The 274,776-nt window shown below is 33.1% G+C and overlaps 6 protein-coding genes across 11 annotated transcripts; 4 read left to right on the forward strand and 2 right to left on the reverse strand.

Annotated features, from left to right (window-relative positions):
• Window positions 1-3,618: 3,618 nt before the first annotated feature.
• On the reverse strand, window positions 3,619-12,714 carry Gclm (Glutamate-cysteine ligase modifier subunit). The gene is made up of 6 exons (XM_088269424.1): window positions 12,479-12,714; window positions 11,023-11,260; window positions 8,111-8,203; window positions 7,504-7,611; window positions 5,845-6,030; window positions 3,619-3,895 (listed from the first exon to the last, which is right to left on the reverse strand). Exons 1-6 carry the CDS (start codon window positions 12,569-12,571, stop codon window positions 3,753-3,755), a joined length of 861 nt encoding a protein of 286 aa, XP_088125550.1. The 5' UTR covers window positions 12,572-12,714; the 3' UTR covers window positions 3,619-3,752.
• Window positions 12,715-13,765: 1,051 nt separating this feature from the next.
• Window positions 13,766-31,107, forward strand: LOC148303770 (modular serine protease-like). 2 transcript variants are annotated; one of them, XR_015838428.1, is made up of 14 exons: window positions 13,766-14,027; window positions 16,996-17,017; window positions 19,308-19,498; window positions 20,305-20,493; window positions 20,979-21,239; window positions 22,066-22,096; window positions 22,929-23,125; window positions 23,696-23,905; window positions 24,685-24,846; window positions 26,385-26,509; window positions 27,767-27,946; window positions 28,665-28,824; window positions 29,742-30,258; window positions 30,355-31,107. XR_015838428.1 is itself a non-coding variant. In XM_088269423.1 (13 exons), exons 1-13 carry the CDS (start codon window positions 13,985-13,987, stop codon window positions 29,957-29,959), a joined length of 1,989 nt encoding a protein of 662 aa, XP_088125549.1. In that variant the 5' UTR covers window positions 13,837-13,984; the 3' UTR covers window positions 29,960-31,107. The 2 variants fall into 2 exon arrangements, 1 of the variants encoding a protein (XP_088125549.1); XM_088269423.1 differs by having other exon boundaries at window positions 13,837-14,027; window positions 29,742-31,107.
• Window positions 31,108-32,765: 1,658 nt separating this feature from the next.
• Window positions 32,766-38,060, forward strand: LOC148303771 (transmembrane protein 14 homolog). Of its 2 annotated transcripts, none has more exons than XM_088269425.1 (5): window positions 32,766-32,819; window positions 32,944-33,041; window positions 34,591-34,638; window positions 35,967-36,057; window positions 37,534-38,060. In XM_088269425.1, exons 1-5 carry the CDS (start codon window positions 32,779-32,781, stop codon window positions 37,646-37,648), a joined length of 393 nt encoding a protein of 130 aa, XP_088125551.1. In that variant the 5' UTR covers window positions 32,766-32,778; the 3' UTR covers window positions 37,649-38,060. The 2 variants fall into 2 exon arrangements, with proteins under 2 accessions (XP_088125551.1, XP_088125552.1); XM_088269426.1 differs by having other exon boundaries at window positions 32,791-32,875.
• A 10,213-nt stretch (window positions 38,061-48,273) lies between these two features.
• sona (sol narae metalloprotease) lies at window positions 48,274-219,516 on the reverse strand. Of its 4 annotated transcripts, none has more exons than XM_088269387.1 (16): window positions 218,963-219,516; window positions 160,450-160,522; window positions 142,041-142,700; window positions 123,489-123,587; window positions 108,122-108,641; window positions 98,650-98,779; window positions 97,753-97,882; window positions 87,861-88,003; window positions 69,963-70,021; window positions 64,711-64,837; window positions 63,582-63,746; window positions 62,675-62,791; window positions 60,792-60,906; window positions 56,576-56,682; window positions 50,777-51,485; window positions 48,274-49,177 (listed from the first exon to the last, which is right to left on the reverse strand). In XM_088269387.1, the coding sequence occupies exons 2-15, from the start codon at window positions 160,513-160,515 to the stop codon at window positions 50,789-50,791; spliced, it is 3,135 nt and encodes a 1,044-aa protein (XP_088125513.1). In that variant the 5' UTR covers window positions 160,516-160,522; window positions 218,963-219,516; the 3' UTR covers window positions 48,274-49,177; window positions 50,777-50,788. The 4 variants fall into 4 exon arrangements, with proteins under 4 accessions (XP_088125513.1, XP_088125514.1, XP_088125515.1 ...); XM_088269388.1 differs by lacking the exon at window positions 69,963-70,021 and adding an exon at window positions 71,390-71,442; XM_088269389.1 differs by lacking the exon at window positions 50,777-51,485 and having other exon boundaries at window positions 48,594-49,177.
• Window positions 72,117-97,133, forward strand: LOC148303773 (homologous-pairing protein 2 homolog). Its single transcript, XM_088269400.1, has 4 exons — window positions 72,117-72,257; window positions 94,855-95,089; window positions 96,081-96,339; window positions 97,004-97,133. Exons 2-4 carry the CDS (start codon window positions 94,864-94,866, stop codon window positions 97,131-97,133), a joined length of 615 nt encoding a protein of 204 aa, XP_088125526.1. The 5' UTR covers window positions 72,117-72,257; window positions 94,855-94,863.
• A 35,300-nt stretch (window positions 219,517-254,816) lies between the features above and the next one.
• JMJD7 (Jumonji domain containing 7) lies at window positions 254,817-262,374 on the forward strand. The gene is made up of 5 exons (XM_088269405.1): window positions 254,817-254,977; window positions 255,059-255,212; window positions 257,859-258,017; window positions 259,864-260,030; window positions 260,931-262,374. The coding sequence occupies exons 1-5, from the start codon at window positions 254,926-254,928 to the stop codon at window positions 261,521-261,523; spliced, it is 1,125 nt and encodes a 374-aa protein (XP_088125531.1). The 5' UTR covers window positions 254,817-254,925; the 3' UTR covers window positions 261,524-262,374.
• The last annotated feature ends 12,402 nt before the right edge of the window (window positions 262,375-274,776 follow it).

The following is a 274,776-nucleotide window of genomic DNA, read 5'->3' on the forward strand; positions in this document are numbered from 1 at the left end:
GTCGGCTAATATTCATTTTCATTTTATTTCATGTTGTAATATTTAAAAATTAAAAATAATATTTTCTTCATAATGTAAAATTTGACGAGCGTGCCTTTGCTGTTGCAGGCCCGACAGCATGGAATGCTCTTCCACTGGCAGTTAGAAACAGTGAAAATGAGGTGATCTTTAGAAAAAAAACTAAAAACGAATTTGTCCACAAAATCATTTGAATAATTTTCTTTTCTACATAATTTGATCATAGTTATGATCAGTAGCCTTGAGGTAGTATATTACGAAAAACATGCTATATAAATTATTAAAAAAATATAAAATAATTAACAGTAAAAAAATACAAAAATATTTTGAAATCTATTTAAACTATATGTAGAGGTCCTAACCAAAACGTTACATTTCCATCATAAATGATTTTCATTCATTCAAACCCTTATCCGCACCCCAATGGTGCATAGGGCACTGCATAATACAAACGCAGTGTTATCTTCATCATTTAACATATGAAGGAAAAGTGATCAGCCCTCCGCTTCAGGTACCAATCCAGGGTAATAGGGAATAAATATTAGAGTGAAAAAATCACTTATATTTATTTGAACCCCCTGGGAATTGAACCCGAGACCTCCAGAACGGTAGCCGAGCGTGCTGACCATTACACTACGGAGGCGGACTAAATGATTTTCAGTAATCAGGAATTTTAGCTTGTAAAATTGTTACATTTTGGTGGGATTTAATGATTTCATATTGGTTTAACACAGGATTGGTCACGTTTTGTCGCAACTTTAATTAAGATTTCGATAGAATACAGTAAAGAGAACAGATTTGCATTTAACCTTTTAACTGCCGGCAGGTACATGTATGGTGGTAGCTAGCACGCCGCGAATTTTACCACAAAAATAAAACCTTCTAAACATATCGTTATTGAAAGTGTAATAACATTTATTTATAAAACTTACCAAATAAATGAAGAGCGCGCCAGTCGTGCAGTCATTTATCCATAATCATAAAATTAATTGTTCATGGTGCAGGGTTGTCACAAAATTTGACATAGAAAATATGAAAACTTAATTATATGTCGAAAGTTAAGTTAGTTTAATATTAAAAGTATGTATAGTAGTATAACACACACTATGATTTAAAAAAAATTAAAATCATTGACACTAAAATCACTGTCATCAGATTCGGCAGTGACGGCGATTCGGGGATTATTGGACAACCCTGAGCGCCATTAGTTGTTCCGACGACAAATCTCTCTTTAATTTACGTTTAAAATGGTAAAAACAAATTCTGTTCAAATTCTAAGTATGCAAAGACATTCTCAATAGATGTCACTATGTGTTCAATATATTTGTACATTTTAAATTATTGATTTTCTTTAGTAAAAGCTCATTTAAAACGGCATGTCTTAAGACGTAATTTTTGTATGAGCGGCGCTCCGTTCACAGAAAATTACCCTTTTGGCAGTTAACCGGTTAAAGGACTTTGTGTGCAATATTGGAAATGTAGCTTTTTGGTGAGGACCTCCCTACATATGTATTAACTAAGTTTGTATCAACTATTTCATTTTATATTTTATCAGTATTAATAACCATTACATATATTTAAATTCAAGTTGGATCAATTCTGTTATCTGGGTAGCACGCTTACATATAACAATAAATGTACCCTAGACATAAAAAAGAGGATAACGCTAGCCAAGCAAACTTTTATGAAAAAGTACAGCCTCCTATCAAACAAACATTTAAAAATTGAAGTAAGAAAAGGATTCATAAAGGCTTTTGTTTGGAGTGTTTTGTTGTATGGGTGTGAAACCTGGACCATCCAAAAGTACGAAAAAGACCGGCTTGAAGCATTTGAGATGTGGGTTTGGAGGAAGATGACTAAAACATCATGGGTCGTAAGGAAGTCCAACGAAAAGGTGTTGCAGGACGTAAAAGAAAGAAGAGAGCTTATAAATCATATTTTGAAGAGGAAGGCCAAGCTAATAGGGCACTCAATTAGACATAGCACCTTTCTTAGCAACATCTTCGAAGGAAGAATCTTGGGAAAACGAACAAGAGGCCGCCCAAGAACTTCATACTTCCAGGATTTGAAGCGGCTCATGGACGTCTCCTCCTATTCGCAGCTCAAGAGGATGGCGACTGACAGAGACAAGTGGCTGACACAACAAGGCGCTGCCTTTAGAAGATGATGATGATATTTAAATTCCTTACTACAATGCCCATAGAACCTTAAAACATGGTCCCAATAATATATTTAAAAAATAAATAAATAATGAATTAGTTAAAGTAACAGTATTTTGTATGCCGTCGCTGTTTAAAGTGGCTACAGACAAACTAAAAATTACATTTCGACATCTCAACATAGATGAAGAAGAATATGGAAGTCTGGGTATTTACAGGTCTTATGGCTGGTAAAGTGATCACTTTACACGCGTGCAACATTCACCATTCTACCCATGATTGACGACAACCACACTATTTAAATTTTTGGAACTCCTACATACATCATTAATCTCATGAACTCTACATATGAGTTCACAAGAGCTATCTATGTTGGATTGAGAAAGTTGTTATTTAGAAGAGACCCTTTTATTTAGATGTATGCAAGATTCAAACCGGATTATTTTACATACTGAGAGACGCTTGAAAACATGATAAATTTTTTTTATGCAGCTTACAATTTGACCGGATTATTTTATTCACAGCATTTTTGGATGAGTCTAAATTCTTAGATTAAACAAGGATTTGGTCACACTAAAAAAAGTTGTGAAATTAAAAATTTACTAAAAAAAGGCTGCAATTGACAGAATTTTACATTTATTATCATTATTAAAACCCTTATCCGCACCCGATGGTGCATAGGACACTGCATCATATAAATGCAGTGTTATATTGATCGTTAACACATGAAGGAAAGGCGATCACCTCTCTGCTTCAGTCTCCAGCTTAGGATAATATTGAATAAATATAAGAGTGAAAAAATCACTAATATTTATTTGACCCTCCCCCCCTGGGAAATGAACCTGGAACCTCCAGCACGGTAGCGGAGCCGACTATTACACAATGGAAGCGGACAAATAAATAAGTGTTACTAGGTAGCTCTCAGTGAGTGACCGGTTTCTAGGAGACACAAATCTGGAATGGGCTTGCGAGACAATTGCGGCTATGTTGTTGTCACCAATGTGTAACCAACATACCCCATTCCTTACAGTGTCCCATTATACCAGCATCCCACAGGAACATTATCCTGTCCCACCTTTTAATACATTTCGCCCACCTAGACGTCCGCGCATCTGAGGAAAATGAGATATTAGAGTGAAAAATCACATAATCTATTTTTAACGTTTCATAATAAATGAACTTTTATATTGATATCAAGGGTCTCACGGACTAAGGTTAATATTCCCTTGAAGTTATAAGTACTTTTCTTTATTAAGCTCTATAATATTTGAATTATTATCCGCCTCCATAGTGTAATGGTCAGCACGCTCAGCTACCGTTCTGGAGGTCCCGGGTTCGATTCCCAAGGGGGGTAAAATAAATATAAGTGATTTTTTCACTGTCATATTTATTCAATATTACCCTGGCCTGGTACCTGAAGCGGAGGGCTGATCACCTTTCCTTCATGTGTAAACGATCAAGATAACACTGCGTTTATATGACGTAGTGCCCTATGCACCATTGGGGTGCGGATAAGGGTTTTATTATTATTTATTATAATATTTGAAAGCTATCGATGTGTTATGTGCAGTGAAGTTATAGTACGGTGGAGCTCGCCAGATATCCCTTGATGGCGAGCACTCCGCGACAGCGTATGTGAACCTGGTACCTCACACACCAACCCACCGCACAGCTGCGACCAGACAAAATCCCGCCCAGGGTCTTGCAAGATATTATTTCTGCAAAAAAACAATGTATTATTAATTAAATTGGTATATAATGGAGCACACAAGCTCCCAATTCCACAGCTAGAATAAAAGTGTGTCGGGTTGTGGTCCCGTGGTTAGTGTCGCAGACTCTTAAGTCAGAGTTTGAACCCACTCTACCACAATTTGATACCTATTTCTAATTATGAGCCGATTTAGGCTCACAGAAATAGTATGAAATTGAAATATTTGTGTAAATAATAATAAAAAAAATATTTTTTAATAAAAAAAATAAAAAAAAGGTCTCTTGAGTGTCGAGCAGCCAGAGTCAGGGGGGGGGGTAAAGAGGAGCCGACATCTTACAAAGCCGTCTTCTCGATCTTCTTGGTCAATAGTGCAGCCAAGATGAAATCGCTTCTACGGGAATCGAACCCGGGACTCTCGCCGCTCGCACGACAGAGTGGCTTTTATCTCTTCTTATTCATGAGCCCTCTGTCCTCCACTGCTGGATATCGGCCTCTTCCCCTTCTTTCCATTTCCTCCGGTCGGTTGCTGCTTGCAGCCAGTTTCTACCCCCCACAGCGACTATGTCGTCGGACCATCTCTTTTGGGGTCTTCCGAAACCTCTTTTGTTATCCCAAGAGTATTCGCGACCCATAACTTGGTAAAAGTATCATATGTATGTAATTCACAATCAATAAATTGGTAATATGTAAATCACAACCCATAAATTGACAAATAAATTATCCGTATTCAACTGCGCATACCACATGTTGAGTGAATTTTTGCGTTTCACAAACATCTCAAACTGACGTTTCTTGAATGAACAAAAGCATGAGAAAGCGAAAAAAATATTTAGAGTTATTTAAAAATTTCTACTTTTTGTCTTTGGTGATTTCGTGTACATTGATTTTAAAGACATAGAGTACAAAAAGGTGGTAATTTTCTTGGAAACTTATAGTTAGGAGTTATAATCGGCCTAGATGGAGTTTTTGTTACTTAGTTCAATATTAACCTTTTAAACGCGTTAACTTTGTTCCTAAAAGACGCTCGTGCGCGGCTGTATTTCGCCGTTTTTTAAATTATTACTTTTATCATGTATTTAGTTAAGAAACGATTTATTTTCCTAAACAAAAACGTTCAATGGGATTCATTGTGCCTTTTTGGTACTCTATAATACACGTGTGTCACATTATTCTTGAAATATATCGTAACATAAACAAATTAGATCGTAACATAAATAAATCAAAGCACGCATCGTGTGTCACTCTTACCCACTGGCGATGCGTAGCGTCGAGAGTGAGACAGATATAGGGCATGATTATGGCGCGTACTAATTACCGACCGCAAAAAAAATCAGGGATCTGTTGTTTTATTTATCCTTGTGATATTACAAATTATTAGTCAGATATTTCAACAGATGTCATAAGGCCGAGGATTGACGTATTATTTTATCCAAAGTTCCACACCATGAAAAAATCCCTCCAAGTTGAACTGAGGTTGGAAACTTGGAGCAAAGTGAAAACACAAACGCTTATGTCAGCCGCGTATGGGGCATGTCTTGTAAAAACACAAACGGTTATGCGAGCCGCGTGGATCCGGTTAACGTGATTTCTGAATACAGGTAAAAATAGGATTTAATTAAATATTACATACATCATGAAATATCACCCTATTATTGTACAATGTTGCAGTGCGATGTTCTGTGTGGAGTGTGGTGCATAGTACGTAGTGTGTTGTGTGCAATGAGTAGTGAGTGGTGTGTAGTGTATAGTGAGCGTGTGTTCAAAATGTCTACTTTTTGTCGTTGGAGATATCGTGTACATTGGTTTTAAAGACATAGAGTATCATAGAATATCATAGAATTCTTGGAGTCTATCTTGTGGGGTCCTGCCCAGTGCCATTTGAGTTTTGCCACGCGATCCACGATATCTGGCAGAGTGTGGGCGTCACCAAAGGGCACGGGGGCGCGCCTGAGTTACCTTGCGGGTCGCTGTGGGTGAGCAGCTGCACGTCGCGCTCCTTGCAGAAGGCCTGCAGGCCGGGCGGCACCACGCAGCAGGAGGACAGGTTGATCTGCACGATGCTCGGCTTCACGCTGCTCCACGCGTGCAGCGCCTTGAAGCACGTCTCCTCCAGGTCCGCCACTCCCAGCTGCAGTATCCTACCTGGATGCAAACTTATTAGTATTACTATTTACTCATGGACAAAAATGAAGAGTAACTAGATACATATGTACTGATCCTACTACATCCACTAATTATCATAAATTTGCAACTATACTAAGAATTCATAATTTTGTTAACATTCATAGTGAGACTTCTGATATTTCGCGCACTCCTTTCAAGAACGTCATAAATCAAAATACTTGATTTATTAGGAAAACGTTTTTAAAGTTTAAAAATATAATACAACATATTAAAAATAAATATCAAGCCAGTTTTTGAACTTTTTACTGTGCAACAGATCTTTTTAGATAAAGTCTGAAGGTTTTTTCTCCATTTGAAAAATATTCAGTTTATTTTTAAAAATAATTAAACAATACCTTCAAAATGCAAAAACAACATTTTTTGTCCTGTAGCGGGTAAATATTAAGTTAAAAATATGTCTCTTTTGCTGGGATATAGTACATTTTCTGGGCATTCCGAAAACATGCACAACTGAAAATTGACGATTTTTGATTTATGACATTCTTGAAAGGAGTGAGCGATTTGTCCAATTTCTTATTTTCCCATAAACTGGCATTACGTAGTAAATTTCTGACAGCAAGAAGTGTTTTATTAGGAAAAGTGTCAGCATAATACTTGAATTATAATAAAATTATACTTGTAAAAGCCATCCGGGCGTTTATGTAAATGGAATAGAATAAAAAATATATATTATAAAAACAGTGAAGGACATTGGTACCATAAACCAAGCTAGGAGATAAAATGTCAAACTCTCTGTTTCAAACGGAAGATCTGTTGACGACAGTCAGCAATCCGGCTTCTCCTGAATACAATGAATGAATACAAGGAAGATCAGTGAAACGAATTTAAAAGGCGAATGCAGTTGGAAATATAAACAAAGGAACAAATGAAGAAAACATGTCATGATCAGGTATTTTAAATACTTGAAAGTGAAATATGCATGAATGTAGAAGCGTCGAAGAATGCTTGTAAAGACAAATTGGTGTGGCATTCTATTCTCTCTGTATATCTCTGCGGCGAAGTGGGGTGACAGTAAGATAGTTAGTAAGTACGCATTTTTATCGATTGTTGCGCGGTATGATCGATAATCCTGAAATTATCCGGAACATTGGTCTGTATGTTCCCGATAGTTACCTGAGACAGCGTCGGCATAGATTGCTTCACATTCCTATACACAGGACCAACTTGCCGATGGTTATGCCTGTAGGAAGAGCTACTGCTATATTGAACAATATCACATTGGATATTTATCTGTTCCATGTGTCCGGAGAAGTTTTCCGAAGTGGGATTCTTCTACACCTTTAAGTCTTCTTCCTTACTTTTAATATATACGCCTTGAATATTGTTTGTTATGTATATATTAATTTTTTGTTGTTGAATAAATTGAAATTGAATAAGTTATGTTTATAAAAGTGCATTGAATAAGACAAAATATACAATTTAAAAACTCACCATTTTGTACATATTTTTCCAACGTCCCCCACAGAGTCTTGAGTCCGGGCAGCACTCGATCACATTTGGTGGCATCCGATACTCCGTTGGACTCCGTACCAGGGATGGCTACACCCAAACATGAAAATAACCATAATGTATAGTAAATACAATATTCTTCGTGAATTTGAAAGCATTAATGACCATTTTTATCTTTGAGTATCTGAAATACCCAGCGTTGTTTGGTTTTCAGGCTGGATTATAATCTGACTGGGATTTTTTACAAAATATTAACTAAAACTACTATTACGACAGGCGTCTTGGCGTAGTAATTCAGTCTGGAAAGATTTCTGTGTTTAGAGAAATATTCCGTAAAATTCAAATTTATTCCATTGGGTACCTTATATTAGGCAGGTACGTTACAACAGATAAGTACTTAATAATAGGTAGGTACTTTAACAACAGTGGTTCTATTTTTTAAATTTATTCCGTGACTTTTATATGACAGTACAAATTAAAATGGTGAATGCCTTACTATAGGAAACGTCTATGTAAAATTTTGCTTTGAGAAAATTTACGTACAAAGTAATCAATTATATCTATATATAGGTAGAGGATTTTTTCTTACCATCACCATTAGTTAGTTCACCGCTCTCCGTAACGGCAGGGTTGTATGCCAAAACTAGATTGTCAATCGCTTCAATAGCCAGAGCCTTGTAAACTGTAAACATATCAAATAAAATACAGTGAAATATCTGCCAGCTCTTGTCTTTTATTACAAAAACAAATAATAATCACAGTACTTCATTCTTTATTCGCAAACATTCCTATATTCATAAATCTCCTCATACATCTTCTTCTGTCTTCTATGCGTCTCATGTCAGGTCCCCCTGATGTTGACTATCACTTGAGAGTACTTTTCCTTGTCTTGGGCAGCTCTTAACACCACCAAGACGGTCCTGATCCCCGTCCAATCTCGTATATTCCGAAGCCAGGAGATCTGCCTCCTGCCCACACCTCGTGGACCCTCCACTAGGTGCAATAGCTCGTACTTGTCTCCTCTCAGCACATGCCCCAGATAGGACACATTCTGGACTTTGATATCGGTTAGCAATTGTATTCTTATTATTGCTCTTTGGAGCACATTTGATTTTCCAATAAAATAACATAGATCTGAAACTACGCAAACTTCTTGTCAAAACGTATGTATGGAGCGTGTTACTGTATGGCTGCGAGACATGGTTCCTATCTGAAAGAGATAAGAATAGGCTGAATGCGTTGGAGATGTGGACCTGTAGAAGAATGCTCGGGATATCCTGGAGAGACCACATCTCCAATGACGAGGTACTACTATTAATCAAAGAAAGAAAGCACCTACTCGCGACTATCTCCAAGAGACGCGCCGAATGGATCGGTCACATTTTAAGACAAGAGGGTTTCCTGCATAAAATAATAGAGGGGATGATCGAGGGAATAAACGCCAGAGGACGCCCACACCGCGAATATCTAAGCGACTTATACGAGCACATGGGCTGCTCGACGTATGAGGAGCTGAAGAGGACTTTCGAAAATAGACGAGAATGGGGAAAGAGATGTCATCTGTTGCTACAGACCAATCCACAGGATTGAGACCAGAGAGAGAGGAGCACATTTGCATTGCTGACCATATCGGTCCATGGAATGCGTAGCATTCTATGACGTAGCCACATTTGGAATGCCTCTAACTGGTTCATAGTGCTGATCTTGAGGGTCTATGACCCGACTCTGTATAGAAGTACTAATCAAAGATAACACTTGACCATTCATTGCCGTAGTTTCAGATTGAAACATACATACATACATACACATCCGCCGATAATTCCGACCCTGACTTTGAACACGCTGCATCAAATATAAATGATTGAAAGAAATCCTCGAAAAGAATGACCCACAAATTTTATCCATTTGCAAATACAACACTAATAGCACGGAAAATCACGTATTACAGCTAATAATATTGAAAACAGCTATAAGAATCTGAAAGGCCTTGAAAAAAGTAATTTTATCGCTTGCAACACACGAGCACTCAACTCAGTGAGTACCGTAGAACGGAGCTACTTGAACTTTGATGTGTTACTTGAGCCTAGTAAAAAAAAGATATTTAAATCTGTATTTGGTCTACAATAATGAATGCACCGTGACAATAAGTGCCACCTGTCAGGGAAACAATGAATCATGTCGAAACGTTCATTATTGTAGACCAAATACAGATCTAAATATTTTTTTTGTACTGGGCTCAAGTAACACATCAAGTTCAAGTAGCCCCGTTCTACGGTACTTCCTTATTTTGACAATATGAAAAGTATGTTTTCAACCTTGCAATATTTAATCATGATAAGATAATATGGACATATTAAGTACGTATATATAAAAAAGGGAAAAAAATAACAAATATAATAATTCCTTATCAGACAATCTGAAAGGGTATTAATCATTCAGTTAGTATGAATAATTGTCACATCATTTATCTATAATTGGTTTCTAAAAATGATAATCTGTCATCATCTTTACTAACTTTATTGATGTGTTAAATAGTCATTGTTTTCTGCAATTTATTACGCAAATTGCGTAATGTTTGCATTGTTTGTTTTCATTCAGTTGTCTCAGAATTGCAAGGCCAATATTGCCTTGTCCCCCTCCATAGTGTAATGGTCAGCACGCTCGCCTACCGTTCTGGAGGTCCTGGGTTTTCCAGGGGGGGTCAAATAAATACGAGTGATTTTTTTACTCAAATATTTATTCAATATTACCCTGGATTGGTAAATTTGAAGCTTTGAAATGTAAATTCACAGTAAAATCGGGATACAATTTTGTTTCACATTTTCAATAAATATTGCAACTTAGTTTAAAAAAAAATCCTTTGCAAGAGAAGGTCTGTCAGGAAGCCAGATGATTCTGTATCAGATCTGGGAATGCGGTGGGACAGCTTTCAATGTACCCTGGACTGGTGCCTGAAGCGGAGGGCTGATCACCTTTCCTTCAGGTGTTAACGATCAAGATGACACTGTGTTTATATGACACAGTTCCCTATCCACCATTGGGTGCGAATAAGAGCTAAAAAAATTGCCTTGGCCTAACGGAATTTTTTCAAAATCGGCAACGTGGAAATGTCGTATAATGCTTCTATATTTCATTTAAATAAGTCACAAACCTATTTATTGTAACTGCAGACAGTTGGTAGAATTCCATATTGAATTGTTGGGTAATATATCCAAAATAAAACAAGGTTTGTTGGATTGAATTCTACATTTATTTATGTATATTTTAATATGTGACGCGTTTCGTCTTTTCAGGACATTATCAAACACATGATAATGTCCTAAGAAGATGAAACGCGTCACGTATATTAAAATATACATTTGTGTTTGATAATGTCCTAAGAAGACAAAACGCGTCACGTATTAAAATATACATAAATAAATGTAGAATTCAATCCAAAAAACTGTGTTTTATTTTGGATTACCCAATGGATTATATTACTCAGCAATTCAAGTCACAAACCATTCTCGAGGCAGTCCGTGAGAGCCGTGATGCTGTCATCTCTCAAGAACACTTTGATGCCAATCTTCAGATTCTTCCGGTCCTCCTCGGCCATCTTGGCGTGGAGATCATCGTGCAGCCTCGACACCAGCACCGGGTTGCTCTCCCCATTCTCTCCCTTGCCGCTGAGACCGTTCTCCAGGGTGCCCTTCGAGTTCTTCTCCCAATCGTTGAATGTGATTTGCAAACATTCCGTAAGCTGGAAAAATTAAAAGTCATAAGGTATGATATAATTTATATTTGAAGCACTAAATGTGTGATTTTTCGTTTTATAATTAAAATGTAACTTTGTTTTAAAATCACTAAAAATATTTTATTTCATGTTTTGAATATTGAAAGCATTAACTTTGTGGATCATATTGATATATTATTTCGAGAAATAAAAATACTTAGTGTTCTGATCCACTCACATTTTTATTAACCAACTAGTGAACATATGAGATGTCTTAATAATAACAATTTTTCGGAATTCGCGGACCACATCTTATCTAATAATCATTCGTTCAATTTTGAAGATGGGATAGAAATTTTACATTGTAATAACGGAACTAGTCAAATTAATAATTTAGAGGGTTTAGAAATAAAAAAAGGCGGTTAAACAAAAATTAAATATAATTAACAACCAAATAAACTTTAATCAAAGTCCCATTTTTCATATTTTTCCCATAAAATCAAACCCAACCTAAACAGAGTTATCCCCTTCCTTGCTCTTACCCCTCCTTAAAACACCATTACCCCCACCCCTACCCTTTTGAAACCCAACAACTTGTACACTGTTTCTTTTTATATATATATTTAGTAATAAATGAAACCCTGAAGAGGGCAACAGGTTGTTGCCGAAACTAGTTGGTTAATAAAAATGTGAGTGGATCAGAACACAAAGTATTTTTATTTCTCCAAATAATATATTTTATTTCAACTTAATTATAATGTCTACCTACATTTTCAAGACTGATTAATACTAAAACACTATCTAACTAACAAAGTTAAAAATATTAACAATGAAAGTCTGTGATTGACTGACCGAGCGCTACATTTACAGAAGTTTGATTATTTAAGGCCAAGATCTTTAGCGTTTAAATTACAACTCGCTGGGGGCTGGATGACTGTTTGCAGTCAATTTATTGAAATTTGACATTTTTTTAAATAAATTAACAATAAGTCTTTTCTTTTCAAAACCATTATATACATTTCGAAAAAAAATTATTTTTTTCAATACAAAAGAAAAAAATCAGTTACGACAAATGTTACCTAGGTTTAGAGAAAATTAAGTTCCAATTAATCGTATATTGGGCCTTACCTGCCATTCCAGCATTACGCTATAGATTGTATCATTAAAAATATACTATAAAACTAAGTGAAATAATATTACAAGGCTTATCATTAAAAAAAATATCAACAAAAAAACACATCTTACTTCATCAGTCACATTCTGTCCGGCCTTCTGCTTGATTTCTATTAAATTCAAAACATTTCCAGTGTTCACTATTATCTTATTTGATGCCGACATTCTTGTTGATTTTATTTTATAAATTTGAAAACACAAAACGACTTGCACACGATTTTTACTAACGCAAATACGAAGTTGCCGAAATGATTTTCACTGATAGTAAAGTTATTACACAATTTATTTGATAAGGCGAACTAGACGCTTCTACAGTGAGTAATTTGTTATTATGTGAATAACCACTTATTGCTGTTTACTCCGGACGATATTTGCATTCGCGCAACCGATGGTTCCTTTTTATATTTTTCTACAAGGCTAAATTCTTGACATAAGACGACTTGTTCATCGAGTGTTGCTAGTCTTAAAAATTTGTCAAAATTGACCTAATTTATTTGGAAATCTAGTACCTACTTAATTGTGTTCATAAATCCCATATAAAAAATCAACATAATTTTATACATGGGTGAGTTTACATTTAAATTTGTGAGGATTAAACCTTTATTTAGGGAGATTTTCCAGTTTTATTCATTTTTTTAGAAGTCGCAGTCAGTTTCAGGAGAATTATTATTATTATTATAGAGATATCGATAATTTTAGCGTTATTTTTCTTTCGAAAAAAATCGTTTAATTATGAAACTGAGGTTACAGTCTAAATTTTCGTAGCATATTTTCGTTTTATTGGTTCATTCCCCTATTACGCTAAGAAGGGATTTATTATTTTACAGTGAGTTTGGGATCGTAGCTTAAATTCTAGAAGAAATGTTTAAGTTCATGGTCAAAGAAACCTACATATAAAAATATTGAATTAATTATTGAACTATCTAAAATTCTAAATGTAAATAAACGGTAATGCAAACGATATTGTCTGCGTTTTCTGGACAATATTCAAAATCGGAATCTAATAAGACCAGGTAAATGTCTGATACAATTTATTTTCAATATTGATTTCAAACATAATATATGTATGTATATTATATATGTTACACTAATTTACTTTGCAGCAATAAATTATTTAATGCAGAATATTTGACGGGAAGCACATTTTTTAATTCTGAAAAAATGACCAATTATCTACTACAAAAATTAACATTTTCCATGATATCAGCATATAATTCGAAAAAAAGTTCGTTATTACTGGATTAAAAGAATGACTGAATTTTAGAAAAATGTGTGCATTTTCTTTGGTTACTATAAAAACAAAAATTGGTCAGAATATACCTACATGTGTTATATTATCCTTTTTTATTACGTACGCTTGGATGAGGTACGCGAAGATCTAAGCAAAACTCGTTTTTTCGTTACGACGGCTCACTAAAAAGTACATTGAAAGTAAAAATCAAGTTTAGTAACCTCGGTGATAACCTCCTTCAATATTTAAAGTCTTGAACTTCGTATCCTGAATATTGTCCATCCAAATTGTTGACGATGAAAGAAAGAACTATCTTTTAAAACAGCCAGTTTTGCGCAATTAGCGAAATGTACCGTTGCTTTGGATTTTGTTTGATGATTTTTCTCGGCGGTAAGTTGTTTTTTGGCTTCTCGATAATAAACCTTGGAAGTTTTCTTAGCAAATATATAATTAAGTGTTTCCTCGTATTTTTTTCACATCATTTTTCAATGCGCACTTTGTAATAACGATATTATAAAAATAAAAAAATACAACGATTGGATTTTTTTTATAATACTTACCCTACGAAACAAATATTTTCGTTATTTTTTAGACAATACATATCGCGCTCCTAGATTTTCTTTATTAATTTATTTCAAAACATTAAACACATAAGTCATATATATATATATATATATATATATATATATATATATATATATATATATATATATATATATATATATATATATATATATATATATATATATATATATATATATATATATATATATATATATATATATATATATATATATATATATATATATATATATATATATATATATATATATATATATATATATATATATATATATATATATATATATATATATATATATATATATATATATATATATATATATATATATATATATATATATATATATATATATATATATATATATATATATATATATATATATATATATATATATATATATATATATATATATATATATATATATATATATATATATATATATATATATATATATATATATATATATATATATATATATATATATATATATATATATATATATATATATATATATATATATATATATATATATATATATATATATATATATATATATATATATATATATATATATATATATATATATATATATATATATATATATATATATATATATATATATATATATATATATATATATATATATATATATATATATATATATATATATATATATATATATATATATATATATATATATATATATATATATATATATATATATATATATATATATATATATATATATATATATATATATATATATATATATATATATATATATATATATATATATATATATATATATATATATATATATATATATATATATATATATATATATATATATATATATATATATATTATATATATATATATATATATATATATATATATATATATATATATATATATATATATATATATATATATATATATATATATATATATATATATATATATATATATATATATATATATATATATATATATATATATATATATATATATATATATATATATATATATATATATATATATATATATATATATATATATATATATATATATATATATATATATATATATATATATATATATATATATATATATATATATATATATATATATATATATATATATATATATATATATATATATATATATATATATATATATATATATATATATATATATATATATATATATATATATATATATATATATATATAATATATATATATATATATATATATATATATATATATATATATATATATATATATATATATATATATATATATATATATATATATATATATATATATATATATACATATATATATATATATATATATATATATATATATATATATATATATATATATATATATATATATATATATATATATATATATATATATATATATATATATATATATATATATATATATATATATATATATATATATATATATATATATATATATATATATATATATATATATATATATATATATATATATATATATATATATATATATATATATATATATATATATATATATATATATATATATATATATATATATATATATATATATATATATATATATATATATATATATATATATATATATATATATATATATATATATATATATATATATATATATATATATATATATATATATATATATATATATATATATATATATATATATATATATATATATATATATATATATATATATATATATATATATATATATATATATATATAATATTTCCGAAGAGTAATTTCTATTAATCATTTTGGGACATGGGATTAAGATTAACAAGATTGAAACACAAATAAGAAAGTTACAAAAAAGTTTTAAAAAATTAACCAAAATTAATACAGCGCAAAATATAAAACAATAAACAGGTCTAATAAATAGGCATATAAAAAAAACATAAGGTGAAAAGCATATTTAAAATAAACAAATGCAAAAGCATAAGAAAACAAATGAAAAAATAAAACTGAGAATACAAATGAAATACAAAGACAGATTTTTAAACAAAATTTAGACATATTTTTTTGCCAGCTTAAAGACAATTCTTGTAAACAATATTTTTCTTTAATAATTAAGGAATGTAAGTAAAATGATTTTAAATATTGTTAGCACTAATTTCGCGATCAGACATTCAAAAAAGCCATTTAGTTGATTTTGTTAATTTTTTTCATTAGTTTATTTATAATTATTAAATAAAATAACATAGGAAACACACATGGATTTATATATATGCAACGTTGTTTTATATAATAAAATAATAACAAAGCAATAGTACATTTATGAGTAAAAATACAAGAAAAGTAATAAAAAGTGATACTATAAACAAATTTATAAGTGTTTTCTGTATCAATCTCGCAAGATATGCTTCATTTTATTTAAATTTTTGCACGTTTGTCAATTTAATGTTTATTTAAATAATTTATAATAATAGGTATAAATATGAATTATTGTGTATTTGTAATAAGTTCCTCTTTTTTTCACTTCTGAACTTTTTTTTATTTTTCTCTTATTAAAATGTGAAATGACTAAAAAAAATCTTTTAAATTAATTTAATTTAAATTTAAATTGAGTTAATTTAATATTAATTATTTTGGTATACAATTCCACATGTATTTCAATACCAAAATTATTTCAATGTGGCTTCAGAAATCCGTTTTATTCAGATTTTAATACATTTACCAAATTTTTATTTATTTATATTTTGAAATTTATTTTCCAGTTACAAATGCTGCGGATTCTGGGTAGGTTAAACAAGAAGTACTTATTTTAGAATTTATTATTGACTACTTAAAGTACTAGCAAGTGATTTGAATCAACCATTGATTCCTATGCTTAATTAACCATTAATTTTAATTTTGAGAGTTATATTGTGTCAATATTTGTACAATATTTGTAAAAAAAACAATATCATTTAAACAAGTATTTTAGAATAATAATAATAATAATTTGGATAATTTGTATAGCGCCATTTTCGTAAAATACTACCTCAAGGGCGCTTATAAAGACATGGATAATAATAATAATAATAAGATGATGATGATAATGATATTAAAAAAATGGATTAAAACGTCGTCAATCGATCTCGGGCTGTCGAGTCTGGAGCGGGGAAAAGATGAGCCGACAAATTAAAACGCCTTCCTCTTGATCCCATGGGCTGGAGAATGGCCAAGGTGTTGAGCAGGACGCCTTCCCGAGCGATGGTCGTCACGCTGGAGGGCAGCTTGTTGATCTCCTCGTCATTGTGGATGGCCAACTTCCAACTTCCAAACTAGCAGTTCAAACGGGACTTCACATTTATCCTCTTTTGCCGCCCTTCCGTGATCCGACATGATGGTTTTGTCTTTGAGGTTTTCCGCTTTCGCTTTCATACTAATGGGAGCTGGCGCAATTGAGGTATTTAAGTTTGTAGTTCGATTTCATAAAATTTAACCGTTTAAGCACATGTTCTCAGATTGGTATTGTCTTTGCACATTTTTATTGCAGTCATTTATCCCCGAGAAGTTAGGGGTTTCGGATGAATACACTATGGTCGTAAAGTACTCTTAAGGGACGAACACAAAGCACTTTTAAACGCCAACTTGCCACATGTGTTCATTCGGCACAGATTCTTAGAAATACACTACACCGTTTAGACCAGCATTGCTATATTGAACGACGCAATGATATTATTGATGCACTTTCATCAGTTAACAGCTAACCTTTATAAAATTATAACTTTTAACCATTTCAAGTTAACACCAATCACAATATTTATAGATGAGCAAAAAAATGTAGACTTGAGATGTAAATGTCCGGAGAAAATTAAATAAATGATGGAGCGTGGTTCTCTCAGCAGCCGCGTCGGGCGTTCGAGGAACCACACTGAAGTGTTTAAAGTGTTTTATTATAATAGATTTATATTATCCACTGGCACTTCGTGATGGAATTGCATTTTTAATTTATTATTAGATTAAAACCAATATTTTTAGCTTTTCCACTTTTTTATTTGACCAGCGACCGGGTTTCGTCGTTACCGACATCATCAGACTGATGAGAGGCTATAAAAATTGTTATGTTATATATAAAAGAAGGCAGGAGTTGATAACCATGATTTGATATAATTTTATTGAGATATTAATTTAATTTGAGTGAATTTAAGTATTGTATGATATTAAAAATATTTTTCATAAAGGTTTTTTTGTATTGAAAGCACGATTTTATATAAAGTTATAATAGATAATAAATAGTTTTATTATATAATTAATTGCTATGTTTTCTAATATACAAGAAAACAGAAATTAATATATAATTATAGGCAGCACTGTATTCTAGGTGTCTCAACTTGATATGGAACATCTCTCGTTCTTTAAAAATAATATCAATGTTTTTAACAATCAACTGGTCAAAATTAATATACTTATAATATAAAAAAAAAGTTATTTTAGTCTTTGTCTCCAACAAAGTAAATGTAAACTCATTCAGTATGAACCTCATCTATGTTCAAACACAGCAATCTAAATAAATACCTACTTCAGTAATTTTCAACTTTTTTTTTAGATGGGAATTGCATTTATTATTTAGCTTGCTTATTATGTACAAGGTTTATAGATCATGAAGTGGATTTTTGTTTCTTAACTAAATAAATACGTTTTTATTTGAACCTGTGTTGGGAACAGGAGGGATAATCTAGTGTGGGCCAATCAGGAACTTGTCAGCATTTGCTCATTGCTGGGAGGAAACCACGTTGCACTCCTCTGGAGAAGCCGGACTTCAATACATTCGTTTGAAAATGCCATAACTAGTCTAAACAATATTAATTTTACGTGTTTTTTAACAAAAAAATACAACTTAGTAGACTCAAAGAAATCTGTGTTTGATTTAACAATTAATACATAAATTAAAATGGAGTTCTGCAAATTAAACGCCAAATCAATAAATACTAATTAGGGTCGGGGTTGATGACAAAACCACCTGCTAATAATGTGTTATTGTTAGCACTGTATTAATTGTCATTGTAACGAAGTGGACATTTTAAATAAACACTTGGTTTAGTCGATGCACGTTGCCTGATCTACCGCCAAATGGAAATTACACAATTCACCAGAACGAAGCAACCGAAGTCACCGACGGAACTGTGGAAGAGTTCACGACATTACGGTACTTTTGCACTGAGGAATACAGCCCCTCTTTCCTTGAAGCCAAATGTGCGGGTGGAGCTTGGAGTGCAAATCCAACTTGTAGAAGTGAGTAGATAAAACTATTTAAATCAAATATTATTGATGGTGAATGGATATCCGATATGCTGCTAATTCCTGAATGTAGATATTGAGAAGAAAAGAAAGATGAAAGTAGAATAAAAAAGAAGGATGAAAGTAGACTGAATGCAGTCGAAATGCGATCTCTCAGAAGAATGTGCGAAAAAATGATGTATGATAGATGTTCGAATAGTGAAATAAGGAAGGAATGCAAAGCTGAGACAAGCATTATCGATAAAATTAAGAAAGGTATGTTGAGATGGTTTGGACATGTAGAACGAATGAGTGAGGAAAGAACGATAAAACAAATTTGTGAAGCGAATATAATTGGAAAAAGGAGCAGAGGAAGACTGAGAAAAACTTGGCACGATCAAGTATGCCAAATACTTGAAAGCGGTCAGGTTAGGAGTCGAAACAATCGACGGGTATGTATGAGGAGATGCATGAACGTGGAAGAGGCAAAGAATGTTTGCAAGGACAGAGTGGTGTGGCGTTCTATTCTCTCTGCCTACCCCTGCGGTGAAGCGGCGTGATGGTTAGTTAGTTATTGAGAGAAGGGCGAATGCAGAGAATGGAATGGTGCTCTAAATACAGTGATTGAAAATTAATTACGCTGGTAAGATCACTTACCTATAGCAGTTGTATAGTCAATCAAAGCATGAGACATCTATCAACCAATTTGTCTGGAATACACAGCCCTCTTACGAGTGCTGGAATTTAAAGATAATCTTGGCCTTTGACCAAGGGTATAATAGTCTTGTAGATTGGAGCGAACTTAATGTTGAATTTTTCAGAGAAATGTCCAGTGATAAACCCCTATTACGGGCAGTACGCTTGTTTTACTGCAAGGAATGTGGCAGTGGACTGCTATGAACTGATTCAACATGGCCACACTATTCACTGCAAATGTTTGGGAGAGTTGGTCGGTATTCTGAACTGCTACGATGGGAAATGGGATAAAGTATTCCCTGAGTGCGAGCCAAGTAAGAATTTAATGAATGTTTTTAATATTCGACTTCTTTAACCATTTTGATATATGAACAGAGGAAAGGAAGCAAATACAGTTTTATATATTGGGTCTACTTTGTGAGGAATGAAGAGATAAGGCGTAGAACGCAGCAAATCTTGGTCACAACTGTCGTCAAGAAAAGGCGATTCAGTTGGCTTGGCCATGTACTCCGCATGCCTCCCGAGAGCCGCCATCAAGCTTGCCTCTTTTACAAGGCATCAGGTTCGTGCTGTCCAGGGCAACCACTGCTGACAATTCGTCGGCAGTTCTCGTCAGTACTTCGGGACGCGGACCTGACTTCAGACCAGCCGACAGAAAAGCCTGCAGATAGTTTGTGGACTCCATATGCTACAGGGAGTGGATATGGTTAAAAATATATATTGGGTCTACAACTAAAAAAAACATTTTTTTTTTTGGAAATTTAGTTTAGAAAATCTTGTCTTGTGTGAATCTTTCCAGACTCTTGTACCGTGCCGAAATCAGCAACTGTGGATTACGGCTGTGACAAGGTTGGAGCGAAGACGACCTGTACCCCCCGATGCCAGATGATCAGCGCCTTCTTGCCTCCTTGGAACATACCATGTTCGGAGAAAGTCGCTCATTCGGAATCCGTCTATCCCAAATGTAAAGAAGGATATGAACCGGATCGACATTTCAAAAAAATCACTTGTGATAACGGATATTGGAAAGATTTTATCAATTTTGCAACATGCATCCTCCGTAAGTCAACAAAACATCATATATTAAATTTAGATATAGTATAGTTTGTTTGCCTCCATAGTGTTAATAGCCAGCATGCTCGGCTACCGTTCTGGAGGTCCCAGGTTCCATTCTCGGGTGGGGTGAAATATATAGCAATTTTTTAATTGTAATATTATGCTAATATTACCCTGGACTGGCACCCGAAGCGGAGGGCTGATCACCTTTCCTTCATGTGTCAATGATCAATATAACACTGTTGTTTATATGATGCAGTGCCCTATGCACTATTGGGGTGCGGATAAGGGTTTGAAGAATATTTAATCAAATTATTGGGCATTTAGGACGCAGAACCTGATCATACTGTAAACCAGGTAATCGCTTTAGGTCTTCCTCGAAAGACAACTAGAAGAAAACCAAAGAATTCATGGACGCTCCAGAAAAAATACATGATTCAAAGTCATGGTCTAGGTGCCGTTGTTCATGACAGAAGGACCTACAACATGGAGACAAGGAGAGCTCACCCCATCAGTATACAAAGATGATAAGTTGGGATGGAGCTAAGAAGAAAAATAAGATATTTAAACAAATTATAAAGTCCTTCTCCATACGTAGTATATTTGGTTACAATGCTGGATGTGAATGAATGACCTCGCTCTTTGTACTCATCAGAAGATTGTATACCAATGAAAGTCTTGAGTCACCACAATATTTGACAAAATAGCTACCATAACAATTGTGACGGATGTGAATTTTCGCATCAATATATCCAATGCAACGCATGGGATCAAGTATTTAAAAAATAATTATATTCAAATAATTAATTCAGAATTTTTTATCTTTTCAGCTAAAGCAAATAACACAGCTGGATCAAATGGGTATGTAACAATAATTATGTTACTACTTTTACTTCTACCATCACTCCTTTTCTCTGCAGGGGTAGGCATAGAGGATGGAAAGCCATACTCGTCTGTCCTAACATACATTCCTAGCTTCCTGCACATCCATATATCTGCTCATGTGGGAAAGATAGAAGGACTGGCAGAAAGCAAACATCGTGGCTGCTCGACATTCCCAACTGGACCAGGATAAGAGGTATGGAGGAGTTGTTCCAGAAGCCTTTCCCAGAGTGACCGCCAACCTTGGAAGGACCTGACAGGGCACAACTAGAAGAAGAAGCCAGTTCCCAGTTTAGCCTGAGTGTGACTAGGGGAGTTTGCATTGTAATGATGAGTCCGAGTGTTCCCTAAAGAAAATCTTATTCCGACTTCTCGGTATTGATTTGCCCGAGCCAAATTTATGTATTTGTTTTTATTCGGGCAGTCTTGTTTATTTTATTTTATTTTATTACAAGGAAAAACAACAGTTTCAATACATGAAAAAAACAGAATAGAAAAAAAATAATCATGATTACCAATTACAGCTTTTCACATTTATACATAGGAAAAGTAAGAGAGGAAAAATCTATATAAAACAAGAGATATGAGATAAGGATGGGATAAAGAGAAAAGGAGATGACAGTGATAGGAAAAGAAGAAAAGGAGAGGACTGGGAATAGAATTACCCTTTAGATGATTTCTAAATATTTCATTTTAATATATTTAGATGATCTTAGTCTTGTTTGATGATTTAGGTGATGATCTCTTGCATTGGCGAATTTTCTCGCCAAAATTCGACTTTTAAGTAATTAAATTGTGATTTTTATTCCAGAACTGGTTGCGCGCTCCCGGATGTTCCCTCTCGAGGGTTTTACAATGTGTCCAGCTATAATGGAGACATCGTTCCGGGAGAGTATGTGGCTCCCCTGACCGTGCTGGAATACTCTTGCGACACAGATTACGAACCTACTTTCCAGTATTCAGTTTGTGAACAAACCAACGCGTGGTCTACCACCCCATCTTGTAAAAGTAACATTATATTATATTATTTTTTTCAGCCCCTGTCCTGCCTGCTTGATTAAATATCACTGGTTAAATACCAAAGGGCCAAAACGCAACATTTAACTCTTTATTCCAAAAATTGTATCTAAATCATTAATATTTTCATATTCGAAAAAGATACCCATAATTTTTTAAATTTAAAAAAAAAAGATTTTATTCAGAATCATGGGTGTCTTTTTCGAATACAAAAATGTTGAAAATTCAGTTACCGTAGAACGGCGCTACTTGTACTTTGATGTGTTACTTGAGCCCAGTACAAAAAAAAATTAAATCTGTATTTGGTCTACAATGATGAACGTATTGTGACAATAAGTGTCACCTGTCAGGGAAACAATGAATCATGTCGATACGTTCATTATTGTAGACCAAATACAGATCTAAATATATTTTTTTATACTGGGCTTAAGTAACACATTAAAGTTCAGGAAGCCCCATTCAACGGTACCATTTTTGGAATAAAGAGTTTAATTTTTTTTTGTGTTGTGGCTCTTTAGCATTTAACCAGCGATATGTTGACCAAATATACATTCCTTTTAGAGAGATGTCAAATGGTCTCATCGCTTTCGGTGGATTTTCTTTGTTTTGCTGCCAACGATACTCAGGTTCCTTGCAGCAAAATGATGTCGAGCGGTTCCGTGTTGATACCGACATGTAAAAATGGGCTCATCCTGCAGTCTGATTCCTTCCTGGATCCGTTGACTTGTGACGACGGCCGATGGGATAATCCAACACCGAAATGTATCCCTGGTGAGTTGAACCCCCCAAACATGTGATGCTCACCTCCGTGTGATGGTTAGGTTAGGTTAGGTTAGATAATAGTTATTTGGGTTCATTACATGTAGTATTATTATAATTTGTTTTGATGTGATGTGACAACTGATGACCATGCGATAAATGATACATTAATAACATTCACAACATTTTGAGTGTGTCCAAATACTTGTTCACAAATCTTGATTATCTCCAATTATAGGAGTAATTTTTCATATAATTTTTTGATATCTCAATGACAATTGAAAGCGTTTCTGCTTAATTAAAAGCTAAACAGTTTTAATAAATAGTTTTTTCCACATATATGTGGAAAATATATACACATATATTAACCCTTTCCGGTCCCGTAAAACTTCCCATATGAAATATATGTTACATACATATATCACTCACTACTTTACTTGATTTTTCAGGAGATCATAATAAAATGTATTAAAAATAAATATCAAGCCACTTATTGAACTTTTTACTGTGCAACAGATCTTTTTAGGTAAAACCTGATGGTTTTTTCTCCATTTGAAAAATATTTAGGATATTTAAAAAAAATAATTAAACAAAACCTTTTCCTCAAAATTAAAAAACAACACTTTCTGCCCTGTAGCGGGTAAATATTAGGTTAATAATATGCCGCTTTTGCTGGGATATAGTAAATTTTTAGGGCATACCAAAAACAAGCACATCTGAAAATTTTTGATTTTTGATATTTAACGTTGTTAAAAGGAGTGAGCGATATGTTAGTATTGTTTAATTTCTAGAATGTGGCTTGGAAACACCTCTCGGCACGACACACATCATCAATGCACCAAACGCTGTGGCGAACTCGTTCCCCTGGCACGTGGGTGTGTACCAGGACATGGCCGGAGACATTCAGCAAATATGCGGCGGTAGCCTTCTACGCTCACACATTGTCATAAGCGGTTAGTCAAAATATATTACCATAAGAGTGCGGGAACGCTATTCCGAGTGCAAGTCTAAAAGTTCCCTCCACATTCCCGGGTCCGGTTATATGTAAACTTTTAGACCTTCACAAACAATAACTATTGCCAAGTCTATTGGAACATTTTGTGACTTGTATGTTCTAGTATTTTCATTTCAAATGACATATTTTACGGACTATAAGTAGGACCTTAATTCTATAAGTAGCACCTTAAATCCTTAAGGACACAACCATGATACACGATTTACACACAACAAAGGTTTGATAGTCCCAAGAATTAACAATAAATATGGGAGTCCAACACTGCAATATATCGTCCCGAACATTTTTAATTTGTTGCCGACGGATGTTAGAGGTCAAAATAAAATGTGGAACAAAGGCAAAATGAAGGAATGGGTAAATGATTTATAGTTATTTTTATGAAAATTGTAAAATGTTTATATTCTTAATTTTTCTCTCATTTTTGTGTGTATATTAGGTTAAAATCGTTAAAAACAATAAAAAATTTGTTAAAAAGAACTCCACCGACAAGACACACAAGATGGCTTGGCTATGCAAAAAAAAATTGTTCTAAATATGTAAAATTGTGGTTTATTTAAATGTATACAAATAAAAAAAATATAAAAAAAGTAAAACAGATTATGGGGCAGATGGGTTTGGTAATGGAAGCAGAGGAAGACCTAGGAAACCTAAAAAAAAATATTTTAGGAGATGCATGAATGTGGAAGAGGTGTACGGGGTAAAACTAATGACATACGAATTTGACTTGATCAAACTTTCAAAGGAGATGTAAGGACATTATATGCAATAAGTAGTGTTCTTATAGAATCCTTTTTTAATGTAAAATCAAATTTTATTGAGCTTTCCTGTAATTTAATAAAAGCCTAAATTTATAATTAAGGCGAACCAGAATTTATGAGTGACTTAGAGACTTAGAGAAAAAAAAAACTTATTTATTTTTTTACAAAAATGTTAATAACATTAGCATAAAACCATTCACCGAGATTTTTATGTCTACCGGTTTCGAGACATACACGTCTCTTCGTCAGGACAATCTCATGCATGTGCATGTTTAATCTCGGCTCGTAACGAATGTTTATGCTGAAACATTTAGTGCATGTTGGTCTTAGGGTCGACCAAAAATCGCATGTGTTAATCATTTTGTGTAGTTTTGAGTGTGTAAATGGTGCTATGGTGGTGAAGGGTGGTATTGTTTGCATGCTGTGACAGATTGTCCTGACGAAGAGACGGGTACGTCTCGAAACTGGTAGACATTAAAATCTCGGTGAGTGATTATATACTGATATTATTAACATTTTTGTAAAAAAATAAAGAAGTAAAAATGACCAACTGCAAAGTAAATGCTTTAAATATTAATAATATTGAGAAGAATAATAATTGCAAACAGATTTGCCTCATAAGAAATTTTTATCACTGTAATGTGCATATTTCATACTATCCCACCTATAAAATATGATACCAAATAAGTTTGTCTCTCAATGCTGTAATTTTTTTCAGCGGCCCACTGTTTCTATGACCAGGTGAATAATAAAGCTATTGCAGCACAATACTACAGAGTCGCTGCTGGAAAGATCTACAGATCTTGGGACAGTGAATTGGATGTAAATTCCCAGAAATCAGAGGTTTGTTTTACTCACCTTCTATTACATTCTTTTTAAAAGTGGTTAACAATTCATTTCTATAGCAGTGCACAGTGAAGTGCTAGTGCCAACACAGATGTTTTGAAGTGAAACATGGAATGGTCGCCAACACTCATGGCATCTTTTGACAATAATCGAACACCTATGGAGGTATTTGATTATTGTCAAAAGGACACTTTTAAACAGATTATTTAAAGAACTAATTAACTAATCATCACATTGCTTCTCTTCAGTAGTAGACAGAATGAATAGAACCCCACACTACTCTGTCTTTGCAAACATACTTTACCTCTTCTACATTCATATATTTTTCATACATATCCGCTGTTTATTCCGACTCCTGACTTGACCATTTTCAAGTATTTGACATACTTGATCATGTCAAGTTTTCCTCGGTCTTCCTCTGCTCTTTTTTCTCGTTACATTGTCCTGTAAATTTATTTTACCATTCTTTCCTTGCTCATTTGTTTCACATGACCAAACCATCTCAACATCCCTTGCATTCTTTCCTTATTTTACAATTGGAACATCTATCATACATGGTTTTGCCGCACTGAGAGATCACATTCCGACTGCATTCAGTCTACTTTCATCCTTCTTTTCCCAACTCCAAGCTTCACTTCCATACGTCAAGGTCGCTACCAGTGTTAATTTAATATGAAAATATGATCCTAATACATTTATGGAGGTCCTCACCAAAACGTTACATTTCCATATAAATGAATTGAAATAATCAGGAATTCTTTTAGCAGAGGACGACCGAGGAAAACTTGGCACAATCAGGTATGTCAAATACTTGAAAGCGGCCGGGTCAGGAGTCGTAATAATCGTCGGGTATGTATGAGGAGATGCATGAATGTAGAAGAGGCAAAGAATGTTTGAAAGGACAGAGTGATGTGGCGTTCGATTCTCTCTGCCTACCCCTGCGGGGAAGCGGCGTGATGGTTAGTTAGTTAGTTAGTTAGGAATTCTAGCTTGTAAAATTGGTACATTTTAGTGCGATATAATGATTTCATATTGGTTCAACACAGAATTGGTCACATTTTGTCACAACTTTAATTAAGATTTCGATAGAATACAGTAAACAGAACAGATTTGCATTTAATGGATTTTTCTGTGCAATATTGGATATGTAACTTTTTGGTGAGAACCTCCACATTTATATTAGTATAAGTATCATTCACAACACCTATTGGTGAAGGAGAGGAATTGTTTGCTTGAAATTTGTATTTATTTAAGGTTAAGAAGCTCTTTCTCCATGATCGCTATCGAGGATTCGATGCTCAGCACCAGAATGATGTAGCGCTATTAGAGCTGACCCAACCGTTCGCTTTGAACAGCATCATACGTCCGGTTTGCTACGATCTCAACGATGAGAGACATGACTCGTTCCATTTAAAACCCAACAATTTTGGAAAGGTAACATTTATTTTATTTCTTTGTTTTCTTATATTTTATAAATCTCTCCATTTATATTATTTTTTGACATCTCATCAAAGATGAAGAAGAATATAGGAAGTCTGGGCATTTACGGGGCTGACGACTGTCATAGGCTGGTTTAAGTGATCACTTTACACACATGTAACATTCACCAATTCTACCCATTATTGACAACCACAGTACTCAAATTCTTGGATGTTCTATATATATATGAACCAATTTTGAAACATTATTCTTGAATCACTAGAACTTCACTAGAGACATCTATTGGTGAGATGAAAAGAAGCTTTTTATTGAGCAGAAACTCTTTTATTTGGATGTTAGGTCCGAATCCTGGATTATAATCACACACTTGAGAAACGCCAGAAAATATCATTTTAATTTTTATTATTTAAGCTTATAATTTGACCAATTTTGAATAATCCAGATTTTGTGAACAAGTATTTGGGCATTTATTCACTCCATTTATTGTTATTAACTAGGTACATAATTAATTACAGTGTAACCTCTCATAACGAGCATAATTTGTTTCATAATCTTACTCTTTAAGCGAAATAATCGCTAAGAGCAACTTTTTTGTTTTGGCTGAAGCGAAAGTCCCGGTCCACAAGTGAATTTTGTGAAAAAGCGACTTGTCATTTCTCTGTAACTCATTTAAATTTGTCATAATTTCATGTAATTCTGTCTTTTATACAAGGTACCGGGGTGGGGAGTGACAGAGACTGGAAACACCTCGGAGGTATTGAGATTTCTTACGCTTCCCGTCAAATCGTATGGCGACTGCTTTTCCGAATTGGTTCAGTACAACTTCCAAGCATATCTGACAACAGATAAATATTGTGCCGGTTATATCAATGGTGAGTTCAAATTACATTAAGTTTTTAATTTTTAATTGATATCTCAACATAAATGCAGAAATCAGATACTGCATTATTCACCCTACGCATGATACATATCGCTTACTCCGTTCAAGAACGTCATAAATCAAAAAACTTGATTTTTCAGGAGAACGTTTTTAAAGTTTAAAAATATAATACAATGTATTAAAAATAAATATCAAGCCACTTATTGAACTTTTAACAGTGCAACAGATCTTTTAAGGTAAAACCTGAAGGTTTTTTGTCCATTTGAAAAATATTTACTTTATTTAAAAAAATAACTTAACAATACATTTTCTTAAAAATGCAAAAACAACACTTTCTGCCCTGTAGCAGGTAAATATTAAGTTAAAAATATGCCGCTTTTGCTGGGATATAGTAGATTTTTGGGCATTCCGAAAACATGCACAACTGAAAATTGTCAATTTTTGATTTAATACGTTCTTGAAAGGAGTGAGCGATATATCTGTAAAGAAATGTATTCCTTTAATCATTTAAATCAAATATTTAGATATAATATTTTGAGAAATAAAAAGACTCTGTGTTTTGATCCACTCACATGTGGGTGGATCAAAACACAAAGTCTTTTTATTTCTCAAAATAATATATCACTATGATCCACAAAGTTAATGCTTTCAATATTCAAAACAAATATTTAGACTTTATATTAGCACTTTTCATCTTTTTATATTTAAGATACCTATTTTATTCTTTCCAGTACCATTTATTATAACTCAAATAAAAATGTAAACCCACAAACAGACCAATGCCTTTGTGGGAACTTTTTTTGTATTAATATAATAGAAAATTTTTATACTTGTAATTATACTATATTGTAAAATGCAAAAATGTTAAAGAAAATTAAATTAAATTAATTCCTGGTATGATTTTTTTAGGGACGGCAGTTTGTCACGGTGACAGCGGAGGCGGGATGGTATTTTACGACGAGAATTACAACAAGGAGAAGAGATGGTTCTTACGAGGAATCGTCAGCGCCGGTCCAATTAGTGAAGATGGACTGTCGTGCAGGAGCAATACTTACACTGCATTTACGCACGTTTTCACGCTGAGACCTTGGATCAATACTAAACTAAGAAGGCTTATCGATTCGTAAAAACTTATATTTACGTATAATACTCCCTAAGTGTAACTTAATTGATTTAAGAACACCTGCTACTCACTTGAAAGTCAAGTTGATTGTAATAATATGGCTGATCTCTATGAGCTAAGATATTTTTTTTAGGAAAATAAAATCGAGTACTACTACTAGCATCAGGCCATTTTTCTGCAGTAGTAGGCAGAAAGTATGGAATGACACACTCTTTTTTATTTATTTATTATTATTTTTTTTTAATACAATTTAATACAATTTCTTTGCATTTCTACTTAGTACAATCTTATAATTTTAGTTGCGCTGAGCCTTTCCAAAAAAGAGACTTGTGCTTGGAGAGGTACTTTTTCTTCTGTCCTGCCATACACTCCTAGCTCTCTTCACATCCATACATCAAGTCACACATGCCCTCCGATTACATAGACCTTTGACACCACCAGATTTGAGGTTCTGATTGATCTGGTTGTACCAAGTTTTTTTTGGCCATCTTCATTATGCATTCTTGTTCACATTTGCCTAATATACTTTCTTAAACATTCTCTCATTATGCAAAAATAAAATCTGATAGTTATCTTTTGTTGTCTTTAATATATATTCAAAGGATATTCTAAATGTTTGCCAAATATGTACAATGTGTGTCATTTGTGCAGCCTTACACTCATAAAAACACAACTAAAACTTTCACAAAATATCAGGGTGGTCACAAAGTTATATTTTCCAGTAATTTTATATTACATGACAAATGTGCATCAAAACGTTGTTCAAATGAAGTAAGGAAAAAATTCTAAGCTGAGATAAGCATTATCGATAAAATTACGAAAGGTGTATTGAAATGGTTTCGACATGTGGAGTGAATGAGTAAAGAAAGAACGGTAAAACAAATTTATAAGCCGAATGAAGTTGGAAAAAGAGGCAGAGAAAGACTTATAAAAGCTTGGTATGATCAAGTATGTCAAATACTTGAAAGCTGCCAGGTCAGGAGTCTAAATAATCGGCAGGTATGTATGAGGAGACGCATGAATGTGGAAGAGTGGTGTAGGATTCTATTCTCTCTGCCTACCCTTCTGGAGAAGTGGCGTGATAGTTGATTAGTAAGTTAGTTTAGTAATTTTATATTCTTTATAAGGTAAATAAAGCATACATTTATTGTTTATGGATAACTCATTTTATTTTGTAGCAAACTCCTTGTTTCCATGGCTTCACCATTCCTGTCTTACGCTGTATGGAACAGTTCCCGAATTCCTGTATTCTCAGTGTAGTTTTGTGTATACTAAGGGCATTTGTGCACTACATGGAATTTTATCATCCGGCACTTCAGTTAGCATGATAAACGGATGATTGGCTTGGATTGGCTTGTGCTTTTGGCCATCTTTCTTCGGATCAGTGCGCTTGATTGGTACATGATCACGGTGCGCATAAATTTGATCACGCTAAACTGTCGTAGTAGCTTTAATTTTTAAAAACCGGACTGCCAGACAGTAAAATTCCGTGAAGTGCACAGCGCCCTAAGACTTTTGTTTTCTGGAAACGACCTTTTTACATGAGTAGGTACTTAACAGAGTACAATATAAACTCTCTCTGCTTATATATAAATCAATGCAAAATACGACTGTTGGAGAAAAAACAGCTGTGGATTAAAGACAACAGCTGCCACGGATTTGTTATGTAACCAGCATACTAATTTGGCGAGTATGACTTTGCGTGATGTTGCTGCGAGCTGATTGGCATGACATGCTCTTCCACTAGTTGTCAGAAACAATGGGAATAACATCATTTAAAAAAAAATTAAAAAGCAACTGTTCGACAAACCTCTCAATTTTTTTTCAGTTTGAGGTAATATTTTACATTTCGGTCACTTCTTTCAACGTCATATATAAAAAATTGAAATTTTTTAATTGTGTATGTTTTCGGAATGCCCAGAAAATGTACTATATCCCAGCAAAAGCGGCATATTTTTAACTTAATATTTACCCGCTACAGGGCTGAAAGTGTTGTTTTTGAATTATGAAGAAAAGGTATTGTTTATTTTTTTTTTTAAATGTACTAAATATTTTTTAAATGGAGAAAAAACCTTCAGGTTTTACCTAAAAAGATCTGTTGCATAGTAAAAAGTTCAACAAGTGGCTTGATATTTATTTTTAAAACATTTTATTATATTCTTAAACTTTAAAAACGATCTCCCGAAAAATCAAGTTTTTTGATATATGACGTTGTTGAAAGGAGTGAGCAATTTTTTGAATAATCTAACGTTCAAGTGACTCTGAAATTAAGCTACGGCTTATACATCGCTGCTTACCATGGTCCTTCTAACGCTTCAACTTTATAAGTTTTATAGCATTTATATCCTCCATACCTTCGTATTCTGCCTCCATAGTGTAATGGTCATCACGCTCGGCTACTATTCTGGAGGTCCCAGGTTCGATTCCCAGGGGGAGGGGAATATATTAAATCAAATATCGATTCCCAGGGGGGGATTTATATTATTTAAAATAAATAAAAGTGATTTTTTCACTCTAATATTTATTCAATATTATCCTGGACTGATACCTGAAGCTGAGGGCTGATCGCCTTTCCTTCATGTGTTAAGGATCAAGATAACACTGCGTTTATATGTTGCAGTGCCCTATGCAAAATTGGGGTCCAGATAAGGGTTTTTTTTTTTTAATTATGTTTTCGTGATTGAAAATTTTAGGCAAAAACTTTTATAAAAATATCTCTACATAAATAATCCAAATATAAATAATTATTTTACACGATCGCCGATGATCAATTTTAGTTGTCGAACGCCTTTTGTTTATGACTTAAAATTGCTAATATAATCTATGATTTTATCCACAAATTTTCTGACGTTTCTTCCTGACAGGTTTGTGCCGCTTTCATTATTTGAATAAACATCTTGTAGGCCGCGATGTTCGACTGGTACGTTTTTATCGGCTTTATCTGACAGAATATTATTATGTGTAAGTACCGTAAATTTTATTTTTCAGCCGCACGTTTAAATATCCTCGAAAAATGGCCGACTTTATTGGATACGCCTACGCAGCTGCAGTCACCGCCGGAGGAGTCCTGGGATACGTGAAAGCCGGTAAGAAAATTTACACATATTTAAATTTGAAATAAAATATATCGGTCAAGTCGATCGGCATCAATGTTTATAATGAGGAATTTAAATTTTCCAAATTATATTCGATAATTTTTGCGTACCACAACATTGTAATTCATGTTTTGTCTTTGTTTTTTTCTGACGAAATTCTTATTATGTAATTTACGTTATCAGTTTATTTATATTTTATTTTGATAAGAAATTAATTAAATGTTTATGAACACACACACACATACATAAATTAATATACGTGATTTCAAATACATGATACTTTTACATAATTGTAAAAAATATATGAATATAATTACGCTATCGAAATTCATCCATTATTTTTTCGTAAAATGAAAAATAAAAAGAACAACAAACTATTATTGTAGATATATTGTTAGAGGGAAAAGCATAAAAACTTTTACATACTGTTGGTATACAGTGGGAGACGCTTATAAGTGTTATATTTCTTTATTTTCAATAGAGTGTGAGAGACGCCAAAAAATCATTTTTCCTTTTTTTACGGCCGTCGCCATTTTTTTTACATACTAAATATAATACATATAATAATTGTTGTGTAAAATAATAATCTCTTTTTAAGTATATTAAACAAGGATGAACATATTAGATGAGGAATTATACTCATTTATTTATTGATTTGGCGTTTAATTTGTAGAACTCCATTTTAATTTATGTATTAATTGTTAAAACACAGATTTTTTCAGTCTACTAAGATGTATTTTATTGTTAAAAAACACATACAAATTAATATGGTGACAATTGTTTCGCCTAGTTATAGCATTTTGAAACGAATAAAACTTAGTAGAATCAAAAAATCTGTTTTTGATTTAGCAATTAATAATAATAATAATAAAACCCTTATCCGCACCCCAATGGTGCATAGGGCACTGTGTCATATTAACCCAGTGTTATCTTGATCGTTTACACATGAAGGAAAGGTGATCAGCCCTCCGCTTCAGGTACCAGTCCAGGGTGATATTGAATAAATATTACAGTGAAAAAATCACGATATTTATTTTACCCCCCTTGGGAATCGAACCCGAGACCTCCAGAACGGTAGCCGAGCGTGCTGACCATTACACTACGGAGGCAATTAATACATATAATTTATATTTGAAGCACAAACTTTGTGATTTTCCATTTTATAATTAAAATGTAACTTTGTTTTAAAATCACTATAAATATTTTATTATAACTTAATTATAATGTCTACCGGTTTCCAAGCTAACCGCTTCTTTATCAAGACTGATTATCACTGATCAAGTCTTGATACAGAAGCGGTTAGCTCTGAAACCGGTAGACATTACAATTAAGTTATAATAAAATATTTTATTGTGATTTTAAAACAAAGTTACATTTTAATTAATTAATACTTAAATCATACATCAGCCTGAAATATTGTAATTATTCTTAATATTTAATATTTTTCATTTTCTTTTATTTTATTTCATTATTTTCTCATCATATTATGAGATATTATGTAAACAAATACATTCTCACCTTTACTTTTTATATATTTTAGGATCAGTACCATCATTGACCGCGGGACTGTTCTTTGGAACTGTTTTAGGTTTGTAAAGTTTATTATATTATCTATCAAAACATTTATCATGTGTTATAAAGTTGTTGCTGTTAGTGCGGTGATTCAGGTAGGTCCCCAAATTTACAGCAGACCTGTCAATCTGTCTAGTTGGCAACAGTGACGTGGCGGAGTCTATAAAAGCCCTTACTTGCAATTGCTCTTTTCGCGAGTGTTTTTGCCTGGAATTTTCACTCATGAATTACATGAAATTATAGTAACTTTAAACATAAAGAGTAAATTTACTCACGAGTAGGCATAGGATATGAAACTTATCAAGTTGAAGCCTGAGTAGGGATATGATAAACGGTGTTGCATAAGCCGTAGCTAGCAGAGTCATTTGGAAGTTAGGTAATTAAAAAAAAAAAAGTCAATCGCTCTCTTTTCACCTGCCCATTCGACCAACTGCATCCAGAGCCAAGCCTCTGCACAGCGAAATTATTTCCATCTTAATCCAGTCATTTTTATTCTTTAAATAGTGTTAGATTCCTTATCTTTTCATTGTATTTATAATTTAAATTAATAAACCCTTCCCTTACGGTGCTAAAAACTTATCTAAAAAAGTAATCTAAAACCTGCGTATACACTGCATTTACAACGTTTTTTTAGATTACTTTTAAGTGAAAACCTGCTATTTGAATTATTGTTATTTTTATTATATTTTATTATTGTATTGGGTTTCCAATAAATTAATAAAAGTGTTAAAAAATAAATAAGGTAAACAGTAGTATTATCAAAACCCCCCAGTTATTGACGCAACTGATATAGTTAAAACGTTTAGTGTTCTGCTTTTCCTGACTCCAAATAAATTTTTAAACTTGAAACCATAACATATTTCAGCTTTATAATTTTCAGTATTGAAATTATTTTACCATATTCTTGTAGAGTACTATTTGTTGCCAGTTATGACATCTGATACTACGTAGGTACTATACTACGATTGATCAAGGAAAAAAAGCACCTACTCGCGACTATCTCCAAAAGACACGCCGAATGGATCGGCCACGTGCTAAGACAAGAGGGTTTCCTGCACCAGATAATAGAGGGGACGATGGAGGGAATAAACGCCAGAGGACGCCCACGCCGACAATACCTAAGCGACTTATACGAAGACATGGGCTGCTCGACGTATGAGGAGCTGAAGAGGACTTAGGCGAAATATAATAATATATTCTCCGAATATATTAATATATACTCCGAAAATAGGCGAGAATGGTGAAAGATCTGTTGCTACAGACCAATCTGCAGGATTAAAACCAGAGAGAGATGACATCTGGTGGTAGAAAGCAGCATTAATTATATGCTTATCTTTATTTTAGGTTATGGAGCTTACCAGATGTCCCAAAACAGTAACAACTACGCTCTGAGTCTGGGAACGAGCACCGTACTGGGAGGCTTGATGGGCTATCGGTAAGTAAAATGACGCTGCCACGTAATAATAATAGTAATAATACTTGGCAGGATCAGGTCAATTAGAACGTAAACTCTGGTGGTGTCAAAAGTCTGCGTAATCGGAGGGCATGTATGATTAGATGTGAAGGAGGCGAGAAGTGTATGTCAGGACAGAAGATTATGGCGTTCCATCCTTTCTGTCTACCCCTGCGGAGATACGGCGTGATGGTAATAGTAGTAGTAGTAATAATAATAATATAATAAATATTAAAATCAGAGTGGCAATTGACGGGAGATAAATTTCCTTTGCTCTAGTTATTGGTCCATTCATATCTTCTGGCTTGTTTTCAAAACCTAATCAAAATGAGACCAAGTATATTGTCAACTTCAACAAACGAAAAATCCCCATTATTCGGAAACCTGTATTTATGAAGTAGAGTTTTTAAGTGGTATTACACAAAGTGAACGATGAATGATAAGCAGAGTGTTAGTCATTGTAATTTTTATAAGTGTGTGTGCGTGTGCGTGAGATGTTGATATTAGTGAAGATATACATATAATGTAGAGAAGGATAGTTTATAGATTTTTTTTTCACAAAGAGAAATATTTGTGTTTTTATTATTTACACAAATATTTCAATTTCATACTATTTCTGTGAGCCTAAGCGGCTCATTATTAGAAATAGGTATAAAATTGTGATAGAGTTGTTTCGAAACGAGAAACTCTGACCTAAGAGTCCGCGACACTAACCACAGGACCACAACCCGACATTTTCAGAGGATAATGTGTTACTACTACAGATTCGATTTTAAACACAAATTTGCTGCAATTGAATATGTCAATTTGGTGAACATCTTCCCTTAACATCATTGAGTCCTTATTTATACCTACCTACCCACTACTCACTGGCAATACTGTACTGCCAATTTTTGTCATGTGCTCAGAATCAGATGATCAAATTATGCATAGTAAAAAACACATATAACAACATTAATAAACTTCATGGAGTACAGGGGCAGTTTTAAAACCCCAAAACACGCCAGCTCGCATCTACTACGTTGAGTATTTATACTTACCTTGCCGCCGCCATGGAGTACCTAGCTGCCAAGGTGCTGGAAATCCCCATCAATGCATCCAATGCATCAACAAAGAGACCAGCATTACCTCCGCCATCTGCAGTTGAATATCCACAATGACGGGACCTTAACAAGCTGCTCTCCGGCATTACCATTACACAGTGAGGCGTCCTGTCCAACATCTTGGCCATGCTCCAGCTCAAGAAGACCGAGAAGAAAGCGCAACAATACGGCGGCTCCACTTTCCTGCCTTCAGACTCAGCCGATTGATGACGTTTTTCATTAATATGTTATTTTAATTTTCTCCCATTATCATTTTCATATCATAATCCATACCTGTATAAGCGCCCTTGAGGTAGTTTTTTATGAAAATGGCGCTATATAAATCATCCAAGTTTATTATTATTTATGTTTCTAGCTACTACACCAGCGGTAGATTCATGCCCGCTGGCCTTGTCTGCGTTCTCTCGGTGGCCATAGTCGCCAGGATTCTGTTGAAACAGAACAGCGCTCTAGGAATGAGATCTCCGTAATGGCATCATCAGCATTCCACAGTTTTATTTTTAAGTGTACTTTTTTTCCCACAATAAACGCAAACACGTACAGTAATACCCTGCTTGACACACTAAGGACAGGCGCTGGCATTGGAATTCAATAATTGTGCACATACAGTTAAGACCTTAATAAAGAGATTGGTACATAATATTCATATAAAAACATATGGTATTTGGCCCGGTATTCGCTGAGTCGCAACTTAATTTTCTCTAAATCCAGGTAACATTTTATATAATTGATATTTTTCTCAAAACACCGTTTTTACATAGAAAAAATAAGTTTTTCCTCAAAATAATTATATGGTTTTGATAAGAAAAGAGTTATTGAAAGGTAAGCAGTTAAAAAATATATATAAAATATATTTTCTACACATATTTAAAAAAACAAAAAGATATTAAATATATATTTTTAAAAAAATTGAGCGTGAAGACATGTGAAGCCCTGAGCGCGGCTGAGTGCTTTCTGATTTGAATGTTTGAGACAAGCTTGAGATCTCAGCCTTAAATAATTCCTTCTTTTCTGACTTTGAAATGAGGCCGGCGCAGAAGGTAAAAATACCCTTCCCGTCCTTAAGCATCAATCGACCCAACGGGTAGAAATACCTTTACCGTCCTTAGTGTGTTAATGTCTTCTGTGCGTGTCATGTCATATCTCCCTTACGTCGGCTATCACTTGAGAGTAATTGTCCTTGAAGCTCTAAACAGCGCCTCGGCAGTCCTGATCCCTGTCCAATCTCATATATTCCGGAACCAGGAGATCTGACTCCGCTTAACGCCACTCCTATTTTACTAAAATGCTGTTTTAATAGCAAGATTCAGTGATTCATCAATGAAAGGGAAAATGTAATATTTTACTTGGGGATTTTGTAATATTTATACTAGACTCCTACTCAGTTTATACCGTACAGGTCGTGTGTAAGGTGTGTGCATTCCCAATAACTTTATATATGGACTACAATGCTGTTTTTGTCGTTTGAAATGCATTAGTTTTTGTATATAAAATGGCAGATATTTCTGCAAGGAAGTGTGTTATTTTGCTGTACCATCATTTATACATATGGAATATAGACCTCGCTTAGCGCTCGTTTCGCGCGCCGTTTTTCTGGCACGGTATTACTGTATCAATGTTTTGTCACTACCACATAAAAAATATGAAATCACAGGAGTTCAGGTGTAATTCTAGCATCATAGTATAAAATTATTGATTTAATTAAAAATATATTCATATATGTATTATCTTCTTTCTTTCACTATATTTAATATATACAGGTAGAAGCTTGTTGATTCATTCAACTCATTTGAATGTTGCCATAGTAGAAAAATATATGATTCTTGTACGTACCTCCAATAAATTTTTCATACATATTTTTTAATAAAAAATAATATTATTTATATTTTTATACCATTTTATATTGGCCGCTACAATAATAAATATAAATTAATTTACTGGAAAAAAAATTCAGTCTGTTAGATACTAGATTCAAGACTGTTTCAAAGATACTTATTTTTATTTATGATCATCATTAAAAAAAAATCACAAAATAATAATAGTTTTTATAACATCCATATTCAATGTAGTATATGTATTGTGAAAGATTAGTTCATTTGAACTTAAAGAACGCAAATTGCCTTATTATTTATTCAGCATTTACTTTTTACAATTCCATTATCTATGTATATTAATTTTTAGTTTATATATTAATATAAAACAAACCACCATCTATGATTCTGCTGAATTTATTATATTCGCTGTGACAGCTGTTTTGCCTGTGAGAGCGTTATCAAACTGTGACAAATTTAACTGCATTTGAATTTTTTCTTGAAATTCATTCATACACGGGAAAAATGTCAATGACCTCCTGCAAACTAAAAAGTGATAAATAAATCTACCATCTCGTCATTAACCAACTCAAATAAATTCGGCAGAATCTTAAATTTTGTCTGCGAAATAGATTCAAAATATATGCTAACTATTTTTGGGTATCAAAATTTTTATGTATTTTACAGCATTTTGTAAATCAGACAGTTTGTATCTAATGCATCCATATTTCATATAAGTGATGCGCATTATATATTTGGTGTTTTAGTGCTGAAGAGTCTGATCATGCTTCTAGATAGTTCTATCTAAGATGTATGGCACTAAAACGGTTAGTTTTATTTACTTTTAAATGGCAAATATTTTGCAGGTGTATTTAAGATTTATTTTGTTTTTTATTTGGTGGTTGTTATTTTTAAATGTAATGGTTTTTTTTTAATAAATGTTGTTTTCGTGAATCCTTTTTGTTTTATTGTACTTTGGTACCCCAAGCAAAAACCTCAAATATTTTAAAAATAAGCGAATACTGAGTGAAAGGTGGCATGACTTTGTCAGGAATTAGGATGTGAGAAGAACCCAGCAACCTTTATATTGGAAGTCCTAAAAAGAAGTTGGACATTGTTGGGACATGTCCTGAGAGCATCAACCCCTCATATTCCATCTTCCAACTTTGATTCCGGCATTCCGGAAGACTGCTGACGACCATTCAGCGACTGTGGATTATGGATTATTGCGGCTGTTTGGCGTAACACAGCTCGAAGCATTCTTATAACTAGTTTCTATCATATACAATCACAGATTTTGCTCTATCTCTTTCCTTTACCGAGATATTCATTATCCAAATAGTCTCAAAATTGTATTAATTTGATACATGTTTTGGCAAAAAGCATCATTTTAAGTTAACTATAAACTCATTTATCCCAAAACTACTGTTTTTAACTTGCGGCTTTTTGCCTTTGCACATTAGTAAATAAGTAATAATTAGTAATAAAAAAGTATCAAGTTTGCAAAAGTAAAACAATTTTTTTTTTACATAATATTGTATATTTTTTTATTTAAAAATAATTATCACAAATATAAACATTAAAAATTATTCAGTGGGCAGATAATTATCGTCAATACTTGACGTGAAAATAAAATTTCTAATAATTAATAAACATAGATTTTTATAATACAATCGGGTTAACCTCAAAAAAACATGTAAAATTCTCCTTCTATTCTTACAAAAATTGATCCAATCACAACCTTATTTTTAATTTACAAGAAAATATTAAATTTTAGATGAACGTTTCAAAAAATTGAATCATTTAAAACCAAGATAAATTGACTGATAGAAAAGTTAATATAAATCTATCACAAATAAAGTATGAAATATTTTGTATGAACACTTTAACTACAAATTGTATTTAATTACTACTGTGACAGTTACTGCAAAAAATGCACATTTGAAAAATGGCTAAAAATTTTTATTTATGCAGTTGGTAGAATTCCATATTGAATTGTTGGGTAATGACTCAATAATTATCAAACACTCGGTCTTAATAAGACGAAACGCGTCACATATTATCATATATATGTAAATAAAAGTAGAATTCAATCCAATACCCGTGTTTAATTTTGGATATATTACCCAACAATTCATTAATTTTTAACTGTAGAACCCAGAAAATCCGAAATCCCGGAAAATACAAACAAGATTTTGAAGAAAAACACGCAAAGAATGAAGAACACATTAAATTATAAGTAAAACACTTGTTTTTACCACTCGAGTATTATATTTTAGCGACTAGTTTCGGAAGCTACAGATGCTTCCATCTACGGGTTTGAATATAAAATAGATCATGGGTTGGCAACCTGCGGCCCGCGGGCCGCATGCGGCCCACGAGACATCTTGGTGCGGCCCGCGAGATTCTCGCCGCAACGCACATGACGGACGATATTATACACAATCGAGTGAAAGGAAGCGAGAAAGGGAGCGAAGGGAATCTCATTGATTTTATTAAATACAATAAATGTCGTTAAAATATACACTTAGCGTTTTATTTTTAAAACTAAAATATTTGTACATAAATATTGTATGTATACCTACTGCAAGTGCGGCCCGCACTGATCCCCATGAAAAATATTTGGCTCTTTTACAACAAAAGGTTGCCGACCCATGAACTAGATGGAAGCAAATGTAGCTTTCGAAACTAGTCGCTTAAATATAATACTCAAGTGGTGAAAAACAAACGTTTAATTTATAATTTAATCATGTCTCACCACAAAGTGAATGCTAAAACAATAAATAGAAAAACACATTTATTATTACATAAAATTATTATATATATATAAAATAATTTTATTTAAAAATTATTGAAAAGTTAATAAAGTATACAGTACTGAATTTGTTTGGTTACTCAAGTACTGAAATATTAGATTGAAATGTAAAAGATGTGTATAATGTAGCTACTATGTATAGTGTAAAGTACTATGTATCTACTGAATCAAAAAATTCTCGGATAATCCGAGCTTTTCCAAATCCTAATAGGCCACAGCCCCAATTAGTTCGGAATTCCGGGATTCCACTGTAGCAGGAGTTTTAAACAAAAATCTCAGTTCTCGATCTATGTTCCATATATTCAGGGCCACATATGCCATTTTGCTTTGATTTATAATATCCTCTAGTGGCATCTGTGGCCAAAATCTCTAAGTAATTTTGCTCCGAGTTTGTGTCAAGTTTCCCGATCAGTTATAACTGTCTTTTACAGAGTGTTATACGGCTGAGGGCTGTAGCTGTCATTTTTCAAATGAAAAGTATGAATTTGACTACTCTAGCCGCCAAAACCTTCTACTTTACACCGTTGCCTTTATTTGATAATATAATGTCATGCTTTAAGGTTGGTTTGGCAGTATTGCATGTGGTCTGTTACGCAAGTATTTTATTAATTCAACTTATAAAATAACATCTGGCATTAATTTGAAAATTTCCAATAAATAATCTATAAATTACATTCTATTATAAAAAATACAATAAAATAGAAATGCGTTACACTCAGTTAAAAGTAGATACTGTACTGATGATAATCAAATGGTATAATTTTTACATTTTTGCTTATCCAACATGATTTTTGAGCTTTTTTAAATGTATGAGATGTCAAAAAAGAGCTGAATATACAGGGTATTTAAGTGCTTCTTATGGCAACACTATATCTAATTTCTTTTTGGGGCAAAACACTTGAAAAAATAATCACTAAACAAAATACATGTTGTCATTACTTAGTGTTGCCATTGTAAAAAATATTTTTTACTTATGGTGTTTTTCTATTTTTGACAGTTGTAACACTTTTATAAATGGATTTCCTTATCATTTTAAATCAAATTCACCATTCAATGCTATGTTCATTTATTTTGTTTTGATATACAAAACATGGAAAATTAAAAATAATAAAAACTGATTTACAAATGTAAGTTGACTCATGCTGGCTGATACAATGTTGCCAAACTTAAACCACAGCATATATTTCATACAGAAGGCAATGTTTGTTAAATATAATTGAGAAGAAAAAAAACTTTATTTGAATACATTTAATTTTATAAATAAAGCAAATTAAATTGGCAGTTTTTTGCTTGAATTCATATTTCTAAAAAAACATATTTCAATACTTTACAATTTATTATGTACCTACGGTTAATTTAAATCCGCCACGATTCCTTGGATTAATTATCAAAATACAATTTAAATACTTTTCATTTTTGTTCGAAAAATTTACAAAATACTGATAATCGTATAATTTAAAACAAATGAAAAAAATAAGGCGAGTTAAAAATTACATTATAAAACTAATATATAATATTGTTTTTTCGAGGTAGCAACAACACATCATTTAGTTCAAAGTATTTTTTGAATGAATCGTTAATTTGGTAACTAATTTTTGTTTAATTTTGCTTATAAACCACTTTCATTGTCAGAATTTAGCATAAATATAATACAAAAGGCTTAAAATTAAAATGATATCTTACATTGCTGGGTTTTAAGACGTTTTTGACAAGACTGTATCTCGATTTTCTTCAAGTTTCAATTGAAAAACGATCTTAATCAAACCGACTTCAACTCTTCACTGTTCTTAATTCGTGACTTATTTTGAAATACCAAAATTGCAATTTAAATAAAACATCTTGACCGTTTGGGAACCAATATCTTAACACATTGGTTATGTCAAAGTTTGTAAAATAAATACAATTTGACGCTGGCGATATTAGATCACATTGAAAGAATGATGACAGAAAATAATTTGTATTATTTTTGTATGACAGTACAGTGACATCTATCGGCTACATTGCAAAGCGAGACAAGAAATTAGAAAAATCGAATATTTAAGACTTGTTATTTGTATATTAAGTTGAAGGAAACCGAAATTTACAAATACTGCACTGAGTGGATTGAAAAATGGAAGAAAAAAGTAAATTGGGTTTTCGGAAATGTTTTTTATCTAACATTTTTATTTAGGAACTGAATGAATAGTTAAAAATATAACATTTTAAATTTAGATTGAAAAAATCAAATATTTCCTTTTGAAGCAATGAACCTAACTGGTGTTCAAAGGCTAGCATTTGTCTCAAAACCATCGATTCCTGTGTTCTGTTCTGGACGACTTCTTTAGCCCAGTTGATGGCGATGTTAAAAGCTTTCATGGCTCCGGAAGGTGGAATTTGGAATGTGCAAAAGTCGGAGCTGTCAAATAGTTTGGATTACAGCTCGTTTCGGATTACAGAGCATTCGGATTAGCGAGCTGGCACTGTATATAGATAATGTCATCTTCTTCAAAGTTAAAAAGTGATTATTATCTAAACGGTTTGTAACTTACTCACTCTCTTTGTAACATAAAATTTGTTTATAATACAAGATAAAAGATGTCATAATTGCGCCACGTGGTGAAAAATGTCACAACTGATTTAAAATGCGGTGACTGGGTACAGTTTTAACAGACCAGCTGTCGTGTAAAGCATTTAAAACATTCAATAGTTTGAAGTCGCTACGGACAAATTACAAAGTACTTGCCTCTGAAAATATATACAAAAGTTGTCTAAGTATTGAAATATTTATTCGCTTCGATTCCGCGTGTCGGCGATTGACTTATTTTAAATTCATTTAAATCATTTTCGAAATAAATAAAAACAAAATAATATGCGAAAATACTGCGGAAAAAAGCAAATGTATCAAATACTTGTTTTACCAACTAAAGGATCAGGCAGTCTTCGATTAATGACCACTTGGTTTAATGTCAAATTTTGAACGGCCACTTTATTTAATGACCATGTTGTGTAATGGCCACTTTGCTTAACTATCACCTTGTTGAACGGCCACTGTATTTAACGACTGCTTTTACTTTAGCCATCATCAAGTACTAGCTCTCTAGTTTCATCATCATCGTTAATGTTATAAGATTTATTAACACATTGTTTGCGGGAAACGCTTAAAAGCGTCTTTTACATACTGTTGGTAGAGAGCGGGAGATGCTTATAAGCGTTCTATTTGCTTACTTTTGGTAGAGTGCGAGAGATGCCAAAAAACATTGTACAGATCAGAATTGGGTTTGCGGCTATTTGTGATTAGTATACTGAGGGTCGGGCGGCCGACTGTCTGAGTATATGTAATTAGCGTCGGGGTTGATGAAAAAACTGCCCGACAACAATGTGTTAATACATCAAAGAGTGGTCTAAGTGAGGAATTGATTTACTGGCCTATTTTCTTCATAACCGAGCTGGTTTAATAAAATTTGCTCACTAACCGAAGACTGCCCAAATCGTACAATTTGAATAATTGCAATGATCAATAGTCATTTCATTAATCTCAGTTTATTGTCACATCATTTTCGAATGTTTTTTTTCATCAACAATTAATTTTTTTAAATAAAATTAATTAAATCTAGTGTAACCGTAAAAAGGAATGATTTACATATTGCTTAAAATTTAAACTATATAGTTTTCGCAACTCGGTACAAAAATTCCCAAACATGTTGGAAAAAATTCTTCGTATTATAAAAATAATAGTAAAATTAATTGGCATTTTTAAATTATATTATTTATTTACAAATTACGGTGAAATCTCACTAATATAAATTTTGTTTTGCAACATTTTGAGTGTGTCCAAATACTTGTTCACATATCTGGATTATCTCCAATTAGGAGTTATTTTTTAAATAAATGTTGTAAATAAATAAACCGGTCAGATTATTAAAATATTTTCTAAATTCTGCTCTTGTCTGTCTTTGAAAATTTTAAGCACATAGAAGTTTAAGAGATTTAGGTGAGGATCTATTTGATAATATTTTTAACCGGATCCACGCGGCTCGCATAACCGTATGTGTTTTAACAGGACATGCCCCATACGCGGCTGACATAAGCGTTTGTGTTTTCACTTTGCTCCAAGTTTCGAACCTCAGTTCAACTTGGAGGGATTTTTTCATGGTGTGGAACTTTGGATAAAATAATACGTCAATCCTCGGCCTTATGACATCTGTTGAAATATCTGACTAATAATTTGTAACATCACAAGGATAAATAAAACAACAGATCCCTGATTTTTCTTGCGGTCGGTAATTAGTCCGCGCCATAATCATGCCCTATATCTGTCTCACTCTCGACGCTACGCATCGCCAGTGGGTAAGAGTGACACACGATGCGTGCTTTGATTTATTTATGTTACGATCTAATTTGTTTATATTACGATATATTTCAAGAATAATGTGACACACGTGTATTATAGAGTACCAATAAGGCACAATGAATCCCATTGAACGTTTTTGTTTAGGAAAATAAATCGTTTCTTAACTAAATACAAGATAAAAGTAATAATTTAAAAAACGTTATTTAGTAATAATTTATGTGTTTTAACAGGACATGCCCCATACGCGGCTGACATAAGCGTTTGTGTTTTCACTTTGCTCCAAGTTTCGAACCTCAGTTCAACTTGGAGGGATTTTTTCATGGTGTGGAACTTTGGATAAAATAATACGTCAATCCTCGGCCTTATGACATCTGTTGAAATATCTGACTAATAATTTGTAACATCACAAGGATAAATAAAACAACAGATCCCTGATTTTTCTTGCGGTCGGTAATTAGTCCGCGCCATAATCATGCCCTATATCTGTCTCACTCTCGACGCTACGCATCGCCAGTGGGTAAGAGTGACACACGATGCGTGCTTTGATTTATTTATGTTACGATCTAATTTGTTTATATTACGATATATTTCAAGAATAATGTGACACACGTGTATTATAGAGTACCAATAAGGCACAATGAATCCCATTGAACGTTTTTGTTTAGGAAAATAAATCGTTTCTTAACTAAATACAAGATAAAAGTAATAATTTAAAAAACGGCAAAATACCGCCGCGTACGGGCGTCTCTTAGGAACAGAGTTAACGCGGTTAAAAGGTTAAGAGATATAAGTGAGGATCTATTTGATAATATTTTTAAGGACTTTTCATTACAAGGTCAAATTTTCAACAGAAATATTTTATACATTGAAAGCATCTTTGTATGGTAATATTACACACTCCTTATCATTCATCGTTCACTTTGTGTAGTACCACTTAAAAACAGTACTTCATGACTTGATCATGGAATGATTATTTCAAAACCGGTAGTCGTGAAGTAGTGTTTCAAGTGGTATTACACAAAGTGAACAATGAATGATAAGGAGAATGTTTTTTTCTTCAACAGAAATACTGAGTGCGGCCAATGATGAGATGTCATCTGTCATCAGCTTTCTCAACAGAAACGAAGAATATTTTAATACAAAGGAAATATAGTTTTGACAGTATGAATTTACAGGACTTACGACCATTGGCTGGCTTAAATGATCACCTTTTCAAAAGCAAAAATAAAATGCTATATTATTTTGAAAATTTTATAAAAATCCCGCCGTAGATGGTCTATGGTGGCGTTCTATCCTCTGGGGTGACCATGAAGTTGGGTCAAAACGGGTCGATGGTTCAAAAACTCAATTAACTCGATTTCACCGTATTGAGAAAGATAAATTATGTACCTACTTTGCCACATATCTTAAATAACAATAACAATCCATTCTAAAACTCTTTGCGTACCTTTGCACGTCGACGCAATACTGCCGCGCTAAGCGCATAGGGGGTATCTACATTCTATGCTAACAAATTATTCTTCTCCGAACCCTTATCCGCACCTCAGTGGTGCATAGGGCACTCCATCACATAAACGCACTGTTATCTCGACCGTTAACACATGAAGGAAAGGTGATCAGCTCTCCGCTTCAGGTACCAGTCCTACAGGGTAATATTGAATAAATATTATAGTGAAAAAATCACTTATATTTATTTGACCCCCTCCCCCTGGGAATCGAACCCGGGACCTCCAGAACGGTAGTTGAGCATGTTGACCATTACACTACGGAGGCGGACATAAATAACAAAACTAGTCATTTTACACTTTGATCTTCCAGCCTGCAATATTTATCAGGAGGTTATATATTTTCAGTGGTTCTTTATGGTGACCAAAACCAACTACGGACTCATATTTGATCTATCACAACAAAGAATGAAGCAACAGATAATTAACCCTTACTGGTCCAATGTGGAATCTCATTCGACATGGATTTTTTGCTCTTAGGTCCCATGTCGGATGTTATTTGACATTTTTTTCATCATTAGTATTATTTATTTAAATTCCAAGCTTACATTTTTGTCACTCGTATCTATTACAACAGTATGTGGAGCGAAGGATAAAAGATTTTTTCAAATTGGAATGTAACTGTCTACCTAGATTTTATTTTTATTTCGGGGGACCGGAAAGGGTTAAGAGTTATATTTTTATACTAATAAAATTATGTACTGCAAAATGATCTTTATCCGCACTCAATAGTGCATAGGATAATGCATCTCATTGACACAATTTTCAAGGGAAACATATGTGTTTTTATTATTTACAAAAATACTTTCTATTTCATATTATTTCTGCGAGCCTAAGCGGCTCATTATTAGAAATAGGTATCAAATTGTGGTCGAATGGGTTCGAACCGAGAAACTCTGACTCAAGAGTCCGCGACACTAACCACGGGACCACAACCTGACACAATATTCTTACTTTTATTTTTTTTTCATTTTAATTTATATCTGCATACGCCATATGAACCTTAGAGACTTGCACACATCATTTCAAGGTTCACAGACTGTGTACAGACACACAAAATTTAAAACATGATAAAAACATGTTTTATTCTTCATTCGTATTATTTAAAACATGATGTTACTGAATACTATTAAAAAACGATTCATAGTGATTTCTGACGAGTCGCCACTGTAAACCTACTCAGTGTATTGTTTTAAAACTGTCTATGAAAGCAGCAGATGTGGCTGTAATATATTTCTTTTACAAATCTGAATTGATTTATTGAAAAATCTGAAATGTCAGTTACCCCCCTGCACTTAGATCGACAAAACAACTTAAAATACATAATTATTTCTACTATTGCAATCTCCGTCCAGCGTTTCACTGTGTCCATAGTTATGTAAATATGCCTTCTATATAACTGAAGACATTTTTCTTACGTTTAAATAATTCATAATCCCTCCGTTCCACCAAAACTCAATGTCTGTGACTGGCACAGATGGGTAGTGACACTTGGCAGCCATTTGCCTTCACTCTCTCGGGATATTTAGTGACGTCCGCTAGAAAATAAGACAGGATTATTAAAATATTGATTTATGACTTTTTTTACAAAAATGTTAGAAATTTTAGTAAATAACCACTCATTGAGATTTTAGTGTACCGGTTTTGAGACGTACGCGTGTCTTTGTCAGGATAATCACTATACCAGCATGCAAACCGCACTACACGTCACTACCATAGCGCTATTCACACACTTATTATTATTCAGCTATTCAAAATGTTAATTACATGCGTTTTTGGTCGACCCGAGGACCAACATATGCACTAAGGATTGCAGAACAACATGCACTAAAGGCCGAAGTCTGACATGCACTAAGGACTTTTGACAAACATCCTTAGTAGACGTCAGACCTCGGCCTTTAGTGCTTGTTGTTCTGCAGTCCTTGGGTCGACCAAAAATTACATGTGATTAATATTTTATGCAGTTGTGAATAAGTGTGTGAATGGTAGTTTACTATTGTTTGCATGCTGGTATAGTGATCGTCTTGAAGAAGAGATAGATTCGTCTCAAAATCTGTAGACTAAAATCTGGGTGAGTGGTTATATACTAACATTACTGACATTTTTGTTTAAAAAATAAGTAAATAAAAGACAAACCTTTTACTTTAGTAAATAGATATGAATAATAATAAATATTGATTTATAAATTGGTAGACAAGGCAAATGTTGTATTTGTTATTTATCTTTGTTTGATTTTTTATTAATCTTTTACTTGATAAATACCAAAATTTATCCTAGCCTAGTGTGTCACCTGTTTCGATGCATTCGACATTATAATCAAACACCATGACTGATAGCATGCTACATTTACATTGAAACACGTGTCACAATAGATTTGAACAAAAAGTGGTTTTTACCAAGTAAAATAAAATTTGATATTACCACAAAGTGACTTAAACAGTGATGAAAATTAATGAAATTAATAATTTCATAATGTTCATAGCTATTTTCCTTGAATTATCTTTAAAAAATATATTTTACTTGAGTTATTAACATCAATGTTTTAATGCAAATTTGGTCACATTTGAGTTGCGTAAATGAATTTTGTAAAAATATGAGGATCGGTCGTTGGAAATCATTTCTCAATTTAATAATATTCAAAATGGCATATAACAATTAAATACAGATGTATAGTATTGTAAAGTTAAGTTAGTGCGAAAATTAGTCTTATAATATACTTACTATGTACAGTAATAATGAGATACAGAATGCTATATTATATGTATTATACAATCAGATAAGTTAGATACAAGAGTTATCACAAAATTTTGGTTATTGCAGAACGGTTACTCAATAGGATATATATGAAAATGTAGAGAGTAGAAACATCTACAGAGATGAGTTTTGAAGAGAACCGGATACAACGGAGTGAAGAACAGGAACAAAGAGACAATCTTGAAGTATTTTCAAATAGCGTCGAAGGATGAAAACAAGAACACCCCCTGCAGCGTCAGGAAAATTATGTCGAGAAGAAGATGATAGAGAATAACAGAAACTTCGGGAAGCATCGTGCGAAGTTTGAGAAGGGAAAATGCCAAGAGACAGTTTAGGACGGGCAAGAGCACACTTGCAGAGACATTTGAAACAGCATTTCTTACCCTCGGACAAACTCAGTGTCTTTGCACGGGAGCCGACTGCGACGCTTCCGCCCTCATGGTCTCATTGGAACCGACTACCGCTCCGACGGGATTATTGTGGGAAGCGTAATAAGACCCGATCGAATACGAGCGCTTGATGTTGTTGTTGGAAATCTCTCTGTACTTGGAAAGGTCAAAGTCGTAAGGGTTCTTCGTCGTCGTCCTGTTGAAGTAGTTTCTGAAGTCGAGCTTGCTGAAGAAGCCGAATTTGGGTCGGGCGGTGGCGGGTCGAACCGTCGTGGAAGACGGGATGACCGAGTCCGGTCGGGTCGTGGTCGAGTTGAGCTTCAGCTTGGAAAGGGTGGCAAAGTCTTTGAAGTCGTACGGGTTTTTGGTCGTGTTGAATTTGTAACGCAGGAAGAAGGGTATCTGCGTAGTGGAACTTGACGTCGAGTGGGAGGAAGAGGAGAGAGGAACGGTGAACTCTCTCTGCTTAGTCTCCGCCGTGTACAAGTACAACTGTCCCCTGTTTTGGGCGGGGTTGCCCGTGCTATACGCGGAGTAGGGGAACACCGACGGGTTGAACTGGCGCGTGGAGGGGATCGAGTTGTAGATGATCTGGTAAGAGGGGGGGGTGGTGAACGCGTATTGGTGGGGCGAGGGGGGGTAGTAGGGCTGGTAGGGGCCCCCGGCGCTGTTATACGCCAGCGTCGTCTGCTCATAGAGATACCTGTTTGCGAATTTCATCCATATATTTACATGTTAGACAGTTTAGCGCACTCCCGGGCACCGCCAGAGACGCACACACATACAAAAGAAACAAATGAGCTGTTCAAAAATAAATTGACCGCATACTTTTGAACGAGCAGTGTTCATAAGCTGATATGTGTCGTATCGTGCCAACCCGAGCACTGCTAGCGTGTTTCCACTTGTTAGCGTCACTTTAAAAAAAACAACCCAACTGAGCGCTATTTGATGTTTTTTTATTGGAAATTCTTCAAGAAATGACCTAATTTTATGATTCTATATTTCTTTTTTATTTTATTTTTATTGTTATAGTGGGATTTGTTTTTTTTTTAATATAAAGTTATGTTTTTAAAAAAAAAGTATTGCTTCTGTATTGTTTTTTTGAACTGGACAACTTTTGAATTTTGTTAACTGTTTAAATAAAAATAAAACCTTATATTCTAAGTTCTATGTTTATGTAGAGACTAGGGATCCTTTCGCTAACACTAAAATCACACCATTTTATTGCAGGGGCAGGCAGAGGAACATCATATACATACATATATATGTATTGGAATACATTATGTCAACTTTTGACAGCCATATTTTAGGTTCTGATTGATTTGGTCATGCTGAGACTTTCTTGGCTGTCCTCGTTCTGTTCTCCCATTAACATTACCCAAATAAAATTATTCTTTTGTCATCCATTGTCTTCACATATCCAAATCACCTATTACACAAACTGAATTTATTCAATACATTCGCAATTCGGCTCATTATTGATTGACATCCGTAGTGCATCAATTCTTGAAATTGTGTATATCGCTCACTCCTTTCAACAACGTCATATATAAAAAATTGTCAATTTCAGTTGTGCATGTTTTCGGAATGCCCAGAGAATGTACTATATCCCAGCAAGACGGCATATTTTTAACTTAACATTTACCCGCTACAGGGCAGAAAGTGTTGTTTTTGCATTTTGAAGAAAAGGATTTTTTTTTGTTTTTTTTTAAATACTAAATATTTTTCAAATGGAGAAAAAACATTCTTGTTTTACCTAAAAAGATCTGTTGCACAGTAAAAAGTTCAATAAGAGGCTTGATATTTATTTTGAATACATTGTATTATATTTTTAAACTTTAAAAACGATCTCCCGAAAAATCTAGTTTTTTGATATATCGCTCACTCCTTTCAAGAACGTCATAAATCAAAAATCGTCAATTTTCAGTTGTGCATGTTTTCGGAATGCCCAAAAAATGTACTATATCCCAGCAAAAGCGGCATATTTTTAACTTAATATTTACCAGCTACAGGGCAGAAAGTGTTGTTCTTGCATTTTGAAGAAGAGGTATTGATTAAATTTTTTTTTTAAATATACTAAATATTTTTCAAGTGGAGAAAAAACCTTCAGGTTTTACCTAAAAAGATCTGTTGCACAGTAACAAGTTATAAGTGGCTTGATATTAATTTTTAATTAATTGTACTATATTTTTAAACTTTAAAAACGATCTCCTGAAAAATCTAGGTTTTTGATATATGACATTGTTGAAAGGAGTGGGCGATATATGGATTAATTCAATAATATCTTTCATACAGTTGCAACTGCCATCTGTTGGCAACTATGTGAAGTAAATAGCTTTTCCTTTCTGACCATAGGTGAGAATTCTATAGATAATTTTTGTTTCTTTTGTATGTATGCAATGAAATCGTCTCTGCAATAGTTAGTAAAAACATTAAAACAATATACAACAAACAAATTAATTTACAAAAACATTTAAATTAAACATTGTTAGTATCTTAGATCTAAAACGGGTAAATCTTCATAACAATAGATAAAAAACAGACATTCCTAAGTAAAATTCAAAGGAGAGTGGGCAAATTGAGTACTTTATGAAACAATAATGGATACAGGACCCTCGGGAAGTAACCCCAAAACTTGTAACGCCAGTTGGTATGTTTGCTTCAGTCACATATCACACTGGGATGGGCCAATAAGGTGGCCCGGGAGAAGATGATGAAGATCTCCGACCTCATCATAAAAGTCTTTGTGAAACACAGATAGAGCAGACTGCTGTGTTGCAGTGTTGCAGTGTTGCAATTTTCAGCAAGCTAATTTCTCACATCGTCTCCCCAGTATTATTTATTAATTACGCTATATTTGTCCGCCTCCGTAGTGTAATGGTCAGCACGCTCGGCTACCATTCTGGAGGTCCCGGGTTCGATTCCCAAGGGGGGTAAAATAAATAAAAGTGATTTTTTCACTGTCGTATTTATTCAATATTACCCTGGACTGGAGGGCTGATCACCTTTCCTTCATGTGTAAACGATCAAGATAACACTGCGTTTATATGACGCAGTGCCCTATGCACCATTGGAGTGCGGATAAGGGTTTTATTATTATTTATTATATATTTTTACAGTACTTATTTTAATTTTTTTGGTTATATTATTTTATAATTTGTATGATGTTGTAAAAAAAAATATGGCTATTTTTAATTATATTTTATTTGGTGAATACCACTTTTTCTTAAAATCTATTGCATTTCACATCATCAGTATAAGATAGATATTACCACAAAATGACTGCCGAATCAATTAATGAAAATACGGCTAGCTAATTTTTGCGCCGGCCGCCTCTGCAGTATAATGGTCAGCACGCTCGGCTACCGTACTGGAGGTCCCGGGTTCGATTCCCAGGGAGGGTCGAATAAATATAAGTGATTTTTTCACTGTAATATTTATTCAATATTACCCTGGACTGGTATCTGAAGCGGAGGGCTGATCACCTTCCCTTCATGTTAATGATCAAGATAACACTGCGTTTATATGATGCAGTGCCCTATGCAGTGCGCCCACCGCTTAGTCTAGCCAGAATAAAATCATTATAATTGTCAATATTTTTTTCTTACATCAAAAACACAATTCATAAAGTATAATTTTGCCCATGTCCTTTGTAATTCTTAAAAAAAATAATTTAAAAACTCCGTGTTGCCATAAGTTACAATTAAAGAAATTAGTTCTTATACTAGTTTTTTTACTTGCAACACCATTTTTTTAATCATTTTGAACTAGCAACCTTTTACTTCATATACAAAGTTCAGAGTTTAAAACTTACATTTTTAACCTAGCAAAAGTATCACTTGTGACAGTACCACAATTAATAAATTACCTGTATTAACAGTAGTAAAATATTTATGATTAAAAATATATTTCCCATGCGCTATTGTAACATGCACAGATGCGTAAGTAATTTTTTTGTTACTGACATTTCTTGTTGGAACTGCATTTCACATGAGAATAAACCAACCATGTAAATAACTTTTTTTAAATTTATTTCACATTTTCGACAACTCACAGTATGCGATAGTTCACTAGAGACATCTATGTTGGAAAGTTTTTATTAAGCTATGATTCTTTCTATTTTTATGTAAGGTTCGACTTTTGGATTAAATTCACATACTTGAGAAAATCGCCTGAAAAACGATTTTATTGAACTCAATTGTTGGAAATCCTAGATATATTGATCAAACTCGTCACATAGTACATGTGAGTTCACAACAGCCATCTTTGTTGGAATAGGGAAAACTTTTTTTAAGCAAAGAGTCTTTCTATGTGATTTATTTCATTCTACCAGTGACCGTGTTTCGTTGTAACCGATATGATATATCGCTCACTCCTTTCAAGAACGTCATAAATCAAAAATCGTCAAATTTTAGTTATACATGTTTTCGGAACGTCCAGAAAATGTACTTATCCCAGCAAAAGAGGCATATTTTTAACTTAATATTTACCCGCTACAGGGCAGAAAATGTTGTTTTTGCATTTTGAAGAAAAGGTAGTGTTTAATTATTTATTTAAATATACTAAACATACTAAATGGTCAGCATGCTTGGCTACCGTTCTGGAGGTCCCGGGTTCGATTCCCAGGGGGGTTTAATAAATATAAGTGATTTTTTCACTCTAATATTTATTCAATATTACACTGGACTGGTACATGAAGTGGAGGGCTGATCACCTTTCCTTCATGTGTAAACGATCAAGATAACACATCGTTTATATGAAGCAGTGCCCTATGCACCATTGAGGTGCAGTAAGGGTTTTATTATACTAAATATTTTTCGAATGGAGAAAAAACCTTCAGGTTTTACCTAAAAAGATCACAGTAAAAAGTTCAATAAGTGGCTTGATATTTATTTTTAAAACATTGTGTTATATTTTTAAACTTTAAAAACGTTCTCCTGAAAAATCAAGTTTTTTGATTTATGACGTTCTTGAAAGGAGTGAGCAATATGACATGATGTCGGTAACAACGAAATCCGGTCACATTAAATAACAGTGGAAACAACCTATTTAATTGTTGGTTTATTCTTAATATATCCAGGGCTTTTATTTTCGGGATTTTATACTTATCAGCAAAAGTTTTAAAAACTGGCACTGGTGAGTAGTGATTTAGGTCAGATTTAGCCCTTGATTTGACTTTGCTGACAGAACATGAAATTGTAAATTTTTCCTGCATTCAATTTCAAAAGCAAACAAACAGTCACACCATTTAAATTCAATTAGAAAATTTCAGATATTTTCGGTTAACCCTTAATGGTCCAATGTCGAATCTCATTCGACATCGATTTTTTACTCTCAGGTCCCATGTCGGATGTTATTCCACATTTCTTTCATCATCAGTATTATTTATTTGAATCCCAAGCTTATATTTTTGTCACTCGTATCTATTACAACAGTATGTGGAGCAGAGGACAAAAGATTTTTTCCAAATGGAATGTGACTGTCTACCTAGATTTTTTTTAATTTCGGGGAACCGCAAAGGGTTAAGAGTTATATTTTTTTACTAATAAAATTATGTACTGCAAAATGATCCTTATTCACACCCAATAGTGGATAGGGTAACGTATCAAATTGACACAATCTTCGCGAGAAACATTTGTGTTTTTATTATTTCCAAAAATACTTTCAATTTCATTCTATTTCTGCGAGCCTAAGAGGCTCATTATTAGAAATAAGTATCAACCTAGATTTTTTTTTAATTTAGTGGGACCGGAAAGGGTTACATTGAGTTAGTCAGTTATTTCACAAACATACCTTTGTTTAGAGCTGTTTCCGTAGAATCGGACGTAGCTGGGAGTGAGTTGTGAATAATCAGGAATGGTGTTCTCGTTTTCCACAACGCAAATTCCATTTATACAGTGCTGGAATATAAAAAAAGATAATAAGTTAAATAAAACACAAATTTGTTTTTGACCACTTCTTGAAGGCAAGGTGCTTGTCAAAATTTAATTTTTAATTTGTTGCCGACGGATGTTAGAGGTCAAAATAAAACGAAGGCAAAATAAAGGAATGGGTCGATGATCAAGAGTTAATTTTATGAAAATTGTAAAATGTTTATATTCTTAATTTTTTTTCTTTTTTGTGTATATATTAGGTTAAAATCGTTATTAACAGTAAAAATTGTATTAAAAAAGAACTCCACCGACAAGACACACAAGGTGGCTTGGTGGGTCTCTGCAAAAAAAATGTTCTAAATATGTAAAAATTGTGATTTAAACAATTTTTTTTAAACCTCTGGCCCCGCTTATTCCCCTCCCTACAGATATCCATCTCATCCTGGCGAGCAGGAACCCAATTATGTACAGACTGTTAGTTGTTTTTTTTAAATTAAATGGAATAAATTTATAGTTTATCTTTATAATTTATAGTCTATCATATTTTATAATTAAGAATTCAATTAACTTGACATTGGCAAATGCAATGTATTACATGTGCAACGCCATTCTATATTTAAAAAAAAATTAATGTATACAAATAAAGAATAAAAAAAATAATTATAAAAAAATTAAAATACTTGTTCACAAATCTGGACTTAGGTGTTCTTTTCAAGTATGTTTATATTTGAGTTATTTCTAAGCTATTTTTGACTGCCAACTACGAGATAACTCTAGGATTGCGTTCTTTGTTAGAACGCCGCCTAGAAGTTATCTCCTACTGTGTTTACTTGCCATATTCCTGCAGCTACGATCAAATTCCTAGTATATCAGTGATAATATAGATTGATGGCGCATGGGAAGAGAAAAATAAATCAATGCTGGCTTACATGTACAGAAAATTTATTAATATTTATTTGTTTTCAATTAATGTTTTACATCGAAACACGTGTCACAGTCGATTTTAAGAAATAGTGGTATTTACTAAGTAAAACATTAATTAAAAATTGATAGATTTTACCACAAAGTGACTGCCGAATCAATTAATGAAAATATTTATTTGAATAGAAAATATAATAATGTACTATAATAAGCGTTTTCAATAATATTACATGATTAAATGAAATAGTCCGACTCCGTGGTGTTATGGTCAGCGTGTCTAGCTACCGTGCTGGAGGTCCCAGGTTCGATTCCCAGGGGGGGTGAGAATAAATATTAGCGAATTTACTTTCTAATATTTATTTAATATTACTCTGGACTGGTCCCTGAAGCGCAGGAGTGATTACCTTGCTTTCATATAATTAACAATGAAGATAACATTGGGACAATACGATGCAGTGCCCTATGCACCATTGGGTGCGGATAAGGGTTAGAGAGAAATGAAAATGGCTTTTTAGATCGGAATTATGAAAGTTGCCATGACAGTCAATGTGTTGATTATATTTTAGTTATTTTAAAACAACTCCTACATGGAAATAATCCAGATTTGCAAACAATTTGGACACCCTCAAAATGCTGTGAATTTAGTTATGTTGAAAATAAATTGCAAAGTCTGTTTTGAGAATATTGACATTAAAGACGCCTTCCATAGACTAAAAATCATTAGTTTTCAAGATGTTTTAAATTAAATTTCAGGCAACACTGAATGTCCTCATTAGGCATAGAGTTACACGCAATTAACATAACCGTTAAATTTAACATTTATGATCTGTTATGTATTAGATTTTCATACAAATTGGTGTGAATCATCAGACATAACTTTTTACGTGGGGAAGGCGTCATTCACTAAAAAATTACGTCAACAAACACCTGGGCAGTCTGGCTGTTGCGTTCCCATGTTTATTTGTACATAAATATAAATATTAATTGAATTATGCATTTATTGAATTTTGTATATATACTTGTATATATTTTGTATATATTTTGTCCGCCTCCGTAGTGTAATGGTCAGCACGCTCGGCTACCGTTCTGGAGGTCCGGGTTCGATTCCCAAGGGGGGTAAAATAAATATAAGTGATTTTTTCACTGTAATATTTATTCAATATTACCATGGACTGGTACCTGAAGCGGAGGGCTGATCACCCTTCCTTCATGTGTAAACGATCAAGATAACACTGCGTTTATATGACACAGTGCCCTATGCACCATTGGGGTGCGGATAAGGGTTTTATTATTATTATTATATATATACTTATTGTCAAAACGTATGTATGAGGCGTGTTACTGTATGGCTGCAAGACATGGTGCCTATGTGAAAGAGATAAGAATAGGCTGAATGCGTTGGAGATGTGGATCTATAGAAAAATGCTCGGGATATCCTGGAGAGACCACATCTCCAACGACGAGGTACTACTATTGATCGAAGAAAGAAAGCACCTACTCGCGACTATCTCCAAGAGACGGGCCCAATGGATCGGTCACGTTTTAAGACAAGAAGGTTTTCTTCACATAATAGAGGGGACGATGGAGGGAATAAACGCCAGAGGACACCCACGCCGCAAATATTTAAGCGACTTATACGAGCACATGGGCTGCTCGACGTATGAGGAGCTGAAGAGGGTTTCGGAAAATAGACTAGAATGGCGAAGGAGATGTCGTCTGTTGCTGTAGACTAATCCGCAGGATTGAGACCAGAGAGAGAGAGAGAGAGAGAGAGAATATATATAAATGAACCTATGATTCATAACAGATGTTGATTCTTTACCACAGTTTGTGAACGCATTCTTCAAACATCAATTTTTGCTGAATCTTTAACCGAATTGCTCCAAGTTTCGAGCCTCAATTAAACTTAGAGGGTTTTTGTCATGGTGTGGAACTTTGGATAAAATAATAGGTCAATCCTTGGCCTCATGACATCTGTTGAAATATCTGACTAATAATTTGTAACATCACAAGGATAAATAAAAGAACAGATCCATGATTTTTCTTGCGGTCGGTAATTAGTCCGCGCCATAATCATGCCCTATATCTGTCTCACTCTCGACGCTACGCATCGCCAGTGGGTAAGAGTGACACACGACGATCTTATTTGTTTATATTACGATATATTTCAAGAATAATGTGACACACGTGTATTATAGAGTACCAAAAAGGCACAATGAATCCCATTGAACGTTTTTGTTTAGGAAAATAAATTGTTTCTTAACTAAATACATGATAAAAGTAATCATTTAAAAAACGGCAAAATACCGCCGCGCACGGGCGTCTCTTAGGAAAAAAGTTAACGCGGTTAAAAGGTTAACTGAAATTGACATCATGATTTTTTTTAAAGTAGCCTTTTCTTCATACTCAATAGTATCAAGCTGCGTGCGCGTGTACGCAGCTTGATACTTTTTCCTCTGATCTCTTTTAAGTAACGCGCAAGTCGTTTGGGGCGGTTGTGCCGCTACGCTAGCTATGGCGGCTACTTGCGATGTATTTTTTTCTCGTTTTCAGATACTTACCACAGCTAACATTACAAAATTGTTACATTTCAACTTTAAAGCAACGTTTAGGAATATTCATATTTTTCCCGTTTTTAAGGCCCAATATTCGTTAAGTCGCAACTTTATTTTCTCTTAATCCAGGTAACATTTTACATAAATTATAATTTTCCTAAAACATCGTTTTTGCATTGAAAAAATTAGTTTTTCTTTGAAATAATTATATGGTTTTGAATATAAAACAGTTTTTGAAAGGTAAAGAGTTGAAAAATACAAATAAAAATATTTTTTCCATATGTTTTCTACAAAACAAAAAAATATCCATTACATATGTATATTTTTAAATTGAGCGTGAGCACACGATCAGCCCTGAGCGTGGCTGAACACATTCTGATTTGAACGTTCGAGACAAGCTTGAGATCTAAAGGTGGGGACTGACCGGAGTCATTTGGTCGTATGATTTTTTTAACGATGCGAGCATTCGTATAGTCAGTACAGCGTTCCAAGTACTCCATCCGAAGTCGGATGCTTGCCGCGAATATTACGTTACGACGAAATGTGGAGGTCAGTCAGTCCTTAAGACTCAAATCACATTTCAATATGGTGTACAAAATACATATCACCGTTGCACGCGGAAGTTTTTAGCACCGTAGGGGAAAGGTTAATGATGCTTACCTGGCCATCACCGCACGGTGATCCTTCAGCAGCTGGTCGGTACGCGACACAGTATCCACTTCCCACGTCGAAACAGAACAGCTGAGCGCAAACGCGATCATCCTTGAAGCACGACCTGTATCCACAACCGAGAGTCAGAAACCAATAGTAACATTTATTTAATAGATTTATATTATCCACTGACACTTCGTGATGGAATTGCATTTTAATATATTATTAGATTAAAACCAATATTTTTAGCTTTTCCAATTTATTTTTATTTGACCAGCGACCGGGTTTCGTCGTTACCGACCAGTCTGATGATGTCGGTAACGACGAAACCCGGTCGCTGGTCAAAGAAAAATAAACTGGAAAAGCTAAAAATATTGGTTTTAATCTAATAATATATTAACATTTATTTATTTGATTTGTTTGGGAATTATACAGCTTGTACATAAAAAAGTATATGTCTGCCTCTGTGGTGTAATGGATAGCATGTTTAGCTACTATGTTCGAGGTTCCGGGTTCAAATTCCCAGGGGAGGGGGGTGAAAATATATATTAGTGGTTTTACACTCTAATATTTGTTTAATATTACCCTGGATTGGTTCCTGAAGTACAGGAGTGATCACCTTGCCTTCATGACAATGATAAAAGCCAATTAAATAATTTCACACATATGTTATGAATGTCCGCCTCCGTAGTGTAATGGTCAGCGAGCTCGCCTACCGTACTGGAGGTCCCGGGTTTGATTCCCAGGGGGGTCAAATACATTTTTTCAATATTACCCTGGACTGATACCTGAAGCAGAGGGCTGATCACCTTTCCTTCATGTTAACAATCAGGATAACACTGCATTTAAATGATGCAGTGCCCTATGCACCATTGAGGTGCGGATAACGGTTTGAAGAAGTGAATGTTATGAATACTGTACATGTATGTATGTTACGAAAATATAAGAGAGGGTAGGTGTGTTTGAATAACATAGCAAATAAATGACACATTGAATACATAACCAATTGAAAATGCCGCTTGATTGGCATTGATTTACCAACAAAGCATTATTTGCGGGAAACGTTTTAAAGCGTCTTAAAACGGGAGACGCTTATAAGCGTTCCTTTTGCTTACTTTTGGTTAGAGCGCGAGATGCCAAAAAACATTGTGCCAATCGGAATTGGGTTTGCAATTACTTGTGATTAGTGTACAACACTAATTAGTATACTAACTAACTAACAAACCATCACGCCGCTTCCCCGCAGGGATAGGCAGAGAGAATAGAGCGCCACACCACTCTGTCCTTGCAAACATTCTTCGCCTCTTCCACGTTCATGCATCTCCTCATGCATACCCGCCGATTGTTACGACTCCTAACCTGACCACTTTCAAGTATTTGGCATACCTGATCGTGCCATGTTTTTCTCGGTCGTCCTCTGCTTCTTTTCCCACTAACATTCGCCTCATAAATTTGTTTTACCGTTATTTCCTCACTCATTCGTTCTACATGTCCAAACCATCTCAACACACCTTTCTTAATTTTATCGATAATGCTTATCTCAGCTTTGCATTCCTTCCTTATTTCACTATTCGCACATCTATCATACATCGTTTTGTCGCACATTCTTCTGAGAGATCGCATTTTGACTGCATTCAGTTTACTTTCATCCTTCGTTTGCCAACTCCATGTTTCACTTCCATACATTAGAGTTGGAACCAGGACTCCGTTGTGGACTGCCAGTTTAGCTTCCGCTTCCAAACTTGGCTTCCAAATTCTAATTTATGAAAATGTATCACTCACCATTCTACCCATGACTGACAACATAAAACAACTGCAAGACGAGTACATTCCACCAAGTGACACTTAGTTTATAATGTAAAAAGGGTAAAGTAAAAAACATGGTGTCTCACGTGGTGCCTCTGTCCTTTTTGCACTGGGCATCCAGAGACAGGACCTTGCCCGGGAGGACTCTGGGCAGGGATATGTCTTCGTGGGGAAGGTTGTACAAGCAGGTCGCCGTCTCACTACTGAAAAGTGCAAAACAAAATAAATTAAATCAAATTATTTATGAAAATAACAGATCTAATTACCTTCTTCTTTTAAACGTATATCTCATATAGTACCAATGAGTACATTCGTCAGGAGTTACACTTGGATGGCTTGACTTCGGCCAGTGTGTAGACACTGGCCAAAGTCAAGCCATCCAAGTGCAACTCCTGACGAATATAGACTTACATGACGAATTCTTCCGTTCTTTGGACACATTGCGTGCGGTAATGCTGATAGCCTGGAATGACCGGTTGTGATCGGTAACTTGGAGGGAAAAAAAGGGGAAAGGAAGATCCCCCACACGATGGACCAATCAAGTTAAGGCAGCAGCAGGCACCTCGGTGCTTGGAGCGCTACGTGCAGTGCAGTCAAGGGATAACTGGAGAAGAGTCATTGCTTCCTCAAGGGTCACAACTCTCAATAATGTGGACTCTCAGTAATGGTCAGCACGCTCGGCTACTATACTAGAGGTCCCGGGCTCAATTCCCAGGGAGGGGTCAAATAAAAATTAGTGATTTTTTCACTGTAATATTTATTCAATATAACCCTGGACTGGTACCTGAAGCGGAGGGCTGATCACCTTTCCTTCATGTGTTAATGATCAAGATAACACTGCGTTTATATGATGCAGTGCCCTATACACCATAGGGTGCAGGTAAGGGTTTGAATGAAATGAAATCTCTGTTTATTTCAGTTTAGGGTCAAGGATCCTGACAGCACTGCGGCCTGTTTAGACCTGTGCGGTGTATAGACTTCAACGCGGCTTACTTGAGGAAGTGATGGAAGCTCTTGACGCTGCACGGCGACCACTGGAAGCCCTTCTCCGTGTGGCGGAGGTCCGACATGATGTAGCCGTCCTCCCAGCGACAGACTTCGGCTCCGGGCCCCCCGAGGTAGGACGGCGGCGGACTGCCATCGTGAACGGCTCCCAAACTAGAAACACAATTGATAGTTAGCACTGCAAACAAAACAGCAAGCATATTTACAGCATTTTGAGTGTGTCCAAATACTTGTAACACAATAATAAAGTTTCTGCTTAAGAAAAAGCTTCTTTTCACCTCACCAATAGATGTCTCTAGTGAAGTTCTAGTGATTCAAGAATAATGTTTCAAAATTGGTTCATATATATATAGAACTTTCAAGAATTTGGGTAGTGTGGTTGTCAATAATGGGTAGAATTGGTGAATGTTACATGTGTGTAAAGTGATCACTTAAACCAGCCTATGATGGTCGTCAGCCCTGTAAATGCCCAGACTTCTATATTCTTCTTCATCTACTTGCGGCCCGCGGAGCATTTCACACATTTTTTTCTTTAAGGGTACATAAAACCACCAAAACAACATTCCATCATGCGTAGTTTGTATCATATCCCATTTATGGAAGTATCTCACTATCTTGACAACTTATACTATGGTATATTCGTGTTAACAAACAATCACATTTTGTGATCGACAACTACACATTGATGATAATAATACAAGATAACTGTCTGCTAGATCGACTCAAAGAAAATGCTATGTAAAAGCTAGTTATACAGTAGCCATGATAATAGCAGATGGTGAAATAGTTAAGGAATGCTTATATATATATATATATTTATTTTATAAAATTATTGTATTTATTTCATGTTTCCTTTGAATGATAAAAGAAATTTTGTTTTACGGCCCAATAAGATATCTGATTTCTAAAATCTGGCCCGGCTGCTGAAAAGGTTGGCCACCTATGCACTAGAACTTCACTTCCAAAAAATAATACGAAAATAACTCCTGTAATTGGAGATAATCCAGATTTTGTGAACAAGTATTTGGACACACTCAAAATGTTGTACATTTATTTATACTCTTTACAAAAAGAAAGTAATAAATGTAAAAACCAGGAAAACACGAGCATTACTTACAGATGGCCCACTTCATGAGCTGCAACGATAATTCCCGAGAAACCGCCTGTGTCTTCGATGATGGCCACCGAGTTGACTTTCTCTAATCTCTTGTTCACGACACAAGCTCCTCCCACATAAGCAAAACCTATAATTATCACAAAAACCAAGTCAGTACATCACTCGTCAAAATGTATCGAAGCAGATTAAAAATTGAATTCTTCACTCAATTATGAATTGATTCCTACGTTACACATACCTTACAAGCATCTATTATAGTCTTATTTACCTGGGGATTCATTCGGAATAGTGTGAGTAAAACTATACATACTACAGTCATTCTATCAGTTGATTTAAACATGCATATATACTTATCTTTTTATCAGTCAAATCTAATGAATTCAGAGATAAATAAGTGTGAATTCAAATACACTGATTGAAATGCATATTGTCATCTGAATGCAGAACTAATCTCATGTAAGTTCATTTGGGTTTTTAGTCATGTGTTGTTTTCTTTATGCTACCGATTTTTTAGTGCAATAAGTTCTTAACTGAAATGAACAACTAAATGATTGAGAGAACTCACTCATTGGAAAACTGGAAACTCACTTTGGAAAGTTTAATTTAATTACATTTAATTAAAGTTTAATTACCTCCCCTGCTAAATGTCATTATTTGCAGTTAGGATAGTTCTCCATTAAACATATTCTAAACCAGGTGATTGCCATGGATCTTTCTAGAAATACATAAAGAGGAAGACTTGGATGCTACAGAAAGATAACATGATTCTAGGTGACATTTTCTATGATAGAAGAACCTACAACCTGATTAGAACGAGAAGAGCTGATCCCAATAGTCTACAAGACGATAAGTTAGGATGGAGCCAGGAATAAGAAGAAGGATAGTTCTGCATTCTTGTCACAATATTTTAACATTTAACTTGAACATATCGCTCACTCCTTTCAACAACTTCATATCAAAACACTTGATTTTTCAGTAGATCGTTTTTAAAGTTTAAAAATATAATAAAATGTATTGAAAATAAATATCAAGCCACTTATTGAACTTTTCACTGTGCAACAGATCTTTTAAGGTAAAACCTGAATGTTTTTTCTCCATTTGAAAAATATCTAGTATATTTAAAAAAATAACTAAACAATGCCTTTTTTTCAAAATGCAAAAACAACACTTTCTGCCCTGTAGCGGATAAATATGAAGTAAAAAATATGCCACTTTTGCTGGGATATAGTACATTTTCTGAGCATTCCGAAAACATGCACAACTGAAAATTTACAATTTTTGATATATGATGTTGTTGAAAGGAGTGAGCGATATATGTTCCTTGTTTGGTATCCAGTCTACTACTAACTTCTCCACAGGGTGAAACAAAGAGAATGGTGTGCTACACGCGAGTGTCATGATGCACAGTTCATTCGTATATATTAAATAAATCTTCATAATCGTTTCTCAATATCCGTTTGCTCCGCACAATCACACCATTTAAAAGACTACTTATTAACAGTCTATCATACTCATCAAAAATGAATAAAACAACTCATAATATGATCATTTAGATATATGTATTATTCATTTGGATTATATTCAATATATCGACCCCTCTTGTGTGTACTATCTTAACTCAGATAATGCAATTTTACAGGATTCAATCCTAGTTTACAAGACATTTAGCTCACTCCTTTCAAGAACGTCATAAATCAAAAATCGTCAATTTTCAGTTGTGCATGTTTTCGGAATGCCCAGAAAATGTACTATATCCCAGCAAAAGCGGCATATTTTTAACGTAATATTTACCCGCAACAGGGCAGAAAGTGTTTTTGCATTATGAAGAAAAGGTATTGTTTAATTATTTTTTTACTAGGTACTAAATATTTTCAACTGGAGAAAAAACCTTCAGGTTTTACCTAAAAAGATCTGTTGCACAGTAAAAAGTTCAACAAGTGGCTTGATATTTATTTTTAAAACATTGTATTATATTTTTAAACTTTAAAAACGTTCTCCTGAAAAATCAAATTTTTTGATTTATGACGTTCTTGAAAGGAGTGAGCGATTTGTTAAATTTACGACGGATATCCGATCTGTGGTGAGCACCGAGGCAACACGTGTAACGAATGTAGCGGACAACTAACATGTATCTTAGTTTTTTACCCATATTTTATGTTTGTATGTTACGAGGGAATTGGAGAAGGGTGATGAAGGGGACAAAAGACAATTGAAAGCACGCGTGGAGAGTTTTTTTTGAAACCATAAATTAAACATTTGTGGGTTACAATAGTACATGTAAGAGGACTCAATATATAAATACATACAGATAAACTTCACAAAAAAACATACTTAGATTAAAAAAAGCAAATATTTTGAAATAAATGTAACGAAAGAGTATTTGTTATACATTGTTTGTTGATTACTATTAAATAATGTATGATACTTAAAATTATATTGAAAATAATGAAATATATGTACATACATGCTTTAGAAGTATTTTTTATTGTCTATATACAGGTGAATTTTAGTAATATTAGTACATTATGAAAATGAGGAAGTGTTAATCTTAGAATATAATTTTAACTAATCAATATATGTACAAATTAACATGAATACGAAATGAATCGGGACACCGTTTTTATACGTTTTCTATTAATTTATTAAAAATTTAAAATATATGTATTCTTTATATCGTTGAAATCATGCAAGCGGATATTACGAAAGTGAATTTTATTCGAAACTTATTAATAATTATTAAAACATTGATTCTTACCATGATCGCCTAAATATAATATTTGTTCGATGATAGTTTTTACCCATCAACCCGTCGAATTTTCATATTTTTACGAACGTTTAAAAGTTTTAACTTCAAATTTCGTCGATTGACATTAAATTGTTGCCATATGCGAAAAAACTCGCTACATTTGAGACATTTATTTTCATTCTTCTTTTTTTTAAATGATTTGCACATATTTATTATAAATACAGTGGTTTTAAGAATATATTATTATTTCACATCCATATTAAAACCTACAGTAAAGATGCTTTGATTGCAATCGAAAATTTTGATATTAAAAAAAGGAATTATATTGATAACGTGAGAGTCAGTAATATTTAAACTTACCAATTTTGTTAATATTTTATAATCTTGGTAACATTATAAATACAAGTGCTGTCATAACTACGTAAAGTTATTGCTAAACTAATTGATTACAAGATTATTTTGAAATATTCGTGATGAACATGAAAATAATGTTGCGTACAAGAAATAAATTGACCATATCTTCCACTTCTTTGTACCTATCAAATAGCCTTTATGGGGTCACGACTGCTTGTATAATAATCAAATGGCAGCATAACGTTTGATGAAATTTTGCAATGCACAATTTCTTGGCTCATTACTTTATTTCTGAAAGAACAAAATATGAAACCAGCAACGATGTCTACTATTTTGCTGTTTTTATTGTGCAAAAGGGGTATTTATTCAATTTTCTAACAATAAATTCTTACGCAGCTTTTTAAACCTTCCTAATAACGTAATAAGTACGTGCTTAATATAAAAATAATAATTTTATTTACAAATCGATTTAAGTGTACACCAAAAAAATTGTATTAACATGCAAATAAATAACTTTTACATTATTTTGTCCATGAATAAATTACAATGACCGATTTCTGCATATATGTATCTATAAAATGTTGTTAAAACAACATTTTACAATTACTGAAAATTAAAGTGAATTCAATAATTACTTTTAAATTTTTTATATGTTTATATGAAATCGACCATCAAATAATTGTGTGAAAACTTACTTTATATTGGAATAAAGTCCACTGTAGAAAATCCACTGAGGCTCGAGTGAAGCAAAATAGACAAAACATTTGTAATTATTAACAAGGAAAATTATAAATTATATCTACAGATACATCTGTCTTCACCAGCTCGAAACAACTAAGTCATATTATTAAATGTTCAATATTTTAACGAAGTGTTTTTATAAATCGCGTACCTAATATTTTACATTTAAGTCAATATTTTATCATTTGTTTATTAGTGACAGTAAGTTGTATAAATCGATATTCTTCACACTAATAACCATCCATTAAACTTTTGCTTATTAGAGGTAACTAAATTATGGCGAAAGACTGTTTCGTAATTCATGTAGATCTGACATATTAAGCTGATATAATTTGTTGGGAGATGAATAATAAAAAGGCCATTAAATTTTGTAGGAAAGAGATTGTTGTAATATTAAAATACAAGAATTATGTAAGTTGTCAATAAAGATATTAATCAGTTTGATTCTGTCACGATTTCGACAAATTTATGTTAAAAAAAATGTAAATAATATTAATTTGTAATACAATTTCGAACGTTACAATTTGTATTTTATAACGTTTTAAAAAGCGCGTAATAAATCCATAAATTCAAAGATTACGGAAACACAATTATTGGTGTCTTTGTTGTTTTATTCAATTAACACGAATGAATTTCTAAGAACCACTAATTAAAACATTTAATGAACGGTTTCGCTTTAATAGTATAATTTTATGATTGTTTTTAAAACTTCCTCACACGAATTTGCGTACGAAAATAAACAACAAGGAAACAAAATTTTACGAGTGAAAATTGTTCAAACCTATTAAGTTCAATAGGTTTAAAATTACCTAGTTAAATTGTTATTATTACCAATGATTTTTCGGAGAGAGCAATTAGTTAGATTTATATCAAGAAGTGTGATTAGAATTTAAATTATTATTACAGTATAGCATGTTACATACAATATTATTACCTACTAAACAAAATACAAATATTTTAAAAGAAAATAAAACTTATATTATGTAATTATTATTAAACAAGAGATAGAAACGAGAACAAGAACGTAAACTGGTGCTAAAAGAATACGAAATACGATATCTAAATTGGTAAAAAAGACGAGAAAGTGTTTATTTATTCGAGTATGTATGTACAGTACTGTACATGGTAGATAAAAAGGTTACCAAGTATTGTAAATATTTGTGTTTGTATGTACATATAAAGTAAGTGTAAGAAAAGGAATACATATATTGTGCTTGTGTTATAGTATATTGATATAAACATCGTCGGCAGGGTCTCCACGAGTGCTGTACAAGAAAAAATAGCCCAATATAAAAATATAGACAAATAAATAGGAGTTTTCTGCGACTGGAGCAGTAGAGATAGTACAAGGAGATATACGAAGGGTAGAAGTGTGCTATTTGACTTTTTATCTGTCCCATTTTCATCCTACCTGCCGTTCCCCTATTGCAATCGTTACTATTCGCGTACTGTCTCCTGCACATGTCTAGTCTGCATCCATGTAAAGAAAAAACACAAAGATTAGTGATGTGTTCTGTATGTACGGTGAGGTGGTGTCGTCAGTTCATTGTCTCCGATTGTTTTTCATGTTTTCCGCTCCCCCGTTGCGCCATCATAGCTGAAACCTAAATCGTTGTCGACGAATATGAATTATAAATTGTCGTGATTAATTGATTTATTTTGTGTATAATTTATTGACACTTAATTAATTATTTTGCTGTAATAAATTATGTAAATCTTACCTCAGATGTTAAATAATAATAAAATAAGGGAGAATCATTTTGTTGTAATGTAAATTTTATGGTACTAACTCATTATTTTACGTATAAATTATAATACTACCTAATTTACGTAATTTTTCGTCATCGTTAATTTATCAGCAAGCAATATTTTATCCATTGTTCAGAAATAAGATAACTATCTACTGGATATAAATATATAATTATTATTTTTGTTTTGCACGATTGGTTATTATTGAAATAAAATCCATTGTTTTGCTCTCGGTCAGTAAGTTAATGTAGATTTCGTAGATAATTGTAACGATTCGATTGTTTTTTTGCGGTAGAGGTTTTAGAAGGTGGGTGCTAAATGCAGTTTTTATACATTTTTACAGAATATTTAAAAAAAGTCAGTTTAACGTATCGTGCCCTTATATATTTAAATCATGTACAGTACAATTTTATTTTATTTAAATTTTTATATAAACTATTATTAAAAATTTATATCTTGTAATTTAATGCTTCATTTTCTGTTCATGCATATTATATTCACAAAATCGCCGATGTTTTATTTTTATTTTCATTTATTTTTATCAAAAACGTACTCGTTAAAGTTCAAGTTAAAACTAACATTTCGACAAATACATGATAACGGTTAGTGATGATTATCATTTAAGCTATGCAATATCATGATTATTTAAAATGTTCCAGTCCACCTGTTCATTCAAAATGTATCCCGTAACCTTTCAAGACAATCTTTTCGATTTCCTATGTTAGATGATTTCAAACAAAACCACATAAATCCCTGTAAAGCAATTCATCTTCAGAGGAATCGACATAAACTTGACAATTCTTAATAAACACATAAAAGAAGAATGTTTTTTTTTATTGTTATTTACAATTTTAATGACGTCAAAGTGATGACTCGGTCGAAGTTGATGCCGATTCTCGTGAATAACATAACAGACACAAAATAGCACATTGTCCAACACCGTATGCCAAATATCTTAGAGTAGTGTTAAGTGAAAAGAGGCATATTTTGCCGGGGGTCAATTTTGTTTTCCGGAGCCGGTCATTCATCATTTTGATGACCCGCGGCGGCAAACTATATTTCCACCCGCAAAGGAATCGGTGACATTACCGGCCGTGCCCTTTGTGCAGCGACCGCCTTTTCGCCTTCTGCACATGTCGTACCTGTATTGGGAAAATTATTTTAATTAATCTGAAAATATTACAATTACATTGCAATTACAAGCAAATAAGGGTAAAGGTAAATTTAAAAAAAAAAACTTCCATCGCAACATTACAAATATGAATATTTTGTCACTGCGTTAAAATTTAATATTTCTTGGAAAACCTGAGAAGTGTTTTATTTTTGTTTAGGAAAAAAAAAACAGCTAAATTGATAGTATGAAACTCGTCATTTTTACAAATATATTATTAGCTGTTTCAATAGATAAAACGGTACCTACTTACTGCGTATTTAGTAAGGTAAAAAAAGTATTTACCAACATGGCAGCATTAGGGAATGAAAATTATTATTTCACATATTTTATAGTACCTGTTAAATTTTGAAAGTTGCGCAATGGGGAAACGAGCTGTACATTATAATTGCTCATTATGCAAAATATTTTATTACTTTCTTGAGAAAATATTCTGATATTATTATAAAATAAAATAAAATGGAATGAGTGTAACAACTTTACAGGGTAAAAAATCAATACGTAATGGCAACATTTTAAACAAGGAAATTTTACATCATTTCGCGGTAGTATTCGTCTATTTGTCAGTTGTGAAAAAGTAAAAGTTATATTTTTGTCATTTCTTGACAGTGTAATATAATTTAAAATTATTTTCATAAGAAAGCAAGTATGATTTAGATTTATTGAAATACATACTACCCAGTTATATATAATTATTTTAAATAACGTTGCTCATTATTTTCGTAAAGGAGTTAAATAATTACTTAAAATCAAGATATAAGATTTATCGACTTCATCAATACAAAAGTGAGTGTTTTTACGTTTTGTTCTTTGTTGTTATTATAAGTTTTGTTGTGTTTTAACTGCGCTACGATTAACTTTTGGAAAAAATTAACGGTTTAATGATTTGCATAGGAAGTCACGTTCCCCGAACGTATAATGATGTGAAATATAGTCTATATTGCATAATTTTGAAATGGTACACGATTTACACTGTTTTATAAAAAGCTAATTATGTAAAATAGCTACAGCACGTTTGGAAGCAGTTTAAACATTATATTTGTGATATTATATAAGATTTAAGAAGCTCCGCGAACTTTGACGGCAATCCGCGGCCGGCAAGTTTTTGGGAAGTCGTCGAATCAAGTTCACGGTCAAAAAACCGGATTTTATTTTTTATTTTAACAAGTGTCTCGTTATATAAATATTATGTAAACATCCCACATACCCGCTAATCAGATGTATTATTTAATTGCAAATAAACCATCGCAATTTGTCCGCGTACCGGCAGAAAGAAATAATGTGAAAAAGAGTTATTAGATTATACGAGTACGTGTTTACAAATCTTCTATCACCTTCTAACACCCAACCTCTGGTTTGTAATCAACAGATATTATTAAAGATTTCTATTTTATTTATTTTTACGGACATTTTTCCAATCAATGCATGCCACAAAAAGGTTTCAAAAATCCCTCTGTATCGACATTATGATCAGGTTGGTACTACTGTTGACATTAAAAGTTAGCCAATCGCACGCGCCGCTGTTATATAGTCCGCAATGTTTATGACTTTTTGAACGCGTAATGACGTCACGATTTGTCCGTTTTTTCCCGCCATTTGAAATGTAGGAAATTGAATGTTTTTTTCTCTTTATTTCTTTGCAGATATGTATATTATAACTTTTAATGAGAATAGTAGCGATTGCCTATATTATTTTTTTGGTAGTAAAAAAAAGTGATTATTCCTTTTCGGAAGAAAATTGGTTTTCGCTAATTGACTATGAATATTTATTATCATATCGGCTGTCCAAATTTAAAACACAGTAAGGGACATTTTTTTGTAGTAGGTTTTTTTTGCATTTATGGACTAAGTAGACTCTACTTAGTCCAAAAATGCAAAAAAAACCTACTACAAAAAAATGTCCCTTACTGTGTTTTAAATTTGGACAGCCGATATATCATAATATTGATTAAAAATCGAAAATTCTTAGAAAAATATATAATTTCCTTCAATGAATAAAAAGACGAGTGCAGAAATTATATACTTACCATAGATCATGATTTTTTATTTATTGTTGGAAGTTTAGTTAAACACAACGAGTCGGGTTGCGTTTATACTTATTTTTAAGCACTCGTGATACAGAGCGATGGCAAATCACTATAAAAAATTATCCTTTTTACTGGATGAGGATAGGATACGAATATAATCTATTTTTTGTATGGACTTTTAGTTTCAAAGTAACCCGGGTACATTTCTTCCTTATTTCCTTATAGATATTTATATTCCCAATTCGTTGAAAAAACAACTGTACAAGAAAGAGATAAATGCCCGGCAGGCGCATGCTTAAAGAAGAAGATGGCACGACGATTAGTACGTCGTATACCTGAAAATAAAGTGCGGCGCGTCGGAGGTTGTTGGCGCAAATTTAAGGTGCTAATTATAACACCGTCATCTTTGAATTTCACACTTGCCCTATATGAATATGAGGAAATGCGTCAGCAGTACCGTATTTAACGGAATATAAGACCACACTGCTCTTGTCTGCCTCCGTAGTGTAATGGTCAGCACGCTCGGCTACCATACAGGAGGTCCCGGGTTCGATTCCCGGGGGGAGGGGTCAAAAAATATTTTAAGGGGTTTTGCTTTTGTAGCAATATTGTTTCTAGAGACTGTCAATTTGACAGTTGACAGTTGATTTGTAATCAGTACGTTTTACCATTTCACAATGAATAAACTGAATGACATAATGAGCGTCGTGGGTTCGGTGAATGGGCCGAAAACAATATTCAGATCCTCTTTTTCACCGCAAAATTTTCTTCACCGATTAGGCACATTTTTTGTTAAATGGCTGTCAATAAACAGAATTACCGAATTCGGAGTGGAGAAAATCTAGAAGCCTTTGTCGAGACGCCCTTACATCCATTAAAAGTCACCGTTTGGTGTGCTTCATGGGCAGGTGGAATCATTGGCCCAATTTTTTTTAAAGACGATGCCGGCCAGAAAGTTACGGTCAATGGAGGGCGCTACAGAACCATGATTGCTGACTTCTTCGTACCTCAGTTGAATGGCATTGATGTGACAGAGCTGCGGTTTCAACAAGATGGCGCAACATGCCTTGGATATTTTTACATCAATTTCGAATGCAAGCATAAGACGCACTTGAATTTCGGAGGCAATCTTTTGAAGATAAAAGAGAGTCTTCGTCTTCCGGCTCCATCCCAACTTATCGTCTTTGTAGACTGTTGGGGTCAGCTCTCCTCGTCCTCAGGTTGTAAATCCTTCTGTCATGGACAACGTCACCTAGGCCATGCCTTGGAATCATGTTATATTTCTGTAGCAACCATAAATTCTTCGGTCTTCCTCTAGATGTCTATCGAAGAAGATCCATGGCGATTGCCTGGTTCACAGTGTGATCAGGTTCAGAAAAGGAGTCTTATAGAGCGTAAAATACACTTATCGTGGGTGTTTATCGACTTTGGATCCGCGATGGTTGTGTAATTTCGCCTTCTCCGACCAAAGCTGAATGAAAACTTTAGTATTTTTATATGGGACAATAAAATTTTACGCATGTGAATATTCCGAACGATTTTCTTAATATCAAAAAGCGATAAAATTTTATGTTGCCGAATTCTCTCATTGAAAAATATAATAAACAAAACATACAATGTATTATATTTACATACGCTGTATATATTTGTATTTTGTCCGACGCATGTCTAAAAATAGTCATAATACCTAAGTTTTCTGCTACCTGCAATGTTTATTTATTTATTTATTTAAAAATAAAACCATTGTAAAAGACAACTTTTGATCTATATATTTTTTAACAACTCAACATTGATGAAGTGAATGGAAGTGAAGAAAGTGAAATTGGTGAATGTTACACTATATAAGGTGATCACTTAAACCAGCCTACGACGGTTGTCAGCCCCGTAAATGCCCAGACTTCCATATTCTTCCTAATCTTTGATGAGATGTAAAAAAATAATATAATATGTCATGTTAGGTCCTGCGATCAGAATATTTTCCAATAACCCATCAAATACTCGTATATTAAATCTAGGTTCAAATATATTAAATCTAGGTAAATCCGCCTCCGTAGTGTAATGGTCAGCACGCTCGGCTACCGTCCCGGGTTCGATTCCCAAGGGGGGTAAAATAAATATAAGTGAATTTTTCACTGTAACATTTATTCAATATTATTATCCTGGACTGGTACCTGAAGCGGAGGGCTGATCACCTTTCCTTCATGTGTAAACGATCAAGATAACACTGCGTTTATATGACGCAGTGCCCTATGCATCATTGGGGTGCGGATAAGGGTTTTATTATTTTATTTATTTATTTAAATCTAGTATTTTGACACACTCAAAATGTTGTCAATTTATTATGTTTATCATTATTAAATATTTCTAAAACGAGTACTTACGTGAGTCGTAAGGACCTCGATGTCCAAGGTAATTTTTCCTTTTTTTCTAATGGCAATAATTAAAAATCACGATCAGTACCTTTCTGGCGGTTTCCATATAAAATTCCCACTGCCTTTGAGCAATAACTCACAGACCCAACTAACCGGCATTTCGAGTTCTAAGACGATCACCTGTTTTATGATGAAATAATAATTGTTTAAGGCGGATTGATCAATAGCCCGCAACTTGCTAATTTTTATCAAACCCAGGTAGCATTTGAAGTAATTGTTTTTTTGCTTAAAACATTGTTTCTATATTGAAAAATTAAGTTTTTCTTTACAACTTAATTGTCTTAAAACCCGGGTGACATAAGGCGTAATTCCATTGTTTTGTTGTTGCTTAAAACACCGTTTTTGTATTGCAAAAATAATAAGTTTTTCTTAACAACTTTTTTTTACAACATTTTGAGTGTGTCCAAATACTTGTTCACAAAATCTGGATTATCTCCAATTACAGGAGTTATTTTCATATTATTTTTTGACATCTCATCAAAGATGAAGAAGAATATGGAAGTCTGGGCATTTACGGGGCTGACGACCGTCATAGGCTGGTTTAAGTGATCACTTTATACACGTGTAACATTCACCAATTCTACCCATTATTGACAACCACACTGCTCAAATTCTTGGAAGTTCAGTATATATGAACCAATTTAGAAACCTTGTTCTTAAATCACTAGAACTTCACTAGAGACATCTATTGGTGAGATGTAAAGAAGCTTTTTATTAAGCAGAAACTCTTCCAGTGTTTTGTTGTTGCTTAAAACACCGTTTTTGTATTGAAAAAATAAAAAGTTTTTCTTTACAACTAATTTTATTTAAATCCAGGTAACATTAGACGCAATTCCATTGTTTTGTTGTTGCTTAAACACCGTTTTTGTATTAAAAAAATAAGTTTTTCTTTAGCACGCTGGGCGACCGTACTGGAGGTCCCGGGTTCAATTCCCAGGGGGGGGGGTCAAGTAAATATGATCTCTTCTTCAAACGCTCATCCGCATCCGATGGTGCATAGGGCACTGCATCACATAAACGCAGTGTTATCTCGATGTTAACACATGGAGAAAAGGTGATCAGCCCTCCGCTTCAGGCACGAGTCCAGGGAATTTATATTAGAGTGAAAAAATTACTCATATTTATTTGACCCCCTACTGAGAATTGAACCCGGACCTCCCGCATGGTCGCCGAGCGCGCTAACCACTGCGCAATGATATTTACGACTTCGCCCGTTCTTGATACAAAAGTATCATTTGAAAATTGTGAAGAAAACATACTGGATAATAAAATTTGCTAATGTCAAATCAGGTTTTTTGGGGAAATATTGCCAGTATTGAATATAGTAAAGTGAAGAAGAAAAAAAACTTAATTACGTATTCAAAAACCGTGTGAGTCTATTTTTATACGGCTTTGTCGCTTAGTGTCGACATTTATGGTATATTTTTATTTTGAATTTTAATTACCAAATTTCAAAGCCGCCTCTCTGTAATATAATGTATAGTAACTTGCTAACCAAGCATCAAGCCGCTTTCCGCAGGGGTACGCAGAGAGAATGGAACGCCAAAACAAGCAAAGCCTCTTCCATATTCACGCATCTCTTCATACATATATCTCCTCACTCCTTTCAACAACGTCATATATATATATATATAAAAAAGATTTTATAGGAGATCGTTTTTAAAGTGTAAGAATAGAATGAAATGTATTAAAAATAAATATCAAGCCACTTATTGAACTTCTTAATGTTCAACAGATCTTTTTAGGTAAAACCTGAATGTTTTTTCTCCATTTGTAAAATATATAGTATATTAAAAAAAAAATTAAACAATACCTTTTCTTCAAAATGCAAATACAACACTTTCTGCCCTGTAGCGGGTAAATATCAAGTTAAAAATATGCCTCTTTTGCTGGGATATAGTACATTTTCTGGGCACTCCGAAAACATGCACAACTGAAAATTGACGATTTTTTTTATTTATGACGTTCTTGAAAGGAGTGAGCGATATGCGAGCGTCGCAAGCTTGACCCCTGTGATGTAACACACGCTGGGTACGACGCCGCGCAGGCAGGCAGGAGCCGCGCGTGAGGTCGCGATGCATTACCGCCAGGTACCTACCTGACCACCGCACAGGTGTTCGGATGACGTCATCGCCGAACAGGTCAACTGCCGAAACCATATACTTCTTATTTATTATAATGTTTATGCTAAAGAAACGAGATGTTATCTTCGACAGCTGGTTCATTCAGAAAATCGCCGGGGCAAGAGTTAATTATTTATTCAAAAGTTACAGAATTATTTATCAAACCATTCCGAATACTTTATTTATTTATTTATTTTTCAAAACATATTACATACATTTTTGTCCGCCTCCGTAGTGTAATGGTCAGCACGCTCGGCTACCGTTCTGGAGGATCCGGGTTCGATTCCCAGGGGGGGGGTAAAATAAATACGAGTGATTTTTTCACTGTATTTATTCAATATTACCCTGGACTGGTACCTGTAGCGGAGGGCTGATCACCTTTCCTTCATGTGTAAACGATCAAGATAACAATGCGTTTATATGACGCAGTGCCCTATGCACCATTGGGGTGCGGATAAGGGTTTTATTATTATTATTATTACATACATAAGTCATATCGCTCACTCCTTTCAAGAACGTCTTAAATAAAAAAAACTCGATTTTTCAGGAGAACGTTTTTAAAGTTTAAAAATATAATACAATGTATTATTATTAATTACTTAAGTAAATACCACTATTTCTCAAAATCTACTGTGACACGTGTTTCGATGCATTCCGCATCAGTTTCAAACACCGTATGTGAAGCTAATTCTAAATTGTAGAGTTGGGTCCTTGGGACGATGAAGGTTGAAGAGGGGGGGTAGTACAGTATCTACTCAATGAATTAGGGCCACGCAGAATTTCGCGCAATTTCTCAATTCAAACAGGAATAACTCAGAGAAAACCTTGAATAAAACAACATTGAATTTTATTTACACAAGAACACTTTATTACGCTTAAATTATGCATATATTTTCATATAAATATAGTTAGTATTTATTATTTCCACCTTTGGCAGAAATAACTGCCTCAATTCTTTTTGGCATACTTAAAATGCACTGTTTTATCGTGTTTTTTATTTCTTCGTCTTCTGACCTAATTTTTTGAATTTTTTTTTTAGACAGTCTACTGTCGGATTTGGGAATGAGTATACCTTATTTTTTAACATGCTCCATACGTTTTCTATAGGATTAAGGTCCGGAGAATTTCCAGGCCAGGGGAGCAAAGGCAGATTTTTGTTAGACAAAATTTTTATTATTGATTTAGCCCGGTGGCAAGGTGCCCCATCCTGCATGAAGGTGTATGGACCTTCTGTTGGGTCGAGTGTATGGTAGAAGGGCAATAAAATTCGTTCGAGGACCTGCTTATAGGAATTTTGGTTCATTGTTCCTTCCACGAAAAACAACGGCCCAGGTAAATTGTTAATAATACATGACCATATCATTGTTGCAGGGGGGTGTTTGATAACTTTAACCACACAGGCCTCATTGTAACGTTCCATTGGTGTTCTCCTGACGAATCGACGGCTCTCTGTCACGGCTTCTAACCGGCACTCATCACTAAAGATGACCTGAAAAATAATGAAAATTTAAGTTTAATTCAAATATATAAGTTTATTGACTAAAATGATATGTTGAAAATTCAATTTAAATAAATACCTTTTTCCAATCATCTACCGAGTAATTTCGATGTAGCCTGGCCCATTTTAATCGATCCGCTTTCATTCGTGGTGTCAATTTTGGTACTTTTACAGGGCGCCTGCATTTCAGATTTACTTCGTAAAGACGTCGCCTCAGTGTTGATACCGATATATTTATACCCTCTTCTTCCAATTTTATTTTTAATGTTTTTGCTGATGCACTTCGGTTTTCTAAGGCACTTTGAACGATTTTTTGATCAGTCCTCGGTGTTGTTTTTCTAATCTTACGACAGTTCTTTCGCTGATTGCTGGTGGCGGGTGACTGATTTTTTATTGATTTTGAAATTTTGTCCACTGTTTGACGAGAAACGTTTTCTTTTTTTGAAATTTCTCTATTAGATAGTATTCCTAATTTCAGTAGCACTATAACACTAGACTTTTTTTCCTCAGAAATGTCTTTACTTTTTCCCATTTTGTCCTTTTCCAAAAAAACACTTAAAAAAAAATTATACTTTATGAACTAAAATTAAAAATTAAGTTTTTTTCACAAGACACGATAACTATATAACCTCTCTGAACAAAACAACAATCAGAACTCAAGAAACTTCACTAATAAATGAGATAGGGCTTTTTTTTGAACTTTCAACTATCTGTCTACCTGTGCTAATTAGGGACCTTTCTCAGAAAAAGGGTTTAAAATTTTGTAAACGCTTAAATAATCCAGGTATATTTTACATATTATTGAAGGTAATATACATGATATTAGATGTCAATAAAAAACTTAAAGTATTTATGTAAAATAAATGTAATAATCCAAAAGATTTCAGAGTATTCAAAAAAATAATGGGTGGCCCTAATTCATTGAGTAGATACTGTAGCTGTTTCTTATTTTTATTTATTAATTTAATTTTTATTTTTATTTCTTATCAGTGGACAATAGCGGGGAGGCTTTAGTCATTGTCATATTGTTAATTATGGGTTTATTGTCATTTATATTTTTATGAGTTTCTATTGTTTCAAAATGTAACAGTTTATTTATGGCTTTTCGTATGAATTATTTTTAGGATTTCTACGTTATTGTGGTTAAATTTGTAATCATTATCAATTAAAAAAAAAACTCACTAACCATCACGCCGCTTCCCGCAGGGGTAGGCAGAGAGAATAGAGCGCCACACCACTCTGTCCTTGCAAACATTCTTCGCCTCTTCCACGTTCATGCATCTCCTCATACATACCCGCCGATTGTTACGACTCCTAACCTGACCACTTTCAAGTATTTGGCATACCTGATCGTGCCATGTTTTTCTCGGTCTTCCTCTGCTTCTTTTCTCGCTAACATTCGCCTCATAAATTTGTTTTACCGTTCTTTCCTCACTCATTCGTTCTACATGTCCAAACCATCTCAACACACCTTTCTTAATTTTATCGATAATGCTTATCTCAGCTTTGCATTCCTTCCTTATTTCACTATTTGCACATCTATCATACATCGTTTTGTTACACATTCTTCTGAGAGATCGCATTTCGAATGCATTCAGTCTACTTTCAGTCTAATTATTAATTAAATGGTTAGCGAATTCGAAAAATTATTATTTCTCAAACATAATTTATTAATGAAATAATTTTATAGTATCAATAATGATTATCTCAGTCTTGCATTCTTTCCTTTTATCACCATTGGATCATCTACCAAACATGGTTTGGCCGCACTGATAGATGGCATTTTGACTGCATTCAGTCTACTTTCATCCTTAAATTTCTGCATCAGATAACACAGTATTTTTAAAATAATGAATTACACAAGGCAAAGTGGTGTTTAGATTTTCAATGGATTCACATGGCCCTAATTTGAAGGGACCGTTTACGACATCAAAATCAGGCAGGTCAAATTTAATTTTAGAGGGTCATGGAATAGGTCAATATTGTTTTAAAAACTGAATATCTTTGTATGTGAAGGCAAACTAGATCGTGACGTAAAACGACACTGTTATTATTTTAAGTAAATAAATAATTCACTATTTTGAGGGTGTCTAAATTTATGTTCACTTATTCTGGTTAGGAATTATTAATATGGATATCTCAATGTAGATGAAGAAGAATATGAATTTTTAAATTAATGTTTTACTTAGTAATACCACTATTTCTTAAAATCTTCTGTGACACGTGTTTCGATGCATTCCGCATCATTTTCAAACACCGCAACGGTGTTTGAAAATGATGCGGAATGCATCGAAACACATGTCACAGTAGATTTTAAGAAATAGTGATATTTACTTCATAAAACATTTTATTTATTGTTTCGGCATTAACTTTGTGGTAAGACATATTACAATGATTAAGGAAACACTTGTTTTTATACCACTTGAGTTTTATTAAATACTACTAGTTTCGGAAGCTAAAGTTTCATCGTCATAAAAAAACTGTAGAACAGTTTTATATCTTATATTTTAGTTATTATTCAGACCTGACGGTGGAACTTTAGCTTCCGAAACTAGTAGTCTTTTAATAAAACTCATGTGGTATAAAAAGAAGTGTTTCCTTAATCAAAGTAAAACATTATTTAAAAATGGATAGATTTTACCACAAAGTGACTGCCGAATCAATTAATGGAAGAATATGAAAGTATTGGGTTTTACAGGGCTTATTACCGTCATGGGTTTAAGTGATCATTTTATACAAACAGGTGCAACATTCACCATTATTTAAAAAAAATCTAAACGTCAATGAAGAATAATATAAAAGTCTGGGTATTTACAGGCCTTTTAACCTGTCACAGGCTGGATAAATAATCACACGCGTAATATTCACCATAATACCAATCAATCAGTCGAATCACTAGGGCAACTGACACCTTAGCGCTTCTCACGAGTCAATCCAAATGGATGAATATCACGATGTGTGATTATTGGCTAATAAATTAATATGAAAAATTACAAGACTATCGGTAGAATTTTTATTGAAATCTGTAGAGAACTAAGGGAGATATGAAGGTTTTAACTTTAGATATTTTAATTTAAAAAAAAAAAAACGAAAAATAACGAAAAACTTTCCCTTTTCCCCTTTTCTTTCTCCCGTCCATGCACTTTAAATGCACAAATCGCTCACTCCTTTCAAGAACGTCATAAAAACTTGAATTTTCATGAGAACGTTTTTAAAGTTTAAAAATATAATACAATGTATGGCAAATAAATATCAAGCCACTTATTGAACTTTTTACTGTGCAACAGATCTTTTAAGGTGAAACCTGAAGGTTTTTTCTTCATTAAAAAAATATTAAGTATATTTAAAAAAATAATTAAACAATACCCTTTCTTCAAAATGCAAAAACAACACTTTCTGCCCTGTAGCGGGTAAATATTAAGTTAAAAATGTGGCTCTTTTGCTGGGATATAGTAGATACAATTTCTACATTTTCTGGGCACTCCGAAAACATGCACAACTGAAAATTGTCGATTTTTGATTTATGACGTTCTTGAAAGGAATGAGCGAAATGTAAAATTTTACAACTGGAACAGTACAAGTACTTGTTTTGCGATACTCGTACATGTTCTTTTAAATTCCCAAATAAAATAAAATAATAAATAAAATTAATCTGTCGAATCTGGCGACCCTCTCGTAGGTGCGTCATCGCACCTCTGGAATCTCGCACCGCAGCCGGATTTTGGCAAAATTGACAAAAAAGTTCCGAGAAAATTCGGGCCGTTACGTAAGTCGAGGGACGACACTGATTGTCGCTTTATTTCTTCGTTTGTCCGAATAAATATCGGTCCGTTCCCACGTCCGCGAGCCCCGGCGCACACACCTGCGCCGGGGTCAAGCTGCGGCGAGAAAATACGAGTTTTCCTCTTGTATTATACAATGTCCGTCTCCATAGTGTAGTGTAGGCAACCGTGCAAGTCCAAGAGGGACGCCTCTGTCCAATACTGGACACAAGAAAAAGGAAAAAAAGACGATTGACAACTACACTACAGTATCGAACAGATTATTTGAAACAATTTTTTTTGCTATGTTATTTTTTGACATCTCATCAAAGATGAAGAAGAATATGGAAGTCACAGGCTGTTAAAAATCAATTGGAACAATTTTAAGAATTGGCCTATATGTAAATAATATATTGACCGAACAAATAAAGGTCATTGGCTTTCAGTAGGTAATATGTATTTAACTACTTCTCGGAAAATTAACACGTTTTTTACCATCTGTAAAACTAAGACATTAAAACTTAGATCATTAAGTATTTTGTTTGTCCAAACTATAGGGCGTTTTCACCTGGCAAGAATATCAATATATATATATATATATATATATATATATATATATATATATATATATATATATATATATATATATATATATATATATATATATATATATATATATATATATATATATATATAAAATATATATATATATAAAATATTACCACGTTATATATATATATATATATATATATATATATATATATATATATATATATATATATATATATATATATATATATATATATATATATATATATATATATATATATATATATATATATATATATATATATATATATATATATATATATATATATATATATATATATATATATATATATATATATATATATATATATATATATATATATATATATATATATATATATATATATATATATATATATATATATATATATATATATATATATATATATATATATATATATATATATATATATATATATATATATATATATATATATATATATATATATATATATATATATATATATATATATATATATATATATATATATATATATATATATATATATATATATATATATATATATATATATATATATATATATATATATATATATATATATATATATATATATATATATATATATATATATATATATATATATATATATATATATATATATATATATATATATATATATATTAGGTGCGGATAAAGGTTAGAAGAAGATTTGAGATCTAACATATCAATCAAATCTAACATGTCAAATCTTAATTCATTTACATTATATGGATCACTCTTTCTTGATTTTTACACATTTTCATCAATAATTTACCTCTACTGGCCATTTGACTTCGAATTCAGTCACTTTGTTTCTCTAGAAACATTTAAATGTCGAATGTTTCATACCAAACTTTAACCAACTTCATGGTGTTGAAAATTGTTACAACAAGCAATAATGTCCAACTGTCACTTGGTCACTTTTGCTTGTAAAGAAAATAAACATCAATGCAGTTAGTCATTTTTAACAAGTCAAAATATTATACTTTTCCAAGTTTAAAATCGCTCTTGGATTTTTTTCAGGGCAGTATGAAGCTAGTAAGATGTCAAATAGTTAATAATCACGTTTTTGTAAAAACTGCAGTTGGTCACTTTCTCCTGTATGACTACGATATGCATAATTTATACTTTTCAAATGGCTAAACAGGATGTAATAATACAAATTAATGTTTTGCGAATTGCTCAGGTGCGCCTTCATACAGCCAAGATCATACAGCTGCAAGAAAAAACCCGGTGTTTACCGTCTCAATTGAAAAGTATTCGCATGAGTAGCTACTTTTTAGGAAGAACTTCCTCTCCATCTTCACGTACGTTTTACCGCTAAACATTAAATACTAAATATCCAGTTATTTTCTAAAGAATTCAATTATAGCCAATTGATTTCCCATTCATGCCGACCCGCGCTCGTACCTCCGGCTTCTTCAGTATCGAGCTAAATGTATCTACTAAAACACTAAACAATGAAGCATTAGTGGTCTCGGATATATATATATATATATATATATATATATATATATATATATATATATATATATATATATATATATATATATATATATATATATATATATATATATATATATATATATATATATATATATATATATATATATATATATATATATATATATATATATATATATATATATATATATATATATATATATATATATATATATATATATATATATATATATATATATATATATATATATATATATATATATATATATATATATATATATATATATATATATATATATATATATATATATATATATATATATATATATATATATATATATATATATATATATATATATATATATATATATATATATATATATATATATATATATATATATATATATATATATATATATATATATATATATATATATATATATATATATATATATATATATGTAAAGGATCTTTTCAATATTTTGTATTCTAAGCGTCGTTAACTTTGTGGTATGGTAATATAACACTCTCCTCATCATTAATCGTTCACTACCACTTTATTATTGATTTTTTCAAGTCTATACAAAATGGTTTAGGCTGATTCTCATCCCTTGTATCCCATCCTCATCCTCAATCGGTGCTCATGTGCCAAAAAAACGTTAGCGAACGAAACCACTTTCGTTGTGTCAAAAGAAAGTTCAAAGGAAAAACAAAACAATTAGTATCTGTCTACCTCCAGTATATTGTTTATGGTATATTTTCTGATCTGTCATGAAGTGTAGTAATGACATGTATATATTAAAAACAAAAATAGTTTTGATACTAAGTATTGTTAACATTATAGTAAAATAATGTATTTATTCGTATTAATGTATTTTTTTCGATGCTTGACTAATAATAGATTTTAAAAATATGTACGTTACGAAAAGTGACTTGAGGTGGATACGTTTATTACAAAAATAATATTTCAGAATGAGTTGCAAAAGGGATTGGAAATTTTTGGGAAGCCATTTTTTAATTCTCAATAATTTAATTTAATTTATTGAATTTTTAAAGGACAAACATTTTACGTAACAGATTTTTTTATCAGAGATACTTCTTTTTGCGCAGTATTTTTTTGTACATAAATAGGTAGGTATGTTTAATATCAAAAGTCCCTTTTATTGGCATATTTAACACGAAAGTGTTGAATATAGTGTGGTTTTATCAAATATTGTTTCCTTAATAGATTTGTATTATCCACTGACACTTCGTGATGGAATTGCATTTTAATATATTATTAGATTATTTTGTCCGCCTCCGTAGTGTAATGGTCAGCACGCTCGGCTACCATTCTGGAGGTCCCGGGTTCGATTCCCAGGGGGGTCAAATAAATATAAGTGATTTTTTCACTCTAATATTTATTCCATATTACCCTGGACTGGTACCTGAAGCGGAGGGCTAATCACCTTTCCTTCATGTGTTAACGATCAAGATAACACTGCATTTATATGACGCAGTGCCCTATGCACCATTGGGGTGCGGATGAGGGTTTGAATGAAATGAATTAGATTAAAAGCAATATTTTTAGCTTTTCCACTTTATTTTTTTTTGACCAGCGACCGGGTTTCGTCGTTACCGACATCATCAGACTGGTGATGTCGGTAACGACGAAACCCGGTCGCTGGTCAAATAAAAATAAAGTGGAAAAGCTAAAAATATTGGTTTTAATCTAAAAATATATTGTTTTCTTCTCAATGTTTACATTTTCAACAAGAGGAAGGTTTTATATGAGGGCTCATATGTGCTTAAGCGACACCATATCTCCTTACCCACCGAACTAAAAATGAATATGTAGAGAATTATAAAAAAATAACTAAATTCCTGTAAAAATTTAATTTTGAATTTGACAAAGAATGAGCCACTATGATGATAAATCCTTATTTTTTTTACAGATTTTAATATGAAATAGCGCCTACCGATTTTCGTGCGATTTATAAAACTATTTGTTTGGCAGGATAAAACGTGAAAATACCCTATTTGGTCCATCAGAGTTGACAGGTTATACAATTTTCTAAGAACACCGCGTCGGTATTGTCGTCTGTCAATATTTTTGACACACTGTTCTTAAAATCATTTATGATTTATCATTAAAATGATTGATGATTTCTTAAAATGTGATGAATGTTAATTTTTCGTTTTTTTAACGCAATGACAAATCGAGGAACTACACCTATGTATTTTAATAATGTATATATATATATATATATATATATATATATATATATATATATATATATATATTTTTTATATATATATATATATATATATATATATATATATATATATATATATATATATATATATATTTATATAAATATACATATATATAATTAATAATAAAAAAATTGAAGGTCCATTTGAAAAAATCATATGCTAGAACCATATTTCAATTTGAAAGTTTCACGCAAAAATTTTAATATATTGTGACTCACTTTGTGACGGCTACAGCGATATCGTACACCGGAAGTCTTCTCTCGCGGAACAGGTACTTCCCCATATCCGTGAGTGCGGCGGCCGAATCGATGGCGTCCCGTCCGACTCTGTTGTTCTCCAGGTACGGAGTGGCGTCTGGGCCCTGGAGATAAAAGAAAAGTCCATATTTTACATAAGAATTGACCAACCGAGAAAATTGGTGTTTTTCATCGATGAAATTCGAAATAAATCTCAACTATGATCAGAAAATAATTGTCAAGTATTGCCTAAGAAAATTCTCCGTGACAAGGATTTATAGCATATTCAGTTTTTATCTTTAAAATGATATTCACTGTGTTTTATTTATTGTTTCGGCATTAACTTTGTGGTAAGACATGTTACAATGATTAAAGAAAACACTTGTTTTTTACCACTTGAGTTTTATTATAGACTACATGTTTCAGAAGTTAAACTTCCATCATTCAGGTCTGTATAATAACTAAAATATAAAATAAAAAAATATAAAATTGTTCTATAAAAGGGGAAGGGGTTAGTTCCCCTTACTTTCCCCTCTCCTTATTTATAGAACAATTTTATATTTTATATTTTAGTTATTATACAGACCTGAATGATGGAAGTTTAACTTCTGAAACATGTAGTCTATAATAAAACTCAAGTGGTAAAAAACAAGTGTTTTTTTTAATCATTGTATATTGACTGTGTATAGTAAATATTAAATGAAGAATAGGTTGATCCCTAAAAACAATACAATAGTTACAATGGATTCAATATCTTATATCATTTAAGATTTGTCACATAGCTCATTTATTTGTCTCATTCGCCTTGTCATATTTTCTAAATAACACGCCACTAAATCTGATGGATCTTACAATGATTAAAGAAAACACTTGTTTTTTACCACTTGAGTTTTATTATAGACTACATGTTTCAGAAGTTAAACTTCCATCATTCAGGTCTGTATAATAACTAATATAATATAATGTATGTTATTATACAGACCTGAATGATGGAAGTTTAACTCCTGAAACATGTAGTCTATAATAAAACTCAAGTGGTAAAAAACAAGTGTTTTCTTTAATCATTGTAACATGTCTTACCACAAAGTTAATGCCGAAACAATAAATAAAATGTCTGATGGATCTTTATGGCCCATTGCCTCATTATTTTTATTTTTTTAATATTTATTTTTTTAAATAGCTTATATTACACTACTACAAACTATTATTTCATTCTTAGTGCATTCAGGCATCTCATCATACACTTTCAAACCCTTATACATTAAACAATTTTGTTACTCGGTTTTTTTCAACAATGGCAGTCTTGTTCTATCCTTATTTCTAGTAATATGTTCATGAATTTTTTTGTTTAACACTATTTTATCCTTAAAATATTTGGGCATTTTATTGTTAAATTATATATAACAGCATTTTTAATTTTAGTCTCTTTTTTATACATAGCCAGTTGAGTTCTTCTCTCATTTTTTCTATATTATTATATCTATTTTTCTTGAGCACCATTCTCATCGCTTTATTTTGTATAATTTCCAATTTATGTCAACTGCATACCTTTTTTCGCACATTCTGACTCCAATTCAAATCTTTCTTTTTAAAACATTGGACATTTCGCTCACTCCTTTCAAGAACGTCATAAAAATCAAAAATCGTCAATTTTGAGTTGTGCATGTTTTCGTAATGCCCAGAAAATGTTCTATATCCCAGCAAAAGCGGCATATTTTAACTTAATATTTACCTGCTACAGGGCAGAAAGTGTTATTTTTGCATTTTGAAGAAAAGGTATTGTTTAATAATTTTTTTAAATATACTAAATATTTTTCAAATGGAGAAAAAATATTCAGGTTTTACCTAAAAAGATCTATTGCACAGTAAAAAGTTGAATAAGCGGCTTGATATTTATTTTTAATACATTGTATTTTATGTTTGAACTTTAAAAACGTTCTCCTGAAAAATCAAGTTTTTTGATGTATGACGTTCTTGAAAGGAGTGAGCGATATCTACACTCAAATAATCAGTAACCAGTGCAGTTCGTGAACTAATGTAGTGATGTGACAAGTACAGGTATGAATCGTTCATGTATTGAAAGCTCGTTCGAAGTCATCTAGAGCCAGATGCGTAAGAACAAACGGATGTTGAACTTAGAGGTGTTAAATGCGCAAATCAGGGGTCTTCGGTCGCGAATTATGACGTAGTATCCACAAAATAACAAATCAACGCCTTCCCAGAAAACAAACAAATTTATTTTCTTCTAAAAAACACAAACAAAAACTTGCGAATGGCCATTTGCGTCATTTTTGGTCAAAACAATATTATTTTGATATACAATATAGCAAAATTGACGGGTCGTTGACAGTATTTTCTAGGAACACTGCGTCGATACTGCCTTTGTCAATATTTTTGACATGATTCTAAAAATTGTTTATAATTTTTAGAAGTAAATTTTTTTCTTGCCGAAAAAGTACGATTATTTAACGAAGTTGTGACTAAAGGTTGCCTCATTGCCAAATTTCTCACTACATTAAACAATATGTTAATGAAATTCGCGCCAACATTACGATAGTTAAATCATTTATTTTGAAATTCATTTTTTCACACAAACAAAAGTTTTCTTTCATTCTCTATAGTCTCTGGTATCTCCCCACTCGTATTTAAACTTTTGAGATTTTTATGTTTTACTTTCGGAAAATACCACTATTTTCGAATATGTTGTGGTATTTACTAAGTAAAACTTATATTAAAAACGGATAGATTTTACCACAAAGTGTCTTTTTTGAGACTAAGTGAAAGCCAAACACGCTACCTCCAGCAGGGTAGCGTGTTTGGCTACCGTGCTGGAGGTCACGGGTTCGATTCCCAGGGGGCGTTGAAAATAAATATTAGTGATTTCACACTGCAATATTTAATTTATATTACCCTGGACTGGTCCTTGAAGCGCAGGACCTTGCTTTCATGATCGAAACGATCATGATAGCACTGCGTCAATACAATGCAGTGCCCTATGCACCATTGGGTGCGGATATGGGTTAGAAAGGAGATATGTCGTGGGTAATTCAACAACCCGCGGGTAGTACGTTGCCGACCACTGGTCTATATGATTTGAATATGACGAGTATTAGAAGATGAAGAATGTCAATCAGTAGGTACTTGGATGAATATCTGCATTTCTGGATGGCTAGATGGCTTCCTGCTTGCTTTTGCATAACCAGCGCCTTCTGCACGAACCTGGCGTGTCGCTGCAGATGCACAAAACACCCATTGTCAGAGGTTTTTCGTGAGAAATGAGAAAGTATTTGTTATGTGATCAGAGCCGCGCAACAATACCCTGCTGTGTATAATCAGACAACGTATTATAAACACACTGTTTATATAATAAGCGCGGAAATTGTTTTGGTAACGTGTGAAATTGACAGATCAGCTCCCTGTACACGAGGTGATTTAATTGTCCTAGCAAGAGACAGTCACCATAATATAGGGTGTTTTTATAGATATTTAAATTCAATATTTCCGCTTTGAATTGACGGTGGCACCTGCCGTGTGACATGTTGCGCCGTCTTGTTGAAATGACTGCTCTTTCACATCAATGCCATTCAACCAAGGTATGAAGAAGTCAGTAATCATAGTTCTATAGCGCTCTCTATTGACCGTAACATTTTGGCCGGCATCATCTTTAAAAAAAATATGGGCTAACGATTCCACCTGCCCATAAACACACCAAACAGTGACTTTTAATGGATTTAAGGCTGTTGGGAACAGGAGGGATAATCTAGTGTGGGCCAATCAGGAACTTGTCAGCATTTACTCATTGCTGGGAGGAAACCACGTCGCACTCCTCAGGAGAAGCCGGAATGTTGACTGTCGTCAACATTCCGGCTTCACCAGATCTTCACCTGTTGATGAGAACATCTGTAGTTCTCAAAACTAGTCGTGTTTACATAATAAACTCAAAAAGTGTTTTTTTTACAAGTGTCTTATTTTTATATTGAAATATTCGTTATTTCTTTCATATCGAATTTACGCGACGGCATAAATTTGTGGCATTCACCACAGAGGCGGACACATTAATTTGTGATTACCTCTTTAAATATGCACTGCCACCGCTATTAGCAAAGATTGTATGGTAATCATTACATGCATTACAATAATATAATACCTCCGTTATACGCAAGGCCGCCGGTGAAAATATAATTCACGCAATAAAGGGAAAACATTCAAGTACAGATGTTATCTTCGACTATCTACTTGAGGCCATCTTTACACTGGCAAAGAGGAATAATTTGTTCAGGCGAATAATATATACTTGTGTGAAGCGTAATGAGAGGTTTGAAAGTAACGGTTACGGGGGAAAACCAACGTGACGATGAAGGCCCCAAAAAAGGTCCCGTTAACGATGTTTTTATAGCTGGACATTAGGGTGAGTTGTCAGTGACTCGGATATTTAAGGCCAAACAGGAACAGCATTTGCTCATTGCTGGGAGGAAACCACGTAAAATTTCTCAGGAGAAGGCAAAATGTTGACTGCCGTCAACAGACCTTCCGTTCCACTAGAAGAAGGTTCAGCACTCGGAGTTACATATCCAATAACTCGTACTAGTTTGTATACTTGGAAACTGCTAAAAGTGTACCGTCCCTTGAGGTAGAATTCCAAGGGCCTCAGAATGAGTATCAATGATTTTTAACTCTAACGTTTATTTATTTTACTTAACATACGTTGCTCACTGATCACATTACCTACGCGTAATTAATGATCGTACCAAGAACCCATCATGATACATGGGATCGAATACAGAGCAGACACCGTAGTAACAAAAAACACCATAAGAGTGTCAGAAATGAAGACTTTAAGGAGCATATCAGGCAAGAGTCTACGATATAGAATAAGGAACACCAGGATAAGGAGAAATATGCGAGATCGAAGATGTCGTTAGGTGGGGAAGGCAACGAAGGAGACAATGGTATGCACATGTGAGGAGAATGGAACCATCCAGACTCCCCCACATTGTTCTACGCGGCCAACTCAATGTAAGAGACGACTCCCGGGCAGATCACCAAACAAATGAATTGACAGCTGGCAATCGACATCACAGGAGGCTAATCTCTCTTAAAAACCTTCCTTCAGGCCTAAAAGGCCAAAAACACGGCCTTCAGGCCTTGTGGCCTGTTTTTAAGAGGGTCTTCAGACCTTGTTTTCAGACCAAGAAGAAGAAAAAAGAGAAGAGACCACGAGTTTTGTATACCATTGGTCGCCTCATCTGTGATGCATTCCAGTATGTTTATCATCACAGTGATGTATCTCCTTAAATAAAATAAAAAATTACTGTGCACAAAGTAAGGTCAAAATAGAAGCGAGCCAAATAATTTATCGCTATCATATTATTACGAAGAGGTCAATAATACTTAACTTTTTGCCCGAACGAAGGTCAAAAACGACTATTTTTTCTCTCAAATCCCATTATTAACATAAATCATCGATTTCTTACGTCGGAATAAGATATTATAAGTGTTTATGAAACCATAAAATCATAAAATCATAATAATGCTCAAAATCTGATATTTTTAATGGCGTTCATAATTTCGCGCAGTATTACATCCGTCGACAAACTTGTTTGAGATCGTGATGAACACTTGCGGTGGTTTATGCGATATGTCATTGATGGTATTATATTTCAAATGTAAAATATCACGATCCTTGGTTTTGATAGGTACCGTTTTTAAAATGTGTATATTTTTTTCCGTAGATCTGTGCCGCTTCTTAGCGGAGATGGATGGACCGTTAATTAATAAGAGATTTAAATGTGCAATCGTATCTCATCTCTTCTTTATCTCTTCTTCATATAAATCTCAGGATTATGAGGCCTGATGCTTTTTTTTTTAAATATACTTTTTAATAAACTATGATAACACCAAAAGACTCGATTTTTTTAATACAAGTTTTCTTCTGATATTTTTTTGTGGAACTGCATTTTATATAATAAAAAAACAACTAAGTACCTACACAAAATAGTTTTTTATATTTTTTATTTGACTAGTGGCCGGGTTTCGTCGTTACCGACATCATCAGACTTATGGGAGGCTAGACAAAATTACACGTTATATAAGCAACAAGGCAGGGGTTGAAAACCATGATTTTGTATAATTTTATTTTAATAGATTTATATTATCCACTGACACTTCGTGATGGAATTGCATTTTTAATTTATTATTAGATTAAAACCAATATTTTTAGCTTTTCCACTTTTTTATTTGACCAGCGACCGGGTTTCGTCGTTACCGACATCATCAGACTGGTCTGACCAGTCTGATGATGTCGGTAACGACGAAACCCGGTCGCTGGTCAAATAAAAAAGTGGAAAAGCTAAAAATATTGGTTTTAATCTAATAATAAATTTATTTTATTTTATATAGCTAATATTTAAGTATTATTTTTATACACTACTTTTCATTTAATTTAAATTTATTTTTTAAGAAAAATTATATAAAATCATGGTTTGCAACCCCTGCTTTGTTGTGTTTATTACATAATCTAATGATGTCGGTAACGACAAAACCCGGTCACTGGTCAAATAAAAATGAATAAAAGTTGAAAAAACTATACTCGTATACTTACATAGTTGTTTTATAACATAATTTTCACTAGTGGATTACATAAAATTAAAGTGACTTTAAATATTAAGAGTAAATCCACTCACAAGCAGGAATAGGCTATAAAACTTATAACGTTGAAGCCTTAGTAGGGTCATGGTAAGCGGTATTGCATAAGCCGTATATAAATTTCAAAGTCACTGCATATGAAGATTGAAAAATTTTGCACTGTATCAGTAACGCTGTTAAAATTTGACCTTTCAACGAAATGTCTTGGCAAATAGGTCGATCTCCATACCCTGCGTTCCTACCATCTTCTCCTGTCTAACAGTCAAATGGATTGAAAACAGTAAACTTATATTTTTTCGTGAATATTTTTGCAATTCGTCATTTTCCACAGACTCCCGGCATGGCCAACGAAGCTGTCCTTCGGTATCTGCGCAACACCAATCGTCCTTACTCCACGAACGACATCGTCATGAATCTCCATAAGGAGTTTGGTAAGACGGTCGTCCAGAGAGCTCTCGATGCCCTGGTGCAACAGACTCTGGTGCTGGAGAAAGCGTATGGGAAACAAAAGGTTTACGTCATCAAACAGGTAGCTGATGATGACGGGAAGGATGAAGATATCAAAGGTAGTCGAAGATATTGTACTGTACAATACGCGCGTATTTTTTCGGCTTTAAATGATGCAATCACTCAATTGGTAATTAGTTCTAAAACAGAATTTTCTCCTCTAGTGTTCTTAAACGTATACAAATTGCTGGTTAAATGCTAAAGGGCCACAACGTAAAAAAAATTAAACTCTTTATTCCAAAAATGGTCAACATTTTCACATTCGAAAATGACACCCAAGATTCTAGCGTTATAATGCTAGAACCATGGGTGTCTTGCGAATATGAAAATGTTGACGATTTAGATACCATTTTTTGGATAAAGGTTTTTTTTGCATTAAACAGCGATATTTTGATGTTTATGTGGAAAAAATGTATTAATAATGCAGTAAACTGATTTTTTTATACTAAACAAATATGACATAAAAAGAGTCGTTTTTTTATATTTGAAATTTGTACTGATTTGAACTGACAAATTTCATTTTAATTAAATATCAATTGCATGCAGGAGTTGACGTCTTTTAGTTAAAACACATTTATGTTATTTTCGATATTATAATATTAACTTCCTGATAATACTGATCGACAACCGTTTTTAAAATTCTAAAATCGTAAGAAATAATAGTCCTGTTAAATGTATCTACGCTAAGTACATAACTCATTTTTTTAAAACTGTAATTCCAGTCCTAGAGTGTGTTATATGACAAAAACCCCGCAAAATTAAGGCTGCTATAATACAATTTTAGAGTGACATATTAAAAAAAAAAGTTCAAAAAATGTCATAATTTAAACAGATCATGTCACAATTTAAACAGTTCATGTCACAATTTAAACGTTATTATTAGCAAGCTTTAAAAAACCATTTGAGATGCGACGATTCTTAATCTCAATTGTGGTATTATCGAGAAATAAATATTGTAGTTTTTATTGCAGACCAGTTTTCATCAACATAATAATTGCCGAAAATAATCGCGTTGAATTTTGAATGTAATGTAACAATTTTCTTTACTAGAGCTGGACTCCTTAATAGCAACACTAACTCAAAACTTGATGAAAGCTGAGGAACAGCTTAAAGAAGCCGAGGGTGAACTGAAGGGTATACAGAGCTCTCTGACCACCAGCGAGGCTTTGAACCAATTGAAGGAAAATGAGGCTGAGCTCGAGCTGATGGTCAATAAATTACAGCATCTGAAGATGAATTCTACGCCGATATCTCCAAAAAAGTTGGAAAAAGTAAAAACGGACAGAGAAAAAGCCTTCAAGGAGTTCAGGTAGGTTGTAAGAATGGGTAGTTCATATTGCAAGCTGTCCCACCGCATGCCCAGATCTGATACAGAAGCATCTAGGCTTCTTGACAGATCTGCTCTTGCCAAGCATTTTTTATATTTTTTTAAACTATGTTGCGAAATTTATTGAAATGTGAAACAATATAAAATTGTATCCCGATTTTACTGTGAATTTACATTAAAAAGCTTTCAATAAACCTGTCACTGCCAAACTAAATAAATACAAGATTGTAAGTCCATCACAAAATTTTCTAGAAATACCCCGGTGTAGGCAGTTAAAGGGATTAGTATTTAGTTCAATTAGTCAGCTAGATCCGATTCCGACTCGACGTTGGCCGGTACACAGACGCCCACAACCCCGACCAGCACAACAGACAGACACGGAACAGTGCAGAGACATTTACAGAGAATGGTCAGAAATGGGTAGTTCAGTAAATTTATTAAATTTTGGGGTTTTGGTATTACAGTAATTTTGGGTTGGATATGGGCAAGAATGGATTGGGTTTTGAGTTGTTCCAGATAGCAGGTCAGAGGGGCAGAAGCTCTTTCTTCACTCATTGGTATTTCCTAAGGGTTGAATAATTCCTCTTCAGGGCGTCATTTTTTTATTATTTATTAATGATTATATTTTTCATGTTTTTTTTTTCAGATTTAGAAAGCGCCTATGCACTGATGCTATTGAAGCCATACTCGAAGGATATCCGAAGCCAAAAAAAGTATTTTTTGAAGATATCGGCTTGGAGACCGACGAAGACGTACAATTCACTCTTGGGAAATGAAAATATTGTTAATTTAACAATTATTTAAATTTATTTAAAACAATAAATATATATTCTAATTTTAATTTATGAAATAAAAATAGAATCTTTAATTTTGACCGATATTTTTTATTTATAACCTGATCACCAAATGGTAGCCTTAAGGGACTCAAAGAGAAAAATGCAAAAGTAGAAATTAACAGTGTCTAAGTTACACAAGCTTATATGCAACTCCGAGTGGCATAGCCGTTGATGCTAATCTCGTTTTTCGCCTGATATTGCTCATCTATCACCTTTTCCGTTCAGCACAAATGCTCTTCCTGTATTCCACTCCTATATACAAGAATAAAGGGCGCAAGACTGATCACCTTGCTTCCATATTGATAAAGATTAAGCTAACAACGCATCAATCCGATTCAGTGCCCTATGCACCATCTGATCCCAAGTAGGGATCAAAAAAGTTGATGAATGCTAAATTACTAATTGGAGCATCGACAATATGCTCTAACAACACAGAGCTTAAAAATAGCCACCGACAGCTTAAACAACGTCTATACAAAGGTGAAACAGCTTTTCCAGGGAATATAGAGATAGGGAGAGCATTCATGAAATATTTATCAGGAATAATGATGAGGCTTACCCTGGAGACGATGATTCCTGCTATGGATATCCTTATCTTCGGTCCCTTCAGCTGCTTGTATCTGAGATCAACTCCGTTCCAAAACGAAACGAAGTAATTCTTGATATGGTCATTTCTTGATAAGTGTAACCTGAATACAAAACAAACGTATTAATAACATTATTTTTTATTGTCTCAAACACTTCATTCAACCTGAAGGCGATGTATCAAGATATACTATAAAAGTAGTCTGAATAAAAACTAATTCTTTTTATACGAAGGAAATATGGAAGTCCAGCCATTCACAAGACCATTATAACAAAAATAAAAATGATTGAGGTTTCTTTGACGCTTTGGGTATGGAAGATAGTCATAATCATAATCATAGATGGTTGTTGTGAACTCAATCACGGGATGACATGAGATCATGTAGTGTGTTGTTGATTTGTGTGTCGTATAACTGGGAGCTGTTTCCTTTTGACTTGTGCGAGTAATATAAAATTCAAATGTAAGGATTATTTTAGCTTAGTGTGGATTTTAAGAAATAAAACATTGTAAACTTTTTTTTGAATATTGAAAGCATTAACTTTGTGGATCATATTGATATATTATTTTGAGAAATAAAAAGACTTTGTTTTATGATCCACTCACATTTTTATTAACCAACTAGTTTCGACAATAACCTGTTGCCCTCTTCAGGGTTTAATTTATGACTTAACCACGAGTCTACTAAACTAAGAGTCATAAATTAAACCCTGAGGAGGGCAACAGGCTGTAGCCGAAACTAGTTAGTAAAAATATGAGTTGATCAAAAAACAAAGTCTTTTTATTTCTCAAAATAATATACATTGTGAACTATTTAGAATCGACAATTTTGCTATCGAATATCAAAATGAAAGTAAATTTAAATGTTCTTACTTGTATCCATCGTAGTCTACAACGACTAAGATTTCCGGATAGACTGTGTCTCCTTTTCTCCTCGATGTGTCGTAATAAGCTTGCCTCTTGCTCCTGAACCTCTTGTGGAGACGATCTGGCTCCATGAAAGCTAAAACAAAAAGGAAAATGGATTTTTAGCATCTTTTTCACATAAATGGATACAAAGTTATCTTTATGAAAGACAACAAACTCTCATTCATAGCTACAAGCCGCGAACTGTAGAAACAAATGATACCGTGGCCAGCTACCAAATATCATATTCGGTGTACCTCAGGGTACAGTTTTATGTCCCCTTCTTTTCTCATCTGTTTCAACGACTAATGAGGTATTTTCTACATAAATAGATATTTTTAATATGTAAAACCAAATTGCAAAAAAAAACATTATGAGAGTAAGTAAATTAATAAAATTTGCAAAAAATGTCAATAACAATATAAATGAATATTTCCAATACAATTTGCATTGATGGTTGACGCTGCTTAGCTTGCGTATTATTTTATAATGAACATATAAAAAACTAACTAACTAACTAACCATCACGCCGCTTCTCCGCAGGGGTAGGCAGAGAGAATAGAGCGCCACACCACTCTGTCCTTGCAAACATTCTTCGCCTCTTCCACGTTCATGCATCTCCTCGTACATACCCGCCGATTGTTACGACTCCTAACCTGACCACTTTCAAGTATTTGGCATATAAATTTAGTAAAATGATACTGTTCATAATAGGAGATCTCTCTAAATTTGATGCGCCTAGTTTTTTCTTTTCCCTAAACTTTCAACTGTTTTCACTGCTGGCAACATCCTAGAAAAGTCGACGTTATGTTAAATAACGTACCTCGTGTTCTCGCAAGTACATTGTAATAAATTACCCATTTAATGCACGTATGGTATAAGGACCATATTTGCTTAAAGATTATTTCAAATTCTAAATGCATCCGTTCGAATTCGCGATCTGAATTTGAAGTCTAAAGCGGGACGCACACAGCCAGCTTGGAACTTGATTTAAATAAAACCAAGAATGACACCGATTACTGCAGATTCAACCTGCACATATACTCCCGGACATAGATTTATTTATTTTTATTTTGATTACCATAAATGGTTAAGAATATTACTCCTAATAAGTTACTCTAGGTAACTAGAAAATGCTGAAATGCGAATGCTTAGATGGTCAGCTGGAGTGTCCCTTAGATACAAAATAAAGAATTCACATATTCGTGGAAGCCTGGATGTAACAGGCATCAATATAAAGGTATAGGAAAGTCAATTGAGATGGTATGGGCACATAGGACGCAGAGAACCTGAACCAATTGTGAACAAGGCAAATCGCAATGGATCTATCTCTAAAGACGTCTAGAGGAAGACCAAAAAATTGGACAGGGATGCTAGAGAAAGATAACTTGATTTGAAGGCATGGCCTACGTGACGTTGTATATCATAGAAGGACCTCCAACCTGAGGACGAGGAGAGCTGACCCCAACAGTCTAGAAAGACGATAAGTTGGGATGGAGCCAGGAAGAAAAAGAAGATAAATATCTAAGAATCCCATGATCATGTTGCATAGGAATATCTCATAAGGATTATTTCATTAAAATTAAACACTTGAATATACCACTTAAGTGGTATATTCAAGTGTTTAATTTTAATAAAATACTCATGTCATTCCACAAAGTTAATGCCGAATCAATAAATAATCTCATAAGGACATAAAAATTCGACTAATTAGAGAAGAATCATGGACAATAACAGCCCATGCAAGAAAAAGAATCGATGCTTTCAAGATGTGATGCTGTAGACAAACATTTTGAAGTACATCTCCATACATCGAGTACATCGTCATGACTGTCTTCAATATCACGTATGTTTCAAATTCCCTGAATAAACTGTGTGAAGCTAAATGCAATAATTTTAAACCAGAAAATATAAAATACGATACATTATTTATTGTTTTGGTATTAACTTTGTTGTAAGACATGTTACAATGATTAAAGAAAACACTTCGTTTTTTACCACTTGAGTTTTATTATAGACTACATGTTTCAGAAGTTAAACTTCCATCATTCAGGTCTGTATAATAACTGTTAATATATATGTGATTATACAGACCTGAATGATAGAAGTTTAACTTCTGAAACATGTAGTCTATAATAAAACTCAAGTGGTAAAAAACGAAGTGTTTTCTTTAATCATTGAAATACGATACAAGTAAAAATAAAGAAATGTTAAGGAAAATATATAAAATAAAATTATAAAAAAGTATTACAAATGAATTCAGAGTTAAACATGAATCGGGAGGTCTAAATCACGCTACATGATCGTATTTTAATTACCAAATCTTGCCATCAAAAAGGTCGGATATTAATTTAAATACTTTTTATTTTATTTCCACAGATGGTCCCAGACAGTTTGTCCCTCCAGCTCGAGGAATAAATTATAATCCACTCAACCTAAGTGATTCTGGTCACCGATCGATCGTTAATTACATTATTTTATGCTGTTTTAGAATACTAATAATAAATTTGCATTAAATTACTCCAAAACCCGGATTTTAGGCTTCCGAACGAGATATATGGAGTTGGTTTACACTATCAATCAGTATTACTCAAAGTGGACGATAACGCCCCCTTGTAAGCACTCTAGAAATTATCAAGAGGGTACAAGCAGCCCGAAAAATTACATATTTTTATTTTTATATATAATCAAATATTTATCTTCCTTCTCTCTTTTCTAATCTTCTTCTAAGCGTCAGGTCCCCTTGATGTCGACTATCACTGGAGAATAATTATCTTCGTCTTGGGCAGCTCTAAACAGCGCCTCGACGCTTTTGATCCCCGTCCAATCTCGTATATTCCGGAGCCAGGAGATCTGCCTCCTGCCCACACCTCGTGGACCCTCCACAAGGTGCAACAGCTCGTACTTGTCTCCTCTCAGCACATGCCCCTGATAGGACACCTTCCGGACCTTGATATCAGTCAGCAACTGTCTCTCTGCTCTTGCTCTTTGGAGCACATTTGCGTTGCCAAACATATCGGTCCATGAATTTAATAATATCAAATATTAACTAAATAAATAATTTCATAATTATAATGTATAAAGCGCCATTTTCGTAAAATACTACGTCAAGTATTCTTTCTATAAGAAAACATTCTGGCGATTTTATTTTAACCTTTGATGAGAATTTTTGATAGGGAGGCGTTTGTTTAAAATAAAGTTTGGGAACTAACTAACTAACCATCATGCTACTTCACCGCAATGGTAGGTAGAAAGAATAGAACGTCACATCAATCTGTCTTTGATAACATTCTTTTTCGCATCATCTACATTCATGTATCTCCTCATACATATCTGCCGATTATTCCAACGCCTGACCTGACCACTTTCAAGTATTTGAAATACTTGATCATGCCAAGTTTTTCTTGGTCTTCCAACTATTCACCTCATAAATTTGTTTCCCTGGTCTTTCTTTCTTCACTCATTCATTCCACATGTCAAAACCATCTCAACACACCTTTCTTAATTTGATTTAATGAACTGCCTCTCCCTGTAAAAGATGCATCTTCCGAGAAACGTCTGAATCATTCTTGAGTCTTTCCACAGTGAGTGTGTCACACAGACGTTAATATTTTTACAGCATAAATCATTGATTTAATTAATATTCCGACTCGAGATCGTGACCCTCTCGGCTACACTGGACACTTGCTGTAATACAAAACATTTATACTTAATAAAAGTCACGTTTTGGAATTGTTTAGCCTCATCTTCCCGTATGAAGTTGCTTCACGTGTTTCCTTATAAGTATTAACAATCCCATTTGTCGAATCCAAGTAAAAAAATCCCAAAATCTCACTTTAAGGCTTAGGAATCAAAACACAGAAACGCAAGATACTCGTATCAAAGAAAGTATGACATTTATTACACCAAAATATTAAGAAATTATTGCATTGTTAGTTCAATTAAATTATATTACATTAATTATATTACAATTATATTAACTTGAGATGAAACATTTAAGTTAATGTAATGGAAGATGGAAGTCTGAGTATTACAGGATTTACGCCCTGTATTTTGGCTGGTTTAAGCGATAACTTTATACACTTGTGTAACGTTCAAGCCAGTAACGCTTGAGCCAGCTAAATGCTAGTTCGTAAGCCCTGGGATGATCAGACTTCCATATTGACATATAGAAGTATATAACATTAACATTTAAAAACGATAGATTTGTAACCATCCGTAGGGTGAATAATCTAGTGTCCGATAAAATAAATAATTTAAAAAAATCATTATTGAATTGTGTGATTTATTTATATGGAAACGCGTTATTAAATTATCGCAAAGGGGTGAGTCGCAGGGCCTAAATTTAGGGCTCCTTCTTTTCAATAGTATTTTTTCGTAATTAAAATGTAACTTTGTTTTAAAATCACTTCACAATTTGAAGTGATTTTAAAACAAAGTTACATTTTAATTATATAATGGAAAATCACAAAGTTAGTGCTTCAAATATAAATTGTTTTTTTTTCGTCTTTATAAATAAAATATAATATTTTTAATATTATAAAGACATGTAATTATAAGATACTGATGAGATAATTATAAGATACTGATTTTCTTCATCTTTGATGAGATGTCAAAAAATAATATGAAAATAACTCCTGTAATTGGAGATAATCCAGATTTTGTGAACAAGTATTTGGACACACTCAAAATGTTGTAAATAAATTATCTGGTCAAATTATAAGCTTAATAATAAAAATGAAAATGGTATTTTCTGGCGTTTCTCATGTGTGTGATTATAATCCGGGATTCGGATCTCACATACTAATATAAGAGTTTCTGCTTAGTAAAAAGCTTCTTTACATCTCACCAATAGATGTCTCTAGTGAAGTTTTAGTGATTCATGAACAAGGTTTCTAAACACGTGTGTAAAGTGATCACTTAAACCAGCCTATCACGGTCGTAAGCCCCGTAAATGCCCAGACTTCCTTATTTTTCTTCATCTTTGATGAGATGTCAAAAAAAATAAAATAATAATATAAGATACTGATATTTTAGTGTGAACGATTCCTTTTTTACAAATAAACTTTTACGTAATCTCTGTTTATTGCGTTTAAATTGTACTGTTTTATGTCAACAATTCTCAACATACAAATGGTTATGTTGCCATGCTGTTTTCCCATGAAATCGTTGTTTATCTATGCAATATCTCTGTTAATCTATAAACTTATCAATGAAAATGCTTTTTAAACGTTTCGCAGGATTCTATGGTATATTGTTTACGAAGTAATGTATTCATTTATTCAATAAATATCGCCTTACGCCTACAATGGCCGAGTGACAATAGAGTCATATTTTCCATTAAGATGCGCGAGATAACGATCTGGAAGTGGTTTACTGACACGTGGAAAACGCTTATTATTTTAATGGAAACAAAATTGACAACGAAGACAACTAAGGCCTCGTGTAAAGTATTACTTACATCAAACATAACAATATAATAATATGTATATCACAAAACTATAGTACTTAAGAAGACTTGAATCCACGAAACCATGAAACGAGAAGATCTACTGATGGGTATGTGTATTGGAGACTTGAAATCATGCAACCAGAAGAGTTATTGATAGAATTGTGTATTGGAGACTTGAAACCGAGAAACTTTTGCTGAGCAAGTAAATAATTGTAATATTTTAAATTTTACTAGTAGGAAACATGAAAAAAACAGTTTTTAAAATTAAATCCATGGAAGATACAAAACCCATCTCTAATGGCTGAAAATATTACGACACATCTGAATGATGGACCATTCTTAGTCAATATGCCAACTATGTATCTGTAAGCTTCGAAAGCAAATTACTCCACCTGGTCGATTGTGGCCAACGCGAGGCCGTATTATAGACACTTTCCATTAATGTATAAATGTTTCCAAGCTTCTCACCAATCAACCATCTTCTTAAGATATGTCCTCATGAACACGGAAAGGATGAAAAACTACAAGAGATAGTCAATCTTGGTCTTGCGTTGATCGTCCGACCATGGCCTGCTAAAGCAAGGATACCCGATGGATTTCCTGATATGAGCATCCAAAATATGTGACACAAATTCAATAGCTTAAGTAAGATTTAGTAGAAGATTAAGACTTGATGGAGTGACTGTATCAAGGATACCTCGAGATCAAGGATGAAAAACGTCTTATAGTTTATAATCTTTTATTCGACTTCGTTATGCAAGAGGCGATGCAGTTTGATGGTCAGAAGCGGTAAAGATTTTTTTGTGATCTGTCATCATGGGCATCAATGACCATTGTGGTCACGACATATATTCATGATGTTAAAATCATAGAAATACAGAAATCATTGGACCATTGTGTACTGCTAAATACAGTAGCAGAATAGAATAATTATGAGCAAATAAATATCCATATCACGAATCTTGTATGTGACGAGATTTCGAATCGGTTTAAGACTCGTAGTCCTGCTAGCAAAGATTCTGTTGTGGCTCAGCAATTAATCTGTTCCGAGATGCTCTGCACAGCAATCCATGGAAAGATCCATGCTTGGTTTTAGCCTGATGGATAAAGTAAAAAGTGAAGATATCAGGAACAGAACCAAAAAAGAGGATACCATGGATCGCGCGGCAAGACTCAAGTGGCAATGGACAGGACATGTTTCAAGGCAATACTTCACAAGATGAACCGCTAAAATTTTAAGATGGAGACAAAGATGTGCAGAGTTCTCAAAAAATGATCACTAGATCAAACACGCAGAAACACATTAAACAAAAACCTTTAAACCACGTTGATTTAAAGGAACTCATTCTTCAAAGGAATCAAAGGAAAGGAAAGAAGGAGCATTTTGCAATAAAGCATTATTACCCTACTCGAATTATTTATAATTCAACCCTTATTTGCACCCAATAATGTATAGGGGGCACTTATATTGACGCAGTGTCATCTTGATCGTTACTTACAGGAAGACGTAAAGAAGGTGGTCAATTCTGCGCTTCAGGTACCAGTCAAGAGTGATATTAAATAAATATTATAGCAAAAAATCACTTCTTGTTCCTAGCTTCATCTCAACTTATTGTCTTTGTATGTAGACTGTTAGGATCAGCTCTCCTCGTCCTCAGGTTGTAGGTCCTTTATCATACACAATGTCACCTAGGCCATGCCTTCGAAGCATGTTATCTTTCGCAGTGAAAAGTCTATAAAGTATTATTTATAATAGAACCCTTGGGAATCAAATCTGGGTACTGTAGCAAAACGCGCAAACCATTAAGCTACGGATGTTTTTTTTAAATAGCCGAGGATAATTCGTACCAAAGAAACGACTGGTAGACCTTTTGGTGTCTTTATTAATTATGATAATCGATGTTAAAATTTCTTAGGAAAACGATTCGAATTCCAGTCAGGTACACATTCTTGCTCACGGTAGACAATTAAGATAGGCTCTTAGTAGAAATAATTTATACCGTATGCCAGACGCGTTCCGTCCATACACGCTGTGGATGCGGCGTATCCTTTTAAATTTTTGCAAGCACAACTAACTATCAATCAAAACTGCATCTTAATGATTCACAGTTACAATGACCTTAAATAAAGAAAAGATTCCTAAATTGATATCAATTCTAAAAATCGAAAAATAAAATGATATCGCGGTCATACCGTTTACAAAACCTTGTTTTGTTTAATCTATCATCAGATCTGTATGATGTAACGCAAGTCCTTCAAATGTTTGAATAATCCAACCATTCTTTAACGATACAGTTAAAAAAAACATTTTTTGTTGATATTTTGTGGCTCGAATGCGGACACCTCAGTAACCAAAAAGCGCTGTGTCAGAAATGAAGACTCTAAGAAGTATATCTGGCAAGAGTCTACGAGATAGAATGAGGAACACCAGGATAAGGGAAATATGCGAGATGGAAGATGTCGTTAGGTGGGGAAGGCAACGAAGGAGACAATGGTATGCGCATGTGAGGAGAATGGAACCATCCAGACTCCCCCACATTGCGTTGCACCGCCAACCCCAAAGCAGAGATGGATTGACAGCTGGGAATCGACAACGCAGGAGGCTTATCCCTCTTGAAAAAAGGCCACGCTGCCTATACCAAGAAGAAGAGGACTTTGTGGCACATTTTATAAACTTTATAAGATATGTAAATATAGGCAATGCATGCTTCGTCATTAACAATTTTTGTTTTTGATACTATTGTCCAACTGGTTTCGACAAGATCCTTTGTCTTATTCGGGGATGGATACGTTCTTATGTATGTATCCAATCCAGAATAAATAAATAAAAAAATTGTTCAAATATATTTTTATTTCGATGCTAGCAGTAAGAAAAATAAAAGTTAAAATAAAAGAAGCATATTGGAATCTTTCAAGTATACGACAGTAAAGATTTTATCATCATATCCCTTGAAGATTCCAGTACTTGCATGTATACTTTACAACAATATAAAACAATTTAATTTTGCTGTTCAACATTAGCAGACCTATGAATTAACACTCTCGGAACAAAATGTGGTACAAGGTTTATAAGCCAAGATTGAGTTACAAGGGTATAGAACAGGAAAATCGTTTGTACTTTAACATCGAGTAATAACCTATAATCAAGTTATCACAACAGATGAAGAGGTATCTAATTTACAGTGGTTAATTTTAAATAACTCTATATGAATAATTTTTAAAATACCTTCAACAATTATTGCTGCCCTCGTATATCCATCGAATAGCTAATACAATTACCTATTTTATATCTTAACGTAGATGAAGAAGAATACGGAGTCTGGGTATTTACAGGAGTTACGATTTTCTTTTGACTGGTTTAAGTGATCATTTTATACACTGTGTTACATTCGCCACTTTACCTTTGATTGACAACTTCAATACTTAAATTTAAAATATAATATTTATGTTTCAATTGAAAATATATTTATGCTTTTTATTTGGTGGCATCTATGGTTAAAATTTTGTGTTTTTATCAGCAAACATCTTCATGAAATGTATGTAAGATTTAAAAAAAAACATATTTCTTATACTATCCCTAGTATTTCTTATGCTACCTAAGAAATTATTTTAAAAAAAAATAGATCAGTTTTTAAATTGATACTATAATAATAAAATCTTGAAAATACCCTACAGATGCAAAGAGACAATCAAAATCAGCAAGTGAACAGATGTGTGAATGTAACAGACATAAAAATTGTTTGACCTGCCTTTCTGTATACAAAATAAATATGCGATCATGTAAACAAGTCCCGACAAGATATAGAAATGCCATCAAGAGTGGCACAGGACTTTCATGGAATGCTTGAGGATAGCAAAGCTTGATTTCAAATAGAACAGGCTATCTTTAACGCATGTGATAAAGGAAAACACCAACATCTTCAATTACAAATAACCGGATTCAAATAAGAAAATAAAAATCGTTGAAAGTGTTGACAAAAAACTTACCATAGTCACCATCATGGGTGTCGGAGGTAAGGTCTCTTTTGTATATGACGTGTTTAGCTCCAGAAAGAGCTTCAATCAGCTGTTTTCTCATATCAGCCACAGACATGGTACTATCAGCAACACTTTCTTCTTCGACTTCTTTGACTGTTTCACCCCTCAATCTCCTACTTTCTTCCTTGGCCCCTTCATCGTCATAAATCACATCTTCACTAAAGTTCATCTTGTTGATAGTTTCTGTCGTTTCACTTTCTTGGTCTGTGACGGCTTCGGCAGCTTGAATGATCTCGGCTATGTTCCTCTCTGGTCCTCTGTTAGGACTGGCGAGATTTTTCTTGGAGACTGAGCTCTTGATGGGGAGTCCAGTGTCGATGGACACCATGTCGTCTTGGTTGGGGTCCATGAACATTTCATCGTCTTGTTCTGGAGCGACGGTTCTTCTGAACGCTGGAGGTTTCTGGGGAACGGGAGACAGCGTTGCAGGAAGAGGTTTGATGACCATGTCGTGTCCAATTGTTCCTTCCTGAAAAACGAAGAAAAACATACGTTATGATCATCATAAATAAAGGAATAAAATAAATGAATGGGTAAATGATCAAGAGTACAGAATACAGTAAAAACTGAGAAACCGTTTTTATTTTTAAATTTTCTTTTTCAATGAGTATATAAAAATGTTATGTTAGAAAAACGTAAATAAAAAATTCCACCGATAAGACACATATCGCTCACTCCTTTCAAGAACGTCATAAATAAAAAATCGTCAATAATCAGTTGTGCATGTTTTCGGAATGCCCAGAAAATGTACTATATCCCAGCAAAACAGGCATATTTTTAACTTAATATTTACCTATTATTTTTTGACATCTCATCAAAGATGAAGAAGAATATGGAAGTCTGGGCATTTACGGGTCTGACGACCGTCATAGGCTGGTTTAAGTGATCACTTTACACACTGTAACATTCACCAATTCTACCCATTATTGACAACCACACTATTCAAATTCTTGGAAGTTCTATATATATGAACCAATTTAGAAACCTTGTTCTTGAATCACTATTGATAACCACACTACTCAAATTCTTGGAAGTTCTTTTATATTTACCAGCTACAGGGCAAAAAGTGTTGTTTTTGCATTTTGAAGAAAAGGTATTGTTGAATTATTTTTTAAAAATACTTAATATTTTTCGAATGGAGAAAAAACCTTCAGGTTTTACTTAAAAAAATCTGTTGCATAGTAAAAGTTCAATAAGTGGCTGAATATTTATTTTTAATACATTGTATTATATTTTTAAACTTTAAAAACGTTCTCCTGAAAAATCAAGTTTTTTGATTTATGACGTTCTTGAAAGGAGTGAGCGATATGGTGGCTTGGTGGGGATCAACAAAAAAATGTTTATGAATCTATAAATGAATTTGTTATTTCCAAAACCTCTAAATTATGTAATGAGTTGACTTTTTTTAAATTTATTAGAATGCCAAAAAGATGTACTTAGAAAAGTAATCGAAATTAAACAGGTTAAAAAAAGATTTTCTGTTTATTTAAAATTTTACAAAAATATTTGTTTTTTAAATATTTTTAAAAACACAAGATCGTAAGAAACTAGCTACAATATCTTACGCAAAACAGAATCGTAATTTTAGTTATCACTTTTACAATTTATATTTTACTAATGGTGTTTACACTCTGATAAATTCCGACGTAAAACATTACGTTGCATAATGGCAGCACTGCAATGAAAATTAAAAAAGAACTGTTTAGGTACCCGGAAGTGTTGTATTATTTATTATATATATATATATAAAAAGATTAATCCATTTATTTTTTACTGTGTATAATGTGACGTGAAAGAAAATTAAAGTGAAATGTGAAACCGGTATAGCTCATAACATCGACAAGTCTTACTTTTTCCATAAAAAATGCAGGAAAGTAACATTTCAAAAGTCATATTGACTTCGCGTCAACTTGATAACGTTATGATAGAAATATGAAAAAAAAAAACAATTCGTATTATCACTTTACAAATTTCAAAATACAGGGTGCCACAAAATTATTCACCCTATCAAGAAATGTTGTAATTTTTGCAAATCATTTTTTTTATTTTTTGTCAATCATATTTGACATTTCGCTCACTTTCGACTCACGAACGTCATAAATAAAAAAAAACTTGATTTATCAGGAGAACGTTATCAAAGTTTAAAAACATAATACAATGTATTAAAAATAAATATCAAGCCGCTTATTGAACTTTTTACTGTGCAACAGATCTTTTTAGGTAAAACCTGAAGGTTTTTCCTCCATTTGAAAAATATTTAGTATGTTTAAAAAAACAATTAAACAATACCTTTTCTTCAAATTGCAAAAAACAACACTTTTTGCCCTGTAGCGGGTAAATATTAAGTTAAAAGTATGCCGCTTTTGCTGGGATATAGTACATTTTATGGGCATTCCGAAAACTACTGAAAATTGACGATTTTTGATTTATGACGTTCTTGAAAGGAGTGAGCGATTTGTGTACTAGACAGGTTCAGGGTTTCGCAATAATAATCATCCAATTTTATCATTGAATTCCCTTTTTACAGAATATAAAAATATAATTTCGAATAATGAAAATCTTTATTCGGATATTAACATTTTTTTAAGTGAAAAAGATGATATTCATCAAGGAGCTGCCGCCAGTATTGATACACATTTGTGCCTGTTTTCATCAAACTGTTTGTATACTGCAGTTGCCTAGTTCACAAATCGCTCACTCCTTTCAAGAACGTCATAAATCAAAAATTGACAATTTTCAGTTGTGTATGTTTTCCGAATACCTACAAAATGTACTATATCCCAGCAAAAGAGGCATATTTTTAACTTAATATTTACTTGCTATAGGGCAGAAAGTGTTGTTTTTGCATTTTGAAGAAAAGGTATTGTTTAATTATTTTTTTAAACATACTAAATATTTTTCAAATGGAGACAAAACCGTCATGTTTTACCTAAAAAGATCTGTTGCCCAGTAAAAAGTTCAAGAAGAGGCTTGATATTTATTTTTAATACATTGTAATATATTTTTAAACTTTAAAAACGTTCTCCTGAAAAATCAAGTTTTTTGATTTATGACGTTCTTGAAAGGAGTGAGTGAAATCTCAAATATGATTGACGTACGACGCCATTTGGAAAAAAATATAACATCTTCCGATCGGGTGATATTTTTTTTGCCACACTGTATAAAAGCTGTGTATTAAATAAATATAATGGATAATTCGTAGAATTTTGACATGGAACCTAACCTTATATCGTCCATTATATTTGTGTTTATTTTACTCCTAATACACGAATCAATGATATTTTTTTAAAAGAAAAATATTTGTGTTTTTATTATTTACAATACTTAAATTTCATACTATTTCTGTGAGCCTAAGCGGCTCATTATTAGAAATAGGTATCAAATTGTGGTAGAGTGGGTTCCAACCGACAAAACCCTGACTTAAGAGTCCGCGACACTAACAATTTATAAATCAATCATTTGATCAATTTACAAGAAGAAATCTCTATCATTCATCCAAAGTGCAATCCAGTGCATTGACAAAATTCTTTATATGTTCATACGAATAAAATATTGCAAACGTTTTTCTACAATATCGCGTTTTTACTCCTTTCAATTTTCTCAATCGGCACGTTTTTCATGTCGAGTTATCATTCAACAACGTCTTCAACGAGTCCCAATTACTGTGGGAGTGTGTGACAAGTTAGCGTGCAGAGTACAGGGTACCTACACAATACAGAAAAGCCTTGGCATCATATTGTTTAACCGCAAAATGGACGCTGGAAGGGAATTTTCTCTCGGCTACTGTGTGTGCAGAATGGAAATACGTGCAAGTCGAGTTACGTCTGAATTGCGTACAACACGATAATGGCGGGTCGGATGACGTGTGGCCAAGATTTTCAATAAACGGACAACATACTGTTAATTGATCACTTTACACACGTGCAACATTCACCATTCTACCCATGATTGACAACCACACTACTCAAATTTTCGACATATCGTAGCCGTACAGGAGAAAGTGACCAACTAACAAAACATAAAATGTTCACAAGGGCCATTTAAGTCACTTTTGCTTGGCAAGAAAATAAACATCAATGCAGTAAGTCATTTTTAACAAGTCAATACATTATACTTCCAAGTTTTAAATCACTTTGGGATTTTTTCAGGGCAATAATAAGCTAGTTAGATATCAAATAGTCAATGATCACGTTTTTATAAAAAATGCACTTGGTCACTTTCTCCTGTATGACTACGATATGTTATATGAACATTCTAATGACGCTCCATGATTGAGTTCACAACATGAATGTTACACGTTTATAGAGTGAATATTTAACCAGTTTATGACATAGTATATAAGAGTGAAAAAATCACTTATAAATAAATATTTGACCCCCACTGGGAATCGAACCTGGGACCTCCAGTACGGCAGCCAAGCGTGCTGACCATTCGGCGACCACGGAGGCGGACAAGGACTTGTAACTATTGTATATTAAACAATAATAAAATAAATAGTAAAATTCTTAAGCATCGCTTGAAAAACCTGCCCATCGGACCTCGGTCTCGCTGGTTTCACTCAGAAATGACTCAAATCAGCCTCTGAGTTGGAGGAATTGTGAATGTGTGGCGGAAAATGTGGCCACTTTGATTCCTATCAATCATACATTACCGACTCCATGTTTCCATTCCATTATCCGCGATACTAACCCAATCTTCTACTGGTTTCATTGTTACACTCCAAGGATTCGGCACCGATTTACCTCCATTTCGCATACTTTGTATTTGAAAGTATTCATTACTGCTCCCATACAAATACGAGCGTAGCATAAGTGTATGGTATGGAAAAACGGTATTATGGTAAAAGTTGAAATAATCCATTGTTTCTTCTTTATAACAATAAATTTGTAAATTTATAAAAACATATTTATGAAAAAAAGTTTTATTAATTTATCATAAAGGAGTTATTTTATTTTTTTATTATAACCCTTATCCGCACCTAATGGTGCATAGGGCACTGCATCAAATTGACGCAGTGTTATCTTGATCATTACTTACATGAAGGCAAGGTGATCACTCTTGAGCTTCAGGAACCAGTCCAGGGTAATATTAAATAAATATTACAGTGTTAAATCACTAATATTTTTTTTCACCCCCCCTGGGAATCGAACCCGGGACCTCCAGCACGGTAGCTAAACACGCTGACCATTACACCACGGAGGCGGACAAGGAGTTATTTTATATAATTGATATTTGAAGGACTGACTTTGTGATTTTCCATTTAACTAACTAAGCGTCACGCCGCTTCCCCGCAGGGGTAGGCAGAGATAATAGAACGCCACACCACTCTGTCTTTGCAAACATTCTTCGCCTCTTCCACGTTCATGCATCTCCTCATACATACCCGCCGATTATTACGACTCCTAACTTGACCGCTTTCAAGTATTTGGCATACTTGATCGTGCCATGTTTTTCTCGGTCTTCCTCTGCTTCTTTTCCCAATAACATTCACCTTGTAAATTTGTTTTACCGTTATTTCCTCACTCATTCGTTCTACATGACCAAACCATCTCAACACACCTATCTTAATTTCATCGATAATGCTTATCTCAGCTTTGCATTCCTTCCTTATTTCACTATTCGCACATCTATCATACATCGTTTTGTCGCACATTCTTCTGAGAGATCGCATTTCGACTGCATTCAGTCTACTTTCATCCTTCGTTTGCCAACTCCATGTTTCACTTCCATACATTAGAGTTGGAACCCGGACTCCGTTGTGCACTGTCAGTTTAGCTTCCGCTGATAGGTTTTTATTTGCTATAACTAATTTCAGTGCACCATTCACTTTGTCCCCAGCAATTCACTCTCCTTTCTATGTCTTTATCAATCTTTCCATCCCTAGAAAACATACTACCCAAATACACGAATTATAACATTTAACATTTAATTGGTAAACACCGCAAATTATTAATTCATATTGTGACACGTGTTTCGATGCACTTTACATCATTATCAAATATGGAGTTTGATAATGATGTGAGTGGATCGAAACACGTGTCGCCATAGCGTTTTACAATTAGTGGTATTCATCATATGCTTTTAAAATAGTATTTTTTTACAATCCTTACAATTTATACTATCGGACACTGGATTTTTAACCTAACGTATAGACTAGACAGCCAAATGCCAGGTCGTAAGCCCTAAAATACTCAAACTTCTATGTTATTTCGTATAATATTATACAACTTATATAGGGTTATCCAATAACAGGTTTCATTTTGATATTTGAAAAAAAAAACTAGTATATTTTAAGATAAATCAATGAATTTTCATTGCATAACTAACCATCACACCGCATCTCCGCAGGGGTAGGCAGAGAGAATCGAACGCCACACCACTTTGTCTTTTCAAACATTCTTCGCCTCTTCTACATTCATGCATCTCCTCATACATACCCGACGATTATTACGACTCCTAGCCCGGCCGCTTTCAAGTATTTGACATACATGATTGTGCCAGGTTTTCATCGGTCTTCTTCTGCTTCTTTTTCCAACTACATTCGCCTCATAAATTTGTTTAACCGTTCTTTCCTCACTCATAGGTTCCACATGTCCAAACCATCTCAATACAACTTATACTGAAACTAAATTACTAACTAATCATCACTCTGGTTCCCCGCAGTGATAGGCAGAGATGATACACTCTCTCTGCCCACTCCTACGGGGAAACGTTGTAATAGTTAGCCAGTAAGTTAGTTTAAAGACAAAAACTGCAATTTGAGACAATTATTTCCTCTAATCATGACATTTCTGTAATCATTTTTTAGTTAGCGCAGAGCCATTATTCAACGATTATAGAATTTTAAAAATTCGTGTGATTGCTATTATTACAACTGCGCATTTTTTCAATATCCGCGCAAATCTTTGACATCAAACCTTGACCTAGATCACATTTTAATATTTTATCCCACACGACATCTCTACGCCAATTTGAACAGCGATTATCCTTGAAGACGCCTTGATGACAAGTTGAGAAAAACAATCCACTGTGCAGTCAAAATTTAGCAAATTAGACAGTGAATCATTATGCTGGATGCTGTGTATCCAAAGGAAATGCCTTGAAGTAAAAAATATTATTCAATTTTTTTTTATACATTTGATGAGTTGTTTGTCTGTGGTGAAGATAATGAGGAAAGGTTATTTGTTCAAGTTTATAAATTAGCAATTGGAAATACCTGATACTCGTCGAAAATTAATGCAGGGTATAAAATGCGAACAAATTAACATAGTAATAAATTAGAAGTTTGCTATCTAAAGATGGAATGATTGATGAAGATATAGTAAGGAATGCTGGGAATAGTGTGGATGGTGCACTAAAAGCAGTTATAGCAAGTAAAGCCTATCAGTGAAAGCTAAACTGGCAATAGATAACGAATTCCTGGTGCTTACCGTAACGTATGAAGGTGAAGCATGGAGTTGGCAAAAAAGGATGAACGTAAACTGAATGCAGTCGAAATGCAATGTCTCAGTGTGGCAAAACCATGAATGATACCATAGATGTTCGAATGGTGATTTTTTTTAGATGGGAATTGCATTCATTGCTAATTATGTACAAGGTTTATAGATCATTTAGTGGATTTTTGTTTCTTCTAACTAAATAAAGATGTTTTTTATTTGAATAGTGTTGGGAACAGGAGGGATAATCTAGTGTGGGCCAATCAGGAACTTGTCAGCATTTGCTCATTGCTGGGAGGAAACTACGTTGCACTCCTCAGGAGAAGCCGGACTGCTGACTGTCATCAGCAGACCTTTCGTTCCACTAGAAGAGGGTTTGGAATTTTGTGTCCCAGGTTGGTTTATTACCAACGTCCTCACTTTAAAAAAAATCATGTATGGTGAAATAAGGCTTACTCTAATTGAACAAACGTGAGATTCTTAAATAGTTCATTCATCGCTTTATACACGTGTAACATTTGACCCATGATTGACACTTTGCTCAAATTTTTGGAACTCATACGTATATCGTATAATTCTCACGTCATTTCATGTGTGAGTTTGCGGTAGAATCTATGGTTGATGTGAGAGAGTTTTTTTTTTAGCAGAGACTCTTTTATTTATATCTATGCAAAATCTCAACCGGATGATTTAACATAGGTACTCTGAGAGACGCCTGAAAACATACATCTTCTTCCTCTAACCTTTATTCGCACCCAATGTTGCATAGGGCACTGCATCGTATTGACGCAGTGTTATCTTGATTGTTAACACATGAAGGAAAGGTGATCAGCCCATCCGCTTCAGGTACTAGTCCAGGGTAAATTTAGATAAATATTACAGTTTAAAATCACAAATATTCATTTTCACCCCTCCTCTAGGGGAATTAAACCCGGGACCTCCAGTACGGTAGCTAAACACGTTAAATATTATGCCACGGAGGCAAAAAAATAAAAACATAAATACAGTTTCTTTACTTTTTTATTTTGCTTTTTGATCACCTTCCGGTCGGAATCCTTCGTCCCATTGACCGCATTCTCGCTAGGTTCAACACATCGAGCATGTGGCTCGGCCAGAGTTAGCAAGGCGTCTGGCTGCCACTGTTACATAACCTGGCCACGCGATGAGCGCTCGTGTGGCCGGACGTCCGCCGCCTCGCCACCAGATGTGAGGCAACCAAAACTGTCGCCGACACCACCAAGTCGCGACACTTTGTTGCGCAAGAATTACTCAGGAAGTGGACAGTGGCGATTACAGAGATTTATTGTTAAATTCAAAAGGTAAAATTTAATTTTCAATTTAAAAAAATATGACCAAGTATCACCTTTTCGCACGGGACTAAAATGGATTCAACCAGCGCATAAATCTTCAATCTCTCACGCTACTTTATAATATTCTTCACAATCCCAATGCACCTAAATATCTTGTTGGAAATTTTATATACCTCTCAGATCATCTTCTATCACTTTGTTCTACCCAAGAAAGAACACTTTCCATTCCTCACCATAACACACCATTCTTCAGTACTTCCTTCTCTGTCCAAGCGGCCAGACTATGGAATAAATTACCTCTCCGTGTAAACAAATGCACCTTCTGTAATAACTTTTGCACATTTTCCACTAAGGGCATAAATATAATGTAACAATATTTCACAAAGTGTCACTTTAAATGTAATTCAAAATAAAATATACATTACGCTCGCGTTGAAGAACCCATAAACCACAGCGCCCTGCAGAAAACATGGTGCGTTTCAGGCAGTTTATATGAAATAGTATGACATTCATTGTTGATACAACTTGTCCTGGAATTATTGCATCGGTAATTGATATTTTAGCTTGATTTTAATTTGTTTAATTTTCGTGGATATGTATGTAGACAGACGAGTGTGGCGTTACATCCTCTTATGGGTCACATTGGGTTCACGAGCTACCTGCATCGTTTTTAGCTCATCGACAGCTGTACGTGTGATGATGAGACACCTAAAGATACCCCTCACCTTTTGATGCTTTGCCTGAAATGGATTTCAGCATTCAAAGACAACAGCTGGAGGCGCGTTGCAGGAGCCTGGGTGAGGACCTATCCGACATCGGATCCGTGTTAGTTCATAAGGAACTCTCACGAGAGGTGGTATCATACATGATAAAAATATTAGGGACATCGGTACCATAAACAAAGCTAGGACACAAAATACCGAACCCTCTTCTAGTGGAACGGAAGGCCTGTTGACGACAGTCAGCAGTCCGGCTTCTCCTGAGGAGTGCAACGTGGTTTCCTCCTAGCAATGAGCAAATGCTGACAAGTTCCTGATTGGTCTACGCTACATTATCCCTCCTGTTCCCAACACAGATTAAAAATCATGTTTTACATTATATAAGATAGAAGAAACAAAAATCTGCGCATTGATCTACAACCTTGTACATAATAAGCAAGGTAAATAATAAATGCAGCTCCCATCTTTAAAAAAATGTGTTTCATTCATAATTAAGAAAATGTTGTTTTTTTATTATTTATTTTTAACATAATATACAGTTAGATTTGTTGTGTACAATTTTGTTTTAGTAAAACTCTTGTTCCCAACACATGTTAAAATAAAATATGTATTTAAGCAAGAAGAAACAATAATAAACTCAATGATCCTTGAACATAATAGAAAATAATCTTCTCTGGCTGCCTCTGCGGAAAATAGCGGTAGTGGTAATAGGGAAATCGAAAAAAACGTTGAATGGCATTGACTACTATTAACTACTCGTCGCTATACTATACTAGCTCACTTTACTATACTGCAAGTAAATATGTAGTTTGGCGAGAATTCCTTTTACTAAATATGTATATTAATTAACTTGAAGGTCTTTGTCAGACGGGAGGAATATCTAAATTGATATACTCAACCTATAAAGGATTGTAGCGAGTGTTTTTGCCTAGATTTTTCACTCATGAATCACATGAAATTATAGTAGGTAACTTTAAACATTAAGAGTAAATCCACTCACGAGTAGGCATAGCCTATGAAACTTATAAAGTTGAAGCCTGAGTAGGGACATGATAAACGGTGTTGCATAAGCCGTAGCTAGATTTCGGAGTTACTTGGACGTTAGGTAATAAAATAAACATATAAAGGATTGTATTAGACTCGTCCAGTATTTATAACAGCCGATATAATCAAAATTTTCATTAATCATTTTCTTTTGGAAAATTCGCCTTCGAAAAAACGTTATTTTCGTAAGTTGGCAATGAATGACGTCACAAAAACGATGGACTTATTTTTTTAATGTTAGTACATTGCTAAATTATTGGCGGCTTTATTTGTTGATGTGTATGGTCCACTCTCCTAAAATATATTCGCCTCTTCCATATTCATGCATCTCCTTGCACATACCCGCCGATTATTCCGACTCCTGACCTGACCATGCCCTAGTATTAGAAATACTTCATCTTTCCTTTGCTCTTATTTCTATCTACCATCTCAACACACCTTACTTAATTTTATCGACAATGCTTATCTCAGCCTTGCAATATTTCTTTATACCATTGGAACATGTCGCTCACTCCTTTCAACAACGTCAAATATAAAAAAAAATCGTAAATTTTAGTTGTGCATGTTTTCGAAATGCCCGTAAAATGTACTATATCCAAGCAAAAGCGGCATATTTTTTACTTAATATTTACCAGCTACAGGACAGAAAGATATGTTTTTGCATTTTGAAGAAAACGTATTGTTTAATTATTGTTTTTAAGCATACTAAATATTTTTCGAATGGAGAAAAAACACTCAGGTTTTACCTAAAAAGACCTGTTGCACCGTTAGAAGTTCAAAAAGTGCCTTGATATTTATTTTTAATTCATTTTATCATATTTTTAAACTTAAAAAACCATCTCATGAAAAATCAAGTTTTTTGATATTTGACGTTGTTGAAAGGAGTGAGCGATGTATCATACATGGTTTTGCCGTATTGTGAGATTGCATTTCGACTGCATTCAGTCTATTTTCATCCTTCTTTTACCAATTCCATGCTTCACATCCATACATTAGGGTTAGAACTAGGACTCCTTTGTGTACTGCCAGTTTACCTTTCGCTGATAGGTCGTGATAAAATCATTAGATCCAGCTGGGAATCGAACCCAAGAACCTCTATTAAGGCAAAAAATATCTATGTTGTTAGTACGTGATTTCAAATTATCTTAAAAAAAAGTATATTGTATACTTATTTGTATTAGGTAACAACTTTACGCTTGATTGAGAATTTTAAATCAGCAAAAAGTGGAATCGTGATTCAGCACAGAATGATATTTTCGTATAAAAACTGAAAAGGCATAAGCGTCATTTAGGCAAAAAATGCCAAGAGTTATTTGTGCAACGCGCGAGTATATAAATTCAGTTTTTTAAGCGAAAAATGCACCCAGTTTCGCTCGATTCTGGCTACTTTTGAATGTATATAATTTTTTTGCATGTTTTTTTCAAACTTAAGAAATCATGTGCAGTTTCTGATATGAATTAGTAATAAAAAATGTCGGTAATCAAATGGTCAAATAGAAGTATGTTTTTTATTATTTTTTAAATTAAACACATGAATATACCACTTTAATGAGTTTTATTTATATATACGACTAGTTTCTAAAACTTACAGATGTTTTCGTCTTCAACAAAAAATATATTTATAGGTTTATATAGGTTAATAAATATAGGGAAGGGAGGGGGGGTTTAGGAATAAGATTTTTTGTAAAAGGAAACATTGATAATAATGGTGACGTATTTTGAAACAGTATATTATTAATTAACGTCTTATGTATATATAAAAAAATGTTATTACAGACTCTTTCTCCTAAAATATATTTTTAAACCCTTTTTCGCACCTAATGGTGCATAGGGCACTGTATCGTAGCGACGCAGTGTTATCTTGATCTTTAATTGCATGAAAGCAAGGTGATCAGCCCTACGATTCTAAAATATACATGAATTAATTTGAAATGAATCTCAAATTGGAGTAAGATGTATACTTCACAAATTTCTCAACTGAACGCGCCACCATCAGCTATACTTCTAAAATCTATCAAACTACCACTAGCATATGAAACGAATCCAACGACGTTGTGTATAATCATTAAAAAAATGCATAAAAAAATAATATGGGTGTTTCATAATGGACACAATGCTAATTTCTCAACTGTAAGATGGTGAATTAGTTATTGTAAAATTTCCATATTCTTCTTCATCTATATCGAAATGTCAAAAAAATATTTAAAAAATAACGCTTAACTGGAGATAATCCAGATTTGTGAACAAGTATTTGGACACACTCAATATGTTGCAAACAAAATGACTGGTCAAATTATAAGCAACATAAAAAATATTAATAATGTGTCTTAATTATATGATTTTTTTTTTTTTACAAAAATGTTAATAAAATTAGTATATAACCACTCACCGAGATTTTTACGTGTACCGGTTTCGAGACGTACCCGTCTCTTCGTCAGGACAATCACTAACACAGCAAATTAATCACTGCTGTGTTAGTGATTGTCCTGACGAAGAGACGGGTACGTCTCGAAACCGGTAGACGTAAAAATCTCGGTGAGTGGTTATATACATATTTTATTAACATTTTTGTAAAAAAATAAATAAGTAAAAATGACTAACCACAAAGTAAATGCTTTAAATATTAATAATATTGAGAATAGTATATGAATTTAATTCAAGATTCGGACCTTGCATTCAAATACGAAGAATCTTTGCTTAATAAAAGCTTTCGTCATACCAACATACACGTCTCTGGTGAACTCTCGCACACTGTGTTGCGAGTTAGATCGAAATATCGAAAAGTTTCAAGAATTTTAATAGTGTGGTTGTCAATCATGGGTAGAATGGTAAATCACTTAAAACAGCCTGTGACAGATCACAATCCCTGTAAATATCAAGACATCCATATTCCTCTTCGTCTATGTTAAGGTAAAATAAAGATAACTGATTTATTAGCTATTCGATGGATAATACCAGGACAGCAGAAGATACGAGATGTCACAATGTGTTTTTTGTGATTTATGTTGTTTGTTTGGGAAGAAAGATTTCGTGGTTTTTCCATTCATATTTAGTACGATGAAAGAAACATATATCGCTCACTCCTTTCAACAACGTCATGTATAAAATAAAAAATTGATTTTTCAGGAGATCGTTTTGAAAGTTTAAGAATATAATGAAATGTATTAAAAATAAATATCAAGCCACTTATTGAATTTTTTACTCTGCAACAGATCTTTTTAAGTAAAACCTGAAGGTTTTTTATCCATTTGAAAAATATTGAGTATATTTAAAAAAATAATAAAACAAAACCTTTTTTTTCAAAATGCAAAAACAACACTTTCTGCCCTGTAGCGGGTATATATTAAGTTGAAAATATGCCACTTTTGCTGGGATATAGTACATTTTTTGAGCATTCCGAAAACATGCACAACTGAAAATCGACGATTTTTGATATATGACGTTGTTGAAAGGAGTGAGCAATATGCATACAATATACTACGTTCCGATGATCATACATATGAAATATCGTTTGCAAATTCAACAATGAGTGTGTCTGATTAAAATGCATGGCATTGCGCTAGTGCGTCCATAAATTTGGTAGCATTTTTGTACTCAAGTCCTTAACAATGAGTCCCAATAGGCGCTCACGTTCCTTCCATTGCTCTTGAACTGGATTCAATACAACGTTATGTAATAAGTAAATATAGGTGAAAAATTATTGCACTGATGTGACCGTCACACACTTACCCTGCGCTCACGTGGACATCGTACAACCACGATCGCGTATTATTAGTTAATAATATATATTTTTTAATTTAGTTGAAAATAGGAGCAATTTAAGACCGAGGAAACCTTGGTATGATCGAGTATTTCAAGTACTTGTTCTTTTAGGTTGTAAGTTTTATTTCTTGAATGTTTTTCGCAGATACCTTGTGGCACATTTTATATACTTTATAAAATAAAACAATTTTGTTTTAACCACCTTTTTATTATTGGTACACTTTAACCTACCGGTTTCGACAAGAACCTTTTGAATAAGTTTTTGGTAAGGGAATGTAATTAATTATGAGTATTTTAATGTTTTTTATGTTTTAGAATTTAATAAACCCTAATGATGACAAGGTTCTTGTCGAAACCGGTAGGTTAAAGTGTACTTTTAATAAAAAAAAGTGGTTAAAACAAAGTTGTTTAATTTTATAACGTTTGTAAGTTTTGAATTCATTTAGTCAGAGAAATTGTATAAAACCTTTGTATTTCAAATATTCAATATTCAGGGTAAGTTGAATATTGAATTTATTAAAAAAAAAAACATTGTTTCGCCTTGTTAGGGCAATATCAAAAGTAGTTTGGTAATGCTCTAACAATGTGAAATAAATGTCACGAAGATATGTTATTTAAAAAAAATAAAATAGACAACCTCGTAGACTCCAAAAAAAGTAATTTTATAACAGAAATAAATATCTCGAAGAATTACTTTTTTTGAAAAAATTAATAAATACAGCTTCGTAGACTCTAAAAATCGATTGGATTTTAATATATAAAGATTAAATTATGAAGTTCTACAAATTAAACGCCAAATAAAAAATACAATTATGGTTTTCACCCCTGCCTTATTGTGTATATAACACATAATTTTGTCTAGTCTTCCACCAGTTTGGTGATGTTGACAACGACGAAACCCGGTTACAAGACAAATAAAATAAAACTGAAAAAGCAATAAACGAGTAAATGTTGTTTTATTATATAAAATGCAGTTCCACCAAGAAATGTCAGTTGAGAAATTAAATCTAATAAAATGTAAATGATATTTTTCCTTTTGACTTACCACTAAAAGACCAGCGTGAGGATCTCGCCTTATAACGAGGGCTGCCATAGTGTCCTCATCCTGATACGTTTCTCCCACGTGGCCTTTTTCGTCTCCCGTCTAAAAAAAGAAAAGAAATTAAATTATTTGGCATCAATCAATAAAGTATACAAAATAAAATACAAACATTGTACAGAAAATTTCATTTTTTAACCAGTTTTTTTATTAACAACATTTTGAGTGTGTCCAAATACTTGAGCACGAATCTGGACCATCTTCACTTGGGAGTTAATTTTCACATTTTTGACATTTCAGCATCTATATTGAGATCTCAACAAGTGAACTCTTAAGTATTTGGACATACTCAAAATGTTGTAAATATTACAATTCAATTCATTTTCTAGAGGTATGTTTACTCGAAACATATCATTTGCTAGTTACGCTATGCCTCTCCAAAAAAGAGACTAAGCTCTTGTGTTTGGAGAGGGACTTACAATCAATATTTCGACGGCCCCTACGTAAAGTACTCGATCTGCAAATCTGTTACTTTACAGGAGAGAGCTAAGAAGATTTTTTCAACGTATTTTTTTTTATTATTGAACGGTTTTATCTGAAATTATAAACTAGTATTATACATTCAAATACATGATAAAATAATGAATTCAATCGTTTTAAAACTTTATGCTTTCTCAAAATTAAGTAGTTAGCGTTTTAGGAGTTCAGTTTATTTCGAAAATTCGATGTAGATAGCGTCTTATACGCCTGAAAACTAAGCGTAATTTATTATACATATATATATATATATATATATATATATATATATATATATATATATATATATATATATATATATGTACATATATATATATATATATATATAAATATATATATATATATATATATATATATATATATATATATATATATATATATATATATATATATATATATATATATATTTATATGTATTTATATATATATATATATATATATATATATATATATATATATATATATATATATATATATATATATATATATATATATATATATATATATATATATATATATATATATGTGTGTGTTTGTTTATATTTGAAGATAACGGTCAGTTGATAACATACACCAAATTGACAAAAAAGTAGTTAGAGCACTTTACGTAGGGCACGTCGATTTATACCCATAAATAACCTTATTTTAAATTATTTATGTAATAATATATTCAACACTGTGTTTTATACTAAAATAACATAAAAAATGTATGAATTAAATTTATTATTTGCCTAGCATTCGATTCTGTGGTTTCATTCTTGCGAATACTGCGCTCTAACCGATTAGCCGAATGTTAGCCAACCAAGACTGAAATCGCGACTAATTGAAAACTAAATAACAGAATCGAGAAAAACTAGTGTGACCAGATTACCACGAACACAAGTGGTGCTGTGCTAACAATCGGGTGGCGAAACATACAAGTCGAGTTCATTGTTTTTGTTCCCAGCTAGAATTTGAAATAATTAGCATACGATACCTAGAATTTATTGCACAATCATTCATAATCCAGCACAATACACTAAACGTTTTGTTTGTAGACCATTTTTTTAATGAGTTAACCCTTCTGGGAGTATGGACGTAAATAAACGTCGGTGCAAATTTTTGTCAAAGGAGAATTCACGTTAATGGACTTGTACAGCAATTACATCTGTGGATATTTGTTTATAATTTTGTCATAAAATAAAACCTACAGATGGTGAGTTTTATTTTTTATTTTTACAATATTTTCTATCTTTAGAATACATATATTTCGTAAAGTAAAATGTTTTTTTTTGTAGCGGTTAAATATTAAGTTAAAAATATGCCACTTTTGCTGGAATATAGTACATTTTATGGGCATTCCGAAAACATACACAACTGAAAATTGACGATTTTTGATATATGACGTTGATGAAAGGAGTGAGCGATATGGTAGTTATAATTACATACGAAATATAAAAAAGAAGTCAAAATAATTTCATCATTCAATAAATCCGTCAAGAAAAGTGATATTATGCAATATTATTGAAGAAAAAATAAAAAGTAACGATTGTTTTGTGTATTCGACACTTATGTGTGATAACAAGGTGGCTAAAAATATCGTATACCTGATAAATATTTCAATAAATTAAATATAGTTTTTTTTATTGATATCCCAACGTATGTGAAGAAATATATAGAGGTCTGGGTATTTAGAGGGCTTTTGAGTTGTCATAGGCTGGTTAAGTGATTAAAATACACTTGTTATATTCAGAATTCTACCCATGATTGACAATCACACTACTTAAATTATGGAAATGTTTTGAAAATGAATGAGTGTCCACATTTTTGTCCGCAAATTTTGGGTCCTTTAAATATAACTGAAAATTGAGTTGTGCGGTCGGCAAACATGGTCAGAATGGTATATGTAGAAGTTCCAAAAATTTTACTAATGTGGTTGCCAATCATGCGTAAAGTCATCACTTTATACACGTGTAACATTTACCATTCTACCCTTATGGGTTTGACAGCCACATACCTCAAACTTTTGGAACTCATATAAATCTCACGTTTATTTGTCTATGGGTTCGCGGCAGTATCAAAGCTTTTTCAAGTCAACCTTAGAAACTGCTGCGAATTCACACAAAAAATGAAGTGACATTTATGATATGTGTAAGTTTCAAAAATTGGAGTAGTGTGCTTGACAATCAGGGGTAAAATGACGAAAGTTGCACGCGCGTAAAATGATCACTTAGCCACCCTATGACAAATCAAAACCCCTGTAACTACCCAGACTTTCATATTCTTGTTCATCCATGTTGTTATCTCAATGATATTTTAAAACAAAAATATATTTAAAATCCCTAAAATGCACACCAAGTCCTACCAAAATTCATTTTTAAATGTAGCCTGCGATATGTGCAATGTAATGCTTAATGAAATAGACATCAATAATGTTTCTTTTAATACGTTTAAGAGACATTTTTGATGTCATTTTGACTAGTTGATAAAGAAAATTTTTATTGTTTGATAAAAACATGTAAAGTAAGTTTATTATATAGTTATAATTTTATGTACATGACCGTTTATTTTAATTTTCAGATTACTTTAGTGAAAACCTGTAATTGGAATGTTATTTTTTAAATTTTATTTTATTATTTTTGTTAAATATTCTGTTGGTTTTCCAATAATAAAAAAAAATTATAATAAAATTTAAAAATTTCAGGACCCCTGAAAACCATTGCATAATTTCAGTGATTTTTCAGTAAGGCCTCTCTTGCACCATCCTGTAGTCGTGCGACAAGTCCTGTTCGCAACACTTTACGGCGGTCGTAAATCCGACAGCATCCGGCTCGCTGCGACACCGCGCGACATCAAGGAACCCAAACGGGTTTCGGCTCAAAATAAACTTAAAAATACTCAATTACAAAAGAATTTAAAATTCAAACAAAATAAGTATAAAAATACATTTCGGCAGCATCAGGTGCAAAGGTTTAATTATATACAATCATTTTTTGTGTTATTTTTAGCATAATACCCTCTATTGAGTATATTATAAAATTCATAATATTAAAAAAAAACAGGTATTTTATAGTAAGTAAACATTTGTCCACCTCCGTAGTGTAATGGTCAGCACGCTTTCTAATTTTGTATTTTGTTTATTGAAATCGAATATATTTATGATCAGCACGCTCGGCTACCGCTCTGGAGGTCCCGGGTTCGATTCCCGGTGGGGGGGTCAAATAAATATTTAGTGATTTTTTCACTCTAATATTTATTCAATATTACCCTGGACTGGTACCTGATGCGCAGGAGTGATCACCTTGCCTTCATGTGTTTATGATCAAGATAATACTACGTTTATATGATTCAGTGCCCTATGCACCATCGGGGTGCGGAGGGTTGAGTACACATTAAGTGTAAGCCCCTCTCCAAGCACAAGCGCTTAGTCTCTTTTTGGAGAGGAACGGCGTAACTAGTATAAGATATTTTTGATATCTCAATATAGACGAAGAAGAATGTGGTGTAAAGAATAAGTATGGGTATTTACAGTGCTTATGACCTGAAATCTAGCCGTAGCCAGATTTCAGAGTCACTTGGACGTTAGGTAATTAAAAAAAAAAGAGTAATGTGGTTGTCAATAATGGGTAGAATTGGTGAATGTTACACGTGTGTAAAGTGATTACTTAAGCCAGCCTATGACGGTCAATGCCCGAACCTCCATATTCTTCTTTATCTTTAATGAGATGTCAAAAAATAATATAAAAAAATAACTCCTTATAACCAATTATCTCCAAAGATAATCACGATTTGTGAACAAGTATTTGGACACAATAAAAATGTTATAAATGCTTTATCTATACAAATATACCTTTATTGATATTTCTCATGACACAGTGCACATGAGTTAACATCAGCCATCTATGTTGGATTAAGAAATTTTTATTTAGCAGAGATTTTTTATAAAAGATAATTATTAGAAAATTTCTAGTAAATGAATAAAATTGTAATATTTTTTAATACATAAATAAATTATGTAAAATAACATTACTTGTTATTTTTTATATGACTTGTTATTTATTATTTATTATCACTAAACATTTTATTCGCCAATGGTGCATATGGCACTTGTTATAAAACTTCAAGTCCAGGGTTTTTTTTTAAAGGAGTATAATAAGGAAAGAATGATAAGAGTGAAATAGAAATAAGGAAGGCTGAGATAATCAAAAGTAAGGTATGTTGAGATGGTCTGGGCGTGTTAAACAAATAATTGAAAAAAAACAGTAAAACAAATCTAATAATTAAAGAAAACACTTCGTTTTTTACCACTTGAGTGTAATTATAGACTACATGTTTCAGAAGCTAAACTTCCATCATTCAGGTCTGTATAATAACTGTTATTATACAGACCTGAATGATGGAAGTTTAGCTTCTGAAACATGTAGTCTATAATTACACTCAAGTGGTAAAAAACGAAGTGTTTTCTTTAATTATTGTAACATGTCTTACCACAAAGTTAATGCCGAAACAATAAATAAAAACAAATCTAGTTGCAAATAGGAGCTGAGAAAGACAGGAAAATTTGGCACGATAAAGTTTTTAGATCCTTGGGCATGGTCAAGTCAGATGCATGAATGTAGAAAAGTCGAATAATGTTTGCAAAGACAGCACTCTGTCAATTGTGTGTGGCGTTCTATTCTCACTCACTCTGGTAGGGCGTTCTATCCTCTGCCTACAACCCTGTATCTGTATACCCGTTTCAAGATTCAGATTGAAAAGAATGAAAGGAGCTTTAAATTGAGCATAAAGAAATTATATAATTCAATTCGTTATGTAAAATTGAAGGCACGAAGAAGATCGCAAGATGTTACATGATACATATGTATATTACTTCTTCCATGTCACGATCTCCCCGTGGTATAGATAAACCATCCACAAAGTCATGACACATTAACAATATCCAGTTATTATGCAATATAAACAGCCGAGTTCAGTGGTCGTCAAACTCAGAGCTAAATATATTTATTACCTTAACCCAAATATACCAGCTGCCTGACATATCGCTCACTCCTTTCAACTACGTCATATATCAAAAATCGTCAATATACAATTGTGCATGTTTTCGAAATGCCCAGAAAATGTACTATATCCTAGAAAAAGCGGCATATTTTTAACTTAAGATTTACCCGCTACAGGACAGAAAGTGTTGTTTTTGCATTTCGAGGAAAAGGTATGGTTCAAATATTTTTTTTAAATGCTTCTACTAAATATTTTTCAAATGGAGAAAAACAGTCAGGTTTTACTACAAAAGATCTGTTGCACAGTAAAAAGTTCAATAAGTGGATTGATATTTATTTTTCGTACAAGTTTTTGATATATCGCTCACTCCTTTCAAGAACGTCATAAATCAAAAAACTTGACTTTTCAGGAGAACGTTTTTAAAGTTTAAAAATATAATACAATGAATTAAAAATAAATATCAAGCCGCTTATCGAACTTTTAACTGTGCAACAGATCTTTTAAGGTAAAACCTTAAGGTTTTTTCTTCATTTGAAAATATTTAGAATATTTAAAAAAAATAATACTTTTTCTTCAAAATGCAAAAACAAAACTTTCTGCCCTGTAGCGGGTAAATATTAAGTAAAAAATATTCCGCTTTTGCTGGGATATAGTACATTTTATGGGCATTCCGAAAACATGCACAACTGAAAATTGACGAATTTTTATTTATGACGTTCTTGAAAGGAGTGAGCGATGTATCAAAAAACTTGATTTTCAGGAGATCATTTTTAAAGTTCAAAAATATAAAAAAAAAAATATAAAAAAAATCAAGCCACTTATTGAACTTTTTAATGTGCAACAGATCTTTTTTGGTAAAACAAATATGTTTTTTCTCTATTTGAAAAATATTTAGTACATTTAAATTTATAGTAAAAAATAATTAAACAATACATTTTCTTCAAAATGCAAAAACAACATTTTTTTCCCTGTGGCGGGTAAATATTTAGTTCAAAATATGCCTGTTTTGCTGGGATATAGTACATTTTCTAGATATGGGGCATTCCGAAAACATGCACAACTGCAAATTGACGATTTTTGATTTATGACGTTGTTGAAAGGAGTGAGCGATATGTAAGGATTGTTTAAGCGTATAGTTGTTTGACTGTCGTGAGTTGTAATATCAGCTCTCACTGTAGGGTCTCCTGCGGCTCGCGAGCCGCGGGTTGACGACCACTGACCCAGTTCATGCAACAGATGATCACTTCTCGTTAAGGAAGGTTGATATTTAATTTGATCTTATATAACACATTAAAAGTAGCAGCGAAAAATGTTACGTAGTATTCTGAACGTGTTAACGGTCACCTCTACGACGAATCAAATCGAGGCCTTTAAAATGTGGTGTAACATCAGAATGGGTCTTAATACAGGGTCATAAGAGATAACAAATGATTAATAAATTATATTCACAAATATACTTGATCGTATTATTTTATTATTATTCATTTTAAATAGTAACAAAGATTTTACAACATTTTGAGTGTGTCCAAATACTTGTTCATAAAATCTGGATTATCTCCAATTATAGGAGTTATTTTGATATTATTTTTTGACATCTCGTCAAAGATGAAGAAAAATATGAATGTCTGCGCATTTACGGGGCTGACGACCGTTATAGGCTGGTTTAAGTGATCACTTTACACAGTGTAACATTCACCAATTCTACCCATTATTGACAACCACACTACTCAAATTCTTGGAAGTTCTATATTTATGAACCAATTTAGAAACCTTGTTCTTAACAGTTACCTTGTTCTCTAGTGAACTTCTAGTGTGGTTGTCAATAATGGGTAGAATTGGTAAAAGTTACACGTGTGTAAAGTGATCACTTAAACCAGCCTATGAAGGTCGTCAGCCCCGTAAATGCCCAGACTTCCATATTCTTCTTCATCTTTGATGAGATGTCAACAAAATAATAATTTATTATTATTTGGTAGTATGTTTTTTATCAACGTCAGAAAAAAAAGTAAAATCGATCAATGTTTTTCTCATATATTGCTGGTTTTATTTACATCTAACAAAAAACACATTTTCGCAAAAGAGTCTTCAGCAATTTAAGCATACATATAACAAAAAATCTCAGCTCAAAAACGATCAAAGAAATTCTCAAATTCTAGATGTGTAACAGCAAACTCAATACTTGCCCATAGCGTTCGCAAGAAATGGATTCGTTACGCAAGCATTGCTGAAATATAGAATTTTTCACAGAGCGTATAGTCTCACGTACCGCGATACATTTTTTCAAGACATGCAGCCGGAAAGAAGTGCAACATTTTTGTTTTCATCACGAACCAAAATAACACAAAAGGAATGAGTTTTCCACGATCGCTGGATCGCACAATATCGAGGAAATATTACTTTGTATTATGCAACGCGATTGTTTCCTTTTCCGCTACATTTGGAATTCAACAATAAAGCGGCCGATGTAAATCTCCGAATAGGTCCGAATATTCTCGAAATATCAAAATCGTGATACAACCTATTCGGCTGTCCAAACTTAAAACACAGTAAGGGACATTTTTTGTTGTATGTTTTTTTTTTGCATTTTTGGTCTAAGTAGTAATCTACTTAGTTCAAAAATGCAAAAAAACGTACTTCCAACTACTACAATACAAAAAAAATGTCCCTTACTGTGTTTTGAGTGTGGACAGCCGTATTGACCGAACGCTTTCTAAGTTTATATTTTGTGTATTGAAATCGAATATATTTATGGTCAGCACGCTCGGCTACCGTTCTGGAGGTCCCGGGTTCGATTCTCAGGGGGGCTTGAATAAATATACCAAATTTTTTCACTCTAATATTTATTAAATATTACCCTGGACTGGTACCTGAAGCCGAGGGCTGCTCACATTTCCTTAATGTATTAAAGATCAAGATAACACTGCGTTTATATGTTGCAGTGCCCTTCGCACCATTGGGGTGCGGATAAGGGTTTGATTGATTGATTATTGAAATCATTTTGATGACAGACTTCCACGTATCGCCCTTCAAGGAATCCCTGAAGGAAGCGGACCCCCAGACAGACCTCCAAAAAGGTGGAAAGACAGCTGAGAGTCAACATCCCAAGAGCTACAAGCGGAGGCACAAACAGATCCTTAGGATCTAGAAAAAGAAGAAGAAGAAGAATATTTTTTTGTTAGTAAAGTAGCAATTTTAATACTACATACTAATTATTATATTTTAGGCGTGTGGTGCTTTGAATTTGTGGGGAATGAAGAGATAAGGCGTAGGACGCAGCAAATCTTGGTCACAACTGTACTATGGATGAGGCTTGTATTTTATGCAATGATCTTAGGTCCTACTGCATACCGGTAAGGTTTTACGATACATCCATGAATTATGGCCGATTGTTGCGCCATCAGTCGAGCAATTTGTGAAGTATTAAGCGTAATATTTTAAAATATAATTTGGATTCATCCAAGATTTTTCTAAGGTTTTTTTTTGGGGTCAAGGGATCTTGCATCCCTTATGTCACTGCGACCATATTAGGTCTATTGTGACCTCCCTCTGTATCACAACTCACTCCCAAGGCCTACGTGAGACATGTAACTCACGACCTGTCTTGGTGGTAGGAGCTTCACCTTCTCGGTGTCCAGTAGTGGTCCTCCAAGGATGTGATTTGGTTTGCGAGCGAGTGCGTCACAATTGTAGAGAATGTGGATTGGCGTTTCGTTATCCTCCATACAAAATCTGCATACTGGGGAGTTATGTAGTCCAATTTTTGTCATGTGTTTCCTCAGTCTGCAGTGTCCTTTCAAGGTCCTGGTTAGGATCCCTATTGGTTTTTTTGCTAAGCTTTAGAGCCTCTGTGGTGAATTTCCGCGAGTACTTACCCCTATATTAATGCAACTAATCCCAATAAAAGAGCTCCAAAGAGCAAGAGCAGGGAGACAGTTGCTGACTGATATCAAGGTCCAGGAGGTGTCCTATCTGGGGCATGTGCTAAAAGGAGTACGAGCTATTGCACCTAGTGGAGGGTCCACGAGGTGTGGGCAGAAGGCAGATCTCCTGGCTCCTGAATATACGAGATTGGACGGGGATCAGGACCTGTTTAGAGCTGACCGAGACAAGGACAATTACTCTCAAGTGATAGTCGACGCCAGGAGGACCTGACATCGCTCACTCCTTTCAAGAACGTCATAAATAAATAAAAAACTTGATTTTTCAGGAGAACGTTTTTAATGTTAAAAAATATAATACAATGTAGTGAAAATAAATATCAAACCACTTATTGAACTTTTTACTGTGCAACAGATCTTTTTAGGGAAAATCTGAAGGATTTTTAATCATTTGAAAAATATTTAGTAAATTTAAAAAAATAATTAAAACATAACCTTTCTTCAAAATGCAAAAACAATACATTTTGCCCTGTAGCGGGTAAATATTAAGCTAAAAATATGCCGCTTTTGCTGGGATATAGTAAATTTTCTGGGCACACCGAAAACATGCACAACTAAAAATTGACAATTTTTTATTTATGACGTTCTTGAAAGGAGTGAGCGACATGGCACGTACAGAAGAAGAATATTGTTAATATATTGTAAATAGCTAGACGATTATTTTTTGGTAAGTTATTTTTGCTTTCTAAGTTTGTTGCGCTTTTTAGAAAAGCGGCTATAATTTTGTGTTTTATGATCCATATCCAAAGTGCTACGTAACTCCAGCTGTCGGTATTTTCAATTAAACCTTGAATCACCAGTGTTTTTTTCGTCACGCACTGGATGTATTCGTTTGAACATACATAATATAGGTTATATCAGCGACCGCATCGAAGTGGTTAGTTAGACTTACTGCCAGACGTAGCTTCGCCCATACGAACACAGGTTTGTATCAAGTAAATTCTTCAAACCCTTATCCGCACCCCAATGGTGCATACGGCACTGCATCATATAAACGCAGTGTTATTTTGATCTATTATTAGATTAAAACCAATATTTTTAGCTTTTCCACGTATTTTTATTTGACCAGCGACCGGGTTTCGTCGTTACCGACATCATCAGACTGGAAAAGCTAAAAATATTGGTTTTAATCTAATAATATATTAAAATGCAATTCCACCACGAAGTGTCAGTGGATAATATAAAAGTTATTTTGATCGTTAACACACGAAGGAAGGGTGATTAGCCCTCCGCTCGGGTACCAGTCCAGGGTATAATATTGAATAAATATTACAGTGAAAAAATCACTTTTATCAAAAAATTATCATTTTTAACCCTGGGAATCGAATTCTATATATACGAACCAATTTTGAAACATTATTCTTGAATCACTAGAACTTCATTAGAGACATCTATTGGTGAGATGAAAAGAAGCTTTTTATTGAGCAGAAACTCTTTATTGGTATGGTTAATTACATATTAATTAATGAATTATTTTTTGACATCTCATCAAAGATGAAGAAGAATATGGAAGTCTGGGCATCTACGGGGCTTACGACCGTCATAGGCTGGTTTGAGTGATCACTTTACACACGTGTAACATTCACCAATTCTACCCATTATTGACAACCACACTACTCAAATTCTTGGAAGTTCTATATATATGAACCAATTTAGAAACCTTGTTCATGAATCACTAGAACTTCACTAGAGACATCTATTGGTGAGATGTAAAGAAGCTTTTTATTAAGCGGAACTCTTATATTAGTATGTGAGATCCGAATCCTGGATTATAATCACACACATGAGAAACGCCAGAAAATACCATTTTCATTTTTATTATTTAAGCTTATAATTTGACCAGATAATTTATTTACAACATTTTGAGTGTGTCCAAATACTTGTTCACAAAATCTGGATTATCTCCAATTACAGGAGTTATTTTCATATTATTTTTTGACATCTCATCAAAGATGAAGAAGAATATGGAAGTCTGGGCATCTACGGGGCTTACGACCGTCATAGGCTGGTTTGAGTGATCACTTTACACACGTGTAACATTCACCAATTCTACCCATTATTGACAACCACACTACTCAAATTCTTGGAAGTTCTATATATATGAACCAATTTAGAAACCTTGTTCATGAATCACTAGAACTTCACTAGAGACATCTATTGGTGAGATGTAAAGAAGCTTTTTATTAAGCAGAAACTCTTATATTAGTATGTGAGATCCGAATCCTGGATTATAATCACACACATGAGAAACGCCAGAAAATACCATTTTCATTTTTATTATTTAAGCTTATAATTTGACCAGATAATTTATTTACAACATTTTGAGTGTGTCCAAATACTTGTTCACAAAATCTGGATTATCTCCAATTACAGGAGTTATTTTCATATTATTTTTTGACATCTCATCAAAGATGAAGAAGAATATGGAAGTCTGGGCATCTACGGGGCTTACGACCGTCATAGGCTGGTTTGAGTGATCACTTTACACACGTGTAACATTCACCAATTCTACCCATTATTGACAACCACACTACTTAAATTCTTGGAAGTTCTATATATATATGAACCAATTTAGAAACCTTGTTCATGAATCACTAGAACTTCACTAGAGACATCTATTGGTGAGATGTAAAGAAGCTTTTTATTAAGCAGAAACTCTTATATTAGTATGTGAGATCCGAATCCTGGATTATAATCACACACATGAGAAACGCCAGAAAATACCATTTTCATTTTTATTATTTAAAATAATATGAAAATAACTCCTGTAATTGGAGATAATCCAGATTTTGTGAACAAGTATTTGGACACACTCAAAATGTTGTTAATTAATGAAATTAGATGGATTAGTTTAGTTTATATATTATACTTACATTGTTTATATAAATGTAAATAAAAAAAATCGAGTACTGATGAAAGTCAATTGGGAAAGTACAGATACAAAGCGCGTATTGTGAACACATCTCAATATGTTGAAATATAACGTATCATAAAAGGTTGCGTTTGAAGAAGTGTGTACATATATGGCGAGTTTTCAGTTTTATGCCTCAGGCTGACTACAGTACCTACCTGATTCGGGAACTTTAACACTAAAAATGTTTAAAGTTCACAGATAACGCAATGTTTTTATTAGACCATACGCAATTTCATTATTATTTCATTATTGTGTTTAACGTCATATAGTAAAATGATTCGATGTCAGATTATTTATTAATGGCATATTGGAATAATGGATATATGTAATTTTAAATACCATCGAGGCGTGTCTTATATATATGTCCGCCTCCGTAGTGTAATGGTCAGCACGCTAGGCTACCGTCCCGGGTTCGATTCCCAAGGGGGGTAAAATAAGTATAAGTGATTTTTTCACTGTCATATTTATTCAATATTACCCTGGACTGGTACCTGAAGCGGAGGGCTGATCACCTTTCCTTCATGTGTAAACGATCAAGATAACACTGCGTTTATATGACGCAGTGCCCTATGCACCATTGGGGTGCAGATAAGGGTTTTATTATTATTATTATTATTATCGAGGCGCGCCTGTATAGCAAAAAAGTTTTGAACAAAACAAATTGAACAAAGAATTAATCTTTTAATGTTTTTTTTCCAAAATGCTATTTACCCCTTGTGTGATTTGCCCGAATACAATGGATATTTGTCAGACGGGAGGAATATCTAATTTAACATACTCAACCTATAAAGGATTGTATTAGACTCGTGAAGTGTTTATCACAGCCGATATAATCAATATTTACATTCATCATTTTCTTTTGTAAAATTCGCCTTCGTAAATACGTTGTTTTTGTAAGTTGATAATGAATGACGTCACAGAAACGAAGGACTTATTTTAATATTGGTAACATTGCTAAATTATTGGCGGCTCTATTTGTGTATCCATGGTCCACCAATTTTTTTGTCTACCGGTTTCGAGACGTACCCGTCTCTTCGTCAGGACAATCACTACGCCAGCATGCAAACAGCACTACACGCCACCACCGTAGCACTATTCAGATGTATTGGCATGATCAATTATATGAAATACTTGAAAGAAGTCTGGTCAGGAGTCGGAATGATCGGCGGGTATGTGATATCGCTCACTCCTTTCAAGAACGTCATAAATCAAAAAACTTGATTTTTCAGGAGAACGTTTTTAAAGTATGATAATATAACACAATGTATTAAAAATAAATATTAAGCCACTTATTGAACGTTTTATTGTGGAACAGATTTTTTAGGTAAAACCTGAAGGTTTTTTCTCCATTTGAAAAATATTTAGGATATTTAAAAAAATAATTAAACAATACATTTTCTTAATAATGCAAAAACAACATTTTTTGCCCTGTAGCGGGTGAATATTAAGTTAAAAATATGCCTCTTTTAATGGGATATAGTACATTTTCTGGGCATTCCGAAAACATGCACAACTGAAAATTGACGAATTTTGATTTATGACGTTCTTGAAAGGAGTGAGCGATATGTGAGAAGATGCATGAATATGAAAGATACAAAGATTGCATGCAAAAATGGCGTGGCGTTCTATTCTCTTTACCTAACCCTGCTGGGAAGCGGCGTGATGGTTAGTCAGTTAGTGAGAACTATTTCCAGTACGTAGGGCAAAAAAAACTTGATCGTCTACGCTTGGCAGCGAAAATCTGACTTATCTGCTTTTGGTAGTTGATGCGTTAAAATATATGAAGTATATGTTTTGATTTATTAATACTTATTAAATCATTATATCTTTCATTTCCTGTTGACGTAATCCCAACTCGCAACTGCAGGTCATATTTCCGGAAGCTTGCATCTACTTTTTGCAATGTCTGCCTCGGATATCCGAGAATATATCTCTAGAAGTACCTATCACATTACATTCCTTCTAATCTCCATTCTCTAGCTTCCTTTCTCCCGCCCTCAAACTCCATCCTTTGCCATTTCCTCTGATTGGTATCTTTATAAGTAGTTACTTCCGTATTTCCGGACGTACTACACTTAGTATTCTTACTCAATAATTGGATAAAAAATAGAATGGTAAATTTTTCAAAACTAATTAATAATTTTTTCACGACATTTTGAGTGTGTCCAAATACTTATTCACAAATCTGGATTATCTCCAGTTAAAGGAGTTATTTTTCATATTAGTTTTAGACATCTCAACATATTCCTCATCTATGTTAAAAATAATACGAAAAATAACTCCTATAATTGGAGATAATCCAGATTTGTGAAGAAATATTTGTATTATTTTTAACATCTCATCAAAGATAAAGAAGAATATAGAAGTCTGGGCATTTACGGGGCTGACGACCGTCATAGACTTCCATATTCTTCTTCTTCTTTGATGAGATGGTAAAAATAATATGAAAATAACTCCTGTAATTAGAGATAATCCAGATTTTGTGAACAAGTATTTGGACACACTCAAAATGTTGTTAATATGGTAATAAATTATCTGGTCACATTATAAGCTAAAATAATAAAATGAAAAGGACGTGTTTTGGCGTTTCGCATGTATGTGATTATAATACAGGATTCGGACAGTAAAAAAATTGAAATTCTAATAAAAAGCTTCTTCATATCACCAATAGATGTCACTCGTGAAAATTCTATTGATTCTTGTACAATGTTTTTAAATTGGATCACTTATATCTTTATATATATATATATATATATATATATATATATATATATATATATATATATATATATATATATATATATATATATATATATATATATATATATATATATATATATATATATATATATATATATATATATATAAATATATAAATTCCGAGAATTTGAGTAATGTGTTTGTCAATCATGGGTAGTATTGGTAAATGTTACACGAGTGTAAAGTGATCACTTAAACCAGCTTATGACGGTCGTAAGCCCCAAAAATACTCATACGTCCATTTTCTTTTTCATCCATGTCGGTGTCAAAAAATAATTTGAATTATTTTTTGTTTATTAATTTTTTAAAAATCATACAAAGGAAGCATGGAATTGGCAAAAGCAGGATAATAGTAGACTGAATTCAGCTGAAATGCGATCTCTCGTTCAACGTTTGTGGATCATTAAATGGATTTTTGTTTCTTAGAAAAAAAACTTTATTTGAATCTGTGTTGGGAACAGGAATGATAACTAGTGTGGGCCAATCAGAAACTTGTCAGCATTTGCTCATTGTGTCCTTCTCCCTCTCCAAGCACAAGAGTTCAGTCTCTTTTTTGGCGAGGCTCAGCGAAACTAAAACTTTGAGTTTGCCATATGTATAAACGTATATAAATTGTATTAAAAACTGTAACCTTATTAAATATTTAAATAAAAAAATTAAAATATATACATTAACATATATTATTTACGATTATGTAGATTTACATCGTGATCTGTCCCTAATTTAAATAAGAGCACATTTTCACTTCGGATTTTAGATAAGCGATGGAATTACTATACTAAAAAACGTCTTGCATAATGTATGCATAAGACATAATGTAACAGCAGAACTTCCGGATTATTTGAACTACGGAATCGTGCCACGTAAATGCTGATAATTAATGTCTTTTAATTTATATTTATAACATAAAATTTGTGGTATTTTTAATGATATACATAATATACGGAGAAAGTGTAAGGCAATTTATGGCTAGAGCTTGGCTTGAATGTTTACAGGAAAAAATTAAATACTAAAACAAAAATAATGTATTTATTGATTTGGCGTTTAATTTGTAGAACTCCATTTTAATTTAAGTACTAATTTTAAATCAAACACAGATTTTTTGAGTCTACTAAGTTGTATTTTATTAACAAAAACACATAAAAAATTATACTGTGACAATTGTTTCGCCTTGTTAGGGCATTATCAAACGAATGTCAAATATTAACTAAATTAAAATATTAACTAACTAACTAGCATTCGTTTGATAATGCCCTAACAATAATAATAAACCCTTATCCGCACCCCTTCCTTCATGTGATAACGATCAAGATAACACTGTATTTATATGATGCAGTGCCCTATGCACCATTGAGGTGCGGATAAGGGTTTGAAGTTTTGAAGATGTATTAGGAGATGCATAAATGTGAAATGGAGAAGATTGTCTGTAAAGACAGCGGAGTGTGGCGTTGTATTATCTCTGCCTACCACTGCGGTGAAACGGCGTGATGATAAGTTGGTAAGTTTAAATGAAACGTCACGCGTAATAAATTAAAAGAATGTTCGTCTTTCGACCTTCAAACAACGGCAAGTCGTGTTGATTTTTACCGATTCAATTAACCACCAAACAAAATTGTATGGTGAAATATTCGTGGAGTAATTTTTTCTCACGACAACGCTAATAAGTTGTACGTGCCTCTAAATGTCTTGCTTAGCCCACACATGACATGCATTACACATACATACCTTGTGGATCTTGGTACCCACTGATAAAAGGAGGGCCGTTTGATTAGTACTCGCGACAACAACAAAAAAATAACCTTTTTGGTAAGATAAAAACATTAGGTCCCAATAGACCTAATATGGTCGCAGTGACATAAGGGATGCAAGATCCCTTGACCTCACAACAAAAAAGAAAAAAAATGGAATTTTTTCTAGCCTTAGATCAGTCTGATGATGTCGGTTACGACGAAACCCAGTTGCTGATCAAATATGGAAAAAAACATGTGGAAAAATCTACACAGTTGTTAACACTCTCCCTATTATTCACTTTGTGCAGTACCACTCATAAATAAAAAAAAACTAATTCGTGACTACCGGTTTCGAAATAATCATTCCATCATCAGGTCCATATATTACTATATTACCATACCACAAAGTTAACAAAGCTTTTACTACTACTACTACTACCATGACGCCGTTTCCCCGCAGGGGTAGGCAGAGAGGATGGAACGCCACACTCTTCTGTCCTGACATACACTCCTCGCCTCCTTCACATCCATACAACTAGTCATACATGCCCTCCGATTACGCAGACTTTTGACACCGCCAGATTTTAGGTTCTGATTGATCTGATCGTGCCAAGTCTTTTTCGGTCGTCCAAGTTCTGTTTTCCCTCTCACATTCGCCACATATATTTTCTTAGTCATTCTCTCGCTATCCATTCGCTCCACATGTCCATACCACCGCAAAGAGCTCTTCCTAATCTTTTCAATTATTTCTCGTTCAGCCTTACATTCCTTTCTTATATCGTCGTTTTTAATTCTGTCATACAATGATTTTCTACACATTCGTCTGAGGGAGCGCATTTCAACAGCGTTCACTCTGCTTTCATCCTTCCTTTGCCAGTTCCATGTTTCGCTTCCATACATTAGTGTCGGTACTAGTACGCCGTTGTGAACCGCTAGCTTAGCTTCCATGGACATATTCTTATTCCCAATCACAAAGCTTTTTATATATAAAAAAGATAAGTGTTATTTTATTCTGTAAGAAGATTTTTTTAAAAATGTTTTTTGCAGATACTTTGTGGCACATTTAATAAAACCTTATAAAACAAAACTAGAACATTGATTTAACCACATATTTTTTTGGTAGTTTTCTCCCACCGGTTTTGACAAGAACCTTATCATCTTCAGGGATGGACATCCACTTTGTGCTAATATCTTTTAATTTTTCATTTAAGTTTTACTTGGTAAATACCAATATTTCTTAAAATGTATTAGGACACGTCGTGTTTCAATGCATTCCGCATCATAACAGTGTTTGAAAATGATGCGAAATGCATCGAAGCACGTGTCGTAACAGATTTTAAGAAATAGTGGTATGTACTATGTAAAATTTACATGATTTTTAAAATAAAAGTACTTTTATCTTGAATGTTTTTGCATATAATAGGAGGACCGTTTGATTAGAACCCGCGAAAAAAAACAACAAAAAAAAGTAAAGAAAAAAAGAACTTTTTTCTTGATTTTTTTGGAGATATATTGTGAGTCATTTTATAAAACTTGGAACTTTATTTTTAACCATTTTTATTTTTTGTACTTTGTTATCACCCATACAAGCCCAGCGCATATTAATCCGAAAGTGTTAATCGAGTGTTTAAATGCAAACAAACAGTTTTAAAAAATATTATCACATATTTTAGTTTTGTAAATAATAAGCAGTGTGACTTACCTCTTCGGCTTCCAGGAACTCGACACCATGAGGCTGGGTCTCATTTTTGACCACAGTCCACACCTTCAGGCCGTCCTTCTTGAAGAGGCCTTCCGTCTTCCTCAGCGAGAGCTCTATAGGTCTCCCAAACGCTTCGAACCTTATCTTATGCACTCCATCGTCCAAATTTTCATCCACGTGTTCCACATCCTCGAAATTAGGCCTAACACCCACAAAGTCACCATCACTAGCATTTTTAGCTACACCACTTTCAGCTTTTTTCACATCTTCAACACTTTTATCAGTACGGTCTTCTGTCCTCGCAATACCATCTACACTTTTTGACTTATCACTTCCTAGGAACAAGATCTCCGTATCGTCAAAGTCTGAATTATCTGTATTTACAAAATGGACCTTCGAGTCTCCTCCAACGTTGAGATTTGTAAACTTGTGGGCGTTCTTGATTATGAACTCGTGCCCTGATAGCTTGTCGTGCGCGGATTTCTTCCCGCCGCCTTGTACCAGCTTGTTGCCCGCGTGGAACTTGTCGCTGCCCGCCGACGGCACGTGCCGCCTGGACACGTGGTGGTTCAGTTGGACCACTTGGTATTCTGGAACTAGTGAGTGGTGATCCACGTAGAAAACTCTCTGGAGTTCCTCAGGGGTCATGTGCTTGTGCATCTGAAATAAAAAGAAAATTTTGTTTTATAGTATTTAAACGACTGTGATTCGTTTCAGAGAGAGAAGTCTGTAAAACATCAGGAAAGGGAATTGTAGAAATACCATACATACATACAATGAAAAACTAAGCATTTGCAATCTTAGCAACTTTAAGCAATTTAATATGGGCAGCTTGTTTGCATTCGTTCATTTTTCATTAAATTTTTTCAGTAAGCTTATATTACATTTAATTTAAACTATTATCAACATATATATTTTAATCTTCTTCCAGTACAAGAAACATATCATTTTTAATATATTTTAACTCTTTTCATTCTTCAGACAGTCAACGAATTGCTGGTATAAATCTCATGACTGCCATGTTCTTCTTCATCCTTGTTAAGATAATTGAATTATTTATCGATGGATATACCAGGAAAACAGCAATTGTTGAAGGTATTTCCTGAACCACAGTCAGACGAATTGCTCATATATATCTCATATTGGTTGTCATTTTATGGGTAGAATGGTGAATGTTTTTTTTTTGAGGTCAAGGGTTCTTGCATCCCTTATGTCAACGCGACCATCTAACGTCTATTGTGAACTCCCTCTGTATCACAGCTCACTCCTAAGACCTACATGAGTCATGTAACTCACGACCTGTCTTGGTGGTAGGAACTTCACCTTCTCGTAGTCCAGTAGAGGTCCTCCAAGGATGTGACTTCGTTTGCGAGCGAGTGCGTCACAATTGCAGAAAATGTGGATTGGCGTTTCGTTATCCTCCATATAAAATCTGCATACTGGGGAGTCATTAAGTGAGATTTTTGTCATGTGTTTCCTCAGTCTGCAGTGTCCTGTCAAGGTCCTGGTTAGGATCCTTTTATGTTTTTTGCTAAGCTTTAGAGTCTCTTTGGTAAATGTTACACGTGTGTAAAGTGATTACTTGAACCAACCTGTACGTCCTCAAGCCTTACATATTCTTCTTCATTTTTGTTGAGATAAAGATAACTGAATTATCCATAAGACTTATATACACGGATAGCAGCAATTGTTGAAGGTATTTTCCAAGCCCCAAAACTCCATAAATAATACTTTCCAGACAGTCGACAAATTGCCGGTATACCAGTTTGGCGTATTGGGAGCACTAAAGCTCGTAAGGCACCATCGCGTTGCCTTTCGTCACTACTGTCTCGCCGATTTTCATTCACCAACTTGACAACAAAAGACAGACAATGTTGGCAAAACCCTGCCAGTTTTTGTTCCAATTTCATCACCTCGCGCTAATGTAATCTTTTAATTTGCCACAGATGACGGCTGGCGTGAACAGTCTGTATTGGGACATTCCTGAAATTAAATGATAATTGTTGTAATGCCTGAGGAAGGTGACAACTGTCGCGCGTTGCACCAGCGCACTGGATGACTCAGATTTGAATTAGATCTAACTTGATTAAAGTCGTAATTATTTCAGGTTCTTATGCAACAAATGCACTATTCGTCGTAAGAGATTATGACTGCAAGATTTCGTTCATTTATAAGTTGCAACTACCCCATATTGCAACAATAAACTGCTAGAATGCGCATCTAATGCGCGAATAAATAATATATCAATGTAAATTCTTTTATGTTTCTTTCTGCAGCATATCTTAAATATAAATATATATATTTAAACATATACAAAACAAAACCCCTATCCGCACCCTAATGGTGCATAGGGTACTGCTTCATATAAATGCAGTGTTATCTTGATCGTTTACACATGAAGGAAAGGTGATCAGGTACCAGTCCAGGGTAATATTGAACAAATATTACAGTGAAAATATCACTTGAATTTATTTGAACCCCCCTGGGAATCGAACCCGGGACCTCCAATAGGTAACCGAGCGTGCTGACTATTACACTACGGAGGCGGATATATATATATATATATATATATATATATATATATATATATATATATATATATATATATATATATATATATATATATATATATATATATATATATATATATATATATATATATATATATATATATATATATATTTAATTGTTGAGACCAAGATTTGATTGGTATTGGAATTGAAAAGCCTTAGTGGATGTGTTCAGATTAGCCGTAGCCGATAGAGGGGGAGGGGTGGGGGTATAAGTGCATATCTAGTGGTTACCTAACTGGAACTAAACCAGCGCCGGCGTGTTGCTGCACACGAAAAGGTACCCACGGAAGCAGGGCCGGATTGGCAATTATTAATTTATTCATGATTAATAAATGGATATACGAGAACACTTAAAATTGAAAAAATAAAGTCGATGAGTAAGTCTGATGTGTGAATGAAGAATTTATGTTAATTGGCTGTTGTTTTACCGCTCTGACTTTTGTATTCTTCATTGTATTTATTTTTTTTTGTACTCAATCTAATTGGAAATATATTACTTCATTTTCGTATATCTTAATATATGCATATAAATATGTGTATAAGTGCATTTATATATATATATATATATATATATATATATATATATATATATATATATATATATATATATATATATATATATATATATATATATATATATATATATATATATATATATATATATATATATATATATATATATATATATATATATATATATATATATATATATATATATATATATATGTATATATATATATATATATATATATATATATATATATATATATATATATATATATATATATATATATATATATATATAAATATATTTTTATATATATATATATACATATTTATATATATATATATATATATATATATATATATATATATATATATATACAAATATATATAAATATATTTATATATATATATATACATATATATATATATATATATATATATATATATATATATATATATATATATATATATATATATATATATATATATATATATATATATAAAATCCATTATTCTATAATTATTATAAAACTTATTTCTTAACCATCATGCCGCTTAGCATGCATCTCCTGTTACATACTCACCGATTATTCCGTTATTCATTATTTTAATATAAATAAATAAATAAAATTTATTGAACAGATAGTCCACCTCTGCAGAGTGCAATATCCCAGAGACACAATTTTAAAACAATACACTGAATAGTTTTACAGTGGCGGCACGTTTTAAATCACTGTGAATCGTTTTTCAATAGTATCTAATAACATCATGTTTTAAATAATACAAACGAAAAATAAAACGTGTTTTTATCATTTTTTTTATTATTATGTGTGTCTGTACATAGTCTGTGAACCTTGAAATGATGTGTGCAAGTCTCTAAGGTTCATATGCCGTATGCAGATATGAATTACAATGAAAAAAATAAATGTAAGAATATTGTGTCGGGTTGTGGTTCCGTGGTTAGTGTCGCGGTCTCTTAATTCAGAGTTTCTCGGTTCGAACCCACTCTACCACAATTTGATACCTATTTCTAATAATGAGCCGCTTAGGCACAAAGAAATAGTATGAAATTGAAATATTTGTGTAAATAATAATAACACAAATATTTCTCTTGAATGTCGTGTCAATTTGATGCATTATCCTATGCACTATTAGGTGCGTATCAGTGGCGTGCCTAGGGTTTACCAGTAAGGCAAACTCACTATTTTTCACATTCGTGAATACATGATGTACCTATAATTTCTTCGCCTCATATCATTCCCAGTATATAGTAAGCACCCAGAAAGTATTATAAATATAAACAATGTATTGTAATCATTGTAAAAATATGCATACATGTAACTTTTGTAAGGTATAGCCATCACCTTTAAACAAAGAAAATGTTCACTATAATAAAATATCTTCCTCAGATATCAACCACTATCAATAAGTACCATCACCATATAATGGCATGCGTAGTGTTTAATAAACATATAAGCGCACGATAATTTAAAAACAGTCATACATTAATTATGTATTTTTAATCATTTGGTCTAGATTTAGTCATTTTTATTTGGAGTTTTCGGGCTTTTGGGCTTCTAGGGAAGTACCGCCACTGGTGCGTATAAGGATTACTTTGCAGTACATAGTTTTATTAGAAAAAAATATTATCAAACCTTTCTCTTAATTTATTATTAGATTAAAACCAATATTTTTAGCTTTTCCACTTTTTTATTTGACCAGCGACCGGGTTTCGTCGTTACCGACATCATCAGACTGGTGTGATGTCGGTAACGACGAAACCCGGTCGCTGGTCAAATAAAAAAGTGGAAAAGCTAAAAATATTGGTTTTAATCTAATAATAAATTAAAAATGCAATTCCATCACGAAGTGTCAGTGGATAATATAAATCTTTCTCTTAACCCTTTCCGGTCTCTAAAATAAATAAAAAATCTAGGTAGACCGTAACATTCCAATTGGGAATAATATTTTGGTCTCTGCTCCACATCCTGTTGTAATAGATACGAGTGACAAAAATGTAAGCTTGGAATTTAAATACATAATATCTACTAATGATGAAAAAATGTGAAATATCCGACATGGGACCTAAGAGCAAAAAATCGATGTCGAATGAGATTCGACATTGGACCAGTAAGTGTTAATTATCTGTTGCTTCATTCTTTGTTGTGATAGATCAAATAAGAGTCTGTAGTTTTGGTCAACCATCAAGCAGAGAAAGCTGATGTACTTCGGACACGTCATGAAAAATGAAAAATATCGTCTTCTCCACCTAATCATACAAGGAAAGATTGAGGGGCGAAGAACTCAAGGACGCCGAGGGACAACATGGCTGAAAAACCTACGTCAATGGTTTGGCAGAAGCACCAAATTTCTGTTCCGAGCTGCAGCATCTAAAGTGAAGATAGCCATGATGATTGCCGATCATCGTTAGAAGTGGCACAGAAAGAAAAAGAAGAGTTTTGGTCACCATAAAGAGCCACTGAAAATATATAACCTCCTGATAAATATTGCAGGCTGGAAGATCAAAGTGTAAAATGACTAATTTTGTTATTTATGTCCGTCTCCGTAGTGTACTGGTCAGTACGCTCGACTACGGTTCTGGAGGTCCCGGGTTCGATTCCCAAAAAAAATATATTACACGAAAATATTTGAGAGACGATACATAAAATATTATAATAATAATAAAACCCTTATCCGCACCCCAATGGTGCATTGGGCACTGCGTAATACAAACGCAGTGTAATCTTGATCGTTTAAACGTGAAGGAAAGGTGATCAGCCCTCCGCTTCAGGTACCAGTCCAGGGTAATATTAAATAAATAGTACAGTAAAAAATCACTGATATTTATTTTACCCCCCCCCCCTGGGAATCGAACCCGGAACCTCCAGAACGGTAGCCGAGCGTGCTGACCATTACACTACGGAGATGGAAAAAAAATTAAAAGACAAAGAAAGTTGTTTTTTTATGTATAATTTAGTTTCACTAAGAAATATCAGTACAAAACATTAATTTACCTACGCCACTGAAGACTAGATCGCGGTGACTAATACAAGTCGCGCTGTACACTGAACTCTCGATTTCAGCCTAATCGCCGTTACAGTTACCACTAATACTTTCTGTTTCGTTACTACTTCTCGCAGTTCACCTTCACTCGCTCACTAACTAACAACACAAACAAAACACCGCTTCAAATTATTCAATACTATGTTTTGAATATTGAAAGCATTAACTTTGTGGATCATATTGATATATTATTTTGAGAAATAAGAATACTTTGTGTTTTGATTTTTCAACTTTTTCCACTCACATTTTAAATAACCAACTAGTTTCCGCAACAACCTGTTGCCCTCTTCAGGGTTTAAGTCATAAATTAAACCCTGAAGAGGGCAACAGGTTGTTGCCGAAACTAGTTGGTTAATAAAAATGTGAGAGGATCAAAACAGTAAGTATTTTTATTTCTCCAAATAATATTATTCAATACTATTAGCAAATTTAACATAAACTAGCTCTACCCAATGGATCGTTCTCATGATGTGTTACCAAATGTTCCAACGGTCATATAAGGAATGAATGCAAGACTGAGATAAGCATTGTCGATAAAATTAAGAAAGGTGGGTAGAGATGCTTTTGGCAAATGGAACAAATTAGTGAGGAAAGAACAGTAAAAAAAATAATGAAGCAAATGTAGTTGGATATCAAAACAGAAGATCAAATATTTTGACGTGGTCACGTCAGGTGTCAGAATAATTATCGGGTATGTATGAGGAGATTCATGAATATGAAAGAGGCGAAGATTGTTTGCAAAGACGGATTGGTGTGGCGTTCTATCTTCTCTGCCTACCCCTGTAGAGCAGTGACGTTATGGTTGGTTAGTTTTAAATTTTGCCTTTTGTATGCTGACGATGCTGTGCTTCATGCCGATAGTAGAGAAGACCTATATATTATATGTTTGTATATTAATAAATGTCGTTTCGGTTTCATCATAATCGACATCATCTGACAAGTAAGTCTTCAGTAAGACACTAGTCTGATGATGTCAGTAACGACGAAATGCGATCGTTCACTGGTCAAATAAAAAAATGGAAAAGCTGTATGTAAATTTGTTTTTTTTTTATTGTATCAATTATCTCGTATTTTCGGGCGAGTCATTTTTCATGCCTCATATTGCCAAAGCCGTTATTCATATCGCCTTCAATATGTCGAAATATTGTCATGGTAAACAGTGCAAAACATTCTCTAGGTTAATGTTAATTTTTAATACGCTAATGTATTTGTATGCCTCGAATGGTGCTGGTGAAATTAACATTGCCGGTCTTCTGTCGAAATTCCATCCATAACCATGAGCTTACTTTTGATTTGACTCAACACTGACTGAGACATTTGAAATAATTCTGTGGAAATTAAGACGATTAGCATAATTCTCACATTATTTTTTGACATCTCATCAAAGATGAGAAGAATGTTAGTGGGAAAACAAGCAGAGGAAGACCGAGAAAAACATGGCACGATCAGGTATGCCAAATACTTGAAAGTGGTCAGGTTAGGAGTCGTAACAATCGGCGGGTATGTATGAGGAGATGCATGAACGTGGAAGAGGCGAAGAATGTTTGCAAGGACAGAGTGGTGTGGCGCTCTATTCTCTCTGCCTACCCCTGCGGGGAAGCGGCGTGATGGTTAGTTAGTTAGTTTTTATCAAAGACGAAGAAGAATATGGAGGTCTGGGAATTTACGGGGCTGACGACCGTCAAAGGCTGGTTCAAGTGATCACTTTACACATGTCGCTCACTCCTTTCAAGAACGTCATAAATAAAAAATTGACAATTTTCAATTGTGCATGTTTTCGGAATGCCCAGAAAATGTACTATATCCCAGCAAAAGAGGCATATTTTTAACTTAATATTTACCTGCTACAGGGCAGAAAGTGTTTTTTTTTCATTTTGCAGAAAAGGTATTGTTTAATTATTTTTTTTAATATCCTAAATATTTTTCAAAAGGAGAAAAAACCATCAGGTTTTACCTAAAAAGATCTCTTGCACAGCAAAAAGTTCAATAAGTGGCTTGATATTTATTTTTAAATCACTGTATTACGTTTTTAAACTTTAAAAACGTTCTCCTGAAAAAACAAGTTTTTTGATTTATGACGTTCTTGAAAGGAGTGAGCGATGTGTAACATTCACCAATTATACACATTATTGACAACCACACTACTCAAATTCTTGGACGTTCCATAACTATATATGAACCAATTTTGAAACATCGTTCTTGAATCACTAGAACTTCACTATTGGTGAAATGAAAAGAAGCTTTTTATTGAGCAGAAACTCTTTTATTAGTTTGTGAGGAGTCACATCATAGAGGTTGCCAGTGCTACTGATGATAGGAATATATGTAGTTGAGATAAACTCATCGTACTGTTTCCCTTTCATTAGGTAATAGTCTCTACAAAATATAATATTACTGAATTACCGAGAAACAATAACTTTATATTCAAAGAATTCCGAATACTACTGCTATTAAGGATCGATTTCATATGCAAATTGATTTATAGTTCCGCGTCTATTCATTGTAATGTATTACAGATTACAGTAATAGTCTGTAGTGATCTATAGTAATTAACTCGGAAACATATTTCCTTAAAAGTAGTATTTCACACGCAATCGGCCATTAACACTCTTCTTCAATATTTTAACTGTGTCAAAATTTGTGCCCACTGGCAAAAAACGTGAATATGCAATTTTGACTTAGTAATGCAAATTATAAAGTTTTAAACGTTTTATAAACTGACAAAATACACTAAGTAGTTTGAAATTTCATCTGTTTGTAGTTTTCAAAGTAAATTAAGCTTTAATTTTAATAGCAGGTATTTTATTCAGGCTAAAAGCTTTAAATAACAGGGATTATTCAAACAGGGATTTTATTGTTAGCGTTTTTTGACAGTTTTTCCACGATATTCTAATATCGCTAGTTTAAGAGTATTAGCGGCCAGGAATGAATTAGCTCTCCTTGTAAAAAATGCATCTTCTCTAATAACTTTAAAGAAACGTCTGAGACATTACTATTTATCATAAGAATCCTAACTGTCCATCAAACCTCATCCCTTAGTTTTCCCTCTACCTCCTTCCCTAAACTCCCTTTTATCCTTTGCCGCCCTTATTGTCATCAATTTATAATTTATGTTTTTTTAATGTTCAATTACATGTACTATCTACCCTCTGATTGCAAACAGCTATACATAGTATCAAACGTTTTAATCAATATCACTAGTCTGTTTTTGGTTGGCTGAAAAACATTGTTTTTTTAGCAATAAGCCCGCCAACGTACTTATTTATTTTCTGTACATGAAATTTAAATTAATAAATCAATAAATATTTTATCATTAATTAAAATGTAACCTTGTTTTAAAATCACAATTTTAATGATTTTAAAAACAAAGTTACATTTTAATTATAAAATGGAAAATCACAAAGTTAGTGCTTCAAATATAAATTATACATATTTTATCCTAAGTTTCATATCTTTGTGAAGGATAACTTTGGAAATATTGAAATCGGACACTGCAGTCTTTCGCGGATACCCAAGCGACAGGAAGTGAAGCCTTCTGCATATCGTGCAAAGAGTAAAGAAGCATCTCTGTTCCGTTTCCGGGTTCTCGTAGCCGGTGGGGTCAAGCGTCTCGTCATGACAGGACCTCCTTGAACGCGAAGGAACTACTATCTATCTTAAATGTCATTTAATTCCTGTAATTACTATCATTATTGGTCTCTGAAGATTATGCATAGTGCTTAAAATCAAGCAAAGTTTACAATTATTCTCGTAGGTGTCTCAACTTGAAATGAAACATCTATCTTTTGCATATTAAGGGGAAACTCGCAAACACACAATACAGAAAGCGACCGGCTGCGCCTGGAGCCAGACGTATCTTCTCGCACAATTTTTTTAAACAATAAAAAGTGGCAACATTTTGAGTATGTCCAAATACTTGTCGCTCAATAAAAGCTTATTTTCATCTCACTGGATGTCTCTAGTGAAGTTCTAGTAATTTAAGAATAATGTTTCAAAAATTGGTTCATTTGTATAGAACTTTTAAGAATTTGACTAGTGTGGTTGTCAATAATGGGTAGAATTGGTGAATGTTACACGTGTGTAAAGTGATCACTTAAACCAGCCTATACGGTCGTCAGCCCCGTAAATGCCCAGACTTCCATATTCTTCTTCATCTTTGATAAGATGTCAAAAAATAATACATTAAATAGTGGAACCAGATTTTTTGGGAATACGTATTTTAAAAATATTTTCATTAATTGTTTTGGCAGTCTCTTTATGGTAAAATCTATCCATTTTTTATTTGAATTTTACTTAGTAAATACCGCTATTTCCTTCTTATGAGCTACTGCACTAGCTATATCTCGAGCTCTGTCATCCAGGTAAATAGTGATATTTACTAAGTAAAACTTAATTTAAAAAAAAAAATTCATATATTACTCGTGTTTCCTTACTTTTCAATAACGCATTTTCAAAACCACATATTTATTTCGAAGAAAAACTTCGTTTTTGAATACAAAAACGGTATTTTAAGAAAAAAATCAATTTATGTAAATGTTGCCTGGATTTAAAGAATATTAAGTTGGCTTTCTGATATCGTGCCTTAAAAGCATTGTTAACTTTGTGGTATGGTAATATAACACTCTCCTTATCATCCATCGATCACTTTGTGTAATAACGCTACTTCATGATAACCGGTATCAGAATAACCATTCCAGACTACTGTTCTTGTTCACAAATCTGGATAATCTCCACTCAAGAGTTATTATTTATGACCTCTCATAGGCCCTGTAAATATCCAGACTTCTTCGTCTTTGTTGATATGTCAAAAATGGTGGTAGAACCCAACACATATCTGCATTCACTCACACGCAGAAAAAGGTTATCAAATTAATAAGTGCTATTTTCGCTTAAAATAATAAATTATGTTTACATCGTAAATTCAAGATTTTCTGAAAATCCCGACCGCAAGTCAATTTGACCTTTGTAAGATGTCAATTCAAAATTACTCATGCAGTGAAAACAGCTGTTGATTTAATTCGGTTCAGAATAAAAAGGATGCAAGTCTGGTTAATAATTTCCGCCATTTGGCCAGTGACCGGATTTCGTCGTTACCGACATCATCAGACTAGTGCTACCAATATATGGTGATGTATTATATATTGTATAAAGATTCAAGAACAATGTTTCAAAAATTGGTTCGTATATGACTAACTAACTAACCAACTAACCATCACGCCGCTTTCCCGCAGGGGTAGGCAGAGAGAATAGAGCGCCACACCACTCTGTCCTTGCAAACATTCATCGCCTCTTCCACGTTCATGCATCTCCTCATACATACCCGCCGATTGTTACGACTCCTAACCTGACCACTTTCAAGTATTTGGCATACCTGATCGTGCCATGTTTTTCTCGGTCTTCCTCTGCTTCTTTTCCCACTAACATTCGCCTCATAAATCCGTTTTACCGTTCTTTCCTCACTCATTCGTTCCACATGTCCAAACCATCTCAACACACCTTTCTTAATTTTATTGATAATGCTTATATCAGCTTTGCATTCCTTCCTTATTTCACTATTCGCACATCTATCATACATCGTTTTGTCGCACATTCTTCTGAGAGATCGCATTTCGACTGCATTTAGTCTACTTTCATCCTTCTTATATATATGTGTGTATATATATATATATATATATATATATATATATATATATATATATATATATATATATATATATATTCATTCGTATATATATGAATATATGTTCATATATGTAGTTTTCGAAACTAGTCATGTTAACATAAATAAATTAAAAATTGGTATTATCCAGGTGATTTTTTTTTATATCTTTACGTTATTCCACAAAGTAAATACTGAATCAATAAATAATATACTTGACTTGCACCAGTATAATTAGATTCTTTAGCAAGATTATATATCTTGACATGTGTACGTATGTGTGTGTTGTGTTTATTGGCGGAAGTACAGTGTTCTCAAGTGAGCGGTTCAAAGTTCGAGGTATTTCGGTGGTATTCTGTTAAAACTTCTTACTACCAGTAATATCCGTATTATAGACTTTGTGCCTGCCACTTATAAGTATATTAAGCTAGAATATCTATAAACGTTTAACTATTAGTATATCCTACATATCGCTCACTCCTTTCGACAACGTCATATATCAAAAATCGTCAATTTGCAGTTGTGCATATTTTCGGAATGCCCAGAAAATGTTCTTTGTCCCAGCAAAAGCGGCATATTTGTAACGTAATATTTACCCGCTACAGGCCAGAAAGTGTTGTTTTTGCATTTTGAAGAAATGGTATTGTTTAATATTTTTTTAAAATACACTATTTATTTAATATTTTTCAAATGGAGAAAAAACCTTCAGGTTTTAGCTAAAACGATCTGTTACACAGTAAAAAGTTCAACAAGTTGCTTGATATTTATTTTAAATACATTTTATTATACTTTTAAACTTTAAAAACGATGTCATGAAAAATCTATTTTTTTTTATATATGACGTATTTCAAAGGAGTTAGCGATATGTTCATAAGGAACTGTCACGAGAGGTGGTGTCATACATGATAAAAGTACTGAAGGACATTGGTACCATAAACCAAGCTAGGACACAAAATGCCGAACCCTCTTCTAGTGGAACGGAAGGCCTGTTGAGGACAGTCAGCAGTCCGGCTTCTCCTGAGGAGTGCAACGTGGTTTCCTCCCAGCAATGAGCAAATGCTGACAAGTTCCTGACTGGCCCGCACTAGATTATCCCTCCTGTTCCCAACACAGATTCAAATAAAACATGTTTTTTTTCAAGTTAGAAAAAAAAATCGACTTTTTGATCTATAAACCTTGTACATAAAAAGCAAAGATACTTACTGTACATAATAAATACAACTCCAATCTATTTTTTTTTCAACCTAAAATTTTTATATGTAGTCTTAGTATTTGAAATATTTGAAAGTGGTCAGGTCAGGAATTGGATTAATCAGCGGGTATGAATGCGGAAGAGGCGATGATTGTTTGCAAAGACAGATTGGTGTGGCGTTCTATTCTCTCTGCCTATCCCTGCCGAGTTTTGTTTAATGTACTGTTGTACTTTTTGAAATGAAAAATACCATATACAGACGAATATTTTGAATGAAAACATTGCTAACTTTGTGGTATGGTAATATAACACTCTCCTTATCATTCATCGTTCACTTTGTGTAATACCACTAAAAAGTGGTATTACACAAAGTAAACGATGAATGATAAGGAGAGTATGATTAATAATTGAAATGTAACTTTGTTTTAAAATCAATATAAATATTTTATTATAACTTAATTTTAATGTCTACCGGTCGAAGCCAACCGCTTCTTTATTAATACTTAGATTAATACTAAAACACTATCTACTAAACAATATTCAAAATATTTTGACAGTTAGGGAAAGAAGCTGTGTAGTTTGGCAGTCACAGTCAAAAGGGATCAGGGATGATGAGTGATTGGAAACATATTTAATAACGGACTTTTAGCAAAATCATTTACTTGTGTATTTATAAGTTGTAAATTATTATTATTTGCCTTTTGAATTTCATTTTTTTTTATTTTTAAGGAGCGTGTTAATAAACAGAAATTTCGGAAAAAGAAAGAATAAATCAAATAAACCGTAAACAGCCATTTATTTCATTTTAACTGCAAAATTCATATCCGATATTTTTTGCAATTATCCGGTAATAGTTGCATCAAATCGTAATGCAAACATTTCAAAAGAAACTGTGTTTTTTCTCAAAAGATAATTGCATTTGATCTGTTTGTGTTATTATGCAACTGGCCATAATTGAGCGAGACTAAATTAGGAAGACTTACTTTCTATCGGAGTTAAAAAGTCATAGATTCGGCGTCGAGTGAATGAAATAATGCAACAATAATTCCCAAACTTTGAAACCAACATGCCAATATATTATGATATTTAAATAGTGGTGGTTTGTATATGAGAAAAATAATATAATATTCAGGTGCTTCTTATATTCGAAATTAATATAAAAAATGTCCATTGTTTGTAAACACACACATACATATTATATATGTATGTACATTTCGCTCACTCCTTTTAACAACGTCATATATAAAAAAAACTTGGTTTTTCTGGAGATCTTTTTTAAAGTTAAAGAATATAATAAAATGTTTTCTTTTATTTTTTTGTTTGTAAATAAAAATAACACTTGACACTGGCAGAAACATCCTTTCACTGGGTGACTGCCAGATAAATAATTTCAAATTAAAATAAAATAAAAAATAAATATCAAGCCACTTTTTGAACTTTTTACTGTACTACAGATCTTTTTAGATACAACCTAAAGGTTTTTCCTCCATTTTATTATTAATATTTAGTATATTTAAAAAAAAATATTAAGTAATACCTTTTCTTAAAATGCAAAAACAACACTTTCTGCCCTGTAGCGGGTAAATATAAAGTTAAAAATATGCCGCTTTTGCTGGGATATAGTACATTTTCTGGGCATTCCGAAAACATGCACAACTGGAAATTGATGATTTTTGATAAATGACGTTGTTGAAAGGAGTGAGCGATATGTATTTAAGCGCCCTTGAGGTAGTATTTTATGAAAATGACGCTTCATAAATTATTCAATCTGATCAACTTTCTTTCATGTGCTAACGATCAAGATAACAATGCTTTTTTATGATGCAGTGCCCTATGCACCATTGGGTGCGGATAAGGAAGTATATTTCGAAGAAGAAATATATTGCATTGTACTATTTACACACGCGCAAGTATACCTACAAATGTGTATTTGGTTACGCATTTTTTTGGATTGTTGCGCGGTATGATCGATAATCCTGAAATTATCCGGAGCATTGGTCTGTATGTTCCCGATAGTTACCTAAGACAGCGTCGGCATAGATTGTTTCACATTCCTATACACAGGACCAACCTGCCGATGGTTATGCCTGTAGGAAGAGCTACCGCTATGTTGAACAATATCACATTGGATATTGATCTGTTCCATGTGTCCGAAGGATTCTTCCGAAGCGGGATTCTTCTACACATTTAACAAGAGTCTTCTTGCTTACTTTTAATTGGTTTTTTTTTTTAATGTATACGCCTTAAATGTTAGTTTGTAATGTATATATTAATTATTGTATTAATTGAAAATTGAAAAATTGAAAAAAAATGTGGGATTTTTTCTTTATGGTTTAAATGAAAGTACAAAATACATGAAATTTAGACAATGCAAAAGCAACTACAAAATTTTTTTAAAAATTCTATATTCGTTAAAAAAAAAAAATAAAAAAAATAAAACCCTTATCCGCACCCCAATGGTGCATAGGGCACTGCTTCATATGAACGCAGTGTTATCTTGATCGTTTACACATGAAGGAAAGGTGATCAGCCCTTCACTTCAGGTGCCAGTCCAGTGTAATATTGAATAAATATTAGAGTGAAAAAATCACTTATATTTATTAAACCCCCCTGGGAATCGAACCCGGGACCTCCAGAACGGTAGGCGAGCATGCTGACCATTACACTACGGAGGCGGACAAATATTATATTGATATTCGTTTAAGACATTTTTTTTGTAAAGTTTGAGAAGTCCTGGTGACCTTTCTTTCTATTGGTTCCGCCAATCATAATGTTGAGATAAAATATTATTCAAACATCTCCTCTGCAAACTCCGTGCAATATAAAATAATCGTAAATGGTTGCCTGTCGAATATAATACTTTATTCCACTTTCGATTCCATTTGTATAAAACTCGGTTCGAATAAAGCTGATGCAATCCACTGTTTGCCATTATGTCATAACCCCAATGCCATAATATGGTGTTGTATTGTGAGATTTCATGTTGTATATTTTTGGAATTAAAAAGTCCCCATTTTGAAGTATTGACACCCAAAAGGGATCAAATGAGAATTCTATTCATTAATAATAATAATAATAATAAAACCCTTACCCGCACCCCAATGGTGCATAGGGCACTGCTTCGTATAAATGCAGTGTTATCTCGATCGTTTACACATGAAGGAAAGGTGATCAGCCCTCCACTTCAGGTACCAGTCCAGGGTAATATTGAATAAATATTAGAGTGAAAAAATCACTTATATTTATTTGACCCCCCCTGGAAATCGAACCCGGGACCTCCAGAACGGTAGCCGAGCATGCTGACCATTACACTACTGAGGCGGACAAAATCTATTAATTAATTAATCTTCTATTCATTTATTTATTATTTTTAATATTTTTATAAATAATTTTAAAATAGAGCACTTGTACCTATATGTTTTGTCCGCCTCCGTAGTGTTATGATCAGCGCGATCGGCCACCATACTGGAGGTCCCGGGTTTGATTCCCAGGGGGGGTCAAATAAATATTAGTGATTTTTCTCACGGTAATATTTATTCAATATAACCCTGGACTGGTACTTGAAGCGGAGGGCTGATCACCTTTCCTTCACGTGTTAATGATCGAGATAACACTGCGTTTATATGATGCAGTGCCCTATGCGCCATAGGGTGCGGATAAGGGTTTGAATGAATAAGACCACTTTTGAGATACTTAATGTAAACACGACAAGTTTTGAGAGAGCTACAAATGTTCTTATTAACACACTCAGGACGGGAAAAGTATTTCTACCCGCTCGGTCGATTGATGCTTAAGGACGGGAAGGGTATTTTTACCTTCTGCGCCGGCCTCATTTCAAAGGCATAAAAGAAGGAATTATTCGATGTTCTGGTATGCATATTATACACCAATCTCTTTATTAAGATCTTAACAGTATGTGTGTAATTATCAAATTCCGTCGCCAGGGGTTAAAAATACCCCTCTGAAATATGAAAATACAATAGAAAAATTTGATTTGGATTTTTCCGTGCCGAGAGTATATCGCTCACTCCTTTCAAGAATGTCATAAATCAAAAATCGTAAATTTTTAGTTATGCATGTTTGCTGAATGTCCATAAAATGTACTACATCCCAGCAAAACTGGCATATTTTTAACTTAATATTTACCCGCTACAGGGCAGAAAGTGTTGTTTTTGTATTTTGAAGAAAATGTACTGTTTAATTATTTTTTTTAAATAGACTAAATATTTTTCAAATGGAGAAATAACCTTCAAGTTTTACCTAAAAAGATCTGTTGCACAGTAAAAATTTTAATAAGTGGCTTGATATTTATTTTTAATACATTGTATTACATTTTTAAACTTTAAAAACGTTCTCCTGAAAAATCAAGTTTTTGATTTATGACGTTCTTGAAAGGAGTGAGCGATATTTAAAAATTATTTAAAAATAAACCATTTGTTCACAACATTTTTGAGTGTGTTCAAATTCTTATTCAAAAATCTGGGTTTCTCCTAATCGCTAGTAATCAAGCATGCTTATGAGCACGGTTAAGACGAGCATGCTCTCTAGCTGTATACATTTGTTCGAGATTAGCATACTCGTTCGCTTACATCGATGCTAGCATGCTCATAGGCAAACCTGTTCAGATGCGCTCAGAGCACGCCCTGCCCATCTGCGCTGCAGGTAGCATAGAATACTCGAATATCCAACGAATGAGCATGCTTATTTGTAGCAAAGTACGTACCATAAATATTTTCTGTTATAGGAACAAAGATAATTTTGGAGTGATGTATTTTGGAAAAGCATATTATTTATTGATTTGGCGTTTAATTTGTAGAACTCCATTTTAATTTATGTATGAATTTTTCGTCCGCCTCCGTGGTGTAATGGTCAGCGTGTTTAGCTACCGTGCTGGAGGTCAGATTCCCAGGGGGAGGTGAAAATAAATATTAGTGATTTAACACTGTAATATTTATTCAATATTGTCCTGGACTGGTTCCTGAAGCGCAAGAGTGATCACCTTGCCTTCATGTAAGTAATGATCAAGATAACACTGCGTCGATTTGATGCAGTGCCCTATGCACCATTAGGTGCGGATAAGGGTTATAAAAAAAAATTTATATCAAACACATATTTTTTTCAAACGAATGTCATTCTTTTGAAAATGCCATAACTAGGCGAAACAATTGTCACAATATTAATTTTTTATGTGTTTTTGTTAATAAAATACAACTTAGTAGACTCAAAAAATCTGTGTTTGATTTAAAAATTAATACATAAAAGAAAAGCATTTTATTAATAAATGTTTTATCATAATTAAATTTTTTATTCGTTTCTAAATTGTTCAAGACCTGACCTTTGACATTCTGGATTACTTTTAAACTCCGTATCTTGCTTAACACGATTATATTTCTATTACACAAGTATTGTTCGTACCTGAGTATGCAGAGAAGCTATGTGCGGCAGGCATACTGCTAGTAGCAGTAAGTGAGAAGGTCCCATTGTAAACCTGAAACAAAAAAACATATAAAGTTAAATTTGGCGATTTTTAATGCATTAAAAATAAATGGAAGTACATAGTTTATAAAGCTTTATTGCGAAATAATAAAAGTCTCTTTTACAAAACATGGTTTCAACATTTTTAATTGTGAGATCAAATAGGTGCTTGTTCACATATCGCTCACTCCTTTCAACAACGTCACAAATAAATAAAAAAACTCGGTTTTTCAGGAGATCGTTTTTAAAGTTCAAAAATATAATACAATGTATTAAAAATAAATATCAAGCCACTTATTGAACTTTTTACTGTGCAACAGATCTTTTTAGGTAAAACCTGAACGTTTTTTCTCCATTCGAAAAATATTTAGTATTTTTAAAAAAAATAATTAAACAATACCATTTCTTCAAAATGCAAAAACAACACTTTCTGCCCTGTAGCGGGTAAATATTAAGTTAAAAATATGCCGTTTTTGCTGGGATATAGTACATTTTCTGGACATTCCAAAAAAATGCACAACTGAAAATTTACGATTTTTCATATATGACGTTGTTGAAAGGAGTGAGCGATATAGGAGTTCTAAAAATTTGAATAATGTGGTATTCATCAATATATCAAGGAGATTTAAATATTTCAGTAGTGTTGTTGTCAATCATGAGTAGAGTTGGTGAATGTTGCACGTATGTAAACTGATCACTTAACCTGCCTATGACAAGGTCGTAAGCCATGTAAATGCCCAGACTTCCATATTCTTTATATCTATGTTGAGATGTCAAAAATGTATACAACATAACTCCAATGTGGTGTATAATTCAGATTTGTTAACAAGTATTTGGACACACTCAAAATGTTGAAAATAAATTAACTGGTCAAATTATAAGCTTAAATATTTTTAAAAAAATTAGCGTTTCTCATGTATGTGATTGTAATCGTAGATTCTGACCTCACATACAAACGAAAAAGTTTCTGCTCAATAAAAAACTTATTTCATCTCACCATAGATATATCTAGTGAAATTCAAATACTTTTTCTCGAATATGAAATACTTTAGGTACTATTTATGTATTCATTTATATATTTGGCGTTGAATTTGTAGAACTACATTATAATTGATAAATTAAACGTTAAAATCAAACTACAGTCTACTAACTTGTATTTTATTGTTAAAAAAAAACATATAAAAATATTTTATTTATTGTTTCGGCATTAACTTTATGGTAAGACATGTTACAATGATTAAAGAAAACACTTCGTTTTTTACCACTTGAGTTTTATTATAGACTACATGTTTTAAAATTATTACGCCTTGTTCCATATAAAGGCCAAATTTTGAGTTATCTTGAAAATTTAGAAATCCAAAAAAACCTGAATTCTAATAATAATTTATCAAATAATATATCGTTTCAAAATTCTTCACCATTGCTTTCTATTTTTCCTTTGTTTTCAAACTCCGTCCCTTGACTAACCCCTTCCCCTTACTTTCCCCTCTCCTTATTTATAGAACAATTTTATATTTTATATTTTAGTTACTATACAGACCTGAATGATGGAAGTTTAACTTCTGAAACATGTAGTCTATAATAAAACTCAAGTGGTAAAAAACGAAGTGTTTTCTTTAATCATTGTCATATAAAAATACATTGAAAAGTTGTTTCGCCTAGTTATGATATTTTCAAACGAATTTTTAAAACCTTAGATGGTTCAAATACTTTATTTGAACACACTCAACTGTTGGACAATTCGTGTTTATAACTAATTGTCGATGGTTGTGATTGATAAACGGAAATACATCTTCACTTCATCATTGTACAATACTAATTATAGTACCTTTGTACCTTGTTTATGATTTTTTAAACAGGTTAACCTTGCCTTTACTGCTAAGCGTAAAACATATAGGGATACTTCCTTATTCGTAATAATAGCTGAATAACAACCAATCCTTATACAAATTGATTATTATTTACTAAAATTAATTACGAAATAATCATCCTTTAAAATCAAGCTTAACATCTAGTTAATATAATAGCTACCTGTTGGTGAGTGTTGAAAAAATAACGTATTGATGAATGCAAAACAAATTAACTAAAAAAATATTTTGAATATCTTATTCTTTTTGGTGTAGGACTTGTGACCTATTTTTATTTTTTTTGTGGGAAGACTTTAGTGGCAATGAACAGGACATGTTGCAAGACAGGACTCAAGATGAGCCCCAAAATTTTACGATGGAGACGTTGGGAGAACAAAAGAGGCGTCGGAAGACCCCAAAAGAGATGGTCTGACGAAGTAGCCGCTGTGGGGGTAGAAACTGGCTGCAAACAGCAACAGACCAAAGGAAACGGAAGAGACCTATATCCAACAAAGAGGCACAGAGGGCTCATGAAGAAGAAGAAGCCTCCTGCGATGTTGATTCCCAGCTGTCAATCTATCTCTTTGATGGTCTGCCCGGGATTCATCTATCTACCTTAGGGTTGCCGTACAGTGCGATGTAGGGGAGTCTGAGTGGTTCCATTCTCCTCACATGCGCATACCATTGTCTCCTTCGTTGCCTTCCCCACCTAACGACATCTTCCATCTCGCATATTTATCTTATCCTGGTGTTCCTTATTCTATCACGTAAACTCTTGCTAAATATGCTCCTTAGAGTCTTCATTTGTTCTTTTTCGTATTCCACTCTGCATTCGATCTTTTATTAGTCTACATGAATAATATGTTGATATGAGTGGAGGCTTATTGTATGATTGGATCGTGCAACTACATTACCGAACGTGTTCGAGTTATGTTTTAATTACGATAATAATTATTGGACAACAATATGACAAAACGTAAATGCTTAAAACGTTTTCGCAGTAATTTATCGCGTATCCCGCGGCGCGCTGGTGACAAAATTTCCGCGTAACTATTTAGATACCCGTAGCTGTATCAAGCTCGGATATTGGTAAAGTATAACTTGTTTTATTGTCCTGATTGGAACCGATATTAACTAATCGTGACGTAACGCATACACAAGAGAAATAGTATGTACACGCGGAAAGCATGCAAGGCTGAGATAAGCGCAAAAGACAATTAAGAAAGGTGTGTTAAGGTAAATGTCTATTTAATATAGTTAAATGTAATGCCAGAAAATAGTGCCATTTTCGTATATCTTGACATTTCGCAGTCCAATTATAACGACTCCCGGGCAGACTACCAAAGCTATGGGGATTGATAGCTGGGAATCGACATCGCAGGAGGCTAATCCCTCTTAAAAACAGTCCACAAGGCCTAAGCCAAGAAGAAAGAAGGAAGATACTAATAAAATGGGAAGAAATGTGATTTACAGATAAATGTTGATAAATCCAAAGTCGTGGTTTTTGAAAGAGATAAATGTAGATCTGGGTGTAAAATAATATTTGGAAAGTATGTTTTCTATGCATGGAAACATTGGTTAAGATATGGAAAGGAGAGTGAATGCTGGGAACAGAGTGAATGGTGCACTGAAATCAGTTGAAGCAAAAAAAGTATATCAGAAAAATCTAAACTGGCAGTACACAACGGAATCCTGCTTTCAACCCAACGTATGTATAGAAAGTTAATAAAAGAGGAAATAAAATAGTCTGAATTCAGTCGAAATGCGACTTGTCAGATGACTATGCCGCAGAACGATGTATGATAGATGTTCGAATGCTAAAATAACAAAAGAATGCATGATTGGATAAGAACTGATATATGCTAGATAAAAGACAAAATAAAGAGTTCACGCATTTGCAGAAGGTTGGGTGTAACAGTCATCAATAGTAAGGTAGAGGAAAGGCAATTGAGATGGTATGGGCACATAGGACGCAGAGAACCTGAACATATTGTGAACCAGGCGATCGCCATGGATCTTCCTCGAAAGACATCTAGAGGAAGACTAAAGAATTCACGGATGCTGCAGAAAGATAACATGATCCGAAGCCATGGCCTAGGTGACATTGTCCATGACAGAAGGACCTACAACCTGAGGACGAGGAGAGCTGATCCCAACAGTCGACAAAGACGATAAGTTGAGATGTAGCCAGGAAGATATATTGTTCATGTAGGTATACATAAAACGATATGTAAACCTTTTATGTGTGTAGAAATGATAGTTACAGGGTGCAGTGAATACGACATGAGCACATTTTGGCAATTATTGGAGAGATAAAAAAACCAAATAACATATGGCAACAAATGTGCCGACAAAAAGTTCAAAACAGTTCAGTACAAGGCTAAATCTATCACGAATTTGTAAAGAAAGGATTTTCGATTTATTGCACATAATAAAGGGCACCAATCTCCAAAAAAATCTAAAAGAATAAAAAAATATTACATAATGATTTATTGTAGCGTTCTTATATGAAGATGTTTGAAAAAGGTCATAGAAGTTATATTAATATACATATCGCTCACTCCTTTCAACAACGTCATACTTATATTAAAATCGTCAATTTTCAGCTGTGCATGTTTTCGAAATGCCCAGAAAATGTACTATATCCCAGCAAAAGCGGCATATTTTAACGTAATATTTACCCGCTACAGGGCAGAAAGTTTTGAAGAAAATGTATTGTTTTATTATTATTTTACATATACTTAATATTTTTCAAATGGAGAAAAAACGTTCAGGTTTTACCTAAAAAGATCTGTTGCACAGTAAAAAGTTCAATAAGTGGCTTGATATTTATTTTTAATACATTTCATTATATTCTTAAACTTTGATAACGATCTCCTGAAAAATCAAGTTTTTTGATTTATGACGTTGTTGAATGGAGTGTGCGATATGTATTCAATAATTTCAATAAAATAATTAAACACTTTATAACTAACTAACTAACCATCCCGCAGCTTGCCCGCCGGGTTAGAAAAAGAAAAGAACGCCATACCACTCTGTATTTGCAAACACACACATTCATGCATCACACACACGCATTCATGTTTTAGAATAAGTACATGTTTAACCCTGATTACAAGGTTCTTGATTTTAACCACTTTTAACCGAAAACTGGTTAAAAACAAAGCTGTTTTATTTTATAAAGTTTATAAATTATTGGGAAAAGAAGCAGAGGAAGACCGAGAAAAACATGGCACGATCAGGTATGCCAAATACTTGAAAGTGGTCAGGTTAGGAGTCGTAACAATCGGCGGGTATGTATGAGGAGATGCACGAACGTGGAAGAGGCGAAGAATGTTTGCAAGGACAGAGTGGTGTGGCGTTCTATTCTCTCTGCCTACCACTGCGGGGAAGCGGCGTGATGGTTAGTTAGTTAGTTAGTTTTATAAAATGTGCCACAAAATATTTGCGGAAAACATTCAAGTGCGGATAGCTTCACACCATTCTGCAAATCTCAAATGCTGAAAAGTTCTGAATATATCAACTATAATATATTAGAATTTAAAAGATACCTACTCCGGGTGTTAAAAGAAACAATACACAATTCACGCCCATATGTAGAAACTGGTTATAATTGAATATTATTGCTTTTAAATTAATTCTACATAATAAAATAAAGCTGCAAGAATTATAGCGTAGGTGTAAAGAAGAAAGGCATAGCTAATGTTATTGAACGCATGTGTTTTTGTTTGTTTATTGCAGCGGTTTGTTCAGCAAAATGCAATTGATTTTCAAGGCTAAAAGTGACTTGGCAGACTTACAAAATTAATTTTAATTTACGTTGAAAAATGACTTGTTTTGTTTGTTTAGCAGTTTTTTTCTTCGTAATATATTACTGCATCGAATATTAAAAACGAAATGGGAAGTAGGGAGATAAAAAGAATTTTATTCTTACATTTTTTTGACAGTAACTAACTAATTAACTAACAAACTAACTAACTAACTAACTAACCATCACGCTGCTACAGGGGTAGGCAGAGAGAATAGAACGCCACTCTACGCTGTATTTGCAAACATTCTTCGTCTCTTCCACGTTCATGCATCTCCCAACTAACTAATTAACTAACAAACTAACAAACGAACTAACTAACCATCACGCCGCTGCAGGGGTAGGCAGAGATAATAGAATGCCACACCAATCTGTATTTGCAAACATTCTTCGTCTATTCCACGTTCATGCATCTCCCAACTCACTAATTAACTAACAAACTAACTAACTTACTAACTTACCATCACGCTGCTGCAGGGGTAGGCAGAGAGAATAGAACGCCACACCACTCTGTATTTGCAAACATTCTTCGTCTATTCCACGTTCATGCATCTCCCAACTAACTAATTAACTGACAAACTTACTAACTAACTAACCATCACGCCGCTGCAGGGGTAGGCAGAGAGAATAGAACGCCACACCATTCTGTATTTGCAAACATTCTTCGTCTATTCCACGTTCATGCATCTCCCAACTAACTAATTAACTGACAAACTTACTAACTAACTAACTAACCATCACGCCACTGCAGGGGTAGGCAGAGATAATAGAATGCCACACCACTCTGTATTTGCAAACGTTCTTCGTCTCTTCCACGTTCATGCATCTCCTCATACATACCGCCGATTATTTCGATTCCTAACCTGACATTTGACAGTAAATCTAGTATTTACATGGATAAATCTCTTTAACAGTAAATCCAGTATTTACAGGGCTTACGACCTGTCAAACACTGCTTAAGTTATCACTTTAAACACGTGCAAAATCCAGCATTCTACCCATGATTGATAAATATTTTTAACAAAAACAAAAACGATCAAATTTTCAAAATTCTAAGTTTTCTTTCTTTTCAACTTAGAAGAATATGGAAGTCTGGGCCATTTTCAGGGGTGTAACCTGTAACAGGCTGGTTTAAGTGATCACTTTGCATGCGTACAACATTCAGCATTCTACCCATTATTGGCAACATTTTTGAACAAACGATTAATAAAATCGAATTTTTGAAGTTTTCTTTGAAACTGGCATAAAAAAGAAAGTGCCAAATATATGACATATCGCTCACTCCTTTCAAGAACGTCATAAATCAAAAAACTTGATTTTTCAGGAGAACGTTTTTAAAGTTTAAATATATAACACAATGCATTAAAAATAAATATCAAGCCACTTATTGAACTTTTTACTGTGCAACAGATATTTTTAGGTAAAACCTGAAGGTTTTTTTTCCATTTGAAAAATACTAAGTTTATTAAAAAAAAAATTAAACGATACCTTTTCTTCAAAATGCAAAAACAACATTTTCTGCCCTGTTGCGGGTGAATATAAAGTTAAAAATATGCCTCTTTTGCTGGGATATAGTACATTTTCTGGGCATTACAAAAACATGCATAACTGAAAATTGTCAGTTTTTGATTTATGACGTTCTTGAAAGGAGTGAGTGATATATACAAGTTCCAAAATTTTAGTAGTTCGGTTGTCGATCATGGGTAGAATGGCGAAAATTACACGTGTGTAAAGTGGTCTATTAAATACCCAGACTTCCATATTCTTCTTCATCTTTGTTGAGATATTAATATAAAAATAACTCCCAAGTGGAGAGACCCAGATTTGTAAACAAGGATAAGGGCGTACTCAAAATGTTATGGCTAACCTTTTATCGTTGATCTAACCTTAAAAATCGTCATATACATTAGCACGTTCTACACCCGGAAATGGAATGACAGAACCAATCAGGAAACAGTTTGAACTAGTTGTGATCCGGTGGCTGTATAACTGGAAGCTTTCCGTTTATTACTCAAGTCAACCTACGGCGCTAAAACGTAATCAAGATCAGGGGTCTACAAACTACGGCTTGCGGGCCAAATCCGGCCCGCTATTGTCGTCAATCCGGCCCGTGACAGCTAATTAGTGTCATCAATGAGGACTAACTACACACTATAGAGTATATAGTATTATATTGTAAACCCACGTATAGGGTGTACACATGTGGGTTTTTTGTATATATATTGTGTATAAAAATAATTGATAACTTTGTGGTATGGTTCTTTTCGCCTCCGTAGTGAAATGGTCAGCACGCTTGGCTACCGTTCTGGAGGTCCCGGGTTCGATTCCCAGGGGGGGTCAAATAAATATATACCTGAAGCAGAGGGCTGATCACCTTTCCTTCATGTGTAAACAATCGAGATAACACTGCGTTTATATGAAGCAGTGCCCTATGCACCATTGGGGTGCGGACAAGGGTTTTATTATTTATTATTATTATTATTATTATGTAATATGTTTAAATAGATAAATAAATGTAGGTAATTTGGCGCATTGGAGGGAGCTTTTCTAAAGCTTCTATCCAACAAAACCACAATGCGGATGTGCAGAGTCATGGATCAATTTAATGATGCGTTTTTATTGGCTAATAAATTAATTTGGAAAATCACAAGACTATCGATAGCATTCTTATTGAGATCTGTAGAGAGTAGTTAATAATAATAATTTTGTTAAATAAGGAAAAATGACTTACCACAAAGTAAATGCTTTTAATATAAATAATATTGAGAAAATTACGTCAAATGCTACCTGGGTTTGGAGAAAATAAGATTGCGACTTATCGAATACTGGGCCTAAACTGTAAATAAAACTCTTGTTTTGAACTCGTGTAGATTGGGTGACATTTCCCATCCGAAATGATCTGTGTCATCTTCAGGGTTCCTGGAGTACCAGGCTGTCTGCACTTTCTCCCATAAAATGATTAGTTTATCCCAAAATCAGTTTCCAAGTTAATCACTCAGAAACTAATTTTGGGATATATTCCATATTTTTCTTCGTGTATGTTGAATTGTCAAAAATGCATTCAGTATTGACCTATCGTTGCAAAGCTTGGACACCCCTGATCTAGACTAAACAATACAATAACTTTGTATCTATATAGCCACAATGTCCACGATTCTTGCTTAGTTTCGGTCACGACTTGCCTGGCAAAAAAAACTTATATTGAATTCCTAAACTACTGACCTTTCCTTTTTTTGGTATAGTTTTAAGCACAAAATTCTAAACTGAGCAAAATAAATTAAAAATATAATTTTTGGTAGTAACGGTTATATACGTAACGATTTCTGACAATGGATAATCGTTATAATCAATTGCTATTATTGAACGCAGTCAATGCGATTAGACATGGGTGATCGAAATAAAAAACCGAATTAAAACACTGTTTAATAGATTGATAGAAAAGGAACACCAGGATAAGAGAAATATACGAGCTAAATCTACAATGATTAAAGAAAACACTTGTTTTTTACCACTTGATTTTTATTATAGACTACATGTTTCAGAAGTTAAACTTCCATCATTCAGGTCTGTATAATAACTAAAATATAAATTATAAAATTGTTCTATAAATAAGGAGAGAGGAAAGTTAAGGGAAAGGGTTAGTCAAGGGGCGGAGTTTGAAAACAAAAGAAAAATGGAAAGCAACGGTGAAGAATTTGGAAACAATATATGCAAACAAAAGTTAAAATAAAATATTGTAGCTTAAGAGTGGCCATTCGAAGCCATTCGATGCCATATCGCTCACTCCTATCAACAACGTCATATATCAAATATTCAAAGGATAAAATAGTGTTAAACAAATTTTTTTATGAACTTACTAGAAATAAGGATAAAATAAGACTGCCCTTTAAAAAAAAAACAAGTCACAAAATTGTTTAATGTATAAGGGTTTGAAAATAAATGATGAGGTGCCTGAATGTATGAAGAATGAAAAGAGTCTGAAAGAATTTAAAAATAAATGTTTTGTTTACAGTATGTAGCAGATGTAAATAAATACATGATGTAAATTAGTGTAACTAACTAACTAACTAACCATCACGCCGCTTCCCCACAGGGGTAGGCAGAAATATAGAGCGCCACACCACTCTGTCCTTGCAAACATTCTTCGCCTCTTCCACGTTCATGCATCTCCTCATCTCCTCGTATGAGGAGATGAGGAATTAGTGTAATATAAGCTAATTAAAGAAATAAAATTAAAAAGCATAGGGTCTTAATATATTTATATATATTTTTACAATAAACAAAAATATATGATTTAAAATATAATTTAATCACTTTGCAGTGCTATTTTTTTTCTTTTATTACCTAAAAGAGGCGCCATTGAGACTGTGATAAAATCTGAAATCCGAAGGCTAGAAAAAGGTTTTACAAAACATTTAATTATATATTTATATATTTTTCATGACTGAATTGAAATTGGTTTCAAGTTTTCATCATAAATCGTGATTGACGACCACCAAAAAACTAGTTTTAAAAAAATAATTCAAAACAATTTTGATCAGTTCTTCGCTAACAAGCCCGAGCAAAAAAAAGAATCACTTCACTTCAAGAAACATGTAAAAAAGATAAAACTGACTGGCCAACTATCGCGCCGCTTCTCCGCAAGGGTAGGCAGAGAGAACGCAATATTAATATGTCTTCTAACTTCTTATTTGTCGCACTTAACAATCTTCCGCTTCCAGTGTAATGGTAAAAGCATGCTCGGATACTGTTCTGTAGGTTCGATTCCCCAGGGGGGGGGGGGTCAAATAAATATAAGTGAATTTTTTACTCTAATATTTATTCAATATTACATATTTGATATATCGCTCACTCCTTTCAAGAACGTCATAAATCGAAAATCGTCAATTATCAGTTGTGCATGTTTTCGGAATGCCCAGAATATGTACTATATCCCAGCAAAAGAGGCATATTTTTAACTTAACATTTACCCGCCACAGGGCAGAAAGTGTTGTTTTTGCATTTTGAAGAAAAGGTATTTTTTTAAACATACTAAATATTTTTCAAATGAAGAAAATACACTCAGGTTTTACCTAAAAATATCTGTTGCACAGTAAAAAGTTCAAAAAGTGGCTTGATATTTATTTTAACACATTTCATTACATTCTTAAACTTTACAAACGATCTCCTGAAAAATCTTTTTTTTTATATGTGACGTTGTTGAAAGGAGTGAACGATATACTATCGATATTTTTAAATTATTGCTTTTAAATATCATTTCAAATCATTGCGAATTTTAGAATACAACTTAGTTGCATTACACGACATCCTTCTTTATTCTTGTCCCCTGATATCGGACATTTATAACATATTATCATTTTATATGTATATACTGAATGGGCTCTCAGTTTACCGGTTTTCTGACGCAAATTTCATATTACAATCGCCGATAAGTATCTAATAGCTTTGATTCATCTCCTTATGGGTAAGGTGTACCCAATATCAACTTGTGACTTGTCGCTATCAATATTTTAAGTCTTTACTGTGACTTTGAGATGGAAAATGCATCAATTGACACTGCACATCCGCTACATTGTGTCATTGGATTAAAGTTTTAGAAGAGCTTCCTCCAGAACGGAATTTATTTAAAGTTTAATTATAAATCTTTCATATTTTATAATTAAGTAATATTGTTTAATTAACTTTACATTGGCAAAAGCAATATATTTTATATGCAAAGCCATTATATATTTTGAAAAAAATAGCTTTCTGCAATGCGCCGAAGTACCTACAGTTATTTATTTATTTAAACATATTTCCACATATCGCTCACTCCTTTCAAGAACGTCATAAATCAAAAAACTTAATTTTTCAGGAGAACGTTTTTAAAGTTTCAAAATATAATACAATGTATTAAAAATAAATATCAAGCCACTTATTGAACATTTTACTGTGCAACAGATCTTTTTAGGTAAAACCTTAATGTTTTTTCTGTATTTGAAATATATTAAGTATATTTAAAAAAATAATTAAACAATACCTTTTCTTCAAAATGCAAAAACAACACTTTCTGCCCTATAGCGGGTTAAGTTAAAAATATGCCGCTTTTGCTGAATATAGTACGTTTTCTGGGCGTACCGAAAACATGCACAACTGAAAATTGATGATTTTTTATATATGACGTTGTTGAAAGGAGTGAGCGATATATGTAATATGATGGATTCGTATTCATAGATTCATTGTTTTGTTTTGTTGTATGTGAGTGTTGATTTTTTCATCTGTTTAATTTTTTAATTGCGTTGTCGAAAGATCATGTTCACGTCAGTTCTCTTTGTTCTAATTTGACGTCAATATTGCAACATGATAGGATTATTAAAAGCAACAAGGCGCTCTGAGCACACTTACGCCTACTCGCTTATACGGGTAGTATAGCCCAGGGGTCGGCAACGTATGGCACGCGAGCCACATGTGGCTCTTAAAGCAATTTATTTTGCTGTTTCTTTTTCAAATTCAAAATGACACTTTCAACAGAAATTTTTATTTATATTATTTTTAATTATTCTGTGTACATTTGTTTTAAGTTCGGTTGGGTAATGAGGTATATAAGGTTTTTTATTTATTTATTGACTTGGCGTTTAATTTGTAGAACTCCATTTTAATTTATGTATTAATTTTAAATCAAACACCATGTCTAGCGCCTTGTTCCATGTCTAGTAATAATTATATCTACATATGTAATTAATTATATCTACATACATAAATTCTTTCTTAAAATAAAAATAAAAATTGCCATGTCAATAAATTCTCCCTTCCCCGAAAATAAATATAAGGGTACATACCTACATCCCCCACTACTTAATGAACAAACTAACCTTAGGTCTTCTCTACTGCTAAATATATTTAAATAGACTTTTACTGTACACCATCTCTCTCTATGTAAACGCTTGCATGATGCGTTATTGATAAACTAATAATTACATCTACATATAAAAATTCTTAAAAATAATATTACCAACAATTGTATTAAAATCTCTAAAATGTCAATAAATTCTTCCTTTCCCAGAAAACAAATATAAGGGTACATACCTACATCCCCCATTAGCTACTGTTGTCTCCCATAAATTATTGCTGCACGTGTTTAAACTGTCACTTAGAATTGTATAGCTACATAAGGACCGTAGTCCATTTGATCTTCACATTCGTTTGATAATGCCCTAACAAGGCGAAACAATTGTCACAATATAAATTTTTTATGTGTTTTTGTTAATAAAATACAACTTAGTAGACTCAAAAAAAATCTGTGTTTGATTTAAATTAATACATAAAAGGTATATAAGGTTCGAACCCACTCTACTACAATTTGATATTTATAATGAGCCACTCAGGCTCATTGAAATAGTATGAAATTGAAGTATTTTTGTAAATAATTACAAAATAAATAGTCAAAATTAGTGTTTATTAAAGTGGTATTACACAAAGTAAACGATGAATGATAAGGAGAGTGTTAAAAATTAGCTCCCCAAAAATCTTCAAACCGTTTTGCTACTCGCGTTTGGCTGTTTTGGTCCAAGAGGTTGGCGACCCGTGGTATAGCCGAAAAGGTCAGCGCTGGGCGATGCCTCAAGCGAAAATCAAAGCCAACATGCAACTCGTATCGTAACAGCCCGACCAGGAATCGAACCAGCGGCTAATTATTCAGATTAAAAGGTTAATTGTTTCGTTCTTTCTTCACATCTTAATCCGTTAGTTTGATTTAAGACGCTTTCAAATATTAAAGGCTATTAGCGTTACGAGGTTTTTTGTCGACATAATCGATGTCATAAATTCACCTTAAAACTAGCGCTGTAATAATTTTGTGTTTTAGAATGATTTTAGTAACTCTTTTAGCTAGCATCAGCTAAGGATATTCAGAAAAAACTCTCTTTCAAATATATATTTTTTATTTCCTGAATGTTTTTGCAGATAATTTGTGGCACATTTTATAAACTTTATAAAATAAGACAATATTCTCAATATTATTAATATTTAAAGCATTTACTTTGTGGTTAGTCATTTTTACTTATTTATTTTTTTACAAAAATGTTAATAAAATTAGTATATAACCACTCACCGAGATTTTTACGTCTACCGGTTTCGAGACGTACCCGTCTCTTCGTCAGGACAATCACTAACATAGCATGCAAACAATACTACCCTTCACCACCATAGCACCATTTACACACTCAAAACTACACAAATTTTTTTGTGTAGTTTTGTGTAGTTTTGAGTGTGTAAATGGTGCTATGGTGGTGAAGGTAGTATTGTTTGCATGCTGTGTTAGTGATTGTCCTGACGAAGAGACGGGTACGTCTCGAAACCGGTAGACGTAAAAATCTCGGTGAGTGGTTATATACTAATTTTATTAACATTTTTGTAAAAAAATAAATAAGACAACTTTGTTTTAACCACTTTTTATTGGTACACTTTTTCAAACCGGTTTAAACAAGAACCTTGTCATCCTTAGGGTTTATGTACTAATTCTAAAACATTACAATACTCATAAAAATAATAAAAATAATAAAACCCTTATCCGCACCCAATGGTGCATAGGGCACTGCATCATATAAACGCAGTGTTATCTTGATCGTTTACACATGAAGGAAATGTGATCAGCCCTCCGCTTCAGGTACCAGTCCAGGGTAATATTGAATAAATATTAAAGTGAAAAAAATGAAAAATTGAAATACTCATAGTTAGGTTATAGATAATTACCCTTCCCTTACGATACCAAATATTTCCACGCACTCCGTACCCCATATGAAAATGTGTTTTTTTTTTTTTTAAATAAAAGATAATCAGTTATGTTTTTATTATTTACTAAAATACCATAATTTACGTTTTAATGTTTAAATCAAACACAGATTTTTTTGAGGCTACTAAGTTGTATTTTATTAAAAAAAACACATAAAAATTAATATCGTGACAATTGTTTCGCCTAGTTATGGCATTTTCAAACGAATGTGAAGATACTATTTCTATAAGCCTAAGCGGCACATAAAAACGAGGCGATTGTAGTTGGAAAGAGAAGCAGACAAAGACCGAGAAAAACTTAGCATGATCAGATTTGTTGAATACTCAGGAGTCGAAATAATTGATGGGCTTATATGAGGAGGCGCATGAATGTGGAAGAGGCAAGATTGTTTGCAAAGACGGACTGGGGTGGTGTTCTATGCTCCCTGCCCACCCCTGGGGAGATGGGTAGGTAGTATATATATATATATATATATATATATATATATATATATATATATATATATATATATATATATATATATATATATATATATATATATAATATATATATATATATATATATATATATATATATATATATATATATATATATATATATATATATATATATATATATATATATATATATATATATATATATATATATATATATATATATATATATATATATATATATATATATATATATATATATATATATATATATATATATATATATATATATATATATATATATATATATATATATATATATATATATATATATATATATATATATATATATATATATTATATATTATATATCTCTTCAGGGTTTATAAACCCTGAAGAGGGCAACAGGTTGTTGCCGAAACTAGTTGGTTAATAAAACTGTGAGTGGATCAAAACACAAAGTCTTTTTATTTCTCGAAATAATATATCAATATGATCCACAAAGTTAATGCTTTCAATATTCAAAACAACCAATTAACAGCCTTTTTCAGTCGCTACATAATGATATGCGGTAGATTGTCATGCATAGTTCTATTGCAGTTATTGGAAATTCCTGTATACAGGTATACATATTGACAGCAATGAAAAGCCAGTGCCCGCACATTGACAGCGGCAATAACGAATGCAGAACGTTATATAAGGAGAAGAAATGAAAAGTGTTGCACACAAACGGTGCATGTTGCTAATAGAACTGACTTATCTGCACCGTATAGCGTGTGGGTATGTCTCGGCTCATTTATCATTCTCCGTTGAATCACACTCGGCACTATAAACAAAGCAATGACCTGGGTCGCTGCCTTACTCCATTAATTTGTGCATTAGCGAAATCATTTTCATATTTTGTACATTAAAAGCATTGTTAACTTTGTGGTATGGTAATAAAACACTCTCGTAATCATTCATCCTTCACTTGGTGTAAATGTTGTGTATCGCGGAAATTCAATATCAGAATTAAAGAATTGTATGTGATTACAATCCAGGATTCGGATACTCACATACAAAAAAAAAGAGTTTCTGCTAAAAAGAAAACTTTTTTTCATCTCGCCGATAGATGTCTCTAGTGAAATTCTAGTGATTCAAGTACAATGTTTAGAAAAAGGATCATATATATATGTAGAACTTTCAAGAGTTTAAGTTGTGTGGTTGTCAATCATGGGTAGAATTGGTGAATTTTAAATATATGTAAATAGTATTTAGTTACTACATATATCCCTCCATATTGTACAATTCTATGGAGTTTCTGAAGATGACCATCGGTGGATCTAATCATTCCACTTCATCTGGTAAGCGGTGATCTCAATAAGAGGTCTATGCAGGTCGCCAGTGTTCCAATATTATGATAACGAGTATTGGATAACACCTATTGGCGATGTTTCCGGAGTTATCCAGTGGTGGATCTCATCATTTCACTCCATCTGGTAGGCGGTCATCTCAATACGAGGTCTATGCAGGTCGCCAGTGTTTCAATATTATGATAACAAGTATTGGATAACACCTATTGGTGAAATTGTCGGAGTTATCCAGTGGTGGATCTGATCATTCCACTCCATCTGGTAAGCGGTCATCTCAATACGAGGTCTATGCAGGTCGCCAGTGTTCCAATATTATGATAACGAGTATTGGATAACACCGATCGGGCCTGCATCGATTCGGGCTCGGTGATTTAACTGTGCCGAATGGACGTAAATGGCATTTAGTGGCCGAGAATTCGACCACTTTCACCGGTTATATAAGCCGCGAGGGCCGCCTCGGGCGCGCGCGTAATGACATGCACAACACTCTGTGACGTAACGACTCGCTGGAACCGTATCGATATCGGCCGCACGTCGATACAGACGCACGATTAGCCCAAAGCAAACATTTTTTATCCAGACTGCATTGTGTGATAACTATCGGTGATCATAATAAGGCCATCGTTGCGATGGTCAGTCCAACAAGTGAAATTAAACAGATATGAGTAAGTAACTAACTAGCTAACTATCCAGCTTAGTAGCAGCTTTCTTGTACAGATAGGCAGAGAGGGTAGAATGCCACACCAATCTGAATTTGATTAACCTTCGTGTTTTCTATAATCATGAATATCCCCAGATTATTCCGATTCCTGATCTGACACCACTTTCAAGTACATGGTCATGCCAAGGTTTTTTCAGTCCTTTTCTCTTCTGCTTCTATATCCAACTTCTTGATTCACCTCATATGATAAATCGCCACACCACTCTGAATTTTCATACATTCTAAGCCTATTTTCACTTTCATGCATCTCCTCATACATACCTGCAGATTATTCCGACTCCTGACCTGACTACTTTCAAGAATTTAAAAATGATTATCAAGTGAAGTTTCTTTCGGTCTTCTTCTGGTTCTATTTCCCACTAAATTATATGCCTTAAATGTTAATTTGAACGTTCTTCTCCCACTCACTAAATTCAACTGAATTCGAAAGTTTGTCGGCAGGTAAGGATATAAAAGGTAGACTTTAAAAATATAATACATCACAAACACTCCATCACCAATTTAAAATAAATATTTCTCGGAATTATTCTGATATTTGCGATAGTCGAACCCGTGACTTCAGTTTCGCAGTCATGTGTCTACCCAACCACTCCAGTCTGTAGATATTACTTTTACAGCACAACCCGCTCAATGTTTTAAGCATCAAATCAATAATTGTTCAATTCATCAGCTATTTTTTTTGTCGGGAGTAGCATTTATTATTTACCTCGCTTATTATGTACAAAGTTTATAGATCAATAGGTGGACTTTTGTTTCTTCTAACTAAAAAAATGTTTTATTTTCATCTGTGTTGGAAACAGGAGGGATAATCTAGTGTGGGTCAATCAGGAACTTGTCAGCATTTGCTCATTGCTGGGAGGAAACCACGTTGCACTCCTCAGGAGAAGCTGGACTGCTGACTGTCGTCAATAGGCCTTCCGTTCCACTAGAAGAGGGTTCGGCATTTTGTGTCCTAGCTTGGTTTATGGTACCAATGTTCTTTAGTACTTTAACTAGTATGACACCACCTCTCGTGACAGTTCCCTATGAACATATCGCTCACTCCTTTCAACGACGTCATATATAAAAAAAAACTTGATTTTTCAGGAGATCGTTTTTAATGTTCAAAAATATAATAAAATGTATTAAAAATAAATATCAAGCAACTTATTGAACTTTTTACTGTGTAACAGATCGTTTTAGCTAAAACCTGAAGGTTTTTTCTCCGTTTGAAAAATATTGTAACTGCTGACTGTCGTCATCAGGCCTTCCGTTCCACTAGAAGAGGGTACCGCATTTTGTGTCTTAGTTTGGTATTCATGAGTTTTTGAATTAACTTGTATTGTGGCTGATTAAATTTATGATTTTGGGTAGTAGAGTAGTTGAATAACGCTGGTCTAGGTACGCTGTGTGGTTTGATAATACAAACTACCTAATAAATGAAAGGAATCGTGATACTGTTATGACTGTAATCAGTTCGGTACAAATCCGGTATTCCGAGTCGTGCTGATACGATCACGGGGACAGATTTTCATTTACATTTAAAGAAAACCAAATATATTTTTAAAAAAAAGGGCTTTTGTAAAAAAAGCTTTGCGACTGTAAAATACTGTCTCATTAATAAAGTCGTAAATCGAGAATAAAATATTGATTTAAAAAAATTGCATAGGTCGCTCACTCCTTTCAAGAACGTTTTTAAAGTTTAAAAATATAACACAATGTATTAAAAATAAATATCAAGCCACTTATTGAACTTATTACTGTGCAACAGATCTTTTTAGGTAAAACCTGAAGGTTTTTTTCTCCATTTGAAAAATATTTTGTATATTTAAAAAAATAATTAAACAATATTTTTTATTCAAAATGCAAAAACAACACATTCTGCCCTGTAGCGGGTAAATATTAAGCTAAAAATATGCCGCTTTTGCTGAGATATAGTACATTTTCTGGGCATTCCGAAAACACGCACAACTGAAAATTGTCGATTTTTTATTTATAACGTTCTTGAAAGGAGTGAGCGAAGCGGTACTCCACTTTTTTAAGTTTGTTAATGAAAATACGTTGAGTTTCGAGAAGCATCTATGTAAACTAGAGATGTCAAATCTAGTCGTGGTTACATTAATTAACTCAAAATAGTACTGGGCTCAAGTAACACATCAATGTTCAAGTAGCCCCGTTCTACGGTAGAACAAAACATTAAAAATTTCATTTTAAATTTAAGTTTTACTTATTAAATACCACTATTTTCGTATTTACTATCATCATTTTCAAATTCCGTATGTGACGCTAAGTCTAAGTGTTTAAAAATTATACTAAATTAATCGAAACACGTGTCACATTAGATTTTAAGAAAAAGTGGTATTTACCAAGTTAGACTTAATTTAAAAATAAATAAATAAAACTAATAAAACTATTTTTTTTTACAAAAAAAAATACTTATTTTACAATTAAGACCGTGGTTGAAAAACTGGCCCCTATAGATTTGTCCTAACCAGAAATCGAAAGTGCTCCACTATGGCTGGCTCAAGCATGGTTTATGCGCAGACACTATAGAATACAGTTATGTAGTTTTACTCTTACTTATAGTACCGGGTTTCCCTACTTACAATGTTCTCAGCAACCCTTTCTTTCTGGCCAATCAAATAACTATTTTACCGAGATCTAGTTGACGTCATAGGTAAACCGTTTTAAATATTATAACTTATATTTTGTATATATGGTATAGAAAGCAGGACTTTTTTACACAAAAATGTCCCGGAATTCACTTCTTGTCAAGCTTTTCAATAAAATAAAAAAAAAGTACTGTTTAAATATTTATTATAATAGATACTATATTTTATCATGTTTTGAATATTGAAAGCATTAACTTTGTGGATCATATTGATATATTATTTTGAGAAATAAAAATACTCTGTGTTTTGATCCACTAACATTTTTATTAACCAACTAGTTTCGGCAACAACCTGTTGCCCTCTTCAGGGTTTAATTTAATAAATTAAACCCTGAAGAGGGCAACAGGTTGTTGCCGAAACTAGTTGGTTAATAAAAATGTGAGTGGATCAAAACACAAAGTGTTTTTATTTCTCGAAATAATATATATTTTATCATTTTGACGAATGATGTAAATATAGATTTTAATTACGTAAGCGCAAACATTGTTTCGTCTGCAACATTTTGAGTGTGTCTAAATACTTGTTCACAAAATATGGATTATCTCCAATTACAGGAATTATTTTCATATTATTTTTTGACATATCATCAAAGATGAAGAAGAGTATGGAAGTCTGGGCATTTACGGGGCTGTCGACCGTCATAGGCTGGTTCAAGTGATCACTTTACACACGTGTTACATTCACCAATTCTACCCATTATTGACAACCACACTACTCAAAGTTTTGAAAGTTCTATATATATATATATGTATATATATATATATATATATATATATATATATATATATATATATATATATATATATATATATATATATATATATATATGTATATATATATATATATATATATATATATATATATATATATATATATATAAATATATATATATATATATATATATATATATATATATATATATATATATATATATATATATATATATATATATATATATATATATATATATATATATATATATATATATAAACCAATTTTGAAACATTGTTCTTGAATCGCTAGAACTTCACTAGAGACATCTTTCAATCAATCAGGTTGTATATACAATATTGGAATGAATTTTGATAGGTTGGACTCACAAATTCATTGTTTTCAAGTATCTGTCGTCTTTTTTAATGACACAAACTGAATGTTTTGTTTGCCTTGAAATCTGTTCAATACGAGCTGTTAATCATAGGTGTTGTCCCTCACAGGCGAGCTCTAGTTCTCAATTACCTATTTCCGTCGACTGAGAATGTTATTTACATTAATTAAAATCGGAATGTTCAAGTTATAGGTCAATTATGGGCACCTTGGACAGTGAACCAACATGAACTTATATGTTACTCACATTTTGAGTGTGTCCAAATACACAAATGTTTAAAAATTTGGGTTTCTCCACTTTGGAGTTGTTTGTATATTTTTGACTAAACGTTTTTTGCTAAAACACCCACGATATAATTGTTTTAAAAATGCATCTTTAATTTTTAATTTTTTTAATCTGTTGAAAGATTATTGAACCTGGTTCCGACCCTAATGTATAGAAGTGAAACATGGAGTTGGCAAAAGAAGGATGAAAGTAGACTGAATGCAGTCGAAATGCGATCTCTCAGAACAATGTGCGACAAAACGATGTATGATAGATGTTCGAATAGTGAAATAAGGAAGGCATGCAAAACTGAGACAAGCATTATCGATAAAATTAAAAAAGGTGTGTTGAGATGGTTTGGACATGTAGAACGAATGAGTGAGGAAAGAACGGTAAAACAAATTTATTAGGCGAATGTAATTGGAAAAAGGAGCAGAGGAAGACCGAGAAAAACATGGCTCGATCAGGTATGCCAAATACTTGAAAGCGGTCAGGTTAGGAGTCGAAAGAATCGGCGGGTATGTATGAGGAGATGCATGAACGTGAAATAGGCGAAGAATGTTTGCAAAGACACAGTGGTGTGGCGTTCTATTCTCTCTGCCTATCCCTACGGGGAAGCAGCGTGATGGTTAATTAGTTAAGATTATTGAAGCAATTGGTTCCCAAATATTTGAAGTTCTGTTGGAGTTGTTCGGAGGAATGTTTATTTGATTACGCATTTTTATCGATTGTTGCGCGGTATGATCGATAATCCTGAAATTATCCGGAGCATTTGGCTGTATGTTCGAAGATGAACTTTTCTTAAGATTCGATATTTTTAACCCTTAAATTAAAGAATAGCTGTTTTTTTAAATGGTTTCTACTTTTAATATACAATAATTAATAACTTGAATGTAAAACTGTACTAGGGGTCATTTAATATTTTTATTTGTCATTTAATATTTCTTAAATTCGCATGGCATCGCAGTTGTTCGTGGCTTAGACGTTTTTAGTCACAATTTGTCCGCGGGGAAGGCGAGATTCTAGTATTTTATAAACAATTACAAGTTTACATTGAGTCGGAATGTACGCAAGTTCGGCAAACCAAACTGGATTTCTGAAGGTGAATGTATCCACACGTTCTGCGGACACCAAAGGAGCTGGACAGTCTCACAGCTGTAACCGGTAGATTTACATCGCAGCCATGTCGCTCACTCCTTTCAAGAACGTCATAAATCAAAAATCGTCAATTTTCAGTTGTGTATGTTTTCGGAATGCCCAGAAAATGTACTATTTCCCAGCAAAAGAGGCATATTTTTAACTTAATATGGTAAATTAACTCAATATATTCATAAATTTTTAACTTAAAACGGTAAAAAAAGCGGGTAACGCTACAGGGCAAAAAGTGTTGTTTTTTGCATTTTGAACAAAATGTACTGTTTAATTATTTTTTTAAATATACTAAATATTTGTCCGCCTCCGTAGTGTAATGGTCAGCACGCTCCGCTACCGTTCTGGAGGTCCCGGGTTCGATTCCCAAGGGGGGTAAAATAAATATAAGTGATTTTTTCACTGTAATATTTATTCAATATTAACATGGACTGGTACCTGAAACGGAGGGCTGATCACCTTTCCTTCATGTGTAAACGATCAAGAGAACACTGCGTTTATATGACACAGTGCCCTATGCACTATTGGGGTGCGGATAAAGGTTTGAAAAAAATCCAAATGGAGAAAAAACCTTCAGGTTTTACCTAAAAAGATCTGTTGCACAGTAAAAACTTCAGTAAGTGGCTTCAAACTTTATAAGCGTTCTTCTGAAAAATCAAGTTTTTTGATTTATGACGTTCTTGAAAGGAGTGAGCGATATATACAACGCCGTATCAAAAATACAGATGTCACTATATAACTGGCAGTTCATAATCTGTGATGATAAGTCGAATGGTGAGCATATTGTCCTTTCAGGATCATTAAAAACTATGCTTCTCTGCATTGTATGTATGTCTGCAGTGAAAGCCTTCCTAAATGAACAATAGACGCTGCGACGATCTCAAACATAAAGCGACATGAGATGTATAATACATATAGAAGTTCTAAAAAATTGTATTTTAGTGTAAAAAAAAACATATAAAAATCATGTTTGTGATAACCTAGTTATGGCATTTTTAAACTAATGTGCAGATTAAATGGACTGACGGTCCTTATACATGTATAGTTGTATAGCTATACAATTCTAGGTACTTTGGTAATAGATTTAGCATGTTTTTTAACAATAAAATACAACTTAGTAGACTAAAAATCAGTATATGATTTAACATTTAATACATAAAATAAATATTCTTCTTCATATACAATATTTTGAGATGAAAAAAATATAGTTCATTATTTAAATTATCTGGTCATAATAATAAAAAATAAATGATATTTTCTGGCGTTTCTCATGTGTGTGATTATAATTCAGGATTCGGACCTCACATACTAATAAAAGAGTTTCTGCTCAATAAAAAGGTTATTTTCATCTCACCAATAGATGTCACAAGTGAAGTTCTAGTGATTAAAGAACAATGTTTCAAAATTGGTTCATATATATAGAACTTCCAAGAATTTGAGTAGTGTGGTTGTCAATAATGTGTAGAATTGGTGAATGTTACACGTGTGTAAAGTGATTACTTATACCAACCTATGACGGTCGTCAGCCCCGTAAATGCCCAGACTTCCATATTCTTCTTCATCTTTGATGAGATGTCAAAAAATATTATGAAAATAACTCCTGTAATTGGAGATAATCTAGATTTTTTGAACAAGTATTTGGACACACTCAAAATGTTGTAATAGTAAAACTCACCATCTGTAGGTTTCATTTATGACAAAATTACATACAAATATCCACAGATGTAATTGCTATACAAGTTACATCAAACCAACTGACAGACGGACTTCGGCATTCTTTAACGTGCATACTCCTTTGAGGACAATTTGCACCGACGTCCATTTACGTCCATACTCCCAGAAAGCTTTAATAAAAATTAAAAAATCTGCAAACATAACGTTTAGTGCACGGGTGGCCAAACCGCGACCCGTCTCATATTTTTCATCTTTCTCATATTTTTTGACATCTCATCTTTGATTGTAAAAAAAATGCGGTTGATTATTCTTCTAGGAGGGTGTTATACACTGATAATTACGTTACAATAGCAACAGAGATGGCAGCCTTCAACTTCCGGTTGTGAGTTCAGTAAACCAACCTCTGCGCTTCGCTGCGCACCACTAACTTACCTATATACCATACCACACCACACTACACCACTTCTACTTACACTTACGCTATTTCCTTTCCATTTCAACATTACATTACAACCGACTTCTAAGCGGATCACACACACATTCCTTAATACCGAGAAAACGAGAATTCGCTCACTCCTTTCAAGATCGTCATATAATATATCAAAAATCGACAATTTTCAGTAATGCCTGTTTTTTTAAAATGCCCAGAAAATGTACTATATCCCAGCAAAAGCGGCATATTTTTAACTTAATATTTACCCGCTACAGGGCTGTTGTTTTTGCATTTTGAAGAAAAGGTATTGTTATTTATTTTTTTAAATGAACTTAATATTTTTCAAATGGAGAAAAAACATTCAGGTTTTACCTAAAAAGATCTGTTGCACAGTAAAAAGTTCGAAAAATGGCTTGATATTTATTTTTAAAACATTGTATTACATTTTTAAACATTAAAAACGACCTCCTGAAAAATCAAGTTTTTTTTATTTATGACGTTGTTGAAAGAAGTGAGCGAATTATCAAAACGAGATAAAATATCAACCACCTAATCGTCAAGCCGTTTTCCGAATGTAGGCAAAGAAAATAGAACGCCACACCAGTCTGCCTTTGCAGAATTTCTTCGCCTGTTCCACATTCATGCATATCTTCAAACCTACCGATTTTTCCGACTTCTGACCTAACCACGCCAAAGTATTTGACATACACGATCATGCCAAGTTTTTCTCGGTTTTTCTCTAAAACTAAGCTAGTTTGTTGGGTAAGTTATTTAGGCAAGACAAGTAAAACTCGTTTAACTGCGAAACTGGCATCGCGCGTTCGATTACCGCAAATTGCAAAATGAAATTTAAAAAAATATATTTTTATTATCTATCAGAATCTCTGTGATGTAGTTTTCATATCAATCTATATTTCCTTTCTACCTGCTGCCTGCAAACAAGTCTGTTAAATGCAGGCTTTGAAGGTTATTCTTTTAAAAATATATTTTAAAAAGTATCTTCTTTTGGTACAATAGTCGGAATTGCGTGCAAAGAACATACAAGACGTGTTTTTTTTTTGTAAAAGAGAATTCATCATTTATTTAAAATTATAACTAAAACATACCAAAGATTACTCAAAAGGTCAATTGTTTTTTTTTTCATTTTTCATATGCTGTAAATCATATGTGATTCTTTGTGTTACCTATATCCTTTTTATTTGGCGGATATTGTTAGTAGAATAATACAGATTTGACCTCGCGTTTTTTTATAATGTCCATAATATAATATAAATTAATTTTATGATTTGTGTTCGGCGATTAGTCGGCTCGTTAAAGATTTTATGCATCGTGCGTAGGTGTTAGGCACAACTTACTTCGCGCAACAATGTCTTTTAATAATAATAAAACCCTTACCGCACCCCAATGGTGCATAGGGCACTGCGTCATATAAACGCAGTGTTATCTTAAACGTTAACGCATGAAGGAAAGGTGATCAGCCTTCCGCTTCAGGTACCAATACACGGTAATATTGAATAAATACAACAGTGAAAAAATCACTTATATTTATTTTACCCCCCCTTAGGAATCGAACCCGGGACATACAGAACGGTAGCAGAGCGTGCTGACCATTACACTACGGAGGAGGACAAAAATGTCTTTCACTAGTAATTAATGATCAGTCAACAAATTACAACTTTTGACAGTCAAGTCTCTGTTGTGAGAGGTCACTGGTCCAAAAGAGGAGGAGAAATTCCTAAACTGTTTATTGATTTGGCGATTAATTTATAGAACTCCATTTTAATTTAAGTATACACATATATGTATATATATATATATATATATATATATATATATATATATATATATATATATATATATATATATATATATATATATATATATATATATATATATATATATATATATATATATATACCGTTTAAATAGATTTGCATTTATGTGTAAGTGATTGTCCTGACGAAGAGACTATATAAAAATCTCGATGAGTGGTTATATACTAATATTTTTGACATATTTGTTTTTAAAAAAGTTAATTTAAGTATAAATTGTTATTTCTTGAATGTTTCTCGCAGGCAAATTATACAAACTTTATAAAATAAAACAACTTTATTTTAAAAAAAGTTGTTTATTTTTTAATCAAACACAGATTTTTTTAGCCTACTAAGTTGTATTTTATTAAAATACAGATAAAAATTTATATTGTGACAATTGCTTCGCCTAGTTATTGCCATAACTAGTCAAACGCCAGTCCATTTAATCTTCACATTCGTTTGAAAAATTGTTTACTTTGTGGTGAGACATGTTGAAATAAAAGAAAACACTTGTATTTTACCACTTTAGTTTTTATGACGACTAGTTTCGGAAGCTAAGCTTCCATCTTCAGATCTAAATGTAAACTGAAAATGTATATGTTTACATATATACCTGAAGAAGAAAGCTTAGCTTCAGAAACTAGTCGTCGAAATATAAACTCAAGTGGTAAAAACAACAAGTGTTTTCTTTAATAATTTTATGATAACAGCAATAAAAAAGGGTTTTCATGGTTTCTGTGAAGGTATACATACTGAAACCAGTTATAACAAATAAAAACCTATCAGCGGAAGCTAAACTGGCAGTCCACAACGGAGTCCTGGTTCCAACTCTAATGTATGGAAGTGAAACATGGAGTTGGCAAAAGAAGGATGAAAGTAGACTGAATGCAGTCGAAATGAGATCTCTCAGAAGAATGTGCGACAAAACGATATATGATAGATGCACGAATAGTGAAATAAGGAAGGAATGCAAAGCTGAGATAAGCATTATCGATAAAATTAAGAAAGGTGTGTTGAGATGGTTTGGACACGTAGAACGAATGAGTGAGGAAAGAACGGTAAAACAAATTTATGAGGCGAATGTTAGTAGGAAAAGAAGCAGAGGAAGACCGAGAAAAACAGGGCACGATCAGGTATGCCAAATACTTGAAAGTGGTCAGGTTAGGAGTCGAAACAATCGGCGGGTATGTATGAGGAGATGCATGAACGTGGAAGAGGCGAAGAATGTTTGCAAGGACAGAGTGGTGTGGCGCTCTATTCTCTCTGCCTACCCCTGCGGGGAAGCGGCGTGATGGTTAGTTAGTTAGTTAGTTATACATAGAAATTTACCTTTCAAGTCTCGATTCATTTTCAATGCGTTTTCATTACACGTGCAAACTGTTAAAATATTTACTTGATGGATAATTTTTGTTGGATAATGAATTGTATGTAGCATTTTTTTAATTGTGAGAACATTTATAACTTTCTCGACACGCTGAGAACAATACCAAAAAAAATCTAACAATGGCGGTAGGTACACACACAAAAATGTTCACCTGACAAATTATCCAAGACTGCCGCCAGTAATTACTCGTAAAATCGTTCAAATTCTAGCAATTAAACACAATGAGCCCTTTTCGCGAGCTAATTAGTGGAAATATATTTATCATGTGTTTGATTTAAACGATAAGATTTGAAGAATTGCCTGTAAAATAAGTATTTGTGAGACAACTTGACAACATTTTGAGTGTGTCCAAATACTTGCTCACAAAATCTGGATTATCTCCAATCACAGGAGTTATTTTCATATTATTTTTTGACATCTCATCAAAGATGAAGAAGAATATCCATATTCTTCTTCATCTTTGATGAGATGTCAAAAAATAATATGAAAATAACTCCTGTAATTGGAGATAATCCAGATTTTGTGGACAAGTATTTGGACACACTCAAAATGTTGTAAAGTCTTTTGTTACTACATAAAATAAACAAAAATAAAATAATCCGATCAAGTATATTTGTGAATATAATTTATTAATCATTTGTTATCTCTTATGACCCTGTATTAAGACCAATTCTGATGTAACACCACATTTTTAAGGCCTCGATTTGATTCGTCGTAGAGGTGACCGTTAACACGTTCAGAATACATTCTGAGTGTGTCCAAATACTAAGTATTTGGACACACTCAAAATGTTGTAAATAAATTATCTGGTCAAATTATAAGCTTAAATAATAAAAAATGACAATAGTATTTTCTGGCGTTTCTCATGTGTGTGATTATAATCCAGGATTCGGACCTCACATACTAATATAAGAGTTTCTGCTTAGTAAAAAGCTTCTTTACATCTCACCAATAGATGTCTCTAGTGAAGTTCTAGTGATTCATCTTTGATGAGATGTCAAAAAAAAAATAATAATAATAATAATAATAATAATAAGACAACTTGACGTTTGGAAATTCAATCAACAATTGGTTAAGTTGCCTTTTTGAATATTTTTAATATTGAAAGCATTAACATTGTGGATCATAGTGATATATTATTTTGAGAAATAAAAAGACTTTGTTTTTTGATCCACTCACATTCTCACATTACTAACTTATTGATTTGGCGTTTAATTTGTAGAACTCTATTTTAATTTATGTATTAATTTTAAATCAAACACAGATTTTTTGAGTCTACTAAGTTGTCGCCTCCGTAGTGTAATGGTCAGCACGCTCGGCTACCGTTCTGGAGGTCCCGGGTTCGATTCCCAAGGGGGGTAAAATAAATATAAGTGATTTTTTCACTGTCATATTTTTTCAATATTACCCTGGATTGGTACCTGAAGCGGAGGGCTGATCACCTTTCCTTCATGTGTAAACGATCAAGATAACACTGCGTTTATATGACGCAGTGCCCTATGCACCATTGGGGTGCGGATAAGGGTTTTAAAAAAAAGAAAAAAAAAGTTGTATTTCATTAACGAAAACACATAAAAAATTATATTGTGACAATTGTTTCGCCTTGTTAGGGCATTATCAGACGAATGTCGAATGTGAATGAAGAATGACATTCGTTTGATAATGCCCTAACAAGGCGAAACAATTGTCACAATATAATTTTTATGTGTTTTTGTTAGTAAAATACAACTTAGTAGACTCAAAAAATTTGTGTTTGATTTAATATAAATACATAAATTCTTACATTAGCACACACAATTTTTGATCCACTCACAAAAAAAACAACGTCTTCTCATTTCTCAAAATAATATGCCTTTTTGAAATTTGACATTTGATTTATTTTTACTATACTATATATATATATATATATATATATATATATATATATATATATATATATATATATATATATATATATATATATATATATATATATATATATATATATATATATATATATATATATATATATATATATATATATATATATATATATATATATATATATATATATATATATATATATATATATATATATATATATATATATATATATATATATATATATATATATATATATATATATATATATATATATATATATATATATATATATATATTAAGAGATCTACGCAATAACGACATCAATTCTCTGATTTTAGAGGCTTGTCTGCAGGTAGGAAAGTAAGGATAGGGAAGGTAAATGTGAAAAATACATCACAAACACCCAGACCAATTGAAAATTAATCTTTCTTGAATTCATTTTGCGATTGGCGGGAAACTAACCAGCGACGCCAGTTTTGCAGTAGAGCATCTATCCAACTACAAAAACATGCAAACATACAAAACTGAAAATTGACGATTTTTGATATACGACGTTGTTGAAAGGAGTGAGCGATTTGTACAAAACGATCGATGCTAAGGAGCGTGATATATAACCATACCACAAAGTTAACAATGCTTTTGATATACAAAATACATTATGTTTTTGTTAATTTTTCTTGAACTTATAAATCATTTCATAACGCTTAAACAAACCACTGGTGTTCAAATAAATATAATTATATAAATATAGCATTGATATATCCGCGAAGCGTGTCAATAATTACACGTCTCTTATAGAAAAATACATAAATAAAAGCGTAAAACCCTGCCATGCCCGTGTGATATAAAAATGAACAATTTTGGAAAGCGCTGTGTGTTGTAATAATATTAATTTAATACCCGACGTCTTGCGCAACGCATTTATCACGGCCAACATGGCGTTTGGGAGTTTTTAGAGCGAAGGAAAGCCTCGATGCGGTAACCTTTTGTTTCCATAAGAAAGTGAACCATTATTATACGCGTACGTATAATAATACAATATAATAACACTGCTCTCTTCTTCTATATTGTATTATGACATAATCTGTTATCTTTCGAGAGTGATTCGCACTCGCGGCGAGTGAATTTGTTTTGTATTGAATTTACGATGTGCTCTGTTCCGTCGCACGAACGTGGATCAAATCGGTTTATAATCTGTCGTGTTAACAACATGCCATACCCGGCTACATGTTGCTATGGCTCTACCTGTCAAATGGAAATGAATAAAAAGAGATAATAATTGCTCGTGTGTAAAGAGTGATAACTTTACACGCGTGCTATATTAACTATTGTGCCTACCCATGATTGACAACTACACTAGTTAAATTTTTGGAACTCCTACATATGTAATGTAATGAATAATGATACGAATTATTTACAATGTTGATCCAAAAAAAACACAAAAAAATAATTTTCATAAAATAAATTATATCACCCTCAAACATAAACAATAAATAATAATTGTAAGTCCCTCTCCAAGCACAAGAGCTTAGCTCTGTATTGGAGAGAACAGCGTTATTAATTTTAGGATTATAAAAGAAGAAATGTCTAAAAATTAATAAAAATTTTGAGTGTGTTCAAATATTTGTTCACAAATCTGGATTATCTCCAAATTTGTTAATTTATAAGCTAAAATAATAAAAATGAAAATGATATTTCCTGGCGTTTCTCATGTGTGTGATTATAATCTAGGATTCGGAACTCGCATACTAATATAAGAGTTTCTGCTCAATAAAAAGCTTCTTTTCACCTCACCAAAAGATGTCTCTAGTGAAGTTATTAAAAAACAATGTTTCGGAATTGGTTCATATATATAGAACTTCCAAGAATTTGAGTAGTGTGGTTGTTAATAATGGGTAGAATTGGTGAATGTTACACGTGTGTAAAGTGATCACTTAACCAGTTTATGACGGTCGTCAGCCTCGTAAATGCCCAGACTTCCATATTCTTCTTAATCATTGATGAGATGTCAAAACACAATATGAATAAAAATTATTTCAAAAAATCAATCTCATAACACGGTACATATTTATTTATACGAAAATCATAATTTTAGGAGTTTCCCAGTATATATATATATATATATATATATATACTGGGAAACTCCTAAAATTATATATATATATATATATATACATAGGTGCTATTTTATTGTATCATGCGTATAAACCACTTTTATCGTCTCAGTTGTATAAATAAATATAAATTCGCGAAAATTTCAATAAATTTGTGAGAAAATTTCACAAGGTTTTTTTCTGCAAATATTATTCAATTAGTTTAATGAACTTGCTGGCGAAAATGGTAATCTGCAGCCTCCAAATATTGAAATGACTTGAAAAGAGGTCAAAGATTCAATATTTTACTATCAAAAGTAAATTCCATATTCGTATTTTTTGTCTCCTCAAGTGGATTCAGTCATCTATTTAAATTGAAACATACAAAAAAGATATTAACAGTTATTTTACATATTTACATAATTTTCAAGGGACCCACACATTGCATAACCTTGTACGAGTACAGGCGATGGCGATTTTTTACACAATACATCCAACATTTATTGCTACCACAAATCACATTTAAAATGACAGCTCCAAAGCTGCTTTTATCAGCAGGCTATAGAATGACATGACTTAGATGCGTTTGAGAGAATTCCGTTATGTTAAAATTTGTCGTTAAACTTGATTTAAGAATACGAGCGATAAAAGTAGTTTTGTCAATTTTAGGCATATCGCTCACTCCTTTCAACAACGTCAGATATAAAATAATCGTAAATTTTCAGTTGCGCATGTTTTCGGAATGCCCAGAAAATGTACTATATTTTAGCAAAAGCGGCATATTTTTTAACTTAATATTTACCAGGTACAGGGCAGAAAATGTTGTTTTTGAATTTTGAAGAAATTCATTCAAACCCTTGTACGCACCCTGTGGTGCATAGGGCACTGCATCATATAAACGCAGTGTTATCTTGATCATTAACACATGAAGGAAAGGTGATCAGCCCTCCGCTTCAGATTCCAGTCTAGGGTTAAAAGAATAAATATTGAAGCATTTATTTGACCCCTCCTGGGAATCGATCCCGGGACCTCCAGTATGGTAGCCGGGGGTGCTGACCATTACACTACGGAGGCGGACTTTTTTTTTTGAAGAAGAAAAGGTATTGTTTAATTATTTTTTTAAATATACTATATATTTTTCAAGTTTTACCTAAAAAGATCCGTTGCACAGTAAAAAGTTCAATAAGTGGCTTGATATTTATTTTTTAATACATTTGATTATATTTTTAAACTTTGAAAACGGTCTCCTGAAAAATCATTTTTTTATATGTGACGTTGTTAAAAGAAATGAGCGATATGTGCTAAATGGACCAAACATTTACCCAAAACTGTTCCAATTATACAAATTATAGGCATGCGTTTCAAAATATGCGGAACTGAATGTCGTTTTCATTAACCTGTATATCGATATACTCTGTTAACGAAAGTAATAGCGATACTTTAAGGCATTCAATCACATACATTTAAACATAATTGCATAATTTAAAAGACAATTATGAATCATATTATAGACTACAAAAAATAAAGAAAATCTATATGGACCTCTTTTCTGAACCTTGTAATATAATTTGGTATTAATGATTAAAAACGCGCTAAGAGTGTCAGAAATAAAGACTATAAGAATCATTCTGGCAAGAGTCTACGAGATAGAATAAGGAACACCAGGATAAGAGTAATGTGCGAGATTTAAGATGTCGTTAGGTGGGGAAGGCAACGAAGGAGACAATGGTATGCGCATGTGAGGAGAATGGAACCATCCAGACTCCCCCACATTGCAATGCACTTCTAACCCTAAGGTAGGCACTCCCGAAAAGATCACCAAAAAGATGGATTGACAGCTGGGAATCGACATAGCAGAAGGCTCTTTTCTTCTCCGTCGTATTCCTCATTACTGAGGGTTGCGACCCTTGTAGAAGCAATGCAGGATGCTAATCCCTCTTAAAAACAGGCCACAAGGCTTTCACGATCATTAGACTAGTAACGACAAAACCCGGTCACTGGTCAAATACAATAAATATGAAAAAAACTATACATTTGTTATTTTATAAAAATAAAATACATTTCCACCAAGAAATTTCAGTACATAAATTCTAACTTTTTTTAACAGAAATTCAGGTGAGGACAATTTTGCATTTGAAACATTCTACTCAACGCAGGAAAACTTTTGTCCAATCAATTATATTTTTATTGAAATTCCTCATAGTTAAAGAAAACACGATTACCTTCCGTAAACTCTAAACTAAATAGCTATGACAGAGATAGTGAACCTTTTCAATTGAAATCCAAAAACATAAATATAATTATATCTATGTAAATAGATGTCAAATCCATTAAAATTAATGATCACGTGTCATCTAAACTTGTTACATGTGATGGTTTTTTTTTTACGAAAAGATGAAGAAATAAAATCTTAAAATCTTGTAGCGTAAGAGTACGGGATATGGGATCGAATGCAGAGCGGACACTCAGGTGACAAAAAACGTGCAAAGAGTGTCAGAAATGAAGACTCTAAGGGGCATATCTGGCAAGAGTCTACGAGATAGAATAACGAACACCGGGATAAGGGAAACATGCGAGATCGAAGATATCGTTAGGCTGGGAAGGCACCAAATGAACGAAGATGATATGCGCATGTGAAAAGAATGGAACCATCCAGACTATTTATTTAAATATAATATGTTTGTATTGCCTTTTTATAATAGGAATCATTTAAAAATATTATTTTAGCATAGAAGTATATAATATATAATATTTTTTCTTCTTATTTTTTCCACTTGGTTATTGATATCATATGAAAAGGTCCCTACGTAATTGTAATACGCGGATTCAACAGTACCATACATATAAAACGTTGTTCTTGTTTGAGCTTGTTTGAGCTTGATCCTTGTAGACTAATGTGGTCAGTTCACTTCATCCTCAAGTTGTAGGTCCTTCTGTCATGGACAACGTTACCTAAGTCATGCCTTTGAATCATGTTATCCTTCTGCAGCATCCATGAATTCTTTGGTCTCCCTCTTTTGAGGATATTCCTCGAAAGACATCTAGAGGAATACCAAAGAGTTCATGGATGCTATAGAAAGAAATCATGATACGAAAGCATGGCCTAGATGACGCTGTTAATTAGTTAAGATGATGGTATGGGCACATTAGACACAGAGAACTGATCATATTGTGAACCAGGCGATCGCCATGTATCTTCCTCGAAAGACATCTAGAGGAAGGCCAAAAAATTCATGAATACTACGGAAAGATTTGAAGACATGGCCTAGGTGACGTTGTCCATGACAGAAGGACCTACAACCCGAGGACGAGGAAAATTAACCACACCAGTCTTAAAAGACGATAAGTTGAGATGGAGCCAGGAAAAAGAGGATATACAGAAGTATATGCATTTTTTTATTAAATTTAAAAACAGTGTTTCATTTTTTTTGCAGAACGCACGTCACAGGTTCACCATCTCTGACGTAGAAGGTCGTCCACGATAGTTCATGAAAATGGTCACGAACATTAAATTGACTACCTACTTGCGATACTGCAAGGAAACTAACCACAAACCACAGAACTGTCAAGGGGATTCGAATTATACAATATCTAAAACATGTAACCAAATAGGATTTTTTTTTCAGTGAAAAAGTCAATATTGTGCAATATTATCATCTCCTAATGTACATATTTGTCGGCCTTCGTACTGTAATAGTTAGCTTGTTTGTCTAGCGTGCTGAAGGTCCCGGGTTCGATTCTCAAAAGGATCAAAATAAATATTTGTGTAATATTTATACCGGTAGCTCTTCCTACAGGTATAACCATCAGCAGGTTGGTCCTGTGTATAGGAATGGGAAACAATCTATGCCGACGCTGTCTTAGGTAACTATCGGGAACATACAGACCGATAATTTCAGGATTATCGATCATACTGCGCAACAATCGATAAAAATGCGTAATCAAATACACATTCCTCCGAACAACTCCAACAGAATTTCAAATATTTGGGAACTAATTGCTTCAATAATCTTAACTAACTAACCATCACGCCGCCTCCCCGCAGGGGTAGGCGGAGAGAATCGAACGCCTCACCACTCCACTCTGTCTTTGCAAACATTCTTCGCCTCTTCCACGTTCATGCGTCTCCTCATACAAACCCGAAGATTATTACGACTCCTGACCCGGCCGTATTTGACATACTTGATTGTGTCTAGTTTTTCTCAGTCTTCCTCTGCTTCTTTTTGCAATTACATTCGCCTCATAAATTTGTTAATAATTTATTTATCAAATATAAAAATCAACACTGATTTCTAGAGTTAATTAAATTGTATTTTATTATTAAAAACACATTAAAATAAAATTTGCAATTTACAATGTTTAGCCTTGTTATGGCATTTTCCAACTTGAAAATGCCATAACAAGGCGAAACAATTGTGACAAATTTTATTTTAACGTACTTTCAATAATAAATTAAATTGAGTTGATTCATTATTTGATTTTAATTTTTAATATATAAATTAAAATGGAGTTCTACAAATTAAACGCCAAATCTACAAGGAATGCTGAAATCTATAATTTCTCTTTGTGTTTGATATCCGCAGCGTTTTTATAAGATGTTCTTAAAAACAGAAATTACTCCTAGAAATACGAATCAATTGTTTTATACACAGTAAAGAGTTAGCGTAAATATAAATATCCATTTAAAAAAAAATCTGAGCTGAGTTTTTTTTTTTAATTTCACAGAAAACGCATACTATAGATTTGACATTTATTAAAACGTGTGTTGTATAAATGATAGCTGCCTATTTTTTAGAGAACTGTGAAACAAACAGTGTCAATATTTTGAAAGTAGAATGCGAATTCCGTTTTCAAATCACGCAAACATTGTTTTTTGTAAAAGTGCCTACTCGTGTACGCTATATGTACATTATCTATCTGCATACATGACACTTTCTATGGCAATATTAAAACACAACCACTTTTTATTTGGCACCTATATATATATATATATATATATATATATATATATATATATATATATATATATATATATATATATATATATATATATATATATATATATATATATATATATATATATATATATATATATATATATATATCCGTCCGCCTCTGTAGTGTAATGGTCAGCACGCTCGGCTACCGTTCTGGAGGTCCCGGGTTCGATTCCCAGGGGGGTCAAATAAATATAAGTGATTTTTTCACTGTAATATTTATTCAATATTACCCTGGACTGGTACCTGAAGCGGAGGGCTGATCACCTTTCCTTCGTGTGTAAACGATCAAGATAACACTGTGTTCATATGAAGCAGTGCCCTATGCACCATTGGGGTGCGGATAAGGGTATATATATATACATACCTACATCTAGTTACCTTATGTTTTTCTCATATATTTCTTTTAAATACAAAATAAATAATTTTTCACCTTTGATAGTTAAAAATTGCTGATTTTTAAATGGTTTTTAAACATGAGGTGAAATTACTTAAATAATAAAATCCTTCATGGAAAGACATATATGTAGTGTTTAGTCATATTTTCTTATTTTGTTTTTACCCAATGTTTTTTATATTTTCTCATTTGCTTATTTTAAATATGCTTCTTACCTTATGATTTTCTCGTTTGTTTCTTTTAAATATGCTTCTTTTGCCTATTTATTATACCTATTTATTGTTTTTATATTTTGCCATGTATTAGTATTAGTTTTGATTATTTAAAAAAAAATCTTTTTCGTTACTTTATTATTTGTGTTCCAGTCTTGTTACCCTTAATCCCATGTCCCAAAATGAGAAATACAAATTACTCATCGGGAATATTATATGTATGTAATAAAATACCTAGGTACCTACCTATACATTTTATTAAGTACTTAGTACCTACATAAAACAGTTCTACCACCAGATGTCGCATGCGTCGCACTGAATAAAACAAAAGACATCAGATAGAAAAAATATAATATTGTTAACTGTCAGAATCAGATAGATAGAAAATTATTGTACAGATTAATTAAGAATAAACTTTTATTGTCGTTTCTTTAATTACAAAGCAACACATTGTTTATTTTATTATTATACACCCACTTTACATATTATTTACACCCAATTTACAAAAGAAAATTATTACCACGTTATATGTATATATAAATTATGTATGCAATATGTTTTGAAATAAATAAATTAATTAATAAACATGCCCTCCGATTACGCAAACTTTTGACACCACCAGATTTTAGGTTCTGATTGATCTGATCGTGCCAAGTCTTTTTTTGATAAACGATATAAACCAATTGTATAGACACCAATCATAGTATAATAATATGTACGCACTAAGCAGGTAGGTATACAGCGATAAGTATATGTGTGTAAGTACACATACGCTACAGTACGGTAGTGTAGATACGTAGAAATGAAGTAATATAGCAATACATGTAATTGTATGTACGAGTACTAGCTGAGCGAAAGTGAATTCATGACGACTTCTACCTGCTAACACTCGCTGCCATCGACTTACGATTCTTCACTGAGAAAATTGTGTATTTGGTGTCTATACTACCCATAATATATCGCTCATTCCTTTCAACGTCATATGTCAAAAAACTTGAATTTCAGGAGATCGTTTTTAAAGTTTAAAAATATAATGAAACGTATTAAAAATAAATATCAAGCCACTTATTGAACTTTTTACTGTGCAACAGATCTTTTTAGGTAAAACCTGAATGTTTTTTCTCCAATTGAAAAATATTTATATTTTTAAAATAATTAAACAATACCTTTTCTTCAAAATGTAAATTCAACACTTTCTGCCCTGTAGCGGGTAAATATTAAGTTAAAAATATGCCGCTTTTGCTGGGATATAGTACATTTTTTGGGCATTCCAAAGTATATTTAAAAAATACGTTTTTTTCAAAAGGTGAAGTATTTCGAAACAGTATATTATTTATTAAATTATTATTAAAACGAGTGTTTTTCTTTTACAATTTCATCATGTCTTAACACAAAGTAAATGCCGAAATAATAACTAAAATAAATGGATATATATATATATATATATATATATACACACACACACACACATATACAAATAGTATTACTAAAAAAGACTTACATATTATGGAAGTAGACAATTGAAGTAACTCACCTGAAATGAAAAGAAAAAACAATGTTATTTAAAATCATTATAAAATATGATAAGTATATATGTTACAGAAATATAATAAAACAAAAACATTAATTAATTTTAATATAGCGACAGCAAAAATAATTTCAAATGACTTATACCAGTATTATTCTGGAGCAAATAAGGATAGGTAAGAATACTTCTTATGTGTCTCAACTTGTGATAAAAAATCTATTAATTTTGAAGAAGACGGAAATCTGAGCATCCCAGGGCTTACGACCTGGCATTTGATTGCCTTAAGTAATCACTTCATATACTTGAATAAATAATTGAATAAATAATAAAAATAAAATATTGGGATACGCCAAATGAAACTTAATAAATAAAATTTCTTAAACGTTTTTCGCAGATACCTTCTTTGTGGCACATTTTACAAACTTTATAAACAACTTTGTTTTAACCACTTTTTTATTATTAAAGTACACTTTAACCGACCGAGTTCGACGAGAACCTTGTCATCATCAGGGTTTATTAAATTCTAAAACATTAAAATACTCATAGTTAATTACATTCCCTTACCAAAAAACTTCCACACACTCCGTACACCATATGAAAACATGATTTAAAAAATATGATTTCAAAATATGATTTAAAAACTCCTAAATGTTATTTTTACCAGTTGGTTAAAGTGTACTAATAATAACAAAAAGTGGTTAAAACAAAGTTGTTTTATTATATAAATATCTATAAGAATAAAACATCAATATTAAAGGTGTATGCCACAAAGTATCATTTAAAAACTTTCAAGAAACATTTTTTTTGTAACTGAGAAAATAACGTAAGTAATAATAAAGTCACTAATATGTAAAACTTCATGATTTATATGTGATTATGTTATGTTTTCTAAACTAATAAAATTGATGAATGACTGAGATGTGCTTTGAAGCATAATACATTATGTAGTAGATTAGGTAAAAGATTTATCCTTACATAGAGTATTCATGCAGCAAAAATGACCTTTTTAAAGCGCTTCAAAATGTTTCGTTCACCTTGGATTTCCAACAGATGATCATGCGAACAGTGTAACATTTCGACGCAACTATTAAGAGGTGAATCGACTCTTTAAAATACATCTGAAATATTTAATTCTTTAAAAAAAATTACGATTTTTTTAAATTTTATTTTGTTTTTTTCATAGATAAATATTTATTTCATAGATACATTTACTATATTATAACGGCTCTTTAGGCATGGCCTGTGTTGAGCCGAAATACTAACATGTTAATACAATTTATTATGTTTTGAATATTGAAAGCATTTTTTATTTTATTATTTTTTTGTAGTTATTAGATTATATACATTACATACAAGAGATACAATAATAATTTGCAGTATAAAGGTCTTACAATAAAATAATTACACCTGGATTTTAATTAAATCATTTAATTAATTTAGCTTAACCTGTCCGGGAATATGACCGCACATGTCGCTCACTTCTTTCAAACAACGTCATATATCAAAAAACTTGATTTTTCAGGAGATCGATTTTATAGTTTGAAAATATAATATAATGTATTAAAAATTAATATCAAGCCACTTATTGAGCTTTTTACTATGTAACATATATTTTTACGTAAAACCTGAATTTTTTTTCTCCATTTGAAAAATATTTAATATATTTAAAAAAAATAAAATCACCAATTGTTGTCAAGTCGCAGATATATTGATCACACTAGAAGTTCCAAAAAAATAAGTAGTGTGGTTGTCAATCATGGGTAGAATTGGTTGAATGTGACACGTGTGATCACTTAACCCTACCTATGACGAGTTGTAAGCCCTCTAAATGTCCAGACTTTCATATTCTTCTTGATTTATGTTGAGATGTCAATTTTTTCCTATAAGATTAAACGCAATATTGTGTTATTTAAAAAAAAATAAAGATTTTTTTCATATAAAGTACTCGGCTGTCCAAATTTAAAACACAGTAAGGGACATTTTTTTTTGTAGTTCATTTTTTTTTGCATTTATGGATTAAGTAGACTCTACTTAGTCCAAAAATGCAAAAAAAAACGTACTAAAAAAAATGTCCCTTACTGTGTTTTAAATTTGAACAGCCGTACTGGTCTCTTAACATTTTGGTGTAATAGAAGAATCGTATTTCATAAATTATTTATTGTTTGATAAATTACATTGATTAGTGTATACACATGATATATTAATATTGCATTATTTTTTTTTATAATTTTATATTATCCATACAAAACTCAATTATGAAAGTGTGTCATGCAATTAATTTGTGAAACAGGATACGCTTCAAATAAATTGCAAGATCAGTCTTCATCGTTGCTTAAAGATTTGCTTGCATGATATGGTATCTAGTTGTTGTTTTCAATAATAAATAAAGGTTGTCAATCATGGGTAGAGTAATGTTACTTGTGATCACTTAAACCAGCCTATAACGGATCGTAAGCCGTGTAAATGTAGAATTCTATATTCTCCTTCATCTATGTTGAGATTTCAGACATGTAAAATAACTCCTAACGGGAGAAATCCAGATATGCGAACAAGTATTTGGACACGCTCAAAATGTTGTCAATGTATTTTTTTTTAATAAAGCTACATTTTTTAAAAATAATTTTATAGTGGATTATAGGTGGATGGATAGATTTTACCACAAAGTGACTGCCGAATCAATTAATGAAATTATTTTGATATCATTATATCATGTTTGTTTCATGTTATGATTGATTGTTTTCTTTAAAAAGTGTAATTAATTGAAATTGTATAGTGGTATTTGTCTGATATCTTTTAAATTCAGCTATATGGTGATAAAATATCCAAAATTCGTTAGTTAATATAATATAACGGTCATAAAAGTGCGGTTTTCTGTATAGTTTACGTAATTTATTATGTGTTAAAGGTTTTTATTAGAAATTACGCACGTCTCACACGTCCGTTACTTCTGAATATAATTTACAATAACTTTCTTTCGTACAAAATTATCATTCTTGTTCTTAGTGCAATATTAATTGTCATTTTCTCTTTCCAAATTTAACAAGACACAAGTATGTGTGGTAAGAAAAAATATACTTTCGAGTTTCAATTCAAAGAAGCAAAATTCGACTAACTTACTAATTTACCATCAGCATCAGAGAGAAAAAAGTGCCACATCACTCAACATTCATCTCTCAATAAGATTTAAATATAAAAATTAAACACTTTTTAAAGACCACGTTAGAGTTTATTAATGTTTCTTTGTTTTTTCTAAAAAACAGAGAAATATTTGTGTTTTTTTAAAAATTAATTATTGACACAAATATTTCAATTTCATACTATTTCTGTGAGCCTAAGCGGTTCATTATTTAAAAAAAGGTATCAAATTGTGGTTAAGTGGATTCGAACCGAGAAACTCTAACTTAAGAGTCCGCGACACTAACCACAGGACCAGACATCTCCGACATCAACCCAACATGTAGACACCACTACTTTCGAGAACATATGTAGTATTTCAAATTGGTCGTGTTTACATTAATAAATTCAAATGTGGTTTTATACAAGTCAAACGGTGTGATTTGCCATCAAAATATTCTTTGAAATAAACCAAATAACGTGAGGATGAGGAATACGACATTTCATATACATTTCAGCAGTTTCTAGTTTCCTACTCTAGGCAATTAGAAACTGCTGAAATGTGAATGCTTAGGTGGTCAGCTGGAGTGTTCTTTAGAGAAAAAAAAAATTGTGGAAGCCTGGGTGTAACTAATATCAATAGTAAGGTAGAGAAAAGGCAATTGAGATGGTATGGGCACATAGGACGCAAAGCACCTGAACATATTGTGAACCAGGCAATCGCCATGGATCTTCATCTAAAGACATCTAGAGGAAGAACAAAGAATTCATGGATGCTGCAGAAAGATAACATGATTCGAAGGCATGGTCTAAGTGACGTTATACATGATAGAAGGACCTACAACCTGAAAACGATAATCCCAACAGTCGATGGAGCTAGGAAGAAGATGAAAAATAATAATTATCAGCCTAACACTTGATTAATTTAATCAGATTAATTGAAATTTCAATTATTACAATAAAATAAGGGAAGGCACTGCTTTTTTGCATGTATCGAAAGCACGCCACTGCAAATTTTGTATTCTGTAACCAATTTACTAACCCGGCATATTAATCAGCGTATGTAACAGCCAAACACATCGATTAATACGATTTTGGTAGTGATCTTACGTACGTGTTTTTTTGACACCGCGGATGACCAGAACCACTTCTCTCTCGGGCCTAGAGGACCTAATAACCGACGTAACTATACACTTTGCATATATTACAAAGGTATGCAGTGAATTGAAGGCCAGCCACTTGTTGATAATCATTCGAAGTGTGCATTAATCACTAAACATTGCTTTGGACGGCGTTTTGTTGGTCGCCAATGTACCAACGTACCAATATACCAATCTGCCTTGTAGTGGGGCTACTGGATCACTCATTACGCGACCGCCACCAAGTTACCCGTGAAGATAACCTAACTCGAGCTAGCAATATTGCGATCGAGTAGTCAATTAACTTGTTTTTATATTACCACCAAATTGGATCAAATATCGATTAACCTTTCCTATACTGATCATTCAAACATTACGCGTGATCCAAAGTGGCGTATCAAAAGAGTCCAGTTCATGTTTGTATGGAAATCGTAGTACGCAGCTCGCCGCTAGCTAAATCATAGGTGCCAAGTCAATTCCAACGCGCCGTCAAGCGCCGACTAACTGCAACCAAACGATAAGCGAAAGACGGCTAATCAGATCAAACGAAAGCCGAGTATTTTAGTTGTGTCGCTCTCTCGTTATGATACTACCACATTTATTAGAGTGAAAGAAATAACATGTTGCTAGCAGACAAAAAAATATGTCAATTGATTTGACAGTCACCTTGCTGTAAAATCAATCCATTTTTAATTTTAAATTTACTTACTAAACACCACTTTTTCTTAAGATCTATTGTGACAAATGTTTCAATGTATTCCGCATCATTTTCGGTGTTCGAAAATTTGATAATGATGCGGAATGCATCGAAACACGTGTCACAATAGATTTTTTCACGTGTCGCATTTACTAAATAAAACTTAAATAAAATAAAATAGTGATGATATAGGACCACGAAGTGGCTGCCGAATCAATTAATGAAAAAAATCTTAATTGAGCGCACGTTTGTTTCGTATACTATATTTCCATAGTTTTTTTACTTACGTAAGGTAGGCACTGTTATTATGCCAATATGGAACGTACGCCACTGTATAAAGCAGGTTACTTTAATTATTAATAATAAAATATGAAGAATTAAAAATGCGTAAGTAATTATGATAATTTTAATTATATATTACAACGATAAACTTTATTGGAGTGAGTTCTGTTTCAACCTTCATAGAACAGCAATATGATAATAATTTTGGGTAATTTATATGGCGTTAATTTCTTGAAATAATACCTCAGGGGCGCTTCAATATGAACAATATATATATATATATATATATATATATATATATATATATATATATATATATATATATATATATATATATATATATATATATATATATATATATATATATATATATATATATATATATATATATATATATATATATATATATATATATATATATATATATATATATATGTATATATATATATAATCGACAAATATTGGCAAAACAATTACAAATGCTATATCGAAGGTTAACTTTCCCTTGGGTACAGTGTCAGATTGCCTGGTCAATTGTGTCGCATTTAGAAAATGTTGAGTCCGTCAGGATTTAAAAAAACACTCCTTTAAATAATTTTACAGACTCCATCTTACTATCTTTGAAAAAGAGATATTATAATTGTGTGCTTTATTTGGCAGTCAGTAGAAATTTAATCTTCGTTACAAATATAAATACTAAAATGTTCATACTTTGACATAATGTTTGAGTAAGTTAATCCCATAGTATAAGAATTAGACAGATGTTAGTCAGTAATTTATGGTTTTATTTGAAACGTGTGAAGCATTATGACACGTAAATGATATATTAATTTGAAAATATCAACGATGTTCGTTCCCGCTGTCGACTGTCATTTATTTTCTAAAGTAAGCAAAGAAATGAAGATCCTAAGATGTGAAATTATAGTGAAATAAAAAATTATATTATAGGTGTCTCAACCGAGAAAAATCATCTCATGTTTTGTTACTGTTCTCGAAACTAGTCGTGTTCAGATTAATAATCTGTAAAATAATCATAATTAAAAAAAAAAAATAATACATAAAATTACTTTCTACATCAGTTTCTTTAAGTGGAATTATATATTTTAGGTGTCTCGGTTTGAGATGAATAATCAACTGGTTTTTCATACAAAAGAAGACGAAAGTCTAAGTGTTCCAGGGCTTACGACCTGGCATTTTGCTGGCTCAAGAGATTACTTTATACACTTGTGTTAAATTTATATGTATATATATATATATATATATATATATATATATATATATATATATATATATATATATATATATATATATATATATATATATATATATATATATATATATAAATTGAATTCGTGAGATAAGATTAGAATAGAATAGGTGAGATCCATTTCGAATTAGTTCATATATATTTTATAGGAGAATATCATTTCAATTTGAAAATCATCTTCAAATTTAGCAAGTTGAATAGGCAGAACCGTGAACGTCACACAAGTGTATAGAGTGATTACTTAGGTCAGCAAAGTACAGGTCGTAAGCACTGGAATGCTCAGATGTCCATCTTGTTTCGAATATAAAAATAATAGATCCTTCATCTTGGTTTAAACATTTAAAATATATATTATTTCGAGAAATAAAAATACTTTGTGTTCTGATCCACTCACATTTTTATTAACCAACTAGTTTCGGCAACAACCTGTTGCCCTCTTCAGGGTTTCGTTTATTACTATTATTAATAATAGTAATAAATGAAACCAATCAAAATCAGAACACAAAGTATTTTTATTTCTCGAAATAATATATCAATATGATCCACAAAGTTAATGCTTTCATTATTCAAAGCATTTAAAATATAATTGATATATCAACCGTAGGATGAATAATCCAGTGTCTAAATTAAAAATAATGTTAATATATTTTTTACGTACTTATCTTTTCCAATGTTTAGTAAATGGATATAGATACTTAATAAAATCATCACTTAAAATATTCTAAACGATGTTACTATGTTTAACCATTCAAACACACTCGGCCATCGAAATTTCTCTGCATTTTTGTTTCGAGCTACCAGGAGCCCATAGTAATGAGTAGACTAGTAAATTGTAAGAGCAGTTAAAATAAATTACCATACATATTTTCAATACTTAAGGCTCTCTCCGCCCAAACGACAAAAGTAACTCATGACAATAATAGGACAGATTGAATGCGCGCATTGAAATTCAAGGCGTAGAGTTTTGTATCCGGAGAACATGAACGCGCGGTAAAGAACAAAACCCATGATGATTCGAGCGTTTATTTTGTATAAATGTATATTAAAATAAATATTTTATATATTCTATTTAAAAAAATATTATAACACCATTCTCCTTTGGATTATTTAGATTGATGCTGTTTTATCTTAATTTTAAATAACATAAAGGTAAGGTTTTTAAATGTACGCTAAATATGTTATCTTTTTTTTTACCATCACTAACTAACTAATTTAAATCTTTAAGTTCTTTCATGCAATTATCCATGTATAGGTTAAACAGCCACGGTGATATTACACATCCCTGTTTAACACCTTAAGAGATGCCAAGCCAGGATGAAAATGAACCACTTACCCTTTTGCATGCAGTGCTATCCTCGTACAAGGATGCTATGCCTTGAATAAGTTTACTGCTTACTCCATACTCAGAAAACACCTTCCATAGTTTCGCTCTATCAACTCGGTCATACGCTTTGTTATCGATAATCATTTTTTTTTATTGGTTCGGCAGTCACTTTGTGGTAATATCCATACATTTTTATTACAAATTTTACTTGGTAATTACCAATATGTCATAAAATATATTTTTACACGTATTTTGATACATTCAGCATCATTATCAACATCAATATATGTATATCATTATTTTTAAAAAAACATTGAATTATATCTGGGTAGGGTTTTTCTTATTTCACAACGTATTTTGTGTTTCCCTATCCTTGTTCACAAATCTGGATTTGTCTCTTTATACATAAGTTATGTTCATTTTTTTATTATTTTTCATTCATAGTCTTATGTAGAAGAAGAAGATTTTGGATCTTTTGTTTTTATCATAAACACGTGATTATATGATATGCATTTAAAAGTCTATAGGAAATATTTTTCAAAAACATTTTAAAAAGGCATCTGACAGTTACTATTCAAAACATATTAATCGATGGTTTTAGTGCCATCAATTAATATGTTTCTTATATTTAAAGTATGTTTTGTTTTTTCGTATGTGTAATAAATACATGTCTTAAAGGTCATAATTGCATGGCCTCTGTAAGACATGTTTTTAGACAATAAAACACATATTTTTTCATCTGATTATCTTAATTTCATTATTGGTATTTTTCGTTGAAACAATTGATACGAAAAACAATATAATCTCTAGACTCAACCGATTTCAACTCATATTATTTCGATGCATTTAGATATTTTCAATGATATACATATATGAAGTAAATAAATATCTTAAAGGTCATAATTGCATAGCCTCTATGAGACACATTTTAAGACAGTAAAATACATATTTTTACATCTGATTGTCTTCATTTCTTTGTCTTTTATTGGCATATTTCATTGAAACAATTGATACGAAAATCATTTTTTTCTGGACTCAACCGATTTTAATTAATATAAACTCCTTACAATGATTAAAGAAAACACTTGTTTTTTACCACTTGAGTTTTATTAAAGACAACATGTTTCAGAAGTTAAACTTCCATCATTCAGGTCTGTATAATAACAAAAAACACTAATAAACAAAATAACACTTGTTTTTGGTAAAAAACAAGTGTTTTCTTTAATCATTGTAACATTTCTTACCACAAAGTTAATGCCGAAACAATAAATAAAATAAATTCCTTGCATTTAGATATTTGCATGGATATGTATGTAATAAATAAACGTTTTAAGGTTATAATTGCATGGTCTCTGAGACATATTTTAAAACAGTAAAATATGTATTTTTCAGTATTAATAATCTTTGCCTATCATTGGCATTTTTTGTGAAAATAATCAGTACGAAAATCAATATATTTTTTGAACTCACAACCAATTTCAAATCATATGAATTTGTTGCTTTTAGATCTTTAAATGTAGACAGGTCATGTAGCACGTATATCTAAGATGTGATGGACGATATAGGTGCTCGACTGGAGGCCTAGAACAGGATAAGGAGCGTGGGAAGGCTCCAGATAATATGGTCCAATGACATTAGGAAAGTGGCGGGCCTGCACTGGAAGAGAGTCGCGTCCAACAGACAACTGTGGAAGTCCAAGAGTGAGGCCTTTACTCAATACTGGACACATGAAGAAGGCTGAAGTAAGTAATTATTTTTGACATCTAAACAAAGATGAGAAGAATATGGAATTCTGGGCATTTACGGGGCTTGCAACCGACATAAGCTGGACCGACACACGTGTAACATTCACCAATTCTACCCACGATGACAACCACACTACTCAATTTCATAGAACTTCAATATATGTATATTTTTTTCAAAATCGAAACAAAATTCTTGAATTGACTAGAATTTCACTAGAGACAGACATCTCTGGTGAGATGAAAGAATCTCTTTTTTGTGCACACTCAAATTTTGTGAAGTATTTAAGTAATTTGTTTTCACAGACACCATGACTCTTGATAAAATCAATCGAAAGGAGTAAGTCGTTCACATTTATTAAACAATAATGATTACCAAATATTTTCTCATCGCAATAGAGAACAAGAGTGAATGAGGTAAATTTGCCAGTTACGGGCGTGAGAACGGTTTTGTAATTCCGTCATAAAGCCTTCCATTGCAGAAGTGAGTACAACAGTGTCTAAGGTCAGACGAGAGAAGGCATACCCACTTTAGGTTTCACATACAAAAACCTCTATTCTCTAACTCTTCGCGCGATGGGCGGAAGGGGACCGAGTGTGCAATTTTGGGACATATTATTTAAATATTATATCGAAGAGAGAAAAATAACTTATGACATGTTACCTCAAATATCCTACACAGTATTATATGGTAAGTGTGTCCAAATTCTTGTTCTCAAATCGGGATTTCTACACTTATACTATTACTAAAATTTAAACCGTATAAACCGACATCATCAGACTGGTCAGAGACATCAGTCTGATGATGTCGGTAATGACGAAATCCGGTCGCTGGTCAAATAAAAATAAAGTGGAAAAGCTAAAAATATAGGTTTTAATCTAATAATATATTAATATGTCCGCCTCTGTAGTGTAATGGTCAGCACGCTCGGCTACCGTTCTGGAGGTCCCGGGTTCGATTCCCAGGGGGGTCAAATAAATACAAGTGATTTTTTCACTGTAATATTTATTCAATATTACCCTGGACTGGTACCTGAAGCGGAGGGCTGATCACCTTTCCTTCGTGTGTAAACGATCAAGATAACACTGTGTTCATATGAAGCAGTGCCCTATGCACCATTGGGGTGCGGATAAGGGTTTTATTATTTTATTAATATATTAAAAATGCAATTCCATCACAAAATGTCAGTGGATAATATAATTCTATTAAACCGTATACTTTAAAACACAAATTTAAAAGTAAAAAAGAACTTTAACTAGCCTAAGACGGGTCGTAAACCCTGTAAATACCCAGACTTCCATATTCTTCTTCATGTATGTTGGATGTTAAATACCCTAGGTATTTGTTGCTTCATACTCTTACCCTCTTTCAAGTCAAATAAGTTTTTTGATACCTCAACATGTATGAAGAAGAATATGGTCTGAATATTTACAAGAATTATGACATATTATCGACTAAGGTTTGTCACCACATCAACGATCACCTTAAATACGTATCAATTCGCCATTCTACAGGTGATTGACAACCGCAATACTCAAATTTTATGAACTCCTAGAAACATGATTAATCTTATGACACAGTACATATCGCTCACTCCTTTCAAGAACGTCATAAATCAAAAAATTTGATTTTTCAGGAGAACGTTTTTAAAGTTTAAAAATATAATACAATGTGTTAAAAATAAATAACAAGCCACTTATTGAACTTTTTACTGTGCAACAGACCTATTTAGGTTAAACCTGAAGGTTTTTTCTCCATTTGAAAAATGTTTTGTATATTTAAAAAAAATATTTAGTAATACATTTTCTTCAAAATGCAAAAACAACACTGTTTTTGCATTTTGAAGAAAATCTGCCCTGTAGCAGGTAAATATTAAGTTTAAAATATGCCTATTTTGGTGGGATATAGTACGTTTTCTGGGCATTCCGAAAACATGCACAACTGAAAATTGACGATTTTTGATTTATGATGTTCTTGAAAGGAGTGAGCGATATGAGTTCGCATCAGACATCAATTCTAGATTTAGAAAGCTTTAATTTTGCTTGAGTCATGAAATACATAAAAATAAATACTTTTCCAGGGTACTTTTCATTTTTCACACTTATAATAAAAATACAAAATCTTATCTTCAAAATGATAAAAATAGCGATATAATATAAATTGGTGGAGTTTATGCGACATCTGACGAACGATTCGAGAATAGTCCCCCGGGTCTAGTTTCAGAACTGGTGGTACATTTAACAATATTGGATTTGAAAGTGTGACAGTGAAGGTTGCGCATGCGCTCGCCGCTCTACGAAACCGAACTCAAATGCTCCTCAAACAAACTTTGACAATTTGTTACAATCGCAATTGAAGCGTAAACTTGTATCAAATTGACAGTAATTAATTACTGTCGTTTTAAACGCAGAGATGACAATAGATTCGACGGATATTTTCTCGAATAATTCGCTACATTATTTATCGTTTTCTTACATAAACTTTTGGTATAACATGATGATTTAAATATTAAAAATAGTTGTATTTGCGAAGTATTTTTTTTATTTTTATTAGATAAATATTACGACGAAGTGATTGCTAAATAAAGTAATGAAAAAAGGCTCTTATATAATACCACTTTTTTAAAATAATTAATGTGAATACGACTAGTTCCTAGAACTTTTGTCTTTGACACTAGTTGTGTTTACATTAATAAACGCAAAAGTTGTATGCAAGTGTTAATTTTGCTAATGAATAATTGGATGGCGAATCACATCGAATGAATGATAAAAAGTGTTATTGATTTATTAACTAACTTTCCATTATTATATAAACCATTAATTTAGGTAAAATAAACGATCGGTGAATAATCTTTTGTTTTCCGCCGTAGTTAACTGATTAAGACGTTTAGCTACTAAATTAAGACCACGAAATCAATTATTAGAAGTTATAATGAAATATTTTTAATTTCATTGATTGATTCGGCAGTCACTTTGTGGTAAAATGTATCCATTTTTAATTAATTTTTTACTTCGTAAATGCCCCTATTTTACCCTAAAGTATTAATGTATATTCTAAAACCCTATATTGGTCATCAAAATATCTTATATAACCCTATACTGTTTACCAAAATATCTTCTGAAACCTATAGTGTTACCAAAATATATTTTTAATCCCTATGGTGTTCACCAAAGTACGGTTTATTCTTAAACCCTATAGTGTTCACCAAAATATCTACTGAAAACCTATAATGTTCACCAAATTATCTTCTGAAACCCTATAGTGTCCACCAAATTATCTTCTGAAACCCTATAGTGTCCACCAAATTATCTTCTGAAACCCTATAGTGTTCACCAAAACATATTCTCAAACCGTATAACAGTCACCAAAATATCTTCTGAAATCTTATACTGTTCACCAAAATGTCTTTTGATTCCCTATAGTGCTACTAAAATACCTATTAAAACACTACAGTGTTTATCAAAATATCTTCTGAAATCTTATACTGTTCACCAAAATGTCTTTTGATTCCCTATAGTGCTACTAAAATGCCTATTGAAACACTACAGTGTTCATCAAAATATCTTCTGAAATCTTATACTGTTCACCAAAATGTCTTTTGATTCCCTATAGTGCTACTAAAATGCCTATTGAAACACTACAGTGTTCATCAAAATATCTTCTGAAATCTTATACTGTTCACCAAAATGTCTTTTGATTCCCTATAGTGCTACTAAAATGCTATTGAAACACTACAGTGTTCATCAAAATATCTTCTGAAATCTTATACTGTTCACCAAAATGTCTTTTGATTCCCTATAGTGCTACTAAAATGCCTATTGAAACACTACAGTGTTCATCAAAATATCTTCTGAAATCTTATACTGTTCACCAAAATGTCTTTTGATTCCCTATAGTGCTACTAAAATGCCTATTGAAACACTAGTGTTCATCAAAATATCTTCTGAAACCTTTTAGTGTTCGCCAAAATTGTTCACCGAAACACATCTTTAAACCCAAATGTTCACCAAAATATCTTTTGAAACCCTAAAGTGTTCACTATAATATGTACTTAAACTTTATAATTTTCATTTAAACATATACTGTAACCCTAGAGTGTACGCCAAAATATGGTTTATTCTCAAACCCTATCGCGTTCACCAAAACATCTTCCGAATAGTTTATGCATTCCCTATTGTTTATTCCGTTAATGAAAGAAATATGTTTTGTCTTTTTAATTGTTTATTTTTTTATATACAATTTTTCAATTTATTACCATTCAAAATGCATACAAAGTGAATAATTTCTTGGTCACATATATTTATCCATTTGTCAATGCACTTCTTCCGGTCTTAGCAGAGAAACAGTAGGTACTCTGCACGAAACGCAGCTGTTCTTATTATGAAGCGGTGTTTGTTGAATTTCCATTTTGTTTGAGGTCAAAATGTGCCGCCTCAAGTAGACTTTCAATGCAGACCAAAGCGATACAAGGCCACCTTAATCGAAAATAAAAACTGCTCCGCTTAGTAATGTAACTGTATCAAATTTAATCAATTTTATATTACATATCTTACAATATATTCTAGACAAATTTTAAAATAATTTTTTTAAATCCAAAACTTTTGTAAGATGTAATGCGAGTAGAAAAGGATTGAATTTTTCTAAATATTTTTATTAATTTATCAATTTTATGAAAATACATGTACATACAACATTTTGAGTGTGTCCAAATACTTGATCGAAAATTCTAGATTATCTCTTATTATAGGAATTTTTATCATATTATTTTTTGACATTTCAACAAAGACGAAGAAAAACATGGAAATTTGGGTATTTACGGGGCTTACGACCGCCATAGACAGGTTTAAGTGATCACTTTACACAAGAGTATTGCTATTTTCATTTGTATGTGAGGTCCAAATCCTTCATTATAATCACATTATTAGAGATCACCTAAACCAGCCTATGACGGTCATAAACCTCGTAAATGCCCATACTTCCATGTTTTTTTCTACATCTATGTTAAAATGTCAAAAAATAATATGAAAATTCATATACGTGCCACATCGCCGCGAATTTTATACAACACTTATTTTGGAATATTTTCATTAAATTAACATTACATAATAAATATTCTAGTCAATCTTCCGTTGGGGTACACAGAGCGAATAGAACGCCACATTTATTTTTCTTAGCCAATAATTTTAGTCTCTTCTATTTACCAAGTAAAACTTCATTCAAAATAAATAAATATTGCTCTGAGGAAAAATACCAGCCGATGTATACACCCTTTGAAAAATTTATAAACATATCGCTCAATCCTTTCAAGAACGTCATAAATCAAAAATCGTTAATTTTCAGTTGTGCATGTTTTCGGAATGCCCAAAAAATGTACTTTATCCCAGCAAAAGAGGCATATTTTTAACTTAACATTTTCCCACTACAGGGCAGAAAGTGTTGTTATTTCAGAAAGGTAATGTTTAATTATTTTTTTAAATATACTTAATATTTTTCAAATGGAGAAAAAACCTTCAGGTTTTACCTAAAAAGATCTGTTGCACAGTAAATAGTTCAGTAAGTGGCTTGATATTTATTTTTAATACATTGTATTATATTTGTCCGCCTCCGTAGTGTAATGGTCAGCACGCTCGGCTACCATTCTGGAGGTTCCGGGTTCGATTCCCAAGGGGGGTAAAATAAATGTAAGTGATTTTTTCACTGTAATATTTATTCAATATTACCATGGACTGGTACCTGAAGCGGAGGGCTGATCACCTTTCCTTCATGTGTAAACGATCAAGATAACACTGCGTCATATAAATGACACAGTGCCCTATGCACCATAGGGGTGCGGATAAGGGTTTTATTATTATTATTACTATATTTAAACTTTAAAAACGTTCTCCTGAAAAATAAAGTTTTTTGATTAATGACGTTCTTGAAAGAAGTGAGCGATATATACATCCAACGTTTTGAATGTGTAGTGAAAAATTGAGCAGGTTTTTTTATCTCTCACCAATAGATGTCTGTAGTAAAAATTCTCGTGATTCATGTACAATATGGATCATATGTATAGAACTTCCAAGAAATTGAGTAGTATGGTTGTCAATAATGGGTAGAATTGGTGAATGTTGTGTGTAAAGTGATCACTTGACCAGCCTATGACAGACTTAAACTCCCTAAATGCCCAGATTTCAATATTCTTCTTCATCTTTGTTGAGATGTCAAAAATATTAAACAATTGGATTTACACGATAACGTCAGTTCATCCAAGGTGACTTGTGCATTGTGAAACTCAAATCAGAAATTATTTTTCATTATCAATTAAAATATGATTAAACGAAAATATGGTCTTGAATATAAATTATAATATGAATACTAACGATAAATTAAATACATTTTCTTCCAGTAGCACGCTACAATGCGATTACTACAAAGAAAATTGATATCCAAAATTTATTACTCCAACACAAATACATAATTATATGTGTAGCCTTCAAGAATTCATCGAGTGCGCGTACAATTAGGTTATATCAATTCAATGTTTCATACTAAGGAGGAAATTAACGCTAATTGCAATTCGTGAATGAACCACGCGAGCATATGATAAAATGCAGTTCTTCAAATTTTGAATGCATTTTGAGATTTGAGGGGTGTGTATTATGATTAAGTATTATGATTATGATTAAAATCTTATTTTATTTCATAAAACAAAAAACACTCATAAAAATAATAATATACAAAGCTGAGACAAGCATTATCGATAAAATTAAGAAAGGTGTGTTGAGATGGTTTGGACATGTAGAACGAATGAGTGAGGAAAGAACGGTAAAGCAAAATTTATGAGGCTTTTAAAGAAGCTTTTTCCTAAGCAGAAACTCTTATATTACATACTTCTTATAAACTCTTATATTATATTATATATTCTTTACGTCTCACCAATAGATGTCTCTAGTGAAGTTCTAGCGATTCAAGAACAATGTTTCAAAATTGGTTCATATATTATATAGAACTTCCAAGAATTTGAGTAGTGTGGTTGTCAATAATGGACAGAATTGGTGAATGTTACACGTGTGTAAAGTGATCACTTAAACCAGCCTATGACGGTCGTCAGCCCCGTAAATGCCCAGACTTCCATATTCTTCTTCATCTTTGATGAGATGTCAAAAATAATATGAAAATAACTCCTGTAATTGGAGATAATCCAGATTTTGTGAACAAGTATTTGGACACACGCAAAATGTTGTAAATAACTTGAAGGGTTATGTAACAGATCGGGCGCCCGAGTAACGAATTTCGATGTAAGAAACAGGTTTTTGACACTTGTCTTCTTGTGTCAATTCCTATTGACATTTGACGATACGAGTGTGGAGTGGACATGACGTCATCTTTGCGTAAACCTTAGAGGCCGTACACCAACGATCTTAATGGTTTCAAAATTATTACAATATATGTAATATTTGTGCCGAGTTGTGTAAAGTTGAATGCCAATAAATGCAATATCACATGTTATTTAATATTTTTTATCAATTTCAAACAAACAATTTAAAGGGATATTCGCAAGCACCGAATACATTCCACCGGAGACCACAGGAGAGGTCACAAGCCTATTTCCTCCCGATTTTTTAATGAATGTTTTAAAGATAAATTTGTTGTTTTTAGGAATATAAATATGAATATTAAACCCTTATCCGCACCCTATGGTGCATAGGGCACTGCATCAGATAAACGCAGAATTATCTTGATCGTTAACACACGAAGGAAAGGTGATTAGCCCTCTCCTTCGGGTACAAGTCCAAAGTAATATTGAATAAATATTATGATAGAGTGATAAAATCACTTATATGTATTTGACCCCCCCTGGATATCGAACCCGGGACCTCCAGTACGGTAGCCCAGCGTGCTGACCAATATAAATATATATATATATATATATATATATATATATATATATATATATATATATATATATATATATATATATATATATATATATATATATATATATATATATATATATACATATAAATATATATATATATATATATATATATATATATATATATATATATATATATATATATAATATATATATATATATATATATATATATATATATATATATATATATATATATAATATATATATATATATATATATATATATATATATATATATTTATATATATATATATATATATATATATATATATATATATATATATATATATATATATATATATATTTATATGTATATATATATATATATATATATATATATATATATATATATATATATATATATATATATATATATATATATATATATATATATATATATATATATATATATATATATAAATTACACTTTTTAATAGATTTATATTATCCACTGACACTTCGTGATGGAATTGCATTATTTTTATTTGGCCAGCGATCGGGTTTCGTCGTAAACGACCAGTCTGATGATGTCGGTAACGACGAAACCCGGTCGCTGGTCAAATAAAAATAAAGTGGAAAAGCTAAAAATAATGGTTTTAATCTAATACCTTTAGAAAAAATAATTTTAAAATTAATCTTTTCACAGTTACTCTTTTCTTTTCAATTATAATTATTTAAACGAAAAACTTATTTCTTCAGTGCATTAACGGTGTTTCAAGTAGAAAAAAACAATTACGTAAAATGTTACCCAGATTTAGAGATAGTTAAGTTGCGACTTAAAGAATACTAGGCCTTATTAGTTTCAAAAATATTACACTATAATCTTTGTGCCGAGTTATGTAAAGTTGATTAGTATTAAATGTAAAATCACATACGATATTCAATCGTTCATTCAATAATTGAATCAATTTAAGGTCATTGCAATATACTGCATATACACAAATCAACCGGCTGCTTGACGTGTATAAAATAGAACCCAGTCAGGGGTCCAAAAGGAATGAACTGAAAAAAAACTTCATGGAAAGATGTCTTTAGTCATTAGTTATATTTTCTCATTTGTTTCTTTTTTTAGAAACATTTTGTTATTACATTTTTTTTAATTACCACTTTTTACCACTTTTGAGTTTATTAATGTAAACACGACTTATTAAAAATTATTAAAACCCTTATCCGCACCCCAATGGTGCATAGGGCGCTGTGTCTTATAAACGCATGATCGTTTTACACATGAAGGAAAGGTGATCAGCCCTCCGCTTCAGGTACCAGTCCATGGTAATGTTGAATAAATATTACAGTGAAAAAATTACTTATATTTATTTTACCCCCCTTGGGAATCGAACCCGGGACCTCCAGAACGGTAGCCGAGCGTGCTGACCATTACACTACGGAGGCGGACAGAAACACGACTAGTTTTGAGAATATCTATAGTTCTCAAAACTAGTTTTGTTTACGTGAATAAACCGAAAAGTGTTCGTATACAATTGTTTAATATTTTCTTAGAAAATGTTTACCAAATTCAATTATATTATTCAATTAATGTTTACATGTTTCTGCCTTGACAGAATAGAAAATTATGTCTTGGATATTGAATTTTTTTAAAACACACAAAATATAAACACTAATCAAATATATTTTGCGTATTTAAAGCATTGTTAACTTTGTGGTGTGGTATATTTTTAGTCTTCATTTGACTTGATGATGGAATGATTATTACGAAACCGGTAGTCACAGAGTAGTGTTTTTTAAAGTGGTATTACACAAAGTGAACGATGAATGATAAAGAGAGTGTTATTAAAGAAATACAACTAAAAAATAAATGAAATGCGTTTTTTTTAAGGAAATAATTATGATTTTTTATTGTATATATATATATATATATATATATATATATATATATATATATATATATATATATATATATATATATATATATATATACGTACATATATAATGTACGTGAATTCTGAACAAAATATCTCTGATATTGTATGTTACGTATATATTAGACACTGTCGTGGATTATGTTTTTATTTTACAAAGTGTTGAATTAATTTTTCAATTGAACAATGAATAAAAATAATAATTTACATTGACGTACGATACAAGAATACCTATAGACTTATGATTCCGTACATTTTTTCTATTCAAACAAACGCTGATTCTATCTCGGTAGCAACCAGAGATACAATATCGTATTAACATACATAATTTATCGTTCATTTAAATGTAGAAATACGATACGAATCCAAAGTGCCAAAATTAACGTAATTTATTTAAATGCTGACGTTAAAAAACGTAATGGTTTGACTATTCGACAGGTTGAAATTCGGGTATTGGGAGTGGAGATAACCGAGCGTCGAGCGTCGAGCGTCGGTGGATGCTGAACAAACGGACTGAGTCAATGAAATCGCTGTAGGTTTTACACACTTGACAAGTCATGTATGAAAACCCGTTTGGTTCTTTGGGACTTACCGCTTGCCGATGACCCTTGATCTCGCAAACCTCTTCGGATCCAAAAGCACTTCGAAAAATGTTCCACAGGCCCGAAAAACGCTGGTTTTTGTCACAATTTTAAGGCGATTTGGACACGAGAAACTGCATCTCAAAAGGTCGGGTGGTTTTGCAATCGGATATATTTAAATGTTATTCATTCTTCACTGGTCTTGACTCCCGCCATGGTATGAACTTTCCAATGAGCGCTGCCCGAGGAGGGGCACTGATAGCGAGACGCCGCTGTAATCCTCTCCAGAGAAATGAAAGTAAAGACCGAAAGCCTTCGGATACTGTAACGCGACTTGCGCAATAGGCCCCGTAACTTCGGTAATTTTCACTCGAATCGAACAATTTCACGCTACCAACGACGAGAGTACAGCGGAGACACTAATCCAAAATCTCGCGCGGGGAGGTGATTTCCGAGCACCGGAAAAGCTGGCCGCGATTTCCGTACGGAGGGGATGTTCGCGGCTCGTGTCGGGTCGGAGCAGCGGCGCGGTGGAACCTTCACGCTCGCTATCCGGCGACAGACTGGCTCTGCGGCGGCTGGCTGCGCTTATTTAACACCTCGGCGGCGCACACACCGCCCGAACAAATGACGAGAGAAAAACGGCCACCGCGTAAAAAAAAACGCCGAAAAAGTCGCAATGATCGCGTAAAAAAAGTACAATTCTACACACTCAGTCACTAGGAAACAATCAACGTCAAAAATTCCGATTTGACAGTTTGGAATATAAGAAAACAAGAATGTTTTTCAAAAATATAAAAAACCGCGCTTCCCCTCTTTTGCTCACCGACTTATAAATCAGTACTTGACTATTCAAAATTTAAATAACCAATAACGCATTTCATATCTTACATCGACATTTATACACCATATCTTCATTACACATCAATTTTCACAACATTTTGAATGTTATTAAAACGCGCAAATATCTGTTGAATCATCGTTTGATAATACGAAACGTGCTTCTCCCATCTTGCGTATGTTCTGCTGGCCACGATCGCTCGGGCGCTCTGTCAAATTTGTGAAAAACAAAATAACGTGACATTTCGATCTCTTTTGTCACCCGTGTCAAACTCCCCGCAGACTACCGGTTTTTCTGCTAAATTTAGAGATAAACTGGCATAGTTCAACGCGAAAATTACGAGATACGTGGTATTTTGAACAAAAAGTACCCAACTATAAACACAATACATGTTTATACTCCTAAAACAAGAAATCAAAAGTGCCGAATTGGCATATTGCACTATTGACATCCAAAACTGCGACGTTAATCTTCTTCTAATTTATATTTAATTATTTATTTATTTAAACATATTACATACCTAAGTCACATATCACTCATTCCTTTCAACAACGTCATATATCAAAAAACATGATTTTTCAAAGTAAAAGAATATAATAAAATGTATTGAAAATAAATACCAAGCCACTTATTATTTTTTTACTGTGCAACAGATCTTTTTAGGTAAAACATGAATGTTTTTTCTCTATTTGAAAAATATTTAGTAAATTTAAAAAAAAAGAATTAACCTATACCTTTTCTTCAAAATGTAATAACAACACTTTCTGCCCTGTAGTGGGTAAATATTAAGTTAAAAATATGCCGCTTTTGCTGGGATATAGGACATTTTCTGGGCATTTCGAAAACAAGCACAACTGAAAATTGACGATTTTTGATAAATGACGTTGTTGAAAGGAGTGAGCGATATATAATATTCCCGATTAATGATTTTCACTACTCATTTTGGGACGTGAGATCCAGATTAACAAGACTGAAAAACAGATAATAATTTGACTAATAAGAAAACTCAGGGGAAAATGTAAAATATAAAGCAAAAAATGGTACGGTAAATACGCGTATAGAAAAAAACATCAGGTAAGAAGCATGTTTAAAGGGGAGAAAATTGAAAATATAACAAAACGATTAACATTAAGTATTTTTTTAAGTTCATTCATTTTTGGACCCCCGAATGGGTTCTATTTTATATATGTCAAGCGGCTGGTTACTTTGGGTACAGGGAATATATTGCGAGGGCCTTACTCTAAAGCCAATTGTGTTCATTTATTTATTTTTCAAAACATATTACATACATAAGTCATATATATAATATTCCCGATGAGTAAATTCTATTTCTCATTTTGGGACATGGGATTAAGGTTAACAAGACTGGAACACAAATAATAAAGTTACTTTTTTTTAAATAACCAAATTTGATTGCATGGCAAAATATAAAAACAATAAACAGGTTTTATAAATAGGCATAAGAGGCATATTTAAAAGAAAAAAATGAGTAAAACATAAGGTAAGAAGCATATTTAAAAATAAGCAATTGAGAAAATATAAAAAATGAGGAAATATAACAAATGAGAAAATATAAAAAAAAAACATAAGATAAAAACAAAATAAGAAAATACGACTAAACACTACATGTACTTATGTCTTTTCATAAAGTATTTTTTCAGATCATTTATCTTGGTTTTTATATTATATTTGACTGGGTTTTTTATTTTATATATCGCCCACTCCTTTCAAGAACGTCATAAATAAAAAAACTTGAGTTTTCAGGAGAACGTTTTTAATGTTTAAAAATATAATACAATGTATTAAAAATAAATATCAAGCCACTTATTGAACTTATTACTGTGCAACAGATCTTTTTAGGTAAAACCTGAAGGTTTTTTCTCCATTTGAAAAATATGTAATATATTTTAAAAATACTTAAACAATACCTTTTCTTCAAAATGCAAAAACAACACTTTCTGCACTGTAGCGGGTAAATATTGAGTTACCGTTTTTGCTGGGATATAGTACATTTTTTGGCATTTCGAAAACATGCACAACCGAAAATTTACGATTTTTGATTTATGACGTTATTGAAAGGAGTGAGTGATGTCAGGCAACAGGTTAATTTGGGTAAGGGCAACATATTGCAAAGATCTTAATCCAAACTCAGTTGTATTGGCTCCACATGTATTTTAATATCTCATATACACTCATTTTATTTATATTTCGCCCAAATAATATATTGGAATACGATTATAAGGCCGTGCAAATATTTCAAAATAATATAAATAGTTTTTTGTAGACTTTAGTATATATGTCAGTTTTTTTTATCAATTATGCATATTTATTTTTAATGTTTCCTTAATTAAAACGTATGTAGTTCTAAATAATGAATACCATCTCAATCAATAAGGTATATTTGTATAGTTTTCGCATTAAAATCGCTTACTTAAATATATTATTTACTTAAAAATATTATGTTTGCACTCGAAACTGGATCAAATACACATCGAAATGATTTTTATTCTAGGCATATTATTAATTAATACTTTGGTACCAACCTAACCTAACCTAACTTCAAAAAACTTAATCTAATCATGAAGTTTCGTTTTGAACTATATATGAGGATTTTTATGTATTAATTTTAAATCAAACACAGATTTTTTGAGTCTACTAAGTTGTATTTTATTACAATTGTCACTATATAATATTTTTTATGTGTTTTTGTTAATAAAATACAACTTAATAGACTCAAAAAATCTGTGTTTCATTTTAAATTAATGCATAAATTAAAATGGAGTTCTACAAATTAAACGCCAAATCAATAAATAAAAATATGAGGATTTTATTGAAAGTCATTTAATTTTGATTTTTCACCCATTTTGGATATGGCGATGTTTGATTTGAACCGTCTCATTATAGTTGCAATACATTGTCTCTGAAATAGCATTAGTGTATCCTAAAACACATGTTAAAATAATAATAAAATCTCCATACATGTTTGAAATCAAAGTAAAAATATATAAGACATGTCGCTCACTCCTTTCAAGAACGTCATAAATCAAAAATTGTAAATTTTCAGTTGTGCGTGTTTTCGAAATGCCCAGAAAATGTACTACATCCCAGCAAAAGCGGCATATTTTTAACTTAATATTTAACCGCTACAGGGCAGAAAGTGTTGTATTTGCATTTTGAAAAAAAGGCATTGTTTAATTTTTTTTTCAAAAAACTAGATATTTTTCAAATGGAGAAAAAAACTTCATATTTTACCTAAAAAGATCTGTTGCACAGTAAAATGTTCAGTAAGTGGCTTGATATTTATTTTTAATACATTGTATTATATTCTTAAACTTTAAAAACGTTCTCCTGAAAAATCAAGTATTTTGATTTAGGACGTTCTTGAAAGGAGTGAGCGATGTGTAAGACCGATTGCCACATATAAGATACAGACCAGAGCAGACATAGCGAGAACCACATCTCTTTTTTACGGGTTATGGGTTAGAAAAAAATATAGCACATTCTACATATTTTTATGTTTACAATATGTAATTTCAATCAGTGTAGGTATCAGGACTCCATTAAGTCTGCTCGCAAATCACGACGCGTTTCATTGAGTGCCTATTAGGAGCGCAAACACGGTGCGTCGATATGTAAATTTATTCTCCAGGTGTATCAATAGATAGTATCTACGAAATTAATGTAAAAGGTCGTATCTTGTACCACACCTCGCCGACTGTTCCGGAATAACCAATTTCATTTCCTTTTCCGTCCATGATAGTGCATAGGGCACTGCAGAATGTGTGCTTTGCGGATGTGTGTCAAGGAATGATGTCAAACACAAAAAAGCCAACTAATTTTCATTATTTTTAAATACTTTTATTGAACAACTAACCTTCATGCCGATTCCTCACAGGGGTTGGCAAGGAGAAATGAATACCACACCAATCTGTCTTTGCAAACAGTCTTCACCTCTTCCACATTTATGCATCTCCTCATACATACCTACCAATTATTTCTGATGCCCAAGCATTTAGTATTATCCGCAGGGTAAGATATTCAGTGTACGATAGTATAAAAAATAGACGCATTTGATTGGTTTATTTAATTCCCTAAATTAGTTAAGATGACGGTAAGGGCACATAGGACACAGAGAACCTGATTATTAGTTACTTTTCCCCATCTTTTTGTTCACTTATATTTTTTGTTGTTTGCCTTGTCAAGAAAACATGATAAAATTATTCAAAGACATGGTTTAGGTGACGTTGTCCATGATAGAAGGACCTACAACCTGAGAATGAAGAGAGCTGACCCCAACAGTATACAAAGACAAGTAGGGATGGAGCCAAGAAGAAGAAGAAGGATTACCTTAATTAGTTTCTTTTCCCCATCTTTTTTGTTCACTTAATCACCTTGTCAAGATGACACGATAACATGATTCAAAGACAGGGTTTAGGTGACGTTGTCCATGACAGAAGGACCTACAACCTGAGGATGAAGAGAGCTGACACCAACAGTATACAAACACGACAAGTTGGGATTGGCCAAGAAGAAGAAAGACTCCCCTAATTAGTTACTTTTTCACATCATTATTTGTTCACTTAATCACCTTGTCAACATAACATGATTCCAAGACATGGTTTGGGTGACGTTGTCCATGACAGAAGGACCTACAATCTGAGGACAAAGAGAGCTGACCCCAACAGTGTACAAAGACGACAAGTTGGGATGGAGTCAAGAAGATGAAGGACCACCATTATAAGTTACTTTTCTCCATCTTTTTTGTTCACTTAATCACCTTGTCAAGATAACATGATAACATGATTCAAAGATATGGCCTAGGTGGCGTTGTCCATGACAGAAGGACCTATAACCTGAGGATGAAGAGAGCTGACCCCAACAGTATACAAAGACAAGTAGGGATGGAGCCAAGAAGAAGAAGAAGGATTACCTTAATTAGTTACTTTCCTCATCTTTATTTGTTCACTTAATCACCTTGTCGGTCGCGAATAATGCGCCGGACAAATTGAAAAACGTGCGAAGTGTCACCCGAGTCGATGGCACCTTATTTACGGCCTTCTTACGACCACTGACCTCCCGTCCTGTTGAGCGGAGCTTACTCAAATAAATTACCTGAAAAGAGTTGATTTATCGCCCTGTAATGTACTCGAGCGCTGCTATTAGCGTTTCTCTATTTTTGGAAAGGTAGCCAAAGCTCTCTGCAGTGTAAAGGTTGTGTTCTTCGCAATCAGATAGAAAGCCTTCCTCCCAAGGACTACGAGGAGGCCTCGATAAGTTGACGGATTTTTATAGAATAAAAAAAAACTTTTTAGTTTTTTAATGCCAAGTTTTTACCGGTCTTCCTTTGCTCCTTTTTTAACTATGATACTTTTTTTCTATTCGTTCCTCATTATTCGTTCATTAAATAAATGTGAATAAAATAATCTGGTCAAATAATAAGCTTAATAAAAATTTCAAATCAAACGTCTCTCAGTATGTGAAATAATCTGGTAAGGATCTTGCAAACATTTAAATAAAAAGATCAGCTAAATAGTAGTTTTCTCAAACCAACCATAGATGGCTCCCATGAACTCACACACACAGCGTCATGAGACTGTGTGTGTGAGTTTATGTGTAAGAGTTTGAGTAGTGTGGTCGTCAATCATGAGTAAAATGGTGAATGTTATACGTGTGTAAAGTGATCATATAACCAGCTAATGACTTGTCATAAGTCTGATCCAGTCTGATGATGTCGGTAACGACGAAACCCGGTCGCTGGTCAAATAAAAAAGTGGAAAAGCTAAAAATATTGGTTTTAATCTAATAATAAATTTAAAAAAAAAAAAAAAAAAACTTGTCATAAGGTTTGACTTATTTTTTCATTAACTGATTCGGTAGTCATTTTGTGGTTATATCTATACATTTTTAATTTAACTTATTCTTCAAGTATATACGACTTTTTCCTAAAATTTGTTGATACGTGTTTCGATGCATTTCACATGATTGCATACTGCTAATCGGGAAAATTATGTTTGAGACTTAGGTATGTAATATGTTAAAATGAATATTTAAAAAAAAATATATAAAAACACGATAACTTTTCGACCCTCCCTCGCGCATTTAAGTAATTTTGTTCGCTTTTTAGGACCCTTTTCACGGTGGATTTGTTTCGGCCAACGCGATGCCCCGAGGTAGGGCGATTGAACCGCCATCCCGGGGTCAATTCTCCCCGAATTTCTTGGCAAAAAGAACAAATTAGGCTTGCATAAATCTTAGGCGGGGTTCATTATAATTTGGGTAGACACGGAGTCCCTTTATTGGCTTTAACATTCGGGCCTCATAATATTGTATTATGATAATTTGATTTACGTTAAACTTGATAGAAGATTTGGCACAAAGGGTCGATGAGTCTGGTTGGGTCGAATAAGGCCCAACATACATTTAATCGGAAATTAATTATCTCAAATTCCAGGTAACATTTTACGTAATTTATTTATGCTAAAACGCTGTTTTTGCCTTGAAAAAATAAGTTTTTCTTCGAAATAATTATATGATTATGAAAAGAAAAGAGTAATGGAAAGGTAAGGAGTTTAAAAAATATATATTAAAAAAAATATTATGTGTTGTTTAAAAAAATCAGATATGTGACCTCTCCGGTAGTCGCCGGGCGAATAAAGCGACTTAACGAAAACTGGGCCTTAAATGTTTTTGATGTAAGGATAAAACTGTTATAGGCACTTAATAATACACAACATTTTTAGTGTGTCCTAATACTTGTTCACAAATCAGGGTTTCTCCAGAATTTTTTTCCATTTTTGAAATCTCAACTACTATGGTAAAATCTGTTTGAGCCATTTCTTCGCCGAGGTGCCCGTAATATATACGAGAAAATTTGCAAAGGCCCATTTTTGTGCCCATGTGTGGTAAGGTCAACTCCGCAAAGGCCCATTTTTGTGCCCATATGTGGTAAGGTCAACTCCGCAAAGGCCCATTTTTGTGCCCATATGTGGTAAGGTCAATTCCGCAAAGGCTCATTTTTGTACCCGTATGTGGTAAGCGCAATTCCGTAAAGGCCCATTTTTGTACCCGTATGTGGTAAGCGCAATTCCGCAAAGGCCTATTTTTGTGCCCGTATGTGGTACGGGCAATTCCGCAAAGGCCCATTTTTGTGCCCGTATGTGGTACGGGCAATTCCGCAAAGGCCCATTTAGGCATATCGTGCAAAAGGTTGATGTGCCTTTTGACTTTGAACCAAAAGTTCACTGATATTTTTCTCTGAGGTCTTACAAACAAAATGATAATTTGCTGAATAAACATCTACTACTTCTTGAGAAGCTGGCATTGAGTAGTGCAGGACGGTCCTATTATTTACTTACAGTCATCCTGTCCTAAGTAAATACATCATTTTCCATTAAAACTTAAATTTATATTGCTCATTTTCTTCAAGAAACTTTTAAATTCTCAATATTATAAGTGTCTCCAAATATTTATCAAGTAATTTAGGATTGTATGAAGGGTAGTATTGTTTGCATGCTGTGTTAGTGATTGTCCTGACGAAGAGACGGGTACGTCTCGAAACCGGTAGACGTAAAAATCTCGGTGAGTGGTTATATACTAATTTTATTAACATTTTTGTAAAAAAATAAATAAGTAAAAATTTAGGATTCATGGTTATACAGCTAAAAAAATAATTGAAACAAAATAAAAACAAGTTTAAGTAATCAATTCCATTTCAGCTTCTGCTCAATGAAAAGTTTCTTTTCATCTCACCAATAGATGTCTCTAGTAAAGTTCTAGTGATTCAAGAACAATGTTTCAAAATTGGTTCATATATCGTAGTCGTACAGGAGAAAGTGACCAACTAACAAAACGTAAAATGTTCAGGAGGGACGTTTCAGTCACTTTTCCTTGGCAAAAAAATAAACTTTAATGCAGTTAGTCATTGTTAACAAGTTAATATATCATATTTTCAAGTTTAAAATGCTTGGGGATTTTTTCAGGGAAATATTAAGCCCGGAAGATATCAAATAGTCAATAATCACGTTTTTGAAAGAAATGCACTTGGTCACTTTCTCCTGAATGACTACGATATATAGAACTTCCAAGAATTGTAGTAGTGTGGTTGTCAATATGGGTAAAATTGGTGAATGTTATACGTGTGTAAAGTGATCACTTAAACCAGCCTATGACGGTCGTCCGCCCCGTAAATGCACAGACTTCCATATTCTTCTTCATCTTTGATGAGATGTCAAAATTGGAGATAATCCAGATTTTGTGAACAAGTATTTGGACACACTCAAAATGTTGTATCTATAAACCATGTATATAATAAGGTAAATAATAAATGGAACTCCCATCCAAAGAAATGAGCTATCAGCTTAATACAGCTGCTCTCCTGCTCCATACAGCTTTGCTACAATCAACCCTCTTTTATTCCTTCATTCCTGATAATCTCCAGTTCATCTTCTCATCTCCAAGTCTTTCTGCATGCGTGACAGGAACCCATTTCAATTTGGCGTTCATCTTAGTAGTGTCAACAACCTTGGCCCCTTCCCTCTTACAGTCGTCAGCTTTTTTTATCTGATTTAGAGTCTTTTTTAAATTAATTATTTTCAGATATACATATATATTACACATGTCACACTCATCCCATGATCCTTTGGATGACAGCTAATTTGATCGAAACTGATGCACAAATTTTCACATACCATATACGCTTGACTGCATTTGGTGACAGCAAGCGAAAACTGCGACACAATGCCCGAACTTCATAATTTATGTTGAATTAACAATAATAATGAAAAAATATATATTTTTACTATCCATTTTGGTGTAGGCCTGGTTGGTGTGGTCTGTTTTTAAGAGGGATTAGCTTTCTGCGATTCCCAGCTGTCAATCCATTTCCTTGGTAGTCTACCGTGGGGTTGGTTGTGCAATGCAATGTGGAGAAATCGACAAAGAAGATAATGGTATTGCTGTCCCTCTCAAAAACAGGCTAAGTATTTTTTTACTTACCAGTGTAGATGAAGAGGAATGTGGAAATCTGGATATTTACAGGTCATATGACATATAGGCTGGTTATGTGATCACTTTATCACTTTACACACTTGCAACATTTACCATTCTACCCGTTCCACTTGAAGAGGGCTCGGTACCAATGTCCTTTTCTAGTTTTATCATATTTGATACCATCACTCGTGACAGTTCCTTACAAATTAACACGAATCCGATGTTGGATAGGAGGTGTCTGTGTTGGGAACATGAGGGATAACCTAGTGTGGGCCAATCAGGAACTTCTCAACATTTGCTCATTGCTGGGAGGAAACCACGTAAAACTCCTCGGGAGAAGGCGGACTGTTGACTGTCATCAGCAGACCTTCCGTTCCACTAGAAGAGGGTTCGGCATTTTGTGTCCTACTTTGGTTTACGTTACCAATGTCCTTCACTGTTTTTATCATGTATGAGACCACCTCTCGTGAGAGTTCCTTATGAACTTAAACGGATTACGATCCTCACCCAGGCTCCTGCAACGCGCCATCAGCTGTTGTCTTTGAAAGCTGAAATGGAGCAAAACATCAATAGATGAGAGACATCTTGAAGTGTGCTGATCGCGGTTGTAGAGGCGTTAAAACATTTAATGTATTTTCTTCGAATCGTCAGCGATAACGACAGAGTTTTCAGCAATGAAACTTGATCAGATAATCGAAATATTGAATAAATAATATCGGAGAGGCTCGGAAGGTCTGGGAGGCGAATTGGATAAGTCTGTTCGTGGAAACAGGATTCTCTGAAATGGTATTATTTACAATTTACAGCATACTTGATTTAAACACTTCGATGTTTGGCACACAAGCGCTGCGACCGAATGAAGAGTTCGGCGACCTTTGCTTACTGCAATGTTTAGCTTTTGTATTATTTTTTGACATCTCATCAAAGATGAATAAGAATATGTATAATATATTAATAACATATTATTATTTTTTAGATAATATATTAAAAGCATTGTTAACTTTGTGGTATGGTTATATAACACTCTCCTTTTCATTCATCGTTCAATTTGTGTAATACCACAATTTAAAAACACTACTTCGTGGCAAAGTAGTGTTTTTTTTTTAAAAGTGGTATTACCCAAAATGAACCATGAATGACAAGCTGAGTGTTAGAATGATATCAATTTATCATCAGTTTTTTTTATGATGAGGTGGAAACTTATTAATTATTAAGATGTCGTCATCATATAACGTAAATGGGTAGCAATTTGCATTTTTGTTTTAATTCATTGGCATATGTTTATCTAACAAATAGGTGATATTTACACAAGATGCATGAAAACAATACCCACATTTGTGTACGAATGTTAAAATATACAGTGTCTGGTCATATACTATTTTACCACTTTAATATAACATTGATTTAACATTTTGATTTGATTTTTTGTATTTTTTTATTTACTTCAATTTTTTTTCATAATTTAATTCATTTACTTAGCATTTTCCACTTTTGGTGATCTTAAAATTATTTTATTTATTGTTTCGGCATTAACTTTGTGGTAAGACGTGTTACAATGATTAAAGAAAACACTTGTTTTTTACCACTTGAGTTTTATTATAGACTACATGTTTCAGAAGTTAAACTTCCATCTTTCAGGTCTGTATAATAACTAAAATATAAAATATAAAATTATACAGACCTGAATGATGGAAGTTTAACTTCTGAAACATGTAGTCTATAATAAAACTCAAGTGGTAAAAAACAAGTGTTTTCTTTAATCATCTTAAAATTAGTTACGCTGGTCTCTGAAATAAAGTGACTAAGCTCTTGTGTTTGGAGAGGGACTTACACTCATTGTTTATTGTTTATGCTTGGGAGTGATATAATTATTTTTATTGTGTGTTTTGTTTTTTTTCGATTTTATTTTATAAAGACAAATAAGTATTTATGTTTTTAAATTTTATTGTTTTTCTTTATATCTGTAGGAAGGTTATTAAAGTATTTGGTTCCCAAATACTAAAAGGTCAGTTGGAATTGTTTGGTATTGCATTTTGGTTTTGTAAAGTCATTTGGGAATCTCGAAGATAAGCTTTTTTTATTTTTCACCCGATCTCCTGTGCTCAGTTAAGTAGGTTCACATTTCGTATTAAACGTGCTGTTTTTTTTTAATGGGAATTGCATTTATTATTTACCTTGCTTATTATGTACAAGGTTTATAAATCATTTAGTGGATTTTTGTTTCTTCTAGCTAACTCAATGTGTTTTTATTTGAATCTGTGTTGGGAAAACATCATATGTTAAATTTGTTACCATAATATGGTAAATATGCACCTCTGAAATTTCTTAATTTGGTAGGTGTACCTTGAATAGAAAAAGTTTGCGGAACACTGGTTTCTACGCCAAGTTTTTAAGTTTTCTACACCAAGTTTCTTATACTTTTGTGTATGTAATAAATTGGTCTGTAAGTGTACTTCGATAACGCATAATACAAGAAGTATTATGGCTGTATTACCATACAACGTTACGCCTGTATCCATATCCTTCGAGAGGTTATGGTGCCGAGGGCCACTGCGCCGGCGCGCCGTGTAACCAAGCGCTGGATGTGTGCAAGTCTGCCGGATGCGGCAACAATGGACTCATGTTTACAGAAATGGAAACAAATTCGTTCTGCTACACGTCTTAAATAAAACAAACACTATTGTCTCATCTCAGATACCGTCAAACTGTCAATCTTCGAGAACCTATCGAAAGTTGTTGGTGGGTTGCAAGATATTGCTTCTGCGTTTCATTACGATATTCTTATTACTTGCTTTTATGCATATGCAAGAGTACAACTTACGATGTAAACTAAATAAGATTTTTTAACTACGTTAGTAATAGTAGTATTTACCAAGTAAAATATTATTTTTTGACATCTCATCAAAGATAAAGAAGAATATGGAAGTCTGGGCATTTACGGGGCTGACGACCGTCATAGGCTGGTTTAACTGATCACTTTACACTTGTGTGGTTGTCAATAATGGGTAGAATTCACCAATTCTACCCATTATTGACAACCACACTACTCAAAATCTTGGAAGTTCTATATATATGAACCAATTTAGAAACCTTGTTCTTGAGTCACTAGAACTTCGCTAGAGACATCTATTGGTGAGATGATTTCTTCATCTTTGATGAGGTGTCAAAAAATAATATGAAAATGACTCCTGTAATTCGAGATAATCCATATTTTGTGAACAAGTATTTGGACACAAAATGTTGTAAGTAAAATATTAAGAAGAAAAACTGGAAACATTTTCAGATTTAACCATAAATATATTATTGAATTTTACATACAAAATCCATTTCTTACATTAAAAAAAATCATGCCTAAAACCTTTACCATAACATATATGTATTTTTTTATCAAAACACAATACTTAAACTCTTCTTCTTCTTCTTCTTATTTTAGGACTAGATCCTGTCATTCTCGGGTCGCTCCTGGGAGGTGGAAGACCAGCTATCCTTCCGTCGTTTAGGTGGTCTTCCTGGGGGTCTGATTCCGCCTATGCTGCTGTCCGCTGCCACCCTCACCACTCGATCCAAACTCGATCTTCTCACATAATATCTCCAGAAACGTCTTCTTTCTCTTCCCCATCGCACAACATCTTCAACATCGCAGATTTTTCTTATATCTGAGTTTCTTACTCTGTCGCCAAGTTTCTTTCTTAAACTCATTCAATTTAAATTCATTTTGTCAGGAAAGTTATAAAAATCATGTTTTTCAACTCCTGCCTTGTCGTGTATAAAACATAGAATTTTGTCTAGCCTCACACCAGTCTGATGATGTCGGTTACGACAAAATCTGGTTGCTGGTCAAATAAAATTCATGTGGAAAAAATTATTAAGTTGTTATTTTACTAAACTAATAAGCCACAGGAGCAGAGGAAGACGGAAGAAAACTTGGCATGATCATGTATTTCAAATACTGAATTATCAGGTCAGGAGTCGTCATAATCGGTAAATATGTATGAGGAGATGTATGAATCTAGAAGCGGCGTGATGGTTAGTTAGAAACACTACGTTTTCCAAAATAAATTAAAACTTTATTAATTTGAATGGGATGTGTGTCTGCTACCATAGTGTCGTGGTACGAGCGTTCGACTACAATGATGGAGGTCACGAATTCAATTCCAGGAAGGTTGAAATAAATAAAAGTGATTTTTCACTTAAATCGTTATTTAATGTCAACTTGGACTGGTATCAGAAGCGCATGAATGATCGCCTTGCCTGTATTTATAACGATCAAAATAACACTATATTTTGCGTGTCTGTACAATGCAGTGCCCTATGCACCATTGAGCGCGAACAAGGTGTAAGAAGGAAAAGAAATCAAAGAAAATGTATCTAATTTTTTCGCAGGTTCTCGCGTATCAACGCGTTGGTAAAGTTTGACAACCAGTGGTCTATTTTCTGTCCTTAGAATCCTTGGCTCAGTTACAATTCAAACGAATAAGTTATTTATCCATACAACTTTATTGCAGACAAATCAAACAAGCGAGTACCTCCTAATGCATTGATCCAGAAACGCTTGTAGATCGAGATCCAAATAATTACGTTCTAGATACGAATTCATTAATACTTAAATAAAAAAGGTCATTGAATTTACCCTAGATTACGGGAAATTCGTAAAATTTACGACGACATCCACAATCTGTGGAGAGCATCGAGGCAACACATCGCTCACTCCTTTCAAGAACGTCATAAATCAAAATTCGTATATTTTCAGTTGTGCATGTTTTCGGAATGCCCAGAAAATATACTATATCCCAGCAAAAGAGGCATATTTTTAACTTAATATTTACCCGCTACAGGGCAAAATATGTTGTTTTTGCATTTTTAGGAAAATGTATTTTTTAATTATTTTCTTAAATAAACTTAATATTTTTCAAATGGAGAAAAAACCTTCAGGTTTTACCTAAAAAATCTGTTGCACAGTAAAACGTTTAATAAGTGGCTTAATATTTATTTTTAATACATTGTGTTATATTTTCATACTTTAAAAACGTTCTCCTGAAAAATCAAGTTTTTTGATTTATGACGTTCTTGAAAGGAGTGAGCGACATGTAAAGAATGTAGTGGCAACTAGCATTTTTTTGTTAAAACACGATGCACTTTTTTTAAATATAATTTTTGATAATATTACTCTATATAACCACTCACCGAGATTTTTTGACTACCTGTTTTGAGACGTACCCGTCTCTTCGTCAGGACTATCACTACGACAGCATGCAAACAATACCATAGCACTGTTTATTCACTTATAACTACATAAAATGTTGATCACATGCAATGTCGGTCGACCCGAGGACCAACATGCACAGGGAATTGCCAAACAAACATGCACATGCACTATCCCCTAGTGCATACTAATATTATCAACATTTTTGTAAAAAGAAATAAAAGTAAAAATAACTAACGACAATGTAAATGCTTTAAACATTAATAACATGAGAATATTTTTAGTTATCGTTTTTGGAAAATCGTGAGTTTTTCTCATCGTCGTACATTTTACGATAGTCCCGTAATCTAGGGTAAATTCAAACAAGGTGTGCTAGGGTTAAATGCATAAGGATATCCCATTTTTAAGCCAAGGGCAGACTGCTTTAAAATAGAACTGAATGCAATCTTCATTTAAAAAAAACGAACTGAAATGTATTAAGTCTTTAGAAATAGCCCTTAATAGTTTTTTGACCACACTGGCAGCGTCATCTGTTGAAAGCTACAGTAACACATGCAATGCTTAGCATTGCCCATGGCGGGCAGCTCGTTTCTTGACAGGTTCTGTCACTTATTTACTGTTTTCAACTCCATTATTGTTTCAAGGATTTTTAAAAATATTTTCATTTCTTTTCAATTTTACCAGACTGAAAGGTACAGCTAATTTTAAATACATATGAAAAAATATATAATAAAGTCATGCACATTATTAGACGAAGACTGCTTCATTTAAATTATTATATTCATCACCTGAGCATACAAAAAATAAAATATTCAGTTTTATAATTATCTAAGTTTAACCAATAGTTACAGCTCATATAATCTCACTAAACATAAACTAATCCACAGTTAAATGTTAACTTTTTTCTATAAAAATAGCGAACTGACCCAAATTATTTAGGTTTTTATTCTATGAATTATAAAATTATTTAAATAATATATTAAATTATATTTTAAATAAATAGTTTTATCTTAATAAAATCAGTACGCCTCAGTATTTGTGCTAAGCAATTATAATAAAAATGTCACGTGAATCAATATGCATACAGATACTTCTTCTCTTTCTTCTTGGTGTAGGCTTTGTGGCCTGTTTTTAAGAGGGATAAGACTCCTGCGATGTCGATTCCTAGCTGTCAATCCATCTCTTTGGTGGTCTACCCTTGCACCTTCTATTTTAACTTTCAAAAAACGCCTGAAACATCATTATCTTACCTTAGAACCCTAACTGTCCATCTCCTCCTCCCCTGACCCCTCCTCTCTTTCTTAAACTTGCTACCTGATTCTACCTATTTATCATTAGAATCCTAGAATACTTTTTTGTCTAATTGTTAATAATTGTTTTTTGATAAAATCTATTTCATCAGACAATAATATGTATTAACTTTTAAAAACGTCTGAGACATTACTATCTGTCATTAGAATCCTAACTGTCGATCAAACCTCCTCCCTCTTCCTCCTTCCCTAAACTCCCTTCTTCCTTTGCCCTCCTTATTATCGTCTTTTGTTAATTTATGTTTCTTTTTAAATGTCAATTTGTAATTTATGTTTTTTTTAAATGTTCAAGTACTATCTGCCCACTGATTGCAAACGGCTATATATGGTATCAAACGTCTTGATCAATATCACTAGTCCGTCTTTGGTCGGTTGGAAGATATTGCTTTTTAGCAATAAGCCCCCCAATGTACTTTTTATTTTCTGTACATGAAGTTTAAATAAATAAAAATAAATAAATACCCGGAAATCATCTACATTAGGGTTTGTGGTGAAATGCAATGTGGGGGAGTCTGGATGGTTCCATTCTCCTCACATGCGCATACCATTGTCGCCTTCACTGCCTTCCCCACCTAACGACATCTTCCATCTCGCATATTTATCTTATCCTGGCGTTATGGATATAATTATTGAAAAAAAAAACTGTGTAAGAATATATTTGTTGTTTTAATTTATAAAATGCAGTTCCACCTAGGAATGTCAGTATAAATCATAAACATGATTTAAATATTTATTTTTTAATTTTAGTTTTACTTGGTAAGTACTATTATTTATTAAAATTTGTTATGCTACGTGTTTCGATGCATTTTGCATCATTTTTAAACACCGTATGTGAAGCTAATCTAAATTTTAGAGTTGTGTCCTTGGGACATTGAAGGATGAAGATATGGTAGGAGCTGATTTTTTTTGTCTATGACATAGACAAAAGGGAGGAGGCTTTATTCATTTTATAGAACTAAACTAAAGTTTTTTTTTAAATTTACTTTGTTTATTTTAATTTTTAATTTAAAGTTACTTTGTTTAATTTACATTTTTTATAAAAAAAATAATTGTAAAACTCTCTCTCTCTCTCTAAGCACAAGTATCTACTGCATTAGAGAGGTAGAAACGTTATATTTGAAATGTTTTGTATATTTACCAACTATTTTGTATTATTTAAATATGTATTTTGTAAAAAAAACAGTAAAAAAAACTTAAACACCAATAGATGTCTCTAGTGAAAATTCTATTGATTCATGTACAATATTTCTAAATTGGACCATATATATATATATATATATATATATATATATATATATATATATATATATATATATATATATATATATATATATATATATATATATATATATATATATATATATATATATATATATATATATATATATATATATATATATATATATATATATATATATATATTTATATATATATATATATATATATATATATATATATATATATATATATATATATATATATATATATATATATATATATATATATATATATATATATATATATATATATATTTATATATTATATATATATATATATATATATATATATATATATATATATATATATATATATATATATATATATATATATATATACATATATAGAACTTCCAAGAATTTGAGTAGTGTGGTTGTCAATCATGGGTAGAATTGATGAATGATACACATGTGTAATGTTATCTCTTAAACCAGCCTATGACGGTCGTAAGCCCTGCAAATGCCCAGACTTCCATATTCTTCTTCATCTACGTTGAGATATCAATAAAATGTCTCATAGTAATTTACTCTAAACCAATTTGTAAGATAAGTCCTTTTTTTAACAATTTAATGTTGAAAAACTTGGCTGTTTTTAAGACCTCATACCAGGGTTTCATGTAACAGAGGGTCAAAACTGAGCAGCCGATTGTTCCTGATGCCAAAAATATATGAAAAATAACTCCTATAATTGGAGATATCGCTCACTCCTTTCAAGAACGTTATAAATTAAAATCGCCAATTTTCAGTTGTGCATGTTTTCAGAATGCTCAGAAAATGTACTATATCCCAGCAAAAGAGGCATATTTTTAATTTTTTTTTTTTTTTTACAAAAATGTTAATAAAATTAGTATATAACCACTCACCGAGTGAGTGGTTATATACTAATTTTATTAACATTTTTGTAAAAAAAAATAAGTAAAAATGACTAACCACAAAGTAAATGCTTTAAATATTAATAATATTGAGCATATTTTTAACCTTATATTTACCCGCTACAGGACAGAAAATGTTTTTTTTTAATTTTGAAGAAAAGGTATTGTTTAATTATTTTTTTGAACATACTGAATATTTTTCAAATGAAGAAAAAACCTTCAGATTTTACCTGAAAAGATCTTTTGCACAGTAAAAAGTTCAATAAGTAGCTTGATATTTATTTTTAATATATTGTGTTATATTTTTAAACTTTAAAAACGCCCTCCTGAAAAATCAAGTATTTTTATTTATGACGTTCTTGAAAGGAGTGAGCGATATGTAATTGAATCACTGCACTTAGTTTCTTTTCAGAAGATTAATATTATGAAATTATTTTAATTCACTTTTAGTGCATTTCGTTTTTTTGTGTTTTGCAACAAATGGTGTTATTATATTTCCCACAGACCAGCTGTGCGGACCTATGGACCCACAATTGGTTCATAACATCTTCATACTCATGCATCGTGGATCGTGGCACAGTTAAACAACGCGTTTCGCAATACTAATATATGATTGCACCTTGCTAAATCGACTGTTCTCTTTACAACACCGTATCGCACATTCGGACCATCAAAACATAGGAAAAAACTAAAAATATTTCGGAAATCTTACCCTCCCATATCCAACCTGCATATTATACAAATAATTATTTACGTAAAATCCTTGATAACTCAAAATCTAAAATTGATTTATTACAAAAAGTGGTGTTTATGAAATTTCGTGTGGAGATTGTGATAAAAAATATATTGGCCAAACTGCGAGAAATTTAAAGATTAGAATTGAAGAACATCATAGCGGTCTTGTTAGTAATTATTTTTCGGAATTTGCAAATCACATAATAGGTACTAATCACTCATTTCACTCTCATAAATTAAAATTATTACACCTTGTTCCATATAAAGAACAAATTATGAATTATCTTGAAAATTTAGAAATCCAAAAAAACCTAAATTCTAATAATAATTTATTAAATAATATATTGTTTCAAAATTCTTCACCTTTGCTTTCCATTTTTCCTTTGTTTTCAAACTCCGCCCCTTGACTAACCCCTTCCCCTTACTTTCCCCTCTCCTTATTTATTGAACAATTTTATATTTTATATTTTAGTTACTATACAGACCTGAATGATGGAAGTTTAACTTCTGAAACATGTAGTCTAAAATAAAAACTCAAGTGGTAAAAACATGTGTTTTCTTTAATCATTAAAACATAGGAACATATCGCTCACTCCTGTCAACAACGTCATATATAAAAAAATCGTCAATTTTCAGTTGTGCATATTTTCGGAATGTCCAGGAAATGTACTATATCCCAGCAAAAGCGGCATATTTCAAACTTAATATTTACCTACAACATTTTGAGTGTGTCCAAATACTTAAATAATACAAAATCTGGATTATCTTCAATTGCAGGAGTTATTTTCATATTATTATTGGAAGTCTGGGCATTTACGGGGCTGACGGCCGTCATAGGCTGGTTTAAGTGATCACTTTACACACGTGTAACATTTACCAATTCTACCAATTCTACCCACTATTGACAACCACACTACTCAAATTCTTGGAAGTTCTATATATATGAACCAATTTCTTTGATGAGATGACAAAAAAAAAATAAAAATAAAAATAAAAATAATAATATTAATATTTACCCGCTATAAGGCAGAATGTGTTATTTTGGCATTTTGAAGAAAAGGTATTCTTTTATTTTATTTTTAAATGTACTGAATATTTTAAAATAGAGAAAAAACATGCATGTTTTACCTAAAAAGATCTGTTGTACAGTAAAAAGTTCATTAAGTGACTTAATATTTATTTTTAATACATTTGATTATTTTTTCAATCTCTAAAAACGATCTCCTGAAAAATCAAGTTTTTTGACATATGACGTTGTTGAAAGGAGTGAGCGATAAAACATAAAACGAAGTAGGTACTACAATATCAAAAGTATCCTCTCTTGCAGTTAGAACACTGTTCTCTTTCATAACCTCCTGGTAATTCAAATCCTATTTCCATACAATCCGTCATATATTTTAACATTTTTGACATCTCAACATAGATGAAGAAGAATATCAGGAATAAGTTTTGTATTTTAAGTGCTTACGACCCGTCATGGGATGGTTTAAGGTTTAATTTATCACTTTGTGGTAAGACGTGATTATACAGGGTGGCGCAAAATTAATGACCATATCGGAAGATGTTACAATATTTGCAAGTGGCGTCGTACGCCAATCATATTCAATATTTGTGAATAAGACAGCTGCAGTATACAAACAGTTTCAGCATGATACAAAATTAATCATCCAATTTTGTTTATGGGATGGTTTAAGTGATCACTTAGTGGTAAAACGTGATTATACAGGGTGGCGCCAAATTATTCACCCTATCGGAGGATGTTACTATTCTCGCAAATGGCGTCGTTTGCCAATCATTTTTGACGTTTGTGAATTAGACAGTTGCAGTATACAAACGAATTCAGGGTGGTGCAAAATTAATCATCCAATTTTGTTTACGAATGGCTTTTTTACTAAATAAAAGATTTGATGAGATGTCAAAAAGTAATATGAAAATAACTCCTGTAATTGAAGATAATCCAGATTTTGTGAACAAGTATTTGGACACACTCAAAATGTTGTAAATAAAAGAAATATATGATTTTGAGTGATGGAAACCTTCACAGTATTTATTTATTGTATACTGCAGCTGTCTAGTTCACAAATTTCAAATATGATGGACGTACAATGCCATTTGCATAAATAATAGCATCTTTCGATAGGATGATTAGTTTTGCGCCACCCTGTATTATAAATAAAACCATTGCTTTTTACCAATTTTTTTTTTAAATTTTTTTATTTGTATACGTTTATTTAAATCATGATTTGGCAGATGGCGATGGGCAGAGACCCACCAAGCCACCTTGTGTGTCTTGTCTAATTTAAGTATTATATTGTTACGACTAGTTTCGGAAGCTACAGATGCTTCCATCTACGGGTTTGAATACAAACTTCAATACTCAAGTGGTAAAATACAAGTGTTTTATTTACAATGGATCATTTCATGATGCGTCATTATTAGCTAATAAATTAATTTGAAAAATCACAAGACTATCGGTAGCATTCTTATTGAAATCTGTTGAGAAGTAAGGGAGATATGAAGGTTTAAACTTTAGATAGGTATTTGAATAAAACGAAAAATGGATACCGCTATATGGGGCTTTTTTTAAAATTACCTGACGTCCAAGTGACTCTGAAATCTAGCTACGGCTTATACAACACCGCTTATCATGACCCTTAACTTTTTAAGTTTCATATACTCTTTATGTTTAAAGTTACTATAATTTCATGTAATTCATGAGTGAAAATTCTAGGCAAAACACTCGCGTATATGGGGCGTATCCCTTTATGTACTGCTTTCTATAAAGCTCTATAAATGTAATAGTAGTAGTGTGGATTCGTTTCTGTGATGTCATTCGGTACCAACTTACGAGAACGACGTTTTTACGAAGGCGAATTTTGCAAATGAAAATGATGAATGAAACTATTGATTATATCGGCTGTTATAAACACAAAACGAGTCTTACAAAAACCTTTATAGGTTGAGTATGTTAAATTAGATATTCTTCTTTAGAATATGTTAAATTATATGTTTTTACGAAGGCGAATTTTGTAAAAGAAAATGGTGAACGAAAATATTGACTATATCGGCTGTTATAAACACAAAACGAGTCCTTTCTAGGTTGAGTATGTTAAATTAGATATTCCTGTTTATATATGTTAAATTATATGTTTTTACGAAGGCGAATTTTGCAAAAGAAAATGGTGAACGAAAATATTGACTATATCGGCTGTTATAAACACAAAACGAGTCCTTTCTAGGTTGAGTATGTTAAATTAGATATTCCTGCCGAGTGAAAATACCCTATTTAACAAATTTAATAATAATAATAATAATAAAACCCTTATCCGCACCCCAATGGTGCATAGGGCACTGTGTCATATAAACGCAGTGTTATCTTGATCGTTTACACATGAAGGAAAGGTGATCAGCCCTCCGCTTCAGGTACCAGTCCATGGTAATATTGAATAAATATTACAGTGAAAAAATCACTTATATTTTATTTTACCCCCCTTGGGAATCGAACCCGGGACCTCCAGAACGGTAGCCGTAACAAATTTAGTCATATTATTTTAAGCTCCATCTCGAGTTGCAGCTATTGCCAAAATACAAACGCGAACAATATTTGTAATTCCATAATAAATTGTCGTGATCGACCTAAAAGAATGTTAGCCAATGACCGGCTCCTCTGGTTGGGAAATAGAAACAAATTTACCACTTAGCGTCTGGAGATGATGAAAAACGTCTTCAGTTCATTTTGTGAAATGATTTGAGAAAATGTCCTTGTGCGGGTTTAGTGAGATCTCGTTTCCGCGCGGGTCGCTGTCACCGAACTTCGAGTGGTGTGTGTGATGCGACGTTATATGCATTGGAAAACACATTAGCTAGAATTACAAAGCCTGCTGTGAGCTCGAATTGCGAGTTGGATTGGCTGGGGTGTTGTATGGAAATTGGTAGAATTTCTATTGATGTATCGTAGGAAGAATCTTCATATTCATCTTCATTCTCATCTTTGTCTTCATCTTCGTCTTCGTCTTCATCCTCATCATCATCTTTATCCTCATCTTCATCCTCATCCTCATCCTCATCCTCGTCTTCATCCTCATCCTCATCCTCATCCTCATCTCCATCATCTCCATCTACATCTCCATCTACATCTCCATCTTCATCTAAGTCTTCATCTCCGCCTCCGTCTTCATCTCCGTCTCCGTCTTCATCTCCGTCTCCATCTTGATCTCATCTTATTCTCCATCTCGTCTTCATCTCCGTCTTTATCTTCATTTCATCTTATTCTTTATATCATCTTCCATCTACATATTCAACTTCATCTTCATCTCCGTATTTATCTCGTTTCAACTCCATCTTTATCTCTGTCTTCGTCTCATCTTCATCACCGTCTTCATCTCCGTTTTCGTCTCGTTTTCATCTCCGTCTTCATCTCCGTCTTCCTCCCCGTCTTCATCTCCGTCTTCATCTTTATCTCCGTCTTCATCTCGTTCTTATCTCCGTATTCATCTCCGTCTTCATCTCCGTATTCATCTCCGTCTTCATCTTCATTTTATCTTATTCTTCATCTCGTTTTCATCTCCATCTTCATCTCCGTCTACATCTCCGTCTTTATCTCCGCCTCCATCTTAACTTCATCTTATTCTTCATCTCCGTCTTCATCTCCGTCATCATCTCCGTCTTCACTTCCGACTTCATTTTAATTTCTTCTAAATTTCATCTTATTCTTCATCTCCGTATTCATCTCGTCTTCACCTTCAACTTCATCTCGTTTCCATCTCCAATTTCATCTCGTTTTCATCAACGTCTTCATCTCCGTCATCTCCGTCTTCAACTCCGTCTCCAACTTCATATCTATCTTCATGTCCGTCTTCATCTCCGTCTTCATCTCGTTCTCATCAACTTCGTCATCAACTTCGTCATCACCTTGGTCATCAACTTCATCTCCATCTCCTTCTCCGTATCCGTCTCCATCTCCGTCTTCATCTTCGTCTTCATCATTGTCTTCATCTTCGTCTTCATCTTAATCTCCATCATAACGTTTTTACAGTAATCTTTTGTTTTTACATGAATGAGCTCAAAAGTTGTGTTATACATTTTTTTGTGATTACTCAATCAAAAGTGGTCTTTAAAAAAAATTATACTAGCTGTACCCAACAGTACCCTCAGTCCGGTTAAATGTCGTAGAAAAAAAATAAAAGCACACTTTTTTAATATGTCTTTCACAACGCTTGTGGTGCAATGCTTAGTATTGTGTGTGTCACTAAAGCGTTCAACAGATGGAGCTGCCATTATTAAGATATTTAAAAAATATATATTTTTCACAAGCATCAACACCTGTCACACGTGTTTTCGAATCTTACCTTGTGAAATCGGCGAATAGCTTTAGGAGATTTAAGAATTTGAACAAACGAACATTAACATTATTACTTATGAACATATAATTCTTCATATTATTCCACAAAGTTAATACCAAATCAACAAATAATATAATAACGATTTACAGATTATCTCTAACTGTTGAAATGATAAAGTGGGTATTTTCCAATCGTTGGTAACTAATCCACCAATTCTCGCTTCGGTCATGGTCTAGCAGTAACGATACTTTGCGCCATTACATCAATTATTCCAATATTTGCAAAACCGTGCTTTATTTCATTTCACCTCAAACATTTAAATCGCAAAAGAGGTACTTAAATTTAAAAAAACATAAAAATTGAAAACCGTGTTTTCAGGCGTCCCCTGGTATGTAAAATAATCCGGAGTTCGGATGTTGCATACATCAAAATATAAGGGGCTCTACTTAATAAAAGCTTCCTCAGTCCAACATAGATGGCTGTTGGGAACTTACGTGTACTGTGTCATGAGATAAATGATATATGTAGTAGTTTAAAAAAATTGAGTAGAGTGATTATCAATCATGGGTAGAATAGTGAATGTTGCACGTGTGCATTTGACACTTGACCAGCCACATAGGTCATAACTAACTAACTAACCATCACGCCGCTTCCCCGCAGGGGTAGGCAGAGAGAATAGAACGCCACACCACTCTGTCTTTGCAAACATTCTTTGCCTCTTCCACGTTCATGCATCTCCTCATACATACCCGCCGATCGTTACGACTCCTAACCTGACCACTTTCAAGTATTTGGCATACCTGATCGTGCCATGTTTTTCTTGGTCTTTCTCTGCTCCTTTTTCCACTTACATTCGCCTCATAAATTTGTTTTACCGTTATTTCTTCACTCATTCGTTCTACATGTCCAAACCATCTCAAAACACCTTACTTAATTTTATCGATAATGCTTATCTCAGCTTTGCTCACAGGTCATAAGGCGTGTAAATACCCAGGCTTCCATATTTTTCTTCATCTATGTTGAGATATTAATAAAATGTCTCATAGTAAATGTCTCACTCTAAACAAATTTATAAGATAAGTGCTTTTTTTAATAATTTAAAGTTAAAAAACTTGACTAATTTTAAAACCTCATACCAGGGTATCATGTAAGAGAGTGTTAAAACTGATCAGCTTACAAAAGTGTTTGCTTTGATTTTTCTTAATACAATGACATTGAACGTAACTTCAATTTTCTAAATGGAGTCGATGCGCTTAGCGCAGTTACTCCGAAGTCTAAACTCGTGTCCCATCAGGAACAATTAAATGTAGAATCAGCGAAAAAAATATGTATCGGCCCTAACAGCGCCGCCATTTTTTTTGGTGTTACAATTAAAATAAATTATTCCCATTCGCGTGCCGTTGCGCAGTCCGCAGTACTTACCCAGGTAGGTACTCGGTACTTACTCGGAATAATCGGCCGACGGGGGATAATAAATTGTTAGTTTTACGAGGCTTATCAGAAAGAGACCGCGATTTAGAGGATCGCATGAGAGGATGCAAGTGTTGCCAGAGAAATTATTGGATCATACATTATCGCAACGATGACGTTGCAATTTATTACATGAAACACCCTTTGGTCTTTCTTGTTGTTTTACCTGAATAATTATTACTCTAACCCTTATCCGCAATTAATGATGCACTGGGCACTTGCGTCGTATATGAGCAATGTTATATTATATACTTGAAAAAATACTTCGATCAGGTATGCCAAATACTTGAAAGTGGTCAGGTTAGGAGTCGTAACAATCGGCGGGTATGTATGAGGAGATGCATCAACGTGGAAGAGGCGAAGAATGTTTGCAAGGACAGTGTGGTGTGGCGCTCTATTCTCTCTGCCTACCCCTGCGGGGAAGCGGCGTGATGGTTAGTTAGTTAGTTAGTTAGAAAAAATACTTTTTAGAAAGATGTAGTGTTTAATCATATTTTCTTTATTTTGTTTTTACCATATGTTTTTTTTATATTTTCTCATTTGCTTATTTTAAATGTGCTTCTTATCTTATGTTTTCCTCAATTATTTCTTTTAAATATGCTTCTTATGCCTATTTGTTACACCTGTTTATTGTTTTTATATTTTGCCATGTAAAACTAATAAAGTTTTGGTTATTTTTTAAAAATCTTTTTGTGACTTTATTATTTGTGTTCCAGTCTTGTTAACCTTAATCCCATGTTCCAAAATGGAAATAGAAATTACTCATCGGGAATATTACATATTTGACTTATGTATGTGATATGTTTTGAAAAATAAATAAAAATATCAAACCTAATGTATTAATGCAGGGTGAGGACCTATCCAACATCGGATCCGTGTTAGTTCATAAAGAACTGTCACGAGAGGTGGTATCATACATGATAAAAGTACTGAAGGACATTGGCACCATAAACCAAGCTAGGACACAAAATGCCGAACCCTTTTCTAGTGGAACGGAAGGCCTGTTGACGACAGTCAGCAGTCCGGCTTCTCCTGAAGAGTGCAACGTGGTTTCCTCCCAGCAATGAGCAAATATTGTAAAACTCTTGATGGACCCACACTAGATTTTCCCTCCTGTTTCTATAACTAACTAACTAACTAACTAACCATCACGCCGCTTCCCCGCAGGGGTAGGCAGAGAGAATAAAGCGCCACACCACTCTGTCCTTGCAAACATTATTCGCCTCTTCCACGTTCATGCATCTCCTCATACATACCGATTGTTACGACTCCTAACCTGACCACTTTCAAGTATTTGGCATACCTGATCGTGCCATGTTTTTCTCAGTCTTCCTCTGCTTCTTTTCCCACTAACATTAGCCTCATAAATTTGTTTTACCGTTCTTTCCTCACTCATTCTTTCTTTATGTCCAAACCATCTCAACACACCTTTCTTAATTTTATCGATAATGCTTATCTCAGCTTTGCATTCCTTCCTTTTTTCACTATTCGCACATCTATCATACATCGTTTTGTCGCACATTCTTCTGAGAGATCGCATTTCGACTGCATTCAGTCTTCTTTCATCCTTCTTTTGCCAACTCCATGTTTCACTTCCATACATTAGAGTTGGAACCAGGACTCCGTTTCTACAACCGATTTAAATAAAATATATTTCTTAAGTTAGAATAAACGAAAATCCACTTAATGATCTATAAACCTTGTACTTATTAAGCAAGGTAAATAATAAATGCAATTCCCATCTAAAAAACCCTAATGTATGCAAGTATTTATCCGCTTCCGTAGTGTAATGGTCAGCAAGCTCGGCTACCATACCGGAAGCCCCGGGATCGATTCCCTTGGGGAGTAGATAAAATATAACTGATTTTTTACTCTAATACTTATTCAATATTACCCTACACTGGTACCTGAAGTGGACGGCTTTCTTTATTGTGTTAACGATCAAGATAACACTGCGTTTATATGGTGCAGTGCCCTAGCACCATTAGTGCGGGTAAGGGTTAGAAAAAGGAAGAAGAAGATATAAATAATAATATGTATTTTGATTGACAATTATACTCTCCTAAAGTTATAATTTTCTTGTGTCGAACGGCCATACATTTTACATATTAAAGAAGATTAAAAAAATACATATCGCTCACTCCTTTCAAGAACTTCATAAATCAAAAATCGTCAATTTTCAGTTGTGCATGCTTTCGGAATGCCCAGAAAATGTACTATATCCCAGCAAAAACGGCATATTTTGAACTTAATATTTACACGCTACACGGCAGAAAGTGTTGTTTTTACATTTTGAAGAAAAAGTATTGTTTAATTATTTTTTTGAAATATACCAAATATTTTTCAAATGGAGAAAAAACCTTCAGGGTTTACCTAAAAAGATCTGTTGCACAGTAAAAAGTTCAATAAGTGTGTTGATATTTATTTTTAATATATTGTATTATATTTTTAAACTTTAAAAACGTTCTCCTGAAAAATCTTTTCGATTTTTGACGTTCTTGAAAGGAGCGGCGATATGTCAACCTCCAATGATCTATATTTTGCAATGAGAAAAAACACCATTATCCTCTCCTCTTCTGAGATAGCATCGAACAAGTCCGACAATAACAATTTTCGGCGTACAATCCATCATTGCGCGTCGGATACTTCTTTTTGCTTTGTCCTACGGCTCTCTGTGCAGCGTCCGAAGCCCGATCTCGGCAGATTACAAGGAAAAGCGCCCGCGAAATGATCCTAACTGGTATTATCGACCTGTGATTTATATCGCTTCTTCTCGTACACCTGCGAGCCTGGTAATGGGCCTTGGACATTTGCCTGACTTCTGCCCAGATTTACGAACTAATATTGTATTTTATTATGAAACAGTCACATTCATATCCACAGTCCTAGTCAGATCCCTTTTTTTCTTATTTCTAAAGAGAAATATTTGTTTGTTTAAAAAAATATATATTTGAAGAAATAACTTTGTGATTTAAATTAAATTATCACTTTGTTTTAAAATTACTATAAACATTTAATTATAACTTAATTATGTCCTCCTCCTTATTTTTGCCCGCTTCCGTAGTGTAATGGTCAGCACGCTCGGCTACCGTTCTAGAGGTCCCGGGCTCGATTCCCTGGGGGGGTCAAAAAATATAAGTGACTTTTTTCACTGTAATATTTATTCAATATTACCCTGGACTGGTACCTGTAGCGGAGGGCTGATCACTTTTCCTTCATGTGTAAACGATCAAGATAACACTGCGTTTATATGAAGCAGTGCCCTATGCACCATTGGGGTGCGGTAAGGGATTATTATAATTATTATTTATATGAAGCAGTGCCCTATGCACCATTGGGTGCGGATAAGGGTTTTGTTATAAATATTTGATTATAATTAAATAATTAATTATAATGTCTACCGGTTTCGAAGCTAACCGCTTCTTTTTCAAGACTGATAAATACTTAAACACTATCTACTTAACAAAATTTAAAATATTTATTATGAAACTAAGCGAGTACGGATAATAAAGCAAAAATATACAAAAAACTATGTATAAAATATAGGCTTTCATCATTATAATTTATAATTTTACAGTAGATACTGTTTTATTATTAATCAGTCTTGATAAAAAAAGCGGTTAGCTTCGAACCCGGTAGACATTATAATTAAGTTGTAATAAAGTATTTGTAGTGATTTTAAAACAAAGTTCATTTTTAGTTATTTTCACAACATTTTGTGTGTTCTAATTATTTGTCACAAATGTTGGTTTTTTGTATCCTACATATATTCATATTCGTCTTCATCTATGGTGAGATGTCAAGAATGTAAAAATAACTTATTACTGAATAAGTATTTGGACATATTAAAAATGTTTTTAATAAGAATAACTGCTCAGACTATAAGCCGCATCAAATCGAAAATCATGTTTTCAGGTATATGCCAGTATCCATGATAGGAGACATCATATAGGTTACAGTTTTATAATTCCCTTACAAGACGAAACAGCTTTCTCAAAAATAAATCCAGTAGAATCATACACCGTGTTTTGATATCGCTCACTCCTTTCAAGAACGTCATAAATAAAAAAAACATGATTTTTCAAGAGAACGTTTTAAAGTTTAAAAATATAATACAATTAATTCAAATTAAATATCAAGCCACTTATTAAACTTTTTACTGTGCAACAGATCTTTTTAGGTAAAACCTGAGGTTTTTTCTCCATTTGAAAAATAACTAGTTTATTTCAAAAAATAATTAAACAATACCTTTTCTTCAAAATGCGGAAACAACACTTTCTGCCATGTAGCGGGTAAATATTTGGTTAAAAATATGCCGCTTTTGCTGGGATATAGTACATTTTCTGGACATTCTCAAGACACGCACAACTGAAAATTGACGATTTTTGATTTATGACGTTTTTGAAAGGAGTGAGCGATATCTGCGCCTTTATACGCGCACCAAGGATATCACGTCAACTTATATCAAACGACATCAACGAATATTAAACGACATTTAGGAAAGAACAATAGTTTGCATAGTTCAACTCATCAAACCATCATTTATCCATTCTAAGTTAATCGTTACTACAAATATCAGCCCATATTTCTTGGAGCGTTCGAATATTGACTTTGATTGACTTATCCTCATAGACAATACATATTTATTATTTTTAACTTTTATGACCTAAGTTTGTTAAAATATAATACTATTAAATATTTGAACTTGATCTGACCTTAAGTATCATGTAAATGACCCTTTAAACGTGACCTACCTGTAGTCGTCGACTCCGTAACGTTAATTATCTAATATAACAACAATAATATACGTCATTGATAGGTACCTACATAAATGATGATGATGATAGATTATTGTCCGTATTCACAAATGCCTTTAAAATTTAACAAAGTCACTACATAAAAATAAAAATAATAAAAATCAGTTTTTGCAAACAATCTTTGCCTCTTCCACGTACATGCATCTCCTCAAAAACTAACTAACTATCGCCCGCCTCTCCGCAGGGGTAAGCAGAGAGAATAGAACACCACACTTATCTGTCTCTTCAAACAATCTTCGCTTATTTTACGTTCTTGCATCTCCTCATACATATCCTTCGATTATTCCGGCTTCTGACCTGACCTGGCTTTCAAGTATTTCAATAAATTGATCACGCCAAGTTTTCCTCGGTCTTCTTCTGATTCTATTACGTCATAACTTGATTTACTAGTTGCTCTTCACTCATTCGACTTACATGGCTAAACCATTCCAAAATACCTTTTTTAATTTTAATTATAATGCTTATACCAGCCTTGCATTATTTCCTTACTTCACCATTTGAACATCTATCACACATCGTTTAGCCACACATTCATCTGAGGTATCGCATTCCGACTGCGTTCAGTCTACTTTCGTCCTGCTTTTGCCAAGTCCATGCTTTGCTTCTGTACATGAGGGTTGGAACCAGGACTCCGTTAGCTTTTAGGTTTTTATTTGCTATAACTGATTTCAGTACACCATAAAAAACATAAATTTTCGACAATCATTTCTTTAAATCACGACATTTATGAAGTCCGTCCTTTTTTAGCTAAATCATTTAATTTTATGAAATTAAAATTCTTCAAAACCATTTGTAATCGCGATTCAAGAATACAAGCTTACGATTATCATAATCTATTAACATTTGTATGAATTAACCCTTTGGTCACCAAAATCCGATATAAAGGCTTTCGGTACTGTAGCGAGAAATACCGGATCCGTCGGATCTGACGTCACTATTTATAAAAGTATCAGATGCAGTTTAAACAGTATGTTAGGGATTGTACAAAATTTTTCGATTCGTTTCCTTCTTCAGTAAGTTATGGATAGAAATTTAGAATTTTTGATCATTTACATTTTATATTTCGTTGTATATTTCAAAAAATTGTTACAAAAATAAAAAGAAACGAGAAAAACAAAGCACATCCAACAAGTTTTGTTTCCGCGAAAGGTAAGGTGTGTAAAGCTGTGAAATTATTGAAAAACAAACCATTTTTACGAGGCAAAGATAGTTAACAATATGCGAAAAATTTATACACATAAGTATATTAAAATACGCATATTGCATAACTAAAAAAAATATATTAGTTGATTACACGCACCCCTACACTATTTCTTTGAACGCCGGATATCGGCGAGTCGTTCCATCTCCAGTGTTATGCGTACGGCGTAAAAAGGAGGTAGACACCAGTGAGCAGCATTTACTTGTTAGTCATTTAGTTAGTGATTTTTCATAAGGTTGCGTACTTTTCGTTAAATAAAATCTGATAGGTGTTTTCTTAATAAAATCTGAGGATAAAACAACGACACAGAGTGTTTACAATTTTTTTTTAATAACATAAATTGTATACATTTATTTAAATCACAATTTTAAACATATTTAAAACAATTTTTGCAGAGACCCACCAAGCCACCTTGTGTGTCTTGTCGGTAAAGTTCTTTTTTAATAAATTTTTTTATTGTTATTAACGATTTTAACCTATATACACACAAAAAAGAAAGAAAATTTAAGAATATAATCATTTTACAATTTTCATAAAATTAACTCTTGATCCATTCCTTTGTTTTGCCTTTGTTCCAACGGAACGATGGAGTTATTTATGTTTGAATGTATCCAACGAAGGATGTTGAGAATATTCTGGACTGACATGATTATAACGTTGAAATACTGCGTAAAGCAGATGCACAGAGAGAATTGTTCATAACAATCAAGCTCCGTAAAAATTCGTATTTTGGTCACATAATGAGAGGTGAAAAGTATGCTCTCCTACAACTGGTCATTAAATGGAAGAACGAGGGTCGCAGAAGATTGGAAGAAGGCAGCTTTCCTGTCTTCGGGACATTCCAGAGTGGACCGGGATGAGAGGTGTGGAGCAGTTTCGTACTGCCCAGGACAGACAAGATTTCTCCCAAATGATCGTCAACAACTCGGCAGGACATTAAGAAGAAGAATATATTTAAATCGTGCTTTTTCTGGCATACTTACCCCAAAAGTCCTGATACCAAAGGGTTAAATAGTGTAATTAATAACCTGTTTTTCGAATAATACGACGAATTTAAGGGATATCATACAAAGAGTCTCCATTATTCAAACCCATAAAGGCTTTGGACGTCATTCCAAAACTCCTTTTTTCCCTCCCGGGTCCATTACGTTGAAATATTGAAATGATAAAAAAGACGGTTTTGTACATATGTCGGTATGTGTCCAGTGGTTGATATCAGACACAACGATTCCCCACTTTAGATAAATTGATTACTATAAAAGAGCTACTCCAAAAATGTAAAGGCATTTCTTCGTAGTATTATCATGCTAAGGTTGTTTACACAATTTGTTTAATGTTTTTACATTTTTTTTATTAAAAACAATCGTTAACAAATTTTACCGAGTTCTTACATCTTTAAGGCAAATAATACGAATTTTTCAAAAATACCAATAATAAAATAGCTTTCGGAACATTATTGGATAACAACATTTTGAGTGAGTCCAAATACTTGTTCATAAAATCTGGATTATCTCCAATTACAGGAGTTATTTTTAAATTATTTTTTGACATATTACACGTATGTAAAGTGATCACTTAAACCAGCCTATGACGGTCGTCAGCTCCGTAAATGCCCAGACTTCCATATTTTTCTTCATCTTTGATAAGATGTCAAAAAATAACATTATTGGATAGTTTAAATAATATGTATTTAATAATATTATTATCTAATATACCTACATTGCATCTGTATGCAATCGAAATGCGTTCTCACAGACGAACGTGCGGCAAAATGTTGTATAATAGATATTCGAATGGTGAAATAAGAAAATAATCCAAGGCTGAAATAAACATTATCGATAAAATATGTGTTGAAATAGTTTATGTATGTGAATCGAATGAGTGAAGTTAAAATAGTTTAACAAATTTATGAGGCGAATGTGGTTGGTAATAGAAACAGAGGAAGACCGGGGAAACAGAGGAAAACTTAGCATGATTAAGTGGTTCAAAACAAAGTTCTGGTTTTAATTTATAGGGTTTTATAAATTTATTATTAACATTCCTTATTACTGAATTTTTGTTTCTTCTAGCTAAAAAAATGTTTTATTTTAATCTGTGTTGGGAACAGGAAGGATAAACTAGTGTGGGCCAATCAGGAACTTGTCAGCATTTGCTCATTGCTGGGAGGAAACCACGTTGCACTCCTCAGGAGAAGCCGGACTGCTGACTGTCGTCAACAGACCTTCCGTTCCACTAGACGCTTTGGTTGGAAAACACCAGGTATTATTGATTTTGACAGGTGTAATTCTGCGGTCAAGTAGTTTTGAATTACCAAATATTATCCGCGGGCTTCCGTCACTGTCATTGAAACTTTCGGCAATACGCCCGCCATTCCGAGACATGGTTCGCGGAGCAGTATTCTGTTTTCTCCGCTAGGACGGCAGCTGCTGTCGAAATGGAATCATGGATATTAATTATAATTACCCAATAACCAATGGTTACTTAAGGAAATAGCTAAAAAAACTACTTTCTATCGCAACTGAAGCAGTCCATGTAAACTGCCATTTTATTGTTTCAACAATAATAGCAATCGATATTGTAGACATCTCACGAAATGCTGGCCTTAACCCGGTTCGCTGGAGTTGATATTATTTCGTTTCGGTTGCTACCGATTTCTTGTATTTTGACATTGCAATTTCACGGGTTTCTTCTTCTTTATCGTCGTCTGATCTCCTGGTACTAGAAGAGTATTTACTTTACTTTTCCTTCTTCACCCATGTGATTTGCGTCTTGGTTCTAGTCTCGTCAGTTAGTCCACCGCCTCCTAGATATCCAGAAGGTTACCATCAACACATTTGAACCGGCAGTTCTGCACTATGTGTCTTATGGTCTGCTTAGCTTCACACACACAATCAGGGTTGTTCTTTTTTCCCCACCTCCAGAGCAAGTAGTTGCAGCCACCCTGCTCCGTCTTACTCTGTTCTGCTGTACTCATCTCCTTAGAGATAGATTGAGTAGAAAAGGGATTCGCCTTCAAAAGTGTATCCCGTTTACTGCTTTATTTAATAAGTACATATTGTGGAAGATCGTCCTTGTCCAAACTGTTAATTTCATGCTACAAGCTTTTAAAACTCCCTTCATCCTGAATCTTCATAAATTTTCTGCTGGAACCTTGAGAGAGAGTAAGTATTTAGTTTTTTTCAATGACTAGAAAAATCCAGAGAATTGCACCAACAAGTTTTTTTTATATGCACTTACCTTTTTTATATTTTGTTACCCTAATTCTCATCCAATGGTGTATTGGATGAACACGGTATGATCTAGAAATTTAATTATATTAAGGAAAGGTGTTTTTTTGTGTTTTTCCAGATTTTTCAATATGGAAATGGGATAGGTTAAAAAGGATACAAATAAAGTGAAAGAAAGCGCTTAAGTAGAAAATCATTCCAGTTATGGGAAAAAAAATGAACAAGGAATAGCATGTTGGGAAAGGGGAATAGTAGCAATGGCTATGGCCCTTAGGGTTGCATATATTGCAATATTGCGGGTTCAGTAATTTAAGAAAATATTTCATTACCCCATGAAGTTTAAAAAAACTTATAATTTCAAGAAGTAATTTTTAAGTCGCAGTTCATTAAAATATCAAAAGGTACTTACTTTACTAATTTTTATGATATAAAATATAATAACTATTTTTCACGGGAAAAAAGAAAACTTGGATTAAGAACTATTAACATCTGACCCCGCTTTTAATATTTCCACCACCTACTCACAAATTGAACATGCAGTCTGCAAAAGATAACGACCATCGCCGTAAAATATTCGCTGTCAAACGTCAAATTTTAAAATAAACAAAATCCGGGGCATGGGAGAGATGTTGTTTTTTTTCTAAAATTTGTCAATTTACAATCTTCGTGAACACAAACTATTGTAAATCAAATGGCGGTAAACGCGAAAGATTGTTTCGATATCCTACGGACAGAATCCTCGGGTAAGTTATAAGTTTCACACATCTTTTTATTATTATTTAGGCGGGAATTATAATGACGTTTTATTGTATTGATACTTCCAGAACTTTACTTGGATCAGGATATTGCGACGGAATACGAGCTCCCTGACGCTTTGGAGTTTTACAGGAATTACGTTTCTAAGAACATCCCCGTTTTATTGAAGAACTGCGTCCAAAACTGGCCCGCAGTGCAGAAATGGAACATCAACTATTTGAGGTTTGTTTTTATTTTTGTACATTTGTTACCTTCCTCACCGAAGTATCTAAAAATCACACATGCTCTGAAGGGAGCTACACGGCTGCGATAAGTGAAAATCCTCAATCGATGGAAGGAGATTCTAAAAGATTCTTTATTTTTAAAACAAACATAAAAAAACGATATCATAAAAAATAAAATAAATTGTTTATTTATTTTTTCTGCTTTGTAAAAAATGATCTAGATTTCCTTGTTTCGCCTCTACATTTATTGCGTAAATTTTTGTGTAATTTCACCAGTGGCGGTCGGTGACTTTTTGTAGAAGGGATGCTGGACATGAAATGTTTATACTCGTACTTACTACGTACTAGATATCAAATATGCACATCTAGACGCCATCTCCATAAATCCATAATTACAGATACAAAATATCATCAATTCATTTTTATTTATTTAAATTATTAAGTAAATCGCAGGTTAATAATATTCAATAACAGTTTTATTTCAGTCTTCAAGCTCAAAAGTAAACTGTCAAAGCAACGCGCGCACTAAGAACAATCCAATAGAGTATGTGATTCTGTTCATTATACACATTAGTATTAAAGACTTTTTTTGTACGTCGGATGCTGTCATTAATATCGTATACAGTTGATATGGATGTTGGCTCGCGGGTCTCAGTGCGCATGCGCGGAAAGAACTCATGCATGAAAGACATTATGCACGCGGTTTGCAAATCGCATCCAGCATTGCTTGTTTACGTGCTTTTTACGCGTTTCGCAGTATTTGAGAATGTATGTGTATTTTGTCCGCCTCCGTAGTGTAATGGTCAGCACGCTCGGCTACCGTTCTGGAGGTCCCGGGTTCGATTCCCAAGGGTGGTAAAATAAATATAAGTGATTTTTTCAATGTCATATTTATTCAATATCACCCTGGACTGGTACCTGAAGCGGAGGGCTGATCACCTTTCCTTCATGTGTAAACGATCAAGATAGCACTGCGTTTATATGACGCAGTGCCCTATGCACCATTGGGGTGCGGATAAGGGTTTTATTATTATTATTATGTGTATTTGGACTCGCCCGCGATCTTTGTGTTGTCGCTCGTTGGGCGTACGCTGAGAGGGGAAGATACATGCACATTCTTTTATATAAATTATATTTGTATGATTTTGTACAGCGCTGTTTTTGTGAAAAAAATAACATAACATGGTCGCTGTAGAAATATCAAAATATTTAAATTGCAGTATTGCTGTTTAACAGTGTATCCTAACAGTGTTGCTGTACGGATGTGAGTCGTGGCACCTCACCAAAACTCAAAGCAAGAAACTAGCAAGTTTTGAAAATAGATGCCTGAGGCGAATACTGGGTATAAAGTGGTCTCCTCACTTCGTCAGAAGAACTCAACAGCCCCTCATACTGGAAGTCCTGAAGAGAAGAAGGTGGACATGGTTGGGACATGTCCTTAGAATGCCACCTGAGGGCATCAATCCCTCGTGTCTCTTCTTCCAACCCCGAGGATTCCGGCGCCCCGGAAGGCCGCTGACGACCATTCACCGACTATACTCAGCGGAACTTCGAGACGTCGGACTGACCTGGGAGGTAGCCAAGGAGATGGCGCGTGACAGAGTGACTTAGAGGCGACTCGTGTTGGCCATATGCTCCACCTAGGGAGCGAACATGGATAGAAGAAGTAGAAGAATTGCTGTTTAAGGATAGAAGTTTAAATCTTTTTACTCTAAAATGCAAGGGATGCGGAGCATTCACAGCATGTATGGACGGACCGCGCTTCACAACCACGCTTTACAGCAATGCTCTGCAACCTTTATTAATTATTGTGAATTGTGAATTATTCATAAATCATGGACATTCTATTACAGATCCCTTTCACATAATATTTATTACAGATACATTTCATCATATTCCTAAGAAATAAAATTCAAAATATCGTCAGTCACTTCATTTCGCTCACTCCTTTCAAGAACGTCATAAATCAAAAATTGACAATTTTCAGTTGAGCATGTTTTCGGATTGCCCTGAAAATCTACTATATCCCAGCAAAAGAGGCATATTTTTAACTTAATATTTACCCGCTACAAGGCAGAAAGTGTTGTTTTTGGATTTTGAAGAAAAGTCATTGTTTAATATTTTTTTTTAATATACTAAATATTTTTCAAATGGAGGAAAAACCTTCGGGTTTTACCTAAAGAGATCTGTCGCACAGTAAAAAGTTCAATAAGTGGCTTGATATTTATTTTTAACACATTGTATTATATTTTTAAACTTTAAAAACGTTTTCCTGAAAAATCAACTATTTTGATATATGACGTTGTTGAAAAGAGTGGGCGATATATGGATTAATTCAATAATAGCTTTCATACAGTTGCAACTGCCATCTGTTGGCAACTATGTGAAGTAAACAGCTTTCCCTTTCTGACCATAGGTGAGAATTCTATACATTATTTTTGTTTCTTTTGTATGTGTGCAATGAAATCATCTCTGCAGTAGTTAGTAAAAACATTAAAACAATATACAACAAACAAATTAATTTACAAAAACATTACATTGTATCATATATTTAACTTTAAAAACGGTTTCCTGAAAAATCAAGTTGTTTGATTTATGACGTTCTTGAAAGGAGTGAGCGATTTGTCATCTTGTCCGTTCCTAGGTCCGAGCTGGCCGACAAGGAAGTGACAGTGGCCATTACTCCCAACGGGTATGCCGACGGGATCGCCTGGGATGAGGAAACCGAGAAGGAGTACTTTGTGATGCCGGAAGAGAAGTTGATGAGGATGGACGAGTTCCTCGATTGCCTTGATGATAAAAGGTATCCGCCATTTCTTTCCGACTAAACGCTACGTGATCATTACGGAAAATACACCGCTATTGACATTATAATAACTATAATCTTTTTTTTTTCCGCCTCCGTAGTGTAATGGTCAGCATGCTCGGCTACCGTTCTGGAGGTCCCGGGTTCGATTCCCAGGGGGTTTAATAAATATAAGTGATTTTTTCACTCTAATATTCAATATTATTATTTATTCAATATTACACTGGACTGGTGCCTGAAGTGGAGGGCTGATCACCTTTCCTTCATGTGTAATCGATCGAGATAACACTGCGTTTATATGAAGCAGTGCCCTATGCACCATTGGGGTGCGGTAAGGGATTTATTATTATAATCTTCTTTCTTATTCTGTTTGCGCGACTAAGTATCATTTACAACATTTTGAGTGTGTCCAAATACTAAAATTAAAATAATAAAAATGAAAATGATATGTTCTAGCGTTTCTCATGTGTGTGATTATAATCCAGGATTCGGACCTCACATACTAATAAAAGAGTTTCTACTCAGTAAAAAGCTTCTTTTCATCTCACCAGTAGATGTCTCTAGTGAAGTTCTAGTGATTCAAGAACAATGTTTCAAAATTGGTTCATATATATAGAACTTCCAAGAATTTGGGTAGTGTGGTTGCCAATAATGGGTAGAATTGGTGAATGTTACACGTGTGTAAAGTAATCACTTAAACCAGCCTATGACGGTTGTCAGCCCCGTTAATGCCCAGACTTCTATATTCTTCTTCATCTTTGATGAGATGTCAAAAGTATCATCACGGCAATTTTTACTTTGTATGTAATATAAATTTTATTTCTGTAAATAATTCATTTCCAAAATATTTTGAGTGTGTTAAAAATACTTGTTCGCAAACATCACAAAATTGAACAACTTTGTTTTAACCATTTTTTTATTATTAGTACACTTTAACCTACCGGTTTCAACAAGAACCTTGTCATCATCAGGGTTTATTAAATTCTAAACCGGTAGGTTAAAGTGTACTAATAACAAAAAAGTGGTAAAAACAAAGTTAATTTTATACCGTTTATAAAATGTGCCACAAAGTATCTGCGAAAAACATTTAAGAAACTTGTTCACAAATTTGGGTTTTCTCCACTTGAACTCCACTCCACTCAAAAAAAAATTGGCACGATCAGATCAATCAGAACTTAAAATCTGGTGGTGTCAAAAGTCTGCGTAATCAGAGGGCGTGTATGACTAGATGTATAGATGTGAAGAAAGCTTGGAGTGTATCTCAAGACAGAAGAGTGTGATTCTCTCTGCCAACCCCTGTGGAGAAACGGCATGACGGTAGTAGTAATTTTAAACATTATCTATATTTTTTTTTTTTGTGATATATTATTTTGAGAAATAAAAAGACTTTGTTTTTTGATCCACTCACATTTTTACTAACAACCAACTAGTTTCGGCAACAACCTGTTGCCCTCTTCAGGGTTTAATTTATGACTAATAAATGGCAACAGCTTGCCGAAACTAGTTGGTTGTTAATAAAAATGTGAGTGGATCAAAAAACACAGTCTTTTTATTTCTCAAAATAATATATATATTTTTTTTAATTGGACTAGCTTTCCTTGCTCGTGCAAAACTATTCAGCAAATAGATTTAAAATGAATGGATTTTTATTCTATCCTTTGCGAAGATTGGATAGGATGATTGGCTGTAACCTATTCATGGGAACTTTTCCGCATCTGCGTTAGTGATGAGAAAACCACAGAAATAAGACAAATTGTCACTCGTATTGCGACGCAGTACCAGAACTCCCGTTCCACTTCTAAAGTTACATTGAAATGTTTCAATTACCGGATTAAAATTGCAGATCCGGTTACATTCCGTATATCCAGCGCCAGAATTCCAACTTGACGGAAGACTTTGCGGAGCTGATGGGGGATGTTAAATGTGACATTTCATTCGCCAGTGAAGCGTTTGGAAAACTGCCCGATGCAATCAATTTCTGGATGGGTGACAGCCGCGCTATTACCTCCAGTAAGTGTTGGTTGTTATATTTGTTTATTTAAACATTTAGAAGGATGGTGAGAATATCAATCTATCAAGCAAAGAGATTCCGCTAGAGCAAGGGTCCGCAAAGAGTGGCTCTTTGACCTTTTAAGTGCGGCTTCAGCACAAATATCCGCGGGAAGACTCTTTGACTCTACGTATTCATGCAGACAATATTTTTCAAGCATGAACCTTATTAAAAGCAAACTGAAAAATGATCTTACTGACGAGAACCTGGAAAAGTGCTTAAAATAATGACATGCAAACCTAACTTGATCAAACTTTCAAAGCAGATGCAAGGAAAATATTCGCAATTAGTAGTGTTATGGATAACTTTTCTCTTTGTAAGGTGTAATAATTACTTATTATTTCATTAGTTACTTAAAAGTATTACTCAATCTATTAGTAATATTAATACTATTAACACATTTTGGATGGGTTTTTTTTACGCCTGCAGACCGCTGGCGACTGGATTTGATAACTATGTACATATAGTTAAGACCTTATGTACATAATTATCAAAAGAGATTGTTACGTAATATTCATATAAAAACATTGAATATGTAATTCTTTCTTTTCTGACTTTGAAATGAGGCCGACGCAGAAGGTAAAAATACCCTTCCCGTCCTCAAGCTTCAATCGACCGGTAGAAATACCTTTCCCATCCATAGTGTGTTAAGAAACCAATCACACGGAATGTATCTACTGTGTAAATGAGGAGTCCAATAGTTATATAAATGCATATACCACGGAATGATGAAAAATGAAATAAGATAAGAAACAAATAAGATTGTAATAAATCAATATAATATTAAAAATTTAGTTGATTTTTTTCTTAATACAATTTCATAAATGTCCACCTTTCACCACAACAATTATTATTTTCAGTGCACAAAGATCCGTACGAGAACATCTACTGCGTGATGGACGGTAAGAAGGACTTCCTGCTGATACCGCCGACAGATTTGCCGTACGTCCCTTACAAGAGATATCCCGTCGGAGTTTACGAGCAGATCGACGACAACAAGCACTGCAAGTTCAGGATCAAGCCCATCTACGACACGCCAAACTTGGACTCCAGCGTTTCCTCCGTCGAGAAAGACATCAAACAGCTGAACGTCAGCCAAAGCTCCGAAAACTTGAAGGACAACATTAAGAAGAAAGAGGTAATCGAAAATAACGACAGCCATTTGAACAAAGCAGACTCTTGCGAGTCTTCGGATATCAGTCCGAGAGTTCTGCCGTGGATCGCCATCGATCCCGTCCATCCGGACTTGAAGTCGTTCCCGGAGTTCAAGCATGCTCATTTGTTCCACGTCACCGTCGAGAAGGGAGACTGCCTCTACTTGCCCAGTCTGTGGTTCCATCACGTGAGGCAAAGCCATGGGTGTATCGCCGTCAATTATTGGTACGACATGGACTACGATATCAAATACTGCTACTTCAAAATGCTGGAGAAGATGTGTAAATTTGAGTTTTAACAGCCAAACGCATGGACCGTATCTTAATTTTCGACTCCGCATCAGTCCTTTTCTAGTCAGAACATTGTAAATATTGAATTGATTGCTCATTGTAAGAATCAAATATGTATTGCTATTTTAAAATGACGGAAAATATCTAAATTTGAGTTTTGACAGCCAAACGAAAGGATATTTAAAAAAAATTGCCTTTACATCAATCTTTCCTTGACAGAATGTCATATCGTTCACTCCTTTCAAAAACGTCATAAATCAAAAATCGCCAATTTTGAGTTGTGCATGTTTTCGGAATGCCCAGAAAATGTACTATATCCCAGCAAAAGCGGCATATTTTTAACTTAATATTTACCCGCTACAGGGCAGAAAGTGTCATTTTTGCATTTTGAAGAAAAGGTATTGTTTAATTATTTTTTTAAATATACTTAATATTTTTCAAATGCAGAAAAAACCTTCAGTTTTTACTTAAAAAGATCTGTTGCACAGTAAAAAGTTCAATAAGTGGCTTGATATTTATTTTTAATACATTGTATTATATTTTTTAAACTTTAAAAACGTTCTCCTGAAAAATCAAGTTTTTTGATTTATGACGTTCTTGAAAGGAGTGAGCGATATGTACTAAATTGATTGATCATTGTAAGAATCAAATATTCCTGTTTTAAAATGATGGAGAAAATGTGTTTATTTGGGTTTTAACAACCGAAGGACCATATTTTAATTTTTCTCTACGCATCAATCCTTTCTAGGCAAAACGTTGTATTATTGAATATTAAGGTAAACAAATACTTGTATTTTTTGAATGTCAGAAATTGTTTGAATTTGAATTTTAACAGCCTATTGTAAGTACAATGTTTAAACTTGTTTTTACTACCCATCATCTTTTCTTGACAGATTGTCATGCATAATAATAATAATAATATAATCCTTATCCGCACCCCAATGGTGCATAGGGCACTGTGTCATATAAACGGAGTGTTATCTTGATCGTTTAAACATGAAGGAAAGGTGATCAGCCCTCCGCTTCAGGTACCAGTCCATGGTAATATTGAATAAATATTACAGTGAAAAAATTACTTATATTTATTTTACCCCCCTTGGGAATCGAACCCGGGACCTCCAGAACGGTAGCCGAGCGTGCTGACCATTACGCTACGGAGACGGACAAAAATATTTTTTAAATAATTGTCATGCATACTCAGTTAATTTATCATTTAGAGACATTGTAAGAGTCATAAGTCACGTAAGAGGTTCCACTGTACTAAAAAAAACTTTCATATTATCCTAGCTTATGGGAAAAATTTTAAATAAAATTACAGCCATTGTTAAGAACAAATATATGATATAATGTCTAAATAATGAAAAAATTCAGAATTTTCCAATCGCCTTATAGAAAATAATCACATATATGATAGATTTATATTATCCACTGACACTTCGTGATGGAATTGCATTTTTAATTTATTATTAGATTAAAACCAATATTTTTAGCTTTTCCACTTTTTTATTTGACCAGCGACCGGGTTTCGTCGTTACCGACATCATCAGACTGGTCCAGTCTGATGATGTCGGTAACGACGAAACCCGGTCGCTGGTCAAATAAAAAAGTGGAAAAGCTAAAAATATTGGTTTTAATCTAATAATAAATTACATATATGATATAAATAAAGGTCTAAATATATTATACTAATTCAAAAAAGGGCTTAAATCGTATAATTTAAAAATATTACAAACGTAAAAGCAATAGTTTTAATTTTCAATAAAAAAATCACACTTAAGCTAACAATTTGCTCCAGTGCACCACTTGGGTGTGGACGAATCCCGGAAAAGGTGAGGGAAATATAATGTAAAATTCAATTTGAATTTTTTTGAATTACCTAACGTCCAAGTGACTCTGAAATCTAGCTACGGCTTATGCAACACCGTTTATCATGTCCCTACTCAGGCTTCAACTTTAAAAGTTTCATAGCCTATGCCTACTTGTGAGTGGATTTACTCTTTATATTTAATGTTACTATAATTTCATGTAATTCATGAGTGAAAATTCTAGGCAAAAACACTCGCATCTCGCTAGAGGCATGAGTTTATACGTTTCAATGATTCTAAGTTAGCAGTGAAGTTACTTAGGTGTATGATTTTAATTCTTGATTTTACTCAGGTAGTGAATTTACTTGTTTATTCTTATATCTATGTGTATACTTACATTTCTAGCTAATACTTACATTGCGCCTAGGAAGGCAACACGCTTAACTTAATATTACACTTAACTAACTTATGATTAAGTAGCGTCTGTGTGCGGGCGGCTGGAATGGGCGGGCTCGTCGGGGGGGGCGGCAGGTCCGAGTGTGTTGGTGATATGATAATGTAGTGGAAGTCTGTATTTGTACCTAAAGGGCATTAACGAAGCATCCGTTCCATACGAACCGAGGTCGCGAATGAGAGGATTTCTTTGGTGTTTATTTGTGTTTGCTTTTTGCGCGTTGAGTGAAAATTTCAAAAAGCATTGTTTAATTGTGTCGATTTTCCGGCGATCGTGTATTTAATTCAATTTGAACCTTCCGGCTCTAATGTGTAGACATTATTAATAAATTAGTTAAATTAGTAAAATTTGTGATAATATTATTATTCAACGATAATTTATATACATATTGCTTTAAATTCTCTTCCTATGGAATATATCATACGTGTCAATTAATTTCCTAGGTGTATTTCGTAGTGTAGTTATGGACTCGATTTAGTTATGTGTACTATACAATTTAAGGTATTGTAATGCATGGAATTGTAATTTTGCGATGCACCATTTAGTGTGATAAGTGTTTTAATTTTTCAAATATAATTAACCTTTTAAACGCGTTAACTTTGTTCCTAAGAGACGCTCGTGCGCGGCTGTATTTCGCCGTTTTTTAAATTATTACTTTTATCATGTATTTAGTTATGAAACGATTTATTTTCCTAAACAAAAACGTTCAATGGGATTCATTGTGCCTTTTTGGTACTCTATAATACACGTGTGTCACATTATTCTTGAAATATATCGTAATATAAACAAATTAGATCGTAACATAAATAAATCAAAGCACGCATCGTGTGTCACTCTTACCCACTGGCGATGCGTAGCGTCGAGAGTGAGACAGATATAGGGCATGATTATGGCGCGGACTAATTACCGACCGCAAGAAAAATCAGGGATCTGTTGTTTTATTTATCCTTGTGATATTACAAATTATTAGTCAGATATTTCAACAGATGTCATAAGGCCGAGGATTGACGTATTATTTTATCCAAAGTTCCACACCATGAAAAAATCCCTCCAAGTTGAACTGAGGTTCGAAACTTGGAGCAAAGTGAAAACACAAACGCTTATGTCAGCCGCGTATGGGGCATGTCTTGTAAAAACACAAACGGTTATGCGAGCCGCGTGGATCCGGTTAAGATAAGCAATTCTAGATTTTATTTTTTGATATACTGAATTGATTTTTTATACCAGAATACCTATTCACCGTATCGCGTATCATGTTTTTACGCGGCATCACGTAGAACTGGAAATAGGGAATTTAGTGTAGTCCAATTTTTCAATGATGCATGTATATTTTACAAATTGTTTTCAATTTGAGATTCTACATACATGTTATGTATCGCAATCTCGGAACATTGAAGGCTTGGGTATATATTATTTAATTATTTACTTTTTTACGAAAAAATTGGCATATAACCACATATTCGTCAGGACAATCACTACTCTTCTCCATCTTATTCCTCATTACTGAGGGTTGTGACCCTTGTGGAAGCAATGCCTCTTCTCCAGTTATCCCTTGACTGCGCTGCACGTAGCGCTCTAACCACCGAGGTGACTGCTGTTGCCTTAACTTGATCGGTCCATCATGTATGGGATCTTCCTCTCCCTCTCTTCCCCTCCAGGCTACCGATCACAATCAGTCATTCCATTCTATCTTCATTTCCATGCGCAATGTGTCCAAAGAACTGAAGAATCCATCGTGTACAGACATTGGCCAGAGTCAAGCCATCCAAGTATAGTTCCTGGCGAATGGACTCGTTGGTGCGTCTAGCTGTCCATGGGATTCGGAGCATGCGCCTCCAAAGCCACATTTCGAAAGCGTAAATTTTCTCCTTTCTGCTGCTTTTATGGTCCATGTTTCAGCATAGACAAAAATGGAGTGGACCAAAGTTCTGACAAGCTTTATCAATCACTACACCAGCATGCTAACAGCACTACACGTCATTACCGTTGTATTGGTCCGCAACGGGAGCGCTATGGGACCAATTCCAGAATGCTGAGGTCCTATTGTCAGGAATGGAAGGCGGACTCGCGTCAATAATACGCACTGGATGCAACGAATAACTTTATTATTCTAAGTTGATATTGCGTAAGCTCGCAACTTTTGACTACCGCAACGAGTGGCGTGAATCGCTTCTAGATAACTGCCCTTAACTGTCCCTCGTGTTACAGTGGGTGGCAGGTTTGTATATCTATCCATAGATTGATAAGGACTCTAATTAAACATGGTCACAAGATGACTTGCACGTAGCTACAAGTGGAATTCCACCTGTTACAGAATCAATATTATGTCGGTTATCAGTCTATGGGATATTTATGTACTAAATTCTAAGGCGAATGGCAGGTCCATTACACCGTAGACACAATTGCTTAAAATATATATCACATGTGTTTTTTGGTCAACGCATGTGATTAACATTTTGTGTGCTAAGTGTGTGAATGGTGCTATGGTAGTGAAATTTAGTGCTGTTAAGAGACAGGTACATCTCAAAATTGGTAGAATAAAATCTCAGTGAGTGGTCATAAACCAACATTTTTATAAAAAAGTAAATATGACTATAAATATTTATAAAAATTTATTTGTTTGACTGATTACGAATCCTTGTTATTTATTCTAAGGATAAGTTTTGTTGACCTATTTACGTTGTTGAATTTTGTATAATTATTATATATATTAATATTAATATAATTTATTTATTATGTCACCTCGATACTATATCTAGGTATCACCTAACTCGTAAATTGTTTGCTTAATTCACGTAAGGGGTTGTGTGTTGTGTGATATTTCGCAGAGTGAGTGAGTTGTATGTAACACATCACTCAAAGATCATCATCACTCAAAACTTATTTTACTTGTAAGACGACTCGTAAAACTTATTTTATTTGGGTGATTTTCTGCAAATTTCTTTCCAACGCACCAATAACGTCATACCATATTCACTTTTAAAGGTTCTTTCTTTCTCAAGGTAGACAAAGATCAACGCAACATTTTGAGTGTGTCCAAATACTTGTTCACAAATCTGGATTTTATCCACTTATTGTTATTTTTTATTATCTTTACATTTTTGACATCTCAACATAGATGAAAAAGAATATGGAATATCAGGCGTTTCCCACTACGTAAATAATTAGAATCTTGCATACATCCAAATAGCTTTCCCAACCTAACCATAGATGGCTCCAGTGAATGTACAACATCATTAGATTAATGATATATGTAGGAGTTCCAAAAATTTGTGAAGCGTGGTTGTCAATCGTGGGTAGAATGGTGAATGTTGCCTGTGCAAAGTGATCGCTTAAGTGGCCTATGACAGGTTATAAGCCATGATATCGAAATGAAAAACGAAAACTGATAAATTAAAACTTCTTCTTTTGGCTGTCGAAAGTTCGCACAGAAGTTAGAATAAGAATAATCACTTATATGACAATTTAAACATAAAAATAAAAACACTTGTATAGGATGCCTTTTCGAGTTTATGAATGTAAACACGACTAGTTTCGAGAACTACAGATGTTCTCAACGGGTGAAAATATAAACTGATGCAAGTGTTTTATTTTTAAATTTGAATCATCATCATAAAGGAATGGGTAAATTATCAAGACGTAATTCTATGAATATTGTGAAATAGTTTATATCTTTTAATGTATTTATTTTTCTCTCTTTTTTGTGTTTATCAACCTTTTAACCGCGTTAACTTTGTTCCTAATAGACGCCCGTGCGCGGCGGTATTTTGCCGTTTTTTAAATGATTACTTTTATCATGTATTTAGTTAAGAAACGATTTATTTTCCTAAACAAAAACATTCAGTGGGATTCATTGTGCCTTTTTGGTACTCTATAATACACTTGTGTCACATTATTCTTGAAATATATCGTAATATAAACAAATTAGATCGTAACATAAATAAATCAAAGCACGCATCGTGTGTCACTCTTACCCACTGGCGATGCGTAGCGTCGAGAGTGAGACAGATATAGGGCATGATTATGGCGCGGACTAATTACCGGCCGCAAGAAAAATCAGGGATCTGTTCTTTTATTTATCCTTGTGATGTTACAAATTATTAGTCAGATATTTCAACAGATGTCATAAGGCCAAGGATTGACGTATTATTTTATCCAAAGTTCCACACCATGAAAAAATCCCTCTAAGTTGAACTGAGGTTGGAAACTTGGAGCAATGTAAAAACACAAACGTTTATGTCAGCCGTGTATGGTGCATGTTTTGTTAAAACACATACGGTTTTGCGAGCCGCGTGGATCCGGTTAAGTTAAATTAGATAAAAAAAAAAAATTCAAATCGTATGTAAAAAGAACTCCACTGACAAGACACACAAGGTGGCTTGGTGGGTCTCTGCAAAAAAAATGATAATTTATATAAATAATTAAAAATAAAGATAAAATAAAATAAAATAAAAATATTCCACAAAGTTAATGCCTAATCAATAAATAATACTCTTCCTGTGAATATAAGATGTCATTTGATACCGACATTTTAACCCTTAATAACTAAACATTCGTCTGGAGGACTACGCAATTAAAAATGTGAAAGTTAATTAAAAGTATTTATTAAAAATAGGAACCGAATTCATGGCACTCAAGTTTGGTTTATTAGGAATGAATATAAGAGACATTTAACAATAAATCACTTTTCCGCACAGCTACTACATATCGCTCACTCCTTTTAACAACGTCATATATCAAAAAACTTGATTTTTCAGGAGATCGTTTTTATTTTTATTTTTTTTTATTTTATTTTATTTTAAACTTCATGTACAGAAAATAAAAAGTACATTGGCGGGCTTATTGCTAAAAAGCAATATCTTCCAACCGACCAAAGACGGACTAGTGATATTGATCAAAACGTTTGATACCATATATAGCCGTTTGCAATCAGTGGGCAGATAGTACTTGAACATTTAAAAAAACATAAATTACAAATTGACATTTAAAAAGAAACATAAATTAACAAAAGACGATAATGAGGAGGGCAAAGGAAGAAGGGAGAATAGGGAAGGAGGTAGAGGGAGGAGGTTTGATCGACAGTTAGGATTCTAATGACAGATAGTAATGTCTCAGACGTTTTTAAAAGTTAATACATATTATTGTCTGATGTAATAGATTTTATCAAAAAACTAAAAAACAATTAATTAACAATTAGACAAAAAAGTATTCTAGGATTCTAAAGATAAATAGGTAGAATTCGGTAGCAAGTTTAAGAAAGAGAGGAGGGGTCAGGGGAGGAGGAGATGGACAGTTAGGGTTCTAAGGTAAGATAATGATGTTTCAGGCGTTTTTTGAAGGTTAAGATAGAAGGTGCATTTTTTACATGTAGAGGTAGTTCATTCCAGAGTCTAAGTTTTAATGTTTAAGAATATAATGAAATGTATTAAAAATAAATATCAAGCCAATTATTGACCTTTTTACTGTGCAACAGATCTTTTTAGGTAAAACCTGAAGTTTTTTCTCCATTTGAAAAATATTTAGTATATTTAAAAAAAAAATTAAACAATACCTTTTCTTCAAAATGCAAAAACGACACTTTCTGCCCTGTAGCGGGTAAATATTAAGTTAAAAATATGCCGCTTTTGCTGGGATACAGTACATTTTCTGGCCATTCCGAAAACATGCACGACTGAAAATTGACAATTTTTGATAAGTGACGTTGTTAAAAGGAGTGAGAGATATGTAAATTTGAGTATCAACACCCAAATTCAGAGGCCATATTATATGTTCTCTTTGACTTCACATCAACCTTATCTTGACAGAACGTCATGCTGAGTAAATTGATTGATTATTTTGTGACATTGTATGAATCAATCACTGCATTTTTCAAATGCTGTAGAAGATGTGTAAATTTAAATTTTAACATCCAAACAAGAAGGCCATTTTTAAATTTTTTACTCCACATCAATAATTTCTTGGTCTATTATCGTATATCGCTCACTCCTTTCAAGAATGTCATAAATCAAAAAACTTGATTTTTCCGGATAACGTTTTTGAAGTTCAAAAATATAATACAATGTATTAAAAATAAATATCAAGCCACTTATTGAACTTTTTACTTTGCAACATATATTTTTAGGTAAAACCTGACGGTTTTTTCTCAATTTGAGAAATATTAATTATGTTTAAAAAAATAATTAAACAATACCTTTTCTTCAAAATGCAAAAACAACACTTTCTGCCCTGTAGCGGGTAAATATTGTGACGTTGTTGAAAGGAGTGAGCGATATGTCAATATAGTGCAAACCACAAATCGCATTGTATCTACAGATATAGTTTAGTTATTTAAGGTTAAATTCAATTTTTTAAATATTCTTATTGTATATAGATGTCTGAAAACTTCCACAATTGTTATTTGTTATTGCTCAAACTAAATTTTATTAAATGTCTAAAATTGTGTTGTAGTTTATTTTTATGTACATAGGGATAATTAATCACCATCATAAGGTCTGTCTTTTATTTATTCTAAGCTCCTCACCCCAGCAACACCGCAGCTGAGCTAATATTTGTTTTACACATTGATGAATGCTGTATCTGTGTGGACTGGAATTTAAAATCTCAAATTTATTTTTAATTTAAATTTTGCACGGTAAATATCACTGTTTGTTAAATTTTATCGTCCCAAGGACCCAACTCTAAAATTTAGACTCGGCTTCACATACGGTGTTTGAAAATGATGCGGAATGCATCGAAACACGTGTCACAGTAGATTTTAAGATATAGTGGTATTTACCAAGTAAAACTCAAATTAAAAATGAATAGATATTACCAGAAAGTGATTGCCAAATCAATTAATGAAAACATATAATTATTATTTTTTTTTTTTTTGACATCTCATCAAAGATGAAGAAGAATAAGGAAGTCTGGGCATTTACGGGGCTGACGACCGTCATAGGCTGGTTTAAGTGATCACTTTACACACGTGTAACATTCACCAATTCTACCCATTATTGACAACCACACTACTCAAATTCTTGGAAGTTCTATATATATATGAACCAATTTAGAAACCTTGTTCTTGAATCACTAGAGACATCTATTGGTGAGATGTAAAGAAGCTTTTTATTAAGCAGAAACTCTTATATTTAAAAAAAAAAAAGTGTGTAAAGTGATCACTTAAACCAGCCTATGACGGTCGTCAGCCCCGTAAATGCCCAGACTTCCATATTCTTCTTCATCTTTGATGAGATGTCAAAAAATAATATGAAAATAACTCCTGTAATTGGAGATAATCCAGATTTTGTGAACAAGTATTTGGACACACTCAAAATGTTGTAAAACATATAATAGTTCAAATGTGACTTTGTTTTAAAATCACTATAAATATTTTATTATAACTTAATTATAATGTCTACCGGTTTCAAAGCTAACTGCTTCTGATATCAGTCTTGATAAAGAAGCGGTTAGCTTTATCAAGACTAATATCGGAAGCAGTTAGCTTTGAAACCGGTAGACGTTAATAATAATAATAATAAAATTGGATAACTTATATAGCGCCATTTTCGTAAAAAAATACCTCAAGGGCGCTTCACGGTGAATGAATTGGGGAAAATATTATGGTGGAAATGATTTAGAAAACAAATGTGTTTTTAGTCTTTTTCTAAAGATCATCTCACTCTCACTATTTCTAACCATTGGTGGAAGAGCATTCCACGCCGTCGGTCCTGCAACAGCAAAGGCACGCTCGCCAAATTTAGTGCGTTGCTTGCGAGCTGGTAAGATAACTTTGCCCATTGCAGATGTTGTAGCCGATCGAAGCGTGAGACGTCTATCAACCAATTCATCTGGAATACACAGTTCCTTAAGATACTCTGGAGCCATATTGTGTATTGATTTATACATGAGTAGGCAGAGTTTATACTCAACCCTTTCGGGAAAGCGTAACCAGTGGAGTTTGTGAAGTAGTGGGGTGATGTGACTGAATTTAGAAATTCCAAAAATTAGTCTCGCTGCTGCGTTTAACACTGATTGCAGTCGAGTCATTTTATTGTTTGGTAGACCCGTGTATATACCGTTACAATAATCTACTCTCGATATTACAAACGCATTTATTAATTGACGGGCAGCATCAACTGGCAGATTCTTGCGAATGCTTTTAATTTGCCTTAGCTGATAAAAACATGTACTTGTTGTTTTGCTAATTTGAGTCTCAAGGGAGAGATCAGAATCTAAGAACACGCCGAGCAGTTTGACGGCCGGTGTAGTGGTACTCTTTGGATTGAGTGGTGTCGTGTTATCAATCAAATTCTGTCGTTTAGGTGTGGCTATCCAGAGATGTTCCGTTTTGGACGGGTTTAACGTCAGTCTGTTTTCAGCCATCCATTCTCCTATTCTCTCAATGCACTTATTAATAGAGTCAACAAGTTTATATTTTTCCTCCGGCCTACAATAAAAATAAATTTGAGTGTCATCCGCATAGCAGTGAGACCACAATCCGTGTGACTTTATAATATTTTCTATGTCTTTCGTATATAGAAGGTATAGAAGAGGACCTAGGACTGATCCCTGGGGTACACCAGTAGAGACGGAATGATAAGGGGATTTAACTTTTTGAAAAATGACTGAATATTCACGTTCTCGAAGGTATGAGCAAAACCATGCAAGTGCTTTATCACAGATGCCGTATGTCTTCCTCAAGCGTTCCAGCAGAATATTGTGATCAACCGTGTCGAAAGCAGCACTCATATCCAAAAAGGAAACCAAAACAAGGTCACCAGCATCCACAGCAGTTATTATATCAGACAGTACTCTCACTACGCCTGTCTCTGTAGAGTGGTATCGCCTGTATGCCGATTGCCTCTCTGAAAACAACTTGCTATTTTCAACATACGTTGTCAGTCTATGGGCAACAATTTTCTCTATTATTTTTGATATGACAGGAAGGTTGGAAATTGGGCGGTAGCTTGAAAGGTCCTCGGAGTCCATCTGAGAATTTTTTATTAGTGGTGTAACGTTTGCCTTTTTCATGGCCCTTGGAACAATGCTTTTCTCCAGAGACATGTTTATAAGATCTCTTATAAATGGAGCAATCTCGTTAACACATTCTTTCAAAAGCCATGTCGGTAGTGGGTCCAGTAAACACTGTTTATTGGGCAAAGCATTAATAAGTTTTGTTACCTCACTTATATTTGTGGACTCGAAAATTTTCAGATACTGCAAGGCATTACAGGAAATTGTTGGATTTTTAACCAATGATGTTGCTTTCCGAATATTTTCGATTTTATTTTTGAAAAAAATAGCGAATTCGGAAGCAGTGGCTTGTGTGTTGATTTTAAGTTCACAATCTCCGCGGACAGATTGCAGACTTTGCCACAGGAGTTTCGGAGACGACCTATGTTCTCTAATTCTCGAACACCAATATGCAGATTGTTTTGATTGAATCAAAAATCTATTAGTGGTTTGTGCTTCGAGCCACTTTAAGCGATCTGAAACTAATAGCGTCTTTCTATATTTACGCTCAAAACGCCGTAGTTTTTGTTTTCCATGTCGACATTCCTCGTCAAACCATGCATCTGATTTCCTTTTACGAACGGTTTTCGTGGTTAAAGGCGCATGTTTGTCTATCAAGCTGAAAAGTACACCATTGTACAAATCAGCCAGCTGGTCGACATTCTTGGAACTACGATCAGTATCCAGACCAATTAAGGAGTTCGAGATATCGGTCTTAAATTTATTAATATCTAGTTTCCTCCACGACCGTGATGTGAAGGATCTGTAGATAGGGGTGGGTTTGCCGATATTGATTTCGCCATGTACTAGTTTGTGATCTGACAGTCCGATGTCTGTTACATTGACTGCAATATGTTCATCACATTTGCGTCGTATTATAACATCCAATATACCCCCTGCGTTATGAGTTGAGGTATTTACTTCTTGAAGACAATCAAAATCACTCAGAAGTACATTAAAGCGTTTGGTCGCTGAATCTGTTTCACGGTCGAAACGAATATTTATATCTCCAGTTATAATTAATAATTCTGTGCGAGTAACCGCCCATTCTAACAGGGATTTTATTTCTGAAAAAAATTTAGTAGTCGGTGCCTTAGAGCCGGGCCGATAAATTGTTATAAGAGTAAAATTTTTACTTCCTACTGTTATTCTGCAACAAATGGATTCGAAACTCGAGAACAAAGGTAATCTTATATTCATTAGTTTAAAATTATTGTTTGTAAGTATAACTATTCCGCCATGATTTGTCCACGAAAGGTCGTCACGTTTTTTACAATCTTCGGACCTGCGCGCCCGCTCAATAATATCAAAACCTCTGCTACGGAGCTGTTTAATGGTGACAGAGTTGCCATCTTCATGCCACGTTTCAGTAATAGCCAAAACATCTATTTTATAGTCCGCTACTATATCACAGATGTCATCGATCTTATTATTAATTGAGCGAGCGTTCCATGTACCAATCGAGACTGGATATGCTTTACCTACATGCCTATTTGGCTTCGCATTTCCTTGACTTTCAATGCCTACAGTATCTAAGATTTCCGGTAGATCTTTATGCTTTCTGCCTCCGCGACATCCTCTGTATCTTTTTTTCCGGATGTATCTTTCCTGATAAAGATTATTTGAATTTAAATTATGTTTAAGTATGTTACTTCTATTAAATGTATTAATTGCGGTGTGATTCTGAAACTGTAGAAGGTTCTCTACTGTGTAAACAATCCTAGATTTACTATCCTCCATACACATATTCCGACGTTTTAAGCAATTTACTTAAATGGCATGGACAAAATAAAGTCAAAGCATTGTTCATTTTTGGACAAAACAGCAAAAAAAGTTATATTGATGGATTACTTTCCTTTGGGTCCGTCGAGCGTCAAATTACTGGTCACACGTGGTGTATCCGGCTCGGGTCTGGGAATCGCCTAACCATCGAACGCACTTTTAACACATTTGTTGAATATTGACAAAGATAAAGTTAATATTTTCGATAATTCTTCACAAAACACAGTTT

The sequence above is a fragment of the Brachycentrus maculatus genome, unplaced genomic scaffold (genome assembly GCF_059751285.1).
Source record: "Brachycentrus maculatus isolate JH-2025_06_01 unplaced genomic scaffold, ASM5975128v1 h1tg000349l, whole genome shotgun sequence".
Lineage (NCBI taxonomy): Eukaryota > Metazoa > Arthropoda > Insecta > Trichoptera > Brachycentridae > Brachycentrus > Brachycentrus maculatus.

What these genes read in the sequence shown, in the direction of transcription:
- Gclm (XM_088269424.1), bottom strand. Translation starts at nt 12,571, where the DNA reads ATGTCGGCATCAAATAAGATAATAGTGAACACTGGAAATGTTTTGAAT. An exon ending in GACAGAATGTGACTGATGAA is followed by an intron (nt 11,261 to 12,478) that starts GTAAGATGTGTT and finishes TAATTTTTCCAG; the next exon opens with CTTACGGAATGTTTGCAAAT. An exon ending in TGAACTAACTAATGGTGATG is followed by an intron (nt 7,612 to 8,110) that starts GTAAGAAAAAAT and finishes GTTTGGGTGTAG; the next exon opens with CCATCCCTGGTACGGAGTCC.
- LOC148303770 (XM_088269423.1), top strand. Translation starts at nt 13,985, where the DNA reads ATGTACCGTTGCTTTGGATTTTGTTTGATGATTTTTCTCGGCG. An exon ending in TTTGATGATTTTTCTCGGCG is followed by an intron (nt 14,028 to 16,995) that starts GTAAGTTGTTTT and finishes TTTATTTTCCAG; the next exon opens with TTACAAATGCTGCGGATTCT. An exon ending in CTCACACATTGTCATAAGCG is followed by an intron (nt 24,847 to 26,384) that starts GTTAGTCAAAAT and finishes AATTTTTTTCAG; the next exon opens with CGGCCCACTGTTTCTATGAC.
- LOC148303771 (XM_088269425.1), top strand. Translation starts at nt 32,779, where the DNA reads ATGATTTTATCCACAAATTTTCTGACGTTTCTTCCTGACAG. An exon ending in CCTGGGATACGTGAAAGCCG is followed by an intron (nt 33,042 to 34,590) that starts GTAAGAAAATTT and finishes TATATATTTTAG; the next exon opens with GATCAGTACCATCATTGACC. An exon ending in GGAGGCTTGATGGGCTATCG is followed by an intron (nt 36,058 to 37,533) that starts GTAAGTAAAATG and finishes TTATGTTTCTAG; the next exon opens with CTACTACACCAGCGGTAGAT.
- LOC148303773 (XM_088269400.1), top strand. Translation starts at nt 94,864, where the DNA reads ATGGCCAACGAAGCTGTCCTTCGGTATCTGCGCAACACCAATCGTCCT. An exon ending in GAAGGATGAAGATATCAAAG is followed by an intron (nt 95,090 to 96,080) that starts GTAGTCGAAGAT and finishes TTTCTTTACTAG; the next exon opens with AGCTGGACTCCTTAATAGCA. An exon ending in AAAGCCTTCAAGGAGTTCAG is followed by an intron (nt 96,340 to 97,003) that starts GTAGGTTGTAAG and finishes TTTTTTTTTCAG; the next exon opens with ATTTAGAAAGCGCCTATGCA.
- sona (XM_088269387.1), bottom strand. Translation starts at nt 160,515, where the DNA reads ATGGGACCTTCTCACTTACTGCTACTAGCAGTATGCCTGCCGCACATA. An exon ending in ATCGCTGTAGCCGTCACAAA is followed by an intron (nt 70,022 to 87,860) that starts GTGAGTCACAAT and finishes ACATGGATGCAG; the next exon opens with ACTAGACATGTGCAGGAGAC. An exon ending in GCTCATGAAGTGGGCCATCT is followed by an intron (nt 63,747 to 64,710) that starts GTAAGTAATGCT and finishes TTGTGTTTCTAG; the next exon opens with TTTGGGAGCCGTTCACGATG.
- JMJD7 (XM_088269405.1), top strand. Translation starts at nt 254,926, where the DNA reads ATGGCGGTAAACGCGAAAGATTGTTTCGATATCCTACGGACAGAATCC. An exon ending in CCTACGGACAGAATCCTCGG is followed by an intron (nt 254,978 to 255,058) that starts GTAAGTTATAAG and finishes TGATACTTCCAG; the next exon opens with AACTTTACTTGGATCAGGAT. An exon ending in CAGCCGCGCTATTACCTCCA is followed by an intron (nt 260,031 to 260,930) that starts GTAAGTGTTGGT and finishes TATTATTTTCAG; the next exon opens with TGCACAAAGATCCGTACGAG.